The sequence below is a fragment of the Phaethon aethereus genome (genome assembly GCF_964289735.1).
Source record: "Phaethon aethereus genome assembly, chromosome: 7".
Taxonomy (NCBI): domain Eukaryota; kingdom Metazoa; phylum Chordata; class Aves; order Phaethontiformes; family Phaethontidae; genus Phaethon; species Phaethon aethereus.
Window position 1 is genome coordinate 26,308,726 of NC_138583.1, and position 275,281 is coordinate 26,584,006.

A 275,281-nucleotide genomic window follows, 5' to 3' on the forward strand; every position below is an offset into this window, starting at 1 on the left:
TTTTCAGCTCTTCCAGACTTAATGTGGTAGGTTTGTGCTGGCTTGTGCATGAAGAAACTCTAAGCAAAACACAAAGTGCTGCACAGAGAGGACACCAAGTTGGCGTTGACTTAACGCTGCAGCCGGATGGAAGAGGCTGTTGGGATATACAGCGATTTGGGGGTTTGTTTGGGCTATGGAAAAATGAACTTCCTGGTAGCCTGGGCCAGTAGTTAAAGCTCCAAAGTTCGCTTTTGCAAGGTTTGCGATCGTAAAGCTATAGTTGTACCCATATTGAGCTTAGCTAGTTAATCTTTACTAATTTGCTATTTTTAGCTGAAGCCACGTTGGGCATTTTCCTCCTGTGGCTGTATGAAACACGTGGTGTCTATCAGCTGCTTTAGCTCTTCCTATTGGTGACTGGATTTCAGCCTGAGCAGGAGAGGTGTTTCCCTCTTGGGAATGTGCTTAAATATCTGGGAAATAAACTTGCTTCTGCTGGCTGGGCAGGAAGGAGCTCCAAAATGTTGAAGCAGTCGAATACTTTCTATTGTAAGAACTCAACTTTAGTGGTTTCTAAGGTATTCAAGCAGGGTCTTCTTAAGTGGCTTTTTGGTGGTTTCTAACTTTGATTATTCTGACCTTGTGGGCTGCAATTTTTGTTTCCAGGTGCCTCCCTTGGGGCAAACATTTTTTGGAACGCAACAACAAAAAAAGAACTCCAAACCAAGACAGACAGTGAGCAAAATGAGCGAATCTTAAGTCATTGTGATTGTGTAACACCGTTCTAAGCAACTTGTCTCTTTTTTATTGGTATTCAGCAATTGCAGCTAAACTTCCCACCAGGCCTATGGAGCCACGAGGGATTGTCAAAGCCTTTCCCAAGAGGAAGAAGGTGAGGGATGACTCAGGGAAAAGCATCCCTCCAAAGATTTTAAAAGAGGAAGGAACAGAGATACCTGAGGGTAAGTCCTGCATGCCCATGATGTGGAATATAAAACTCCTACCTCAGCTTGTTAACTGGAGGTGCTGTTCCCCAAAAGGCTTTTTCTGGCCCCTGAATTGCTTTGATGTGTCCAGCTGGTGCCCCCCAAAGACTGCCTGCCACTGTTGGTGCCGTTAAGTCCTTTGTGAGATTACGTAGCCCAGTTGGTTTGGGACATTGTTTCTTTTGGCACTGAGCTCCTTCCTCTGTCTTTTCCTCAGCGGAATGGCTGAAACCAGTCACTGCCTACGTGTTGCAAGCTGGTATCGGCCAAGCCAGGACGGAGATCTTCCACAAAGAGATTGTCCAGAATGGGGGTGTTGTACACAACCAGCTCTCCTCAGAGGTGACGCACGTCATTGTGGCTGAAGACATGGACTGTGATCGGGCCTTTCGTCTCCTTAAATTAACCAAGCTGCCTTCAAGGTTGCAGGTAGTGAAGGCATCCTGGCTAAGTGCTTGCATTAGGGACCAGAAGCTGCTGAGCACCACTGGCTACGGTGTCTTTATCCCACACAGGTATGCAAATGCCATGCTGTCATCCCTTCCTACGGCGCTTCTATCCTAAACTAAAATTTGACCTCTGCTCAAAATCTTGGACTGCAACTCCTTGCAGCTCCTGTGGCCATGACTCAAAGTCACTCTTCCTCGTACAGAGTGTGAAGTTTAGTGGCTTTGTGACCAGTTGCCGTTCTGTGGGGTAGCAAAAGGTGGAATAGAGCCCAGAAGTGCTAAGAGGAGTCCTGTCACTTGCTACAGATGATATAGGCACCTATTCCTAATCCATCAGTGTTAACAAGGAGATTTCTTTTAAAAATGCTGAGGATTAAGTGCTTTTTCTTACTTATTACAGATGAAAAGTAGAGAGATAATTGACAACTAGGCACAAGGAGAAATAAGGAATGGAGCAGCAGGCAGCCACAGGTTAGGATCAAAATGTTTTGGCAAAGTTTTGGAGAAGGAGTCATAAGAATGACGTAGATAGGAGTGGAAGTTGCAGGTCAGCGAGTTGGATGGAAATTGGGCAATTGAGCCAAAACCAGAGTAATTAATCTGTGATCTGAGGGAGTACAATTCATATGGGTTGTTTGCTCCATCCCAAAACATGCAGAAGGATTTGTCAAACTTCTGGGGACTGAGAAGTCTTCCTTCTCCTGTGCTAAGGCTTCTGATCTATGGCAGGTACCTGGAGGAGGAACAACTGCAGAAAGAGCAGCAGCAGCAGGTTCTGGGCAGTGAAGAGATCCAGCTCCCAGCAGAGGAGGGAGTAGTGAAACGAAATACTGAAGCACAGGTGGAGGATTCCCCACAGCAAGGCCTGGGCACCCTTGGACAGCAGCAGCTGGCTGAGGTGAGGCTTCCCGCACAGGCCCTTCTCCCTGTGAACAGATCCTGCATGCTGCTTTTCCTGCCTAAGGGCATCCCTCCAGGGATACAATGCCAGATTTTCTCAGCAAAGGGAAGGTGTTTGGATGTTTCAGTGGGTTTGTGCTGGCAGACTCAGGCTGTGGACATGGTTACTGCTTCTCCCTTTTAGGTGTTAAAAGTAGAAACAACACCTCTTACATTCCTGTCTCCATCAGAACATTTCCAGCTGAAGCAGTCCTGGTGCTCTGATCAGCTTACTCTGGTGATCACGTTTCCCTTACGTCCTTTTGAGGAATATTCCCTGGCTGAGAATATCTCCCTTTCAGGAAGCTGTCTCTGATAATTCATCCCGTGTTTCTGCCTGAGCCGTACTGACCCATTCTCCCCTCCTTGGCAAGCACCCTGTTCAGACACATGTGCAGTGGATCAGGTTGCCACTTGAACGATTGTGGTGGTGTGCTTAAAATATCTGTGTTGGTTTATTAGTGGACTCTGCTGTGAGTCAGCTTCTCTGACCTGCTGTTAGTTTTCTTTCCTTGCTCTGTATTTTTGCTCACGCTTGCCGAGTTCTTTTTGGGCATTGGCATCATTCAAATCTATCTGTAGCAAAATTATCCCAGACCTCTTGGAGCAGCAGCTGCCTTGTAATGCTGGCATCTGTTTTCTAACACAGTCCCAAATTTTGTTTCACAAAACCCTGTAGTTACTCCCTAACTGGCAGCCAACTGAGGACTCCTTTGTTTTAGGCTTTCTCTTGAATATATGTAGGGGGGAATCTTTTCTCTCCAGATTTGCTATCCAGTGTGCTATAGACAGAGCTGGCTGCTTCTTGACTGCATCACCTCTGCAGTTACCCCATCTTTGCTGTTTCTTGTAACTCTAATTTAGTGGGAATCGTTATTAACAAATCTCACACTTAATGTGAAAAAGGATCTTTTGTACTGTTACGGATCCTGTGGTATGTGCCCTGCTTTCTGTTCACATTTGCTTTGCGTGGTCAAACAGCTGCTAGATTCTGAAGCCTTATTGCCTTTTTTTCTTTTAAATCCCCTCAAGCAATGATATTTCCTGTTAGTCTATGCACAAAAGCAATATTTCTAGACAATTCAGTAAAATCCCTTGTCCCAAGCTTAGGACTATGTGAGTTCAGGGAGGAGGAGAGAACCCACAGGATATGCTTTAAAGAGAGTACCAACCACTTTTAAGACCTAGCTAAATAGTAAAGCTGAAGCTGCAATCTCAGCTTAGAAGTAGCCTCCATTTAAGCACAGGGTCTTTTCTAGCTTGGGTCGATGTTTATTCTCCAGGAGATGACGAGCGTGCCAGTGTTTCATACTGAACAGGGGCTGCTCTGGGAGTTCTGCGTTTGGATGTAAACTCCTGTGAGGAAACACTGTTACCAGTCAGACTGTAGCAACCACTGTGTGACTGGCATCTGGATGCAGTAGTTTTCTGCAAGGCAGCCTTTGCAAGCAGTGCCAATTATTCACTAGCTGAACCCTGGGGCTGTTCCCCAAGGCTGCCTGCCTCCCTCTCAAGCGGCACATTGCCTCAGCTACTGGATTTCTGCTGCTATCCTGGCTCCTGTGCTGTGGTCCAGACAAACCATGCACATGCCAGTGTCACCCAGCTCTAGCAAGTCAGCTGTTGTAGGATCCTGGAGTATCTTAGACACTAATGGGACTAGTTGATTTTGCACTTATGGTTGTGAAGAGTCAATCAGCTTTGTTGGTGAAGCATAGAGAGTCAGGGGTTTATATGCTGTTTCACCTATGTTACGCTGCTGACGGGGAGGATGGGAATTGCATGCTCCAGCTGTTTGCATTGTGGTTGGGTAACATGCTCCTTAAATTCTTTTAAGGGGCTTACTAACAGATCTGAACACTCTGAGGCTTTGCTGCCCTTGGAGGGAACCGTGCTTTAAGGGAGTTGTGTTTCAAGGTTTCAAGGCAAATAAAACTGCTTCAGTCTATCAAATCCTCAGTCTGATACAGTTTTCAGTGTTATAAAACGAGATTACAAAAGGAAAACATCCTGCATCTCCTGCCTAAAGACTTCAGCTCTGTAACTTGCAGGAATTGTGTCTCCAGACCTCCTTAGCCAGCAGAACCAAAGACTGTAAGGATACATCTCTGACTTAGTGAGGCTGACACTCTGCAGAAAATCCTAACAGGATTTGTGTGCCCCATGTAATTGCTGGACTAATTGCAAACAGCCCTGTGCCATTCTGGGTTACTTCCACAGCACAGGAGCTCTTGGATCTTCGTGGACTCCTGTGTTTATACATCGGGAGAGAGGGGGACCCCAGTGAGCAAAGCAGTCCACAAAGCCTCTGTGAGACTTCCCACTTCTATCCCCTTTTGTTCGTTACCTGAAGCCAAGGCTCATTGTTTCTTAAGTCTACACAGAGGAATCCTAATGCTGAGGGTATCAGCAAATGTATACATTGCTTCTTTCTTCTGTCACTAAGGAATGTGGAGTCCTTTGTGTCATTCCTTCCTCCCCCTTTTCTCTTGCAGATTGCCATGGGGAAAATGGGGGGTTGTAATTTACTACCCTGTTAAGATTTTGTGTCTGTAACGTGAAAAGAGTTCAGTGCCTGTCTCCTGTCATCTGCATGACAGGGTAGAAGGTGCAGAGTCTGAATATGAGGGATGTGTCTATGCAGCCACCAGACCAGCAAGAGGTTTCCCAGTGGGAGTAGAGAGTCAGGATCTCCCCCAGCCAGGGATTTCAGCATTGTCGTACCATGCTGCTGGCAGCAGTTGCTCACTTAACTGGTGTCTTACCTCAGTTAGGTCTCCGGGGATTGGCTAGAGGAGGCGCATGTGTGCTTGGATCACAGGTGGACAGCAGTCTCTAGCCTCCTGTGCTTTGCGAGATGTGCACATAGCTTCAAGGGGTGCACGTGTAGCCTGAGGCTTGAAGAGCTATGGTGTGCATGTAACCAACCACTTGTAGAGATGGCAATTTGAGCACTGCATGCCCTGGAGGCTGGTTAGTGCTCTGGCTTCCTACTCTCAAGAGCAGCCTGTGCCAAGGGGACATATGTGAGGCATGCACTTATTCTCACATGGCTGCTTTTCTACCTCTCCCTAAAGAAAGACTCTGATGATGAAGACAGTGAAGGAGAAGATGCTAGTGTCACCCAGGGAGATCTGGAAGCATTGATTTCTGGCTGCTACCCTGTGAAATCATCAGAGACGACCAGTGAAAGCTCTTCCACAGTGGCCCAGCCAAACCCCAGCAAGTGGGTTTGTGCCCAGTCCTCCAAGAGCAAGAAGGAGAATCACAACCAGTGCATCACAGAGAAGCTGGAAGTGCTGGCAAAGGCCTACTCTGTCCAGGGGGACAAGTGGAGAGCTCTGAGCTACTCCAAAGCCATCAATGCACTCAAGAGCTACCATAAACCAGTCACCTCCTACCAGGTAAAACACTTTCCCAGGGTGGTGGAGCAGGGAGATAGACTCAGCATCCTAGTTCTGTTATGAGCCAGATCCCTTCCTCTTTCTGTACATGGAATAGCTTATTTTCAGGCCTTGGGAATTCCTTCCTGTGTGGCAACTTCGATGGAAATTGTATAGCAAGTGTGAGCTGCGATTCATTGACCAACTGCAGTGTTTTCAGAACAGCAGAGAAGTGGAGCCCAAGCCTTTTAGGGCCAGATCTGAGCACTCATGAGATAAATGCCTTCTCCAGGCACAATGCAGGGACGTTTTCACCTTCCTCTTAAGCATCAGCAACTGGCCACCATTTGAGATAGTATATAAAACTAACTGGATCTGAGCCTTACTGACTGTGACAGTCCATCCATTCAGTACATTAGTGTTTCAGTTTTGTTCTTTGTGCTTGTCCTTTTCTACTTGGCATTGAATCGATGTAGCCTATGTAAGCCTGGGCCGGAGAGGAGACCATCAGGCAGAGCTACTCCTGCCACTTACCAATCACTGATCAAATGGCTGACCAGGCTCTGAGTGGGTTGCAGCTCCCCAGCTTGTCTGTGATCTTCAGTTTACCAGTAGCGGCTCTGGTTTCTTGCTAGGAAGCCTGTAAAATCCCTGGGATTGGGAAGCGGATGGCAGAGAAGATCCTGGAGATCTTGGAGAGTGGGCACCTGCGCAAGCTGGATCACATCAGTGAGAGTGTGCCCGTGCTGGAGTTGTTTTCCAGCATCTGGGGAGCAGGGGTCAAGACAGCTCAGATGTGGTACCAGCAGGTAAGTTTAGTGCCTTACACAAGAGGTTCTCAATGGTTTGAAGACTGCTGCTGAGTGTAGGAGAATCACTTTCACAAGTAATTTCCAATTGCAAATATCCACAGATGGGATTTGAATCTGGTTTTCTGGGAGGAGCTATGAGATTGGGTCCCATTGTAGGTGTGTTTGGGGAGAACAGAGTGCACCCAGCTGAGACGAGTTTGGATGGGGGTAGAGGACAAAGATGTGTGATAGGAGGAGTGGGGGACACACTGCCTCTTCTGTTAACATCACTGATTGGAGGTCATCTCCCACTGCTCATGGCAGTGACATTGCTAAGAGCCAGGCTTGAACCAGGGCATCTTGGCCATGAAAGCTCCTCATCCAGTTGCTGGCCTGTTGGCCCGGCTGCCTCCTGTTGCTGTCAGCAGCCGTCCACCTTGCCTGGAAGTTATAAAACTGAGGTTGAATTAGTTGTACCAAAAGGGGCACCCCAGCCCACTGGGCAGGTTCCTTCTTGAACAACAGTTTATCTCCTGAGCACAGAGCTAATGAAGCCTTGTTTCCTTTAGTGTTTGGTTTGTGACTGGATCCTTTGCTGTCTTAAAAATATGGTTGTGTTCATGCTGTAGGCTTTCCCTCATTGCAATATTGTTCTTTTACCTGCACTTCACTTGTTTTCCTTCAAGCTGTGCCTTAAGAACAGTAGCCTTGTCAGGTTTAGTTAAGATCCAAAGTCATTGTGGGGTGGAGATTAGAGGTGTGTGTGGGTAGTGGGATTGCCTAAATCCCTTCTTTTAGGAACTGAGCTCCAAGTGATCTCTACATGTGATCTCAGAAGCTGTGACTGGCCTGGACTTGAGACAGGTTAAATACAATCTCCCCAAATCTTGCTTGAAAGTGCTTGAAAAGTAAAGTCTTGGTAGATGTTTGAATATCATCACGTGGTCTGCACTAGGGTTTCCGGACGCTGGATGATATCCACACCAAGGCGACTCTCACCAGCCAGCAAGCTGTGGGGCTGAAGCACTACGAGGATTTCCTGGAACGCATGCCTCGGGAGGAAGCCGCAGAAATAGAACAGACCGTGAGTAGCTCGTCCCCAGGTGCTCAGAGTGGAGTACCTGCTGGGACCTGATGGGAGGGTGCCTGCTGTTGAAATGCCCCTCGTTCTTATAGCTGAGCTCTTCAGCCTCTCCTCTGAGCAGGGTCAGGGCTTGGGGGACACCTTTTTGGGCATGGGCACACAAGCCACCTACTTTGCCCTGTAGGAAGGTTCAGTTTGAGTGCCTGGCAAGGAGGATGATACTTCACAGGTGTCAGTTCTACACACTGCTTTGAAAAAGGCTGCTTGTGGCATGGTGGGATGAGCAAGTTTCCAGCTCCTCTTTCCTGCCTCTCATCTTCTCTGAGATGTCTGCTTTCAGCTGAGGCTGCTGAGCTGTCTCCCTGGTGCTGCTTCTCAAAAGGAAGCTGTGAGAACCCTGTGAGCTGGTTGTCAGTGGGAGTACAGAGCTTGGATACCCTTGCTGGAAGCAAAGGGAATTCAGGTTGCAGATGGGTACTGCTTGCTCTAGTATGCCACGGCACTCCAGGATTATGGGGTGCTAAGCCAATGTACCCTAATTTGAGCAGAGAGCTTGTGGGGGGACACTGTCATTGCTACCCCTATGCTCTCTGATCACCATGGAAGCAGCAGCCAGCATGACCCTGTCACTCGGCCACAGGGCCTGGCCACGAAGAATACACTCCTGCCAGGCTCCTGCTGGGGTGTCAGTCTCGTGTGCTGGATTAGCCATTTCGGTGGTGAGCGGTCCCTTTCCCAGGCAGGCTGTGTCAAGGAGCTGGCTCTTGGGAGTGGGTCTATTGTTATCTTGATGGGATTACTGTGCTCCCCTCCATACACACGCACACACCTCTGATCCAGGCCAAGGAGAGAGAATGAGGGATTAGTCACTGTCTGTGCTGCCTGTCACAGTGAGATCTGAGGAGCTTTTAGGCTCTTGGGTGGGGCTGGGAGTTTTCTAGAAATCTTCATTTAAAGCCAGAAGGGGGGCAAGGACACCAGAGGAGGGCTTGCTCCGCATGAGAAAGGCTTGTGGCTTCTTGGAGCACCTCTGGGGCAAAGGTTAATGGGTTTATCTCTTGCTAATGAAGGATGATCCCCAAGAGTGACAAGGGGCTGTGGGCATGGACACTGCCTTCCTGAACCCCAGCCTCTGTGATGGTCTCATCACTGGGAAATGCTGAGCCCCTAATTATTTGCTGCCAGCAGGGTGATTGGCACAATCAGACCAAGAATACTTTACTCCTTGCTCAAGGACCTGGGATCCTTTCTTAGGCATTTAATGAATGAAGCCATCAGAATTACCACTGCACAAAACAGGAGCTGGGGTCCAGCCTGGAGGTGGCTGCACTAGAGGAAGTTCTGATTATATGTGTCTGATTGCTGGCAATGGCATGTTGGCATCCGTTCAGTCTAAAATGCTGTGACATTTATGGCTTTTCCAGGCCACGAAGCTCAGCTCTCCTGCAAAGGCAGAACTTCTCGCAGGAGTGGACTCCAAGGGACACTTGCAGATACTCTGCTGTCTTGGGTTCTGCTGGGGAGGCTCTCCATGAGCCTATCTCTGCTCCTGAAACAGGACCTGTGACCATCTTGTGTTGAACTGATTTTCTTTGTGGGCAGAACTGGTGAGCTTTGCCCTCCTGGCCCACGGGAGAGCTTAAAAACCTCTTCTCTCCTGCTGTGTCAGAAACAAGGCTTTGACAGGTTGTGCCACACTTTGCCTCCTCAGCATTGCTGCATCTTCCTGCTTGTCCCAACACAGCTCCAGCCCAGTATCCCAAGAGTTGATGACTGATGATGACTACCCCATGGTAGTTCATTGTATTGTGTGGCAGTGTGCTGGGCATTTGCAGGACTGGATGGTGGCCACCCTGGCTCATTGTGGCTCCTGACAGCAGGCCAGCCTCCTTGGTGGTACAGTTTGCCACACCCGCCAGTGTCTGCTCTGTGTGGAGACCCTGGAGATGCAGGGCAGATCCTTTGCTGTCTTCATGGAAAGGGCATGAAGGGACTGGTCTCTGACTCCTCATCCCTCTTTCTCTTCTTGGAGGTCAGACAAGCTGCCCTGGCCCTGAAGCCTGGGCTCGTGTGTGTGGCATGTGGCTCCTACCGTCGGGGAAAGCCCACCTGTGGAGATGTGGATGTGCTGGTCACTCACCCAGATGGGCAGTCTCACCGTGGGGTTTTCAGCAAGCTGCTTGACAGCCTCCACAGGAGCGGTAAGAGGGCTAGGGACTGGAACATGGTGCTCGAAGCTGTTCTTGGCATGGTGTCGTGGTTTAGCCCCAGCTGGCAGCTAAGCACCATGCAGCCGCTCACTCACTCCCCCTCCCACAGTGGGACGGGGGAGAGAATTAGGAAAAAAACCTTGTGGGTTGAGATAAACACAGTTTAATAGGACAGAAAGAAGGAAGGAAACAACAATGATAATACCAACAAAGGAACGTACAAGAACAAGTGATGCCCAATACAGCAATTGCTCACCACCCAGTGATCGACAGCCCGTCCCCGAGCAGCGATTTCCGCCCCCCGGCCAACTCCAGTTTATGTACTGGGCATGACGTCGGATGGTAGGGAATATCTCTTTGGCCAGTCTGGGTCAGCTGTCCCGGCTGTGTCCCCTCCCAGCTCCCCGTGCACCCCCAGCCTGCTCGCTGGCAGGCCAGCACAAGAAGCTGGACTGTCCTTGACTGCTCAGCAACAACCCAAAACATCAGCACATTATCAACAGTTTCTCATCCCAAATCCAAAACACAGTCTCACACTGGCTTCTGTGAAGAAAAACAGCTCTATCCTGGCTGAAACCAGGACACATGGCCAAACTGAGGCAATGAGGAGAATGGCATTCATTGAAGGGCAGGTGATCACTTTTCCCAAGTACTGCCCCTGGTCCTGGCCCTGCTCCAGTAGCAGCTCTGCAGCCAGTGTTAAGGAAGGAGTATTGCTGTAGCTCAGCATGACTTCTCCTGTCTGCATGAGGCTGTCAGGCTGAGGCTGAGTTGCCCTCGGGGTCCCACAGCACATTATGAGACACCTCAGCTGCTGTCTGGACAGTGGAGAGTTCGGGGTGGAGGTGTCACCATGTCTCAACCATTCAGCTTCTCTGTGCCTGTTCTCTCTCCCTAGGCTTCCTTACAGATGACCTGGTGACTCAGGAGGACAATGGTGATCAGAAGAAGTACCTGGGGGTGTGCCGCCTCCCTGGGCCGGCCCGGTGTCACCGCCGGCTTGACATCATTGTGGTGCCTTACAGTGAGTTTGCCTGCGCCCTGCTCTACTTCACTGGCTCAGCTCACTTCAACCGCTCCATGCGGGCCCTGGCCAAGACCAAGGGCATGAGCCTCTCGGAGCATGCCCTCAGCTCAGCTGTGGTGCGAGGCCCTGGAGGTGTCAAGGTGGCATCCGGCCATACACTGCCCACTCCCACTGAGAGAGATGTCTTCATTCAGCTGGGGCTGCCTTACCGGGAGCCCTCAGAACGGGACTGGTGAAAGCCTGCTGCCGTGCTGCTGCTTTGAAGGGTGCTGCTCTGAGGTGACTGCAGACTGAGGAACACATCCCAGCAAACTGGGGCTCCTCGCAAGCGCAGGTCTCTCTGCTGGCAGAGCTCTGTGGCTTCACCCAGCAAAGGCTGTGGGCTGGAACCACACTGGAAGTGCTGCCTGATGCCACATGCAGCCTCTTGTGTCCCAGCTGTCAGGCAGCCCTTGGCTGCCAAAGGGCCTTGCTGCCCATTGGCTGCCCTGGCCCTGCTCGTCCCAGGGGAGCTTCTCAAGGCTGGGCTGCCGAGCCTTGTGATCCAACCCCTCCCAGTGCTTGGCAATGGGGGAAGTGGGATGTGTCTCTTTCTGTGTCCGAGCAGACACCCCAACATCTCTGGCCTGATGTATGTATGAAGGCAGCCAGGGCCTGGCTTGGCCCTGGAACAGGCCTTCCCCCTTCTCACCACTGCTGGCATTTGCTGCTGCTGTGTCTTCCCTGTATCTGAACTGACTTGTGTCCTCTGGTGGGTCCCACTGCACGGGGCTGGGCTGGTGCCAGGTAAGCCTTGAGGGAGGCGCAGGGCCCCAGTGTGCTGTGCCTGCTTGCTCTCAGTCCGTCATGTGCTGAGGGTCCTCCAGTGCAGAGAGCTGTGATCCCCCTAGTCTGGCTCCAAGGGCTCCTTTCTTCTCAGTGCAGAAGAGGAGTGGACCTGGAAGTTCATGGAAGCTGTGCTTAGAAAGGATTTGAATGTAATGGTACTGAATGTAACCCAGCAGGGCTGTGTGTTTGGTACATAGGAGGCATGGAGGCAGAGAGAGAAATGAGATAATTTAGTTTTAATTTGGGTGAAGCAAAGCTTTCCCATTTTGTATGAGTGGAAGCTATGAAGTCATCTGTCTTTGATTGGAGAAAAGGAGTATGTGTTTGCGTATACATGTACATGTGGCTGGTCCTGTCAGTTCATGGGAGTGAATTTTATTTCTCAGGAAACCTCAATTGTTTTTACATTCTGGGGATGAATTTCCCAGACTTTCAGTGTTCTGTCTCAGTTACGGGTATTGCAGTGGTTCTTCCTGGCAGAGGTGCTGCTCTGCGGCATTGGCTGCCAGGAAGGTGTTTTGGTGCCAGGACTCTGGGGCTCCCTCTAGCTGGTCTCTGGGTCTGACCTGGCCTCCCGCTCCCTTGTCTTGTGGGGGACCCGGCCACCCACCCTGCACTCTGCCGTGTCTTTGTCACATGCGGTGACAAGCTGCGTGTTTGCTGCCAGGGCAGGCACAAGGGCATTAAATCTGGGGGGTTTGCACAGTTTGTTGCTTCAGCACCAGCCGTGGCTGCTGGGCACCAGCAGAGGGGCTGGGTTGTTTGCTGGGGTGGCCTTGACCCCAGCAGTGTCGTTTGTCAGCCCAGCCTTTCTACTGAACACCTGATAGAAATTAATGTCTTCTGGCATGTCTCAGTGCTTTGAAATTCAAAGTATAATAAAGTCCTTACATCTTTTTCCTTGACATCTCTGTCTTTTTGCCATCTGTCCTGCAGCTGTTGGGACTTTTCCCTCTGGCTGACCAGGAGTCCCTCCTGTGCTGGCCTGTCTCCCTGTTTTCAGTACAAGCAGGGAGAAGGCAGGAGAGACCTTCACAGTGTTGGATCACCACTTCTAGCTCAGGGAGGGGTGTTGCTGGCCACCATCCTCCCATGGCAGAGCAGGACCTGGCTCTGTCCTGGCATCCAGCTGGCCACGTGGCTGAGCTGGGGCCAGCTGTGCCCAGAGAAAGGAGAAATTCCCAAGCTCTGAGCCTTGGGCTGAGCTCTTACTTTAGGTGTAGAGTCAGGAAGGGGTTGTTGTCAGCTTTTCCATATTTCATCAAAGAGTAGGGTATATGGGAGGTGGCTGTGGCTCTGTCTCCTGTGCCTGGAACACAGCATGGAAATGCTTTGGTTGTCCAAGGGGAATCTGAACAGCCTGGAAGCCAAGGGAGCACGTGGAGATGAGCAGCAAGAAACATTGGCTCAAAAGGGAGACAGAAAAGCTGGAGAGGGACAGGGGCCACTGGTGTGGGCAGGCAGAGGCAGTGAGGGCTGGGCTGGGTTCTCTGGGAGCAAAGGGGGTTCAGCCTCCTGCCAAGGCCTTGGGAAGTCCAGGAGAAGCACGTTCTCCCCAGGAAGGTTGTGCACCGCAGGGACCAGCCCTGGAGAGAAGGGGGTCCCCATCCTTAGGGTCACCCAGGCTTGGTCGGGTAAGACCACAGCTGGCCTCATCCAGGGCTGGGGATCATCCTGCCCCAAAGGGAGGCTGGATGTGGTCTCCCTGTCCCTCCAGGGCTGCTGGAATGATCCTGGAGTATTTTTCCTAGAGCTTTATAGCTGGCAGCCCTGGGCACGGGCCTATTTCTGTCTGGGCTGGGGCAGGGAGCTGGATATGGGGCTGCTCACCTGGACCCCTTGACGAACACAGGTTGGCCTCCAGCTCTGGCTGTCAGGGCAAGCTGTTCTGCAGGGCTGGGGCTGCCCCTCTCACTGGAGCCATGTGCTGGGGACATTGCTGGAAGTGGGGGAGATGTGGCACTGCTGGGCCCCAGCTCCTTCCCCTTTGTCACTCCCCTCTCCAGGGACACAGTTCACACCCTGGTGCCAAACGGGTGCTGCAGCAGCGCATCAAAGCCCTGGCCATGCTTGTGCTGCTTTTGCCAGGGGGGAGGCCAGACACGGGGACATGTCGGGCCAGGGCCGCTCAGGAGCGTGACTGTTCGCTCAAGCCCTTGGGAAATGGCAGTGAGGGTGGCCCTAGTGCACACATGTCATGTCGAGGCCGCTGGGGCAGATATCCTGCCAGTCCCCTGCTCTGTGAGGGAAGGGGCCCGATATCTGTCTGTCCCCTCCCACCCCACAAATCCCTGTCCAGGAGCTTTGGAGGGGGCAGAGGGCCCTCCTGTGGCCAGCTGCAGCCAGGATGGATGGAGGCCTTCTCCTCTGGATGCAGATGCAAAGGTGGATGCAAAGGGACAAGAGGTGAAGGAACGTGACAAGGAGCTCGTCCAGAGCAGCTGGGGGGTGACGTTTCTTGATGCTGAAGGCTCCCGCTTCTCCCTCGTCCTGGTGCAAGGGGAGAAACACGAGGGGCTGGACCGTGCGTCCCACTGTGAGTCAGCCCTGGGCTGGGCAGTCCCTCCTGCCCTGGACGGAGGGGACAGAGCTGCCCCACACAGGCTCCTCTTTGTGCCCCTAACCCTGCCCTCCATCCTCCCAGGCGCTTGCAGACCCCGAGCCAGGGCCTCACTCCAGCCTGGCATCCCCTGAGGCCCCCTGCTCCTCTGAGACCCCTCTTTAGTCCTTGCAGCAGGGCAGGGCCTGGCCCCTTACCCCAGCACAGCTGCTGCCTCTTCTAAACCCCGGCTTGCCTTACACTATACCCCTATACACTTGCGAAGAAGGTATAAGGGATGGGGCTCCTGGGGTGCCCAGGAGGAGGTGGGTGCTGAGCCCCCAGGATGGGTGCAGGCAGGGTGAGCAAAGACAGTTTTTAAGCATCTCTAATGAGATGTCGCCTGGTTCCTGCTTCCCAGGAAGGGGCTTTGGCTATTCCCCCTCCCCAGCACACCCCCTCCCCACCCTCCCTGGCTGTGAGTCTGATCATCCTGAAAATTAAAAATAAACCCAAACGCAGCAGTGGTTAGAGACGGAGTGGAAAGTCGGGGAGCTGGGATGGGTGCTCAGCTCCTGCTGCAGAGCCCCTTGCTCCCACCCTGTCATCCCTGCACCCCCAAGTTGGGTCCAGACTGGAGGCTCAGGTGATTTCTGTCCCCCCTATATCAAGTGTCTCTCTGCCCTCCATGATAAAAGGAAGAAAAAGCCTGGGCCAAGTCGCTGCAGCTCTGAGTGTTTGTCAGCTCTTCCCACCCTGCTCCCTACCCTGCGGCGAGGACACCCATCCTCAGCCGTCATGCTTGTCTTCGTGCAGGGAGGGTGGGTGCCGGGGCTGCGGAAAAAGGGGTGCAGAGGGGGTGGTTCGGTTCCTAACGCTGGTGCTTCGTATTCATGAGTAAATATTTGCTAATGGCAGCACGGCCGGGTGAATGTAAGGGAGCTGCTCCCCCCGCCGGAGCAGGCAGGGAAATGAATATGAATTTATCATGATTAGGTGAACCCAGCAGGGAGAGCGGGAGAGAGAGGGCTAGGCAGGGAGGGGGCGGGCGAAGATGGATCTGTGCAATAAAATTAAATAAGGACACCAAATAGAGTCACTTCTCAGGCGCCCGCCTGCCCGCCCGCGTGCGGGGCCTCTCCCGCCTCCCGCGCTCCTCTAGCTTTGCTGATTTCTCTCTTTCCTCAAATTTATGAGGCCAATTATGAAGATGAGGTTGGAAGTTCTCAGAAGTTCACTAAATGCAAAATGTGGTCCCTGCTGTTCCCATCAAATTAATTAACCAAGCACTATTGATGGCCGGGCGATGTTGCCGAGGCACGGACCATGAGGGAAGGGCTGCTGGGGTGCAGCTGGGGGGGGCCCAGTGGGTGTCATAGCACCCTGTGGGGTGTCCTCAGGGCTGGGGGGTGCAGAGTGAGAGCCCTGCCTGGGCAGCCAGTGGCAGCGGGAGCGAGGGATGCAGCAGGGGATGCAGCAGGTCCTGGTGTCGATGCTCAGTATCAGTGTCTCTGTTTCCAGCACCAGTGATCTCCGGCTGAAGACCCACCTGGGTGATGGCAGGGCTGCCTGACAGGAGCATGGCATGGATACGTGGCAGGATGCCGTGCCATGTACTGTGGTGGAGGCTACGGCAGGGGCTGGTGGTCAGCATGAGGCTGTGCCTGGAGGAGCAAAGCCCGGAGCCGGTGCCTTTTGGGCACGCCAGGATCATCCTCCCAGCTGGGTGGGGGGTGCTCACCCCAATCCCATGGGGGTGGTCTGCACAGAGGCCTCACGCTTGGTTGACAAGTGACTTTCCCTACAGCTTAGCAGTGATGGTGCAGCCAGGAGAGACCCACCACCACCCTCGCCTGTTCCCCAAGTCCCAGCAGCCATCCCTGCCTCGATTTCCCTACCTGGGCTATGGGAAACAACCTGCCTCTGACTTGCAGGTAAGATCTCATGAGCTGAGTGCCCTGATCCAATGCAACCCCTTGGCCATCCCTAACCTTTGCGTGAGGCATCCCAACTCTGTGCAGGGCTCACAGTGGGGATGCCTCTGGGCAGCTTCACAGTGGGGGGGGGCAGCAACCATGTGCCTAAAGCACACTAGGTCTTATGGAGCAACTCCTGTGCCTGGAGCATCCGTGCCCCCGACCTGAGCCGTAGAGAATGGCTTTTGTGGTGCGGGTCCAACGTGACTCTGAGTCTGCTGAGTCCCACGGTGCTGGGATGCCACCTCCATGCTCAATGCATGTGCAAGCAGCCGGGATGCTGCTGAAGAGCTGCTGCGGTGTGGGATGTGAGTCCCCAGGCTGCTCAGGTTCAGTTCAGACACTGGGCAAACAGCCCTTCCTTTGCCTGTCTGTGAGGGGAAAATTCACTCAAAGCAGTTTATGTGTTGCCCAGGTAAGTCTCTCAACACTGGCTGTGCTACAGTGCAAAAGGGTCCAGTATTGAGGCCCTGGATCAAACCCAGGACATGTCCACTTGCTACACTGCCGCTCTGTGCCTCAGTTTTCCTCCTCCTTGCCTTTCCTGAGGCTGTTTGCTCTTTGGCCAAGGTCTGGTTTTTGCTGGGTGCAAATAGCATTGGTAGCATTTAGTGACTGTGAGATGTGGCCAAATAAAGGCTCAGTCCCCATCCCTAACCCAGCCTTGTTTCACACTGACTATATGTGCCATAAGGCTCCCTGCTTGCACCACCCTGGCACAGGGACCTGCACCCTGTAGTGCCATAGGGTTCTTGGCTTAAACCCTTTTGCAATGGCTGCCGGGTCCAAGCAAACCACCTTGATCAAGGGGTAAAAGAGGCAGTCTGTCCTCAGACTAGGGATTTCCCAGCGGGGAAAGGACACAGAAGTCCCAGGGAAGGCCAGATGTGAGCATCCCTGCATGCACCCAGCTCCTGGCACAGCATAGCTGTGCGTCCCACAAGGATGCACCAGCTCCGTGCACAGCTCCAGCTGCATGCCTCCGCCTTTCCAGCTCCTGCTTCACTTTGCTGGCTTTACTCCTGCTCTGGTGATCAATGGGCTCTGGTCGGGCTGGAAAACAGCACAGACAGAGGCATTTACAAACCCACTGTCTCTCCAACAGGGCTATAACTTAGGCTCCTTGTCACTGCGGGGAATGGGAGGCAGGCGCTCTGGTGGTGGCGGCAGCGCTGACGTTTCCCCTCTCGTGGTAAATGCATTACTTGGGGATAATTTACCTGCTTATGTCAAGTTTTAAAAAGAAATAGACTGGCTGCTCGGCAGCTCCTGACACTTACAGCATGTGTCTGTGTGGACGCATGTGTCTACCCAGAGAAAAAAAAAATCAGCTAAGCTGACAGGAGTGTTTTACAAACACCTGGATTTCAGAGCTGCAGTCCCTGCGTGGAGTCTCCAGTGTCTAATACTGAGGCTTGAGCTCTTGCCATGGTGTCCTGGTTTCAGCTGGGATAGGGTTAATTTTCTTCCTAGTAGCTGGTATAGTGCTGTGTTTTGGATTTAGGATGAGAATAATGTTGGTAATACACTGATGTTTTAGTTGTTGCTAAGCAGTGTTTACACTCAGTCAAGGACTTTTCAGCTCCTCATTCCTCATGCTGCCCTGCCAGTGAGCAGGCGAGGGGGTGCCCGGGAAGCTGGGAGGGGGCACAGCCAGGACAGCTGACCGCGGCTGTCCGGGGGGGATATTCCCTACCATATGGAATGGCTGGGGGCTGTGGCTCAGGAACTGGCAGGGCATCGGTCAGTGGGTGGTGAGCAGTTGCATTGTGCAACACTTATTTTGTATACCCTTTTATCATTATTCTTCTTTTCACCTTCCCTTTCTGTCCTATTAAACTGCCTTTATCTCAATCCTCAAATTTTACTTTTTTTCTCCCGATTCTCTCCCCTACCCCACTGCGAGGAGGGGAGTCAGCGAATGACCGTGTGGTGTTTAGCTGCCAGCCGGGTTAAACCACAACACACGGCCTGTCCCTCCTCGGGGTCTCCGGGGCCTGCAGCCACCCACCCATCCTTGCCGGGCTGCCCCGCTGCAGCGGGGGCTCCTCGGGGCTGGGTGTCCCATGGCCCCAGCAGCGTGCGGGAGCATCCCCTGCCCGCACCCCTTCTCCGAGGCAATGGACCGGGGTGCTGGGGAGGGATGCTGGTGCAAGTCGCCCCGTCGCCCGTGGGTGAGGACCTTGCGGGGGATCCTGGGCAGCTGAGAAGCTGCGCCCGGCCGCTCCAGCCCCGATGCGGTGAGCTCGGGCAGCCGCCATGCTCGCAGGCAGCAGAGGGAGCTGGAGGACTGGGTATCGGCAGCGATGGGCAGGCTGCAGGGAGCCCCGGCCGCTGCTGGGTCCCTCCGGGCTCGGCAGCTCAGCCAGCCCCATGGAGGCGCGGAGATCCCGCCGCCTCCACCCAGGCTCCCCCCAGAAGGGCAGCGGGAGGTCCCCCCAGCCCGCAGACCGTCCCCTCTGCCCCATGGTGACACCCCTCTGCCCCGGCGGGGGCCCAGCTCTGCTGCAGACATCTCCATAGCTGGTCCTCCATCTCCTGCTCCAGCCTTTCAGGGGCTCAGCCCCCCTGCTTCATTTGCGGGGGGCCATGCAACTCCTCTCTGCCTGGACCCTGCCGTGTCCCTGGTCTCCCCTGTAACCGGCCGGGGCGGGTGGCACAGTGCTTCCCACCACCCTGATGACCCTGGGGGGACAGCATGGATGTGAGGGGGGTGGGGCAAGGCCTCCACCCTTGGGCAGCACCCCGGGGCTGAGGGGGGTCCTGCAGCACGTGGCGGGTGCCTGTCACTGCCATCCCCCAGTCTCGTTGCCCATAGCGAGCTGATTTATGTACGGGCCAGCCTGCGCTGACCTCCTGCTTTGGCTCAGGCATTATAACTAATGGCAGGTCAGCAGAGCTGCAGTGAAAGTGAAGTGGCTGGCAGGGGGCTGGGGAGGGGGGACGCAGGGCGGTGGGAGCTGCCAAGGCTCCTGGTTGCAATGGCACAGCTACCCATAGCCCGGGGCAGCAGGGCTGGAGTAGATGTGTCCCCCCTCCACCCTGTCCCGTCTTCTGAGGGCTCTTCCTGACCATACTCTCCTTCTGTTTTATCCACAGGGGGTCCTGGGTCAGCAGCACCAAGCCTGGAGGTGTGTCTCCTTCTTGGGGGGAAACTGAGGCACCACACCACGGCTTCATGAACATTAACAACAGAGCCAAGGTGGGCACCAGGTATCTGAGCTCAGCCCCTGCCCAGGACTTGCTGGGATGAGGGATCGGGAGGACCTGGCACAGGTACAGCAGAATGCCATGCCACAGTTGGTGGCCTGAAGCATCCCCTTTGGCCTGTTGCCCCTACATCCATGATCCATGAGTTCTGGGGTACAGAAATCTCCCTTGGGGGTTACACTCCTTCTGCCCCCCTCCCTGGGACACATGTCCCTCCAGGTCCCAGACCCCCACCCCGGCGCACATGGCCCCTGTGTCACTCAGCCCCACCACGACATGCTCTCCGGGTGTTTTGGCAATAAGCCCTGTTTGCTTTCCTGGCTGGGCTGGATGACCAGCCCAGCAACACAGCCAGACTGTGGGAGCTGAGCTTTAGGGACACTGATTTCAGCTGCCACCCCAATCCCTGCCTGCAGCAACTGCTGAGGTGGGACATCAGCATGGCTGTAAACCTTGATATTCGTGTACCCCGGCTGCTTGCCGCCCTGGGATGATGCCAGCCTGACCTGCCAGTCTAGGTGGTCTGAGTGGGTTGGGGAAAGACCTTGTGGATGCTAAAAAAACACCTGCCCTGCCCCTGGCTGCACACCGAGACCTCCCCACTGTCAGGCAGTAAGGGAGAAAGTTTTAAAAAATTACAAAAGCATAAGAAGAACAAGTTTTCTGACTCCCAAAGCTCTGCGGGAGTGTTTGCACAGCACAGCGATTCCCTCCCTCTCCTGTTCTTGGGCAGGACTCGAGTGTCCCCCAGCGGTGGCCCTGCCGTGGCTAATGTTGTTGTGCCCCAGGCAGGGCTTTCCCTGCCCCGGCAGGAGCCCAGCTTGCCCAGGCAGTGGAGAGGAAACTGGGAACAAATCTGACCACGGTCCCATTGCTTGGAAGGCTCTCACCCCTCTGCTGCACTGCAGGAGCTCCCCGCTGGCCCAGTCTCCTGATTCTCCTGATTTGGCTCTGCCTTGCCGGCAGGAGCCCTCTCTAACTGTATTTCCCACGCAGCGTGTGCCGGTTTGGCTGAGGCCTCATCCACAGGGTGGCACATGTGATCCCAGGGGCAGCGCAGGATCCTGAGGCTGAGACAGTCCCTGGGGTGAAAACTGCATTCCCATGAGATACCTGCACAAACCTCTCCCCGAACATTGCCTCCCAGACAGGGCTGGGGCCAGGGTTTTTTTTGCAAATGTTTGTACTGCTGTTGTGCGGAGTTGAATGCCACTGGTCTCGCCCAAATTCCAGGTTGATGCTGCTTATGTGCTGACGCTCTGCCTTTGCTTTCTGCTGGGGCAGGATAAGGTGGCAAATCATACCTGTGTAAGCCATTAGGAGTTTCCCTCACAGAGCAATACCTGCCTGCCTGCGGTGGGAAGGGCTCATTTTTGGTGGGCTGTATTGCCGAGGGCTGGGCATGCTGGCTGCCGCGCCCTCGACCGGACACGCAGGGCTCTGCAAGCCTCTCCTGGCACTGCCCGGCCGTCCCACGGATGCCATGAGGCTGTTGCAGTCCTACCAGGCTTTCTGCTGCTGGTTGCAAGATGAGGAGTCCGCTGGTGTCCGGACTGACACTTGTTGTGCTTTCCGACCGATAACACACATTTCTGCTCCCTGTTTCTCATCCAAGGAGCATTAACTTTGCAAGGCCTCAGTGAAAGCACGCATCCTCGCCAGCAGCCCCTCCCCAAGATATTTATCACGTCCTTCACAAGACCCCATTGCAGGTCGCTTCGCAACATTGTGGGAGTGATTTTTTTAAATTTTTTTTTAGGGTCCTCCTTAGCGCTAAGCCGGACTCAGGCAACAGCAGCCTGTGGCTTGCACCACCCTCAAGTGCTAGGCACTGCCAGGTCTGGGTGCAGCATGCAAAGCTCAGCCCAGCTGGGGAAGCACGTCCCCCAGCTTGAACCTGCTGCAGAAGCAGGAGCTTGGTGCATTCCCAGCCAGCTCTCAGCAAAGGCGATTTGTTCGAAATAATTTCCACGGCCTCTGTGCTTCTTTTGGCCGCTGGCTTCAGGAGAGCAGGTTAAATCTGTGCTGTTAGACAGCACCAGAGGCTGAGCTTCATTCAGAAGAAGCTGTTGGAGGCCATTGCTCAGCTTTTACTCTGAACATCCCTAAAATTAGACCCGGGAAGTAAAAGTTGATGAGTACAGATAGGTGAGTCTGGCTCCAGGTTAGCAGCTTTTACTACAGAGCAGGGATGCTCCCACTGAAAATGGTTGCCATTTGGGATCAGTTTTGTTCCAGCAATATTTCAAGTTTGTCAAACCTCCTTTGAAGGCCTGCGCAGGTAGAAGGGGCATGGGGAGCTGTAAATAAGTGTGAGCTTTAAAAAACTCCCTGAAATAAATTCCCCAGGACATGACAGGGATCACTCATGGATCTCTCTGGGAGAAATCCAGCTCAGCACTGGAAAGAAAAAATACTTTCAAAAGCGTGGCCAGAGCAGCACAACGCGGCGCCCGGGCAGCGAGCAGCCTGCATCCGAGCTTCCTTCTCCATCGCACAAGGACAGTGATGTCCCCGTGCCACCCACTCTCCGTGCCTTGCTGTGTCCTGCCCGGAGTTGTGGGGGTGCACACAGCAAAGCAAAAGCAATGGAGAGTCTGCGCCTACAGCCTGCCTGGCACAAGGTAAATAACGCGCGCGGGATCCGGCCGTAACCCGCAGCAGGAGACGGCCGCTCCATGCCCTGCGGGGTGCGTGCGGGGGGCTGCATCCCTTTGCCTTCACCCATCTCAGGTCTGGCGAGGGTGGGGGGCTGCCCAGTCCCTCCCTGCACGCAGAGAAGATGGAAAGACCCCACCGGTGCAGCCCCTCGGCAGGTCTGGAAGGCGCCAGCAGGGCTGGATCCGGCCGCGCAGAGGGACCCCAATGGCAGTGCTCCTCTCTCGGGACCTGGGCTGAAGGCGCGCTGGGGGGGTATCCACAGCCCACCGAGACACCCCACAAGGCTGACCTCGTCTGTGGGTGCTCTTCAGGTCTCTGGGGAGAGGATGGGGAATGACTGGTTGCTTGCACCTGCACCCCAGCGCACCCCTGCTCCCCGCTGAAAGCACCCAAGGAGGCCAAGGATGTGGGGTGGGCAGAGGTGTGGGACAGACCAGACCTACCTCCTTGCTGGGGCGCTGGGAGGGGGCGAGGGGTGTGCAGGCAGCTGGGTGGGTGTGGGGACATGCGGGGGCAGCGGGTGGGTGGCAGCAGCAACGTGAGGGGTCCGTCGGGAGAAGAGCCTGGGTGCACAGCCCGGGCACCCCGTCCTGGGGCCCTGGGGTGCTCATCCTCTCTGTGTACCCCACACTGGGGGGCTCACAGCCCCTCTTCCCCAGTGGGTACTGCTCAGCCCCCCAAGGGCCACCCCCTCTGTGTCCCCACAGGAGCTGGTGGCCAGTGCTGCTGTCCCGGCTGAGACTCCTCCCGGGGTGACGCTGTCCCGGCCCCCCTCTGCCACGCAGCGCTCCCCGCCCCGCCTTGCAGGCTGCAGCAGATGGTGGAGGTGACATTTGTCTGCGAGGGACGCGCTTGATGGTGGCCGTGTCCCCCCCCTCCTCTCTTCGCCCTGGATGGAGGAGCCTTGAGCCCACCCGGCAGAGGCAGGAGTTCTGGGGATCCCCCTCAGCCCCCACTCTACCGCCAGCCCCCAAGACATCTGCTCCTCTCATCTCTCTGCATCCCCCCCAAAGCCCCTCTCCCAGGGGACTGGGGCATCGGGGCTGCCGGAGGGGCACCGTCCCCGCGGGCGAGCGCCCATCACCGCGGGGTGCTTGGGCGGGGCGGGGGGGGCCGGGCACCAGGGCCTCCCGTTCGTTCTCCGTTTTCTGCCTTAATTAGAACCCGGAGAGACCAGGCGAAATCGCATTAGCGCGGGGCCCCGGCGCGCTGAGCCATCCATCTTTTTTTATTACAGCGTAATGGGGCTGCTCGCGAGGCGCCGTGCGATTTGTCACAGGCCTCGTTCCCTGATAACGGGCATTTGTCATCACTTTCTTCCCGTGTTAATGTCATCATCGGCGAGCTGACAGGCAGACCCGTTGAGGGAGCACTGGCGACAGACCACATCCGTCAACCTAATATTTCCATGGCTGTGGGGATCAGCCGGGCTGCGAACACACATTAAAGTGCTTATGAGGGGGGAAAGAAAAAAAAAAAAGCCGTTGTCATTAATTAAAATGTTAGTGTGAGCGTGTGCGCGGGTGGCGCTGCGTGGGGACGGGGGGGCTGCGGCGCGGGGGGACGTGGGGCGGTGCGGGTGCGATGCGGTGGCCTTTTAACAGAGCGCGCATCAGCTCCTGAAACCCATTTAAAAGTATTTGGGACTGGGGAATCGGCGGCGAGCGCAGTGGAAAGGTCATTGTTAATAAGGGAGGGCGCGCGGGAGCGCGCGGGGAGGGCGCGGGCACAGCCGGCGGAGGATGACGGAGATGGTCACCCCTCTGCGGGTGGGATGGGGAGGGGGGGTTTGTCCCGCAGGGTGTACTTGAGCCACTCGTGTGATGAAGTGAGCGGCCTCAGCCCTACGTGACAGCAGCATGGGGTGGGGGGAAGGTGACCCTGCAGTGGGGTTGCTCCACAGCTGGACAAGGACAGGAGTGGGGCGTGGGGTGGGCTGGGGGCTGGAGTGAAGGCAGAGGGGGCTGAGCACCCCACAAGCAGGGCTTCGGGACAGGGTTCTACAGCTGCCAGCCAGGCACGTGGGCAGGAGGGCCAAACCTGTGACCTCCCCAGGGCCCCATAAGCAGCCAGCAAGGGGACATGCCCCAGGCCCTGAGGCTGGCTCAGCGGCAAGGGGGCTCAGCTCCTCACCCCATAATATTTGGCTGTTACCATGGAAACGGGTGGTGGTGATGGGGCCGAGTGTGGGCAGGGGAGGGTGCGTAACACCCTGGGTTTTTGTAGTGGGGAAGGCTGTTTTCTGGGGTTTTCTAGGGTCCCTGTGATCATACAGAACAGGAAGATTTGGGTGGCTTTTTTTTTTTTTTTTTTTTTTAATCGGCTTTTGGGGTGTTTGGGAGGGTTTTGGCATGGGTGTTTCAGCCAGCTCTACCCACTGCCCTCCCAGCTCCCATGCTGTCCTGGTACAACCCCGATTTGCACGGCTAAATGAGACTCCAGGAGCTCTGATGCAGCCCAGGGCTGTCCAGAAATGGGGACTAAAATGCTTCTTCCTCTGCCTAAATCCAAGCCAGCAGATCCTCTGGGAGAAATCCCTGGTGTTCCCGTCCTGTGGCTGGACATGGCTCCGGAGGATCGGCGCCGGCCGGGAGCCGTAATTTCTGTTTGTTAGTGCACCCAAAAGTTTGGCTCCCCAGCCAGCACCCGGGGCTGTCAGCCAGGCTGGGAGTCTCCAGCATGGGGAGAGCTGGGAGGGGGTAATTATCTCCAGGTGCTGATGGGGAAACTGAGGCACAGAGCAGGGACTTGTGGTCCTCAGCCACGCGGTGGTTACGGGGCATCCCATCACCACCAGCATCCGACAAGTCTGCAAATGTCAGGGAAAAGGTGTCCGGGAAGTTTTCTCAGGGCTGCCCAGCGGTGCCCGGCCTCCAGCCCCGTGACGCCCCCAGCCATGTCCCCAGCCCCCCTGGCCGCAAACTCTGCCACAAACCCTCCCTCTGCCCCAGCTCCCCACTGTAAATCACTGCCCTCCATTGGCCGAGGACCTTTTAAAAAGGATTTATTAGGGGGGATTTAAGCACAGGCAGCGATACGGTTTCATAAATCGAAAGGCAATAGCGCTCATCATTACCAGTTCGTTCAGGGGGTGGCACCCCCGCTCCCCCCGTTCCCGTGGCCGTGCTAACAGCCCCCTCCCCAGCACCGCTGCCTCCGCCGCTCCCCTTCGCCTCCCAGTCTGTGGAGACCACGAGCGTGGAAAATCCCCAGACAGGGAGTGTAAATGCTTGTTCTTTGTAAATGAAGAACATAATTAACATTAAATTAAGGTAATACAAATGAAGACAACACAGAGCCTGACAGGATGAGTGTTTGGGGAGGCAGTAGAGAGAAGTGATTCATATTTTTAATTTACTGTACAAATAGACTAGCAGGGCTGGGGGGAAAAGGGCCATCCAAGTGGAGTGGGGATTTTTTTTTTTTTCCCACTGTTGTTTTGCTGTGCTTTAAGCACACAATGACTATTAAAGTCAACTGCCCATATAATAGGACATCTCCTACATGACTGCTCTCCGAGAGGCAGCTTGCTGTAGCAATAAATTCTGGGAGTGCCATCTGCTGGTGCGCACCCTCCGCCGGGCACCCTGGCTTCGGCCACCCTGACGCCAGGCACCGGCACCCGGACCAGCCCCGGCACCCTGCACCTGCTGCAGAGACCTGCTCCTGTAGAGCACTGGCTGTGGACCTGCCGGCATTCATACAGAATTATTATTTTATCTACAGGGTAACTAACACTTTTTTTCCCCAAAAATATGCCCTTAAATTGTTCATCACCTTTTTTTTAAGAGGTTGGGGGTCTGGCTGATGCCCAGGAAATATTTTAGGCTTTTAAAAGAAACAAATCACTGTTCTCCACTCCTCCGAAGTGCTGGGTTTCCAGCTGAGTGCCTGTTACCCAGAACACATCAAAAGAGCACTCGTTTTAGGTTTTTCCCTGCAAAAACGCCCTTGACCAGAGTCTGTGCGAACCGCAGGCTCGGCTGGAGCTGGCTGTGCATGTCAGGGAGGTGAGAGCTGCAGCGGCTGCCCCGGGAAGGCCCCGCTGCAGGACGGCTGCCGGCCGGGAGCGAGCCAGGCTTACCCCGCGTGAGGGTGCGCGTGGGGCAGTGGCAGCTGGAAGGGGCACACCGGCACCCCCGCGTCCTCGTCCCCTTCCCTGGGGGACTCCGGCCACCGCTGTGCAAAGCAAAAACAAGAGAAGGCACCAAGAAGCCCCATTCCTGGCTGAAATAATTACCCTTCCCTGTGCGTCCAGGGCCTCTTTAACCCCTTCCCGGGGGCACTGGGGAAAGTGGAGACGCTGGTGCAGGACAAATCCTGTATCCAAAGGGAAGAGGTTCCCCCCACCTTTGCCCCCTCCGTGCTTTTACTGAAGGCGTGTTTGCACACAAGGCTGTGACTGGGGGGACGTGGAGTGCCCTGGTCTGGGCACTGGGAGATGGGGGGGTCCCATCCTCAGCCCCCCGCCCCGTGAGCACTGATGTCGAGCTTTGGTGGAGGCTCGGCTGCCCCTGAGCTGCTCCCCATGATGTGCCGTGCCAGATGCACCACGTCCTCACCGCCCTGCGGCCCCGCAGCCAGGTCCCCCCGCTCCCGAGGGGAAAGCGCAGGGGGCCGGCGACGGAGCCCCACGCCACGCTGACCCCTCTGCCGGCTTTGCCCTGCTTCGAACAGCCCCGAGCAGCTGCGGGAGGGTAAATCACCCCCCAAATGCCTCACACGCGTCCCGGGCCCAGGCTGCAGACACAGGGGCTGTTTGGGAGCCGCCCCCGCCCGGGGCTGCGCCCGCCACCTCCAGCACCGTCGCCCTGTGCCTGCCCTGAAGCGCAGCCGGGGAAACCGCGCGCGGACCTGCCCGGACCGGAGGGCACGGCGGAGCCAGCCCGGCCCAGGAGGGGCTGTGTCGGGGGCTCAGCCCTCCACCGCGGCACCGCGAGTTTCTTTGGGGTTCCCAGGGCCGCGGCACGAGGCCGCGGTGCAGCTGTGGGCACCATCAAGCAGCAGCTCCAGAGCCTCTCCTCTCTGGGTGCGACGGGAGGCAGGGACCGAGGCTGCACCCGCCTGTGGGGCAGAGGTGGGAGGAGGCAGGAGCAGGGTTTTCACCCTGCTCAGAGCATGCAGGAGCCGCACGCTGCTCAAAACTGGTCCCTGATGGAGCCTCTGCGGCCAGGCGAGATTTTGGGGGAGCGAAGGCACCCCTGTTGAAGTGATGGGGACAGTTCCCTGTTAGGGCCTCTGGTGAAACCGGTGCAGGAAGGTTTCAGCTCAGTTTCCAGCTCAGAGGCCCCCGTCCCTAATGGGTCCCCGTCATTAGCAGGATCCATCCCCCAGAAGCCCATCCCTTCTGGAGCCGTAGGGACCGTGCGCACTGGCAGGGCTTGAGTGCTCCTTGGCTTGTCTGGCCATGACCTGGGGATGCTTGCTGCCTCAACAGCCACCGATGCCAGCACCAGGACACCAGGATGTGTCCAGCAAGTGTTCATCAGCTTCCTGGTCAGGCTGTGACCATTTAGCCTCAGCCAGGCACCCTCCAGGAGAGCTTCCCTGCAGGATCTAGAGATACCCAGTGGTGGGCCATCACCATTTCCTTGAGGAACCCATTTCAAAGTATCTATCTGGTGAGTTCAAACTGGGGCCTCCTTTCCCACTCCAGTTTGGCTGCGGTGAGCTCCAGCCCTCCACGTGTACACCTCAGTGCTTAAACTCACCCACCCTTTAGCATTGGGTACATCACAAGAAGGCACTTACGCATTTGGAGAAAGTCACCTTCTTCATTTCTGCAAACCTTAAGAGGATCAGGAGCATTTCCAGGCATCAAAGTGATTTCTCAGACTCTTCTTTGCACCTTCTCCAATTTTTCAAGGACACTGATAGAGGATACAACCTTACGCTCAGCAAGCAGAACCAGTGCTTTTGGAGGCCTGAACTCAGAGAGCTGCTTCAGACATGGGGAAGCAGCTTGGAGCCCACCCAGCCATAACCTTCTCAAGAAGCCTGCAGTGGAGCGGCTGGGAATGCCTCCCTGGGCAGGGCTAACAGAGGGGAAGCCCAAATCCTGCTTTTGCAAGAGTATCATCAGACTCGTGGTGGTGGTGGTGGGGAGCTTGGACTGACAGCCCCGGAGATCCTGCCCCAATATCAAAAAGCTGATGAGAAGCTAGTGTCCCATGAGCATGGGGTTTTCTCACTCCTGTCCTTCCAGGTCCTGATGGAAGGAGGATGGACATGTCCCTTGGCATGGTACCCTCACAAGGGTCCCCAAGTACAAACGCACCCAAGAGGCACAATATGATTTTGCCAGTGACCTCCAGTCCTTGGAAAGAAGGGACTTCTGGCTGCGGTGCTGTCTGAAGCCCTGACAGAAATGGGTCCCAACCCCATGTTTCCCAGGTCTGCCCCACCTCACCAGCCAGCACAGCACAGGACTGTTCTGTTCATAAGGCAACACTCTGGCTCCTCAGCCATGCCAGGACCTTGGGATGGGGGGCTGGTCCCAGGGGGGCCATTACATCCCACATGGAGGGCAGGGGGCATCTTCCAAGCCGCCCCGCATGCTGGGTGGGAGAGATAAATAAATACTAGAATAAATAAATACAAGTGGCAAAGAGGCCTGAAATGATGCTGTCGTTTGCTGGGAATGAGAGACACAAGTGTAATTTAGGTTTTGATATTATGAAAGTCTCGCTGCTCTAAAACAGCAGGGCACTCAGTGCCTCATTAATAAAGGATAAACTTGGAGTCTATTTACAATGCACTTTTTGGGGTTATTTACACTCCATTATACATATGTAATGCTGCACATATTTACCGCTCTGTTCTGCTGCCGAGAGCAGCCGAGTCGGGAGGGAGATGGAGTGGGAAGCGGCTGATGCTGTGGAGCCATGACCCCTGCTTTGACTGATGTCCCTTAAACAGCTCCAGCGGCAGGAGAGCCCCAAGCTGGCTGCTGAGCAAGGAGGGGCTGGGACCGGGCACCGTGGGACCCAGTGTGGCCCAGTCCCTGTCCCCACGGGCCCGGGGTCCACCCACCACTGGAGGCACCCCGAGGCTTTGCCAAGTGATGCAGAAAGGGTGAGCTCCTTGCATGGGCTGGCACCCAGCGCACCAACAAGTGACCATGAGCACCACAGATGCAAGCCGTGGGCGCATCGCGGAGCGGGGAGCTGGGAAAAAGAGGGCTAAATTATCTGCAATAAAATAAATCATGTCTGTGTTGGCACTAGAGGATTTTGGCCATGCAGCCCTCCCCACCACCCAGCTTTTACCTCTTACCAGAGCAAAATATTATAGCTTCCCTGCAAACGGCAGCTCCCTGAGGGTCTTCTGGCCTGGGAGCCCCCAACCCCATGGTGTTTGTGGGAGCTGCTGTGGAAGGTCATGGCTGTGCGAGTGCCGTGCCCATGACAGTTCCAGGAAATACCCAGTTCCAGGGTAGCCCCCACCACAGCATTCAGGGCAGAGACGTGGGAGAGGTCACGCTTGGGGAGCATCCCTGGGTCACTGCAATTCATGGGGTGCAGCAAGGGGATGTGGGTGCACCCGGGACCCCCTGTCCCCAGCAGGGTTTGGGAGGGTGCAGGGGTCTCATGGGAGCACTCTCTGCGGGGCCAGCATGCAGGGCTGGGCAGCGAGGGGCTGCCAGCAGGCTGGGGGAGGCAGGGCATGGTGGCTGGATGGTCACCCCCAGCTCTGAGCTGCTCCATGTCCTTTCTGCAACCCGGCCTGTATTTAGACAAAGTGGAGTGAGGTGCAAGAGGCCGGAAGCCACCCTGAGCACCCATCCTAGGAAATGTGGGGAGATTCTGACCCTCCCAGCCAGGGACAGTGGGGAGGGGGACAAGACCCCCATCCCATCCTGCTGCTCCCCACTCTGCCCTGGCACTGGGGAAGCACCCAGCCATGCCAGCACACTCCAGCTCGCGGCTGTCCCATGTTGGACTTGCCAGACACCAGCTCTGGAGGCAACACTCTTTATTAAATACCTTGTGCAGGCAGCTCTTGGCAAGTCCATGCGCCTGGGAGAGATGTGAAGCCCGTGCCCCCAGGAGGTCGCCCTGCCTCTGGGAGGGCATCTCTTCCAGCATGGGGGCAATGGGCAGCAGTTGGTGCAGCTCTGGAACATCATCGGAGCTCATCCTGGTCACAGGCTGTGGTGTGGTGACATGTCCTGGAAGATGCAGAGCCGATCGAGTCCGCGCAAAGTGGCCGTCCCTTCCCAGCCCTGAGCCACCTCAGCCACCCCCGTCCCCCACAGCCCACCCGGGGCGGGGGTCCCACGGTGGGAGGTGGGGGTCAGGTCAGGGCAGGCTGGAGCCTGAGCCCTCCAGGGAGCTGCTTTCCAAGGCCCCATAGCCATCGACCTTCATCAGCCCGATGAGGTGGGCTGGGGCGGAAAGGAAGGCGCGGCGGGTGGCGAAGATGTGGCTGATCTCCATGAAGGTTCTGTTCTTGGTCTCGGGGATGACAAGGTAGACGTACAGGGCCACCAGCAGGCAGATGCCGCAGAAAACCAGGTAGCAAAAGGCACCGGCTGACATCTGGGGACAAAAAGAGAGCAGGGATGGGGCAGAGCACCAGGCACCACCAAGCTGGGCATGGCACAAGGTAGCGTCCCCTCCCGTCACCCCACCCCAGGCTGGCTCTGCCCAGCACTGAACTGAGCCAGGAGCATGGGCATCCTCTGCGTTAAGCCTGGCTTGGCACCCTGTGCTGGGGGAACAGCGCAGTCATGGGCATCCCCTCCTCCTCCTCCCATGGCCCCTCCGGACAGGTACCTGCAAGAAGGGGAAGATGAAGCCGACGGTGAAGTTGCAGAGCCAGTTAAGGGACCCCCCGATAATGTAGGCGGCCGGGCGGTGCGACTGCGTGAAGAGCTCGGCTGTCATCAGGAAGGGGACACCGGCTGCGGAGGGAGGGGACAAACCGAGGGTACGGGAAACAGGCTGCCTCAGGCACCCCGGGGGTGACAGGTCCTGCCCATCTCAGTCCTGTGACCAAAGGTCTGGAGCCCAGCAAGACCCATGCCTCAAAGTGGTGGTGCTGGGAGGGCTGGAGGAGACGGGGAGCGTGGGGACAGGTGGACCAGTGTCCTGCCCTTGTTCTCTCTTTGGGATCTATCTCAGTGGGTGGGTGATGTCCCCCCTGACATACCACAGTTGCACCTTGCTGGGTGCTGAGGCCAATTTCACAAGTTACTTGAAAGTTTCAGACTGAGTCAATATCAAGGTGGAACATTTCACCTGGATCCTCATATTGAATATATCAGCATTTAGGTAAATGACTGCAATCTCCTATAGACCACAGGCATAGAGAAACGTGTTCCTGGAGCCCTCCATAATGCTATTCCCAGCCTCCCTTGATCAAAATTGTTTAGAAAATTTCCTTCTATTGATTAGCTAAAGGCTTGGACGTTGTGGCTGATTTAGGCCAGAAAGAAGCAATCACATTTCTGAGCATCAGAACTTCCCACAGGACACAGACATGCCCTTTTCCAACTGGCTTTTCCCATATACAGTGAAAAAAACCCAGAATGACTGAAGATGATTGCCCAAGCCAACCTGGCTACTAAAAACTGGACATGGATTGTGGCTATTTCTCCTGGAAGGACTCAGCCCCTCCTGCCATGTGTCACTGAGCTGGCAGCCCTGGCTCCCAGGGCTGTCCCTTTGCTGGAGAGCAGGATCCGAGTCCAGCAGACATCCCAGGGCACACGGGGATCTGGCAAGGGACTCTATTTGACGTGGTGACATGCCCAGGGTCCCACTGCCTGGGACAGGACTGACTGGGACCTCTTTGTAAAGGGTGCTCCAAGGGAAAATATAAACCAACTAAGAAGTGAGGGAGGAGTGGAGCCCCTGATGGACTCTTACTCACTGCTTGCCCAGAATAGAGATATATATTTTTTTCTTTTTAAAACTCCTATTCATCATTGTTTGTGAACAATGAGCCATTAAAATCCTAATTAAAGATGTAATTACAGTGAATAAAGTCTGGGCTGAGGATGAATTATAGATCTGTTCACAGCTCTGCTAATACATCAACTGGGTAAACCAGTCCAGGTTTCCCTCCTCGTTGCTCGAGCTGCAGTCGTGCCCACGCTCGGTTAAGGGCAGCACGATGCTCGCCAGCCACTCTGCGATGGGAACGGGTGACACCTCCAGAGAGGTCTGGGGAAGGCTGCCAGGGCTTTCTCCCTGCTTGGCCTGGGAGCGGGGATGAGGAGGAGGAGGAGGTAGAGCGTGCCCCAGTGATGTATGGGGCTGGAGGGGCTTGTGGCGGGGTCTCACTTGTGGGGTCCAGCACGATAAACCAGGACCTGGCTGCGGGGAAGGGGCCAGAGCACCGGTCCTGCTGCCTGCCTGCAAACCCCACTGCTCCCCGCTCCCCTGGGGCCCACATTCCCACCCCAGCACCCCCAGTTCCTGCCAGCCCTAGACCCACCTGGTCCCATGCAGAAGCCAGCGATGATGCCAACCACGCAGGCAACGCTGATGTAGCGCATCCAGGGCAAGGTGGTCTGTGAGGGGACACAGGGCTGGGGGACACCGCCGGGGTGGTGGCCCCGAGCTTCATGTCCGGTGTCCCCGGGATGGGTCTTCATGCCTGCCCTTCAGCTTGGTGACAGTCCTCAGGGATGGTGGCCATGCAGGACATGTGGGGCAAAGCTGCTGAGGTTCGGCCTCAGCAAAGCTGGTGAGATCCAGCCTCGGCAAAGCTCAGCATCTCGTGATGCTGAGACGTCCCCAGAGCTGCGGGAGCATCCCCCGGGAGCAGGCAGCAGGGGAAGGACCTTGCAGACCTCTCTAGCTGCCCTGGAATTTCACAGCCACCTCCCTGGGGACAACTATTCCTGCAGAAAATCTACCAGAAGCAATAGGATTTTTCTCAGGTGAATTTGGGTTTCCTTTTTTGTTGTTCTTTGCTCTGAATTTTCCTTCCCTTTTAACTCTGAAGGGAAAACATTGTTTGGAAGAGCCAGCTCACCTCTCATTTCCATGCACGCTCCCTCCCGTGGGGCGATACCCATCCCTTCATTACCCAGCCCTCATTAATGCACCCAGGGCTCCAAGCCCGGCCGTGTCAGTGGCCCAGCGCAGTGGCAGTGGCCAGACCCTACCTGCAGCAGCAGAGAGACGGTGATGCCGGCCGAGCAGATGCCCATGGCACAGAAGCCGGTGATGATGAGGGGCCGCCGGCCCAGCTTCTCGATGGTGAAGCACTGCCGAGGGAGAGCAGAGACTGACAGGGTGGTGGGGATCTCCCCACCAGGATGGGGGCACCCCCTGAATCCCAGATCCAGCTGAGGGTGGGAGGATGCTCCCAGTGGCATCTGGGGGTTGGAGGCAACCCCACCTCAGAGCTCCAGGTTTGGGGCCGGGGCATGGGAAGAGCCAGGACTCCGGGGTCCCAGGGTAAGCACGCACTGGGCGGCAGCGGGGTCCTGCCGAGCCCCGTTAGGGTGCAGGGTCGGGGCTGGCTGGGGTGGCCCCACGGCCGCATTCGCGCCGGTGCCGAGCGGAGGTGCTGGACTGGGCACGGGGTGTTTGCAGGGCAGCGGGCAGAGGAGGCAGGGTGCGGGCAGGCGGCGCGGCAGCGGCTGGAGCAGGCAGGGTATTGACAGCAGAACAAATGCCTGTAATTTTATAACCAATCTCGGCACGTCCGTCGGGGGCCATTTGTGGGGCTGCTCCCGAGCAATCCGGCTGCACGCCGGGAGGCTGCCGGGGGGCTGGGGCAGCCCCACGGCCAGGGCAGGGGAGAAGGGGAGAAGGAGAAGGGGGACACCCTTCGGAGGGGCAGGGGTCTGACCGGGGGGCCCCACTCCAGTGTGGGTTGAGCTATGGGGAGAGGAGAGCAGCCCTCCACTCAGCCCCGGTTTTCTGGGAGCAGCCACCCCCCATCCATCTCTCTAATTGTCAGGGAGCAGATTTAGTGCCGGGTGGCTCAGGCTGGCCCCGGGTGACACACGCAGATGGGACGAGGGACATAAATCTGCCTGGCCCAGTGCTAACTCTCCAGCTAAATGAGGCCTGGCTGGGGGGGCCGGGGCTGCTAGCCTGGGGCCAGGACGGTACTTGGCTGGAGGGGCAGATGGGGACATGTGGCTCTGCTAACGGAGGGACAATCAAATCGGGAGCCAGAAGGAACCGCTTAACCCCCTCCATCACCTCCAACCTGCTCCTTGCCTGGTGTCTCCCCCCAAACCTCCCTGCTACTCACTTAGTCCAAAATTCTTCCACGCCTCTTAGATGCGACCCCACAATTTGAGCCCCTCTCGTCCCACCTCCCCACCCCATTCTCTTGTCAAACCCTCTGCCCTTCAGCAAAGGGGCTGTGCTGTGGCACAGGTGGCATTTGGCATCCACCCAGCCCACCCCATTTGATGGTGCTGGGAGCTGGCGACAAGGCTCTGGCTCTGAGGGTTTGCGTCCGTCTGTCCGTCTGTCACTCACCCCGATCAGCCCCGCGACAACTTCAATGGCGCCGGTGCCCACGGTGGTGTAGGGGATCTGGGATACAGGTATCCCGGCGTTCTCAAAGATGGTGTTTGTGTAAAACCAGATCTGCCAAGGAGGGGACTTAGCGTGAGCCGAGGGGGACGGAGCCATGGGGCACGATGAAATGAGTTGCCAGGTCTCAGCTCAGCCTCTGCAGAGCCAGGTCCCGGGGTGAGGACCTCGCAGGGCTTACGGCATCGATCCCTGAGAGCTGCATGCCAGCATTCACCACCACCACCGAGAGGGTTTGCCAGCGGACAGAGCGGTCCTGCAGCAGCTGCCAGACGGAGACCATCTCCATGGAGGAGAGTGACCGCTGCTCCTCCTTCATCTCCTCGATCACATCCTGCACATCAGGTGTCCCCAGGAACCGGCACAGAGCTGTGGGGAGAGCAGGGGTCATGGGCAGGCATCCCCATCACAGGGTGGATGCTCATAAGTATGGCACAGGGCAGAGGCTTGGCTCTGCCCGGGCTCAGCCTCCCCTGGGGACCTCCCCAACCCATGGGGCTGAGCATCCATAGGAACCAAGGAGATGCCTCGCACCATGGTGACAGGCACCATGGAAATGCTATGGCACAGCTGGGTGGGACAGACCATAAGGACTATGGTGGGCTGTCAGATCTGGGTGCGGAAGGATGCTATGAGGATGCACCTTGGTTTCATGAGACCTTGGACCAGCGCCCAGCACCCAGTGCCAGTGTCCCCCAGGACACTCCCTCACCCTTGGTGGCCCCACAGACATCGTTCCTTTCTATCAGCAGGTACCGTGGGCTCTCAGGGAAGCAGTGTAGCAGGAGGAGCTGGAGGGAGGCGGGAACGACCACCACTGACAGGAAAAGGGGCCAGAACCGGTCCTGAGAGGAGTTGAAGCAGGACATGTCATGGGAAGGGCAGAGCAGGGTCCAGCACATGTGGGCTGGGGTATCATGCTCACCTCACCCAGCAGCTCTGGAAGGCCCAGGACCTGCGCAAAGAAAACCCCCAGGCAGATGAAGATGCTGGGCATGAGGCCCAGGAAACCCCGCAGGTTCTTGGGGGCGATTTCTCCCAGGTAGAGGGGCACCACGCTGAGACAGATACCTGGGGGGGACAGGAGGGACCAGGATGGGAGAGGCAGTGGGGAGAAGGGTGCCCAGCCATACCCTCAGTGCATCTCCTCCCCATGCCCAGCACCATCCACAGGGAGGTGGCCCTGTCTACCCCATGGAGACCCCCACTGCAGAGTCTGTGGCCATGGGGAATATGAAGTCTTCTCCAGCCCCCTGCGAATGGGCTGCAAGGGACCAAATCGTGAGGAAGGGGCCATGTGCAGCCCCACAGGCTAGGCAATACCTACCTGAGTGGAGCCCTGTGATGGAGCGGCCGACGATCACCATCTCAGGGGACCCCAGCTCCCGGCTGAAACCCATGAAGCAACCGGCCAGGAGGACGAGGAGAGCGCTGCGGCTCAGCGCGCCATTCCTAGCAGGGCACAAGCAGCAGGGCAGCCCCTCCGGCCCCATCCCTCGAGCACCCTGTCCCATGCCACCTCCTTACCTGCCGTACCGCTCCACCAGCACCCCCACCAGCAAGGAGCCCACCAGTCCGCCCAGGGCGAAGATGGAGACAGTCAGGGAGTAGAGGAGGGTCAGGGGGCCGGGGGCCAGCTCATGCCCGTACCGCCGGGACCATGTGGCGTTGTAGAAAGCCTTTATGTGCTGCAGGGCAGAAAGACACACACAGGCACCAAATGTGTTGGGAGAAAAGGGAAGACAAAGGAATACAGGTCCCGTAGGGAAAATGCCATGGGTTTAACAGCACTGCAGGAGATGCAGGGCAGGACGTGACTGGGGATGACTGGGATGTGCTGGTCTGGTTGCTCAGCCAGTCTCAGCACCAGAGGGGTTTAAAGGCATTTCTAAGTTGTCACAAGGCAGAGCAGGAGCTGGAGCAAGGAGGTTGTGGGCAACATTCCCCAGCCTTTGCCTTCCAGGGGGGACCAGTTTGTGGGCAGTACATGAACACAGGCTCCCATGTCCCTCCCATGCCAGCCCTTTCCCCACACTGCTCTCCATGGGTGACTGCTCAAGGGAAATGCCAGCGTTTTGACGTGGGGCTGCTGGGTAGGGGTCCCTCCACCCACCCAGCGAGGGACACAGAGCCCTTCCCCTGCTCCCGGAGAGGCTGCCCATCCCTTACCACCGCTGGTGAGTTCACCACGGCCAGGTTGTAGCCATAGAGCATGGAGGAGCCAAAGGACACCAGGAGGGTGACTGACAGCAGGGGGAAGGTGAGGTGCTGGGAGAGAGGAGGAGGGATCAGCACAATCCTAGGGGCCAAGGTCACATGTGGCATGAGCAGCATTGGGTCACTGCTCCTTTTCTAGTAGGGATGTCCCTAGCCCAGAGCAAAGACCCCAATGCGACGGAGCCCCATGCTCAGCACTGCTTCATGCCACAGCCCAGGACCCGGCCCAGCCCATCCGGCTTCCCCGTGGCAGGTCTCGTGGCTGTGGCGTGAGGCTTTACCTTGGCGGTGGCCCAGCTCGGGCTGCTTGTCCCGGCTGCCCGTCCCAGGCACCCCTGCCCCAGGGCTGGGAGGGGGCAGCAGGCAGAAAGGGGCAGGTGGAGGAAAGAGAGACACCCATCCCCTCCCGCAGATGGGGGCACCCAAATGGCACTGCTGCAAGTGGCCCTGTGCATACCTCGCTGCCACTGAAAGGTGCAGTTCCCCACAGCAGGTCCCAGTCCTCCCAAAATGCCACGTGCACCCACCTCCTAAACCCCGGCCCCCACCAGCACCTCTGTCACCTGCTCTGGCTGCAGGGGGGACCTCACTGCGGGGAGCCGACGGCTGCAGAGGGACACCCTGCGGCCTCGACCCAGCCCGGGGGGCTTGAGACCAGCCCGCCCCAGGACCCAAGAGGCATTCAGGCCACCACCCAGCCACAGGGGCACCCCTGGGTGCTGCACCCGGCTGTCTCCCCATGAGCAATAAGCGTCCCTCGGCCCCACAGCGGCAGGGCTGTGGCGGGGTGCGGGGTGAGCCTGCCGCCCCCGGGAGCAGCCCCGCGTCCCAGCACCCCGAGCCCGGCCCTCCCCGCAGCCCCCCCCCCCCCCAGCACGGTAGCCGGATCCGTAGCACCCAGCAGCTCCCGGCTCACACATAGCAAATCCCTGCTAATCCCGTCAGGAATCCCGAGCCGGGACAGGAGGGAGGGGGGTGTCAGGCCAGGGGCTGGAGAGGGGGGACGGGACACCGTGGGGCAGATGGGCAGCGGGGATGGGGCAGCCCCCCCCAGCCCCCAGGGAGCTCACCCCAGTGATGTCCCCGCCGGGCTGTGGGGTCCCTTTCCCGACCGTCGGGGCGAGGCTGCATCCGGAGCGGGGAAAGGGAGGAGCGGGGGAGGAAGGCAGCCCCAGTCCGGCAGCCTGGCTCGTCTCTCCCATTTTTCGGTGGAAGAAGAAAGGGGAGAGGGAAGGAAAGGAAGGCAGGGGAAGGCAGGGCAGGGCAGGCAGCCTGGGTGCCCTCGGGGCTCATTGGAGGCGCCTGAGCGGCCGGAGGAGGAGTCCGGGGGCCTCCCCCTCGCCGGGGGCAGGGGCAGGCCGGCGCCTCCGGGCTGCCCACCCCGCTGAGGGGCCGTGGCCAGGCCTGGGGACAGCGGGACCACCGATGTGATGTTCTGCCACCGTTGAGAACCCCCGCACCTCCCCTCCAAACGGGGGTGGCCGCGGGGACCGTAAGCAGGGCAGCATCCCTGCATCACCCCGAGGCTGGGCGCGAAGGGGCAGCCCCACATCGCCCAGCAACGCCCGGCCCCTCTCCCACTCTGTCAGACGTGTGGAGCGGATGTGCCCCATCCTTTGCGACTCGGGCAGGAGGGCTGGTAACCCACATGGCCACGGCTCAGGCAACTGCCTTCCCCGGGCACGGAGGGGCACAGCCCCCAGCCCCAGAGAGGAGAGACTCTGCTCATGGCAGCTCAGAGGAATCCAATTTTGCTGCGGCCAGGAGCTGCCTCCCCTGCTGCTAATGAAGTGCCTTTAATTAGCAGCCTAATAGCAAGCTCTTAATTTGCCGAACAGCCAGCTGAAAGGACGGGACCCCACTAAGCCACGGCTGGCAACAGCTCCAAGGGCTTAAAAGGGACAGGCCCCGGCTGGCTGGCCCCACCTTGGGAGGGGTCCCGCAGGGAGCGGGGCAGAGGAGCAGGCCTGGGAGAGCCCGGCGGGCATGGGCATCTCTTGACCTGCCGTGCCCAACCCCAGCCCGGCTGTTTCGGGTGAGGGAGAGCCCAGGCACCTCATCCTCCCATGTGGGATCCTCCAGCTCCTTCCACCTGAGCCTCTGTCTCCCCTCTGAAAGCGCTGTGCCCTCTGCCCAGCTGCAAGTCCTTCCCAGTCTGCTGGCATTCAGCTTTCTGCAGGCAGGCACCTGCTCAAGAGCTCCTATGTCTTGCTCAGACTCAGTTTCTCCGTGTCTTGATTGGGGCACCACCTTTACCTTTGTGCAGGGTGGCTGCAGAGGCCTCGGTGACAGTGCCATGGTAGGGAGAGACCTGCAGGGAGTCACGGCCCTTTGGGGGATGGTCCTGTTTCGTTGCCAGAGCAGCAGGATGAAGATCCATTTATCAGACATGCCCACGGGTGAGATGACCCTGCAGGAGGAGGACATGCAGCACGCAGGTACCAACCATGCCAAAAGCACCTGCAGTGCTGTGGGGCGGCCCAAAACACCCTCAGGACTCACCCCAAGCCCTGTGCTAAGACAGGGGAAAGCAGCAAACCCTGGACAGGACAATAAGCCAGGCCATGCTGTGTCCCACAGCCGTGCTCCCACTCCGGCCATCCAGGTATATGGCTTGTCTCTGGGACCAGCACCTGGAGGGTTAAATGTGCCCAGTCCAGCAGTCTCTGCCACAGGGAGAGGAGGAAAGAGCAGCAGCCATCTCTCTGCCATCCTGAGCCATTCCAGCAAGTACCCCCCTAAAAGCCCTCCTGGAGCTTCCCAGCCCCTCTACACTGAAGCCCTTGCCCATCCCCAAGCCCAGTGCTCGGCCCCACAGCCACAGCCCTGCTGTGGCCACATGGCCTGATGCCGGGGACTGAGCAGGGACATCCTCAGGACGCTGCTCCAAGGCAGGGGGGTGGCTGCTGCCTTGATTTAGGGGGTAAATCTGGGTTACTGCCACTGGTTCCCAGCAGCGGCTGGGATGCCAGGAGCAGAGGTTTAGCAGCGGATGTACAGGTGAGAAACACATGCTGGGGGAAGAAAGGGGAGGAGAAGGAGGAGGAAAGCCTGGGGTATCAATTAAGGGCCACCAGGGAGCTGGGTTAATTGGAGATACTCCTGTGACCTGACCCGGTGACAGTGGCACATGGTAAGATGGAGACAAGTGCCGGAAAGAAACATCCACTGCTCTGTGCCGCAAGGGAGCTCGTCTCCACAATTTACCGGTGTCCCCGTTCCTCACCAGCCTCCATGCAAGGGCTTCCTGGCTAAAACACCCCCCATGGCTGGGAAGGCGGCTGTGAGCCCACAAACCACCCTCATCCCCTCTCACTGTCACTCCCGGGAGCTCCCGTCCCACTTTTGCCTCGCTGCTGTCCCGGTCCCCAGACGCAGCACCGGGGCTGTCCCCGTCTTGGTGCTCTACACCGTGGGATGTTCACACACCTCCTCTCCTCGAGGCCTTGCACACACAGTGCCTGGGGCATGCGAAGAAACCCAGGAGGACTGGGAGAGGCAGAGCAGCAAGAAAAGCCAGTCCCAGCACGCATCCTGCACAGAGCAATGGCATTTGCCAAGGCTAGGAGAACAGAGATGCTGTTGGGAGCCCTCAGCTCTCCTGAGGGCTTCCCCTGAGCAGACAACGTGGTGCTGTGCAGGGTCCCAGCAGAGCCCAGCTTCCCATAGTGTGGGCAGAGGCAGGATCCATCCTGCCCCAAGGGATTTGCGTGGACGGGAAGGACAGAGCCAGCCTCTCTGCAATGGCAGAACACCGGGTGCCTCCTGCCTCCCTGCCCAGCTCCCCGTGGCCAGGCACTGGCAGCTACAAGCCAGCCATGCAGGACCCCACACCAAAGACATTAAACACTCGCCAAAAAAAAATGGTATGAGGATTTCTGCAGGATTGGGGGATGCAGCAGCGGGGAAGATACACCGGGAGAGTCCATTCCCTTTTCCAAGATGAGCTGGAAATCCCTCGGAGAGGTCACGGTCTTCAGTGCTGCTTCTTGGTGTTCGCCCAGCACCACCTACTCCGAACTAGAACACAGTGCACGAGGAAGCACTAGGCGGCTCAAATAAGCGCAGGCAAAAAGATGCATTGCTTAGCAGCCACCGACCCCTTTCCCTGCGCTGGAGGAGTGGGAACTCGGCAGCACGGGCACAGCAGGCAGAGCCGCTCGCAGACGTCACCGCAGCTTGAAAGGTCAGAGCAGTTTGCCGGCGCTGCCCTTTCGGAGTTGACACAGCAGAAATGGAGACGGTCCGACAGCCTCCCTGTCTCGCTGCCCCCGCGGAGGAGAAGCCTTCATTGATCTGCCTTTGTAAATGCCAGCAGAGTGCTTTGGGTACAGGACGGGGAGTTTTGGACACATCAGCTGTGTGATGTTAACCAGGGGCTTGAGTCTTCTGCAAACTGCCGTGGCCTGCAGAAGAAACTCAGCGGTGTCCCTCGTGAAAGCACTGCTCAGGCTGCTGTCTCTGCCTTGCTGCACTGGAAAGCCCACCCAACTCCATTCTCCAGCTGCAGGGAGGCTATTTACCTGTACAGGTAAGGCCTTTTCAAGTCCAAGTTTTCCCGTTCATATTTCTTATCCAACTTCAGTGGGCCCCGGCAGATCAGCCCCACAGCTCAGCAACCTCTCAGCTGGTTTGGAGATTCGTAGCTGCTCCTACCAGCCAGGTGCAGGTCAGCAAAGCACTTAGGAGAAGCAGCTCAGGATGGGAAGATGACACTGGTGAGAAACAAAGAGTATCCCTTGGGTATATGATGAATGTCTGTTCAAGCTCTCTTAGGGCAAAGCAAAGTGGCTGGTACTCACACACGTGCACTGTTGGGAGCTTGCTAGAACATCACGTCCCGGTCCCTCAGATGTCTTCAGCTGTTCTCACCAAGGAAGGATCAGCCACCAAAGGGGACAGGCTGAGGCCACAGGTTTTTGCAGCCCATTAGTGGGTTACGTTAGATTTGCACAGAGTAGTTGGCAGAAGCAGGATCTTATTTTCCTCTGCTCATCTTCTCCTCCAGCAGCGCCGACGCTTTCCTCCTGGGACAGTGTCCTGGGCAGGGTGTGCGTTGGCTGTGAAGCGACTTGAGCACTTGGAAAAGAGAAATCTTCTGCAAGCACAGCTATACGGAGCACTGGGCTCCCGAGCCTGGGAGCGGCATCTTATTCCCACCGAACGCCGAATCGTTTCCACACCCTCCTGGGCGCCGGCAGGCCTGCCGCGGCACGGCGGGGAGCTCCGCTGCACGCGGCCTTTGAACCAGGCGCCCCGTTCCCCGGGGCTGCCTGGGCAGCGGGACGGCTCGCCCGCACAAATCAACGGCAGCGCTGGAGCACGTCCATCCGCTCGGGGCTTTTGCTTCCCCGGCCACACTGCCTCCTCTGCCGGGAGCTCCCCATCCTAATCCTCTTCAAACCCATGCCGCACCACCCGACCGCTGAATTCATCCCAAATATTTTTTTGTAACAATTGCGTTAATTCTAGCCTAGCAGGTCTAAACCGGCCATTTTCCTCTTTCCAAAACCTAGCTTACTATACTCTTAAAAGTATGTATAATAGTAATTAAAAAAAAACCCAACAGAAAATTTCATTTTAAAGCTGTAGGTTGATCAAATGCTGTTAATTTGAAGCTATGGTAAACATTACTTTCCTCCTTCATTTGAAGTGGAAATAAGGCACACATTTTTAAACAGAAAGGGTAATTAACCACTGAATCTATTTAAGATAAGCTGTCTGGTGTTCGTTCTTTTCCAGTGGAAATTTACACTTGAGATTGCTTTTCTTTCTCAAAGACTCTCTTTAGTACTTCAGTTTTTCAATGTGATGCCAGAATTCCTGGGAGAAGTTTTCCAGCCCATGCCCTGCAGCACACCACTGTTCCACTCCCAGAAATCTAGAATAAATACTCTGATCCTCACCTTTAAACATCAAGGAGACGGGGAAGGACTAGCTAAGGCTAGAAATAACCCATAAGGAGAACCCGTTTCACGTAGGACTGGGTTGTATGTGTGTTGTTCGGGTACAGACAGACACCCGGGACTGTGAGTACGAAGGTAAGGGGTCTCACGTGAGCGTGCTGGCAGTCACAGGTTGTTTAAGGCAAGCTGCGTCCTGCCTTACAGACCGATCCACAACGATGGATGAAGCCTGTCACTGCAACGCCTCTTCCAAATCTATTACCCGATGGCAGGAAAGAAGCAGGGAGGGAACAGAAAAGGTTAAAGCGGCGTAAATACATAAATACACACACACACAAAAACCCCAAACCCTTGCCAAACAAAGCACGCGGCTGCTGGGAACCCCGTCACAGGGAGAGATGGGGATTGGAAGTGACGGGAATCCTGCTCCCAGCGCTTCAGAAAAGCGGGAGCCTTTGCAATCTCCAGTCCCCCGCTGGCTCCCAAGAATGGAGCCAGCAGGGAGAGAGACGGCAGGAGCGCGAGGTTTGTTTGTTTTCTGGCCACCCCAGGAGTCAGGATCTTAAAACTGCGGTGGCCTTTGTTTTAAAAGAGGCGGTTAAGTAAAACGGAAAGATCCAAGCCTGCTATCTGAGGAGCGTTTTTAACAGAAAGGTATTCTGAGGGCAAGGGTGCTTGCGTTAAAATTTGGGCGAGCCGCAAGCACGACAGCATCCCCAGCCATGGAGCTGCGTGGCGGTGCTGCGATATGTCAATTACTCACTCATTATTGAACAGCAGGATTCTGATTAGCTTATAAAACAAATTTGTGCTTCTCCTACCAGGATCTTGCAACAGTACCCAGAAAAACACCAAGTCTTTATTGCTTTTCCCCCTCACTTTTTTAATGGGCAGGACGGCTCCCGCTCCTCTGTGTCAGTCACATCCATTCTCTGGCTTACGGGGCGGACTCATTTGCCCCAGCCAGAAGCCATCAGCTATGAAAGGAGAGTTTGTTAATTAAAAAGTATGCTGTGGTTTTAGGCATAAGTGTTTCTTCCGACTGCCAGAGCAGTTTTTTATGCTGCATTTGTCAATGAGCGGCAGCTCTGAGGTGGGACTGGCTACCGCAGACTCCGTGTGTCCTGTGAAGCTGCATCTACCCAGGCCTTGGGGCAAAGCTGTCCCCCTCACGGCCGCAGCACTTCCAGGTGTTCATGCTGCAAATGTCGTGTACAGTGCACGTGTAGCACAAGTGTGAGTCGCATACATGGGGCTCGAGGGAGATACAGGCTTGATTATTTTGACAGTGTCCTTCACCCCAAAAGGAAAACAGGAGAGATTCACAGATTAATCTTTGTATTTGTATTTAAGTTATTTTCTGAACAGTTAAAAAAAAAAACAAAAACAAACCACACTGTTACCATGATCCTAGCTCAAGTGAACATTAGTACATTAACTACACATCACCGTAACATAATCACAAAATTCAAAGCACTCATTACTTAAGAATCCAGATAACAAATATAGCAGAGTAACAAACAGAAAACTCTGGAGAAACCATGTTCTTTCTCACCTCTCCCACTTCCACACCCCCCTCAGCCTGAGCAGGCAGGAGTGATGCAGCATAGGCCGGCCTGGCAGCCGTGCAGCTCTCCTAAACACCGTGGTGTAAAATGACTGGGAAAAACAGGATCTGTTACGTTTTGCTGAGGTCCACATTATTTTTCTGCCATGCTAAAACTGTGGCTAGGCTGAGCCCTGCAATGCCTTGCATGATAAAGACAAAGTAGCTGAAAGCAAAGTTTTACACTCAAAAGCAGCCCCAGATTTTCACACCGAATTGCCCCCAAATCCTCACAGCTAGCTCCTTGTAAAAGCCACGGCAAATAGCCCGGGACAGGCTGGCCTGCCTTCCTCCCGCACATCGAGCTTTGCTCAGACATAAACCAGTGCCTGAGTGCCAGCAGATTAAAACACTTTGCCTGTAAAGGCAACAAATCATTACTCATCACACAAGTACCAGCAGAGCTGCTCTGTGATGAAGACTGGTATTTCATGCTGATTTTCTGGCCACAGCTGCACTCGGCTCCTGCTTGAGCAGAAATCAGGGTATCTTTTAGGGTGAGAGGCTGTTAAAAAAAGCGACCTGGAGTTGCTGCAATATCTAAAGGGCTTGTTGTACATCTATGTACATCAGTATCCCTCTGATTTTGGCAATATCAGCTTAACATCACTAAGGATTAACCAGGCTGCCAACTCCCATGGGATATCCACTGGACACGAAACGTGGAAGCCCAGCGGTCTTTGGGAACAAGCACAAAGTCACGGGAAGAGTTTTCTGACAAGACAAAGGATGATTTACTGTGGCAGCATGCCAAGGCTCACCCTGGGAGAGACGCTTTGGGAATTTGCCAGTAGTTTGGCTACACCTCATTTAAAAAAAAATTGGGTGAGGGGGAAAGGAGGGGAAGCCAAATGCTCAGCCTCAGCAGGCAGCCATTCCTCTCAACCCGCTACTGGGGTTGTGGAGAAAGAACGAATCCAACAGACCTGCTGCTTCTGTCAAGTCTCTGAATTAAAAGTGGGGACAGAAAGACTGTGGCTCCCTCATGCCAATCAATCCGGCAGGGATTTGTCAGGAGGAGGGAGGGATTTCATGTGGAGACCTCCTTTGGGGACAGCTGGGTCGCTTGCTGTTCTCCCCTCCTGGGAAGCTGCTGCTTGTTGCTTCAGGGGGAACAACAGTAGGGCAAGGCTCAGCATGTCAGATGCATCATGCATGCCGCTTAGAGACCCTGGCAAAGTTCATTCTTCTCTTGGGAAGTGTAGGTTACACCATCCCTTTCTCCTCGTGCCCCCAGCACAACCTAAAAGGGGTGTCAACTGACAAGTTCAACAGCTGAAGGCCTAGATTACCTCCTGATGACTTTTGATGTTCTCATAGAAAACCTCTATTCTTCTGACTCAACTACACAAGCTAAGAGATCTATTTTCAGCATTGTCCCCACTTCTCTAGAGACACATCTCTATCCCCGCATCCCCTCCTAGCTTTTGATCACTTGGGTTGTCTCCTCCTTTTCCTCTCACAATTAAGAGCAAGCCTGCAGTAGGAAGGCTGGCTGGCTCCTTCTCATCCGCTTCTCTAGCTAGGAAGAGCTGCTAGTATTTGTAATTTATCAAACACAAATATACCCCCCCCAAGTGAATTTAGGAATCATCAGCCACAAAAAACAGATCTAAAATGGTGTTAAAGGAAGCTAACGAAGTTAGGCAAAGAGCCCAACCTGGAGATGTGCTTCCCATTGGAGCTGGGATACCAAAAACCTCAGAACCAAGCCTGGAGCTCTGCTCAGACTGAGAAACGAACATGTGGCAGGGGCAGGAAACACATACCTGGGAGCAGAGAAATGTGCATGATACTCTCCAGCTTTTTCAGTATTCAAAAAAAATCAAGAAAAAGAAAAAAGGATCCTTTGGAGCAGGAGCAGGTGGCGGGTAGGTAGAGCATGGTGGTCCAAGTCAGCTTCCAGTTTAGAAACAAGTGTAAAGCATTTCAATGTTTCCGATGATCATAGACTTCTCAACTTGTCACCTGAATCCTTCCATTCCAACAGCGGATGTGCCTGTCCCTGAATGTTAACGGGGAGCAGAGGGAGCTGCTCCAGAGGAGACAGCCGCAGAAGTTTTCTCGCTGCAAATTCCTTCATGCCATTTTCTATTTGCATATTTTAAAGCAAGCTGTATTCCTCTGAGGATGAGAAATATCTGCAGCAAGACTGTGCCCTATTGCAAAGGAGTCACAAGTAGGAGACAGCATGGCCATAACAGATTGTCCTGCTCTGAATGTCCCACACCTCCAGTACTTTCCACCCCATAGTCCAAGGGGCAAGGCTAGTGTGAGCTTCCTACTTGCGGGAGAAGTGCCGATCTCTACGCAGCAGAGGTATTTCATTTCATTTCAAAGTGATGTGCAACACTTAAAGCCCACAGACACTTCCAGCCCTTTTTTATCTCCTTTCAGGAGGCACATTCTAGTTCTTTTCATTATAAACTCTGCAATTACTCCAACCTGGCTGAGGGATTACTCATCCAGTTCATGCTGAAATCTCTCTCACATGCATTCTTGCACACTCACACATGCACACATATCCTAAGGGGGGGGGGGGGAAGTTTGAAAAAGCCACTTTCTTCTGATGTTGGGAGATCTACTTACCAGATTGCTCCTCCCTGGGTGCACAATAAACACCACTAAATGTCAGGCTGTGGCAGTTTCAAGTTCAAGTTAGATCAGTTAACTTCAGTTTCCTTCTTAGCTATCAGAAAATTTGTACAACTCAGGGAGTGGGATAGGAATCCTCGCCCTTCTGCGGTTCTGTATGAAGTACCCAGACACAGTCTCTTCTTGCAGGTAAGACACCATTCTTACCATATGCCGAAAATGGATTTCAGCTGTTGCTCACTAACTGTACCTTAAACAGCTCTATACAGCAGAGTTCAAACTATGGTACCACTTGAAGACCCAACAGTGCTTAGAAGTCACGGATCAGCAGCATAGAACAGCAGGGCTATGACAACCAAGGACAATCTGCAATGCTGTTGTCTCTGTGTTTAGCCAGCCAGTCTTCTGGTTCTCCCAGATTCTCTCAACTAGCAAAATAAAATGTATCCTTGCAGGTGTTGGCCACAAAGATGCAATTAAAATATTAGGAAGTTCTGCAGCCTTCAGAGGCTGGAGTAACAGATCATTATTTTCTACAATAACCTAAATGTGAAAGACAGAAGATGACCAAACTGAGGAAAATAACTACTAAATCTGCAGCCAAGGACATATAAACCCCTGCTGATATGCAACCATGCTGCAGATCTTGTAATAACTGAACTTAGAGGAACAGTGTTCAAATAACATTAAGAATAAGACTCAGAACTTCAACTCAGCAAAGTTTGGGATGTAAACTCTGATTCTCTCTACTCCCTTGCCACTTTGGCTTTGGGACTGCAGTATGCCTGATATGTAGAGCTGCCTGAAATCCAAAACAGCTTTCCTAGCCTTAAAAGTAGTGCCAAAATTAGTTGTGGATGAGCTTATCATTTTGACTCAGAACTTTTATGACTCTGCAGAGGTAAGTCACCGTGTCAGTGTTAGCTGAACAGAGTTGAGTTGTTAACCTGTTTCACTCCTTTTCAGTAACAGTTCAAACAGAAAACAGGAGTGTCACTACATGCTCTGAGACACTCTTTAGAACTGATGTAGTCTCTATGCTCAAGGAAAATTCAGGGAGCTGAGTGCTCAACACTGCTGCCCATGTACTTCAGGAACTGCACTAGGTACTCCCCAAGCACCAGCTTTCCCTTCTTCCATAACTCCATTGCCTTCTTGTTTGTATTAGCTGTCACCAAAATGATTTAAGCCCTCTGGACTGCTCTTTGGGGACTCTTGGCCCAGCTCCTTGCAAAATTTAATTGGTGGAAAAAGCGCATCCCAAGCAATTAAAAACAAAGCAACTGCTTCCCGAGCAAAGTGAAGTTGATGAGAATAGCGTAAAAAAATTTCCCATCTGCCGAGTTCCAAGCTTAGAGGGTGTTAACAAAGCCTGTTTAAAACCCCTCCAGCCCAGAGATGAAGGGCCCCAATTTCCTACTGTGGGACTGGAGCAACTCCCCACTAAGGCAGAGGGAGTTATTCGAGACCTACAGGGAAGATCTGGGCCCAAGCCCAGAATGGCCAGGGACTGATTTACACAGTCTTTCCTGATCTAAATGCAGGCCTGCTGCAATTCCTTCCAGCTCTGTAAAAAGAGCTGTTTTCCCACAGACCTCTCTGTCTACTTCAGAGACATGCAGAATTGCTTCTCATGTCCCTCCTCTTCAGGGCTATTTTTATCTTCTAAACAATGGCAATTTGCAAAAGCCTCAGCTAGAAAGCAAAGATCCAGCTCAGCTATCAGCAAAGAGACTAATCAGATGGTGTCCCTAAACTGCAATGCAGCACGCACGTACGCTAGAGAAGCACACCAAAGGCTCGCCCTCCAAAGGCTTTCTAGCAAGGCCAGCCCCAGAAATACTGCAGAACTGGCCTGGAGCCGCTGATAACTCCACTGCCTGTACTCATGGCCATACTCATTTTACCCATCTGCCATCACCAGGGGACTGTGCATTTGCTCATTCATGTGAGCAAAGTCTTACTGTCATGGCCAGAGTGTTTGTGTAGTGTCTCCACCCTAGGGTGGCTCGACCTTGAGAGTTCCACAAGGTTTTTATCAGCTCCCTCTTCCAGCACCCAGCTACAGCCTCTCTGAGGGGAGAGGGAATGGAAAGAAAGGAGCGATGTCCAGCTTTCCTCCTCACCTCAGCCTCAAACTTCCTCCAATTTACAGAATGATTCATAAGCCATCAGTGACACACCGTCTTCAGGGAGAACAGCAGAAGGAAGATGGTATAGACAATCCCTTTGCTAGTGAAATACTGCCCTGGGCCAATGTTTCATGCGGGCCGGGGGTGGACGGGATCTCAGCCCCAGTCCATCGTGCTTGGGACTTTGGCAGAAGAGAGTTTAACTTTTCATTGACTAGCATTCCCCAGCCAAGCAGATGTTAAGGGAGATTACAATACACATCCAGCTTCCAAAGGGTTAGCATAGCAGCCAGGAGAGGAAAGAGATGGATTTGGCTCATAATAGTCAAATTTCAAGGGTCCTCTCTCCACAAAAAATAGGTCTGCAGTCAGAACAGCCAAAAGCCACAGGGAGGTTGGGGAAGCAGGCTGGTCTGGCTGTTTTAAGAGTTTCTGTTGCTCTTCAGAGCTGAATGCTTTTTCAAAGGCTTAGCAATGGATATTGATTTCAGTCTGAGAGTAGCAGCCTCCTCCCCACCCACCCTCCGACCCACCCTGAAGTGACTCTCTCAGCAGGATGCACTGTGGCTGTAAGTCTTCTGCTCAACAGCAAAGCAACACATTCTGGCAACATCTTAAATATATTCATAGGACACCTGTGACTGGGTTTGGAGGGGAACCAAACAGGGTAAAGGGAAGAGGAGTGAACAGGAAGAGGGGGACGAGGGAGGAAAGGGATGGGAAGGTTTAAAAATGTTAACTGTTCATGAAAGATAAAAGTCATCTTCTGATATAGCAGCACTTTAGCAGTCAGCCGCGCTGAGTAGACCCTGTCTGAGTTCAACCGCATGCCAACTTTGTTCCAGAAACAAGTCTGAGAGCTTCTCTCTTCAGCAAGTATTGGTTATGTGGATAGTTCTTTTGTCCTGGCATTGGCAGATAATTTAAATACTGCAGCTTAAATGAGTCCTGGGAACAAAAAACAGAACAAACCGAACAAATCCCATTTGTACCAAACATTTTAATGATTTAAAAGAACATCTGATTGACCAGAGTGTTTGAGAAAATCAAGATGGCTGATCTGACAGCTCCAGAGCATCACTGTATATTTACCAATCAAACAGAATACAGGATGTGCCCCATGACAGAGCATTTTCATGGGAAAATGTCACTGTCGACAACCCCCTGCAGAAGCCTGTCAGCTCTTCTGCCATTTTTCTCAAGCTACTGACAGCAACAGTGCATGTACCCACCAAAGTGGGCAATCATGCTATCCCACTCCACTCACATCCACTCTACAACTGACCCAAATATATGAAACATTTTGTCTTTCCCACACTGTGCTGGCCAAGACAAAAGGGTAAGGTAATGAACAAACCAGCCAGGCTCTGACATGAACAATTTAACACCCATGCTGTGCTAGAAAGAATGAAGGCTAAGCCCTATCAGTAAATGATTTTGCACCTTGATGCATCTCGATTTAATTTGCCTGGGCTTGTGCCTCAGTATCTCCTCCGCTAGCCAAACTGTTCTCTTGAATCAGTTTGCTGCAGAGTGAGAAGAAGAGTCACCACTTCAGACGGAGGGAATAAAGCTGACGCTTCTTGGCAAAACCCTCTTGCCTGGTGACAACTGCCCAGGGTCAGGCCATCTGCAATCCCTTGTTAGGCAGTAGCTGCACTACTTGCTCTGCAGAAACCCTCTTCCTTCTGGACAGCAGTGATAGTTGATTTAATTATTGATGATGATGGACAAAGGAGGAGGAGTTCTTCAGGGCAACTCACAGGCCCCACAAGCCACAAATCCTAACATCAAGTCCCTATTCTATGGCATCAAATCCACTCCTGTCCTTTTACAGGACACTAATTACTGCCCAACCAAGATGAGAAATATTGATAGACGCTGCTAGTTATTCAAGCAGCATGCTTGCACTACATCCAGTATCACCTTTGGGTCTCGTTTTTTTTTTTTTTTTTTTACCTGTGCGAGTGTGAGGTACAGTGTAGTGTTATTTATCTTGAGATGTAGGTGTATGTTCTGGACGGGGAACGAGTGGATTCTGCCTGGGCAGTTGGGTCATTCAGAAAATCCCAGATGAGGATGGTGTCATCATGTGAGCTGCTGACAATCTGGAACTCGTCAAACTGGAGTCGAAAGACTCTTCCAGAATGCTCCTAAATGCAAGTGGGAGACAAGCATGTTATGTCACAAACTTGCTGGCACCTGGGATGGAGCAGGGAAGATGAACTTGGGCTTGGATTCTAGTGTTACATTCATTCCTCAGTAAAACCCACACGACGCACTGTGCATCACCATCCCATAGTGTAAATTAAGCCCTCTTTCAGTGAAAAGGGTTTGCCATATCTGAGTACCTGGCTCGCAGGAAGTTTACATTACAGTTATCCCATTACTCCTTATATCCCAATAGTGGACACGCACTGTGCAGAACAAACCAAGCTCGCTCCACCACACAATTCAGTCTGGTGAGGCTGATAGGAGCACTGTCTTCCTTGTTCCACGGTGAAACTCTTTCCTGAAATCACAGCATTCCCAGATGCAGTATGTTACAGGGGGAGAGATGAGAACTTTGCATTCAAGACTTGGCACCATTGCCACTGCTGAAGAGGAAAGAGCTTAATACTGGAGGACACTAAGGAGCCTGTTGTAAAGTCCAGTGACACAGTAATAATTCCTCTTAAGCAGTTCTAAAAATATGAACTAGAAAGGGCATTCTTTACAGGCAGTTTGCATTCTGCTCTGAGGCTGAGTGGAATGGCATGATGATTTGGCAAGAGTTCAGACTAATTAACAGGAGGTAATGGCAAGATTCCTGGGTATCACGAAGCAAATCTACTATGCTTTCCCTTTTGTGTTGCCTATTTTTTCCTGGTGCTTATATTGCCGCAAGAGTGAGCAGTGGCCTCCTTGGTCAGAAGGGAACAGAAGCCATGCAAGTAGAGTGAGCCCTATTCTCTTTAGTGCTCACATGTTGTAAGCGGCCAAGGGTCAGGAAAAAAACATGCTTTACAATATTTTGGTACTGACAATACAGGTTTCTCAAATATTTAGACAAAAGAGAATTGTCAGCTAGTAAATGGGAAGCCTCTGTCTTATGGCACAGGGCTACAAAAATACAGCTCGGTTTGCAAAGCACAACACCTGTTTTAAAGTGAAACTGCATTTTAAAATTAAAATTAACTGAAAATAAACACACACACAGAAGTCAGATTCTGTATTTAAGATAAATTTTAAAAAAGGTCCAGTCATTGGAACCTTTCTGATCTCCTAACCATAACTCAAATTTGTTTTAAAAACATCTTATGGGTTTACATCTTCCACCTATTCCAAAGAGAAATGTTTTTCCAGAGTCTGTGTTGTAGCAGTGAAGTAAGTGAAGTTCTTGCTAGAAAATAGCACTACGACAGTCAGATTCACTGAAGGACTGCTCACAGAGACACCGAGAGAGTTACTTCTAAAGCCTTCCAAAACTCCCCTTTTTCTCCCAGTCACTGTAGGTTAAGTAAGGTTGCCCTAGAAGTTCCACACAGCACCTGCCCTTTGCTGTTGCAGTGGCAATAAGCAGACTGCAACACCCTAAGTTGGGGCCACAAGGACCTGAACCTCATAAGGAAAGCTGAACTGCGTGCTTATTCTGTGCCTGGAAAGCTTCTGTCAAATGCATGTGGTCGCTGTTCCAGCTAATGGAAGAGAAAACTGGAAGAGACCTGGCATGCAGTGAGCATTTGTTATCTGTGCACTTTCCTCCTACTGTTTGAAAATTGAACACGAGCAGCAGGAGACTCACGATGTTCATTGTGCAGCCAGGTTTAATTTTGGAGGCCGAGGGAAGAGAAAAAAAACCCTAAACCATGGGTAAGCGGGTATAAGGACGCCCTGTTGTCATAAACATGAAAAGTCCTAAAAGCACCACAACAGCCACTTCTGCCCCCCTCTTCTGGCCCCCTCCATCGCTATCAAACAGGGATTTATGAGTATCCATGTGTTGAGATTCCTATAGCGTTTCCATCCCACCGCTTCTGATTTATAATATAATTAGCTGGGGCACTTTGGCTGTCCACTGCTGGAAAATGCAGAGGAAATCACACCAGTTAAATTAAGTCTACAGGTTACTAGGCACACATTTGTCTCAGGCTGGAGCAGGAACACTGCTAATACCAAGCTGAAGTCTTAGACTCTCAGGATATGTGCTCATGAGCACAGAGTTGTTCTATAGTTTGCAACTGAGTGGCTGATGACAACGGGTTTTTCTGGATTTCAGCCATGAAACTATTTGCAGTTCTATTTGGCTAACAAGAAGGTTTTTCAACATAGTACCTGCAGGCATCCAAGGCTCTCACAGACTCTTACTCTGCAGCTTACGGTCCAAATACATGACTGGAAAAGAGTTAGCATGGCTTAATGATCTGCTGCCTGTCAGCTGAGTCACACTACCCCTCACAGCCTGCACCAAATGTGAAGTAAAATACTTTAGTGAGATCTACAGCAACAGTAGCAATTCAGGTCGTCAATGAGTGTGCAGAAGGTCAGCTAGCACAGCTCAACTGGTGAGAGGTAACGAGTTGTACAGGATCAGCCAGCCTTGCTATGATCTTGGTTTAGAGCACAGACTACAGCCACATGCCACAGCAGGAAAAGGTCTAACATATACCAACTCCAATACTGCCCAAACTTTTCTTATCTAAAAACCGAATAAATTTAGTACTTCTTTTTCAATGAGAGTTTGGTACTAGATTGAAAACTTCCTTTATCCCCAGGGCAAGTGCTGTTAGAGCAGCAACAGTGCAAGTTTTTTGGAGTGAATGTGATGGAGGAATGCTTCTAGGCACCATCCCATGGCCTTGGCTGTACCGGCATTCTTCTCACAACTTTCCCATATTATTCTAAGACCAGTGCAGAGCCACTGTTAAGCATGACTGTGAATGTTGTTAGTGCTCACACAATGACATTTTAAACACACCATCATCAGCACTAAGCATCAACGGACAGCATGAAAGCAGTAGTTCCTGTTTAAGGATTATGCAATTTCACTGTCTGTTCCAGCCCTTACCTTTTCTTTCCTTAAACATTCAAAAGCCAGTTAAAAGCAATCCAAGGGTGTTTTTGTTCCTCAAATTCGGAATGTACTACTTTAAGAAATCTCATGTCAGCAATTCAGAAAACATACTACTACATCATTAACACAGGTTAAAATAAACCCACTGGCACATGGATTCCAAGAAGGACAAGTCTCAAAAATGGATTTAGTTATTAACTTCAAATCACAGAACAAAACTGTTAAAAAGTGAAAGAAACCTCCACAGGTTCTAATTTTTAACGCTTTCTAGCTTGCAATATTAAAAAAAAAGTTGGACACCCAAACAAGCCAGACCCCTAGAAATTATTTATAGATCCTGCAGACTGAGGCTAAACTCACTTGAGTTTCATGGCTCAAGGCAGCTCTGATCAAGCACACTTTTCTGCCCCCGCCACCACCCCTACCAAAAGCTCTTACCACAAGGGTTCGTAAGCAGAGGGTGCCTGCTGGAGCACGGGGATCCAAAGCAGCCACAAGATCCCATACTTTAATTTTCCTAGTAACGAAAAAACAGACAAACACCAGGGCTCTATTAGAAAGAAAAGAGCAAGTGCTCACAGAAGAAAATTAACTGTTAGTACAGCTTAGCTAATACACCAGTTCATGGAAAATTACAGCAATCCTTCTGCTCCTGAGACCTCGTTCTCGCATTTCCCCTTTGTAAAGTTCATAGAGCTTAGCAGGAGAAGAAAATACGCTGTCAAAGTAAACCACCTAAAACGCAGGTCGTTTACAGAAACCAGCAGCAGGTTAACAGAAACACGTGGGAGTGCAGACACCTAGTCTGTAATGGCAAATGGTCCAGAAGGCACAACCACAGATGGGAAAGATTGCTCTTACCAGTGGTTCAGCTAGAAGACGTTTCAGGTTGAGTCAGTCAGATATTCTTCCAAGCTAAAGAACTGTACCACACACATCAGATCACACTGACTTATTTCAAAAGATGAAAAAAAAGGTATACTTTGTAGCATAGTCCTGATTTACTGGCCATGAAAAGGTCCTCTTGGTATGACAAACATGGAGTCTCATATTTTATAAGGAAGATAAGGAAGTAGAATGTGAGACACCGAGACAGACAGAAAGATACAAGGCATTGACCGCACTGACAGCCTCACCCATCATATGCCCCGCTGACTATCCTCTTGTTATCAAAGCGTATGCATCTCACCAACTCTTCATGTCCTTCCAGTACTCGCAAACATGCCCCACACTCGATGTCCCACAGCCTGGAAGAGAGTAGAAAGAAGCACTAAGAATTTCTGAATATCTGATCATTGCAACGAAACATTTGGTCTTTGCTTGTAGTTAATGGGAACTTGGAAATAAAGATCATGATGAAACAACAAAGAAGAAACAAACTACATTCATCACTCCTTTTCCTGCTCATAAGCGGATGCAGGCTTTTCAACATGACCCTGTTACGTTACAGTAACACAGGGGAAATGAGTCAGAGATCCAAAAATTTTAAGACCAGTTGTGTCTAGCATCTACTGCTCTAGTAACACAGGGTATCTCCCAGTTATCTTCACAGTGAGCCTCTTAACTTTATTTTACTGAAGTCTGAAGTTGATTTTTAATAAAAAGTATTTTGCCTTGATTTTAAGATGTTAAGAGAGGAGACTTACCAATCCCCTTGGCAGCTTGTTCCAACTGGTAAGATCATCTTCACAGGGCACGCGCCCCTTTCTGTACCCCTACATGCCTATTTCTGATTTGGAGACTACCATCAGACAAATCAAGACATCAATACAGTGGTGAAAGGTACAAGAATTAACAAGCCCTTTTTATTTGTCATTTGTCCCACTGAAGGTTTGTTTACTCTGTAACCTAAGCACCTTATGCATAAGCTAAAATGGACACTCTAGGTTTATTATTTTGTAATACATTTTCTTCTTGCTCTCAAATAACTGCTGTGGCTTTCTGCTATCTGTTTCTAATAATCCAATATTTTTAAAAAAGTTTTGGCACCAATACCAGTACACAGTATCCCATTAAGAGACACAGCAATGTGTTACTTTCTCAACTGTAAATATACCAGAGTTTAGGGCTTTGTGAAGGATTTTTAGCATGAAGAATAAATCAAAATACATTATTTTTTACACTTACACACTACCTTGAAAAATAGTTGAGAAACACTTGAAACAGTTATGAAGTAAGTCTATTTGCTTTCCATACTTTTGTCAGCTCTTTGACATGATTCCCAATTACCATGAATAAACAAAGATTATCTGCCTACAAGAACTGAAATTCTTTGACATGTGTTGTCTCAAGGTGTTCCACCTCTGGCTGAGACATGCTCTGCTGATATAGGAATCTTTTAATAGCAGTATCTGCTGCAGCTCCCTGACACACAGCTGAAAGAAAGCAGTCACAAATGTTAACTGCTCATTCAATTAGCATTCAGGCTGACATGAACTTCACAGTAGTGAGAAGAAATATGAGTTGTTCGTGGGATTTCTCTGGGTGACACATCTTGAAGCAGCACAGCTGCTGAGGGGTCAGGTCACTTTTTCTTGAGAGACAGACAAAGAAACAGATAAACTGTCCCCACATACTTATCCCTGAGGTCCCCCAGGGAATAATCCAGATCCAGTGGATGTGTGCCCAAGGTTGGAGGATAGTCATTGCAGTTGTCCTGCCACAACAAGCTGCTCTCACTTTGGACAACAGAGAAATGAACAGAACTCTCTTGTCACTGTAGAACTGGGACAGGATTTGTCTATGCCCACACTTGAGGCCAACGAGGAGCATGAGGTGATTCTTAGATCCATGAAGTTGCTATTTCAGGAATATGTGAAGATCCCAATAGTTTTCATATGAGTACCAGCACACCAGTCAAGGTCAGAGCAAGCAACTCCATGGCAAAGGTCAGCCAAAGGCACTCTGTCTGGTCAGAGAGCATTAAGTCTCTCAAGGCCTGTAAACAGGATGGACAATGCCAGAAATGAACTGGTGCAGAAAGGTTTCAAGAGCAATCTTGTGCCAGGAACTTTTGTGCCATGTGTTTCTATTCCTTGCTTGCCAGCAGCTCTGGGAGGCTGCATTGCACTAATTCAGGCCTGTATTTTCAGGTCCCAGTTTGAGGTTTTACCTGAATCTGAATGGGATTAGAAGAGATGATCATGTCCCTAGCCATATGGGGAACGGGCCTTCGTGTACAAAAGGGGTAATTGCTATGTAAGAGCAGAATCTCCTAGCAGAATCGGTGCCAAGGATATCTGCCAGATTTGATAACCTTCTCAAATTTCTACTTCTTTAAATAGTCAAAGGACCAAATAGTAAGAAAACTACTCTTAAGTCTTGAGAATTAACTAAAAAAAAAATCACTACAAAGTGTATGCAGTCAAAAACACTACCACTCTTTCTTCCTACAGCTTTGGGAGAACTTCTGGAAGTACAGGGGGGTCTGCAATTATCTCAGTGCTTAACTCACTTGAAGCCCTGGCAGAGCTGGAAGATGTACAGAAGGCAGGTGAGGCTGAATCCCCATCTCCTGGAGACAACACTGTTGTCTAAACCGTCCAGTATCAGATCCCCATGTGTGCACACACTCGAGGCTGAATACACACATGCAAATCAGCCACTCATTTAAAAATTAACCCAAGACAATGTAGTCTATTTTCTTGCTCTAAATTATCCTTTCTTTTTTTCTATACCATGCTTGTGTGTAGCAATTAAGAACTTCGACCCTAGAAGCTAAGATACTGAAGTGATTGGATTAAACTTGATGGACCAGTTTCTACCAGATGGAAATAAGCACAATGACAGCGATGCCTATGTAGCTGTGTCCCCTTACACTGGTGAAACTTCTGGCTTAACCCAAAGCCTCAATAATTTTTATACATGGGATCTCCATACAGAAGAAAGATATTGATTTCTCAGCTACTTGACATGTCCTCACATTTGCAGTTGCAAAACTAGAAATCAGAGAGTCATATTTTGGAAAAAAGTTTCCCTGCGATCTGTATCAGGAGGCAGCCTCTACTAAAGGCCAACACACAACATCTGGCATTTTACAGTGTATTAAAATCAAACATACAAAGCACCAAGCCACCGACAAAGATGACTTGGTAACCTGTCCTTTCTTAATCACCCTTCCACTGACTTGTGCCCTCTTCTAATGGCTGGGAAAAATTGATGTGACCAGGTAAGTCTTGTGCCTTGCCCATACAGCTGCCAAACTTGACTTCCATTACTTTCATTCACTGACAACATTCCTGAATTATCTGTCAACTAGGGATTTTGTCCAATTGTCCTGGTTTCAGCCAGGATAGAGCTGGTTTTCTTCACAGAAGCCAGTGTGAGACTGTTTTGGATTTGGGATGAGAAACTGTTGATAATGTGCTGATGTTTTGGGTTGCTGCTGAGCAGTCAAGGACAGTCCAGCTTCCTGTGCTGGCCTGCCAGCGAGCAGGCTGGGGGTGCACGGGGAGCTGGGAGGGGACACAGCCGGGACAGCTGACCCAGACTGGCCAAAGAGATATTCCCTACCATACGACGTCATGCCCAGTACATAAACTGGAGTTGGCCGGAGGGCGGAAATCGCTGCTCGGGGACAGGCTGTCGATCGCCGGGTGGTGAGCAATTGCTGTACTGGGCATCACTTGTTCTTGTACATTCCTTTGTCGGTATTATCATTGTTGTTTCCTTCTTTCTTTCTGTCCTATTAAACTGTGTTTATCTCAACCCACAAGGTTTTTTTTTTTCCTAATTCTCTCCCCCACCCTACTGTGGGAGGGGGAGTGAGCGAGCGGCTGCGTGGTGCTTAGTTGCCGGCTGGGGCTAAACCACGACACCAATGTAAGCATAAAAGTAACTGTATTCTTCTCTAGCGCTATCACTATCTTGACATTTATTTTTATTAGTATTGCAAGTCATATTTTGGATCCTTCCCTAACTGTTTCAATATTTAACTATTTCTTACTCTAATTCTGAAACCAAGTTTCACAGTAGAATTGCAGAAGGTTATTTTTCCTATTTGAAGTACAGGAGTTCTCACCATGTGTAAGTGGTACTACTCTTTCACAATGCCTGTAATACTTTTTCCCCTGATTAACAGACAGAAGTTCCAGCTCTCTTGGTTATGCTCTCAGACAGCCCTATACTAAAATCTGGTGATGTCAACCAAAGGATCACAATTTTCCTATAGAATGCAAAGCAGGGAGAGGCCGCACGTTGCAAGCAAAGTCCACAAGCAAATAGTAGCATGAATCATTCTCACTGAGGAGAAACTATTACTGATATGCAAAGTGAAGGGTTTCTGCCTACACTGTCCAGTTTTCAAGTTTTATCAGAAGGCAGACAATTATTTAAAGCAATGACAAATACAAAAGGGAGGCTGCTCTTACTCCTGTTTGCATGACAGAGCCATTTCCCTACATCACGTACACTGCTATTCAAGCTTGCTCTGTACGCCCCAAGATTAGTGGGACATCCCTCTGCCATCAGCTGCAGGATCTAGGGAGAAATCCTGGCTCATGATCCCAGAAGGAGTTAATTCTCAGATTGCAACCAGGGCAGCTGGAGAAGCGCAAAAGGCAGCAAACTGAACTTCATGCTCTAAACCAGCTGTTCCAAACTTAACCAGGTGCCAAGTACCACAAGAAGAGTTTGGCGAGAGCCCAGGAGGATTTCTGCAGAGGATTAAATGCCTCTTACTCAAATGTGACCCCCTTTAACTAGACACATAGCCTAATTAAAATATCACAAGAGTACATCACAGAAAGTGGTACTTGCCAGCTCTTTCATACACCAGAATTGTCACAGCAATGCAACTTGTTGATTAGTATGGGACTCTTGAGATACAGAGGATAAAAGACAACACAGTAAAACACGCTTCTAATATCTCTTTCCAGTAGTTCCCAATGTTCTATACCAAAGAAAGCATATTTCAAAGACGACAAGGGTACAGAACACTTCAGTTGCCTAACCTCTGCACATCCCAGGGAATCAGAGACAATATGCTTGCACAGAACTCAGCAATGGGGAGTGTGTCTCTCACCTGATAGTATTATCTGAAGAGCCGCTCACTACTAGCCTGTCTCTGTACTGCAGACATGCAATGCCTCGTTTGTGGCCATTTAAGGTGCGCACAAATTCGCAGGTACTAGTGTTCCATACCTGTGACAGGAATGGGGGAGGGAACCACACAGAGAGAAAATTATTACGAGGATACTAACAAAAGCTGGTATCTGTATGATACATAGGTGCATCCAGAATGCTCTTAATTGAAGATGCTATTATTAAGACTGGGAAAACTACTGCCCTGATGACTTGTGACTATAGTCTGCAACTGTTAGCAGCTTGGGTCACTGTGTATACAGAAGATTTTTGCCACATTGTATGAGAATTAACTTCCAAAATCAGACTTTAGCACTCTTGGGCTATGATTTAGTCTACACAGGATCTTGATTTTCCTCAGTTTTAATGCTGCAGATTGGGATCATAGCAGTAACACTTAAGTGACTCCTACCCACTCACCTTCACTTTTTCCCCCATGCTGCCCTCTGACAACTGTTCGAATGATTGATGCTGAAACAGATTATGGAAGTGGTCAAGTCGAAAAAGAACACAGAAAAAAAGTCCTTTTTCAACTGCAGCTGTACCTGGATCTGATTTGCCATACAGCTCTGTAAACAAGTTGTGCAAGCTCAACAGGGGAGGGACGAGTGGAAATGAAGAGCAGGAAGAACACTGCTTCTGAAGGAAGGTCTGTGTAATAATTGCCAAGGACCATCTTCCCTGTCTGGTCACTGTTCTTGGTTATTGAATACCCCAGTGCTCAATAAAAAGCCTTTGAAACTCCTCACCTTTATAGTTCTGTCACCTGATGCTGACACAATGTACTTGTCATCAAAGTCCACTACGTTGACAGCAGCTCGGTGCCCTACTAGCACCCTCCTCAGGGTGATGTCCGTTGGTGAAGCCATGTCCCACACAGCAATGGAACGGTCTTTGGAACACGTCACCATCATGCCGTTATTGAAGCGGAGGTGCAGTACTGCTTCGCAGTGGTGGATCAGTGTATTCAGCATCTCGCCTGCATTCACGTCCCACACCCTGCAGTTTCAAATTTCAAATCAGAGAGACTTAAAAAACTGCACAGCGGATCTTCTGAAGAGCGAGAGAGGGACGGGGAAAGGTAATTGAGTCTCTAGCAATATTAGAGAAGCAAACACCACAAGTTACATCTACATCTATTAAATAGTTCATTAAAAGATGTATTATATAAACCTGTTGATTATGCATATGTTGAGACAGTCCAGCAGCCAAAAACTCTGCAATGCAGTTAACATCATAAAAATAACCTAGACAGGAAAAAAGCGTTCCTTAATTAAGGGAATTTAGTGATGACGAAAGGTATGAGATTGATGGCCTTAAAGACTGGTGTTTATTGGTTGTGTCAGCCTACCACACACTCCATTTCCAGTCAATGAGTACTTATCATGACCTGTGGAGAAGCAAGTTCAGTGACAGGTTTAATTTTTGACCTCTCCCACAGGACTATCAACTCAAAGGGTAATTTATACAGAAGCAGAAGACAAGATAATGCTTTTCAAACACATATAAGTAATTGCCACAAGTTGCACCATGAACTGCACTTATCCTGCAGTGCATCTGGTACACAGCTACATTCCAGGAATGTGCTGAATATCCACATTAAGACAGAGCATTTATGTCAATTTAATGGTATTGGAAACCAACTGTTTCAGCTGAAAGATAATTTAAGATGAAAGTTGGACAAAAGTTTCATACAGAACTTCTAGGACTTGAAATGAAGATTTTAAGCCTTAAAAATCTTTCTTTTGGGCTATTCTGTTGGCAAACTTCTTTTACTATCTTTTACTATCTTTTACCATAAAGAAACTTCTTTTGGCACTATCACACCTGTATCCCAGGTACATTACGTGAGAGCAGAAAATGTCTGTATCATCAGACATCGCAGGAGTTAAAACTTTCCCCTGCTAATAAGGTGAGCAGTAAGAAAAGGCAAGATGTGAGAAAGACCTCTAATGTCTTATTTTCTAACTTATAGAGGCTGAAGTGCATCAACTTATGGACTATAAATGAGTAAGAAAACCACATTCCAATTACAAAATGCAAAGGAGAAAAACCCACAGACTAGAGACTTGAGCCATTAACATATAAACAGTTTGCAGACAGGGTTGCCAAACTGAACAGGAGCTGGAGACCTACTGACTTCTTTGGACAAGTGCATCCCTGAGACCTCAGAAACATTAAGAGCCCATCTGTACTGTCTATTGGATGAAGTCCCTTTTCCTGAGGAGACCCAAGGATAAAAGTGATGCATCCTACGTGCCTCTGGGGTCTGCACAAACATTTACAGATACAGTGGGAAACAAAGTATTTCTGGGCAAGTAGCCAGTCTGCAATTTGGCCTGCCTGGCCTGATATGGAAGATGATAGTACTTGTTACAGAAATCAGCCTCTCCTTTGGCGATCTGTTTAGCACAGTGCAGCTCCCATACTGTCTCCAGGCAGGCAGTGTTGCCGAAATTCTGGATTCCTGCTAATGATAGGACCCCCAAAACTAGCAGCACCACCAGACTGCATGCATCACATGTCAGGAACTAAATTTAATGGTTATTAGCTTAACAACGGTAGTTCACACGCAAGCATGGTGATAACCATGAGGAGCTTGCAGCCATAGGAACACATGCTAATAGCTTCAGAAAAGGCCACTGACACAGCTTTTTGTTGTCTGTAACTTCACTGCATGGGCATTGTTTGTACCCTGACAAGAAGAGAATATATAACAACATGGAGAAGACAGACTTGCTCCTTCACATCCAAGTTCATATTGCAATTCACTAACTCATATGTGCCTGTATTTACACTGCAGGTCTTAGATTCTCTGGGATCCTGTAATATGTCTAGTGGGCTTCACATCTGCACAACATGCACCACAAGTACAGACTTGAGGTGTCCAGTCTTTTGCTGGAGACTGGAAGGAAAGCAAGGTTAGAAAGATTGAATGAAAAGAAACATCATGCTGAAATTTAATTAAAAGTCACAGGAAATCTAGTCATACATCTTTTGTTTAAATTAGGTGTCAATGGATGACTAAACTTTCAAACTTGCTTTGAAAACTTCAATCAACTTTTAAAAAGTTATTCTCAGGGACTGCAAAAACATGCAAAACCTTGGCGAAATGCTAGATGGCCTTCCTAAACCATCTTGATCTTCATCTTGATCTTGACTGGCCTGTGCTTAGGTTCTCATTTCTCCTTGACAGGCATTTGCATGGACATCTGATACACAAGGATAGTACACTCCTGAATGAATATGCTTCATGGAATACTTCATGGAATACTACTTCAATACTACTTCATGGAACCGACTGAACAGCACATGTGTAAGAAAACATCATTTCCGCAGCTTGCAAGGCTAAAATCTTAGAGGCAAACAGAAAGCTCCAAACCACGAGCACACACACCTGACTGTTGAGTCTGAAGATCCAGTAATGATCACCCGTTCATCGTACTGGAGGCACAGGACAGAACCTGTGTGTCCGGTGAGAATTCGCTTGCATTCCAATGTATTCTTATCCCAGATCTAAGATAGCAAACATTCAAAACCAGACAGCTCAGTAAAGTTTTCATCTTTCAGCACTTACTGGTTTGACTGGTCTGTTTTTCACTACAACGCATCATCCATACTGCAGTTAGAACATTATTAGTGGCATCTGTAGAGTCTTCTACAAGGCTCTTTGGTGCAATACATTAACATCTTTGATATTACTGGCTTTACTATGAACATTGGTTTTAACCCTTCTCATCAGGGTACAGGGCACAGTAATTTCATAGCCTATAATTACTGTTGTACAAAAACTCTGCTAGTGAAGTCTGTTTGTAAGGAAACAGGGTCTCTCTTGCCAGGTAAGAGAGGCATACGTGCTTTGTACGTGTGAGATAAGGAAGGAGAAGGCTAGATTACTAACAAGAGATTGAGTAGCTATCACTGAAAGTAGGACACTATTATTTATGGCATAGACACTGTATGCTATTAGTATGCCATTTTGGAGCATTCTCACCTTAATAGTATTGTCTCGTAGGCCACTTACTATCTTCTGATCATCATACTGTAAACAATAAACCCCTTTGCTTGTCTCGCTTCGGCAGTGGATCCTCTGTAAACTGTGCCTTCCACACCGCCAGTTTGACTCTATTGTCTTGAGGAGAGACAGGAGACAAAAGAGAAGTAAAAATAAAGCATGGAACTATCTTTCCTTTTTTTGTTTGTTTGAAAAGACAGCAAATACTTTTATTCACACTTTTTCCAGCAATCTGGCCTATACAATGACATAACTGGTTTCTAGAATAAGTAATACACATAACAAAACCAACTACATGGACAAAAGCCTGGAAAACATATCGTGGCTCAACTCGTCTGTGTTATCTGGAACGGTGAGGGAGAAGTGACCTAAAAGATTTTTTTCTATCTCCAACCTTTAACCCCCTGTGACTCAATGACTAAACAACTGCAGAGAAAGTCTCAGTTGAGCTCTAGCTAAGTGCATGTACAAACTTGTCACAACAGTGCCCGAGCACCACTTTTGCCATTTAGGAAACTACCAGAACATGGCATTTTGCTCACACTAGATACAAGGCAACCATGCTCCTGTTTCCATGGGTCTTAGGATTGCAGTCTTTAGCAATGCACTTTCTCCCTGGCTCAGTTCCTCATACTTCCCTGTAACATCTTATTAGGTCTCATGTGCACTGGGTAGAGCAAAGTACCATGGAACAGAGAAAATTAAGATGGTATGGTGCTGCTGTGAAATCTGACGTGCAAGGTGTAGAGACTCCATTTGCAAACTGCTCATTGAACAATCTAACTCATTCTCTGTCTAAAGGAGCAGCAGAGCCTGGGACCTTATATATTTATCCCAGATTTACAAACTCCAAACACAAACACATCAGATTTAATGAAATATTTCATTAGAACAAAATATTGTCAGAATTTCAGCATCAGGAATAAATGAGGGTGATTAAAACAAAAAAAACCACCACCAAACTAATGAAATATTTCATTAGAATGAAATATTCTCAGAATTTCAGCATCACGAATAAATGAGGGAGATTTAAAAAAAAACAACAACCAAACATCACCACATCTGGAAGCTGTTTCTTACCTCTATGTCCTGTATAATTTTGGGGTAAAGCGCTCTGTAGAACGAGTTGGGTGGTGCAGTCCCATCAGGAGGTTTATTTTTAAATAGATATTGTCCCCTGGAAGACAAAGAACACTCCCATTGAACACAAATCATGTTTCAGCATTTTGAAGAAAGGTCCCCCCGGCATTTTACAAGTGGGTAACAGACAGGTTCATATTCAAACTTAATTTACTCAGTAAGATGGGGTGGTTCCTTGTTTGTTTGCCCTGCAATATGTCAGTGTTGCATTCTGACACTGAAATACTCAGGAAAAATCTGTGCCTAGTCACTCAGGGAAGGGAAATATATTATCTGTTATGGACATGAGCCCATTCAACTCAATAGGAGGTGAGAATGGCTCATGCCTGCAATGCACATACCCATATCAGAGGTCACCTTTAAAATAAAGTGTACAAAGAAAATGAGAGAAGCCAAGGAACCCTCAAGCTCACTATGCTTTCAAGGCTAACTTTTATCTGCATTAGCAGGAACAGTATCAGTTTTGGTACATCGACATTTTACTGCTACTAATATATTTTGGTAAGCAACACTTCATCTGTGGTGCCTCCCTCATTTCAACACTGATTTGGAATACTCATATCCCAAGCTAGATTTTTGCTACAAAAAAAATCCATAAACGGTAATCACTACCCGCTGTGTAAAAAACTTTAATTCCTCATCCTGAAGTTAAGAAGCCACCAAACACGGTGTGGAAGCTAGTAAACCCCACCATGGGCGTACTAACTGCTGTTCTGCCTGGCAACATGCCTCAGAAAATGGAGAGAGGCACAAATGCCTCCGAGTGTAATCCTGGCATCAGAGGCACAGAGTTTACACTGGGCCAGCCCTCCATTTCTCCCTCCCTTGCTGCATTATGGCATAATTAATTGTCCAATACTTCCCCGCACATTTCTTTCTTGTCCTTTCCGTGCAGTATACCTTGAAACTCATTTGAGAGACTGTACATTGGCTGCCCTGAAGTACTTGAACAAGGGAAATCACAACAACAAACCAAAATTTTTAGATTATAAGGCAGTGGCAAACTATAGGACTGAAAACACAAAATAACAAATGCTCAAGAAAAGAACTTTTGATAATTCTTCATATAAAGTACTTTAAGTACAACTTGAAAGGTGCTTTCCACTTTGGACAGAGCAATCATCTGAGTCTTCAAATACAGGGACCAGAAGCCACTTATATGGGGACAAACACATGTGAAGAAGGGACACATGGATGCAGGCAAACCACTACCCAGATGGTTGCCTATTTATTGTGATCCAGTCTGGAAGTGCATACACGAAAATTAAAATTAGGGAGAAAAAAATGCTTTGAAAATACACAGAATACCTAGGACACATCCTGGAAGATTTGGGGTATGTCTACGACAATCTGTATACAAGCCTATGTGCCTGAAAACCTGTCTATTGTTTCCAACATTACTAGTTGATCAAATACAAGGTCTTGTTGCTACCTACAAGCCCTGCCTTGCTGCATGTAGAGTCAGTTGTTTACAGTTCAGCTAAAGGATTGCTTGGAATTTCCATGGCATCCCAGTGGCCGTTGTGCTGTGGCTCTGGGATAAAAGGAACTATTGTTTGCAGGTTTTGATGACTGGCCAATTCAATCAAGTATTCAGATGGACACAATTGTGCACAGATTTTGGGCTTCTGTTTTATACTTCTCTAAATCCATGTAACCCTTACTGCTCCCTGACAAGCTGTCAGTGAAGGCTACTATGCTACGGAACTGGGTGTTTCTGTTGTTAACCATGAGCTGCAAATGCTGAAATCGGGCAGCCCATGTGCAAAGTGAGGAGCTGTAAGCAAGAAACACCAGTCATCCATCTTCTGAACTGTCCAGTTAGTCACCTCCTTGTGCCATGCGCAGTCTTAGCATTGATTACGAGCTATAAAGCTCTATATGAGAGAGATGCAATTACACTGGATATTTCTTGTCTGCCTCTCTTAACCACCCCACCATGCCTGCAGTTGTATCTTCTAGAGCTAATCAGAGGGCAATCTGAAAGACAGCGCCCAGTAGCGTCCAGGACACAGTGTAAACCTGAAGAAGAGGTGCAGTAACAGGGTGTGACTGTCCTTTGAGATGAGAAGCAGGATTATGCGATTGTTTTTTAGAAATGTCAAGTGTCTGTACGACTAATAATTGGTGGTAATGTTATTTCTAAAATCTGGAGGGAGCAACTTGAGAACTATCAGCTATGATCTCTGATAAGATGTAGAGAATAGGTAAAGTTCCACAGATCAGAAAAAAGACAAATGTAGTTCTTGCATTTAAAAAAAGGGAAGAAGGTCCACCAAAGAAATGGTGGACCGTCAAACTCAACTTTGACAGCTTAGCGGTTCTAGACTACACAGTTAATCAGATGAGCACCTAGGAGACGACAAGGTGACCAACAACAGGCAACACTGATCAACCCAGAATACACTGTGTCAAACTGACCTAATTTCTTCACAGGGGCTATTCTCATTACTTAGCAAGAGAAGTATGACTTTGGAAGAGCTCAAGAGTGGACATACAAATGGTTGGAAAGCACAGTTTACCGATGGTGCACTGTCAAACAGGATGGCAACTGGAATCTTGCATGGAGTCTGTCCTAGATGGGTCATTATTGAGCATTTTCATTAATGACAAAGAATGGAACAGGGAGTGCATTTATTACCTAACCAATGATACCACAGCTGGGAGAAGCTACAAGCACTTTGGAGGACAAGTTTAAATTCATAATGCTCCTGACAAAATGGAGAAACTCCAAACAATAAATAGAATCTAATTCAGTAAGGACAAGTTTCAAGTTCACCACTGAGTAATAATGTAAGCATGCAAGATGAGGAATAATGGCTAAGTAGCACTTCCACAGAAAGGGTAATTAATTTTATAACAGTATTATACCATCGTTAAAAAAAAAAAAAACAACACACATATTCTACTGGAAAGCATAAAATGGAGTGTCCTCTGTAAGGCATGCAAAGCAATGCTTCCCACACCACCAAACTCTGGTGATGCCTTGGCAGAAGTAAGACACCCAGCTGATTACACCACCCTCCAGGAATCGAGTAGAGCAATCGGGGAGGGTCTAAACAGAGAAAAGCAAGAATGACATGAGGACAAGACAACACAGGATTATGGTTGGTTAGTGCATCCAAAAATGTAGGAAACATGATCATCTTCTGACACAGAAAAGATTACTGCAGAAAGGAGAATGAGAAACTGTCCTGTGTGTCTGTGTAGGCTAAATATAACATGCTGAACTGTAGCTAGGAAGACAGCCTAGATTTTAGGAAAATCTTTCTAACACTGAAGTTAATGAAACGGTGGAATTTCTTGCCTAGGCAGGTCACTCCATCAGTGAAGGTTTTTAAGAACAAGTTAGACAAACATCTGGGATGACTTAAAAGAAACCTGGCTCTGCCTTTGGGAAACAGCAGGGACTAAATAACCTCTCAAGGTCCTCTTCAGACTTACTGCGACCTCAACAATACAGAGCAAAAACAGAAGTCCTGGAGAGAACAAGGCACTAAAAGGAACGCAAAAGTTACCACTGCCATGCTTGTGTTTATTTTACACTCTTTATAAACATTACACTATTGGAAGCAGATCAAAATAGTATTTTTAAAGGATGCTTCATAATCCTGATTTACTCGCCTTTACTTCCTGAGACAAACAAGAACAAAATTATCCATAAAACAGGAGTCTTTGTTTGCAACTCTGTATCTTTTTCTTTTTAATAGCAACCAAAATGCCTGAGCTGTCACTTTTATCTTGTTTATGAAATATTCATACCCAGCTTCCTTTCTGCCAACATCCTAGGGACACCCTTGGAAAAGAAAATTATGTATTAAAGGACGTACCCCTGAGAGGGAAAGTTCTAATGAAATGTTAACAGAGCAGCTTCAAACTTGAGTGAGACCCACATTGTAGTAAGGCTATTCCAGATGATTATTAACTAATCTATCTGCATTTCTAAAGTCCCCTATTCTCCGTGGTACCTACCCTCAGCTTCCAGTTTGAAAATTAAACAGATATCTAATAGTGAAAATCTGCTGAGGAAAACAAACAGACCTATCAGGAAAAAACTAATTCACAGCACATGCTGCCCCACTGCCACCCCTAAAAAAGCTCTTCTGCTCTGAACTGCTGACTAGTTTAGTGTTCCCCTGGGGTGCACACAGCTTCTTAATTTGAACCGAATGACAGCTGGGCGTAAAAATCTCAGCCTGTATATCTCACTTGTCACAGTGGGATAAGAGCACGATCAGATGAGGAAGGTGAGGAAAAAGCCCCCACATGGCCTGCATAGCCAAATGATGCCCTAATTCCCCAACCCCCAAATTTTGATTTAAGAAACTGGCCGGTTTGGAACCAACAGGATGTTTCAGGGTGCTAAATAACCCTCTTTAAACGTGGTTTGAAACACACAGCACCTACTGTCCTGAATGGGGCAAAAGAGGTGAAGATGCAGTTTCCTCACCATCCTCTCCTCTCTGACAACCCCCTCCACAGGGAGTCTGTCCTGACCATTCTCTCGATGAGCTTCTTCCACAGCATGCCGTCCGACGTCACCCGGTACCACTCCTTGCACACCAGCTCAGCAGCACACAACGATTTGGCATCCAGGTATGACAGAATGTTCTCAGCAATGTGATCCAGTCCCCGAGCTGGGGGAAGAGAAGGAAAAAAAAAAGATTATTTGCTGGGGAGACACAGAGTTTAAAACAACTCCCCTTGCTAGTGCAGAGATACCCTCTCTTTCCATCTCCTCTTCTGCATGCAGAGCTGGACCAAAAATGCACAGAGAGCATTTGCGGCTAAGTTCAGGAGTGAACAGCATTCTCCAACTTCCTTTGGATATAACACAACAAGTCATTAAAAATAATAAAGAATCCAAGAAGTCATTCCAATCTATTTCGATGGGTTTTAGCACTAGGGGGATATTCTATGGATGGCATTTCCAACTCAGCGACGCAGCCCCCAAAATCTCTCTATATTAGGACCATTTCTCATCTCACTGCTACAGCTGTTCTCATGTTCCAACGGCTCAAAAGCTGTTTTTGCTAAAGCAGTAGCTTTTAAACGTAATGAAGAAAAAAATATATATTCCCAATGTGTGCCCTGAAGGGTAGTGGTACCTTTAGACATGGGGGAAGGAAAGATATGCAGATGCACAGGGAAGTCGAGAAGGAAGGAGAGGCTGTGTAAGGAGAAAGTGAAGCAGGTTTGCTAGTTTTGTTTATTTTAGTGGTGGAGAAAAAATATGCACCAAAATGGTATAATCTGCAAATATTTTCCAGTGTGAATACCAGGACTGGCTTTGTTACAACATGGCTGGAGTGAGATGCAAAGCAATTGCCTGGTTAGCACCAAGCAGTCCGATGTAATGTCTGCATAGCTGGGGGCCAGGGAGGGTTATGCTATGTTTCTTAACTAGATGGATTCAGTAAAAATGTGCCCTTACCCACCTAAATTTAATCACCAGCAAGACTTCAGAAAAATAGGATGCCTTTTAAATGAGCTGTAGCACAAACACAGCTTCTCTTGGAAGCTGTTTAATTCACAAGTGAGACACACCATCAAGAGATTATCTCACTTCGCAGGTCAAATTTCAGAGGCTTTGTGAAAGTTGTAGTTTAGACCCCATCATCCCTCAGGCATGACGTTCAGACCTACCAAAAAGGAAGCATGGCAGATTGGTATTACACGCATCTTCCCTCTGGTTCACATTTGGGACAGAGTTAAATACATCTTTTCTTGCTTTTAAAACAACAGCCCCAAAGACCAGGCCCTGCTTGTGACAGGGAAAGAAAAAGCAGCAAGTGCATTTTTCCAGTCACATGTCTGTACATCTGCAAACTCAAACTGGGTATAATCAGCTGATTCTGATTAGAGTTCATGAGATACAAAAGGCCTAACCTTTTTTTCGTTAACTGAAAGATCTCAAAATTATCTTCCAATGCATGAAAACAAGAAAATGCAGCATGCCCCCTCTTGCTCTTTTTAAACATCCTAAATTTATAATAGACTTTGGGTGAGACACTCTGCCCAGTGTTTTATGCTTCCATTCATACATAGAAAAAGCACTTGAATGATACCATGCACAGCCAGAGAGTGCAGAAAGAGGTCTGACATTTCTTATCTTTATAGATGCAAAATTAGATGCCAACCTGCAAAATAAAAGCATCAGCAGCCTTTATGACGTATTTAATCTGAAAAGATATATACAGTCACTATATAAAATTCTTTAAAAAAAAGAAAAAAAAAGTGTGTTTGTCAATTTAGATTGACTCTACAGCAATTCGTGGAAAGACAGATACAATGTTTTAGTGAAAGTGAACTGGAATTTGCAGGAATTCCACAGTTTGGTAGGACAGACATGGACATTGTGTCCCCTTGTTTCCCCACCCTGACACCTGCAGCCCTGAGCTCTATCCACTGGGTGGAAATGATATATTTGCTTTCCCAGTCCGTGTTGCTTCCAGTGGGCCCACAGACATTTACAGACCCACAAATGCCTGCCTGTGTAGGAGCCATAGCGGTGGCTTTATGTCAGCGGCGTCACAGCAAGAAATTATTTTATATGGGGCACAATCAGTGTCTTTAGGAAGCAGGGCTAGACTGCATAAACTGGGCACAATAATCTTCACCCACAAGTCTGCCTCTGACCCACCTGCCCTTTCTGGATCATCAGTAGTTGCACTTTGGATCTTGCTGCAGTGAGGTGTCATAACGACTTCCAGGACCATAAGTCATCCTTTGCAGATCTTAGATCCTTCACAGAGAAGGAATACTAATGTTTTGGCCCCTCCTCCTCACATTTATAAGTGGATGGGCAGAGCTGTGTTTCCTGGGAACAGCACAACTCACTGAGACATATATCTAACAAAGCATCGCTTCCTTAAAAAAGAGAAATCTCTGCTCACAAAAGTTTTGCTAAATCAATGTGAAACACAATTAGCCCTTCAGCCTTCCATACCAACAGGAATGTTTCAGTTATTTCACGCATGAAACCTTTATAAAAATGATTTTCCTCATAAAAAATGTTAAACAGCTTGGAAATGCTAAGCAGAGACCTTATTTTTCAGAAACAGAACAAGGTTTGTTAAGTACACAGTTAAGCTGTATTTTTCAAACAACCTTAATTCTGTTCAAAGTACTGGGAAAATAACCTGAGCCAATTTTACCCTATATTAGTAGAACGTGCTCATGATCTAAACCTACCTTTCATTCTGGCCATTCTTTGGGACAGTGCTAGGAGGACAGAGATAAGATGCCTCATGATTTTGAAGTAGTTTTATTGTTTTATTTACTCGAGGGGGAGAGCAGGAGAGAGAATGACGGAGTAAAAATAAAACGAGAAAAACTGAACACTTGAGAATTTCAGAAAGCTAAAAAATACTTAAAGAGTTTAGGGTTTTTTTTATTATGTGACTTAATTTAAAAGTTTAGGTTCATCGCTCTTCCCTTCCCCTTTCACAGAATCACACACAGAATCACAGAATCACTAGGTTGGAAAGGACCTTCAAGATCATCAAGTCCAACCATTAATCCAGAACCACCATGTTCCCTAAACCATGTCCTGAAGTGCCACATCCACACGTTTTTTGAACACTTCCAGAGATGGCGACTCCACCACCTCCCTGGGCAGCCTGTTCCAATGCCTGACCACCCTCTCGATGAAGAAATTTTTCCTAATATCCAATCTAAACCTCCCCTGGCGCAACTTGAGGCCATTTCCTCTTGTCCTATCGCTAGTTACTTGGGAGAAGAGGCCAACACCCTCGTCGCCACAACCCCCTTTCAGGTAGTTGTAGAGAGCGACAAGGTCTCCCCTCAGCCTTCTCTTCTCCAGACTAAACAACCCCAGTTCCCTCAGCCGCTCCTCATAAGACTTGTGCTCCAGACCCCTCACCAGCTTCGTTGCCTTTCTCTGGACACGCTCCAGCACCTCAGCATCCTTCTTGTAGTGAAGGGCCCAAAACTGAACACAGTATTCGAGGTGCAGCCTCACCAGTGCCGAGTACAGGGGCACGATCACTTCCCTACTCCCACTGGCCACACTATTGCTGATACAGGCCAGGACACTGTTGGCCTTCTTGGCCACCTGGGCACACTGCCGGCTCATATTCAGCTGGCTGTCAACCAGCACCCGCAGGTCTCTTTCCGCCGCGCAGCTCTCCATCCACTCCTCCCCAAGCCTGTAGCGTTGCACGGGGTTGTTGTGGCCAAAGTGCAGGACCCGGCACTTGGCCTTATTAAACCTCATAGAGTTGATCTCCGCCCATCGATCCAGCCTGTCCAGATCTCTGCAGAGCCCTCCTACCCTCCAGCAGATCAACACTCCCACCCAACTTGGTGTCATCTGCAAACTTACTGAGGGAGCACTCGATCCCCTCATCCAGATCATCTATAAAGATATTGAACAAGAGCGGCCTCAGAACTGAGCCCTGGGGAACACCGCTTGTGACCGGCTGCCAGCCGGATTTAACGCCATTCACCACAACTCTCTGGACTTGGCCATCCAGCCAGTTCCTCATCCAGCAAAGAGTAAACCTGTCTAAGCCACAAGCTGCCAGTTTCTCCAGGAGAATGCTATGGGAGACGCTGTCAAAGGCTTTACTAAAGTCCAGGTAGACAACGTCCACAGCCTTTCCCTCATCCACTAGGCGGGTCACCTGGTCATAGAAGGAGATCAGGTTGGTCAAGCAGGACCTGCCTTTCATGAACCCATGCTGGCTGGGCCTGATCCCTTGGTTGTCCTGCACATGCCCTGTGAGCACTCTCAAGACCAACCGCTCCATAATCTTCCCCGGTACAGAGGTCAGGCTGACAGGCCTGTAGTTCCCAGGATCCTCCTTCCAGCCTTTCCCACTACCCTCATTAGAAACCTGCTTATACTCAGGACATCCTGCACAGATTGTAGAGTCTGCGCCAGTATAATTTCTTGCCATTAATTTTCTCCCTTAGAGCTATATTCACTAGGACATTAGCACTTTGCAAATATGCAAATTGATGCACATATATTATTTAAGCATACAGTTCCCACAACTGTTCAAATACTCACATATTAGCTGCCTGATTCCTATCTGTTCTATATTCTGAGATAGTAAAGTCATCTGCTTCCTGGGTAACTGTGAAAAGACCACTAACAAACATGGTATGGCGAGGAAATTTTGAATGCCTCTGAAAATATTTATAACATTTGTCCAAAATTTTCAGAAAAAGGCCTGTAGGATGAAATTAAGCAAGTGCAAATGAGACATGTTGGCTTGCTTTGATGGAGTTTTGTGGAGAAAGACCTGGAAAAATTGTGTATGTAACTACATGCATACTTCCACTTTAGAAGTGGGGAAACCAATGCACTTTCAAAACAGTCTCTATTTTTCTGAAAGAAAACAGCTCCACAAGTTATAATGCTGCTCTAAGTACACAAGATTATTGCCATTGGACTACTAAAAACTAACATAAAGCAGGTACTTAGCATAACTAAGATTTTTTTTTAATGCTACAACAGCCATTTGATTACTGGGCACAATGAGCTTAAAAATCCAGTGAGTCTACATATTTAACTTCATAGCAAAACTCCTGCAGTGCCTTTATGCTTTGTACAATTCACAGTTAAACATGCTTTTTTCTGTCTTTTAACATTAGAACTTAAATTTCATGTTGAGAAATCCCTTCTGAAGAATGATCAAATGACTGGATGGAACAAATTATGGGAATTCAGCAGTTCTCCAAAGTATTCACAGAACAAGCTTTTGGGAAGAAACTGCTCTCTTCAACTAGCTATTTACAGACAACACCTGTAAGACTTCTTGCTCAGGTCCATCTCAAACTAAGGACCTATGCCATGGGAATGCTAATCTATTAACTAACTATCTATCTACAGAGATACAGTCTAATGGTCTGAAAAAAAGACCAAAGAGCCAGAAATTTCTGTCTGGTTCTGAAATTCTATTGCTGTATATGTTTTATCTCCCAGTGCCTCAGTTTTCCCATCTATAAGACAGGGCCAATACAAAACTGCACGTACGCTACTTTATGTGTTCCTTCTGTGAGATAGACCCTATGCCACATCTGAGAACAGCTGGGATAATATTCTGAATGGAAAGCTCTACAGAGGTGCAAAAAATAGAACATTTCCGTCCTTTGATCTTATGTCCTCCATTCTGTATTAGCAATAGACAATAATCAAAGCGATGGCTTCGGGATGGTATTTTACTAGGAAAGAGAGACAAAAAAATCTAAGTAAGAAAAGAGAAAACCTCAGCTAAGCAACTAAAAAGAGTAGTAGTTTTAATTTTAAAAATTTTTGTTATTTATGCATCATTTTGGGCACTATGAGTACAACTACCTGCCCTGTGGCTTGCGATGACTATCCTTACAATACATATATGAGCTATCACTTACTCCTAGCTAAACCATGGTGGTATTAAATCATGCCTTGACAGATGGTAGGAATGCAAAATAAAATATTACTACGTTCATACCGGTATAGAGCTTTTCATTCAAAAGCTATCATCTGTTTTGCAAATTGACCCTAGAAGAGACCTCTCCAGCAGGGTAGGCCAGTGTGGAATAGTTTTCTGAAAGACAAGATGGAGGAGCAAGCTCCCTCTGCCTGCAGAAATACCTGGCAGTGCAGTGATGAAGTCCCGCTGTAACATGGGTTTGAGGTATGAGTTTATATGTCCATGCTGGTAGTGACACATCTGGGAGATGAGGTGCTCCACAAACTCCACCTGGTCAGACTCGGACCACTGTTCAAAATACTTGACGCAGAGCTCCTTCTCCTTCTCATAGCTTGCAGACAGTTTTCTTTGCTTGGGCACAATCATACTGGAAGTGCCATTGGCAAGTTTTGTCTGTAAAGAGGAAGGAAAGAAACAACCCAAATCACATGTATGAAAAGAAGCTTAAATGGTTTTATAATTTTTTGGAGGGGAAGAAAATAGAAGGAAAAAAGCACTCCGATACATAAAGTTGGCTGAGCCCATGCATCCCATTTGGTGCTGTCAGCCGGCGTGCAGCCACCGCAAGCTGCAACCCCTGCAGGACAATGTGCTGGCTCATGCCAGAGCTGCACACAAAGGACTCTGGTTAGACAGGAAACCTTGAGTGGCAATTATATTATTTACATCGTGCAGACAGTAAAATGCATTTGGATTCCTAATCTCCAGTTACTGGTTACTTCAATGCAGACAACAGAAAACTGCATTTTTATTCTGCTTTTTTCCTAAAGAACGGACTGCTGCTAAAATTCATAGGGAATGCATGAAATGGATGAGATAAAAACTTGATAGTACTTCTTTTGAGTATAAAAGTATACCTTGAGAGCAAAGCCAGCTAAAATACACCCTGATATTTGGTACATTCTTCTTTCACAAAATAAAAGATTTTCAACTTTCTAAGCACTGTTTATGTCTTGTCAGAAGGACTCAGCTCAAAGAAAAGTTTCAAGGACAAAACAAAACACTGACATTTCAATTTACTACTTGATAGCAAGATATAATTTCTGCTTTCTAAACGATTGAACTGGAAGAAGAGTGCACATTTTGCATTACAAGGATATCCTTTGTCCAAGTAAGATTAACTGTTTGCTGGGAAATAATTTTTTCCCATACTGGTCAAACAGTTTGTATTAAATGCTGAGAACATGTGATTTTCTCTCTTTCATTGCAATTGTTTAACACCAGACAGCATTATAATAACAGCAGATATCATTTTTATTTACAAAATACATTTAGAGGTTCTCTATTAATTATCAAACCATTAAAAACAAATTACAGATATCAGAATATATAAAACATTGATGTAGGGATGCCATATTTCTGTTCTATCACGATAATTCCAGGCATCAAGCTCACCAGGAGACTTTATTAACTTTAAGTGAAAAAACAAGTACCTAAATCTCTCTTCAAAGATATCAAATGATCTAAAAGAAACACATGGATTAACTGATTTTACAGGAAAAGGAAAAACAACAAAAAAGCCTTTTTGCAACAAGTGCCAAAACAGTGGGTTATTTAGCAACCATAAAATCTAGTTACCAAAACTGGGCTTGGAATGCAGGAATTTCTCAGGAGTAAATAATTCCTGTACTTCAATACCCCCACCAACCCTGACAGCAATCTTGACTTTGGAACACCAAAAAGCTCATAATTTGAAAATCTACCCAACTAATCACCATGTAAGCTTCATTTTCTAGAGCAAATCCACCTAAATACTCTTTTCAGCATTTCCAGCAGAGCTGGACAGACTTTCCTCTGGTAGAAAAAGACAGGAATTAGCTGCCATTTTTAACAAGCAGTGTCTTCTATCTCTGAATTATGGTTTGACTTCAGTTTTTTTGAGAACACAGACCATGGAGATCACACCATCAGTGCCCAATTCTGCAGCTCAATGTTTTCAGCTTTAGTTTTATCCCCACTCCTCCCTGCCAATTTCTGTGTGTGTTCAGTAAGAACATGAAAGACAAGGGCTGTGACTGAGCTATACTTTCGTTTAGTCATCACACGGACAGCACGGACTGCAAGCGACTCATAGAGACAGTACTGGGCAGCAGGAATGAAATACTCTCTCTTGGGCCAACCTAGAGAAATCTCTAAAGGGCCCATGGGCATGAAGTCCTAAGTGTGAAAGGCTGGACTTTTCCTAGCAAAGTCCACAGTAGGCAACAGCCTGGCAAAAAATTACTACCAATGGACTGCACTGAATATCGGTCTTACGGGATTCTGGTCATTTTTGCTGCAGTTAAGCTGCCTGCAAAACAGACACTCCTCTAAAAATGCTGGATTAAAACAGTGGAGAGATGTTGTACTCTACAAGCTTGATATAATTTTGTTGCTGTGCATCTCACAACAGGATGCCTCTACAAGGCATTTTTTAAAAACCTATCCCTCTGCCTTTTAATTTGAGAGACTGTGAAGTCTGACTAATATGCTGAGCTGGAGCAGAGTAGACAGCTGATGTGCAAAGACCTCAAATGGGGCAACTCCTTTCATGGTGTGGCACGATGTTCTGGCCTTTCCTTGCCTCCTGAGCACCCTTCTCCCAGCAGCCTTCAGCTCCCCAATTACCTCTAAAACATCAGTTTGGGGTATCAAACAGAAGTTGCTGTATCTGCAAAAACAAGTAACGGCTTATGTGTGTTCAAACAGATGGCTTAGATGGGACAAAACAAGCCATTCTGCCTGGATCCCAAGTGAATACAGGCCTCTTGGGTGAGAATAATGAGTAAATTAAAGAGTCCATTGGCCAACACTTGTAACAGCTCTGGAAGTCAAACTCCAGGTTTATACAGTGGTTCTGCTAGGAAAAGCACTATACATGTTACAGCGTTTAAGTCCAAATTAGTGGACAGGGAACACTATACTTCTTAGGTTCAGGCACGTACTTTATCCACATTCTCACAATGTTAACTTGAGACCTGGTTTGTACCCTTGCCTGCTCTGGTTTCCCATCAAAAGGACTGAGGACAAGCCCAGAGGTAGCCATGGTGTGCCCAGCAGGTCCTGTGGTCTATGCAAGCAGGGGACCAGGAGGACAGGGCAAGCCACAAACACACCAAGTTCTACACAGTAGAGACAGACAAACTCACAGGGCTCCCAAATCACTCAGTTGCAATACATGCCCACGTGCCTCCCCCAGACCATCTGTAGCTACAGTTTAGAACAAAATTCTAGAATTTCAATTTGAAGATTCCTAAAAATCCACTGGGGGTTCAGTGAAAAGGGCCTGTTATTAAAAAAAGCCAACAACAAACCAACAACATCAAGCATCTGTATTATTAAAGTGTTGGAGAGGGAGGGCAGTTGCTATCAGTAGGAGAATCAATTTGGCTTCATGAGAAACCCTGATGACTCAGCCATTCTGACCAACTGCCTCAAGTTCACGACAAACCATCTCAGAACAGTATCAGCAACTATTTCCTGGGGCACAATTGTCTACAACCTCTTCCCTCTCCTGGTACAATAACCAGACCTCACCTGAAAAAGAAAGAACTGTCCAACGTGTCATTCACACTGCCAGGGTAAGTATCCATCCAAATGCACTGTATACAGTCATGCTTTCTATCAGCTTCAGTTCCAAAAGTGGCAAAGAAGAAAAAGCACTGGTAGTCTATCACCTGGGAGGAAGTTCGAGTATAACAAAGCAAACTACTAACTCAGAACAGCTAAAGCTTTTCTGACTCCTTTTTCACAACCCCCTGTAGGTGAGGGCTGAGAGGTCCCAGCTGGCTATAGACACAACAACTCATCTGCAGGAACAGTAGAGGTGTCCTCCTGCATCGGTGTGCCTGAGTGAGTAAGCTGTGCCACGAAACCCAGGGGATTGAGTGCCTCAGGTTGGTACTAGCTCAGGGATCTACGTACTATGCTCCATTGCAGCCCATAATTACAAGACCATTTCTCCAAATGGCTACATTTAACACAAAGCACATTTGTATGCCCAGTGAAGTAGAAGAGGACTAATATATGAAGGGACTTTAATCTAAATAATGGCTTGCAACTGTAGGAAGTTGCCATATTTCAACGGAGATAAATAAAGCCTGGATAAAACTACTGCTCTGCATATAAAACAAAACAGCCATGGTATATCACAGCTGTAACCCATATAAGACAACCAAGGTTAGTTTTTGTTTTGTTCGGTACAGGGAACCAAGGAGCCTCCTAAAGCACAGAAAACACCACCACAAGCACAGTTCTCTGATTCTACGTAGTGTTTCCCCACCCGTATGAGTGGTCACAACTTCTATGTATTTTTTATTAAAAAAACATGTCTCCAATCATTGCAGAGGACTTTGTTAAGGCACTTTCCAGAGAGTGGATGAATTCAGATTATGTGTTTCTTCAGGTAAGAAGACATTTCTTGAAGCCAAAGAAAAAAAGAAGCTGTCTCCTAGAATATCGAGAATGTCTTAAATGATCCCAGCAAGGTTTTGGGCCTTCTGAACCTTCCAGACATCTTCATGCTGAAGCTCTGAAATGACTGAGAGCTTTTACCACCACTGCAAATTTCTCAGAGTTTCAATCTAGACAAAAGAAAGGGACTTCCCTTCGATGTTCCAGTACCAACAGGTCATACTGGCCTTCTCCCCTCCTTCCCGGACCCCCAGGGCCTACAGGCTCTGATACAGAGAGATGTCTTCTACTGCTTATCTGCAACCGCAGTGTTTCACCTCCCGCTGCCTGCGCCACCAGTCATGGCTAAGTCACTGATCTAGACAGAGCCACCTTAACAGGAATTTTGGATAGGTCTTAGTGAAGGGGAGGAAAAAAGAGGACATAATGTTTAATTATAAGAAATGATTGAAATAGGCACAGACATACCCCGGGTGCCTCCGCACTGCAGCAAGCTCTAAACTTGTTATCGTTAATGGTTTAAATTTCACTGTGCTAATCATTTCAGGACACAAGCCTTTCTTGATAATCTAATGAATTATTCCAACATCCTTCAGCAAAAAAAATCCTCCATGACAGCACTAATTACAAGACGTTTTCCCAGTGCTTATGTAAAATATGACAGAGCAGCAGCTTAGGGAATTGCAGAAAACTGCTTCTAATTTCCACTGAGAAACTGACAAACACCTCTCTTTCATCTCTCCCAGCTCTCAAGTAAGATTTAACTTTCTCATTTAGTTAATTACCGAGTGAGGATCATCATTTTCCCGGATCGGAGCGGCACAGAGCCTTTATCGTGTTAACTTGTGAACTTGATCGATGGCTGCTGCTAAAACTTAATAACTTCACCCCCTGGCAAATTGTAAGATAAATATAATAGGAGAAACTCTGACAGTAAAAACCTGCCAGAAATGAGCGCTGTGTTTATGTTTCTTTGCAGGCAGCAAAAAACAACCGACAGCTTATTACTGGGTGCGTGTTACTTATATTTAAAAGACTCCAGGCAGTTAACTTTCTGCGTACTGTTCAAACTTTACTCACAAGATAAAAGACACTGGGGAAAAGAAACAAGCAATAGGATGACAAAGAAAAGAACCATGGAGGTGTATGTCCAGAGTGTGTGTCTGTGTGGGGAAGACGGGAACTTCATAATGAAAGCAATGCCACACTTGTCTCTATAACCTGAATATTCTTCAAGATTAACCACATTAAAAATACCTGCAACAGTGAATCCAGACATGAAACTAGTTTCAGCAGTGGCACAAAGCTCAGGAATTTTGGAGCACATTAGAAGCTGTGTGGGAAAAGCACAGGGATTAAAAAGTACCAGTGTGGCAGCAAGATGATTTGGTTTGATGCCTGTAAAGCTGCTCTTACCGAACGAACCTCAGCACGGTTGGCTTTTCCAAAGCTCCTTGTGCAGCCATGAAACTCCTTGCTACTGCCCATGAGGAAGTACCACTCAATACCACTCCAATGCAGCAATGTAACAAAAATGGTGAAACGGAGCTGAGAACGTATGCCAGGCCTCCATGTTAAAGGGCAGAGCTAGTTATTTGCGAATCCTGTTGAAAGGGTGTTGTTTGCATGGCCTAAAGGCAGTAACAGCATAATTAAGAGGATACAAGTTCAATTTCTATGGCTGGCTTCTTCTTTTTTTAGGCTTGTAATTACCAAATGCTGCAGAACTGACTCCCAGACTGCCAAGGCTAAGCAAAGAGGGAAGAAGTCCTTTGCAGCTCCTTAATGGCAGCTTCCTATTAAAGAGCTCCTTTGCTTTGAGAACTGGGGGGTAGTGAGGGGGTGTCTCACCATAAAAAGCAGGATCTCGTGAGCCATAGCACCTGAAAGATGTGAGTAGGGTAGCCAGCTCCTTATTTTTCTCCTTTGCAGGATGAACCTGCTTTTCCAGCGTTTGACTTGACAGCAAGGCTACAATGCTAGGTCATTAAACAACTCACTCCATTTACTTTTATTTTAAAAGCTCAGTTTAGAATCTACCCATTTCTGTCCGCCTCCATCTCACATAACAGTCTCTGTGAGGTTAACCATGGGTTTAGCACATATATGGACTTACTCGCTCAGTACTGAATTAGTTTCCACGCTGCAAAGCTCACTGAAACGTTCTGAAAAACGAACATAACCCAGAAGTAGATGATCATCAATCACATCTGAGAGTCAAAAAGAAAGCACCATGAAAGAAACCACAGCATCTTTACTATTTATTTTCAAGAGAAAATTCAAAATACACGCTCACACTGAAAATAACGGTCCCCTGGATACCCAAGGAACTAGCAATTTTGCCTGTCTGGGGCTTTTAGCTGCTTGTCCACATCTGGTTTCTAATCACACTGCAGAAAAACTTTGATAAGAAAGGATACATCTAGATGAAAGATCACTGGAATTATGCTGGACACAGCAGCCCAACCTGCTGCACTTTCTGAAATCCTGGGGGGCCAATAGTTTTCAGAGGTACTATCTAAGTACCTATGATATGATGTCAGCCTGGAGGGCACTTGGCTAAGGATATTACCTCAGACACAAAAACAGAGCAGGCTCTTTAGGTTTAGGGACAAGAGAAAGCTGCAGACACCAGCGAAGTAACATGCTGAGTCTCCAGGGACTGGGGAGGCAGGACTGAGCCATGGGCCCCTGCACACCGGCTATACAAAGAGCAGCAATAATACCTTGCTGGAGAAGCTGCTTCCCTCCCACACTGCTACACAGCAAACAGCAACAGGGAGAGGAGATTAAAAAACTTTCTTTTAAGCTAATACTTAATGTTTCAGACAGACTAATAAAGTTTAATTGTCTGGAATCTTGTAGCTCTTACTGTAAACTTTCCTTTGATATAGGTCTCCCATCTAGATTTTAAGTGTTGGCAAAAACCTCCAAAATGAAATTTCTCTGATGCCAGCAATGGATGTCAGTTGGGAGCCCCTCTCCTCCTCCCTTACCTCCAAGTTGTCTTTGCAAATAACAAGCACTGATGGGAAATCTGCTTGCATCAGCACAACACTGGCATATGTTACTTTCCCAGACTACGATCCCTGACCAAATGCATATCTAGACATATGGGGGGGGAGGGCAGACACCATCACTCTTAAAGAGCTAGATTTCAGAGCATACCTTTTATTAGTTGTAAAGTGATGATGCACACATTTCAAAGCAGATTCTCCAGTAACAACAAATCACTTCCAGTGGAAGACACCAAACGAAATGCTTTCTTCCTCAGTGTGGCTAACAGAACCAGAGTTGAACTGCTGGGACCATTACATGTTATTACTGTTAATGGAGGGAAGGAATATGCACATTATCGCTTGGAGGACCAGTCTACTAAAGTCACTGGATAATGGCCAGTGGCAGCAAAGGGCTCATTTATGGCAGGGAATGGCATAAGCTATGCTCTAAGCAGCAGTTTCATAGTTTTCTGGAACAGTTGCTTCTGTTTTCAGAACACCCAAGCATGATCTACTGCCTGAGTAAAGTTACTCTTTACGGGTGTTATTGTTTATTTTCTTTTTGCTCAAAGTACTCCCTTAACTCAGAAGGAAAAGCAGCCAGAAACAGGTAGGTGGACTCGAGTGATTCAAAACATGGCTGAACAGTGAAAACTGTACCACAGGGAACAACACACAAGTAGGGGGGAGAATGACCCAAAAGAACCATTATCTGCTCTCAGCAACACTGTTGAGATTTACAACACACTGTGGTTCTGTCTATGTAAAGCTTTTATCATCAAGATACACAAGCCCTCCAAGATAGTTTACCCAGTATTATTTTCCATGAGTTTCCTCCTTGAAGATGCATTTTTGCTACCAACAGCAAAGAGGGCACAAGTGCACCAAGCCACCTGGCCAAGGCAGAGTGAGTGATTCAGAACTGGAAGTCATGAATATACATATACCATTTCCCAGCTACAGGAATACTGCATGTTTCCAGGAGTACTGGAGAGATGCAACAAACAAAAATGCAGGAACCACAAGATTCACTTGTGCTTTGCTCCCACTGCAAACACACTCTTTAGGTATGCTGGCAGAATTGGCTACATGTGCAGTCCCTAACCTATTTCATTCAAAATAAGCTTGTTAGCAAAAACCTGCTATTTAAACTGTCTAACCTAAAACACCTTGTCTTAACTGAAAGCATGTGTGCAGTTTTGCTGACAGATCCTGGAGGGCAGCAACCTGCAGCAGCCACACAAAAGCTGAGTGGTATTCCTTACCACCAGTACAGCTAGATCTAGGAGAGGACATCTCATCAGCTCACACTGGCTGATACCAATACTACTGCTGTTAGTGGCCACCACAGAGGCAGCTAGCTCTAAGAGGAAAAGTCCACAAAATACTCTTGCACAGTGTCAGGTCAAAGCTGGTCAGTGGGCTGCAGGCAGAATCTTGACAGATCTTACCTTGAGCCTCCTATAACCCCTACAAGATCATCCCATAACTCTCACTCACTAATGAGCGCTGTCTTCTCAAGATGAGCTGTTCTGCTAACCTTGCAGTCAAACGTTACCTTGCTGGCAAGCTGGGGTGATTCCCATGGAGGACCACTAAGATTGCTAAGGGAGTTGGATGTTTTTGGCCTGGAGAAGACTGGGGGCTATCTACTAGCCTTCCAGTACCTAAAGGGAAGTTACAGAGGAAAGTAAGACAGAATCTTTTTGGAAGTGCATAAAGACGGGAAAAGGGGCAACAGGAACAAGCTGTAGCAAGCAAAACTCTGGATATTAAGAGGAAGATTTTCAAAATACGAGTGGACAAGGTCCCAAGCAAAATGAGCTGGTTGTGACAGTAATCCTCCTCTGAATAGGCAGTTGGACTGAAGACTTAAAAACTTAAAGTTTTCTATGATGTTTTATCTTAAGATTGTGTTGGTCCATTCTTTCCTTGGTACCTGCCAAGAGATTCATGACCTGAGGAACAGACTCCAAAACTACAAGCTAAGGACATTCTCTAATGAATTCTGTACCTTCAGAAATTGCATTAGGTTGGGCTAGCCCAAATGCTGCTGATACATGAAAGTAGATGACAGAAGAAAGGCAAGAAATAGTAACCTCTGCAACAAGAAGTGACCAGCTCCGACCATAATAGCGCTTCAGGAAGGTACATTCAGTTCCACAGCTGAGCAGACTTTGTCCCTGTCAGCTGATACTCAAGTTGCACAACTCAGAAACCCAAGTCACAATCGCACTAGGGATTCCTCCTTGGCTCAGTGCTTAGCTGCCAATAATCTTTCAGAAAAACCCTTCAAACTAAAGGAGGAAGGGAGCCTTCCACTCCTTACAGCAGACTCAGTCAAAGTGGAATTGTTTGAATATAACATATAGGCAATATAAAAACCCCAGTAATTTGTGGCAGAACAGGATTGCTAGCCTCCCTTGGTCCTTCAACGTACTATATTTTCCACATCAAGTTCTTTCACTCCAAGGCATGATTCTACTATTTCTTATAATGAGATTAATAAACAGTGAAAATAATATCAATCTACCTGCATTTCCTATTCTACAAATACAGGCTAAGTTTTCTTCTTTTCATCCCAGTTCTGAGAGCTGCTTTCATATAATATCAAGAATGTAATCAGTGTGGAGCATATCATGTGAGAAACTTCTTCCATCCTCATGCACTGATGCATCTCATTGTAAATTTATCTAACAATCACCAACCCTTTCTTTTACTTCTACTACAATAATTTGCTAAACATCTAAGAACCAATTACATGCTGAGTAAAGTAGCTTTTCCTTCCAACAGTTTTAAATATATTCCTTTTTAAATATCATTATGTCTTCTATTGTGAGAATCGTCTTCCTTTGTGAAAGGAAGGGAATATTAGACTTTACCATTGCATGCAATTTGTTAAAAACCTCTGTGGTACCTCTCACTTGTTTCCTGTATTTTTCAGTCAGCTCACAATAGCCTATATTGTTTAGTATTAGCACACTCAAAACCACACTATTTACATCTTCTCATCTAGGAAGAGCAATTTGGGATCATGCCTGGAAAAAATATATGCAACCTTGTGATACAAAATAAAATTAAACATCAAGAGAATTCAACATTTCCTACCACGGACCAAACTATCAGATGCACCATTCACAGCCTGTTCCTTTGATCGAGGGGTTAGAGCTCCCTCTAGCACTCTCGAAACAGAACCACCACAGATGCTAAACTGTCTTATCTGGTCTCATCCGAAGCAGTCTTGGGTAGGGTTGTCCGTAATTTTTATTTGATTTACTTTTTGCTGTCACATCAATAATTAAGAACACATCCACTAGTTTATCCAAAATTCAGGAGAAATTCCCTCCATAAGCTATTAAAAATACTCAGATTGCTATAATTAACTGATCTCTTATTTTAAAATGTAATTTAGGACCAGCTGAAGGATTATCACATCAGCTGTGTGTACAACGTGAAATGTAGCAAGAAATTAAATGAAAAAGTTGCTGAGAATTTTCAGTTTCCACGGCATAAAAAAAGTCTTGCTACCTCACCCTCCCTTGCTGCTGACAAACATCCCAATGCAGCTGACAGGTCGCCTGCAGTTGTGAATTACATGTTTCTATTTCAGCATTAAATATTGAGTAATGCTGCTTAAGTAAAACTCAAAAGGTGTAACTCTGCTGAGTTCTGCACAACGCTGAAGATAGAGAAACATCTCATGACAGAATGTCAGCCCTTTTTAATCATAGGTTATTACTTATTAATTCTTGATAAACTGAAAGCTGGCTGTACAATGTAAAAATGAGAAAGGAAAATGGAAGCCGGGTCTTTTGAGTTTTACTTCTAACTCTCCCACTGCCTTCTTGTGCTGCCATAGGAAAGTCACTCCATTTCATGAGTTTATTGGTTAAACAGATGTATCCTAACACACTTCACACGGAGACAAAGCATAGCTTAATGCTGGGAACATCTCTGGAGGCCTCTGCATGAAAGGTGCTCGGTGAGGACAATGTCACCAGCTGACACCACACCACACTCTACACAAGTGCAAACTTCCCCTCCAGTGCCAGCAAACAAATTTGTCACTTAAAATCTAAGCAAAACAGACTCATTAGAAAAGGCATGGTCTTGATTTCACCAGTTTGAAAAAATGCAACTGTACTAATTGTTTCAGCAGCCTTCCAAAGCAAAATCAGAAGTCAAGTGCGTTAAGAAAAAAATTTCACCTCGAGTACTCTCAAACTGAGACACCACATCCAGATACTACTCCTAAAATCAATACAAATGTGGAAACAACTCGCACACCGCTGAAGGTACGCGCCCTAGGGAGGGTGCGCGTTAGTTAAGTTCCTTTACTCATCGCAGCAATTTCGCTGTGTAACCACCGGGGGACTTCTGAACATTGCCTGGGTTGAGAAGTTTGCGATTTTAATATTAGTATGTGACAGAGATGAGGAAATACAATAGGATGTGTTAGGCTACCCACAGCTATGTTTTACGTCTCTGACAAGACCGGTAAGAAAGACTAGAAGTAACTAGACCCGGGTAGATGACAGAAGCACCTGACAAAAACTTCCCGTCATCGCCCGCTGGTGTCCCTCACTCCCGGCCAACAGCTGTCCTTGCCATTCTGGGCCCGAACTCTGCACATAGTCCTGCTGCTGCACCCAAATCCTGACACACAGACCTTCCCTCCTGCAGTACAGATGGCATCCAAGGCTGCTCCTTTTATCCCCTTAAGAGGGCTCGGAGAAAAGCGCTGGCAATGACCACACTCTCCCCACACCTCTCGCGTGTGGCGGGAGAGGATTACAATCTGATATCTGACCTGTCTAGTGGGAGTGAAAGGACATCTGAAGTGACAGCAAGACCTCTGCAGTTGCAGCTCTGTTAGTGATGCTGGCAACACTGAGCTGCGTGCCCCTTTGGGCTGACGCTGCAGTCCACCTGTTCTCCCCTGGATCTCCAAATAGTCATGGCTCGGATCCAAACCAGAGACAGGTAAGAGAGAGGCGGTGCTGACCGAACTGCAGTAAGACATGGACTCAGCAGCACTTCCCCACATACGCATGCCCAAGCGCTAAAACTTTTCAGAGCTCTGATCACTTCTGTAAATTAGAAGCAATACATCTCCCATCTTCATTTAGGAAGCAGCTTGCAGCCGTTGTTTTTGTGCCTTTGTTACTTCCAGACTGCATAACTTAATGAGGTCCTCGGTGCTATCTTTGGAGATAAAGGCAGACAGCATTTCTGTGTATGTAAAACTTGGGAAAAGCAGGTACCTAGCAGTGGAGGTTAACTGGGATGTGATTAATTCAATATCAGAAGGTTGGACTTTCAATACCATCCCTCCAGCTATTTAAAATTTTTCAAAAACTGTTGCTTTTGTCATAATGCATGTATTCTCTAAGAGCTGCAACTGATTCTCTCCACATATTATTACATTCCAAACTTATCTTCACTTATGACCTGAAACAATTTCAAAACTCAGGTCTCAAATAATGAATTAATTGACTGTGATGCCTAATCATCTGCAGTCTTCTAAATCAAACCTCAAAATACTCCCATTACAACCCACCTCAGAACTGTCCAGGACTACAAATTATGATCCAGAACAGGGCTGACAGATCTAAATTAACATGGCAGGAGAACAACCTGATTCAACTTTGTAGTTCACAATCTTGCAAAATCCAGTGACTTGAAAGAAAACAACATATGCACATAACTGCCATTAATTAAGCAACATTTTTATTACCTACAATCAAGTCTTAAGGCAGGTTTGCTTGTCCAAAAGAGGGCCTTCTTTGCTGAGAAATTACAAGTCCTACTCACTTAACAATCTAAATTTTTTTGTAGCATAGTTAAGTATTTTTCACGTTTATTTTCATAGAATCATAGAATCTAGAATAGTTTGGGTTGGAAGGGACCTTTAAAGGTCATCTAGTCCAACCCCCCTGCAATGAGCAGGGACATTTCTTGTTCATTTCTTTCAAATGAACATTAGTCTACGCACAAAAGCTATTGTTTAAATTGACAGAAGTGGGGTCAGAAAAAACAACGCTGAAATATTTTAATCATCACGTCTTAACTAAATTCTCAGTTTGTGGTCACAAGGGTTTCATTTTGTGTTGAAAAGCAACAGGAGGATCTCAGACTTTATGAATATGAGAAGACAGTCAAATCTGAACCTGTGCACACAATTAGGACAGACCTATATTATTTCACAAATTCATGAAGGCAGGTTTGCCTCTTGGACACAGGACCCAAACAGCCTGGCTACATACAGCACCCTTTTCGTTCCCTAATTTCAAACTACCCTGAGTTGAGCAGGTAAGGACTACTTGCCTGTCAAGATTCACTACTACAGTAAAATAAGTAATTGCGGCTACTTTGAATACTATTTTCAGGTCTGCAAGAGCAACTACTTCGTTGCTCATTTTTAATTTTCCTCAACAATAAGGTTCAGCAATGTATACAGTGAGTACTGCCGTCTGTCTCCAAGCTGCAGCCTCAACTAAGCCACCAGTCACAAGCAACGAGGGACTGCCTGCCTTGTTGAAGTTAACTTGGATATGAGCTTCCAAAGGCAAACTAATTCAATTCTATTTTTGTAAAATACAAATTGTGTTAAATATACATTAAGGAAAATATGGAACAGTTTCTTTTACTGTATAACGTGAGGTACTTTGCATTCCAGGTTACCTCCAAGAAAACTCTGAATTTTAAAATCTGGCAATTGGCAGCAGCGACTACTGGTGAGACCTAATCCAGTCAAGCAGTAGTATTCGCTGAGTACTGCAAAGGGCAGAACAACGTTCCAGGAGAACGAAGGGACCAGGATACCTGACCATAACAAGAAGGAGCATGCAATCATTTGCCCAAGCTTCCTTTTCCTTTCAGATGAAATGCAGGTTATGTCACTGCCTTAATATGACAGTTAAACCATAAGCTTCGCATCAGCCAGAATTAAACCTTTGCATGTATATAAGACTGAGTGTTAACAGCTGCAGTGCAGTTTAGGGCAATAATTTGACAATTTCTGTGTAAGAAAGAGAAATCAGAAAAGTAATCATAAACAAATTCCTTCTAGAAAACAAACTCCTCAACCATGAATGCTCAAACATCTTCACCATTTCTTTTATTAAGCCACTTACCAAGGACCATTCAATTTATCCTAATAAAACAAGGAGGATATGACTGCTCTCTGAAAATATAGAGGGATAAACACCAAAAAGGAAAAAGGAACTATTAAAACAAAAGGAAGAAACAAGCCAAAGAACCAGTGGTAAATCTCCCCATGAATAAGCTAGCTTGGAAACTCAGAGAGGATTTCCAGCCACTGGAACAATCGAGTTCTGGACTCATCTGATAGAAACAGAATGGAAAAAAGACCTCAGACAAACCTTTAACTGGTTTTAAGATGAAACTCAGTAAGTTCACTAAAAGGACAAAGTAGTATCTGCAAGAGCAAGAGGCTGGAACCAGTGATCTGTGAGGTCCCAGAACGTAGAATAATACAAACCAGGCACTGTCCTGTTCTGCAAGAGGACATCCACCACCTTACAGCTCAGAGTATACCTGAGAGGGCACAAGATGCAAACTTGTTGACTGGTAACTGAGCAAACTGACTTTCAATGAGTAGAGAGCAGTGATGGGACTGTGGGCTCCACTCTGTTAAATATACAAAGGAAGGGCTTCATTCCTCTAAGCACGGATGATGAGTGACTGCTTCACCCAGAAAAAGAGCTGTCAATTTTCACTCTCGCATATGCCCAAGTGAGCTTGAGCATATCTGTGATTTATGAAATGTACAACCTACACCTTTCCACTAGGTGCTGAACTGCTGAGTTGCATGTGACACAGAGGAACACTATTTATTCTGGTATGGTTTTATCCATCTGTCTCAGGTCCAGGAGACTCACAGGTAACTTCAGACTGCCCTGAGGCTACATTCACTGCATCTGTAGTTGGTTCAACAGGATACCCCTCATGGTCTCTGATGCATTTATAACAAATACATTACATGAGAACAGAGAATATTTCTTTTCATACCTTCACTGCCTCCAGGTAAACTCTCACAGGATCCGGGGCCAACCTTTAAGCTGTTCATTCATGTGATGTTTGGATGTCAGATGAAGATAAGATCCGGATGTCAGTAATGCAAGTGACCTCAGTGTCCCTGATACAGAGGCACTTTTGCTGGAGGAGTTACCTTCAAGTCACTTACTGTGAAGATTACACTGTGGCCTGCTGGGCGGTCAGCTGTTGTGACTATGAACTCGATTGTCTCCAGGGACACTTGTCTATTGTCTCCATAATTAGAAGTAAAGATATATGGCTGATTTCAACATTGTTGCTGTCTTCTGCTAGCTTCTACCTTTACCCAATCAGTTATCTGTGCACAGGTTGCAATAGGTATCTGCCAGTCTTGGGACCACGAAGGGCAAAAACTCAAGACAGGTACCATCTGGAACCCAGTATGACTAACCAGTATGACTCCAAATCAGTTCTTAGGACTGGCAGGATCAAAACTTGTCCTGCCAGTCGATGGTGATCTACATTGAGAGCAGAATGATGGCGGCAAGTGTCTGACCTCCAAACAGACTGTTTATGTTGAGCTACTTGAGGCCCCATGTAAGACGAAGAGTTCTTTAGTTCAGTATCAGGAAACCCTGAAGGTAAGTATGTCTCCACCCGAGGACCGGATTTGAAGCCTGTTGATCTGGTCTTTCGTATTAGAAGGGATTCTAAGTGTCAGCACTTGATCCAAAGAAGTTACTATGGCGACAAATGGTCAGGAATGAAAGTAAAGACAATTACATATTTGGAAGTAAACCAAGGGTAAGACATCAAGTTCTCCAATGAGAACTGTTTTATTCTATTAAACACTATTGTAGGAGATGAGACTGCAGACTCAACAGCGCTGCTCCCATTTCCCAACTGATAACTTATCTATGCAACCTATAAATTCACATTTCTCAGACCCCACTTTCACGGGAACTACAGGATATATTTTAGTGACTAGTACTTTAATATATGTATTGATTTCCTTAGTACAGCTAAGGTTTTATAATCCCTCTAAAGACAAATTACATTCTGTAATAGTTTATAAGTAACTGTTCAGCTAGTAAAACCTTAATAGGTAAATTTACAAAATTATTTGTCTTTAAATAAATGCTCTCCTTGTGTTTTTATATTATTCACAATAAGTTTAATGTACTTACATTTTATAGATCAGATACCACGTTGTATTACTTGAGAAACAAAGTTATCATATATCACATGTTGACTAATACTGTGTATATGAAAAGGGGACAGTAAAACCAAGTAAAAACTTTGAATCTTCCAAACTTTAAAGTGTTTTGCCTATAAAAACATACTACTGTAATTTTTAAGCGAGAAAGGATTTCTGAGGAATAGTAATATTGATTATATAGCTGGAAAAAACATATAAAACCTTTAGGTATATGAGACTTGCTATTACTTTTTCAAAGAAACAAACAATCTTCTAAGTTAAACTGGGTCTGAAAATTGTGACCCAGTTTAACCTGGTTTTGGTTTTGGGTTGTTTTTTTTTTTTAAAAAAAGAGAGAGAAATTTTAAAGAAAATCTTGCTCGTGTTCTGCCAACAGGTAGCAGACAGTTTGCTAGCCCTCATAGAGCAAAGAAAGAAATGGGTAATTGGAATAAGTAAAATATAGAGAGTTTACCTAGAGGTAGGAAAATTCTAATACATCATACAAACAGGCTTGGTTTTGGCTTCACCAACAGTATTCAGGAAGGCTTATTGGTGTGCTGGACAAAGCATATATATTTTAGAAAGTGCACAGGTCTAGGATCCATGGAGTCTAGCATTCTGCTTGGGGCCATTACGGGGAAACATTTCAAGAACTTTTGTTACTTAAACATGGTGTGTGCTTGGTTGCCTGAGCATTTGTTTCTAGCAGTGTGTTTACTTGAGGTTGTGGGAGCTCTTTGAAAGCTACAGGGCAGGGTGAGAGAGAGGGAAGGGTTCTGGGAAAATGTCTTCCTGTACAGGCTCTAGTTACTTAATGATTCTCTTTATTAGATCCAAACTAGGCTACCTTGTCCATATGACTTGCCCTGCAGCAGTTTGTGCAGGGATTCTGGGTAGTTTACCCAAAGATGAAAGCCTTCTCTCCACAGAGGAGTCCCGGCTGGGTGAGGATCTCTTTAGATCGCAGAAGTCGATACGGCTGTATCCTCCTCAGAGCACATACAACATTGTCTTAAGAACCTGGCTGTACATCAAAGCCTTTGTGGTGGTCTCAGGTCATCACTTGCTTTACAGAAGTAGGTATATTGCTCTATGGGGTTCCCTTTTATCTCAGGCCTGATGTTCAGAAAGTTACATTCATACGAGGAGTATTTTAGAGAGAGTTTGATGAAGAAGTGATGGTTATTGAACTTGTGGTGAAAATCAGTGGGAATCCAGAAAGGGAGCACATACCTCTGTGAAAGGAAAGATGAACTTGCAGTTAAAGCAGAAGACTAGACTGTCAGCAGAGCTAGTGGACAACTTTTACTCTAGAAGGGGCCAGAACAGGGAGAACCACATGTCAGGGTGGGAAGAGAGAGGCAAGAAAACTGCACTGAGAAAATGTAAAATATAGAAAATGGAATGTGAAAAATATGTGAAACATTTTAAATTATTTTAACAGAAAATAGGATCCAGAAAACAACAAAGAACATCTAACACTGACAAAATCAACCAGTTGCAAAACATAACCAGGAGCTAAAACAAAATTATTTTATCAGATTAACAAAAATTAAGGTGAGCTGTATGTTCATTTTAACATGTATGTAGACATTAACAATTTGTAGGCTGCCTGTTAATTCACATGTGGCATATTTACAGTATTTATGATACTACGCCTCATGCTGGGACATCCCATTACAGAGTCACAGTAGTGGCTCCATACTTAAGGTGAATTCCACAACACATTGCCTCTTTCCCATTATTCTCTTGCAGTAAGATTATTTTTGGGCAAGAATTTACCCATTTGGTTTCAGTCCACAAGGGAATCTCTTTGGGAATCGACAAACTGATTTAAGGAGCTATGGAACAATTTATTGGGTTTTGTGTTTTATTAAAGGAGAGCAAAAGGCTTTGAGAGCTTTTGCTATTTTATGCAACAAGAAGAAGAATGTTTGGTTTAGAAAGTGTCCACTTTTTCTTAGACTTTCCCCTTGCCTCCCATAAGGATCATATCTGACTGCGGATTTGACTGCAACCATTGGTCAGTGCATCCTTCCCAAGATGCATGTCTAACACAGCCTTTTAAAAATGCAGATGGACCTGGGGAAAGAGAACGTGTCAGAGGAACGGAGCCCAGATCAATGTTAGGTATATATAAACAAAAATAATGCTTAAGTACAAAACATGTTTCAACTGATACCATGTTTCCAGATCCCCAAATGTCTAACAAGGAAATGTTAAGCAGCATTATCCCCTTTTACAGATGGAAGAACCGAGATGGAAAAGCAGAATATGACAAAGACAAAAGATGTCACAAAATCTGTAGCCATAATTCCTAATCTAATATTCCTCCTGTTAGGCCTCATTGCTTACTATAAATAAACCTATTTCCTCCCTAGATTTCAGTTGTAAAAGTAACTTTTGAACTTCTCCGCACAAAAGGGATGCTGTGAGTCCAGCCCTCGCCCCAAGAAACACTGGAAGGATTAATTAAGGTTTGTGAAACACACAAACTGCAGGGGAAACCCCCAGGAGGAAGTCTATATTTCCATATTCTGACCAGGGCTTGAAAGGCACGCAATAAATACAGCCCAGGGCACAGAGCAAACAACACAAATAAAATAAAATATTGAACAGCTGTTTGTTAAGTGAATACTGTTCATCCCACACCAAACTTCATTTCTGCCCCAGGCTGCAGGGAGTGGGGGGGAAATCAGACTAAGGCTGAAATAAAATTTTACTTCAAAGAGTTAAATAGTAGCAAAGTTATAAAAGTTGAAACTGTTTCTTAGAAAGGAACATATCAGACAACCTTAACAGGCAGAACTGCAAGCCCCACTAATGACTGTATGAGACATACAACTAGTTTAGATAGTACAAAAGGTCTGTGACTTATCAGGTTAACTTTTTTTGCAGAGATGTAATGTCTTTCAAGCTATAAAAACTATGTGGATATCAACAAACTTACAAAACCCCTTCATTTTTAAAGGAGGTGGAGGGAAGAGGTTACATGACCATTACAAACTGAGAAAGTTCAAAACACCGTCGCAAGCAAAAATGGGAGATCTGCCTAGAACTAAAACCCAAGGAAAGCAACCTTGCCCACACAAGCCTTGCTCTCTAGCACGTCTGTTTACTGCTACCTACCTAAAAGCAAGAAATGCAAAGCTGATGGGTGGGTGCGAGTTACAGCAGAGCCACACGAACTACAGTTCGCTGGGTGCAGCATACTGATTTTTGGCTTCCCTTTGCAAACTGCTAAGATTTTACTTTCTTTTCAGTATCGGAAAGTGGGATACCTAGACATGAAGAGAGCTTGTATCCTGATTAGAAAAATGAAAGAAAAGCAGCACGGACACCGTGCGCAGAATGACGGAGCCTCGCCCTTCAACCGTTACAACTTCTTTGGGAATTACAGGGAAGGAGGAAAGTAATGCCTGAAAAACACAACACAGAGAGCAAAGAAAGAACCACACGAACCGTGTTAATCAGAAGTAGCTGGATTCCCCTGCACTGCAAACATTAATACTATTTCATAATATTTCTTTTCTTCCCAGAAATCTCCCCTTAATATGACTCTTTTTCCCACATTATTTTTTTTCCTTTATAAAAATACAATTTTCCTAAGACTGCTATTCAGACCTAGTAGTCATTAATTTCAATGCTTATTTTTAGAATGTACTTGAGAAAATCATGATTTTATCAAACCTCTAGAAAAAGAAAAAATACCAAGTCAATCTTCTTCACAATTACAGCAGCCGCATCTTTCAAATTATAATTTCTTGTTAAGTGAATAAACTGAAAAATATTGGTGCAAAAAACCCATTGACAAAAAATACAACAAAAAGGAGCGTTAGGACATCAATGCAGTATTTGATCTCTCCTCTTTTTCTGCTGCTGAAAGCCACATGGCATGCATAGTATTTTTAACTGAGGAGTCTCATTTCAAATATATGCCGAGGAATCTTATTTCAAACATATACTAAATAAGGAGGGGAGTAATAAAACAGGCAGTCCCTTACTCTAATTTTATCCATCTCCCTCCTCTTCTTTCCTTGATGCAGTGAAACTTTAAATCCACCACCAAAACCTGTGTCTCTTTTTTTTTTTTTTTTTTGTAAACAGTGATCAACATTTTCCTAAATGACCCCCGAAAGGACCTACTTCGAAACTACTCATCAGTAACAGCCACGTTTGCAATATTAACCTGGATGCGGCTGTTTATTAAGATCTTTTAAGGGGTTTAGAATGAAGACACACTGCCGGTGTACAGGGAGCACAGAAGGGGTAATTTAAAACCCATGTTTTTCCTCCCCCTCACCGAAAACATGCCCAGCATTGTGCAGCTGTGCTGCCAGCTTCATCACTCCCTCCATCTCCACTCTTGCTAATTAAAAGGTTGATCACAGAACAATGCTCTTCTCATTAATTTCAGCTTTCTGATTGGGCAGGATTCCTGCTCGCTCCGCCTGATCTTTTCCACACTGCTGAAGTTAATGTGACAGGAGCCCGAAGATGGATTACCCGCTGCCATATTGCCCATCACCTCCAATCAGCAGCTATCTGGGTAAACTGATTGTTCTAATTTGCTCTCATTATTTTTACAATATCAGGAGAAAATAACGCACACAGCTCACTGTCAAAGCCGTGAAAATCAGCCATTAGTTAAACCCAGACACTGAGTGGCTTTATTAGAAGTGCTGCAGTTTATTGATGCATCTTCGGTAAACTAAGATAATACCTGCCCTCTTTTAAACACACTTTTTTAGGCGTATTTATGTTGAAAGAAAATATTTATTAGGAAACTTTCGGAAACGCTTGCCGTCTCAGCCTGTTATCTTGATACGCTGGCAGACAACGAAGATTAAGAACAATGGAGGCTTGACTTCCACATAAAGAAGGGCAAAATATGCAGCATTAGCCGCACGGCAGCCTGCCTGCACACCTCAGCTACTATTTCACAGTTTAAATAAAAATCATGTCAGTACGAGTATGACAGGTTAATGTGTAAATACACCCCAAAAATCACACAAAATATGGTACACTACCATAAAGGCAAACACAGAACAGGCATAATTGTGTGAGCTGTATATGCAAGGTCAACAATTTACTTTGGGGTTTAGTGGGGTTTTTTTTGCTAAGCAAAGGAGCCTGCTTAGCCCAGCATCAAAACACAGCAACTGAGAGCAGGAGCTCCAAATTATAAGGAAAACTGTTTTGTACAGCTGGGAACTATTTTTTCCCTCTACGAAAAGGCATTGTGCTGCCACAACTTGGGAAAGAGTCAGAGCAGAAATGTCACTCCACACCAAAGCCTTGCAGAATCCCATAGCTAAGAAATGAATAAAGTAGTGTTGGTGGTATGAAGTCAGGCAATTTTACACCGCAGCAGTGGTAAGAACTACATTGAAAATCCTGGACCTTTGACAGTCTCTATGCTGTATATAAAGGGACCTACATTATTTTGCCTGCTGCCTATCTGCATCTTAGTAAAGAGATATGCTAAATAGAGGGATTAACAGAAATATGATATCTTAAATCTTGCTAAACATAAACCTTAAACTGGTGTCTACGATGCTGTAATTCGCAATGTGCTCTACGAGTGACAGGCAGAGCGCAGCAGACTGATTTTACTTTTAAATAATATCTAAATTAGATTAGTTCTTTGTGTAGATCTGCATGAACCAGAGGGGACATTCATCATTGTGCCAAAAAAGTTAAATTCACTGGGGTACGCTCAAAGTGAATGGTTCTAGACCTACGTTTTATCTCTCAGACACATCATCAAGATGCTGTGCCAATATGCATGAAGCCAGCTAGGAGCTGCAAGAAAGACAACGGGAGAGTAACTGGATACCAGAAAAGGTTTAATTTTTTCCTTTGTAGATTATGAATTGCTTGGGACAGGATCCGTGGCTTCTCTGTCTTGTAAGCACAGAGCGTCCCTTTCGATACTTGAGCTTCTTTTTTAATATTTAAACAGCTTAAATATAAGGAAGGGTACTCTCCTCCCTCCCCCTCCAAAACAGATGTAATTCTAGTTCCCCCTCCTCTCCTTGCTGTAATTTAAAACGCCACAATTTTCATTACTGCTTTTTAATATTTTTAAATCCTCGTCAGCTGAAGCCTTGCATTTGGGGGTTGATTTTTCCTCCCTCCTAGAAGGGCCACCTCCCAGCTTTGTTTGGTATCTCTTTTGACCCTTGCTAATGGTTTTCTCTTGGAGGGGCGTGCCATGCTTTTCTCCTTAAAATTCCTGCACTGAAAGACTGCACCGCACCACACTCCACAAAACGTGCTGATGGCACAAATTACAAGCCCCCAGCCGAACGCTCCAGCCCCCACCATTCGGGCAGATTTATGTGGGCTCTTGCCGACGTTATTACAAGTCAGAGTTTATTGGGAAATTGTTACATTATGCGGAGTGTCTAACAAATTGCTTATGCTGCTATAATTGGATTACAACAGCCGCTTGCTCCCACCGGTAAGATTAGGCAAGTAGGACTCCTGCCGATCTCTGAGCGTTAGCAGTAATTTTATTTGCCTTGCCTCTCTCTTTCCTAACAACATGCCTCTTTCCCTGCCAGCTGTCTGCTGAAAAGGCACAGGCTTGTTCCTTGGCCCTAACAATGCAATTACAGCCCTGCAGATCGCACTGTTTGTGCATTAAGTACAGAGCCAAAACGAGGCGAATTGATCGTTTGACTTTTGGAGGAGCCATGTGATCTCGGCGTGCGGGTGATCCGGCATGCATCGGTGGGCAATGCTGCAGTACGCGCCTGGCGATGAACTCACTCCACGCTATTTCCCCTCCCTGCCCGCTCCTAACAGTGAGGACGTTGGAGCCTACCCCATGCTAACCCCCGTTGGTCTACTAAAACGGGCTCATTTTTAGCAGCATTTTTAGTGAGGCTAAAGCCAGGACTCGCTCTGCCTTCTGAAAGGCGACACTTGGCCACACCAATGGCTTCCCTGCAGCGGGCTGCACTATGAAATGATCATTCCAGCATTTTACACCACAAGCTTTAGCGCAAGAATCGGACGTATTTTTCAAACAACTTTTTCGATTCTTGCCTTTGAAAAATACTGAAAACATACCTAGTTAATGTCATGTTGATGGCATTTGTATTCTCTAGCATCTAAGGGTGCTGCCACTGTGGGTGACTAAGCAGCGATGCTTCTCTTCATGTTTGCCACCATTTACCACTAAAGCCACCAGTGATTTGTATCCCAAACTGTTTCACATTTCCAGCACAAAGGATCCCAAAGTACTCCATACGTGCAAGTCCAGTTTGTTTCATAACTCTTATCCTGGTGAACACTCCTTTCAAGCTTACCTGACAGGACTTGAGTAAAGACCTCAAGGCCGTAATTCTTTATGCAGAGTATCACTCACCAAACCTGCAAACACTTGGGGTGGTACTACAGCAGCCGACACTACACACAATACAGGTGCTGGGGAATTTTGATAAGGATGCCAGGTCAAGTTCTAAATTTTAAAAGATTTCTGTTACATCTTCAATGCCTGTACACTGAAAGCATCCCAGGATGATTCAGTTTCGAAGGGACCTCAGGAGTCCTCCAGCCCAACCTCCTGCTCAAAGCAGGATACGTTACGAGGTCAAACCAGTAGCTCAGGGCTTCATCTAGCCTGGTCTTGAAAACCTCCAAGGACTGAGGCTGCAGAGCCTCCACAAGCAACCTGTTCCAGTTGACTGTCATGACCACAAAGAAGTTTTTCCTTATAACCAGGCAAACCTGAGAAGATCTGTGTGGGAGCCCTTCCAAGTATTCACTGAACTCAACTTCACAGGTAACACAATTTGCTTTTTTGAGATTTCAAACCCAGGGCTCCAAAAAGTATTAGAAACAACTCCATCGAGCTGACTGAACTTTCAAAATTATTCTACATATTAAGATTTTGCATATCACCTGACTGACCATCCTTACTGCAGAGCTTTGAGAACTGATCTCCAGAATACACTTAGAGACCCTCAGCTATAAAGCACTATTATATCACTATTTCTTCAAAGTCTCTTTTCCATTTAAAAAAAACCAAGTGTAATCCTTTTTTAATTTGTGGATTCATTGACATGCAAAGTCATTTTGGGTGGTAAGAGAAGCAGAAATTACAACCACTCCACAGTGTTTGCGTAACTGAAGACTAAAGAAGCCTGTTTACATGTAGTTTAACACTCAAAAGAAACTCTGAACAGCTGAAATGCCTTATAAATAGCTCAGACCCAGAGGAAGTGCAAACGTCTGCATTGTGAATTGTAGATCTTAATTACAGACAATGGCTGGTACAGCAAGTAGCACGGAAAAAAAAAGTGAAACAGTTGCACTGTTCATGGTTGGCAATAATTCTTCAGGAAAATATTTACTATCAATCAGTTATGAGAAAAGGGACTCTGCGCTCATAAAACAGCACGTTGCTTCTCATACCAGGACCATTTTGCTTCAGCATAATCTGAATTTAAACAGCTTGTTTCCTGCGGATATAATTTTGGAAATAAATAAAACAAGTCTATCAAAATCTGGAGAATGTGTATGGTGGGGTGGGGTGGGGGGAGCAGGAATATCACATTTCTTTTTCAGTCATTTGCAAAGAGGTTATTAGACCAAGGGGAAGCTAAGCATAAAGATCATCCTGACCTGAAAAAATGTATCAAAAATTAGAAACTCACAATTAAGATAAAAGTAGACATATTAGTAAGAAAGGAAGATCATCATTAGGTCAAAGCTTTTAGATAAACCTCCGATGCTGTTTTCTGCTGGTGCTGTCTAAATACTGAGAAGTCACAGCTTCAAAGCGCCTTTTGAACATTAAGTAATCCAGCCATGTCTCTGCAATACCCACCATTCACAAAACCCTCTTTTTACAGCAGGAATACCTACAACAGAAGGGTAAAATGACATTTTTAAATCTCTATTAGCCAGTGGCTGAGGCACTGTTCATGCAGTTTGCAACAGCCTCAAAAGCTGTCATCCCAGAGAAAGATATATCCAAGCCACAAGAGGGGACATTGCTACCATGGGGTTTGGAGCTGGAAGCATGTCCACTGACAGCCCTTCTGCATCATTACACAGAAGCTTAGTACTAAAAATTGAGGTATGGAGGAACATGCTTTCTCATTGAAACAGTGGAAGGAGTATGAGGAAACTGAATGTAACTAGTCAAATAATATTTGTTCATGATTAAATTGCTCTAATTTCAATCTCAAGGACTGGAAAGGCTTCAAAAGCACTGGAAAACCATGCATTACCTGAAGATTACCGACTCGGTACATCACAGCAGAACTCTGAGTTGGTTGCGTTGTTCAGGCAAAGCAAATGCAGGGACACTCTCAGGAAAGAGAAGCCATCAATCTGTGACATAAAGGGACTTGAGAGTACAAGAGGGACACTCTTCAGATCAATTTGTCCTACTGCCAACTGGAACATCCAGCCTGGAACCCTAAATGTTTGTTTATTAAAGAGTACTCATGGTTTCTCCTTTGAATTCATATAAAAATTCTGAGCTCAATGTTATTATTGTGCAGACTTTTTATTCTAAAAATTCAGAAGTAGCGATGCAGAAAGAACTGACAAAGGAAGGTAGAATTCAGTTACATCCACCACTCCTAGTTCAGAACTAAGTAGAAACCTGGGGATGCTGTATGCCATTTAGAAGGTGTCTTTGTGCTGTCTCTGGCAGGTATGCCACAGGGTACCGATCTCTGGCACATGTAGGAAAGAATTCAGTGTGCAAAATGAAACTGAGAACACTTCTTTATATATCAGATACAGACAAAATGGAACTGACTGCAGGAGTTCATGAACAGTAAAGACCTATCTAATGAGTACAAGAAATGGGCACTGACTGTAGAACTCTGTAAGGTCAGCTGTATGCTAGTCTCTTGCTGGAAAAGAAAAGGGCACTTTGAATGAGAAGAATATTTCCATGATCCAGGGAAGTGCAAAATTTAATGGACTCCAAGTGAACAGCAAAACTCAAGCCTAATACAGCCCACATTACGTAAGGTAAGACCTCTGTTTGAAAACAGGAACATACCAAGCAAAGACTCAGCCAAGGAGACTAGAGACACATTAGAGCATCCCCCACTGCACAGCAAATAGAAAGTGTGAAGGTCACCACAGAAGGTAAGTGGTCCCGGATGCCGAACTGAAGAGAAACTTGTTTGCACACCCAAGAGCGTCACAAGAATCCTAGTGACATACCAGATGCCAAGGGATTTTTAACTGTGCCCCTCTCTAATTGAGGATTAAGCACACACCAACACCATTATCTGGCCTAAAGATACTGGCTTACAAAATATGGAACAAACAATAGGAACAGATGCTCATTTGGCCAGATTTCAATAAGCCTCATTAAAACCAAACACCCTGTCCTTGGAGCTCAGGTTCATGCTACATTTCTACCTTATTTAAGCACCTAGCACGAATTCCTGACAAAGCTGTCCACTTGTGGTTGCACACCAGTAGTATAATGAAAAAAATCTTCTCTCAGACATTTTTTTGTTTCTACAGAGACAAACAGGAGGATTTTTTTTCATATATGTGTGTGTGTACATACATACATAAAAACAAAATTAGAGACTGCATTTCCTTTTTAAAGACATTAGGTTAAATACACATCATACCTGTTGAACACTCAAACACAATGGGCAACAAGATGCCAAAAGATTAATGGAAAAACTCCTGAGAATGGAAGATCACTGATATTACAGATCACACAGGTGACATCTGTGCATTGTAATATATAATTTTTAATTCAATATCCCACCTTTTTAGTCAAAACATGACCACACTTGAAACAATTTCTACTGCTCCTTATTTGCTTCTACCCAAACATGCCCAAGGCCCATCAATAGAGTTTCAGAGGACAAATACCAGAAAAGCACAGCTAAGAACAAAATACAAAGATTCATAGGAACGTGATATTCTAGTTTTATTTTTAAGTGCCTGAATAAAACTAGGTAATTCATAGGTTTGCAAAAGCCACTGAGCACTTGGCTGCAGAGTCTGCATAACACTGTATAGAAGATCGGGCAGACAAGGTTTCCTAACAAACACAGACTTCCTTGAGTGGTCCAAAAGACAGTAGCCCTACACTCTCTTCATACTTGAAAATGCATATATGTTTATAATAAACTTTTTTTCCCTCCATTTTAGAAAGAATGCCAGTTGTTAGATTGGCAAGTTACACCTGACTGTCCTGTTTCAGAAGCACCCCATCACAAGAGAGCTTGATGGATGAACAGTGCTTCAGTCTGAAAAAAGACATCTCAATATTGATGTGTGTGGCCTCAAGGGAAACTGCATGTCATTCTTTGAACAAACTTTAGAAACATCCAGCACACAAGCAGCAAATGGCATTAATACAACCTTAAGAGAACACAATTTTCTTTTTTGCAAGTAGGTACAGAATCAGAAATTCTGGTTTTGGAAAAAACATTGTTTTAGACTGACTGATGCTTCTGACAAGCATGTGATAATGCTGACTGTGGCTCCCAGTCAGGGCTGATACTGCCCTGCAGAATCAGAAAAGGTAAATCATGATTTGCAAAGTAATCTTTTCCTGTCTTTCAATGCCAATTTAAAAAAAAAAAGTTTAACCCCTTTTCCAAAAGTGCTGCAGATAAAGAAACCCACAGTTACGCCTTCCAGTATCCACCTTCTTGACAAAACATTTTAAAGTCCAAGGCTATAAGACACATCAATCATGGAGGATAAAACTCGCCATGTGCATAAGGCTAGGAGAAGGCCTCTGAACTCCTTAAATCCCATTTAAGCCCTTCACCTAGGGAACATTTAACACTTGTGCCATTTGCCTATGCCATCACTGAGCCATCTGCATTTAGCTAGCTGAATTTACAAATGCTTCAGCACTTCTGGAATTTGAAAGACAAGCTTTCTTAGAAACTATTTCATCTTGGTTTGTAGCTGGGAAGGCAAAGGAAAGCAGTACAATAGCTAGGCAAGCTTATACTAGGAGAAATATATCCCTAGAAAAGTCCTCACGTTTTTTTCATGTGAGTATATATATATATATATAAAAAATAGGTATGTGTGTGTGTATATATATGCACATATACATGTACATACATGTTTTTGCATATATATGTGATAGCATATTGTCCTACAGCATATAGAGACACAATACTTCAAAACACATGCTTTTTCATCTCCAGGGTGATGGTTCAAATTCATCCTCAATAACATGAAACAAGTCTTGCTGCTCCTGCCTTGAGCCCTAACCACACCTCTTACCATGATCCCACTGAAACACAGTTTTAGAAGAGTTTATTATTTAAGGCATTAGGATGCTAAAGGTAGATAATTTCAGTTAAGAGAGGCATCATGTAAATTAGCTGTAGGTCTTGCACATCTTTGCTCCTTAGAAGATGATCAGGTAAAACAAGATGCTATAAAGCAGAAGGGGTTGAATGGGTTTACTCTACCCAGCTTGCTGTGAGCTGCTTCATGGTATCAGAATAATGCTGTACGTCAATATAATTCAGTCAGAGCTGCTCTGGTGCTTTGCTCAAAGAGTTTCATCTACTTTGTATCATAAAACACCTTAGGAAGCAGTGTGCAGTACTAGTCGTCTTAAGCTAAGAATGGAGGTGTCGGTATTAAATGTTAGCCCTTTGTACCAAGATTGGTAGCTTCTCTCAGAAGTGCTCCTCCACTGGAAGGTAACCCAGCACGTCAAGCGCAGTTTGCGAGCGCTAAAGCCACCTGTAAGCATCATGACAAACTTTTATGATGGCCAATTCCCTGACAGGAAACAAAAGTAATGGGACATCCAAATTGCACCAGCAAAATCCCAGCAAAGATTTAGCTGGGAAAGTATCTTAAAGGTCAATACAAAAGTGAGCCCCAAAGGGACAAGGCACCTTTAACAACCATCCAACGTATGAAAAAAAAAGACTTCAAGAAGATCAAGGAATAAATAACTGAAAGAGAAAACAGGCTATTGAGTGGTCAGGTTTGTGGTGACAGAGGAGCAACAAAATGCCAGCTGGTTTTGGTAACAGATGGCTGCGTGCACTGATCTGTCCTGCATGCCCATTCTAAACTTCCTTTCAGTGGAAATATGAAGCTTACACAAGGCTAAACGCATCCTTTGCACTGCCCTTTTATACATATTGCATCACGGTTCAGATGTTTTCCACTCATAAACAGCCCTATGTGTATATTAGTTTACTCCAGTTACGTTGAATTTTAAGAAAAGCGGGTGCCTAATGGCACCTAATCTTTTCCAATCACATCTACTACAATTCTCAAGGAATGATTTTTCTCTGACGGGCTAATATATCCATTTTCTTACCGTTCTGACTGCCGTATCTCCCTCCTCCCTTTCCCTTAAACACAGCTTTCACTGTACTTTAATTGAAAGGTCTTTCTTTTTGCACCTCCCCTCTCGTAGCTAAGAAAGGGAACCATGATACAAAGAGCTCACATGCAGTATTTTTAGCATGTATCTGAACATTTATCATTTGAAGTTGCCACAGCTAATTACATGCCAGGCATAGGTCATCCCACTGGAAAAGCCCATTACTTGTACAGCAGAATGAACCCTTCAATCCTAGATAGCTCAGGACTCAAGTAATCATTTCCAACTGAGAAAAACAGCAGGTCTGAAAACCCTACACCGAAGGACAGAAAAGCCTACCCAAAATACTTGCTTTCTGTTTAAATATTTTTTTCTAACTGTAATTTTTAACAAGAATTTTTCTTTGATTAACAGTGAACAATCTGCTAGAAAATAAACTCAAAACCAAAGCCGTTCTCTTACTTACTTTGGCCACACAATTTTCAGTCTTCATAGCAGTGCTTCCTAGACATACTGTTTCTTGGTTTAAGCAGAGTCTGGCACAGCTGTTGTAGGTCTGCAGAAAGATTAAAATGCTTATGAATAGAAGAACACGATTTTCTTTCAGGCACCACATTTTTGGCACAGGAATCCACAACTCTACTACATTTCCTTTTTCCTAAGGTGTAAACGTTTCAAACCAAAATAGCTTACAGCACAAGCCTATGCTGAGGGCATGCATGTCGTCTGAGAAGCTATGTACAACTTTATAGTTCTGAGATACAAAGAAAAAAAGATTTTTCTCCTCTTTTCCTTTGAAAAAGGAAAACATCTGATCTCAGTTGTTCAGTCTTTCACAAAATGCTGCATAACTGAACAACAAGGTGATTTCTACATGCTTGTTATCACAGTGTATGTCAGATATTAATAAACATCCCCGGTCTTTATCAGGTAAAAATATATGGGGACAGTACAAAGGTTATAATCAGAAGGGAGCAAATGCAGACCACATCTCACTTGTTTTATTTAGTCTTCCCAATTTTGGAAAGCTTTTTCTTTTAAAGTGGAATGTCTTTTTTTCTTTAACTCATACACTGGTCTGCCCAGGGGACCCTCAGCTGGGGCTGCAGACTCTGGAGTTTTTGCAGAACACATCTACTCATAGCCTCTCCCTTTTTTAAGGGCAGCATACAAACAGTACTTATGAAGTGTGCTTAAAATTATACTTTGGTTGATTTAGCTATTTAAACTAAGATGCTTGAAGAACTTAGGAGTTTCTAATGGAGGCTTCCGCCCGCAACTTTCAACACCTTTTTAATTACTACTTGATTAAGCTCAAGTAGTAGGAGGATAGTAGCACCTAAGAGCTCCAGTATTGGATTAAAACCCCAGCCCTGTTGCCATTTACAGAAAACTGCTCCCAAGCAAAAGTGACAGCCCAAAAGCAAGCACAAACTTGCTTTCTTGCAAGAGTAGTAAGTGGACCACAGAGAAGATGTTGCTACCTCAAATAGTTACATGGGGAAAACCCAAGAAGCATGTTGAAAGAGAATGAAATTAAACTTGCTACAAAGACACTTCCAAGAGCGCTAAGTAAAACATACTAACATTCATGATATTTTTAAGATTGCCTTAAGGGGAGGACGTGCAAAGATTTGTAGTGAACTGCCTGTCAGTTCTCTCCCTGTAATATTTGTTGGCAATCTCTGAAGATCCTTCTTTCAGGGCTTGCTATGGGTTTCTATTTGTTTGATTTGAAACTAATTCAACCCCAAACCTGAAATAGGTTACAAAATCTGTGGACAATGCTGGCATTCTAAGGGCTCCTAAACCTCTCCCTCTGTTCCAAAGCCGCATCATCAGAGCCAGATTCCCTCAGCACCAAGCACCAACAAATGATCTCCCCTTTCTGCTCCTTTGCCCCAGGCCTGGCTCTGCGCAAGATGAAGGCAGCAGCAACACACAAACCTGCAGAGGAACACATCGAAAAGGACGCCAGAGGCAAGACTGCAGCGATTAAAAGGGGGGTTATGCTGAGCAATAGGAGACACATCCACAATCCCAGCGTTCCCAACAGTTTCCAGCTCAAGAGGACTGTTAAGCACCAACTGGTGGGAACTGAGTGTTCACAATCAGTTTATAACATTATTCACCTAAGTTCTTACAATCCTCGTTAAACACTCCCTACTGCCCACCATGGAAAATCAGTATACTGGCTCAGGAGGATCTGTACTGGTCTGGCACAGCACAGACACTTGTAGAAATTCAGGAAATCACAGTCCTTTCCACCTTACTTCTTTACAGACCCCCTTTAAACTGCATGATGAAACAGAAACAAAGAGGAGCACAGAAGCCCTATCTTCTCCATCGCTTTAGCAGTTCATGTTTTATTTCTCAGTGAGCTCTCCAATCAGAAAAGAACCAGTGACAGACAGGAATGCAGAATATCCTGGCTCCAGCAGATCTCCTTACAAGTTATAACATCGATATCTGCTGTGACTAGCAGCCAGCTAGTAATTTCTGACTCTGGATCCAGAAGGAGAAACTGAAAAACTGAAACACACAAATCCTTTCAAAGTGCCGTGCAGATGAACAGAGTGCATCTTTCAGCAGGGGAGGTTCAGATTCAAACTGGGATTAGGCCACAAGCAAACAGAAGTCTGATGGACCCAGCTTAGCCTTTTCCAAATATTTGCCAACATCATAAAACCATCACTCTGGTATGCACAGCACTTTCTCCTCAGAAAAAAGATCAGAATAGCATAAACGTTTATAAATCCTGGCTTAGATGCAGTGGCCGAAGTGGTGGACAGAAAGTTGACACCATCTGCTTTGCACTGACGTTCAGACAATGCCATAAAAACCTCATTTTATAAGCATCACATTAGTTAAATTCAACCAGATTCTGAAGGTGAAAAACCACAAAGAGTTGATAAGATTCTTCGTTCATTGTTTACACTTATGTAATTTAACCCATTAATCATAAATCTATGATTCCTTTCATTTGCAATTTAATTCCTAAAATTACAGTAGCAGTGTTTCTGCACAACTTATCTGCTACATACTGTAAATTTTATGAGGAGTCCTGCCTCCTGACTCAAAGATAGCTACTAACTCCACTTTGCAGATGAAAAGCTCAGCCACAAAAACATTTACTGAAAGCAACAGGGAAGCCTGTGAGCCGAACTCAGATCTTGTCAGTCTTTTTCCTCCCAAAACAGGTACGCACAAACCTTGGTAGCAAGCCAGCTTTTTAAAAGCTGGGCTTACAACAGGCTTTCTCTCACATTTACAAATGGGAAAGAGTAGACAATCCAAATACACAATGTGAAATACTAAATGCCAAATCTGAAAATCCTAGAACTTTCTGAGAAGGAAGGAAGCTTGCTATGTCACTATTCAGAAGTGGTGTGTATGTCAGAATGTAGATATAAATAATTATTCCAATGTATTGCTTAATTTTTGTTATTTTCATTCACACAGTACATCTTACTGTGAACAGCACCAACTGATTTTCCAGCATAACTTGTTCATCAAATCCCACAATACCAGGACTAGTGACACTTGATGGAACTAGTACAGTATAAGCAGACAAAATTAAACACTTCATACAGCAGGCAGTGAACTTCTGGAGCTTGCTGCCCCAGGACCCTGAAGGGAAACAACATTAGCAAGTGGAAAAAGGGATTAAATAAACTCATGGCCAGCAGGTCCATAGAGTACTCGGCAGAGGTATCCCCCAGACATCCCTAGCGCAACAGCGGTAGATGCTGCAGGAGCAGGAGGGGAACGGAGCACAGAGAGCAACCAGACCCGTTTGCTCTTATTCAACAGCATCTTCCACTGACAGTGCTGGAGTCGGCACTGGATGAGCAGATGCCGAGTCTGACTGACCTGGGCATTCCCATGCTCTCAATACCCCTCTGCCCTTTCACAACATGCCAACGATACTTAAATCCCTCCTTCGCAACCTTTTCAGCCACAGAAAGGAGACAAGAACATGCTTTTACTGTGAGAATCAACTTTTACACAGGAATTTTACTACATAAAGATCTATGTAAGTGACAAATTACCTGACAACCATTTAGTCCTTCAGCAGCACTTAGTTTCTCAATAGAAGTAGTGGGGAAAAAAAAGAAACTTAAAAGGAGTATGTATAATGGATTCAACCCATCAGGATGCAGATTCAATAATAAAACATACAGTGATCTTCAGTTCAATGTCCATTACTATGTTTGCAAAGTTACAAAGTTCTCCTGTTCTTATTTTCACATTCTCACAGAAAAATGCATGATTAGCCTTGTGGGATGAACAAAAAGGATGAAGAAGATTCATGTATGTGTTCTACAATATGTTTAAAAAGGTTTCAAGCAAAAATGGAGACAAAAGCCTAGTTCTCCCTTAAAGTCCAGGGTAAAAAGGAGGTAATGTCACTCAACTTAATAGGTCTCAATAGAAACTTCCTGACAATGTTGCAAGAAGCTGCATCTGGCTCATGAAGTCAAGTCATAAGAAGCTGGGAGAATATATTGCGAAGGTAGTACTATATGGCTGCCCTCTGTAGGCAGCAGTTACTGGCTATTGTGAGACACAAGATTACTGCTGGACATAGAGATTTGATTTAATCTGGTATTGTTACATTTGTGTTCGTTTGCTAAGAGTTACTAGTGAATAGACCTAACTGAAAGTAGAATGAATGTCGTATCATCAAGTAATAACACTGCAACATCCAAGCACCTCTTTTCCTACATTCTGATGCCTATGGGAACATTGACTAACCGGGAAGAAAACCAAGAAAATCAAAACCAGACCCAAGCCTCAGAAAAGCAGATTTCTCAAGCTCACCTTTAAAGCTTGACCCTTTTATGAATCTTACCTAATTTACACCAAAACTGTTCAAGTTTCTCCTCACCTTTCATCAAGATAAAGAGGTTTCTTTGCGAAGGAAAACCAGTCTGAAATGGTAGCCTGGTTCAATGCCACAGGCAGATAGCTTTGCGTTGGAGTGCTTTAATATGTTTTTATATTGCATATAAAGCATGCAAACATAAACCAGTTTGTTGAAAACTACCCTTTTTGTGGAAGCTGGCTGTAATTCTGAACAAGTTTTCAATTTTCGCACTGCTGCTAGGGTAAAACATTTTAAAGAGTTTAATTTTTACCGTGGCTTCAATGACACGAGATTATCTAACAAAGTAATGGTTAATCAATAGAGGGTTTAGTTGTCAGGTGAAACATATAACACACTAAAAGGGATTGATTGCAAGGCTCCTCCTTATTTACTGTGAGGTATATATTTAAAATGACACAAACTTGTTACCAAGCTGCATTCCTTTAACCTTGCAAAAGCCATTTGAGAACAGTGTTAAGCAGCCCTATAGCAAAACAAGCTCTAATGAAAAAAAACCCCAACCCTACAAGTATATGGCAGCACCAAATCATGTCAGAAGCAGGGGAACCACAAAGCAGTATTCACTCTCAGCCAAAGGCTTAAAATGCCACTGCGACGCTAGACTATGGTTCACTAAAGATAGAGCTGTATCTGATCTCATTCCGTAAGTGTGTTTGGTTACATTTTTCTTTTTAAAGAAAGTATGATCCTGCTCTTTGACACAAACACATAAACATTTCTACTCGTATCCATGTAGCTCTGGATGAACACTGAATGCCAACCCAAAGTCTCGAACCCCAGGCAGAACTCTGTGTGTGTATGTATGCACACTTCTCTGCCAACTGAAATCCATTTCTTTGGCCATTTATTCCAAGAATCCCCAGTCCCTGAACAAAACTCCACTTTTTAATAGAAGCTGCAACCCAGGAGTTCAATAAGATTTCCCCCCCCAACAGTTAATAATTACATGATTTATCAGAGAAAGATAACACTAATAAAAACACAGCAAAAAGACAAAACCCATACCCTCCCTTCAAGTCATTTTCAGGGAAAAGATTATTAAACTGTTCTTTTTGAACAAGGGCTTTCGTAGCTAAGCACAAATTGCCAAACGGTTAGAAAAAAAGTTATTAGACTCAGAAGAATTCAGCAGAAGTAGGAAGTTATATAAACAAATCACTCCAGCAGATTTGGAAAGATAACTTTCATCTTACTTAGAGTCTTAGGAGACCTGCATTAATTAGCCTTTAAAGGTCTTTCACATGGACTATTTAAAATAAATGCAATTTATTTATTTATTTCAAATGAGGTGCTTCTTGTGAAAGAATTAAGTAATCTCTACAAATTTAAAAACGTTTTTATAAACAGGTAATTAAAAAGAAGACTAGAATTAAGTCAAGCTGTAAGACATTACCCAGGATTCGTCACGCTTTTTTTCTTAAGGCGAAATTTTTGTTATCCCTAGCCCAGCCTTGGGAAGGGTAGTCCCCACGGAAAGTCGTAAGACAAAATAAAGACTAGCCAAACAAAAAACTAGATCATTTACAGAATTTTCCCTAAAGCACAGTTTGTCATATTGCAATTACACCTTGCCGACTGTGAAAGCCAGAGTCCTTAATATTGCCACTAGAGGGAAGACGTGTCTCAACACATGGCAATGGTAGTTGGGGAGTGGGTTTTCTTGAGCAATTACCATAACAAAGCTCCCTTGGCTGTGTGTACCTTCTAATTACTCAGTACAATTAAAATGACTTACCTAAAACAAACAGGAAAAAAAAAAGGCCCCTAAACCAAAAAAACTCAAGACAATACAAACAAAAGGCCTTACTCCAATCTGCCTGTTATCTGAAATTACATTAAAGCTGACGATTTTTTTTCCTCGTCCATCAGTGCACAAGGGGGGAAACAAAAAAGGAATATGCCACAATGCCCAAACACCACGGGGTTGTTCAGCGAGGTAAAAGCATTAAAACAAACAAAAACAAAGAGCAAGGAGAACTAGATCTCTTGTTAAAGAAAAGAAGAAAAAAAAAAAGAAAAAGGAAATGTCGTGGTATTTAGCCATCTGGTAGCTGCTTGAAAACAAATTGTCCTCAAAAGAGCAGAAATACAGTATGTCTTCTCTCAGTTCACTGGCTTATGAATCAGACTTCTTCCCCCCGCTCCTTTTTTTTTTTTAAAAATACAGGCATGGTAATGTTAGGCTTCTGTGCTGCCACTTTCACTTCCCCCCTGTCCCACTGTGCAAAGATAACTATGGTCATCCCAGTCAGATCCAGTTATTCCAACTTGGATGTGTTATTTGCAGTCTTTTGGGATACATCTTATTGGGCCCATTGTTCAAAATCCCTCAGGATTTTTTGTTCCCTGACAGCTACTTGCTGATTTTTAAACCCTTAAATCTTTCATTTTATAAGGCGCGTCATTAAGGGAAGATGGCAGCCAAGTGATTTTTCTTTCCATTGACGATTTGTGACATTTTTCCAGCAGCATGCAAGGTGTTGAAAACCTGGCAGCTGTTACCTCCCGGGATGAAGCTCCTTTTTTATCCTCCCTTGACAGTTTAACTCAATGGGTCAGCACCTTTAAAGACTGCAAAGTACCACTGAAGTGGATGGAGGCTTGAATTACTGCTCCCTCCCTAATCAATGTAAACCCTCACTGCAGGTGAAACTCTTCATCTATAGAGGTGCATGGGGGAGGAAAATGTAATGCCCTGAGCCAGATGGTTTTCATCTTGTTTTTTAAAGAAGAAAGGAACAAGCTAACAAGGGGACAGCTACTTTGTTAGCTTCTTGGCCTCTCTCATGGCTTTGGATCCCCAGGGTTCCAGCCACACAAGGGAAAGAATACAGAAAAACATAAACACTTAAAGAAATATAACTAGGGGGCTGGCAACACGCTGCTTTCAAAGAGTTGAGAGCCCTGTTCAGCGCTTTATTTATCACTGCCCACGTTCTTCGGATGGTAAGTGGACATGGACACAAAGGGCAGTGGGGAGCAGACAACACTTGCAATTTACTCAATTACAGAGGAATGCAGAAATGCGGTGGGGTGACAGATTCCTATTAGCACTAATGCTGAAAGAGCCCAGTGGCCTTTCTGCCACAAGGCAGCATTCCCATTGTAACTTAGACTCCGGCACAACCCGCCTTGGCTAGTTTTTTAACATGCATTAAGTGTCACAGAGGAATGGAAATGATTTTTTGTTGTTGTTGTCGGACAATAAAAAAAAAATTAAACAGAAAGAACAATCTTAAAAGTAAGACTAAGGATTAATAACATAAAAGAGGAGGCAACCAGGATGATTTTATAGACCAGGTACGTCCTGCCTTGGCCAGCTCTCCAACAGAAGCCAAATTTCAACTGCAACGTCCTCCCCGGAGGGAGGGAGGAAAGGAAGGAGGGAGCTGAAGGACCCTCACTCCCTCCTCACTGTGTAACCTTCCCCACCAGTCGAAAAAAGGGCTTCAACTTTGCACGGCAGAAATACTTTGGAGGAGGAGAAATACGCCTGGAGAGCAGCCCTAAGCAGCGGGATGAGGCTACCAGCTGCAAGTAAACGGTTGGCAGTTGCTGCTTTTTGTCTTTCCTTTGCTCTACCTTCTTTAACTGCTTTCTGCTTCTTACAGTTTACTTGTGTATTGTCTTTAAGCTCCTAAGATCAGACTGTGCCTATTTTAACTTTGAAATAGCGCCTAGAGCATGTTTTAGGTGCTACATGTAATTTACAAAATGATCTCAAATCCATAAGAGTGAATTGAGGTAATATGCTGTGCCAAAATGGTAAGAGGGAAAATACTTGAAAATGCTAAGCAGCCTGTTTGAACGGGGTAACAGACAGGGATTTTTTTTCCCCCCTTCCATCTGGAAGCTTACAGAAAGCCAGCAGAGTCCAACATGAGGTTTGCAGTAGGTATGGTGCGGCAGCCTTGCTGCTGCCAGCATTTCCCCACAAGGCACCTTCGCCCACAGACAAACCACAGCAGCAAAAGGCACTTCATTATTGCTCCACCAAAGAGAAGGAAGGGAGGATTTTAAACAACCTGCATTGTGCCTGTCATCTTTAAAAACCAGCGGGGTAATCAAGTTCAGGGCAGCCCCGGACAGCTGCCCTGTGACCTATTCATGCTGACCCCCACTATTCATCACTTTCCTTAGGACTATGAGGGCAAGCTCCTGGGGAGTGACCACCACAATAGACAGATACGAGCCAACAATAATACAGTTCCTGCAAAAAAACCAGATGGCACAGCAATAAATTTACAAATCTGCATTCATGGCTCTGTTAAAAACACCCAGAAGCTAAAAGGCTGGAGGGGCCCCCAGAGAGCTTCCCCTTCCCAGTTTCTAAAGGCCAGCTCTCTCCCCAAGACTATTGAGCTCATGTTCTTCATAAATGAAGAATGGAGACGTAGCCCTTAAAATAACAAATGTCTGACCTAATCAATCTAGTGTTTGGGTCTAACACTAAATGATAGGCACTGAAAACTAATTATGTTTTTTGGCAAGGAAGTTGAATTAAAATGGAAACACACAGGTTAAAAAGGCACTGAAGCATTTGCGAGTCCCTTTGAAAGGGCAGCACACACACACACACGCTCACACGCAGGGCTTGAAACAGGAACCTGATTCAATAACTCATGCATTTATTTTTAAAATGAATCAGATTAGTCCCATGTGTGACCTGCCGGTCCATCTGTATGAGCTGGACTTAATGGGCACTCTTCTCACGCTTACTTCAGTTTGAAGTATGAGAGAGATAAATTTAGTTTAATTTTCAACAGATCAAGCTATCCATTTTCCAAATGGACCATCTGGATCAGCCTATTAAAATTAATTTATAACTTTGCAGTGTGAAAATTCGTTTGTTAGCTTAAATAAAGTTGCCAAAAACTTTTGCCACTTGTCATTGTTTTTTCCGAAGTCTGTTTTCATACTATGATTTTCAGTTTACCCCTTCAAAATTTAATTTCGTCAGATCAAGCACTCAACAACTGAACGTTTGCATCCTTGCTTCCAAGTCTGTCATAGCTTAGATCTTTTCACTGTTCCAGCTAACAGTGTCAAGTTCATTGCCTTTTTCCGTTTCCTTTCCCAGTCCTAATCTCCATGACTTCTGCCTTGCTGCCCCTCATGCACCTAAGAGTGGCTATGCCTTCCACTTCCAGCACGCTAAGGACACAGCTTCACTTGTTGAGACTTCTGAAGACACCCTTCTCCAAAAACCATTTTAATCAACAGAAGAATGATATTTCTCCTAGTAAGAGGTCCATAGCACTGAGCAATGGGTGTCTTCAGTCCCTGCTTACAACTTCAGATGCCTAAGTAACCATTACACCTCCTTATTACCTCCACCTTTGGTATGCCTCTTCCACAAACTCACCCGAGAAAACATTTATGGCTAAGGCTGCACAGCACCGCAAACAGGGCAAGAAAAGGTAATGCACCTTTACTTAAACTTGTCAGCAGCTGAACATGTCAAGACATCATACTTCCCCTGAAGTGATCTGATACATCTCATTAATTTTCTAAAACTAATCAAAAAGTACTAAATATGTGGACATTTTCACTGGAAAGACCATTTAAGGAAACAGACTTCTCCTCTACCCACATACACACATTCAATTTCTCTGTGCATGTAGGTCCATGTTCCTCAATAATGAAATTTTAACAGTGGTGTCTTAAGGGAGGGACAGAAAACACGAAACTATACATTCAGTATTTACCAAGTTAGCATTTTTCTGCTAAGGTGGAAAGCACTTTTTGTGTATTACTGCTTTGACAACATTTGCAGGTCAGATCTTTTTTGTTTTACAAAATATTGATAGATGTAACACAGGGTAGCCACTCCGCATTGCTTCCTGTAGGAGGTGCAGATCTTTCCAATAAATATCACGCTAGTCATTGATTATGAGTATATGGGCACATGGCCGCATATGCATCTGATTTCTGCAACTAGAGTTGGAAATTCCCCACTGCTTCTTGCCCATCACTAATAGAGAAGAGGAGTCATGTGAGCTTCCAAAATGCTCAGCTTTATTTATGCCTACAGGAAGAACCAAAATTCCTTCTACAATAGGCACAAAATCGTGGTCAATCACCTCCTGTGATCTGGACAAGAGGGCATTCGCTTTAAGACTATGACTACATCTTGAACTTCTCGACAAACACTGTTCTCAACACAAAAGGCCTCAGATAGCAATCACAAGACCCAAGGATTTTGTCCTGCATCTGTAAAGGTGGGACACAAAGATGGAGACTGATACAACACCTCAACAATATCCTGAAACACAGCTAACCATCTTTGATGTAAGCAATGTCCATGTGAATTATTTCCAATATGAAATATCTGGACAGTACAAGTGGTTTTTATTCTTGATATCTAGTCACCTTGCTTATGATGAATTGTCGGCCTGTGGGAAAGACAGCTCTCTCTGGACACTAAGAATACTTCTGCAGACTGAAATATAACGCAAGGGAAACCCAACTCAAGTAATCGTACTTTCTTGATCTGTGTAATATTGCTCATGAATATTTGTGTCCTCCTTAACCAATAATCAGGAAGAAGGACTCAGTGTGATGAGAAGGCACACAAAACAATTAACTCATGTTCCTTTTGACTTAACATCTCTTATTATGAACCTTATCTTGGAGAAGAGACATACATCTTTTCCTGTTGAACGTTAAGTCTTGCCATCAATAAGGTAAGTCTCAGATGGAAAAAAAACCCCTCAGTTTTCTGGTGTGCTGGGGACCTTGTTTGCTATTCTGGAGATACACAGTAGGGACCTAGCAGCATTGCTCTCTTCCTCTAGCTTTCATTGTTTGCTTCTGAATGCCAGAAACATTTTAAGTTTGGTATAACATATTTAATCCATTCTACAAGGTAATCTTTCTCAGCAATATCTGGGACCTCACTCATTATCCTAGCGTATTGCCTCTTTACTAAAGGACTTATGTGGACTACGTCTGTTAGATAGACCTGTCTTATCCACATGTAGTCCTTCACATGACACCTACTCCCACAAAATCAAACACTCCTAACACAATACATTATTAAAAAAAAGAAAAAACCTCAACAAAAAACCACCACCAACAAAAACAGAAACCCAAACCAACCATCCCCCCAAAAACAACAACTCTGACCACAAGCACATTGTATCAAAAAGATATTTCTTCCTTTACTATGGTTCTGACCCACAATTTCTCTTGGAAATAGCAGCAGTGGGGCAGTGTGTTACCATCCTATTCCTCTGCCCGAGACTACTGCTCCTGTGGCTGAGACGAGAAGGAAATGTGCCAATTCCTCAGCTGTGGCAATGTGTGGCCTGGGGTATTCACTTAAGTCACGTTCATCAATGATTTTACTCTGATGCACCAGGCAGCAGCCTTGGGCAGCTGAGGCATGGACGTATTTTTCTTCTGCTGCCTGAAGGTTGCAGCAGGGAGAAAGAGCAAGGTGAAAAAGGATCTGAAATCACTAAATCCAACCCAAATCCCCCCAAAATCACAAGTCAGACTCCCTTTGTTGGGATTAAAAAAAGTGATTCTTTTGAATTGGTAAGAAATTTGCTTTACTATATATAAAAGGCAAAGAGATTATGTTTTTATCAGATCACTCTGTCTGCTTTCTACCTGTTAGTAATTTGTACAAGTGTAAAAGAAACAAGAACAGGTCATTTTTCAGGTAATTAACCTGGACATCAAGAAAATTTACCTTCAAGGGCAATGAAAAGCTTGATTGTTGTAGAACACTTGGAGACTCTTGATCTGAAGCAAGGTAAAATATACTACAAAACAAGACAGGAACAACTGCAGAAGAAAAGGCTGAAGAGTTCTTGACGAACACCAAATGGAGAAAGGTAAAACTAGAGAGTCACAGCTGACTGCCCTATACAGAAGTCCAGATTTCTTTAGAGTGAGTCATCAAACTCTCCTGAAAGCTAAATTTCTGTGTCTGATTTTCCTGGGTACAATGTGACTTGTTCAGACTTCAAAAGAGAAAAGAAAGGATTTCCATGAGCACAAGTCAGACTTCAGTTTCCAGAAGCATTTAAGGATTCAAATAGCTAGAAAGTTTTATTGCATTTTTAAAGAGACTGATCACATACCTGTCTAAGTGAATTCTTCTCAGGAATGATCTTCCTAGGGGGCTCATCATTATTACAGTCTTCTCTCTCAGAGGAATTCTGTGAAAGAAAGTAAGCTTTAATTCAGTTCTTATCCCTAATATTACTCTACAAGGAGAAAAGAAACAGCATATTTGTACTACACAGGCTGTAGTATTTTACGCATACATATACCGGAGGCTAACTTGTACTTTTAAGCCAAACAGCTTGTTACGGCAGAGAAAGAATTTCTCCTCCTCAACACAACAATGCACCACTGTGCAGGTATCTATGAAGCAGCCTGTGCTTTGGGGATTTATTCTGAAACTACCAATAACGGACACTTTGAAAAGCTGAAATGGTGGTTGGATCAGCATGGTGACACCAGTGCTTCTAACACCCCAGAATAACTATTTAAAATAGTGGAAACTTCTTGTAAATGAAAGGTTGCTAATGGGTGCAACTCTTGTTCTCTGTGCCCCTATGCTTTTAATCTGACTAACAATTATTAATTGCACTGAGTCTGCTTGGCTGCCAAGAGTCATACAGAAATGATGATCGAGCTAAATTCTGGTGAAAGATGTTGTCAAGAGATCCTTAAAGAAAAAATTGTGTAGGTAGCATATGATACTATGGTTATATTTTTCACTCCTACCCCCTGACTCTACATAGATGTACAATTTCCAGAAAGACTGATGCTCTAAAACTTAAGCTACCACCTTCTAAAAAAGAGCATCAGTAACACAAGAGAAGGTAGGCAAGCAGAAATAAGACGGCTTTTCCAGTATGAGTAAGAAAGACCACCAGGAGACTTGTGTCTTGCTAACCTCATGATTAAAAGCAATTATTACTTGCTTTAGAGTAAAGACAGGCTACAGTTATCTCAGAACATGCACGGTCTGTAGCAAACATTTGGTTAAAAACTGCTGGGTATGTGGGGAGAATCCTGTCCTCGCTGCCAAAGTCAGCTCCTCTGGAAGACAGCATTCCTTTGCACGGGTTCAGCCACAGCATTGACAGAGCAATGACAGCCAGCTTAGGGGGAATCCCACACGCACATCTAAAATCCGTTTGATCACCGCAGTATTCATAGCCTCAGGCCACATTCCCATGCATTCAGTAGTAAGCAACTAAACAGGTTTTAAAGAGATACAGAAAACTGCTTAGGGAGAGCTCTGCCAGGATAAGGGTGGTTTTCCAGTTACTTGCAGACAAGCTCAGGAGCGCATACACTAAGGCAGAAGTTTGCATTCTGTACCTCTCCCCCCTCATCCCCCAAAATAACCTGTCCTTCGCTGAGCACGGCTCTGCCCAGCTTCTCGCAGAGCCAGCTTCCAGCCCAACACCTCGGGAGACAGAAGTGGCATCTGTTGGCAAAGGAGGAGCTGGGCCCTGTGAAGAGCCAGCGCGGCAGAGCAGGCCCAGCAGAAAGCATGCGGGCTGCGGGAAGCCATCAGAAGAGCAGCGCGCCTGTGCCCACCGCAGCGCTGCGTGATCAGGCACCGTCCAGGCAGCTCAGGTGCGCCGGGCTGGCGAAGGGGAAGAAAAGGTCCAGCCGGGAGGCAGGGCAAGGGTAGAAGCTGTTTGCTGAGAAACGGCAGATGGGGAGGGAAGGGAGAACGCAACAAAAAACCCCCAAACATTTGGGATGTCATAAATGGGTCGGGAGGATTCTGTGCAAAGCAAGGCTTTGCAGACCAACTAGTGATTTTGGATATTTTTTTTTAAACAAGATACAGAACTCGCAAGGCACCACAACATCCTGGATGCTGTAACCAGGCTTTTATAATGGAAATCAATCCTAAACAGGCCTAACAAATTGCTGCAAGAGGGCAGCTTTTAAAAGTTTTCATGTGAGGTCTCAGCCAGGACCAAGTTATTACATTAAATCCAGCTTAGAAAGGACTGCAGTCATAAAAACATACAAGTTAGAATCACATATCTCCAAAAAGGAAGGTCAGACATTAAAGTCGCTCTTTTCTGCTCATGAAATACAGTTTAGTAAGTGCTTAATTCAACTAAGGATTTTAATTTTTGCACTTTGGAGAAAAAGACCAATTCCAAGAAACGTAAGAATCTGAGGTGAGTTACAATATGTTTCCAGCAAATGCATTTTGCTTGGAGGGTTGAGGAGGTTGTTTGCTATTTCTGGATGCTTTTTCAACAGCCACCTCCTCTCCTACAATAAGTGCCAAAACGATTTCCTCTTCCAAATAACCCTTCTACTACAGTGAAATCTTGCATTCTGCTCACCTTTCAAAGCCATTAAGGATCCTCCTTCAAAAAACATCAAAAAGCAAGAAAATCAGTGCTGCTGGTGAACTGTCAGCCCTTATTTTGAAATTTCTAGTTACTGCAAAGCACCAAGTTATCTACTTTTTGTTTAAGCTGAGCATCTAATTTTAAAAGCAAGCAGAGGGCCATTTTGCATTCATTATCTTTATAGGTGGCAAGGCTAAGAGGTTGGCTGAACAAAGACCAGACAAAGACCAGACAAAGACTGCCAAGTGCATATGGTGGTTCACAGCTTGGCGTCTCACCATTCTACAGCACCAACACAGCAGCTCCGATAGCAGACTATTAAAGAGGAGCGCTGCTCATGCACTTTTGTCGGCAAGTAAGTTACGCTTGGTGAAGACAGAATGACTGGAAAGCATTACACTTAAGAAAAAGCACAGATGTTTATAAATCCCGCTCATTTCTCAGGAATAGGAAACCCATCAATCCAGGTGCAGGTATGACACTGCGTATTTCAGGACTAACTGTAGCTGTGCAGAAAGGAATTTCACTTGATAGGGCAACACTTAGCCACGACCATGGGAAGAGCATAACATAGTCAACTGAAATGGTACACCTATATATTTATCCTTCCTGAACAAGGTGGGAGGAGGGATAAGAATGTGCGAGGTCAGAATAAGGTTTTCTTCAGCAGGACTTCAGTGATGCTCTCGGCTGCAGGAGAGGCAGACAAAGGGAGGAACCGCTCTGAGCACCCTCTCGTGGTTACTGAAATGCTCGTCTCGGGCACAGACCTGGAAAGAAGCATTTGGTATCCAGACGGTAAGTTGGGTGTACTCACTGGGAATATTAAAGATCCGCAGCGAATATACTTGATATGTAGTAGAACGATAGAATTCGTTAGGGTGAAAGAAATGCAGAAAATTGGTGCATAACAGAAAGCTGAAAAGCCATACAAAGTCCCTTCTATCAAGGAAAATTTTTAAATCCCACAGGCAAGCCTTCCTTCACAGAATACAGCCAGACTGGCCAAAAGTGTTTGCGCTCGTGTGCAGCAGTCTCTCTTTTTGGACAAGTACAAGCAAGATAAGATGAGAAGTGCTGAAGTCTCCAAAACACAAATCGATCAATCTTAGTGAGATAAATACTGTCCCCCTCCCCTTTCCACAGACAGGTAAAATATTTTTTTTATTTGCCCAAGGTCACACAATGACAGTGGAACCCTTGGCAAGAGAAGCCAGGAAACCCAAGCTCATAGTTCCTGTAACCTTCAAGATTTGTCTCTAGCAGGAGGTTCCTGTAAAGGATCTCTGCCCTCCATAGCTCATTTTTCCTAAAATGGCTACTGTCTGTAATGAGATGCTTTTAAACCTGATTTGCATTTAAAACTTCAGCCTGTAATTAACAGAATATAACTCCATGGCAGGTTGTCTTAAAGACCACTACGAAATTATTACTATTTAACTCTCCCCATGAAGCCTCCTCCACCACTAAACACAACATGCTACAATGCATACGAAATCCCTAGACTGAAGCGTTTGACGGGAGATGACATGCAGTATTTTGTGTACACAGCCCAGGAAAACACTGCTGGGAACAAGATATAATAGACGGAGAAATGCACTCCCAGGGACTACCAATTGGGCAGAGCTACCTTTAGTACCGCCTCGCTCGTCGTGGTGGAAATCAAACCTCTGCCAACTGGGGGAGGCTTTCTTTGGTGCTGTTCTGCCCTGCACTAATGATAAAAGTACAGACACGGCCTTTTTCCAAGTGTGGGGAGGTGGGGGTGGGGGAGAAGCGTGTGTCTATGCGAAGAGCACAACTATTTTTTATGCTTTCAAATTCTTAATCCTGTTTGGAGCTGTCAGTGGGGGTTAATGGAAGCCTTGGATAGGAGAATTCCAATCTGGTTGGCAGATGGATAGGTTGGTTATAGCTGCATAACTATGTCTTGCCTGCAGGCACAATTCAGAACACTGTTAAAGCAATATAAAGTCTCTGTCAAGCTGAACCATTTGGATCAGTAGCAAGGAGAAATAATAATAAAAAAAGGAGTTCATTTCTGGGCCTTGCGCATTTATGCTAGTATGCAGAAACTGATTAATTGTCATCGTGTGCTGGTCTGCTATACCTCGGATTTCTACTTCTGGAGTAGATTTTGCATGCTAATATAATCATTCTCCCTCTTGAGACATTAGCAAATAATCAAATGAAAAACAGGATCATAATTTACTGAGATTCGGGCAATTCTCTATGCAAATTTGACTTGTTATTGCTGCTGCCTCGTTAATCTGAATGCCTTTGACAAACTCCTTTGATTTATGAACTCATGACAACTCCAATGTGTATATATTTTGCTAGATTGACATTATCATTAAGAGTGGGTGGACTGAGCTCACATGAATGGCTGATTTTATTCGCTGGTGTCTGCTGCTCAACAGCTGAGCATCTCCTTCTCACAAAGCCCCTGAGCGCCAGGCTCTTCCCATCTACCCATCCATTCATCATCTCGATGTTAATTGGCCCAGGCTTTAAGCAAATTTTCAACACGATTTAAAGGCACGATGACACTGATTACTGACCCTCTGCCATACGGTGCCTATTGATTAACCTGACAGAGATGATGAGTTTGAGGGAAACTAGGTGTGTGCGGACCTCAGGGGGAAAAAAAAAAATAATATATTGTTTATGCAGGCAAAACACTTGTCATTATCCCAAAGGCCAGAATTTGTGCTGCACTGGCCCTTAAAACACACTATTGCTTTAAACACCTGCATCCAATACAGAAAATGCTTGCTTGCTGTAGAAAAATGATTACAAATTTGATGTCATGTGCAGTCTGTATTTTAATCGAGTTCCCTGATAAATAGATCCCCTCAAGCCAATCAAGTCTCGCTCTAGCCATTGCGTGCGTATACATCAGTTCGAACAGAAGCTGGGGCAGGGTGTGTTTTTAGTGGTATCAGCAGATCCAACCGCATGTAGGAAATCTACTTGGGTATTTCAGGTCTCTAAGCAAATAATACAGTGGGAACACAGTGTCCAAACAGTTACAGTAGAGTAAATGTTTCAAGGGCAAACTGGATGCCAGACCTAGTTGTCTGGGTATTTCTGTTGCCACGTTAAAATAGATACTTTAGCACACACCAGTGAAATAGTGCATTCCCCCTTTTCCAGCGCAAACTGTTGCTACGACCTGACCCTCAAGCTCCTAGGTCCATTGAGTGAACACCGCATTTTATCAGAGCTTGAAAGTAACTGACAACTTCTTTCATGTTTCTTGAAGTGTCCCCGTGCTGCACTTGGTCCTCCTCACCAAGGACAGAGGGGTACTGTCTCAGCCAAGAGGGAGCCACTGAATAAAGTAGGCACATCAGCATTCTGCCTGCAGACTGGTGCTATATGAAAGGAAAAGGAAGCAGAAGGGCTGTCTAACCCCCACCCAGCCCCAGGTTAAGTCTGTCAGTCAATGCACACTGTTCTTCTTTCCCAGTTCAAGCCAGCAGCCTGCCAGCAATCAGGATGTTTCTCTTGTTGGGGTGGGGGGTGTTGCCCCAAGATGCTACGAAGTCACTTGTCTAGTTTGCATCAATTTCTTGCAGAAAACAGGACAAGGAATCATTGGGTAAATGTATGGAGAAATTAGCTGCAATTGCCTGATGCTCATGTCAGCCAGAGCGGACTGAAAAGGGGAGGGGAATGGAGGAGGAAAGAGAAAGAGAAAGAGAGATATGTGGAAATAAGTGCCAGTCTAAGACTAGAGGCACATATAAGCCTTACGTTCCCTTTCCAATAACCTTTGTAAGTGATAGATGAGTCCAAGCCCATTGTTATCGTTAAGGGACCGTCAGCATCCTGATTTTATAAATGCTGTCTGTCAGTTTATAAATATCTCAGCCATTTCAAACAGTGCTAGGATGAATCCTGGCATAGCCAATGTCAGCCTGAAAGCAGTATTACTGGGGTTTTTTTTTTAAAAAAAAGGGTCTAACATCCACAAAAAAACATTTAAGGATAGCTGCTCCTTTTTCTCCTATCATGAGGCCCAAAACATGCAAATTCACGCTTATTTGGCTAGTCACTACAATATATAAGAGCGGTCCTTAACATTGGTAACGTTCTTTGAGAAAAACAAGTATGAAAAGCTGCAAGTCTGAAGGCAATTCTCTGCCTGTTCAGTAGATAAAACAAAAATGACAGCTGTAACACACAGGGAGATCCACAGCAATGAAAATGCAGAGATAAGTATCAGACCCTGTTCCTCCTTGGCATTTGCAGCTCTGAACATTCACCGAGATTAGATCCTTTTAGAGAACACCATAAATTGCAATGTGTAGGCACAAGGGGGTGACTTCAGCCCAGAATGAACGCACAGACAAGCTTCCCAGCTCTTACAAGTTTAAAGTTAAATGGTACTTTTGTAAGGGGTTTATGGCTAAGCATTAGAATGACAGGAGGAGAGGGCAGAGAAAATGCAGCCTGCCTTGCAGTGACCAATATGGGAAAAGGAAAGGGAATAAGCTAAACTGGCCTTCCAGTTCAGTGCCTGCTTTGCAGACTGGTATGCACATGCGTATGGTGATTATGTATCTATTATCCTGTTAGCTGCACAGAATCCTGCCTTTTTTTCCTCCAGTACACTTATAAACTCCCCATGACAGGGACTTCCCCATCCCCACCCTGAATGTTTGTGTGGTGCCTAAAGAAATGAAGTTCAAATTCATGCCCGAGCAGCTCAGGTACCTTCTGTAAGCTAAATTCTTAAAATTGAAGCTCTGACAGCAGTGAAAATGGAAAAGTACAACACTGTCCTTCCAACCAGACACAAACACACATGTTCACACAAGTCAGTTTGGTCTGAATCTATGTTAGTGCTGCCGGCAATAAAAGTTTCAACAACCTTTTTTGCAGTTCAAAAACCAGGACAAGATTCTGGTTTTCACACCTGTAGAATGGATCCTTTTTTTTTTTTTGTTTTTTTTTTTAATTTACCTTATTTTTCATTCAAATCAATAATTAGAAAAATATATATTTTCAAAGCAGTGAGACTTGACAATGGAACTTCATGACATCAAGAAGAGTTTCTTATCAAGTTATTTAACTTATTATTTATTGATTGGTTATAAAAGGTATGTTATGGGTGTGGGGAGTCTTAGCATTAGGAGAACAACAGTAAATTCAGTTTAATGTTAAAATACCAAAAGCCAGCACAAATATCAAAGATCTGATGAACACACATATTTTGAAGAGCACAAATCTAGTTGTAGTTAAAAAATAAACTGAAATCCAGGTGCTGGGAACAAGCCATTTAGGGAAATTTTAAAAAGCTAGCTCCACTTCATACACATTTCTCAAATGAGAGTGAGTGAGAGGGAGAGAGGGGGAGACAGAGGGAGAGAGGGAGGAAGGGAGAAAATATGGCTAATGAGAACAGCCCTTCCCTGGGAAGCAGCCCTGCTTAACATTTCTGTTCTGTGAATTTAAGAGAGTCAGCAGTGGTAAATTTGTTTTTAATATTCAAGCTTTCAAGCCTTGCAAGCTAGTTGGCCAATGGCCCTTTCTATTCCAATGTTTGTTGGTGCCTTATTTACACAAGCATTACATCCAGAGAGCCTTTGAATATAATTTCACGTGGATTAAGGGAAGAACATTTGCTTCTGCTAATCAGGACATCTGGTTATTTTTGTAACTCACAGACATCTGCATTAGGCAGTTCGACTTCCCCATTCTTCACAACAAGGTTAGAGCTTAAGAAGCCTCAAGGACCTCTAGTTGAATTTTATTATTTGAATTTTTTCACAGCCAGGTCTGTTTCAGACTTTCTTTTCCTAAATAGCACAAATTAATCAGCACCTTCACAGGTATACATATGCTTCTATAGCTTGCATTTCTGTGCATTATTTTATAGCATACATCTTGTACTCCCAAGATTTTATAGTAGTTCAAAGCTATCTACATCTTTTTAAGGAACAGAAAGAACATGTTCCCAAGACGCATGGATGAAAACATCCAATTAACCTTATGATACACGTAATATGGGTATACTTCCAAATATCCAACCAGGCCACTTATGTAAGACTGGTGTCAGGACTTGTTCTGAATCTTGTTATCACTGTGCTTTGGTTTGTTTCTTATAAACAGCTTATCCTGCTTATCTGCTCCCCACACTGAACAAAACAGTATTAGTTCCTTTCTATTCTTTAGAACAACTATACAGATTTCTCCAATCTTTTAAATTCTTGCTCAAATTCTTCTTTAAACATTTTCAGCTGAGGTTAATTTCTCCAGCAGGCTGCAGAATTGTGCCACACATACTTCAGGAAGAGGGATTTCGCATGCAACAAACATTTTAAGGAACAGAATCGATCGGGGCTTGGCTCTCGCTTCTTTGTTGCTTTCATTTTGCTATATTCCTTTCACAAAAATTCATTTTCAACACTCATTCCAGAGTGTTAAAGTACTAAAGTTTGAAATTATATACTGTCATTCTCAGCTCACAGAATTCTTCCCTCCCACAATTCATAGCTTTTATCAGTGCTTTTGTATGCTGGAATAAGATGGGGTTTTTATTTTTTCCCCGGGGGGTAGGGGGTCTGGAAGCACAAAGTTACCTTTTACAGACTCTGAACATAAGCGAACATCAAAAAAAGATGTCAAAAACATATTTTTAGCACTAACAAGAGTTAGCAAGAGCCAACGGATCCAGGGAGAGGTTTTAAAAACTTTTTATTTATTAAAATTCTCTAGATACAGATTAACTTTCTTTGTACAATATTACAGCTTCATCTACATAGGAGCTGCAAGTGCTCTGAGAAATGGGTTGCTGTAAAATCGTCGAGTTTTGCTGTAGATTTCATGTCCTTCTTGAAGCATTATTTTCTAACTTTTTATAACTACTTCCCTCAAAGGACCAATGCTGTCTCACTGGTCTCACTATAAAACTCCTTCCCTTCCCATCTTTGGCCATCGCCTACACTTCTTGTTTTGATTTTTTTTCCCCAAAACATCTTATTCTGAGCTGTCCTGTCAAGTAGACAAAAAGACCTCCACTTCTCATCACACCCTTTCCCTAGAGCCTATGGCTTTCTCAAACATCTAATTCAAGCACACTGTCCTCATCTCATTGTACTGTTTTATGCTTTTCTTGTTGTTTTTTCCTTCCTATTTTTCATTGCAGGAGAGGGGAAAAGGAGATACAAAACACAGGTATGAAGCAGAAGTTAAGCTGTCTGCCCAAAGTCAAAATGACAGCATGGGGGGAACAAATCCCACATTCTGTCTCTCACACTGTGTTAACCTTTTAGGCCCAGTTCCTCCCAAAAATACTGAATTGAAGCACTGCACTTGTTTAAATAAATGGCTACTCAGTGATCTCACTGCAGTGTTACATTGATGTGAATTCACAGCATATTGTCTACACCACAGCATGTAGAGGCACCCGTATCTTTGTCTCAGACAATGTGAGCCAGGTGACCCTGCAGTCAAAGCAACTCGGCTTTCAGTCTAGAAGGGGTTCAAAGTACCTACAAAGTCAACATGGAGCAGTGCAAGTGACACAGCTCCACCTCCCCGACGTGCCTCACAGTAGTAATTTGTCCATACAGGCAGGCCTCGGTGCTTTTTCCAACTTCCAGAGCTACATTCATTACAGAAAGCATCATCTACCACTGGACTATGGGACAAATTTAGTTAATTTCCAATACACGGTGTGTTTACTTCCATACCCTGCTGCTGAAAAACTTCTCTGCTGATATAAAAAAAGTGCAAGTATAAACATGTCCCAACCTTCCATCACAGCAAGCAAAAAAGCTTTATAATCTTCTAATAAAAGAATAGGAAAATTACAGATTAGGCACTGCACATTGTAACATTTGGCTAGCAAGCATTGAGGCCTTTTAACAGCTGCTGCCCAAGACGCAAACCCCTTGGTCCTCCTGATTTGGCTAGACCAAATTTGAACACGGTAACACAGCAGTCCCTCTTGTAACACTTTAATTTAAAAGCTTACTATTACTACAATTACAAAATAATCCCAACTCCAAAACGCCACTTTCTTAAACCAGAGAGACAAGTTACAAAATGTTACTGCAAATCTCACTCTGCTGGGTAAGGAAGAAGAGTTGGACCTGCTATGGAGACCATCAAATGGGGTGGATAGTCAAGCAATCAGAGAAGGAAAGATAAAGGCGTATATTGTATCTCGCCTTCAGATACCTTGGGGCTAGCAAACATTTTGTTCCTACAGGAAATTATACAGCTCTAGATCACTGCCTATAGAGATCCACTATACGCAGCTTTTTGCTGCAACATGAATGGCTTATTAAACCTACAACATATCTGTTTTAGTTAACTTCTTGGTGGAGAGGGGCCAGGAAAACAAAATGTACTTAAATGCTGAATTTTTTTTTCCAGGCTGAATGCCTTTCATCCAATAAGACATTCAAAGCAGTGACCCAGCAAATGGATTGAAAAAGCAATCTTCCGTCTCAGTGCCACATTATCATTCCTATTCAGTATTCTCGGTGAGATATCTCAATCAGCTGGATGTGTGTGTAAGTGACAGCGCAGCCCATTGCTGGGTTAATTAAACATTTGACTTTAACACCCTCCCCGTCATTAAGCAAATAAAAACAGATAATTCAAACTGCACTTCATCCACGGGGTACACAACATACATGTCAAAATTAAGAGAGTCCAAGGCCCTCAGGGAGTTCTACTCGGGGAGGTAATCAGTTTAAATCTTATCTGGTTTATCAATTATTCTATTGATTAAAGCAGGGTGATTATACAAAACTCCCTCTTGCCACATGGGATACATGTCAGCAGAGCAGGACAACACAGGGAGGCTGAACAACGATTTAAAGAAAATACAGACAGATGAATAACAGTCTATTAGTACATGCCAGCAATCCATAGATGGAAAGCCTGATTCTTCTTTTTAAGTGAGTGAATTAAAGTCCTTCCAAATTAGAGTGCCAATGTTGTTATGTCATCTGCTTTAAAATCAGATCTGTATGTTGAAAGGGCAACATTTCTTCATTTTAAACACATGATTTCTTGCCCAGTATCTGAAATGTTTTATTGATACTGGTCTTGGAACATAACAAAGACACAAACACAAGAAATCCCAGACTTTTAAAAGGTATTATACTTATCTATCAATGACTCTCAAAAAGTGGATAGAAAAGACACTCTCAGTACTTGAACTCTCCCACACACATACATAACATAGCTGTAAGTGAAATGTTGTATTTTAATGATTAACGTGTGACAGCTCATCTCAAACATAAAAAGATTGTGCTTTGGAGTTTTGGAGATTTTTTGGGGTTTTTTGCAGCCCTTCAAAGCGAGCCATTAGCAGCTCTGGGAGCTGCCACTGCCACATTCTTCTGATTTTGACAGGCCCTCGCACAAAATCTCACCACAGCAGCCCTTACTGCAACTTCTCTCTTGCATACAGCCACAGTACACAAAGCAATTCCAGTTACTTATTTTTTGTTTCCAGGTGAAGAAAGGTTCAAAGGACCTCTGTCTCTTCCAAGGTCTGTTCATGTCCTGAGTCTGTGAGCACAGTCCCAGCTCCACTATCTTCCCAGTAACATTTTGTTTAAATTTTTATTGTCATACCCTAAACTGGATCCTAAACTGGCCTGTACACATACAAGCCAGGGACTTTTTAAAAATGAAACACTGCAGCCTAGGAAAAAACAACTAAAATTTATTTCTAAAAGTTCCCTTAAAGCAAATAATTAGCAGCCAAAGAAAGATCAGCTTTAAATCATGGACTTCCCCCACCCCCCATAACATCTCCTACAATCTGGTTGATAATGGTCAGACTGGTAGCACAAACTACTTTAGTCATCTCCTCACATCTCAATCTTGTAGGGTATGAACCACAGTGGTCAAAACTCCAAAAAGCCAGAGAGCCCCAATGCCCCACTGGCCAGTGCTGTTGGGAGTTGCAGTCAGAGAAATTTTAAGAAACAAGGACAGCTAAAAAGCAGGCCTGAGGTATGTTCTTGCCCTTCACCTTCAGAAAGGGACTATATGCCACTCCATATTGGCACTGTGTGTGCATCCAACCATACTTCACCCTCTTCTTTGTACATCTCTTTTTCTTCTTCGGAAGCAAACTAGAAGCCTGCATTAGCATGCTGTATTTTACTCTCACCACTAGAAATACTGAGGGTGCTATTTGTAATTGTATTCTTTTAAGAGGTTTGTTCTCTGCAGCTGTTTTCTGCTTGCAGTGTATTTTGTGTAATCAGCACATCATCATAAATACATTGGCTGTTCCCCCGAGGGAAGCTGTCACTGTTTAATTTACAGAACAACCTGGCCAATGTGAATTCTAACACTACAGCACTATGGCAAGAAGTTACCACACTCGGAAAAACAGGTTTCTATGAATTTTTATACCAAGAGCTGGTCCCAGGACAATTTAGGTTCTAGAAATAGATTGTTTTTAAAAGCACTTTATACATTGGATGGAATAGATTCCTTCCCACTTACAGCTTCTTAAGGCAGCACCAAACTCACTCCCACATTATTTTAAAGGTGACAGCCCCAATCCCCCCAACACGACCACCTTCACTTCTGACTTCTACCAAAAGAAGGCACCGTATGCAAGTGTCTTATGCTACACACCAATTTTTTTTATTTTTATATGAAGAACAACCCAAAACATCAACATGGTAGTTGTCTTCATTTCAACAAGGGAACATAGTCTCTTGCAAGGTCAAATGTTATTACCTACATCAAAGGGTTGCTGCACAGTTTATTACTCTGAAGGTGCGATAGAAGAGGAAGGCATATTCCTGAAAGAGTAAAAACATATGCAGCTTTATTGGCTGAATGAAGAGTTGCTTCCTTTGTTTGCTACATACATGGTTGTATTTTGAGAGAACAAATCACAAGGCTTTTTGTAGAAGGTAGGCACAAGGTGGATGGTTGATCTTACTACATACAGACACAGTTTAGAAAATTCCATAATGGTACCAAATCATATTGGCAATCATTTAAGAACTAAACATGAACCACAAATAAACATTTGGGCATGACCAATGAGTTACTTGGATATTTCATTAGCACTGGCTACTAGAAGCAGTCTACCTGACTACTTGAAAAGTGAGCCAAGAAGGCTGACAACCTGATTTTATTTATTTTTTACACTTATATATGTATATATACCTATTAAAAATAAAAATGCTAAACAGAAACAACTACAAATGCAAATAAAATCAAAAGCAATTTAATGGATAAATTTGGGAATTCCCTTCTAGAAGCAATACAAAACTGTTTCATACATTTAAAAAAAAAAAATCTGCTTTCCATTTTGGGGAGCAGCAGGTTGTTAAACAAATTTCAATGAAACTGAAAATTCCCAAGTTCTGTGTATAGCAGCATTTTGCTAATTCTCGGTGGTAATTAGAAGCCCTGTTTAACATCACCAGACACAGGGCAAGTACACAAACATAATAAAAAAAAAGAATCATGCACATCACAGAGTACTGTTTATATATTTTGACAAGCATAGTTTAATTTTACTTAGTTTGCAGAGCACTCTAGTAAATTATTTTCATCTATCTAAAAAGTAACAAAATCTAAGGAACAACCATTGAAGCAAAATAAATACCATCTTATCTCCGATATGGTTCATAGGAATGATCTACCAAACACACAGAAAGCTCAGCAGAAATGGCTGAAATTTTATGGAAAATTGAGTCAGAATACAGGGAAGAGAATATCTGATTATTTTTATGCACCATGTCAGTAGTGGCCAACAGGAAGCAGAAGAAATAAAAAGAAACCCACTTGCCACAGTGTAGCAAAGTAAGTATCTCTTCAAGCTATAAATTTTAAGATTAGGAAGTGCGTTTCTGCTCTGACTGTTTGGGTTTGTCCCCCTGAAATTTGTATGTGGTCACAGAAATACCTGATTTCAAAGAAGAAATATTTCATTTTTTTTCTCCCTATACATGCGTGCCTTTAAAGTTGTTGAGAAGTACCTCCGCATGTTCTATTTCCCAAGAGTCACTGAATTCTGACTAATACTGGCTTAAATGCTGGATGATAAAGTACTTCATGGCTTCTCCCAGATTTGGGGTAAAATTCCATATTTTAATTTTTAAGTTAAAATTGTGACTTAATGGGGTATTAGCTCTTTGCCAGTTCTGCAGAAACGGGTAAACCTGATCTTGTGCAACTGGCTCCTTCTGAAGCATTGCCCATGGAGCCATCAAATTCAAAATGACAACCGAGCCAAGTGATTTACGGCGGGCTACGCTGGTGCTAAGCCCACAGAAACGTTTATAATTGCTGGGAGGGACTGCAGCGGGCTACACCTAACGCCACCTTTCTTCACATAAAGCAAGAAAGACTGAGGTCAGACATTGGAAGAGCATGGGAAAAGTCACTAAAATGTTATTTAAAAGTAATTATTTTAAAGTGTTATTTAAAAAATAATAAAAATACACACACACACACCCCCCATGTTATTTAAAAATAAACACCCCACGGCGTTAAACAGCAGTTGCGCCCGAGGCCCCGGGCGCGCCCCCGCCCGTGCAGTACCCGCCGGGGCCGCCAGAGGGCAGCACAGTACGTGGGATGCCCGCGCCGCGCGCCGCTCCCGGACACGTGCGCGGTGGCGCGCGCGCGCGCGCACTGCCTGATTCTAATTCAATTAGCGCAGTCTGCAACTCCAGAAAAAGAGTAATTCAATTAGTGCATTGTGCAGCTCTACAATACCTCCAAGCAGATGTTCACAATCCTGAGGAACTGGAGCTAGCTTTAAAAATACCTGTACGCCTTCAGTGTGGCGCCGCATATGCCGTTTGTCACCACGGTTTTATACACCCTTCTGACTTCTAACAAGGGAGGAGAGAAAACTCGGGTGCGTTCTGTTTCTTCTTCTTCTTCTCTATCTCTCTCTCTTTTTTTTTTTTTTTTTTAAACTGAGACAAACTAAACGCCGGTGTGCTAAAGACCTTGCCCTCTCGGTACCAGGAAGAGCACGTTACATAGTAACGAGGTCATTAATGCAGAGGGCTGAAGGAGGGGAGGCTTTTTAGCTACAATGCAGTCTAAAAGCTGGGCATACTGGGGTGGTCTTTCTCCATGACAGATCCCATCACACTTCTTCATACACAGATTGAAGAATTAATAAAAGCATATGCAACTTTTGACAATTGATACACGTGGAGAATAAACGCCAATTTCTAATTACTAAATTGAAATGTACTACCAAAAAAACCCCAAAACCATCTCCACCAAGCCACAGAGAGGGATTTCCTTACCACCTGAAAGGAGGGAAGTCTCTTGTCGTGGCTACTACCCAAGAGCTGAGATCTTGCAGCACGACCCAGGGTCTGTCAGAGTTTGGTGGGCTTCTCAGCATCACCGCCTAACAGCGGAGGTTATGCCACCAGCCAGACAATGCCATTAGATTTTAAGGGGCATAAACCCTAAATCTGTTTGTTTACCAAAGCTGTTCTCTAGCCACTGGGTGTTTACTTCACTAAAAAAAAAATCCTGAGCTAGGATAATCCTCTTGGTCCTCCTATAGTGAAGCTCCCAAAAGCGTCAACCACAGATGGGGGCTGGAGTCAAGTGCAAAAAATACTCAATTAATTTGGCTTCATTTCTGCTCCTTCTCTTATCCCCTCTCATGCCTTTATAATTGCTCCTGCCAGGTGGTAAGATGAGGAAGACCAGGAGAAACTGCTGCTGAACACCTCCAACAAGAAACTTTGCTTAAAAAACCAGGTGTCACATTGTGGCAGTTCAATATTTCATAGCCAATACAAGGAACGTGCAACAACACTGCAACTTTAAATCTTTGCCTCCTGTGTCAGTCTCTCTCCTCTCATTGTAATGCCAAAGGGAACAGCAATCAGAGTGGAGATGTTCAACGTGATAGAGGTCAGGACACCAGTGGATCAACGTACCAGAAACACGACCTTGTTTATTTTTTTCCCCAGTATTATTGTTTACAGGGTGCTTTGCTCATGTACCTTGTGGTTCTTAGCTAAAAGATGAAATTACAGCCCAGGATGAAGCGCTCAGGCACACATCCAATTTGTGTTTCCATCTCAGAAAACAAAAAGCTTCTGAGGCCCTCGGGCTGCCATTCAAACTTGGAGAGGCTGACATTTTTAACAGCATGAACCAGAGACTGGCAGAGGGAATGATCTAATGCATTTCTGACTTGTCAATCAAAGATCTCACCTCTGCTGTCTTGTAAACAGTTGGGGGCCACCTAACTACATTCATAACCAGGGGAGCGCCTGCCGCCAGCCGGGGGGTGCTGGAGCCACACGCTCTGGCTATTAGTCACCAAAATTATGATTGCATTTTAGAGGCGCAACATAAACAAGCCCACAGGCAGATTTCACACGGCCGCCGGGAGAGCGCGAGGCGGGAATACAACGCAGGCTTGGTCGAGGGCGGCCACGTCTCCACACGGATGGAGTCTATCGACTGGACACCCCATCCCTCTCCCAATTAGAGACAGAACTACACACACCAGCAAACGTTGGCTCCAAAGGCAATTAATTTCCTCCAAATGCGTTTCTCTCAAATGCATTTCTGAGCATGCACAGCTTGCCCATGCCAAGACTTCAGCTTTAGCCTCCTGTAAGACCATAAATAATGTACTAGTACTACTCACATTGACATTTTAATGCCGAGAAATACAGTGTAAACTTTTAAAGCAAAAACACATGAACAGGCTGAAGGAAATTCACAAAGATGAGTGTTTGTAACAATTAACTGACAATGCTTCTTTAAAAAATATCCCACTTCCTAACACAAAAATATAAACATTAGAAAAAAATAGATGTAAAAATCATTTGAGAAATGAGTTCGTCTCTTCCTCATGGGTACAACAGGCTTCTGTTACTACACACCATTTACATCTGTCATACTCTCACCTTTCTCCAAAAGTGATCTCAGTCCAAAGAAAGCGATGGACATCATGTCCACGCTGCACGACCTCAAGTGTACTCCTGTTTACTTCAATTTGCCTAGCACAGCACACACATGCTTTCCTCAGCCAGGACAGAGCTTTCTGCCAAGACCAAGGAAAACACACCTTGCTTCTGCAAAACCAAGCAGAAGTTGTCCCCTTCATCTGACAAACCCTGATGTGCAGTTCTTTATGATCAAGACCTTCACTTCAGGTGAAGCAAAATGTGAATTTCTGACATTCCGGGGAGATCCTTCTGTATTCAACAAGATGCTGCTACCTCTGCCACAAAAGTTAATCCTCCTCTTTGACTACTAGAGCCTGTTAAAGAAATAGCATTTCAGATCTGGCAAAATAAAGCTGACAAGACAACTCAGCTTTTTCACTGGTGCCTAGGCTCCAGACAAAGAAGTAAAAGCATGACTCTTGTCCCAAATAGGTTACAATCTAAACTGGAGCTGATATGTGTGATGGGTGTCAATTAGGGAAAAAGGAAGAGCTGGACTGTTCTCTGTGATTATCCTGATACATAATAATTGGCAAGACTTTTAAATTGCTCCTGAAGTCTCCTCATTGATACAATAGCTTACAGAAATAAATTCAAGGAAATACTATGGTCTTCTGCAAACCTAGAAGGATTAATACAATCATTTCCTTGGCATACTTGATGGGTGTAATTGTAAATTAGAATTTTCAAAGAACTGCAGCTATTAAAAGCAACATAAACTGAGCCTTGTGAGCATGCATAGAAAATATTTTAAAAGGGAAAGTAATTATCTTCAAATGAAAAATGTCATGAGAACAGGCACCTGTTGGCACATCTGGAAACTTCCAAAGCATGGATTTCTAGGGAAAAGAATATACTCTGCATACATTTTTTTTATTATTAAGAGAATCTACATGCAACCTAGTTTTTAGTTGCTTTGCAGAATAACAGTACAGTAAAATTTGGCATCCGAGACACTGAAAATGGACTGGCTGGCCTTTTTCTCTTGTTAAAATATCCTCTTTGACCCCTTCCCACAGTGCCTTATAGGAGTTCATGTTCCAATTCACTGCCATCTTCCACCATGATCTCAATGAAATTCAGTTACACAACAGACTATCGGTTGCAGAGCCCTTTGAGATAAAGGATGCTAAAAACTGTTTCTAGCTCCTTATTCCCCCATTCATGGGTTTAGCCTTAAAACATTTCCCACTGTAGGAGGATTGCCAAACAGAGCTGAGGAACCAGAAGATCCTGTTTTCACACAAGTGTCTCCAATAATAAAAACACACAAAGAAGAAAAATGAAGTTACCTGACATATTAACAGAATCATCTCTAAATCGACTATTTGCCAATGTTTCCCATGAGGAGTCAGCAAGGCTTTAACTGAGCTGTTCAAAAAGAGTCTCCTTTCCACATTTCTGTCTGAGCATCTGAAGATAAGCATGTAAATAACTAGACAAATTCAGCAGTGACTAAGTAGCCTTCCAGATGGCATCTTCTCTTTTGCCACAAGCAAAGAACATTGATATGCTTCTCCAGTTACTTCAAGCTTGCTACAGAAAAATAAAATAACTTAATATAAGAAAATTTGCTGGGCTACAAGAAAGCCTTTAATGCTTTCCTGAAGATTCGATACCAAATAAAGCATTAAATAACAATGAAATATTGCAATGTCACAGCTTCAAGCAGGCTCCAAACCACTCCCACGTAGACTTCTGCACTGGAAAATGCAGAAGCCATGCCTCACAGAGGAGGCTTTTCTTCAACCATGCAAGTAAATGGGGAATCAAAGCCCATCGAAAAAAAAAATGGACTGAAATATGGATGACTCATTGCTGCAGAAGCTGTTGCTGGCAATTTAGTTTCTCTCTCAATTGGCACTAAATGTGTTCCTCAACATAGCAGTTCGAGTGCTGTGAAGAGTACCAATATACCATTTTAGATGGCAAGTGGGGCAGACTTCCCCAATTCCCGCAGTCACTAAATACACATGGAAATATCTCTCAAAATCTGCAGGAATGCAAATATTGAAGTCCTACTACTCTCCCAAGAAGGCAACACACAGTGAATGTTTGTGCAGCTGAGTCATTTGACCCCAAATATGAATGTGCTGCGTTAGCAGAAAAATTATTGTTCATATCTATCATTAGCAAGAACATCTTGAGCTAAAAGAGGCTAATTTCCCTTCCCCTTTGTAATATATGCTTATTCTGAGTAATCAAAAATAATTCAAGTAGAAAGGAAGGAGTCCCAATTTGAGTTTATAAATTGCTTTCCATATACTGCTGTGGTTCTCTAAAACCTGAGCTTAAAGAGATCTTAGATTTATTCAACAGCAGAACACCTAAAAATGAGGCCCATCCGATTTAGTCAAATTATGCAAATCAGGATTAGAAGTAGGAGTCTAAACTCTGCCTGTTGTCTCCAGAGTCCTCTTAGAATAATAAAAAGTCATCTTCCCCCTCCCCTACGGAAAGCTACGCTAAAAGCTTGCTTCAGCAAAGGAGGCCTGGCAGGACACCTTCCAGAGTCCATCAGTGCTACTGCTGCGTCAGCAAAAAGAGTTGCAGCAAAATTATGCAAAACACTTAAGCCTCCCTTGAGACCGAAGGGATTATTTCCCCAGTACTCTCCTAGCCCTGGGAGCAAGAAATCAAATTCAAAATAATCTTTGCATGCTGTCCTTTAGATGCAGATAATGAACTTTCACCAAAATGACTGAAAATTTCATAAAGATTCTAGCTTACTCATTATGTCTGGTTTTGCAAGATGCTGGTGAGTAAAACTCTCTGCCACAGGTTAGGTCAGCAGCAGCATAAACCTTGAAGTAAATGTTCATGATACCATGAGCTCCAGTAAACATCCTCTCTACAGAGATACTCCTAAGGTCCCTCAGTCACTGCAGTTCACACAACATTCAGAGAAAGTATCCAACATGAGCATAGTATGTCTGCTGTCCAGTCTCTGCTGTTTATATCCACACGTCATCATAAAATGCTTGCAATGATCTTAGGAGCCTTGTCTAGGTTTCTAGATGCTCAGACAATAGCTGCCTCGCTCCCTACCCACAGGAGAGTGGTGTAAGTTTCACCAGTCACCCAAAGCATCTGAACAAGCCTGTTCGGCAGAAAGCTGTCTCATGACAGAGAAAAGCTTGAATCTAACAAATTCAGAGACCAAAGAAAAAACAAGTTTCCTTTATTTGCCTTTTGACTGACAGCTTACTTGTACAATAATTTTCTGTAGTCAAAATGTCCAGACTTCCACTAACAATCCTGAAGTAAACAAATGCTGGCATCAATTATCACTATGGTAATGAACCCACCCCCTCAGTCCTTTAAGTGGCATACAGAAAATTTAGATAGGAGGCAAATTACTGCATGAATAGCCAGATTGGAGACTGTGTGATGGGTATTGTTTGCCAAATATAATTAAGTGGTATATTTTAACACAATTGAAAGCCAACAGAAAAGATAATGGTACCAAGCTATTTTAGACAAAATAATTATATTACATCCAGGTAATGGAAATGCCCCAGTACTGAGCTACTCTGAATCTACACACGACGGGTTTAAATAGCAGAGATCTGAATGACATAGGAGAGGCATACAGTATGAAGCAGAAATAAACGGAGGTAAAGCAAGCAAGTAAAGGAGATGCACACATACACAGATGGAGAGAAAAGGAGTGGAGAGAGACAGAAAGTACCTGGAAAGCTGGGAGTGCGCCAGTCCCTGGGTTATACAGGCATCGCAGCGAGGGCATGCTGTCCGCCAGGCTGGAGCAGCCCAGCCACAGAGATCTGGGCATAGAGCACTGCAGAGAAAGGACAACTATGAGATGGGACTGTATGAGACAGGATGGCACAGATTACAGGAACTTTCAAGGCTTTGCCAAATGGCATCAACACAACTGTACCTGGCCTCAAAGACTGAGACATCTTTAAGAAAACACAAACTGCTGACAAGTCTTTTCCTTGGGAGAAGCTTTACAGATGTCACAGTAGCAAGAAAAAGGCACTACAGATTAAGAAAGTAAAATTTTGATCAATTTTCTACACCAATGTGTGTGTTTCTCCAGTAACAAAAAGTTTCTTTCCAATTAATCAGACCTCTTCTCCATGCACAGCCACGCTCCAGGCACAACACAAAGCAAGCAATTTTGCAAGGGAAGCAGAAAAGGAAATGAGAACCTTGAGTGTAATATTGTCAGGGAAAGAAAAGGTTTTTTTATGTTTGTTTTTTCGTCTGTAAAGGTGATAAAAGGAAAAAAACTGCAATCCAATGTGAATAGGAACTTGGTGACACTTTATAAGAGTTTCACGTTTCTGCTTGCCTTGTTATTCATTAAATAAAATACAATTATTATAATAAATTGATTCTGTTCCTCCAAACACAAATAGAAAAAAAAGAGACAAAGCAGCCAATCAAGGAAAATACTAGCCATTTTGATAGTTAAAGCCATTACCCCCTGAAATAGAGAGTTGCTTGTTCATTTTACACCACTACTATTAAATTTAGAGATGCATTATGATAGCAATTGCTTTTACCAGCCACGGAGTTTTTGATGCCATAAACACTGCTGCATTTGTCTAATTACTGGCAAGGCAGGAAAAAATAAGGATATTTTAAATTGGTAGATAGCTATGAAAACAGTAGGATGTGATAGATTAGATGCTAGAGATTTCAAGCCCTCATACTCTTCTTTTTTGCACACACACCCCCTTTTTTTTTAAAGGGGGGGTGGGAGGAAATCTGAGTGGAAAGGGCAGCTGGAATGGGTATGAAATGACAGCTGCCTTTTGAGCCACCATTTCTTACAGCTCTTAAGAGGGCTAGAAAACCTTGCACAATCTTGCACTAAATTAGTATGTAAGAGCAACATAACCCATCCTTGAATGAGCAGAAAGGTGACCACCAACATCCATAATCTTGTACTGCGCAGACAGCCACAGAGAGATTAACCCTGTCTATCACCATGTTCTTTGCTGTACTTTGTTGCTATTTACACTGCTGTTCCAGAAATAGTATTAAAAGACTGCTGGGGAACATAACCTATACAAATGTGCTTATTAGAACTTTATGATACCTTAAAATAAATTCCTCACCTAATTTTTGTTTTTAAAAAAACCCTCTTCACTTTACAAAGATATTGAAACTCGAGAACTTGAGTACTTTATAGTATTACACATCACATGAGTTTGTCAATAATGACCCTCCTGAAGACAAAAAAATTGCAGCCACAGTATTATAACTAGCAACAAAAATCTGAGCCATACTTCCTTGCCTGCCATCCCAACCTCCCAGGAAACAAACATTCCCACATACAAAAACCTTCCAAATGCCAGTAATCTTTTCTTTGTAATGTAATATGTATCACTGCAGCTATTAAAAGCTGTTGTGACAATCAGCCTTAAATATATATATATATATATATATGAAGTGGACATCTATGGTTAAGCATTACATTTACTTAAATCAAAGTGGTTTATCACCCTGCAAGAACATCAGAGTAACAAGGGAAATTAACTACAACATGGTACCTCTGATGATGCAGAGCAAATTCACTAGGTAAGCATCAGCTGCTTACCATCACCTATCCTAGGATTTAAAACATAACACAAAAATAACTATGGGGTGATTTTTTTTTTTTTATACAGACTTATCAAAGTCTTGCCCCAACCATGTAATCCCTCTTCTCAAGCTTTCCCATCCCTTGTGCCAGCTCATGTTTTCGTGCTGTGATAATGAACTCAAAGAGCTGATTGCCATTAAAATTGACTGACAAGATAAAAAAGGTTACTTTAAATATTTGTACTGACCGCAGCATGGAAAGACAGAGAGGCAGGAAAAATGAGGGCCACTCTGTCAGTGGAAAGGTAATCCTATGTTGCCTCAAAGTTTACGTGAGATTATGGCTCAAGTCAGAGTCACTACAAGCTGCAGGTAGGGCACTCCATTGTGCCAGGACACTTGCAAGGTAATGAAATGTCTTCCTCTAAATTGCCACAATAACAAAGGAAAACATTGGAGATCTATTCTGCAGAACTCTCTGTACCTACAGTGGATATCATTACTCACCCATGCACTCCCGCTGCTTAGTATTATTCCAAAATTAGAAAGTATGCAGTAAAAAATTACCAATGCCTTAGATGACTTCTGAATCTGCTCCAGTATGTAACAAAATTTACATTACTGATAAAGTTCTGTTACCTATCTTTAAAAATGAGCATGAAGTTGCACACAGTGTGGGAGAAAATGTCATTCCTGTACTTGCCTTTTACCTACTGAAGGAAGCAGAAACACTAAATTACTGTTGGTGACTGAAAGAGGTTTATTCACAAGCATGAACAAAAGGCCCCAGGTGCTTCAATAGAAACAGCTTGTGTGTAAATCAGATGAGTGACCCAACAGAACAACTTCATTTACAGCCTGATCTCTGAAAAATCTCAACAGCCTCTATCCCCATCCACTGAGCAAGCCACGCGTCAAACACTCACTTTTGTACTGTCAGCTCCACAAACAAGGGACTGGCCTCAACATTCACTACTTGAAAGCTGACTGACAAAATCCTCTCCTGAACTCAAGTCAATCTACATTGATTCTTCAAAACAAAGATACAGAGGCACAGCGTTTGGACTACAGCCAAATGGGAATGCTGATATTGCTTGCTAAGTACTGGGCCAGGATGCAGCAGTCTCTCCACCTTCCTGACTCCTGATAGCATTAATACTTCAGATGTCTGCACAACTTTTGGACCCAGAGACGCAAAGCTTTTAATTTATAAAAGCTAAGCATCTTTAATACACAGAGTGGCATAACACAGGGAATTATTTGACAAAAAAACCCCCACAATTTCTTTTTACAACTGATTTTTAAGTCCCACTCCCTCAACTCTGAAATAAATTTTCCCACTGATGAAATACAGGGAATACAGTTTCAAACAAGACCAGCATCCTCCTCCTGACAGAAGCTGGTACCAGCTGCTCCACTGGTGATTAAAATGGGCTTGTCTTATTTTGAATTAAAATAGGCTAAAAGTATTCACAGTCACTGGCTGAGCTGAGTGGGCAGTAACCATGAGCTGAAGGGAAGCCGTATTTTAACCTATTCAATTATTCTTGTAACTATATTGCAAGAACATTTTTGACTACATCAGATGTTCTGCCTCTAATAGCCTACCCTCTCTTCCAATTTTTTGATGTCCTAAAGACAAATCTCAAAACACACTCCATGGCTAAATTTTTGCCAATGCTAAAAATTGGTTATTTACTTTATTTGCTGTTGCATTACAAGATTATACATTACAATTTCAGACTGGGGTTTTTTTTTAATCAAATTTGTTCTCTTCTAGGCCTTCAGCAAATACAATATACTAGGGGTAACTAACACAGTTTTAGCAAATTGTGTTACAGGTCAGAAATATATCACCTTGTCCTGTAAAACTAAGTGGCTCTACATGGGGAAAAAAACAGAAGTTATTGGACTACTACAATTTACAACTATAGTGCACAGGCGTGAAAATACAAACTCATTGTACTGAACTCGCTGTAAAACAAGAACAACAAAAAAACCAATAGTCTAAGGATATTTTCTTTATTAACACTTTGGAGAAATTAATTAGACAGTAGTACAGAATTACTGTCTTTAATTGCGGTGCATTTTAACATATTAAAGTGTAATAACGTATTATCTCTGCCTGAACCCTGCACTCAACCTTATTATAACCTGCGTGCCTAAAACACCTTTGATTTACAGGCAACATTATTTTTGCATATCTTCATAAGTTAGTGGCAAAGCCAAAAAGGAAACAGATTTTTTTTTTCCAAGGGCTGGTTTTTCGTCAACTGTACATAATACTAAGTACGTCTGCTACTCACATCTATTTCAATCCTTCCCTAGTTCAGAACTACTTCCCTTCTAGTACAGCATCCAGTGCTTAATGAAGATGAACTCTAAAGATAAACCAATAACAATTTCTGCTTCTCTTGGGAGATGGGAATTAAGATCCTGTTCACCCAATATTTTCATTAAGGAGCATAAATAGAATATGACACATGTTGACAAGAGCTGAAGAGTTTAAAGACTGAGAGAAATGGGGCTTTTTCTGGTTGGTCCAGCTGATCATAAGCCAGGGAACTGGGTAAAATTGTACAAAGGAAAACAGAAACACAATCTGTAACTATTACAAAAACCAGGACAAGAGGGGAAAAGAAGTGCTAGAAATTCTACCATCCAAACTGGAGCAGATGAAACATAAGGGATGCTCTGAAGAGTATTAAAACTACGTACACCAGACCTGAGCTTGATATGAGGAAACAGATCTTTACCTACCTCTTTTTTTCATCACTTTAGAAGGAGAATATAGGATACTTGGCAAGTACAATTCTCCCTGAAAGTCTCTTTCATAGTACTGTTCCCTGCATGCTCTCCAAAATCTAATTCTGAGGAATTTTGATCCTTTACAATGCTTTACCAAATGCAGGCTCAGATGTTACTAGGATTCCTAATATTCACAATTATTTTTACAATATAACAACAAATGGGAGAACAAACCCCAATACTTCTCAGTCCAATTCAGTTCCTCTTATACTTTTTGTGGCCACATATTTAACTAAGCCAATGACAAAAATGTAACACACATCACTTTCACATTGTGTCCAATGTGCACTATTCCCGTCATCACAGAATGCAATACATTGTATGAAACATATCAGATAAGGCAGCTGCTATTTACGTTACAAATGATGATCTCATGAAACTTCATAACAATTCCAGAAATTTACTTCTGGCTAAAAAGTTATTTTGGTTCCTTTCTTTGATCCACTTTTCATCCTTTCAACCTCTCACATATACATAAAAATGAAAAGGTATCTCTTATTTTTCCCTCTACTGTTCAGAGAGGTGTTCTCTTTGATTAAATATATATGATAAAGATATAAAAAAGAAAATAAATTCCCAGTGCATCTTGTGTACTTTCACAATTAAAAAAACTGCCATACATATTTCATTTATTAGCTTGGGTAGCACTTGATCACGTAGGCTTCCTAGCTGAGAAAAAGGTATATGATACAACTTCCAAAAAACTGCAAAAACGTAATGAGAAGTTTTTTTTTATTATTTTATTTTAGTAGTTTGTGGGGCTTTGTTTTTTTTCTTTCCCCCTCCTATCCCAACAGTGGATACAAGGCATACGAAATACATAATTACATGAGAGAGCCACCCAGCTTTCAAAGGAGCCATTCCAGTGAATTGTGTAAATAATATGCCTTTAAAAACCCTAAGATATGAATACAGATTTACCAGTTATGGAGCAGTTATATACCTGAGAGACAAGAATACCCATTTAAAAAAAAAAAAAAATCCTGCCTAATTATGAACTTACCAAAGAGACTAGCGTGGCTCAGAGCAAATTAATACTTTTATAACTTTCTCCAAAGTTTTTTGTCTGTTTTCATTTGAAAATAAGAAAAATGTTAAAAGCTCTAAGTCTTAATTAAGCCAGAAACAATGGCCAAAACCCACAGGGTTAGAATTTACACTTCCTTACACCCCAGACAACTCTTCCCTGCACTTAAAACAAGGTAATTCTGACTTTGTCACTGGCAGTTTTTCTTGAACGTCTTTCCATGGTAAGAAGATGAATTTATAAAATAAAGAGGCAACTACAGTACTCCTCAGAGTATGCATGAGAAGGAACTCCCAGGGTTCAACTGGCCCACAAACTGTCAGCTCTTCTAGCTGGAACACATTGCACCAGAATCATGAAGGGCAACATGCAGCTGCTGTCATAACCACTGCTCTTCACAATTTCTCAGCTTCTATTATGTTCAGACATTTTGGTCACATATCCACAAGCATGTATGGGGACGATGAAAGTGGTTTGTGCTCCTGTTTTGCTATAATAAAAGTAACTGAGCTATTTTATTAAAGACCCTTAAAGCATTTCCATGAACTGCAAATCAAGCAACTCAATACCTCACTTAAGGAAAGCTGAGAATATGTTCCTGGGACAACTGTAGGATCTGTCTTCAAAACAATTAGATCTCACAAATAGAGGCTGAAACATGCTACCACGGCTCAATTATAACACTCTTCCTAAATTCCAAACACTGCAAATACTGGACTTCTTACCCTGGTACAGATCACTGACTTCAGTGCAGCAGTTTTCCCCTTCACCCTATGGCTCAGGGGGTTACTACATTGTGCAAGTTTTGCTGTGCACATACAGTTCAAACTACTGTACATGATTCCTTTTCCTTAAGCCTCCCACTTTTCATGTAAAGTAATTTTTCCTCAACATATGTATTATGCAAACTCTTCTCTAATCTTCTGGTAAATCCACAGCTTACAATAACTTTTTACAAGAGATTCCAGTTCACTAACTACTCTTAAATATCAAAGATAAGGGACATAGAAAAAGCTTTACATATTCAGATTATCCAAATAATTTCTTACCTGAATGAGATCCGGGAGGATCAAATCACAGCTTTTAGGTAAATGTTTGTGAAGAAATGTTTTCCCCAAAGTGTAGTTACTGGCATTCAACCTCTGGGACTCCAGATCAACAGAAGTTACACACCCCAGAAAGGGGCCAACTTCCCATCTATAAAGTGTACAAGATTGTCAATTGCCAAGTGCTTGAGGGAACTTGTGTAGATCATATCTGAACTAGACAATACTAATGTTTTCATAATTATAGCTCTTTAATCCATGAAGCTGATAAATCTAAGCCAGTGCACCTGCAGAGCTTTAAAATTCAGATGCCATATCCTTCTTTAAGGAGTATAGCATGCAGAGACTTGTGTGTGCTTCTTAGAGCAACACCAAAGATGGCAGTGTTAAAAGCAAGCCCTACCCAAACTACCCAAAAGTGATCTCAAAGTCTAAAGCATGAAACTATGTGAATGCTTAAAACGGAGATCTTACAGGACCAAGAGCATTAGGCTCTTTTCTAAGCAAGAAAACATAGTTGCTATTAAGCTCCATCAGGTCCAAAATGTGATTTTGCAGCAATTCCAAACAATTTAAAATCTTATTATGCTGTAAGAGATAAGTCTAATTCTTTGACATAGGCACCCTGCATGAGTTTGGGCAGAGGAACACGGCATCTCAGTTCCACACCTGCACAGCAAGGGGAACAGAACTGCCCTGCCTGAGGGAGGGGTCAGAGACTAAGCATGTCCTTAATGATGAAGCTCTGACATATAAACACCAAAAACTGAAATAGGGAGCCGAGAACAGCAAATTACCACCTTTATTATAGAAGGCAGAAAGAGCAATATACCAACTACCTAACCATCAGTTAACCTGAGCAACTATGAGACTTTAAAAAAATATCCAACCCTACTCCAAGAAATGGGTTGAAACCTTTTCCAGCTTGGGACACTTCTACAACTTCAGTCTAGATTTCCGTCACACAAACTGCAGAGAACAAACCTACACTGGTGGAGAGATGAAATGGAGGTTTCATTAGATTTTCCCTCATCTCTAGTTTTATTTAATTCCATGAAAATCTCTCAGGATTTCTGTTATGTTATGCACCTACCACACAAAAGCATTTCAAGGATAACTGATATGTCTGCATAGCACTTTACATTCTCAAAGTACTATATGAGTGCCAAGTATTAATAATGAACTGCAGAAAAAGCTTATTTCTGCTTTCCACCCAAGGAATTACTACCTGAATTTTAAAAAGCATATGGATCCACTGAAAATAGAATATATGTTTTAGAAGTTAAGGAGGCAATATTAAGTGACAAAATTACAAAACCAAAATATTTCCAGAATCATTGCATTTTTCTCCTAGGAAAGTGCAATTCTAGCTGAAGAATGCTGTCTTCACCACAGTCTTGGTTTTTACACTCTCTTTTCCAGCTGACTTGACTGAAGTGCAGACCATTAATATCTGAAGTGCCTTATTTTGATTATACTGGCCTTTGCTGGTACCAATCTAGTTAAGGCAGCACCAAGAAGTTCCAGCATAAAACACATTTACAGGTTTATAATTTCACTCTAAAAATTCTACTCCAAAAGACAGTGGGAGGCAGAAAGGCTCAGCTGAGTGCATTCTATTACATATCCTATGTGATGCATACTTACTCACAATGGTATGCAAAAGGGAGGGATTAGCTTTAGCTCTGAATTACCACGTTTCACAAGCCACCTAAAATGATACTTTTAACGTCCCTGTTTATGTAATCAAAATAATGTTTTCTAAGTGTTTCAGCTAATCAAGAGCTTAATTTCCCCAATTTCACAGCTTGGCTTAAATCATATAAGGTGTCAATATAATACAGGAATTGGAATGTCATGTCTATCGATCATATTTATTCACAAACATTCCCCCTCTTCCACCCCTCAGAAGTCAATTGCAGCTTGTCTTCAAAGGGTCAACATCTAGGTGATGGGATGTTACACACTGCCAGCAGCACAACGCTGCCATTCAAAGAAAGGCTTAAATTAAGATCAAGGCTGAATAAATTAACCATAGGTGTTCACCTTTTTGTAAAATATAAACACTGGAAACAGCTAGAGTAAAGAGAGCTTTGCAGGTTACTTAAAATGCTAGTCTTAAAGCAACATGTATTTCTGGCCATTGGTATTGTATTTCCTCTAGCCCACACAGGAACACAATACAGCTCTCCGCTGCACCACAGCAACATAAAATATAAAAACCTGCCATTCAGGGCAGAGGGTAATGGCATCAGTGTGGGCGACCCATGCTCAGGTACTGTTCAACTATTAGCTCCAGTTTAAGTAGGCTGAAAGTATGCAAATCCAGCCAGCACTGTTTTTAGATAAAATTGTCAGTTTTATGGATATTTATAATATGTGTCCAGTCTTGCAGAACTCCATCTTCCTCCACCTCATCTGTAATATCACCTGCTTTTAGTCCACATTAATACGATGTGTTACTGGGATACTTCTCACATTCTGTATAAGACAGGCAGATCAATACTGAGCTATGCCAAGGAAAAAAAAAAATCATTACGTTAGGATCCTGTTAAAAACACAAACACCAGGAGGATAAATCTGATGCACAGACACTGTTTGATCTGGATGCATATGTAGAGTACTGTTTTTAAATACATCAAAAGGGGCTTTCTTTCCAATATATGGTTCTAAAGTATCCTACAGGTAGGACCTTCTGTGTATATCCTACACCAAGTCAGTGCACCTCAAAAAAATTTAGCCTCTCTGCTTCTCATAAGAGCTCTTTCTTTTGATCCAAAGTTTCCACCCTTTGTATCAACTCCCTTAATCATATACTTCCTGTGGTGAAATCACAGCACTGAAACTGGAATAGCAAAGCTATTTCCATGACAGCATCTGCTGATGACACAAGCTCAGGTTTATAACTTTTCCTTGGATCAAGGAGGAGTAAGAAGATTTAAGATAAGGACTTCATAACCAGCAACAGTAAACTAAAAATCACAGAATCACAGAATCACTAGGTTGGAAAGGACCTTTAAGATCATCAAGTCCAACCATTAATCCAGAACCACCATGTCCCCTAAACCATGTCCTGAAGCGCCACATCCACACGTTTTTTGAACACTTCCAGGGATGGCGACTCCACCACCTCCCTGGGCAGCCTGTTCCAATGCCTGACCACCCTCTCAGTGAAGAAATTTTTCCTAATATCCAATCTAAACCTCCCCTGGCGCAACTTGAGGCCATTTCCTCTTGTCCTATCACTAGTTACTTGGGAGAAGAGACCAACACCCTCATCGCCACAACCCCCTTTCAGGTAGTTGTAGAGAGCGATAAGGTCTCCCCTCAGCCTCCTCTTCTCCAGACTAAACAACCCCAGTTCCCTCAGCCGCTCCTCATAAGACATGTGCTCCAGACCCCTCACCAGCTTCGTTGCCCTTCTCTGGACACACTCCAGCACCTCAACATCCTTCTTGTAGTGAGGGGCCCAAAACTGAACACAGTATTCAAGGTGCGGCCTCACCAGTGCCGAGTACAGGGGCACAATCACTTCCCTGCTCCTGCTGGCCACACTATTCCTGATACAGGCCAGGACGCTGTTGGCCTTCTTGGCCACCTGGGCACACTGCTGGCTCATATTCAGCCGGCTGTCAACCAGCACCCCCAGGTCCCTTTCCGCCGGGCTGCTCTCCAGCCACTCCTCCCCAAGCCTGTAGCATTGCATGGGGTTGTTGTGGCCAAAGTGCAGGACCCTGCACTTGGCCTTATTAAACCTCATACAGTTGGCCTCTGCCCATCGATCCAGCCTGTCCAGATCCCTCTGCAGAGCCCTCCTACCCTCCAGCAGATCAACACTCCCACTCAGCTTGGTGTCATCTGCAAACTTACTGAGGGAGCACTCGATTCCCTCATCCAGATCATCTATAAAGATATTGAACAAGACTGGTCCCAGAACCGAGCCCTGGGGAACACCACTCGTGACCGGCCGCCAGCCGGATTTAACGCCATTCACCACAACTCTCTGGGCTCGGCCATCCAGCCAGTTCCTCACCCAGCAAAGAGTAAACCCGTCTAAGCCTCGAGCCGCCAGTTTCTCCAGGAGAATGCTGTGGGAGACGCTGTCAAAGGCTTTACTAAAGTCCAGGTAGACAACGTCCACAGCCTTTCCCTCATCCACTAGGCGGGTCACCTGGTCATAGAAGGAGATCAGGTTGGTCAAGCAGGACCTGCCTTTCATGAACCCATGTTGGCTGGGCCTGATCCTTTGGCTGTTCTGCAGATGCCCTGTGAGCACTCTCAAAACCAACCGCTCCATAATCTTCCCTGGAACAGAGGTCAGGCTGACAGGCCTGTAGTTCCCAGGATCCTCCTTCCGGCCTTTCTTGTAGACGGGTGTCACATTGGCAAGCCTATCAAACGGAAAATCAAACGGAAAGCAGCCACACAGAAAAATATTTTTTTAAAAGTTTAAGTTCTTCTATTATTTGAGGTTGCCTAATGTGAAAGCGTCCATGGAAAATTCACTGAGCATTCTGGGTTTTTTCCCATCGCCCTCAGTATTTTTCAGAGTCAAAAAAGCATATATGCCACCTGCATCAGAGCACTGGTAATGTAACACAGCAAGAACAGGTGCAGGTCTGTTTGCCTCAGAAGTAAAAGAAAAACAGAACAGCCACACAACCCTCTTCCTATGTGGTAGGTTGAGAAAACAATAAGAAATAGAAACTGATGCCATGCCCTATAGGTCAACAAACTTGAGCTCTGCAAGACGATAATTGCAGAGTTGAGATTCCTCTGAGACACCTTGCCTCCAGCTCAGCAAAGTTTAAATCACGAAAAACATCAGCTTCAGTGTCCCAGCTGACCTTCACCAGTGTGGACTTGGAAAAAGAGAGAGAGAGAGAGAAATGGGTCTCTCGGAGAGAAGCTCCAAAGCACACTTCACCTCTGCAACACATCACTCATCCAAAGAAATGGTTTGAAAATGTAATACAGGACTCAATGCCCATCTTCTTATAGGTGTTCAAGCTCTTCTCAGTTTCACAGAAGTCAATGTAAGTTAACAGCAGTAAGGAACTTGCACAACCAAGTTACTGTTTACTACTTATAAGATACTGCGAGAACACTGGAGAGAATCAAAGCCATCCTGTTAGCACCTGCAGTGAAAATCTGGTGTTTTAAAGGGGTTTTGCTGCTGTAGTTTTTAATTCTTTCCCACTCCACTCAAGTGACTTGGCTCTTTGTTTCTGTCAGGCTCACAGTACCATAGATCCCTTCACCACCATGTTTCATCATTTCACCACTCCAGTTGCCACGACAACAGGATGCAGCTTATCTGTGCTGTTTTCATATTTCCAGTTTTAGTTGCCATAACAACACAATCATTCTGGCTTTCTACAAAAACAGCAACTTTAAGCCACATATTCTCAAGGACACGGGATTCATCATACATGTATCTTCATGAGACAAGGTATTTGTACAGGCTATTTGTAAATTAAGCTATTTTTTCTGAAGGGGGATTTTTCACTCACAAAAGTGAAAAGCTGACAGCAATTGCTAGAGGCAGACTGCTGAGACATCTAAAGCCTGGCCTTTAATAATAGCCAGAGTAATATAGCACTAGGCCACTTCCGAGTGGGGACTCCCCACAGTGTCAGATTGTGTCAAACTACACAATTGTTATGTGATGTGAGTAAGTGTCCATACTTGTTTCACCCAGGCAGATCTGAATTAGACGCTAGATGCAATTCTCTTGAGTTTTAACCCACTGGCCTCCCCATTATTACCAGCACCACCACCATGCAGCTTTGTGTTTGAAGGCCCATTTTAATTCTGTAATTCGAGCTGTTGTTGCAGATTTCTTTTCAGACTCTGACCTTTTTTGCTTTCAGGTGACTGCATTTTGAACTTTTATTTACAGGAAGTGCACATTCGTAAGACTGGTGAGAAAATGTCATACAAACACAGCATGCATAAACACAAAACAGTGATGGCTATGAGGGGTATCAGCTAACATGGCACCATAACTTCATTACACTCTCATTTATGTACTTCACTAATGAGACAAGCACAGGTGTCCAACACAGTCCCTCACATGAGATGAATAACAATAATACAGTCCAACCTGCTTTAGCCATGCTTGGTATCCAGAAGATATAAGTTGGAATCCATCTTTTGGCATGTGTATTCGGGGCTAGGAGAGAATAGACATAAAGAGAGACCTCCTTTTACACTGGGACCTAGCTAACCTAAGTCTAAATTCTGGAGCATTTTAAACAATGCAGATTTTTTAAAGCCACATATGAAGGTTTAGTCCCCAGCTTAGTTCTTGTTTACTCCTCCAGTATCAGCTGCTTTAAGAATACTTTTCTAATAAAGCCACCACCATTTTTATGATTTCCACCATTTCACATTTTAACTCAGTATATATAGGTACTTCTTTAAAATTTCCATACAAATGCACTTAGATAAGCACAGACTCTGTGGTGGGTACAGTAGCAGAGACTAGTGGTCATTAATGCTTTTACCACTACATAAAGCTAAATGGTGTCAAAACAGCAGCAGTTAAGCTATGAGAGTGTTTTTACAGTCACCATTCTCAACATGGTCAGACCAGACATTGGACAACACGAAAAGATTAAGGAAAATCCCTGAAGAGGTGCAGCCTTAATACCAGGGTAACAGGAAACTATACTCACACAGAGCCATAAATTATGCCTCAAACTGATAGCCAAATATAATCTCCTCCCCATTTATTGTTTTCATGCTTTATCACATTGAGGAAAAGACAAGACATCCAATTGCTCTGGAAGCACAAAACGTATATAGCGTAATTTACAGCTAGAAAAAAGTATGCGACAAAAAAATGAAACACTGCCTGTCATGACATTCATTTGCATTTCGAAGATATTCTCACAATCAAGTGGATTCATCTGTTCCCTCTCGCCCCCTAAAAAGGAAATGCTTAGAAATTAAAATCTCATCTAAGCAACCAGTACATCCACAGACACGAAGTCCAGAGATCTCTCTTACTGCTGGAAAATACTTCACAATCCCTTTCTCAATACACTGTACTTCCCCTCCAAACCAGTGGATGTGTGCCCCTACCACTCCTTCTGGAAGGCTCTTTCTCGTTTTCGGAATGGCTCTGTTCAAGGTGAGTTTATCCTCATTTGTTCTTGTGTCAGCACAATGTTTTGTTTGTATAAGCTGTGTCCACCTTGGTACTTCTAACATTAAAAAATACAATTGGTTGTAGAGGAAAAATGTGTCACCATTGAATGACGAACCTTCACAGCTACAGTGGGGAGGTAGTCCAGCCCTGGAATTCGAAGTTAAAACAAGAAGAGGAACAGACTAAAATCTTGCCTCTAAAGAGAAGTACACATACAGAATTTTACAATATACTTTGAACACTAGTTATTTTTGCTTCTCTCCAGTTTGAATTGAAATCCTCCTCAATCTTTCAAAGCAGTAGTAAGATTACGCCCTGGTGTTCTAGCCAGTAATCTCAGTTAAACATGAATTTTAATAACACCATTGTGCTGATAAATTAAAGACAAGTATATCTGGTTACTGCATTCACCTGCTGAGTTTGGACTTGCAATGCTTAACGCATTAACAAACTGTGTTTTAGGGGACGTCACACAGCTAGAAGCATCATGCTCCAAGACCTAATCCTTACTTCAGCACTAACTTCATGGGTGGTTAGTCTATCTACTACTGTAAAATGAGGACAACACTCATTTAACCCACCTCACAGGTTTGCTGGGAGGAACTGATGACATTTCTATGTGCTATGGAAATGGAAGAAACTATATGAAGTGCTATGTATCTAGCAAAAACACTACAGAAACCCACATTTTACTTCTGGCTCAAGTGTTTCAGTTGCTTTTTCAAAGTAGCACAGCTCAGTATACCTACCAAGGAAAAAAAAAATCCTTCATAAACAAGCAGAAATAATGTCCTTTGGAAATCAGTGAATATCAGTCTTGGATCTGCCCAGGTTCACACAACAAATCTGTGAAAAATTACTACATTTCTTTCTGTTTCTGTCACCTAACCTACAAATTAAAGGGTAACAGTGAAGCTTTCTCTTAGGACCGGCAGGCTGCTTAACATTTGTAAAGCCCACCAGTCCAGAATAGTTTGAGTAATTTAAACCATTTAATTTGAAGACCCTGGTCCTGCATATATGTAAGTGCATTAATAGATCTATTGCCATCAAGAGGACTACTCTCATGCAGAAGTGTCTCCAATATCAAAGATAACACTGTATTTCTATTTAGTCAACTCTTACCAACACAAGTTCTTTGTGACTTCAAAATAAAGTTCCTTGAGTATTAGCAATAAAAGTAATCAGGACTTTCAGCAGATTAGCAGCTAACTGTAAACTTGACTTATTTTTCAATGCTGACAAGTTACATATACAAATAGGAGAAACTAAGACCCACTATCCATCCCTCAGCACCATACTTGCAAAAATCCCTCTGAAGTATGTCTCCTCTACGTTTGATAAGCCCACCCTCATCTAAGAAAATAAGCTAGCATAGAATCTTTGGGTTAGAAGGGACCTTTAAAGGTCATCTAGTCTAAACTCCCCTCCTGCAATGAGTGGGGACATCATCAACTAGATCAGGTTTCTCAGAGCCCCATCCAACCTGACCTTGAATGTTTCCAGGGATGGGGCATCTACCACCTCTCTGGGCAACCTGGGCCAGTGTTTCACCACCCTCATGGTGAAAAATTTCTTCCTTAGATCTAGTTGAAATCTACCCTCTTTTAGTTTAAACCATTACCCCTCGTCCTATTACGACAGGCCCTGCTAAAAAGTCTGTCCTCATCTTTCTTATAAGCCCCCTTTAAGTACTGGAAGGCTGCAGTAACGTCTCCCCACAACCTCTCCTTCTCCAGGCTGAACAAGGCCAACTCTCTCAGCCTGTCCTCGTAGGAGAGGTGTTCCATCCCTCTGATCATTTTTGTGGCCCTCCTCTGGACCCTCTCCAACAGGTCCATGTCTTTCTTGTGCGGAGGGCTCCAGAGCTGGATGCAGTACTCCAGGTGAGGTCTCACCAGAGTAAAGTAGAGGGGCAGAATCACCTCCCTCGACCTGCTGGCCACACTTCTGATGCAGCCTAGGGTATGGTTGGCCGCCTGGGCTGCAAGTGCACACTGCTGGCTCATGTCCAGCTTTTCATCCACCCATACCCCCAGGTCCTTCCTCGGCAGGGCTGCTCTTAATCCCTTCAGCCCCCAGCCTGTGCTGGTACCAGGGGTTGCCCTGATCCAGGTGCAGGACCCTGCCCTTGGTCTTGCTGAACCTCATGAAGAGAAGCAAATTTTACCAGTATAAGGTATGTCACTACACATTAAAGCAGCATATTTGTACAAGTGAGCCCCCACTCATATCAAATGCAAAGGCTGATAGAAAAGCATAATTAAAATCTCTGGAGCTCTCACAAGCATTTAATACACACAGACTCACCACTGGCTAAACTTTTACAGCCAACCTCCTAAATGTTAAATTTCTGTGGTTCTCCTAGGTACATTGTGAATTACACCCAGGAATGTCTCCTTCAGCAAAAACAAGCAATTAAATAAGTACATCTGTTTAAAATTTTCCAAATTTCAGTGTCCAAATGACAGCAGACATGCAACTACAAAACTACAGAAGAAGAACTCATACATGCTTGGTAACTTAAAAAAATAAAATAAAATTGCCCCTCTTCCCCAAGCCTTTAAAAGGTCTGGGACACAGACAACTGCCTTGTTTGAAAGTTGTGCTATTTTATCAATCATCGCTAAAATCTTGCATGATTATGATCCATTCAAGGCAATTCTATCAGCAATACAATTAATTGCAAGATATACTCATTTTTGTATTTTCATGAGCACACCCATTTATCCTCATGGTTTAATACTATTCATAAGCATAGTATTTTCTCTTAGCATCTGCTACAGCATTTTCCATGACTAGAAGTTAGACTGCTAGGGTAATTTTCCTCCCTCCTTCAATATACATCTCAAAAAGTAAATCTGAAAAAAAGCACTCTAACCGCTAACTTCTATCATGTTATTTTGTGAATATTTCACATTTTTATCTAGGTGACTGATTTGTAATACAATCCTGACAACTTCCTTTTCCAAGACATTCATGCTTATTATTGAGGACTTGCTTTAAAAATGAGCCTTCCATCACTACAGATGGCTTATTCCGTAACTATCAGCGACTAATTCACAGCTCTGAAATGCAATTATACCCTGTATGAAATGTCTGCTTTCTCTTTAGTCTTTTTGGTGGCCACAGAACTTATCATCTATATATTACCTATACTTTAAATTATGTTATTATATATATTGCAATTGTCTATAAACCCATGAGCCAGAATAGCTTACTTCGCTCACCTTTTTTCCTACAAGCCCTGACTTTTTTTCCTTTAGCAATCTACTCTTCCATTTTTAATCCATTTGATTTCTGCAGTCCCCAGAAAGGCCCAGAACAGAATGATTTCTGAGAACAAGTCAGTAATTTAAAATTCAGTGGTACCCTCTTCCCTTCCCTACAAAGGCTGATTTTTAGAGGACATTTAATTACAGGCCTGAGTTCCTATTTTCTAAGCCTAAACACAACCCCTGAAGGCTTACAATATTTGAGTCACAGCTGGAGCTGTGGTTACTATACAGTTTAAATATCAGCCTCTTTACTGTGCAATTTGTTTTGAAAATCAAATCAGATGCCGTGTCATAAACAAGTGCTAATTAAGTACTGAGCGGAAATTGGGCTTTTTTGTGCAAGAAGGGTTCTTAAATATCTGCATCTTCACTTCCATAAGAAAGGATAAATATGTGAAGAGTGATAATTATAAAAGGAAACCTACTATGGTACTTGCAAGGCAGTACTGCTGCTTCTCCATTTCACCTGCTTCCATATAAGAAGGAAGGGGGGGGAGGAAGTTGAGACCTGTATGAAATATATATGTACTAAGGATCTTATGAATCTGATCATATAACCCATAATGCTTCCTTTTCCCTCAGAGGGCATTCACTCTAGGTTTCCATCACATACGATTTAAACAGGCAAGCTAAACCCATCTCTCTCTGTCACTGCAAAGCAACAGTGAAGCTACTTAGATTTTCATTCTTTTTAAGTTATGATCTACACACAGTATTTGTTTGACGATAACATTGCATCCATTAGATGTAACACCTTGTTTGATAAATATCAAGTGAAGAACAGGAATAATGCGTTTTAATACTCTGAAGGTTGCCTCTCAGTAACAATATTCATGACTCCATTAACTAACAGGCTCTCGGCTACAAAGGCAGAACTAGATCTGTCAGTCACTGACATGGGAGGGCATGGCCAGTTGCACTGAAGATTGTCCTGTTGAGAGGACTTCCACAGCAAAGGAAAATATCCCCTGTGGCCTAGAACCTGTTAATGAGTTTGTATGCGTTACAGCAATAAATTGAATTCCTACTACAGAACAACTTCATGGCCCAAACAGATACCTTACTCCACTGCCCAAAGCAGTACTCAACATTATGCACAGTTAGACCTGTGGACTCTAATTCAACGAAACCAAAGACAGGATTTCAAAATTAGGAGGGAAAACCATGAGCTCTCAGATTCTAAAACTATAATCTGACAATATTTAAGCGTGGTCTTGGTGAGATTTTGTAGAAGGAATGAACGAACACCGAGTTGTTCGTTGTCAGTTCTCAACAGTTTGATACAAACTCTTTCAGAAGGCCACGTCACTCTCAAACAGTAGGCTCTGACTCTGCCTGCAAACTTAATGAATTAACCACACATGATGAACATGGCTACTCCAGTTCTTTAGTGAATTTGTTTGGAGTATGTTGACCAGGATATGCTCCAAAACAGTTCCCATTGGAGAATGTCTATTTATATTCCTTGACAGATAAAAAGGCACGAGTTTTTATATCCTGTAAGAGCAGCAGCTACAAGGAAAACTACTTTTGTAACATGAAACACCTGGATACCTTCTTAAGGGATCACAAGAATACTAAGCTACAGTATTCCAAACCAAATGGAGATCTGTGACAGCACTCCATTAATCTTTGGACAAAGTAACAACAAGCTCTGTGAACATGCTAACTGTAGCAGTGTAAAGAGATCCTCTTTGTGCCCATAAGTAAAAACATGCTCAATTTCACAACCACTTGACATTTTAAGACTGAAATTCAAGTCTTATATTCAGCCTCCTTCAAGACTGCAAGATCTGTGGTGAAGAGAGAAGAAGCTACATTTCTCATGCTACTGCCTGAACTTGTGCCAGGTAAGTATCCAACAAGAACAGTGGCATCCACAATGAAAGCGTTATGTATAAAACAGAAGCGGGAAGCTTGTCTAGAGATCAATAAAACTAACCTGATGTCTTTTAAGTATCTTGTCTCTTTTTCAAAAGTCCATAGAAAAGCCAGAAAGCTCACCTGGATTCTAATTTTTACCTGAGACTCAGAGGATCAGGAATAGAAAATTCTGTACTGGAAGGAAAAAATAGAGCCGAGGTGAACAAAATTAAGGAAACTTAATGGAAAACTACCATTTCCATAACCAGCAAAAGAATGTACAGTGCTAACTTTCACCTTCCTGATCCCCTGCTAAATTTTAGGTAGCGGACAAAAAAGCATGCAGAAGAGATGGGCTAGAGGTCTGTACCAACTATCCTGGAAGGAAATCTGCAGTTCACACATTAAGTAGACAAATTTGTAAGAGGAATACAATTTTTTTCCTACAGAAATGGAAATGCTTTCAAGAGCAGACTCCAGGACTCAACCAAAATGTTTTCTGTTTAGCTAGCAAGCTCTCATCTTCTGAGCAGACTCCAGCACTCCAGCCAAACATTTTCCTGTTCAAGAAAGTAACCAAAAAAACTCCTTTCTGCAGACTGGCCATTTTATCCCAATTCATTTCCCCCACAAAGCACTGCAATTATAATGTGGAACTTACCCATCGTAAGTAACTTGGAATCCATAACTAATTGCCTTGAGTACTTACCAAGGCAGATTAAGTTTCCTTTCCTGATCTAAACGCCCTGTCCTGAGTTAGCACTATGTCAGTTCTCAACTCCTTGAGACTGGCACAAGATGTAAATGCTCCTTTGCTTGGCTTAATTAGAAGAAACTCCTCCTCAAAACAAGAAGTACCAAAGAAGCCTGCTGTCTTGGAGGACTATGATGCAAGAATGAAGCGGGGCAAGAGAAGCAGCTGAAGATACCTAACAGGCAGCCTCTGGCAGCTTCCCCATGCAGAACAAGTATCCATAAGACGACTAAGCAGAATGGGTCTAAAATGTTGCAGAGTTGGCTGGTCAAACTTTAACAATCAAAAAAAAACCCAAAACACAAACAAACAGCATGCCCTGTCTCCCAAGAAAGGAAACAGACTGAGTACTGATAACTATTGCCAAAATGAAGCAGCCGCCATGTGAGGCCTAAGTAAATCTACTCCCAATTTAGAACAAATTAGAATTAGTGCTAGACTAACTCAATCTTCTTCTTTAAGAAGATCATTGAAGTCCAGACAAATTAGAAGTAGTTAAGCATTTGATAGATGACATGTAGGAAGTTACTAGTTAAAATGCAGAGGATTAGGATTAATACCAGAGTTGTAAGGAGGATAAGAAACTAAAAAGGGTAGAGGATCACAGGTTATTTTGAAAAGGGAACCATCAAGCTGTTCAATCGATCCTGGTTGAAATCCATTATTTATCTTGAAATAAATGTTAAAATATTCACAGTAACAGCTAAAAAAACCCTAAGAATTACCAATGTGCTAATGAAATTGGCTGAAGACAAAGTTAAGAGACATAAATACATAGGACACAGCATCTCTGAAGACCTCGGTAACAGAACCAACACAAGATGTACATAAATTTAAAAGTAACATTATTTCCATTACAAACCAAGGACTTGGTAACGGAGAAGAAAGGAAAAGGCCCTGGGATATGTTACTCATTAGATAATGATGGTTCACCAATAAGATGCAGCCATGAAGATGGCAAATACTGCTATAGGATATTGTATAAAGTGAAAAAATTCCCAGAAGAGAGAAATTAGGATTACTGCTTTTGTACAAGGGACAAATAAAACTTTTCCTGGAATACTTTGTATAGCTCTGGTCACTCATGTTCCAGGTAGATTAATCAAAGCAGACCTTTTTAAAGCAGAGTAAGATGATCAAGAGTTATAGGAAATGTCTTCTGATAGAAAGGGAAAAAAAAGCTTGTTTAGCCTGACCAGATCCAGCTCAGAGGAGAGTATGATTGCTCTCAACAAATATATGCAGATGAACACAGGGGAGCAAGAAGAGCTGTTTAAGCTCAAGGACAACACTGGCACAAGATCAAGTAAGAATGAATTAGCCATGAATGAAGTTAAACGGGAAAATAAGAATAAGGATTCTAGCTTTCAAAGTAGTCAAATTTGGAATAGCTCTAAAACGGCATACCAAAGAAAATTCTACTCACATAAGAACTGCTTTGAGTAGCTTGCAAAAGGGACTAGACAGTACACTGTCTGCCAATATTGGACTTGAACCCATGCTCCACAAGACCTGTCCCAATCCCATGTGGAGATGTCTCCTCTCACTGATGGCCTCTGACTGTTTTGCCTCTGCATAAAGTCTTATTTTAAGATCAGTGATATACAGATATATAGGAATATCTTCTTGTCAATAAAAACCTTTCAGGACATTTACGCTTGTTTACAAACAACAGCTGTGACCAAGTACAAGAGCAACACACTTTACTGGAGTAATTCCAGTCAAAAGGAGGAAAAAAAAAGGAAAAAAGTTACAAAAAGAAAATGAACAGGGAATGTACATTTTTGTTCTTTTGAACCTATTTGCAAAAGAAAACACCTTCTGTCATATTTGAAGTGGGTGTTAACATTGTCTAGATTTCTTCAGAAAACTGTTGAGGTGCTTCCAAGACCGATCTTCTAAATCAAGACTGATCCATCATTTCTTGAGACTACACCCACTTACTGTTCTAATTTGCAGGAGATGAATGATAGCTGGCTGCACTTCTCAATCCCATTGAGAGTTTTGGCATGTAAGAAGGAAGGGCATTGAGCAGACCCAATGAGCAACCCCCCTGGAGAATTGCCGGCACCTTCCTAACAGACAGAATTCAAGGCCAACTATCCATAAACTAAAAGCAACTCCCACCTAAACACTGCTCCATTCTGCATCACTCTCACAATAAATTACAAATGATGTGAGTAGAGAGGGAGAGTGATCATATTGTATGACAGACTTTCATGCTAGACCATTTTTTCTCAGAAACAACTAGAGATTGTTTTCGTTGTTATATAAGCAAACCTGGAAAGGTTAAGATTTTCTCTTCTAGTCAGAATACAGTCTAACCCTGCTTTGTATCTGGGCAAAGTCAGCCATCACGTTTCTCCTGACTATTTAATCCAACCTTCTATATTTGGGGAGGGTGGGGGGGAAGCACCTCACCATCTGTAAGAATAAATATGTCCTTAGCTAGAAGCATCAAGAGAGAGGACTCCTACAAATGGAGAGAATCCACATGCAGGCACAAAGCCAGCTGATGGGAAAAACACACCAGAGTTCTGTACTGGCTGGTATCTCCCAAACTCCCTTTCTACAATCTTCAGATCTGTTTTGCTCCAGGCGCTTCTGAAGAAGATGGGCCATCTAGACTACAGTTAGAAGTACACTTATTACTGTTCTGCTAACATACAACTGCACTTAAGAACAACTTCTTCATTCCTTCATAGCATGTCCCTGCAACTTTTCCCTTACCATGGGATGAAGGAAATTAAAGCAGCACTGAGGCTCTTTCCTTCTGCCAGTCCAGACTGGTTACTCCAGTGGATTCTGCCAAGAGGTTGCATGGCTCCTGCTTACAGACTGTAAACGCTTCTGTCCTTCCCCCAAGAAGACTGGAAAGACCCCTTGCCAAGCTTTCCCATTCTTCCTCGTTCTCTCCTTCCTGCTGCTCTCAAGATGAATGCACAGACCCTGTTTCAGCAGTGGGGGGAGGGAAAATTAAATTGGATGTTTCTCAAATCTTAGTACAGAGGAAGACTAGAAGCAGCTAGTGAGTGCAAAATTATGATCAATCATTTGTTTCCAAGCAAAATCACTGTGGAAAAGTGGAATCATTTAAAACTGAAAATCTTCATTGTTGCTTCTAAAACCTTCTGCCACCACTGCTAACAAATTTGGCTGTGCCCACACAGCTGCAAGCAGGTTGAGCACTCATTGGTTAATGGAACCATGGAACTTGCCGATGAAAGAGAAAAAATGAATTTTAATGCAGTTTTTAGAAATACTTGTCATTGTTTCAGCATTGCCATTTAGTGAATGGGACCGATTTCTCTCTCAGTAGGGGATGATATTTTAATGATGTAACAATGTACTTCCCAGAAGAAAGACAAGCCTCATGAGGCAGATTAAAACTAAGAATATTCAGATCCCATTAAAATCAGACAGTTTCAAGCCATTTTTAAAATTAATTTTGTTTAATGATAAAATGTATTATCTTCACAGGTGGCTAGCCAGTTGCAAAATTAACCAAAACATGGCTAGCTGTTAGAAGAACTGGTTTCTTTTCATTGTCTTCTACTATCAGTGTACCATATGAACCTACATAAATTCCTCCAGTTCACGACCGCCAGCAAATTTCTGAGCTTCAGCTTTCTCTTTCTGCAAAGAAAGGGTAGTATTTGTCCAACACCAGAGTTCCTCAAGACCTAAGACAAAGACACATTAGAAAGTACTGTTGTTTAATAAGCATATTTAATGCAACTCCCAGGATGTTTATTTTCAACAGCTTCTGTGGGATCAAGAAGTTTTTCTCAGCACTAATCAGCGTCTGATCAGTAAAACAGCTTCATGTTTGATGGCTTATTAATTGTATTTGGAGCACTAACTCTTTAGCTACAATCACTGGACTCTTGCTATGCTACAACCCACTTTCAGTTTCCACAGCTAAACACACAACTGTATTCAGCCCTTCTGTGTGAAATCACTTAGAATATATAAATAATATGCCTTGCTGAGCACCTCCCGAATTGTAGGAAGGAGGAAATGAGGAAGACAGAAGAAAATACTGAGCGTTAGAAACACTAGTTAAGTTTGCCACTGAGAATGGTTAAATACTACACGTCTCACCAGCACACATGGAGGTTAGAGATGACACAATGTAAGCAGACAAGGAAGTAAGAAAACAGTTTACTCCACCTGCATTGTTGAATTTAGCATGAAGATTTTAATACAAAAAAATCAAGCTGCCCGGCTTGCTGGTTTTGCTGGTCTTACAAGTGATCTGATCATTTATACCCTAAATACTGTTGCGGTGATCACTGAGAAAATAAGTATGACAAAAAATGTATCTATACAGACAAAATAAAAAGTCAGTGGAACCCTTCACTCAATTCTTAGTGAAATTTCAAAATTTCCAGATATTAATTACTTCCCTTGTAATAGAAAATAAGTAGTTTTCATTAACAAGTTTTATGATACAAAGGAACTACCAGCACAGTAAAATCCAAAGAAAACAAAACAGTGGATGAACACATCCACTTGACAAGCGTATCCAGTCAATATTCATACATCAGGAAATACTTTCTGATCCCCACTTTAAATGTTTTTAGAGCGTGAAGTGAATTTTAAATAAGACCAGACCATGAAGTTTACTCTGCCATTTAACTTCTTGTCTCAAGCCATTCTTTCCCCTACCTCAGTAGCTGCAAACCCTGAAAATAAACAAGAAAACAATGTAACTTTATACTTTCATCTCATTTATGTCCCAGAGCTCAGAGCTTGGTTGGCCACTGGAAATGCTCCAAAGATCACCACTTCGGTTTTTCTTCGTTAGGCACCTCTTAAAGAGGCAATCTCCAAACACTGTACGTTGCTACCTTACCTCTAGAGATAATACAGAGCTACAAAATAATTTTATTTTCTTCCTCTGAAATCTTCATTATCTCCTTCTATGTCACGAACCACTACAGAATATTGAGAATGTTGAGAGCGCTGTGCTTGCCTTGTGTCTTCTAAGGATTATTTAGGAAACCCTTTGCCTAACCAAACTTTGTGGTAAGAACAGTCTGCTTTATCTTACTAATGAGAATGATAATTTAGTACCAAATACTCTTGAGGAATTATAGCTCTGCTGACTGGCAAATAATTTGCCAAGGCAGATTAGTTTAGCCGCATAAAATAAATATCCACCTGCACATACTAGCACTAATCAGGGCGTGAAATTAAACTTTTTATTCAGTGGGAAATAACTGCTGCAAGGCGGCGATTTAGTCTGGGAAGCAAATATTAAGGTCAGCCTATTCTCTCTGATGTTTATAGTATGTATTACAGTGTTGAGAGCATGGTGCAACAAATTCTGCTTTTTAAGTCTATGAAACTAAATACTTCAGTGATGCAATAGCAAATTTGCCATTTGTTTTTCTAATTGTGTACATTTAATGGAGCAAAGTGGCTGAAGTGAAACATTACCAGAGAAACAAGGGTTAAGTTACTGAAGTACCAAAGGGCTGCACCAAGTGCAGAAAAATCTACGGCACAAAGAATTTGGTGTAGAAGAAAATAAATCAACATTTTCTTTACAATACACTAGTCCCAATAAATTCTTAAACTAAGAGGATGTTATTTCAGTTCTGTTGGAAAAAATTACTAAGTACACATTTAATATTCAAGTAGAATTTGCAATCTCACATTCAGGAGGCAACTCTCTGCTATCCCAGCTGTTTTACAAAATTATTTTCATTGCTTTCATGTCACCCCTGCTTTGGATACCCAGAGTTCTCTGCCAGAATGACCACAACACAAATATGTTATTAGGAAGACAGTAAGGTTTGCAAAGCAGAGTTTTATAACAATAGCTAGCAAGTCCTAGGTCTTAAAAACCCCAGTCTTACTGACACTATAAATCATACATGTTTAGTGCAAACGTAATATTTTTTAAAGTACAAGCTTTTGTCCATCTGTTCCATATATATATACACACACATACAAACAGAGAGGAAAAAAATAGTTTCCAAGTCTATTACACTTCAGCCGCCAATTACACTGACTATTCCTTACTATATTACCTGACAGTTATGTGGAAGCTCCTACAAACATGAGAATATAAAACTTAAGGAACATCAAGGTTTCTTAAAAAAAACCCCACCACACCAAAACACAGATGCATCTTAAAAAGACAACCAAAAGGTTTTGGGTCTCCTGTGAAACTGGAAGGCCATCAGGACCTCTTAGAATCACATCACCCAGAAAGAGAAGAAAAATGCTAGTTTGGGGGTGAGATCAAAAAAAGACCCTCATGAAGAATGCTAGTATCAACACCTTCCTATTTGCAAGCCAGGAAATTAAATGAATTACTGCAAAATTATTAATTCAGAAAAACCGAGAAAGTACAATTTCATTAAATATCAAGCCATTGCCTCCCAGACAATCTTAGATAGGATCCCAAACTGGTCAGGTACAGCTCCAAGCGCTGCTAATTAAACAGAACTGAAGTTGTCACTAGTCCATTCAAGAAAACAGATGTTGCTTCATAGAGCTTTGATATTTTTCTTAAATACCTTTCAAAATGAGGAACAAAAAATATGAACTCTTATAAAAAGGGCTTTATTGTATTTTTATAGCATATTACATACCTTGTAACAATCATTCTGTTAAGTGTGAATGTCAGTTTTATTTTCTGTCCCTTTTTTCCTGGCTATTTACAAGCTTTGTAAGAATCATTCCTTAATTAAGTCTAAACATAGTTTTATATAAATGGATTCCTGGAATTAAAAACATTCAGACTTAAGAAATGATTGTTACAGAGACTGTAACAGGCTGTAAAAAAGAATGCCACTTTAAACAAAGATTTCTCATTTTAATTAAAAAGATAATCATCAGAACATTCGTACACTTAACAGAACCATTTGAAGCTACTTTGAAAAAATATCTACTATTCTATGCAGGCATATGTAGTTTACTTTATACGACATTTAATCAAAGTCTCAGTTGAGTCTATTGCACTCATGCTTTAAATACTGTATCTACAGTTTTAAACACTTTATTCAAATATAAAAGTTACTTATTGAGCACCTCACTCCTAGTACTTTTGTAAATGGTTATGACAGCAGAAATCCCATATTCTTGAAGGCATAATAACAGAGCTCTGTAAGGCAAGGGTTTTGGGGAGCAGGTTTTGTGTGGGGTTTTTTTAACCTAATGGGCATGTTCACCTCTCCTTTTAGCTTATGCATCAATCACACACTGTACTTTACAAAGAGTGTAGTTTTATCTGTAGCATTGTAGAAACATGAAAAGGGGCTGAGGTGAACTATGACAGGTTTCAATCTGGTAAAATCCTTGGTGTAGCTGCAGAATAATGGACTACATAATTTACAAGATCATATTTTAAATCTATGAACTGGCTTTCAAAAAAAAACCCACAACTTTGGAAGATGACGTGGAATACATGATAGAAAACACTCGTTCACCAGTAAAAAGTCTTTCTGGTGAGCAGTTGCTTACTATTGCATAATGCTAATACACAGCAATTTAATATCAGAAATAAATTAGGCTTTCTTAAAATGTAGAACTAAACTGAGTAGGCAAATGAAGTTAAATAAATAATGTAAACCTTAAAGTATTAGATTATATGTATTGTAGCTGACCACAGATAACTAGGAAACTGGTAGCAGTTATTAGCTAAATGTAATATTGTTTCATTAGCAAGTAATCAAGCCAATACCAGCCAGCAGGAAGGTGGCCGCCTTTTATTCCCATCAAAAAGTTAGACAGACATGAGCACATGGGGAAAAAAACCCCACAGTCCAGTTTGTCTTTCAAAGTATCAAATATAGATACTTCAAGGCAACGTAATTTAATTCATAATATTAGCGTTGGATGAAGTCTCCACATGACACTTTTCTATTAAGATTTAGACATTAAAAATAAAAACCAAATTGCCAGGTCTGTCTTGCCTGATACCTTGTGACTCAAGAGAGGTGCTCAAAGTCAATGCCAAAAATTAGGTACAAATTTTTAAGAAGAAAAAGTATTCTTTTCTAGAGAAGCACAAAAGTACTATCACCTACAGGGCTGCTTTTCAACATGAAATGAAACCTACCATAAATCCATAACAAAACCCATACTACCAAAAGCTGGAGAGATAATAGGTCACATGCCTCCAAAAGATATTTGGGTATATACCTATGATGGCACTTGGGAAACTCTCAGAGAAAAATCAATAATTCATAGCAAAGCCCACCTCCACACAAACTGCATGCCACCTAATAAGATGTACATAAAGCGTATCACATGCTCGGGTGAACAAGATAACACACTGTGAATGATTCAGCATTAGTTGAGAGGATGCACAAGCTGATCTACTACCTCTATGTAGATAATTGTACCAATGCCATTACTGCAGTTCCTAAGCACTTTCCGAGTGCTAAAAGACAGAAACAACAAGACGCTTCCTAGCAGGGCCAAACTGATACTTGCAACTGATACCTCATGTATCAGAACAACCTACCTGTGCCACACCTCCACAAACACCAAAAGACTCTACCAAGCCCAACAAAAAATTCTACTTAATCTGCATAATTAAAGAGTCATGTTCTAGACAGAAGTGCGCTAAAGCAAAAGTCTGAGATGTGTTAAACAAAAGCTTTTCTCACTCTTAACCTGTAAGCAAAAATACCCTAAAAAGTTCAGAGGGGACAGTAAGAAGCCACATCTTTCACTGCACTTTTTACAAGCATTTTGAATACAAGAGGCATTTTAATAAAACATTGAGGAACTTGGTTTAGCTTTTAGTTCTCAGCATGTCCTGATCTTGAGAATTCCTCCCTTTATCTAGTGCTCTTAACAGATGCATCTCCTGTAAAAGCAGTGCTCTCCCACGCTCAGGTCTCTCCCTGGTGTTTATTGTTCGAGTGGAACAGAGCCAGCTGCAAGATGGACAGGGATTCCCTCAGGTCCCAGGCCCAATCTTATGGGAGATCTCAAATGCCTGGACTAAGCCCTTGGATTGGAATCTTCACACAAGGAGTGAAAAAAGCAGCACAGGAGAAGTCAGAGTAGCACGTTCACAACGTTGTTTGGCAGAAGACAAAAATGTTTCAGCAGAAACTTTTCAGGATATGAAACTCACTATCTAGAAGCAGGCTGTAATTACCAAGCTCGGCCAAACAGAAGTGCAACAGGATCTGGGACACTCCTTTGGCCAATCACACACCAAAGAGGTTAGTTTATTATTACTAATTGCTACCTTGCCTATTTAGGTATCCATAGCATTTTCCCACTTCACTGAGCTGAGACTCTATAAATCTGACAAACCTGGAGACTGCTAGCAAAAGGGTCAAAAAGTCTCAAGAGAAACAAGCTCTACAAGATTAAAAAACAGAAGCCAAACAAGTGTTTTGAAGCTCAATTAAAAGTTGAAATTTGCAACTAGCATTTCCTCAATTTCATTTTAGGCATATGTTCTGAAGGTATAATAGAATTGCTTCTCCTTGGTGAGTTTAGATTTAATTCTGTACCACTGGAAGCACTAATCCAAAACAAACTTTTAGCAAGTGTTGCCAGTCATCTAAATTATACCCCTAGGGAAAAAAAAAACAGTTTTGGGCACCCGAAATTTACATTCAATTCAGCTGGCACCAGTTTGTTTTCACTTCTAAATATTATGTTTCTGGACAAAACACATAGAAATATCAACAAAAAAAGAAAGAGAGAATGAAACTACAGTTTAAGGGCATCATGCCTCAAATCTAAGTAAAGTAGCCACATTTGAAGAGCATCTTGGATGCAAGGCTGTTTTCCATGCCAAAGGCCAACTCGCAAACCAAAACAACATAAGTAGCTCTTCATGTTACTATCAGTGATATGCTGCTGCAGCAGCAGGTGAAATATTTAAGTGTCAGTATTTACAGCTCTCACGGCAGAATGAAAGGAAAAACAAAATAAAATTGCAGAGAGGTGGTGTGCAGTGAAGACGGATAGTCTAAGGTGTATAAATAAAAAGAAAACCCCAATAAATAGAGGCAACCCTCCCCCCCCCCGTGCCTCTGGGACCCTGTGCCAGCTCCTGCCTCTCTCGAGTTTAACTTCTCCCGCTCCCAGATGGCACCTGCAGCCCCCTACCCCCCTCCAACACAATGATACTTTTCTACGGATTTGGCCCCCCCCGGCACGCAGCCCCCTCCCCGTACCCCACGGCACCTCTGGGGCCCCGCTCACCGCCCTCCCCCGCCCGTAGGACGAGCCGCCCCCGCCGCAGCCCGGCGCCCCCCGGCCCCACACACCCCAGATGCCCGGCCTCGCCCAGGGTCCCCTCTCCATCGCCCCCAGCCCCATTCCCCCCTCCGCCCCTCCCCCACGGCCCCTCCTCATCCCTCGCCCCTCCCCCCGGGCTGCCCCTCCACACACACACCCACACATACACACAGGTGCCCACCCCCACCAACAACCGCCGCGGCCCCTCACCATGAACTTGAGGGCCTTCTCCTGCAGCACGGCCTCGGCCGGGTCCATAGTCCTGTCCTGTCCTGTCCTGTCCTGTCCTGCCCCGCCGCCGCCGGGGCCGGGACCGCCCCTCCTCTCAGTACCAGGCCGCAGCCAGCGCAGACAGGAACCTGCGCTGCCCCGCGTCCCCCCCTCCACCTCGCACAGCTGCCCGCATAGCGCATGCGCCGCCCGCAGGCCCACGGGAAATTGAGTCCCCGGTCGCGGTACTGGCAAGGGCCTAAGCCGGCAGCCCGAACTACAAAGCCCAAAAGGTCTTGGGGCCGGGGGCACGCCGGGAGCCGGCTGCCGCATGCGTTGTCCGCGGGAGAGGGGGCTGACGGGAGTTGTAGTAGTGTGGGACTGTGACGGTGTAACTCGCGGGCAGGGGCTGAGGGGGTGTCCCTGCTCGGGGCGGGGGAGGGAGGGAAGCCCCTCTCCGCAGTGGCCATGTGGGCCGTTTCCAGCCCCAGACCTTCCCTGGTGAGGTGCATGGCTGGCTCGCAAGTCACAGCCCTGCACTCTCTTCCATTACCATCTCGCATGTGGCTAATGGCGGGGTGCCGGGGTGGCTGGCAGCAGGTTCCCCTCGCAGGACACCTCTCCCACTGCGCCTGCAAGAGCGCGGCTGTTCCCTTGTTTTGCTCCGGATGCAATCCGTGCTTGTGCACCGTCGATGTTCAAGTCAATTTTCGCTGGTTTTAATGCAGCCCTGAACACCTCTAAACTAATCCCATGCACTGGCGTACCCGTGTGTGCGCAGAACAAGTACCAAAAATAGCCGGTGACTTTTGTATGGAGGGAAAGCTGGTCCGAAGGGGCCATTGCTGCTCCTTGGCAGGGGATATGAAATGGGGAAACTTGCATCACAGGAATGGGTCAAGTAGACGGACATCATTCTTGAGGGATGTTTGTTTATATCCATGCTGTAAGGACAACTCCTCACATAAACAGCCTCCCATGGTGCTTCGGTGCCCTTACACTTAGCTTTTTTACTAATAATGTTTCTAAATCAATTTTCCCTGAAAATTTGGCCAAGTTCTCCTTGCTGTACCAAGCAGCAAAAAAAAGAGTTGATCAGCATTCCTTTAATAGCAGCTGCACATAGACTGGAGGGTATTTATCATATCCCCCACCCCTCTTTAATCTTCTCTGTTGCACACCAAACAAGACCAGATCACTTGTTGGCAGCCATCTCTTCTAATCCTCTCGGGTTTGTTAAATTTGTCTAATCTCTTTCCAGTTTTCCTACATTTTTCGCAGTATGCCCAAAAGCTGAAGCCACCTCACATGGAGCAGCAGAGAGGAATTACCTCCTATATCTTTAGTACTAATTATAAGAGCCCGATAAGTTTTTCTTTTATAGCAAACACAATACCGATTCCTATGCAGTTTGTCATCCAGTAAAACATTCAGATTCTTTTCCTTGCTGCATTTGTATATTTGACTCTGCATCTTAAACAGGTTACCCCAAATTTCTTCCTATTTGGATGCAAAGAAGCCAGCCACAAACATCAGCACTCGCTTGCTGCCATGTGGCTTAAACCCATTCTTTTTGTTCCCATGTTTGACCTATAAAGTGAAGCTTCGAGTCACAGTAATGAACCAGCATCTCCTGTGCACCAGCCTCTTCCCACATCTTCTCTAAACACCCCATCTCCTCCAAATTTTTAAACAAGATAATCAGAGAGAAAATGATGCAGAGAATGTGCCCATTACTGCATTCCTTGCAGGGACATATGACCTGGATGGCGCCTCATGACCCAGTGCCAGGAGTGTGTCCTCCAGCCAATGACCCAGCAGAGGTGACGGGGAACGTCAGCCCATGCGGGGCGTGATGCTGGGTTGAGCTACACTCCCAGAGCAGTGGCTTGAGAGAACAAGACAGAGATAACCTTATGTCCTCTCTCTACGATCCCAAGGCACAGAAATCTTCCAAAGAAAGCTTTCGGGTCACCAGGACATAGGCTGCTCTTCTTGGAGTGGCCCAGCCATGCTCTTGGTCATCATACTTTCAAGCCCAGACTCCTAGCAGTGAAACGCCTGAAATGCTTGGCTGTAAAAGGGCTGGGCATTTCCCAGTCTGCTGACAGCACTGAAAACGCTTACCACAATTATATAAATAACAGTAATTATAATGAGGGAGTCCTCTAATTACAAAGGGATGGCTCCTGTAACAGTACTGCAGGCAACCGGGGGCCGCCGGCGCTTGGGGCATGGCTCTCTTGCGTCTCCTCCCTCCGGGCATCCTGCAGTTGGCTGGGATGTAAATGGATCCTCTTTGTAGCAGCGTGACGGGCTCAAGGCTTTGATTGCACAGTTTATTTGTCAATAATACCTGATGCTGGCCTAATTGTAGGAAAATTGGAAAGTGTAATGCTTCAGCACTAGGCACTACTGTCCCAAAGCCCTCTAGGCTGATTGATCTGTCTGGACTGTAACTTACAGGGGATTAATGTCTCTGGTTCATAAAAAGCATGACCGAAGTGGAGCCAAAACTAATGAGTGTCGAGGTGCTGGACTTAACCATGGTGGAAGAAGAGTGGCTCAATTATTCTGCTGTACTGTCATCGGGACCCCACGAGGCAGGACGACGGCAGAGGGACAGGGCAAGAGTCTCCACCACAGCACAGAGAGATTGAGAAAGCACTTGGAGAGGCAGCACAGCCCAGCAGCACTGAGCATGGAGGTAACGACTCGCCGTGTGAACCTTGCCTGGATTCCTGCGTCTGCAGCCCAGCCTTGTGGCCTCTTCCCACCACGGGATGCTTGCTGCAGCTGGACGGACAGCTCTGCGCCCACCAGCTTGCTGTGTCTGCTGCAGCCCGGAGCAGAAGCATGGCAGGCACACTGAGCTGTGACACCCACCAGATCCCTGCTACAGCCCTGTGCCATCGGTGTGTCACATCACACAGCAGAAGGAAAGGCATTGGAGAGGTCTGTGTGTGTAAGGCAGAGGGAAGGCACACTTTGAGTTCAGCAGGTTTACAACCAATTAAATAATGATTTGTTTGGATTGCAGGAGCCAGGAGCCAGACATGGGTGGTCAGTGCTGTCTCTGTCACAGTAGAACTGCCCTGACCAGCTCCTCTTTGCTTTCCCCTTGAAAGAGCAATCGCGTACCCTGCTTCCTGCCCTCCGCACCCCCACGGCAGAGCATGCTGCATGAAGTGAGCCATATAGCACACAGGGAGCTCACCATCCTGCCGGATGAAGGATGCTACCTAATGGTAAAGATATTACTGTGATTATTTTTGCAATAGCATATTGCTCTGTGCATTCTGGACTCTGCGGACCACATCCACGCCTGGTGTAACGCCATGTTAATTTGCTGTGGCAATCATTAATTGGGTAAGGAACAGCTGGTGCTTTGCTTTAAGTGAAGCTGATTGGGTCAGTAAGTAACTGTTTGGTTAAGTGATCTACAGCAGGTACAGCCTTACCTCTCTCTGCGCTCCAGACGGGTTTCACTTCTTGTCCTAGTGACCCTTGGAGGAAGCAGCAAGATTTGGCCATGAAACATTAGGGAGCTTTAATCAGTGCAGTTCCTTTGGGCATTATTGCCTGAATTTTAATATTTTGAATAATAAAGGATGATTTTAAATTAAATTTGTGGGCTCACCATCTGTGTGTGCTTGGCCTTGTTTTCCTCTGCTTTGGCAGTCCCTTGACTTCATTCTTTCCAAGTTGCAGCAAAAAGGAAGGGAAGAGAAAAGAGAGAGGAGCACCGGTGGGGGAACCTTTTGTTATTCCCTTTGTCCTGCAAGATCTTTGCAGCAGCAGCCGCCTTTATTGCAGGTGTTGCACAGTGCTGAGCACACAGACAAGGCTCGATAGCATAAGAGCTCGTGAGAGGGAGACGGGGACTCCTGCGGCCAGAAATATCCCAGTGGTTCAGCTCAGCCGCTCCATCCCAGCTTGTCTGTGACAGTGGTGTGCTTTGCACAGGGGCTGCCATCTCCGCTGAAGGGGCTTGGTGTGCAGTGGCCTGGGGAAATCTGAGGACAGGATGACTCCCTGCAGCCTACGGGCAAAGGAGCTTTTTTAGGAGAAATGGACATTGCCACTCAGTCATGCAAGTGCAAAAGAAGAGAGTCCGAGACACCCCACGTATGGCTGGAGTGGGGCAGTGCCCGTTAAGGAGATGTGCAAGGCTGCCTATGGGGGGGGGGATAGGCTAGATGTCCAAGCACTGAGTGTGGTTACTCTGCACTGGCCAGAGAGGCTTGTCCACAGAGGAACCAGAGCAGTCAGGCTAGGGATTGACATTACATGCTGAGCTGAATTTATAACTCATGCTGCTGAAAAGGCGGGCTACATCCGCTCTCCCTTCTCTGCCAGCCACACTCTTCCACCTCCCACCTGTGCCAGCTCTGATTTGCTTGTTTGCTAGCACAGTGAACTGTTTTAATTAACTATAGTGGCAGAAAAATGATAATCAGGAAATACAAACGAAGCACTTCTTTGTTGTTGAGTCAAACTGGCTTTTCTAGTGATCAGATAAATGGCAGAGCTACTTCGAGGGTGGGTGGAATTGCGCTCCAGGGCATGGGAGGGTCGGATGAGACTGGTCCCTCTCAGCGATGGGGAGGAGATACCGGGTGACAGTCTTCACACTGTCAGGGGCTCTTGCAGCATCAAGATGCTCACACAGCATCATCGCTGCTACCGGAGGCTCTGGATGGCCAAGGCAGAGGGTGGGGGGATGTCACGGGACAGCCGATCACAGAGATCCCAAAGTTTGGGATCCTTGCAGGGATCCTGAGCAGTGAATCCTGAGCTCATTTCCCAATTTCCCATCTTACTACTGGGCATGCATGGTGCTCGTCCCCCCCCAGATTTGCTTGGCCACCAGGAAGCAGGACATGCTGAAGCCCTGGTCCCAATCCTCTCCATAAACCTTGCAGGTACTTTGTTTGAAATATGGATTAAAAGAAATCGGGGTGACAGCGATGTTCTTGAATAGGGGCCATAGCCCTTGTCAGCAGCCTTCCCAGTTTCCCCTACAACCTTGCTGGAGGCCCCAGCGTCGAGCACCGGGCTGCCTGCGGGGCTGTGCACGTACAGAAACACGCATCCCAGCAGCCAGCCGGCTCCCCCCAGCACGGGTCAGGCAGTGCTGCTTTACCCCCAAAAGCAGCTCCTTTGCTCGCTGAGGCCTGGCCACCTCCTCACATCCCCCACGCTTCTGGGATGCGTCCTCTGGTGTTTGCAGCACCTTCCGTCAGGCCGTCCTTGAGACGGCAGCGATGACAAATTCATCGGTCCTTCGACAAACGCGAGAGCCCCGGAGGAGCATCGCTGGGGGCTCAGCGTCGCTGCCTGCAGAAAAGCAAAGGGGGAAGAAAGATTTCTTCTTACGAGGGTGAAAAACAAACCCAAACCACCAAACCTGACCTGACAGAACAAAAACAACCCCAACAAGTACCTCGTAGTCAGAAAAGCCTTTTAAAGCCTCATGAATATTTAGCTTGTCCTCATGTAAAATATATGACTTTGTGTAAGGATCAGGCAAAGGAGGTGCATGATTTTTTTCTGATTTATGGGCCCGGCAACGGATTATTCATAGCAGAGCAGCTGTGTGGAAAGATTCATCCACTGCAAAATGTGATTGTACATCAGGCAGTGTGAGGGAACAGAGCTATGACTAATGGCTACTTTACATATAAATGAGAAGGTTTGCGCTAGGAACTGTAAAAAAAAATACAATCGTTCAGCCGACGGGCCCGGCCTCTTTATCGCAAGCACTGCACAGGGGCTGGGGAAAGACAGGAACAAGCCTGCCTGAAGGCGCTGCCTTCCTTCACATCCTCCAACATGCAATAAATAAGGCAACAGCAGTCAAGGCTTCCAAGGGCCAAATTTGTCGCTGGTATCAACCTGCAGGCTGCTATGGGGGAAAGCAGATGTGGCTCCTCCTGACTCGGATGCTCCTGGGAGTCCCTCCCGGCCAGACCCGGCTTTGAGCATCGTGCTGGAAGGGCAGAGGGGCAGCATGAGCCAAGGGTGCCCGGCGCAGCCCGGCGTGAGCCCTTTGCTTCCCCTGCCCGCTGCGGTCGCAGCCTCCCCCACGCTCACTCTCCTAGCCGAGACTGGTTGTCTAGACGTTGCAGATGTGGACAGATGTTGGGGCTGTAATTTATAACAATGGCCTCCAGAAGGCAATTCCAATTTGTTTCGCTAAAGCTTTCAGTTACAGGCAGCAAGATCTCCTGTAAATACTCTTGACTTACATAGTAAGTACATAAGAGAGTTTGCCTGGCAAAAGCCCGCTTGCTGCAGCGATTATAGCTTTCCCCATGCCTCGGAGGGAAATTACGATTCACAGGTCCAAAAGCAATTGCCCTCTGCCATGCACCCAACGAGTCCAAGAGTGACCCGAGTTCCAGGTGCTGACACACATGCAGTTCAGAGGTTGCTTCTCCAGCATCATTCACTTGCTAAAGGGAGGAGGCTGGGATCCTGCCTGCGGAGCTAACCCCCATACCCTGTGCGCCATCTTCCTCATGGGGCATGTCCCTGCCATTCAGTGTCTGAAGGACAGCTCTGAAAAGGGAATTTCCCCAGCCCGTTAAGAGGTTCCCTAGAGGGAAACCTCTCCTGAAAGCAAAGAGACCTTCACAGGAGAGGTTTTCCTCTAGGGAACCTTTTAAACCCAAAGTGAAATGGAGCACACAGCCTTGCCTCTGCCCAGGCTCCTACCAGCCCAGTTCAGAGCAGCCTGGCATAGGCACCATAAGGCCTTCTCCCTCCTTCAGACACCACCTAATATCCCAAGCATACTCATCTTGCTGCTTTAAACCTCCTGTGAAAGATAACGATGGTCCCCGCTTTGCAAACCTGGGGCAGCTACCATCACAAGTGAAGGACATACAGCAGTGAGCCTGCAACCACAGGAGAAGAGGGCACCAAGGAAGGGTGCAGTCATGAGCAACTGGTTTGTGCACTTCTGCCATTCAAAGCCTGAGAGCCAGTGGGGCTTTGGACAAGGGACAGAGTATTTCTCCAGCACCATTTCATAGGACCTACAGTTCTTCTGCTTGTCCCCAACCTAGAGCTTGGGTTTTCTTGCAGAGCCTGAGGAGAAAGAATAGGAGCCCTTAGCAATTATTTGCTCCTGCGATTGTCTCTCTGCAGATTGTGCCTAAATTGAGCAGCACAGACTTTTTCACGGCTTCTGAAAGACGCAGGGCACTAAGGTGCTCCGCAGTGACTATCTTGGTGCATAGGTGCGTGTGTACCTAGGGAGGCATGTGCTGAACGGGAAGCTGCTCCAGCAATCCCTGATAAATTGCAAAAGCTGGTACTAACATGCAGCAGCCAGACAGGCCTCAGAGATCCCACTCGGCAGCAGGTTGAATCATGCTAGGTGCAATCCAAACAAAGCAGATCACTGCCCAGAGAACTAGCAAACTCATTTCAGTCTACACAGATATTTCCACCTGTGCAAGACTGTCCCTCCCATTCACCTCTGACTTGGCCACTGTACTACTGAGAACCTGTACCAAAAGCTCCACATGGATAAAATGACAAGAAAACAGAGACATGAGGTTACATCTCATGTTCATCAGAGGTGAAGGTCACATCTGCAGACTGGGGTATAGTGTATGGCTGAAATCCCACCTTCAAGAGTTCCAGCACAGGGCATCAACCAAGAGGAAGTTAGGATAGACAGATAAACTGAAGAGCGTACAGTGTGTCATACACAAAGCAGGACAAGTTTGGGAAGAGTTGTGCCTTGGAAACTCCCCATTTTCATCTCAGGGATGAAGGCTGGAGCACAGCCAGCTTCTGTGGCAATTTCACCCACAAAGTGAGGTTGTGGAGAAACAAGACTTTGCAAAGCCTAAGAGCTGCAAAGCGCTCCAGTTAAAGCACGTTCCTGGGGGCTTTGGTGGGGATTAGAGACATGCTCCCTTTGGATGTGCAGCTGCAAGTCTGCAGCCATGTGCCTCCATGGGAGAATCTGAAAGAGAAACCCACTGGTCTCCCAGAGGGGTGGGAGCAGAGACCAAACCAGCACAATGGCACTTTGTAAAATTTCTGTCACTTTTCCCCCCCCAGAGTTTGCAATTAAAGCAATGGGAAAAGGCAGTTTTCAGGTTTTCAGCCAAATTAAAAAGTCTTCCTTTCTCCAGCCCCCAAAAGTTTAATCTCAGATTTAATGAAACATTTAATTTGCAGCAATATATCTTAATTTGGGGGGAAGCAATTTTTTTAATTAAAGTAAATAAAGTAATAAATTATTTATTGTTCTTTAATTTGGACTTTTTCAGCAGAGCAATCAGCTGAATTCAAGGTGAAATAAGTGTCTGAGCCCCCGTTTACCTTCATCAGCAAAGAGAGTATTTGATACCCCTTTCAACTCAGCGTGGGACAGGAGAAGGTCTTGCAGGAGAGTCTTTTCTAAGAGGGATCAGGCGTTTGGCACTCAGCTCTTTTTGCAGCCAAAGGCCCACTTCCATATTGCTTTGCACAGCTGCGGTTACCAATGTTGTGGAGGCACAAAGGTGCTGCCGCTCATCCTGCTGGCAGTGTCCAGCCCAGCCCGCGGCCGGGGAACGGTCGCACCCGTGGGAACCTGACTTGGAGACCTTTCTGTGCCCTGAAGGACGGCGTGGGGATTGGGATCCAAAAGCGGATTCAATCCCCGTTTGCTTTAAAATAGGAAAGCAGAGCAGGCCTCTCAAGGTTAGGTTACTCTCCCAAAACATATCCCAGTTGCAAATTACATGCCCGGTACCTGTGCCCCATCCAGCCGCTCTCGAGCCCCAGCCTGGAGCTGTGCTGTCCCTGCCCAGGGAGAAAACCGAGCAGATTTTCATGGGAGGGGACCGGGTTAGCACAGGACGGACCCGAGCCGTGTCTCACTTGCACACACAGAGCTTTGTGCCTTGAACCAGCTTCCACAGTAAAATGCTGACCCAGATACTGCCTTTTCCCAGCTGCTTCAGAGCTGCATCCCTCCTGACCCAGCATTCCCAGAGCCCACATGGGATTCTACCTACTGATGGAGGAGGAAGCCAAGGCTGGGGTGCACGGGTGACCCTGAGGAAGCAAGCCAGCCAGAGCCTGCAGCTTCTCCAAAAGACAAGGGGATGGGGTGGCCTTGGGACCAGCCAGCCCCACAGGCATGGAGCCTGGGGACAGCGCTGCTGCTTCCAGGGGGCTGGACTGGGCTGCTCCCTCCCCTGCTTGCTCAAGCACTGCCAATTAAACCCGGTGGAATTCAATCTCCTACTCTTAATAAACTTCCCTGTTTCCTTGCCAACTCCCCTCCGGACACCAAGACGCTATTACTCCAAACACAACAGGAAAGGGCTATTTTTTTCTGCAAACTTTCTGACTGAAGAGGCAAACACGGTCCCCCCTAGCAGGATCTGAGCCATTAGGATCCATGAAAATTAACTGCAAATAAACATTTGGGGAGGGGAGGGGTGGAACGGGGCTGCCAAGCCACAGCAGAAGAGGTGTGCACACATGCACAGGTTTCCTACAACCGGCAAACACCCACAGTTGCTGACCGGTATGTGTCTGCACATGGGACCAACATGGAAATTGGGAACTTGTGTCCCTCTGTGAGCACATGGATCTCCAGGGATGCTGCCCCTTATCTCTGCACCCCTTACAGATCCCTTCTCACGTATCTCAGGCATGTAGTTCTGGGGGCGGGGAAGCGCTAACAGCCCCTTCCCTGTCACTGGCACCATTCAGTATAGTGTGCACACATCAGGGAGCTATACAGCCCCCCTCTTCCAGCCTGGCTGCCTCCATCCTGGAGTCCTCATCCCCACGTGCCGCATCTCCATTGCATAGACCCAGAAGATTAATGCAGCCATCTCCCCTTTCCCAAAGCTCTGGTCGCAGCTTTGCAAGGCAGGAGCCTCCTTCTCCACTCTCCTCTCGCTGACAGATGCCTCAGAGCCCGGGGCCGCAGTTAAGGTGACAAGATTCAGCAATTCTTTATGAACATTTCATTCCCGCTCGCTACACGACGTAAATTAGATGGTGTGTTACATTCGGGCAAGAAGCACGATATGTCACTGTGGTGCCGGCCCATTGGATGGAGAGGCTAATCCTGCCGTGAATTTCATTACTGCTTTTATGCCGTCGGAATTAGCTCGGTGACAGCGAGTCTGATTGTCTTTCACTAGGGGTTTGCTGGGGCGCGGGAAGGCTTCCTCCCTGATGGGAGCATTACGGAGTGACCCCGCTCTGCGGCCGCGCATCACGCCTTTGCCAAGGCAGGGAGGGAGCAGTGTCCAGCTTGTGGGGAGCTCCCATAGTCCTCCTCCCCAGGGCTGGGATAAATAAGATTGAAGGAGCCGCTTGCATGGGTGGGTGGCCAGGATGCCCATAACGAGAGGGTGCTGTGTGTCCCCTCTCGCCTTTACCTGCACATAGGCAGTTATGCTGGGGATGCTGCTCTTGCCACAGTGGATTCCTCCTTTCCCCCAGCACACATCACACCAGGCAGCAGCACTCAAAAACCTGGAGCCTGAGAGCTAGGGATGCAGGCTGCGATCCATGCTGCAGCTGGGCCAAATTCAGTCCTCATATCAGTCTCTGCACTTAGGGGTTTCATGCCCTTGGCCAGCATAAGAGGAGATGAAGGAGATGCACAGAGCTGTGTTTCCATCACTGCCCACAGGCTCCTTATGCACTGATGCTCAGGCTCAGTTTGGCTGAACTGCCCCCTTGAAGCATCCTCATGGAGAATACCAGGAGTTCAGGTGACTCACAGCAGATGTTGACTTTAGTGAGTGAAGCTGGATGAGTTGAACCCATCCTGTATCTATCCCTACATCTCTCCTGTTTTAGAGCTACTGCTCATCAGGGAGCAAAGCCATGAACACACAAAAAACTTCCCAAACAGCCAGCACTTACCTAAGGTGAGACTGCTGAGAGGTCAGACACCAAAAGGGTGACTCTAAGCAAGAGGTGACAGAGAGAAATCTGGGAACACCTGGAGAGCCCAAGTGAAACACAAATGTGAGGCTGGCTGCATGCACATGCTGTATCCACTTATCAAGCTGCTCTGTCCCTGGTAAAACAAGGAGTGTCAGAAACATGACAAAAGCTGTCCTCTGATGCCACCTCCAGACTCAGCCATCAGGATTCCCCTGAACCTGGCCACCACACGTCATAGACCCGATGATTTCATGTCTCCAAACCTAGCTTCTGGAAAGCTTTTCTCCCTCAGACTGTGTGCCATGGCCATGAGAGCTCCAGTCCCCTCCCCTCCATTTCTATTTCCTCTCCCACCCCCTTTGCTACCTCTCTCCCAAGCCCAGGTGTCCCCATCCACTTAACCAGCAAACACACACGTGCAAGCCCGTGCCTGCCCACGTCTTACTGAAGCACTTGACTTCTCTCCTGGTGCCTCCCAGCACTGCTGCCATTTACAGGGTTTAAAATGTCAGACTCCAGGGGTCCAGAGGATTGAGCTGCAAAGCACTTGAAGGTTGCAGATGACGTTGGTGATGGCTGCCAGGCTGGGCCAATCAGTTCTGTATCCCAGCACAGGTTTGAAGCAAAATTGCAGGAGCAGGGATGGAGAGACAAACTGATCATCGCTGCCTGTCATCCCAGCGTGTCCCCAAAGCTCAGGCTGTGTGGTTCTGCACGGCTCCAGCCTCCAACCCTCCAGTGCTGGATGCAGCCCCTGGAAAATGCACAGAAGGCTGTAAAAGCAAAGCACCAGCAGGGAAAAACCTCTCTGACATTCCTGGGAGGAAGGTCTAGGTATACCATGGCTCCTGAAGTGCCCTGTACCACCAGGCAGACCCCTCTGCTCTCCTTCTGGCTGCCCCAATATCTTGCCCCAGGGCAGCTTTGGGTGATCCAATGCTCAAAGCACCAGTGCAGGCCACTTTCCCCACTTCAGAACATCTTCCAGGGGACTAAAGGAGCCCTCCTGCACTAGGTGCTGTACAAACACAACACGGGGGGAAAAAGCCTTCACTCCCCACAAGCGGGAAAGCTCCTATCCATAGCTGGCAAAGGACCGTGTTGCACCAGGGGTGTTACCAAAGGGCAAGCTCAATTTGAAACCCATCCCTAAGGGTGCGTCTGAGAGCAGTAATGGTCCAGCTATACAGCACAGTCTGGAAATGTGGAGAGAGCCAGTGATACCAGTATCTGGAGCTCTGCTCTGGGCTCTTGGCCCTCTCCTCCCACTCTCAGGACCATGAGGATGCACAGGCTTAATGCACATCTATTAGTCAAAGTGCTCTCCCCTTAAGTAAGCACTTTGGGAAGCTTGCCTCATCCCTTGCAGTAATACTCCATTAGTCCTTCACTCTAAATCCAATTAGGGGGAGGAGGAGGACGACGACTGGGAGGGGATGGGGAAGAGGGGGAGGAAGTTAACAAACTGATTTGGGATGATGAACTACACATAGGTTTGTCAAAGACAGGAGAAAGAATAAAAGCAGTCAAATCTCAAATCTGCTTGCAGGACAAACGCCCAAAATGTAGGTAGGAACAAAGTGTAGGAGAAGTGGGCTCCTGAGCTCCCTCCAAAGGAGGAGGCAAGATACAGCCTTTCCGTGGTCTTTGGGTGGGGAGGCAGGCGGCACTCAGGGCTTGGATGGTGATGGCAACCCATTGCCAGCAGTTCTGGGGGTCTGCTTTGTTGGTTTCAACTGTGATGAAAATAAAATAAATTAAAGTGAGGATGGAAATTGATATTGTATCCATAGCCTTCTTGCCAGAGGTTTCCTCTCCTCCACCACTGAGTCAGATACAGACATGCCCACAAAGAGCAAGGCCTGGGTAGGGGGGCTTGGTGCCCAGAGGAAACCAAAATGTTTGTGGCATGTCATGAGAGGTGACACTTGAGCCCAGGGCAGAGGACACCCTTTTTCTGGGGTTACTGGGGGAGGCAGTGAATCACTGGGGTCCAGGCATCACTCTCAGAGTGATGTCAGTCACTGCTTTTCCCAGCTGGGGAGTCCACCCCAAACCTGAAGGTTCCCAAACCTGGAAGGGACTCACCTGTGATAGGGGCAGGCTCCAGACAGGTCCAGAAGGAATAAGTCATTGGAGAAAGCAACTGTTTGGGCACCCACAGCACATGACCCTCACCCAGCGCAGCTCTGTCACCCCCTCCCACAGTGCCCCAGCAACACCAGCAAGGGCAGAAGAGCTGGGTCACACCCAGCGCCCAGCCCAAGACCTGGGCCAGCCCCCACCACCACTTCCCTCCCCTCCAAACCTCTCCTCTTCCACTGTGTGGTCCCCCAGTCCCTCCCTTCAGCAGGGCCCGTTTTGCAGAGGCAGGGCTCCCAGCAGCAGAGAGCAGTCTCAGCTGGATTTGCCCCCAAGACGTGAGGAAGCCTTGGAGAGATCATCCATCGTTCAGTCCAAGGCAGCTGAGACAAGGCCATGAGCTGTGCAGAGCAAAAATAAAAAAGTCACCAGGACTCCCCATATCATATATATATCAGCCAGCAACGGCTCCATCGGGAACAAAGGTATTCAAGCATTGGAAAGAGAGTGCTTAGCAGTAAAATAGGTCCTGGAAGCCCTCGGGCACTATTTACTGGGGAATGAATCTACCTTGGTGACTGATTGCAGCCTTTTAACCTGGATAAATCAGATGACAGATAAGAGCGTCTCCCAGGTAGCCCTGCCAGCAGGTACCTCCATTACAGCCAGCTCTGTCACCCACCAGGGAACATGTCCCCTGGTGTGTGGGGTGAGCCCCATGAGGGTATCAGAGGGCAGAGGTGCCTGCTACTTTTTGGAGCACCTCTGCTCTTCTCTTCATGGCAGGGAAAGCGAGGGAGCCATTTCCAGCTGGAGAAGAAGCCAAAGCAGCTGCCACCATGAGGACTGAGCCCTGCCTGGCTCTGAAACCCCAAACCATCCCACATCCCAGACCAGAGCACTGCTGAGGTGTGGGGAAAGGACAAGAGGTGGCCCCCAGCACAGGTTCCTGAAGCACACCAGCCCAGCACACTTTCCTCATCTGCGGAGAGCATTTTCGAGGCTGCTTGCAGCAGGGCCCATTGCAGTCGCTGGATCAGCCCATCTCACACCTGAGAGACAGCAGAGATAGACCACCCCCAAAGCCACCCAGGCTGCAGGGACAGCCACCAGCTGGGGAAGAAGCTTGGTTGATATAAGGACACTTACAAGCCATGAGTGCTCACAGGCTGGAGTGAGCAGGCAGCCTGTCCCAGTCTCATTTTGAGCAATGAAATGGTTGGTCTGCCAACCAACCTGCCTGGTTAGGTACATCCTAACCAGGAAGGTTCAGCTTTAGCTTTTGCAGCAAGTGTCTTTTTCATATGCAGCTTCACTGCTCATCCCATCCAGGAAAAGGGCTGTGGGGACAGAGTCTCCTGTCTCCTTGTGTGGCTTTCCAGCAAAGCCATCAGGAGCAGTGGCAATGCTGCACAGCAGCTCCGTGAACACAGCAGCCCTTGGCCGTACGCTTTCAGGCTGAGGGTGCTCAGGGCTGGCTTTGCGTGCACCCATCCTGCCAGGTCAGCCATGGCCTGGCACACAGCAGCAAAACACTGGCACAAGTTAACAGCAGCAGAGCCTGCCCTGTGCAGTCTGTGTCACCCCTCATGCACAGCAAGAGGCCCGTAGCACAAAATTAGGGTGCCGCCACTCCTTTCTGTTTTCCTGACTATTTCTCCACTTTGAGAGCTCAAAACTCAAGACGACTCCCTTGATTTCCACAATTTCAGCCACAACATCCAAACCCACTCTCTGCAAAGTCTAGGCAACATCCTGCCCCATTTCTGGTCCTTGTTCCTTTCATTGCTGCTTCAGACACCCTTTGGAGGGCCCCCATAACTCAATACTCACCCACAGCTCTCCTGACACAGCAAGGAGCACTGGTGGGGAACACGGGCATTTCAACGGCCACTTGAGCAGTTAGTGCTTGATGCATCCCTTCACCTTGCAACAAGGAGAGCCAGCTCCTTCCACGCTGCAGCTTGCCCATGAGCACCTTCTGGAGCAGAGCAGGTAGGGACTCTGCCTCCTTCCCTCTCCCACTTTATAGATTTTTAGGGAGAAAACAAGAGACACAAGCAGGTGTTCTTGCATTTTATAACCCAGTCCTGTGCCCTGCCGCTCTGGCCAGCGCAGCTCCCACCCAGGCCCAGCTGCTGATGTTCAAGAGAATTAATTGCCCACCCCGAGATAATAAGCCTAACCAAAGCACTGGGTGGAGAGGAGTTAAAGGAACAGTGCTTGGCTCTGGTATGGAGCCTGAGGTTGGAGAATCTCACAATGCTCCAAGCCACCACTGTCCCCAAACAAGAGACTTGTGAAAACTTGGGTGGCAGAGAACAAATCAGGGGAGGGTGTGAGTGAATTGAGCTTTGGCTTTGCACGTTGTATCATCGTGGCCTGGAAAGGGCAAAACTGGTTTTCTATTCCCTGGTGTGGCTGTTTCTGGAGGCAGAATGGGAAACAAAATCGAACCGACACATCTCATTTGAGTTCCTGCGTATGGGAGTGCTCCCCTCCATGCCATCCCCACGCCAGCTGGGTGCTGGCTCCGGCCAGAGGCGCGCGGAGTGGGCACAGGACGTTTACTGGGGCTGGATGCAGAGCAGGGCGTGTAGAACTGGGCACAGCGGTGCCCCAGTTACACCAGAACATGCACAGTGATGCTCAGTCTGCTGAAAATCACCAAAATCAGTCAGTAGCCCTTTCTGGCTGGTTTAAGCTCATCAGGCTTCAGCTCTGGAGCTGCTGAAATGAGCAGGAGGCCCTGGTCAGGGTTATTCCTTGAAAAGGCTGCAAAAGGGGTTTCTCCCCTGCAGTAGCCCTTAATGACATTGGCAGTGATGGGACACAGAAGAGGATGGGTCTGATCCAGCAAGTTGCTTTTCAGAGGGAAAATCCAGGCAATTCCCTGGGACAGCCCTGCTCTGTGTAGTGGGTTGGATCAGGGACCAGATCCCCCTGGGAATTACTCTTTTTTTTTTTGTGATAGGGTTGTTTTCAGCCGGATTGCTTCCCTGATCTGGCCTCCATGTGTCCTCGGGGACAGCAGACCTGAACAGGGTTAGACAAACAGCTTGGCCGAGCAGCAGGGGTGAGCTGCCGAGCGTGCCCGGGGGCAGGATTAATCCCAGCTTGACACATTTCCCACACACCAGAGCCTCTGAGCAGAGATGGGGATGCTCCAGAGAGCTGAGCAGGGTCTGGGGGGCTTCGGGCACCAAGACCCCCCTTCAGCCAGCCGCATGAGCTGCAGCGTGTCCTTGCCCCACTCCAGGTGCATGAATGCAGATGGGGCAAGAAGCCGGGAAGTGGCTGGCTGTCCAGCCAGGTCTGTCTGTCCAGTCGGGTTCCAGACTGGGTTTTCAGGAGGGTAAAAGAGGGATGAAGACGTGCGTGTGAGGACTGGAGAGAAACAGGCATCCACCCAGAGCCTGACCTCCCCCCTCCATCAGAGATCGTGCTCTGGAAGCCATATTCAGCCATCATTAGTATGCAAAGACTGTGATCCGAGAGGGGGAGAGAGAAGGAGAGAGGGAGGGAGGGGGGAGAGAGGGAAGGGAGAGAGAAAGAGAGAAAAAGCCAGTTGTTTTATTCATGGCTGGTGATATTATAGACTGAGTGAAAATCACATTATCGTAATGGGAAAGTTAGAGTTGCCGTGATGATGCCCTGAAGCTTGTGTGCTGATTGGGGTGTGATTGCTATCTGTATTTATATGTAGAAAGCAAAGTTCACTGCCAGTTCAAGATGGTGGAGCCTGCTTCTTCATGCTACATAATTCTTCAGTAGGGAGAAACTAAGAGCATCCGGGGCGGCTGAGCAGGCGTGGGGGGCTCCTGGGGCGTGGGGCCACGGGCAGAGATGGTGCGTGCTGCCCGCCGGGCTCCCGGCGCAGCCTATGAGCAGGGTGGGGGGCAACCCCGGTGCGTTTGCGTGCGAGTCGGTCTCACAGCCCTGGTTGTTGCTGATGTCAGAGGAAACTGAGCCGTGGTTCCAGTTTTGGGGACACAGTGCGATGGCAGGTGCGGAGCAGCGAGAGGAGGGGAGCAACACGAATGTCGCGGTGCTGTTTGCAGGCTGTGCTGAAGCCGCACAGGGCTTTGGGGATGTGAGTTAATGATGCCTGCTGGTATTCTCCGTCAGATGGAGAGTCAGTGTGACAACCTGCAGACCCTGCGTGTCCCGTCCGTCATCCAACTTTCCCCCTGGGCCCCCAAAAACTTCAGGGGATGAAGAGCAGCCTTGGACCTTCCTGCTCCAAACTCCAGCCTTTGCTGCTGCACCGGGGATGGTGCTGGGGTTCTGCACAGCGGCAGGCAGCAGGGACGCAGCTAAATCCTTATGGCATAAATCCACCCACAGAAAAGGATGATGCTCAAGGAGCTCTTAAACCTCCAAGCACACTCTTCTGCCAGCCCTGGTCTGGCTGCTGCAGGCCCTGTCCCCCATCCTGCCCCAGGCAGCCTGGAGAGCCTGCAAGCCCAAGAGCACACTCCAGTCCAGGCGCTGCTATCCCTCACACAGCAGGACTTGGGAACATCCTCCTGCAGGACGAGGACACGCCGCGGCTCCCCCAGGCACTCACGCAGAGGAGATCCAGGGGTGGAAAGTCACGGCTCTGCTTGGCACTCAAGCAAGTGCGTGCCCTGATGCTGCAGCACAAGGGGACTTCCGTTCACCAGTTTGGGCTTTTAGATCCCAAAGTGACACACATTAAAAAGACAGACCATTAACTGTGCATCTGTCAGCAGTAACGCTGAGGTTATACTGGCATCCAGGCGTCCCTGCTGCTGCCTCCCAAGGACGCACCTTCCAGCAGGCTCCTGCATCTACAGGGATGTGTTGGTGTCCAAGAGGTGCATTTACCTTCTGGTTCTGGGGTCTGTTTGAGAGAATAGCAAAAATACAAGTTTGAGGGAAACAAAGGGCTAGTTATTAAACATGGAAGAGGGAAATAAAAATAGCCAGTGTTGCAGAGGGAAAGTGAGGCAGATATTGGAGAAGTGGGAAGAACACAGGAATAGGCTAAATCTTCTTTGATGAGTTTCAATAGGGTTTATATTAAGCCACTGAATGTGCTTCACTCCCACTGGAGAGACTTCTCCTTTAGTCAGCTCAGCCACGTGCCTCCCACCTGGCTGTTGCATTTACCTTTCAACCCGCCATGAGGCCCTGCAGCACTGCGGTGGGAATTTCTTGTGCATCTCCAGACTCCTCACCCTTCAGTGTGATGTACAGCCATTTGCAAACACACCTCGGGTGAACGACATGCTCTTCTGAGGTGATGCTGTCACACCCACATTTTGCACTGATACAAGTAATGGCACAAGGTACGGGGCCCAGAGCAGCATCCCCCAGATCTACTCTCACAGCAAGGGACAAGACACAGCCTGGGAAGAGACAGGCAGAGGCCAAATGATGCCCAGCCTGAGAGCTGCCGCAGAGCAGAGGGACTGAGGGATGCAGTGTGCTCCACAGGGACTGCTCAGCGCCAAGGTCAGAGGGAAGGACAAGTTTCCCTTTCCAGGCAGAGCTCAGCCCTGGCCCTTCCAAGGACACGTGGTGGCAGAGCCAGCTCCTGGGTGCCAAACCCCCTGTGCCCTCAGCGCACCAGATGGATGCTCATGTTCCCGAAAGAGCAGCCGTTACCTCGCCCGCCTCCCTCCCGCTGAGGGAGTCAAATGTGGCTCCGAACCGTGCCATGCCGCAGAGCAGAGAGTGCCTCCGACCCCACCTGTCCCCTCCACCAGCCGGCACAGCGCGGCTGCCAGCCAGGACGCCCTGTGTCTCAGACACGGGGTAGGCTGGGACCGAAGGACAACGAGCTGGTATGGGCAGGAGGCAGCAAGGGGCTGCCTGGATACACTCAGAAATGGGAGAGCGTGAAGGCTGCCGGCTGGGCTTGGAGGCAGGAGAAGAGGTGGCAGCAGGGCACCATGGAGCTGGGGACGGGGACAGCAGAAGCAGAGTGGAGGTCAGGCCATGGGCACAGGCGGCTGGGGAGCATCCTTGAGGGAAAATGCAGCCTGGGGGACCTTGTGACTGCCCGTGCTGACAGCTAGTGGGAACTACCTGAATAGTTGCTCATGAGCTGCATCATCAGGCCCCCATCACCCGGCTCCCCACCCCTGACCGTGGCAGCCCTGCTGGCCCTGAGAGCCGGCCGTGCCTGGGGCTGGCTCCGGGCTGACTCCTCTCCCCCTGCCCAGACACAGGGGAGGCTGTGCCAGGGGCACAAGGGGAGAGGGGCTGCTCTGAGCTGCCTTTGTGCCATGCAGGCTCTGCCATGGCCAGCAGCCGCAGACCACAGCCCACCTGCCTACTTCCTCAGGAGCCTGCGTGCAGGCACTTGGCTGAGTGCGTGTATGGGGGACACACACGCGCTCCCTGCACACATGCACCTGCCAGCGGGGTGAACAGGCACGCACACGTGCATGCAAGAGGAATGAGCCCAAGCTCCAAAAACCTCATTTCCCAGCCCTGACTTGCCCCCGTGCTGAAGACGCGGCATCCCTGCTCATCTCTGTTGCTGGTGCATGCAAACACATAAAGAAAACATCACCTCGCAGACACAGACCTCAGCAAACGCCTACATGAAACTCAAGGTTTCCTCCTGCCAAGCAGCCGCACAGGGCTCTGACACACACAGGAACACACTGTCGTCCCAACACACCCACTCGGCATCGTTGCAGCCTGCACCGACGGCTACGGAAACATCCCAGCCCAAACCTACGCGGGGTTTGCTCTGTGTGTGGAGGCGTCACCCACAGGCCCAGGCGATGCCGACCCGTGTGTGAACCGGGTGGTGGGAGCATGGCAGGCCCAGGCTGCACACCCTCCAGTGATCAAAGAGGTCTGGATATTCCCATATGCACGTGGGTCTATGCACACACGCGCGCAGACGTTTTGTTGCCACAGATGCCTGGGCCAGGATGCCTGTGGCTCCCCTCTTCCCATGACACTGCCTCTTTCCTCTCCCTAACTTATCCTTTTTTCACAGTTTAACCAGAATCAGCAACTTCTGTCACCTGCTGCTACCTGGCGTGTCCCTTCCCGGGCTGGCTAAATCTGTCTGAACCCACAGATGTGTGATTAAACACGGCGAGCGTCAGCGGCGAAGCACCGCTGCGCGCTCCCCGTATGGCTGATGAGCGTGCAGCTGGAGCAGAGCTCCCTGGGGTACCCTGCTGCTCGCTCAACACGCGCCAGGTCGGGGGGAGGAAGGTGTCGACATGGCGGGGAGGGTATTTAAGCATTAAGCCATTTCTTTTCCCTACAAGGATCCTGAAACTGCAGCTTTTCCTTTCTGGATGTGTCTGGCTGAGCCTCTGACAGGGAGACTGGAAAAACTTGCCTTTGTAGGAGAGCAGGAGAGGACAGGGAAGGGGCAAATGTGAAAGGAGAGGAGAAAACGGTACAAAATAGCAGAGGGAGCTGCCATGTCTCCTCCCAGCCTTGCAACACAAAATTCAAGGGGCTGCCAGTGGAACGGAACAGCAGAGCTCACAGGGGTGACACAAGGAGCTTGACTCTCTATCTCGCTGCCACGTGATGATGCCGATACCAGACAAGCCTACATACCAGCCTATACATTTCCAAAGGGGATGAAAACCTCGCAGGCTCCAGCATGTAGACCACCCTCTAGCTCCTCTCAGCATGTGTTCCCTGGATCCCGGCGGGGTTTGGGATCCAGAGGACTCCCCTGGCTTATGTAGCCTGTTGCCCAGGAGCAGGCAGGCTGGCTCCAATGTGATCTCTGCCGCAGGGGAAAGAGAGAGGTGAAAGGAAAGGTGCCTTGGTCCGAAGCGCTAGAAAAAGTTAGTGTCTTGCCCAAACAGAACAAATCATGAGCTCAGAGCAGGGCACCTGGGTCCCCATTCCAAGCTCATCAGTGTGAAGTGTTTTGGGTCAGGTCTAAGAGGCACCAAGAGGCATCTGAGGCTAGATCTCAGCAAAGGGACAGAGATGTTTCATGTTTGCCTCAAATAAATAACTCTCAGGTTTCTTGCAAGGTGGGTCTGAGGTGCAGACACACAGAGACATCCTTGGGTGATGCAATAAAACCCGTCTCTTGCAGCACAGGACAGATCTGCTCTCTCCTCACCGGCCCCTGCCATGGTCCCTGCCATCAGACCCTACCCAGCTTCTCCACCGCCCTCCCAAACTGGACATGGCATCGGGGCAGCCTCCCAGTGCTGCAGAGATAGAGATAGCTGGGCCAGGACGCTGCCTGCCTCATTCCCGATGGGAGTGACACATGGCTCACCTTCAGCATACCAGCCACTGTCGCCCGCAGCAGCCTCGGGGGTGCGACGGGGAATTGCTGTGGACACACCGCTTTGGAGTGTGCTTTCCTGCCGTTTTCCTGCTGAAACCCCAGGATTTGCCCTGGAGAGGGGAAGCAGCTGGAAAAACTCTGACAGGGCTGAGGAGCGGTGTGAGACAGAGCAGCCCGCCACGCTGGGCAGCCAGCAGTGCTGCTCACCTCCAGGGGACACAGAGGCTGGGTCTTGCTGCCTCTCCTATCACCTCTCCCAGCTCCTTCTTTCCCTGGGGAACCCCTTCAAGACACCCGTGCACAGCATGAGCCCATCTGCTCCCAGCACTGCAGCTGCTGACTCTGTTTCTCTCCCTCTTGCCCATGTTCCTGCAAACCACCCTTATTTCTCCTGTCTTCACCGCTCCCGACGAGGTATCTCCTGTCAGCAACCCCTGCCTTCTTTCTTCCCTCTCTGCTCTGTTTGCTCCAAGTCTTGCTGGCCTCACCACCAGCCTCCTTACTTCCCCGTGTCCTGATTTAATGGGGAGCAGATTGGGTGTGATGCTCCTCTCTGAGCAGGCCTCACACCATGGAAATGCCGCACTGGTGGCTGTTCTGCTACGTGCAAACGGTTAATGCATAAAGGGCAACTAGAAAGCCTGTAAGACCATGAAGCATCATTCCTGGGGAATTAGTACCGGTACAAATCGACATTGCGCTCTGCAGCTGGTTTCCTCTGTGCAATGCCTTGTGCCAACAGGCAGGAAGAGGAAGATAAACGGATGAAAGGGTGGTTCACGGAAGATCCATGGGTGGAGGGATGGATGAAGGGCAGCCCAGATGCATGGTGGGTCCAGTCAAGGTTCCAGTGTAAATTCCCAAATTCTTCATATTAATTTACTTTCCCATCTGCTGTAGTGAAACCAAACACTTCAAACTTTTCCTTATTCCACAGTTTTCCCACTTTCTGACAATTTGATGCCATTTTGTCGGTGCCTTTCTTGCCGATGCCTTTCTGCATGGCATGAAGAGCTCTAGCGAAGCAGGCAGCTTTAACACCCTTCCCACAAGCACACTGGTCCTCTCAGGGCCAGATACAGGATACTCCTGAGTCTGCATTTCCCCCGTCCCATCTGTGACACTGTGTAGTCTGATCAGCCACCGAGACCCTTGCAATGATCTCCTGCACCCTGAAACAGGCATGAGTGTGTAAGGACTCGGGGAAACAGAGAAGGTTCCTAGTCGCTGTCTCCCCCAAACACTGTGTGATTTGCACACCATCAAAAAAGCCTGAAGATCCCTGGGGTGTGAGGCTAATTTTCCTTTGCTTGTCTGCAGCGTGGCTGGAGTTACCCAGGGACACAGGTCATGGGCACAAGGCAGCAGCAATCCCCCACTTTACTAGATTTCAACCCCTTTGCTCTCCACACCTCGAATCTGCTGCCCACTGCGGGAGCCAAGCTGGCCAGAGGGCACGCAGAGATGCTGGAAGGGTGGTGCGTCGCGTGCCACTAGTGGTTTTGGGGCAAGCAACAAGGTGTTATTTGGACGGAGTCGGTGGAGTCACAGCCTTATTTTCCTCATGAGAGACAACAGAACTGGTGACGCCGATGACTTAGCAGGGCAGGGCAAAGGATGACCCTGCTCATGAACTCTGCACATCTGCAGCAAATGCTGATGGTGCTGGGCAATGTTTTGGACAAAACATTTCTTCAAACAAACCAAGCCCCTTGCAGAAACTTTTCACTTCAGTAGGAACCCCCTCGTTATTTATGTATAATTCTGCAAAGCCCTCGTGTCCAAGTTGGGTCTCAGCAACGCAAAATAAACAAAAAATGACAACCAGGGGTTTGTTCTGATTTTTGTAAAGTCCAGCACATTTAATAAAATCTGTCTTTGAAAGCTGACTTCGGGATAGAGGGAAGATGGGTTCCTTCTGGGAGGACGGGTTGCTCCCAGCCACTCATCTGTAGGGAAAAAAAGGAGGAGAAAAAATGAAGCCATTGGCAGTTGCACACAAACTTAGAGAGGCAGCAGGAAAATGTCAATGCCATGTCACAGCTCTAGCTGGTATAAGACAGCTCTTAGACAGAGATGTGAAAGGGCTGTTTGGGATCATGTACCCTGTGTTCCATAAATTACGGGTGAGTTGAGGGGGGTAGAGCAAAGCTGGGCTGGTCAGCAGTTTTGGGAGGAGGTCCCAGCCAGTTCCTATTTCATCCAAAGTGGGTCACCTGTCCCGGCTCCTGTTCCCTCTCGCTTTCAACCTTGGCTTCCTCTAGTGAAAGTCTTTGGGCGGTGGTGGGCGCCGTGCCACGGCGCTTTGGTTCTGCTCAGACACAATTTTGACCTCACCCCCTTGCCTTTCTGAGCCCTTCCTTCCCAGGAGCCATTCGCTGGGTGGGTAGAGCTGGGGGGATGGAGTCAGCCGCCCCCCTTGCCCCACACCACACGGGGTCCCACAGTGTTGAGGCCTCGCGAGCCAAACAAGCGCTGGCACGGTGCAGCCGGGCTGGCCGTCCTGCAGGCTGTAAATCATGCCTGCACATTCCGCCGGTGGCAACTCGCTCAGGACACGTTCCCCCCAAAAAAAGTACAGCAACCCTGCACCCCCCCACTGCCTCCCTACTCCCGCCCAGCCAAGCGCCAGCAGCCCTCACCCTAGGGACCGACACTCAGCCCCTTCTTGTAATATTTGAGCACGAAGAAGCATTAAATTGTAATCCACCTCCTTGGCACTCTTTCTCGTCCCTTCTTCTTCTCCTCCATCCCCAGTCTCCTCATCCTTCTGGGCCCATAAATCTTAATTGTGTCTGTGACTTGGGTTTTCCTTTCCTCTCTCTCTTGCTCTCTTTCTGTCTTGCTCTTTCTTTTTTTTTACAATGTTAATTAATCATGCTTAGGCCTGGTCCCAGCTGTTACCACAAGGAGAGTCCCTCGCCAGCCCCGTCTCCCCACCCCCAGCCCAGATGCACATCACTTTTGGATAAATCCAACCAGTTGCAGGAATTCTGTGGCTGACCAGCAGCGGAGAGACCGGGCAATTCACGCTCCCCCTGACACCTCTGCAACAAGCCGCTTGCAGCTCTGTTCCCCTGTGCCATGCCCACCCCGTCCCCACCTCCGAGGGGTTGGCACCCCGGGGGGGCTGGAAGGGTCTCTCTGTTTGGAGAGGTGCTGAGGAGCCTTTTGCACAAAGGACCTGCCAGCCCAGCTGTACGTGGATGGGAGCAAGATGTCATTGAAGGGCTCCTGCCTCCAGGGCCTCATCCCTGCCTGGGAGGGAGGCAGAGGGGAGAGCTGACCTCCCTCCTTGGGAAACCACATGGTGGGCAACCTTGGCAGAGCTTCTGGGAGGTCCAAATGTAAGGTCAGGCCCTGCAGTCAGCCTTCCCCTGTTCTCCCATCCCCTCCCTTCTCTGCGCCTGGCGCGGCTCCCTGGGAGCAGGAGCGGTGTTTGCATCAGCTGAGGGGGCTGGCACGGCTCTGTGCCACGTGGCACCCCATCTCCAGAGGTGACCTTGTATCTGGCACTGCTAGGATGCACGGGGACATGCAGGGAGGTGGCCAGAGGGTGCTCGCTCTCCCCGGAGCCTGCTGCCAGTGGGTATTCAGTATCACAAAAAATGGAAAGATCCCTGTGTGTGCTACTTGGGATGGTTCAGAATCCTTGTCTTGGAAAGACAGAGGGCTGGAATAGCAGAGGTGGGAAAGGTCAGGCCTGCCATGGTGTGGAGGATGTGCAGGGCATTCCTAGCAGGGGCTGGGAGGAAAGGTGGGGTGCAGGGAGAGCCCAGGGGTATGGTGAGAGCAAAGGGTGCCTGAGCCTGGTGCCTGAGCCTGAGCAGCGATGGCAGAGCTGGCACTGGGGACGTCTGGAAGAGGTGCAGAAGACATGGAGGGCACTGGCAAAGGGGCAAAGGCCTGGACTGTGCCCCTCAACTGACATGCGAGTGTGGCTAAGGCACGGATTTATCTGGCTTCTAGCCATGCCCAGCTGGCACAGGCCCCCAGCACTTCCACAGATGCTTGCCTCTTGTGCCCAGTGTTTTATTGCTCCCCAGCAGTGTGCCAGCCCATCACACCAGGGATCACATGGACCAGCCATGTGAAAAGCCCGTGAGCTCGCCCCACTCGTGCCCCTCACTCCAGGTGTGCTCCTCAGCATGCATCCCAGCTCCTTGTTCAGGCTGGGTCCTGCCCTGCATCCCGCCATTGCCTGGATGAGCACAGCCCATTTCCTAATGCTTCGGGTTCTCTGGCAGCTTTCTTGAAGTTCCTTCTCTATTTTGTCTCCCTTCCCTGTCGCCTGTCCTTCTAAATTATACCCTTCCATCCCCCGAGGACTGGCTCCTAGTGCTAATACCCCTCAGATATTTGCAAGCTATCATCGTGTCCTCAGTGAGTCATCATTAGGCTAAGCTCTTGCAGTTAGCTCCTTTAATCTTTCCTTGTAAATCTTTCCCTTTGCACCTCTGCTTGTTTTCATAGCTTTTCCTGAACGTCTTCCAATCATGCCAGTGGCTTTCAGGTCACAGGCCTGGAAATGACCCTTGTAACTCTACTTGGACCATAGGCAGAGCTGCTCAGGCTGTTCCCAGGCTGATCCTTCCCTCTGCACGTCTGTGTTCAGTCCCAAATCATATCGGCATCTTTCCCATGGCAATCTCCTCTCTACTTGCTACTCATGGCTGTGCCCAAGTATGATGTTCCCCCATTCCAACACCAGCTGAACCACCATGGACTGAAAAAAACAGGATAAAATTTAATTTTGTTTATTCTCTTTGGAAAAAGCCAGCCTGTTTTCCTTTCAGCTCACAAGGGAAGAGGTGGTGAATCACATGAAAAGTGAAGCAGGTGAAAATGGATCAGGATTCTTTCCCTCCATGACAAGCCAAGCTGCCGCTGGGTATTTTGAGTTGGGAGCTGGAATGAAGCTGATGGGGCCCATCTGTTACTTTCCCCTTTGCAGATCAGCTGTGTTTTCCCAAGCTGACCTTCATCTGCTATTTCAAACCCCAGGTCAGTGTTCCCAGGGGCTCTGTCCAGCTCCCACTGGGAACAAAACCAGGTGCTAAATATTTTGGTGTCATTTCACTATCTGTTTCTGCCTTTACTACCACCTACAGGCTTCAGGAATGAAGCAGCCTCTTCCCAGATCATTAACAGGGAGCTTAATTAAAAGCTGTCATAACACCAGGCACCATTGCTGGAAAATGGTAGTCCACGTTGCAGCTGGCTGACAGGGTCACGCTGTTCTCATTTCCCTGTTGAGAACACGGTTTCTTTATCGCTGACTCCAGGACTCATGGTGGCTCCAACTCTTTTTTTAACAACTTGCCCCTCCTGCAACCTTTTCTGCCCTTCTTAAAATTCTGGCCAATTTTTAAAATGGAAAATGCCCCTTTGAAATGAAGAATGCAGGACTGGCAAAACAAATAGTTTGAGGTTGTTTCTGTCCCATCCTTATCTCCTCTGGAGAATTTACCACAATGAGATATTTTGGGGTTTTAAAGCAATATTCCCATTAGAGGGTTTGGGGAAAGCATGAATTGGTTTCCCAATAACCACAAAAAAACTTCCTTAGAATTAGATGGCAGGCAACCAGCAATGCCAGGCACAGCCAGACCAGAAAGCTCCATATGTTTTGTAAAAAAATGGCTCAAAGCATGCTTTGTTCTTTCATCCTGGGCTATCTGTGTACCAAAAGCCCCATTTCACACCAAACCTACATCCAGAAAACCCCCCACTCAGAAGGGAGATGAGAATAATGGTTTTGCTTCATTTTCCCTCATTAGGAACACAAGTTGTTGACGGGGCCCTGTGCAAGTTACCTCGGGTTTTACCTGTGTGCTGTACCTTCCCTGCACTGCGCTAGTCCTCCTTCTGCGGGTTCTCACACCCCATTCCTCTGCGATTTTGCTGTCTGTGAGCGCAGCCACGACCCTGCCCCACACCGGCACAAAGAGATGAGCCTCTGTCCGAGTTGTACCGTAACCCTACCGAACTCTCTGCGCCCTGTAAGTGGGTAAAAGTCTTCATGGAGATCAATTTCTGCCCTGCCCCTCGCTGTTTGCAAAGCTAAGCCCCATCGGGACCCCAACTCATGCAAATATTGAAGCACACACTCCAACCATGAGCGCACGAGCTCTGCCACTGCTCCCAGAGGACTTCAAAGGGTCAGGCCCACGTGCTTAAAACTGCGCAGGTGTTAAATACGCTGCCGCATCAGGGCATCAGTCATCCGCAAGGCGGGGGGCACCGGGTATATCTTGCGGTAATAGACCACTTTGCTACATTTGCACAGGCCTTTGCAACAGCCAATAAATCAGGCAAAACAGCTGCTGCTAAACTATGCAGAGACTTCGCCCTTCGACACAAATTTTCTGAAAAGATCAGCTGCGATCTGGGCCGGGGGAATCTGAAGCTGGGCTCCTGCACACCCTGATGCCAGACGAGGGATGGTCAGGGCAGCCCGCCCTGCAGTGCGGGGGCACAGACTAAAGAGCAGCTGGAGAACAGGACCTGTGGACCTCTGCACCCAGCCAGCTGGACTGAGCACCACGCCACTGGCGGCGTGGGGAGCCCGGTCCAGCCATTGCTCTAAGAGCACCAAGCCATCCAACAGCTAAAGCACGTGCATAGCTGGGGCGGTTATACCCCCAGCTCTGCTATCGGGGCTCCTCTGATCTGCCTGGCTCTGTTAAACCAGGCAGCATCATCAAACTTTGCTCTAAAGCTTTTTGGGATCTGCTGAGCAAGGGGAGACAGCAGGAACTTGGGGCATGGGTCCTCAGTCTGACTTCATCGGCTGCTCCTTGACATCGCTGTGATTTGAGCCACTCAATTCCCTGTGTTGTTAAATGATCCTCTCCAATTCAACCAGCAATTTACTGGGCGCAGTTCCCCACGGTATGTTCTCTTTGGGCTGTAACGCCTGCTGTTATGAAGCAAAAGAGGAAGAAACCCCCAGCAGCCAGTGAGCCCCCAGGGACGTGCTGTTGGAGAGACAGCAAGAAACGGCTGCTGGAGCAGGTAGCAACAGATGAAGAAGGAAGAGTGAGGAAAGCCTGAGTACAGCCTGAACACAAAGAGGAAAAGAGGAGAAAGACCCCATTTGAGAGGAAGCCCCAAATGAGGCAAGCCTGCAAGCTCCTCAGAGCCCACCATGGGCAGAAGGGCTAATGTTGCTGCTCTCTGTCAGCATTTTGCTCCTGATCCCGAGACCCATTTCTCCTAATGGAGAGCGGTTCACATTGGCCAGGATCCCCAAGGTGACGCCAGCTCCCATCTTGCTTCTACACGCACCAGACACTGCAAGCCATTGCAGGCCTGGAATCCATACGTTGAGGCTCAGCTGTCACCAAGGCGCTGGGGGGACTGACAGAGCACAGCTGCTGGACCAAGAACATCCCATGGTGGTTGGTGCTAGCACGCTATGTTTCACAGAAAATCTCTGCTAGGTTTTTCAGAGCTGGCTACCACTTCAGAGCTGCCAAAATACTTGCTTGCAACAGGAGCGGGGAAAGGGAGTTTCTCTGCAGGACAGGAAGCATCAGTTCCCTGCGTAGCTCCTCAGGGGGACTCGACCCAGGACCCTCGGATTTGAAGGACAATCTGTACTCTGTAGAAGACCCAGCAGCCGCTGTGTGAGAGAAAGCCACCAGCAGTGAGAGAACGCTGCATTATATCAACCTGTCAGATAACAAGTTTATGCTGTACTGGACCCACCGCTTTCAACCTGGACAAATACATCCAAGCAGGAGAGGGCAGCTGTGAGAAGCTCATTTGTGCCTCTTGCGATCTCAAGCCAGGGGTGCAAAATGACTTCTGGAAAGCTCCTTCTGACCTTTGTCTTCTTCCCTGCTGCTTTTCTCCCTCCATCCTCCCCCCAAGAAAGAAAAAACCACAACAATCTTCGAATCACTCCTGCTCCGCCAGCAGCTGCAAGACAAGTACAGGCAGGGGGATTTTGCTCCACTGCTCACCCATTTTTTCACAACCATGGGTTAGTGCAAGGTTTTGCTCATGGAGGTGGAAGCCTTGGTGCTATGTTAGGGTCTGGTTGGGAATAGAGTGCTGCAGGTTTGGTGCTGTTTGTTAAAGAGCATAGCTGGGCAAGCTACAAACTGTTACCATCTCACTGTGCATGACTCTACAGGACGCGGACACGCATTGGGGCTTGTTGATAATCCAGGCAAAGTGGCAGGAGCACGACTATACCTGAGGCCAGTGTTTTCCATTTGTCTGCACTGAGCCTAAGGTTTATGCAGATCAAAGCCAAACCTGGAGATGCAACTGGGCCAAGGAGACCAGGTGATGGGCTGCCAAGAGGAAGGAAGATGTCTGACTGGCCACACTGTGTATTAAAGGGCTTGTTTGTCTAACATTTACAGCTGATCACATCCAAAATATTCATTTCAGTGTGAGATCCTAGAAAACTGTTCAGGAACTCAGCATCTACCAGTACTTTGGGTAGAGACTGACCCTTATTTTTCCATGTCTTGGGTAGCTTGTCACAGCTGTCCTCCATTTTTAGATGTGTTCCTGCCAAAACCCCTAGTCCCATTTCTCTCTCTTTCCAGTCATCCACCCATGAGCAGCCAAGTGTCACCCCTTTACCTGTCTGTCCCCACACAGTATCTCCCTCTCCAAAGTCATGGGTCCATCCTTATCTACCTGTCTGTCTGTACGCCAAAGGAACAAAACACAGTATGTTTTGTTAGGATTGCATCAGGTGACAAAACCCTATGGCAGCCCGTCCAGCTGCCCGTCCTTACAGAAGGAAAAGCAGTGATGACATAGGATTAGCAGGAGGCAGAAAGCCCCATGAGACAGTTTGGAATGAAAATCAAGCAGGACCAAAATTTGGGGAAGATAAAAGGTGATAAATGTCCATCTCTTCACCAAACTTTTCCTCTTAGCCTCTTCCTGAACCCAATTACCCTAACTAAAATGAATGTGCTGTTATATCACAGACTTTTCTCTTTGATTAAGGACTTCCAGGCCTGTTGCAGGTGATGCACTCTATAACTCATTGTAAAGATGGCTGCATTTTATAACCAATGAGTTGTGTGGAGTTTAGGGCTTTTTTTCCCCTTTCTCCCCCCTCTTCCCTGTTTCCTTGCTCTCCAGTTCAGACCGAACTGGGTTTAACTAGGCCTGAATAATTTAATAGAGTCATTATGCTCCTGTGTTTTTCCCTTACTGTCAACTGTAAAATCCATACAGTAGCTTCGGGAAATGGGGCTAATTTGAATTGATAATAGGAGACTCTGGAAAAAGTCATCTATTGCTGTGCAATGGTGGAGCAGATGCATGCTAAATCTTGTATAATGAAAGAATATGCTGGTGTCAATTATGTAAGAAAATGACTTTACAGTGGTTTGAGGCAATGGGTTAGCATTCTGCTTGATATTATCACATAAAGAAACACCCATCAAAACTTCTCATAAATATGGAACGGCAAGTAAGATTACATTATAAATTTGAATGTTATGAATGTGTATGAGAGAGACAGATCGAAGCAGGATACCCACCTCTCATAACTGGAAGTAAAAAAGAGCCATATTTCAACATATGCACAACACTGTCATAGGGAGAGCAGACCAGGAGAGGGGCCAGGGCTGTGTCCCTCCTCTGCCTGCCCCAGAGCTGCTGTCACAGTGTTTGCTGGGGAAAGCACCACGGCCAGACACCCCTCTCTTAGTCATGAGCCTGTGTGAAACAGCAATTTGTCATCGGGCAAGGTGGCCGGGAAGGTGATGACACTGCTGCAGGTATAGGGATGGCTTTCCCTTCAAGGGATGTTTGCATAAGGATCTAAACTTCATGGCAGGCATTGAGCTCAGGGGAAGCGCCGCTCTCAGCTTTCAGGGTTTGCTACCACCTGGGAACTTGTTTGGAGAGGAGTGTTACGGTTGGCAATTAGGGTTCCAGTTGCCATCAGCCAAAACCAGTACCAGAGGCCGGTTAGGAGAGGACAGCACATTGCTGAGTGTGTGTTTGACTGCAGAAGGCTGCAGCAGCTCCTGTTAAGCAGGTCGCTAGGGAAGAGTCTATTCCCCTGAGGGGAGAACGGTATCGGCTCAGGGCACGGTGGGGTGGAGTGAGACAGAAAGGATTAGCAGATATCAGAGGGGATTTGCTTCAGAGCAGATTCCCAGCACGTGCTGAAGGGAGGAGGCGCTTGGGGCGAGGGAATTCCAGGGCACAGAGTCAATGAACCACATAACTAAATTCAATTCCTCATAAAACACAAGCTGCACCGGGCATAGAGGAGAAAAGGGACGTCTCGCCCAAGCTGATAGTGGGAACCAGGGGAGCTACTACGTGGCCGGTCACGCAGTTCACATCTAGCCTGGGGCAAAGCAGGTCACCCAGCACAAACTTGCTGAGCTTGCATTGCCCACTCCAAATCCCCATGAGATCCAAACACTGCCCCAGCCGCTCACATCGCAGGGCCTCCAGCCGAGCTGACGGTTAGCCCAGCTCCAGGACTGGACAGAAACTGGACCAGATCCAGGCTCCGTGTGCCCAGCTGATGGCTGAGACCTGTCAGTTTGCTCTCCCCGGGCTCCAGCTGGCTCTGTCAGCATGGTGCACTCGAGCTCCCGACACAAATGGGAGGCATGTGTGATACATCAATTCGCAGCCATTCCCTCATGCTCTCCCAGATGTTGCTGCCCTCCGCAGCCGGGACAGCTGAACACATCACGCGTCCAGCCCGGAGCCACCCTGATCCGCCACAAGCTTTTAGCCACCACTGCATCAGCACAGAGGGAAACCAGCAGCCAGTGTTGATGCTGGGTCTTAAGCTGTGGCACTTCAGGAGCAAATATACAGCCATCCAACTGCTGCGGTGCAAAGAGCCTGCTTTTGGGGCTGGGGCCAGTCAGACAGGGGTACAGCACGTCTGCCACCTGACCTTGGCCTGCAGCATTTGGGTTGTCCCTTGCTGGCTACCCTGCCCTTCTGCTGGACGTTGCTACTCTTGGAGCAAAAAGGGCAGAAGAGAACGTGGCCTCCACTGCTGCCAGCCCAATCATCAGCCTGCAAATTCACCTTCAGCAGTGGGTTATGCTGTTAGTGCCTTCTGCTGACTGTTCCAGGGCTGGTCCCTCCAGGAGAGGCAGGGTGGGTAGCAGGGATAACGTTGCTGCGGCTTGATTCACCCAAGCTTAAGCATACCAAATGTACTCGGCATGCTCCTGCTAGCACAGAGAATGGGCACAGCTTAAGTCATGTCTTGGATGGGTTGGACCTGGTATGGAAAGCTGAACATCCAGCTGCCCTTTGGGGCCTGGGAGCTGGAGCACATCCCAGCAGAGAAGCTGGTCCACCTGGTTGAGAAAGGGGCCCTCCCAGTGCCAGCACCTCCACTGAGAGAGAACACAAGCCAAGGAAAGGTGCCTCTCACCAGCAACGCCTGACTTGCGCAGAAAACATTACTGGGGCTGGGGACTATTGCTTTGAACATGTCCAGCACAGCAGCCCGTTTATGTACTGAGCAGGCTCTGTCTTACACAAGCATTGACTTTGGCCCACTCTGGCCCTGTGGGATGCCTATTGCAGTCTCTCTTTGCTCTGATGGTTACAAATCTGCTGCTGATTTCCAGCCTACATTTCTTTCCTTCTGCTTTAGCCCTGTTTGCTCCAGTGCCAGTGTCCTCTTTTAGCTTCAGCGGCTCTTCCCTGCTGTTAGCCCTGTTGACGTATTTATGGACAGCAATCAGATCCCCTCTCAGCGGGTGTCGTGCTGGGCTAAACAAGCCGAGCTCGTTCCACTTCCTCTCTCCAGAAGTGATAAGGACATCCCGCACTGAGGCAAGTGCAGCTGCTTTGGTTCTGCAGCCAGGTGGGAGCACATCTGGGCCGGATTCATACCACCCTGGCCCCCGTGCCTCACTTGCTGCTAGGAGTGAGGGTAAGATGCTGTGCCTCATCTGTCCCTTCCAGGATGGAGATGTATGTTCAGGAGTCACCCTAAGGGCACTTCCAGGGTCTTCTCTAGGGACAGCCTAAAGCCTTGCTTGCTCCTGGAGAAGCTTAGTAAGGAAACAGGGAGTCTCCAGACAAGCCAGTGTCTGTCCACCTGACCGGTGTGAGGAGGGTCCCTTCTCTAGTGTTGTGGAAGGGCTTCTTGTGGTGCTTCCGTTTCACACCTTGCCTGCTCCTCACCTTGGAGTTTCAAAGAGACCCAGGCAACATCCTGATCTAGAAGGGCAGAGCAGTGGGGCTTCCATCTCCCTGACAGCAGCAGGCAAGGAAAGCACCATCTGAAGATGAGGCTGGAGGAGGATGTATTCCCAAACCCATCTGCAGGAAGGCTGGAGCAGCTGGTCCATGCCACCTGATGGAGTGCAACAATGTCAGCAGGTGAGGAAGAACATCACCTCTCCGGTTGCTTCACCCCGTTGTTCCACTCTGATCTAACAAAGACATTGGCTTTTAAATGTAGCTAACTTAAGAGAATGACAGCTTATCTGTCAAGTTAACATAGAGCCCTCTGTGCTGGCTCTTGCCAGTGGCACAATACCAGATAATTTAATATTCTAATAGGATTCAAGCGGCCCTTTAAACTAACAGGGTAACAACTCTATTAACTGGTACATAGGAAGGGAAAATGAGGTCCTGGAAAAACAGAGGATGCATCAAACTTAGACTTTGATGGAGGGGTTCACACCACCTCGACATTCTCTTTGTCCCCCAGCGCCTGCAATTTATTGCCTAGAGAGAGAAAGTATGTTTGTAGAATTAGCCACAGGCTGCGTGTGAAGGCACCGGTGAGGAAGGTGGTACAGCAACCCAACCACCAAGGTCTACTCTCTAGTATGGATCAATCCTTTGTGGTCTGCAAAGATGCCCCAACGCTGGCTAGTTGGATCCACAGCTAGTGTAACCTCCCCAAAAGCCTGCTGGCTGCACCACTGACCTGACCTGTCGTCTTCAGGGGAGTAACCTTGAGTTTAGCTGCAGATCCCAACGAACTGAAGTCAAGCTTGGTAAGGATAATAAAGACACTGTGAATGGAAGTTAGGTCCAACTCTGTAAAGGCAACTGGTAAATCAAATCTGGATCCCAAAACAGCTGCTTAATCTGGCTCCAAAGAAATCCACTGGCTGATGGTGAGTCTCCTTCTCTAGCACTCATCTTTTGTATTCGTAAGTCTGCACCCATGATATACAAGGACCTCAGCCCCTGACAGTCCTCTTGCGACACTCTACAGACCCTCAGTCACAACACTATTCCCTGTGGGTGCTCTTGGGCCTGGGTGTTGGCTCTCTTGGGCAGAGAAGTTGGGCTGGTCAAAGTCCTCTCTCCTGTTCATTTATATCCATTTCTGGACTCCCATCTTCAGACAGTGATAGTCTGTCAGTTTTAGAAGTCATGCAGCCTGTTCTACTATCATCCCACATGGACATTCATCACCTTTTCTTTTTCATGTGGACACTTCCATATGGACACATACCCTGACCAATATTGCTTTTCTCTTACTGGCGCTTGTGCAGTGTTTCCATCTCATTTCCCATTTGGATTTCTGATTTCCTCTCACCCCTGCCCATCTCCTCTTTTTCTACCCAGTAGAGAGCACAGTGTTTATTACCTATTTTGAACCCTATCAAAAACATTTCTGCTCTGCCCTACCTGCAGGACCTCATTTTCACCCATATGCACCTGGCTTGTGGTGCCCAAGGCCTCTGGGAGCAATCCAGCTTCTCTGAACTTCAGTGGCAATGCAACAATTTGATGCTTTTGCTTATAAGAGGTCAGTGTGCCAGCGGTCTCCGATGGGATCTGTTCATATGAAATGTACCATCCGCTTCCATCTTCCCCTGTGACATAGCTCAGAAAGGCCCAAAAAATCAGCCCTAGAGCAAGATGGCTAAAAATATTTCTGCTGGACAACATTCGGTCAGAATGGACCAATGTTGAAAAGACTTGCCTCATTTTACCAGGATTTCAGTTTGGAAGAAAATCCAGAGGAAAAGTTTGGTCTGTGTTTATTGACTTTACTTCTGTGGTTTTGAAAATTACTATGCTTTGTGTTTAGACATGACTTTTTTTGTTTTAACATTTAAGAAGTATGATGCTTTTAAACCTTGACATTAAAATGAAATTAATTAATCTGATCTGAAATGAGTGTTCCTTGAGGACTTTCCTTTGCAGATAGTTTTGAAATCAGTGAAAGGAGAGAGGGAACAAGATGGACATTTCTAATTAAGTGCTGCACATCTGGAACTCTCAGCCTTCCTTCTCCCCTCTGGATTTTGCAAACTTCTGCACTTTGCAGAGCTCTGGCTGGCTCTTTATTGTGCTTGGTGCTACATAAGCATTTAAAAATGGTAGTCCCAATGCCAGTCCAAATCCCAGAGCTTCGGTTCTTGTGTAGCCAAATATTTTTCATTTATAAGCATGGATTTTCTCCTAGAAAGCTGTTTCTTGCTATATCTTTGTGCAGCATCCATTGCACTTTAGCTTGCCACCCCCTAGTTTCCTCTAAACACCCCCTTGCTCTGCCACAGACCTCTTGCATAACCCACTAATTCCTTGACTGTAAAATAGAGACACATCACCTAAGCAGAATAGTGTTTTGTTAATTTTATCTCTTGATTTGCTGAAGTTAAACTATTCAGTGGTCTGGTTTAGACATATTTCCTATTTTATTAAAAAGTATAAACATGTTGAAACAATGTACATGCTCTACAATGAAAAAGGAGTTGCTTTCTCCTTAAAATGAGTTTTTTTCTTTCGAATTGTAAAATGGTTTGATGAAAGGTTGAAAACTGAAACCCAGCAGTTCAAAGTGGCACATACGAAAATATTCATCCAGGTTTCTGACCCCACAGTTCTGGGGATGGAGAGGGGACTGCTGTGACTTCTGGTGTCTTTTAGCCTGTCTTGGGATGGGACAATTATACCATTCTCAAAAAAAAAAGCAAGACTTTCTAAGCTTAATTCCAACCACATTTCAAGGCCTCAGACTGTAAAACTCATTAAGATAGGGAGCTTTATCCCAACTTTGTTCCTGCCCCAGCTGGATAGGCCAAACCTAAAACCCTGGAGTGAGAATGCCTGGCCAGCTGGTTTCCTTGCAGTCTTTTGCCGCTTTCGCCTTGGCTTTTAAGCTAAGCACGGGGAAGCCACCTCGCCAGCCGGCTGGAAAGCTCTCCCAGCGGTTTGACGGCAGGGCCCGGTGTGCGTGCAGGACGGACCCCGTGCTGCCTGCAGTCAGTCCCTGGGAGCCTTGCCCACATGCTGTTCTCATGTAGCGGGGGTTATTTATAGCCACCGATGCCAGGAATTCGGCAGGGATGCTGCCGGGGAGGATAACAAGTTTCTCTTTAGGAGGAATGTTCCACCCCGACCGGAGGAACGAAGAACAATAAAAGATGATTGATTCCCTCGCAGCCGCCCCGGAGCACGGCGCTGTACCCCCGCCAAGCGTCCCGGTGCGCAGGGCTCCCTTCCCCTGCCTGACGTGTGCCGTCTCCAGCCGCAGGATAATACCAGCGGGCAGTCGGGGGCTGCAGCCTGGTATCCACGTTCGCTCCCCAGGCCGGGCATCCCGCATCTCTTTCGCCTGAGATGAGTGACAGCAGGAGGAAGGGGAGGGAGGGCCTATAAGACTGTCTCTCCGGGCCTTCAGGCACTTTCTATTTACATTCCTTGGAGTAAATTACTGAGCCTTAGAAATTTATAGGGAAATCGCTTTGATTCTTAAACTATATGAATGAAGCTGCAGATGGAGAGAGTAATGGCTTAAATTTATTAGTGTGCATAAAATTGTTGAGCTAATTTTCAGCTGTACACTAAGCAGTCGATGGGATTAAACTGGATCCCTTATTTAAACAAACTCACAAAGTGTAATTTACATCTAGTTATTGTTTCCGACTCTGCCTAGACCCCTTCCCAAAGCTCCCTCTAATGTTGCCAGGTCTGTACTGCACCCGCTCCCTCCTGCTCCTCCATCACCTCTGGCAGGACAGCGATGCGACCGCTGTGGGACCTTCATAGAGAGAGAGATATATATTTAGACAGAGCAGCACTCTCTCAGCTTTCTTCTCTAGACGAACTGGCCTGGATTTTTTCCACTAGAGATGCTAGGTTTTCCACTAGAGGTGCTACTTTAAGATGCTTTTTTTCCACTACCGATGCCAGTCATGAGTCTTTTCAACCACTTTTGGTTTAAGCCTTCACCAGTGGGCTCTCACAATGAAGGGAAACCTCCGTTACAGGGCAGCACCAAGCTGTCAAGCCTCAAGGATTAAGTATACAGCCTTGTCTCTGGCCCGGCAGCCAGTCTGGGTATCACTTGTTCATAGCACCAACCATCTCTCCTGCTTCTTGACCCCTACTACTGATGCAGCCATGCCTGGTGCACAGCATCCTGGATGGGGTGGGAGACTGGGGGGGATATAGCAGCACAGAGAGCTCATGGGGACCATGGGAGATGGTGTCCATGCCAGCAGCAGCCTCATGCCTTGCTCCTTGCTCCACCATCTAACCTGACATCACCTGCATCTTGATATGTGCTGTCTTCTGCCCTGGGAAGGGGACAGCTCAGCAGCTGCCCCTGAGCCAGCAGAGAAGACTGGACAATCAAAAGTGTTCCTTCTGCCTGTAAAATTCTGCAGGTCTAGTGATGATTCAGTCATTAGATGCAGAGTGCCTGACCTCCGTGTGGTCCACAGGTGCTGCAGGGATGTGAACTAATTAGATGGAAAGAATCTGTCCAGAGTCAGCCCTGACTGGTCACATGAACTAATCTCATAAATTTATTCCCTGCCCTCTGGTGCCTCCCTGTGAGAGGAATCTGTGTTACGGAAAGTCTGGGTGTCGCTGGAGGGTGGGAAGGCTGCAGAGGAATAACAGGGCTAGCGGAGCATGTGAAAATACAGGGATACCACAGGAACTGCTAATCCTGCTCCCTATGGCTGTTACGGCCCTGCCAGCAAGACCCAAGTGCTGCCATCCTATGTCTGCCAGCAGCAGTGGGGGGTACAAGCGTTGGTCTTGTGCAGAGCACAGGAGTCATCCAGCAATGCCTGCTGAGGGGTCTGGCTGGGAGCAGGAAGAAGGATAGGGCAGTGCTGCCGGAGCAGGGATTGCAGGGAGGTACTGGAGCCACTTGTGCTTGCAGAAAAAGCTCTCCATGTGGCATGGCTCTTTCATTCATGTCCCCAGATGGTGGCAGGGTCCCAACATGTTTCTGTGTGCCATGTTGGGGAAAAATGGCCATGGTAGAACTGACCCAAGGTAAGGAAGAGGTGATCAAAGTCAGTGATGCTCACACCTTCGGCATAGGGCTGCATTCAGAGATTTCCCTCCCTAATGGCCAGGCAGGGGCTACCCTCAAGCCCCTGGGAAGTTCTGTTCCCTGTGCTGGAGTGTACGATGGTTAATCTGCTTGTGTGAGCCGAGTTGGTTGGCGTAAGTCTGGATCCTGTGTCCTAGCAGTGGGGCAGACACAGAGGGATGAAAGCAGGACAAGTTTTGTGCTGCAGATCATTCCTCTTCTTCTGAGCAATGCTGAAGCCTTGCCATACAGCTGCAAGGACAGGAAGGAGACAGGGATGTGCAGAGGGACTTCAGTCCTCTCCCATCAAATGGACACATCTGTGCTTGAACCGTATCTACTTGCCCCCATACATCCTCTGCACCTCCAGCTCCTGGAGGCACCCCACTGGGAGCATCACTGCTTGGGACACAGAGAAGAGATTGGAGGGACAAATCCTGCCCTCCTTGAGGGAAAAGGATGTAGAGGTAAAGGCCTGAAAGGAGAGTGGCAGGTATAGGAGCTGCTGTTCCTCCAGCTCCAGTGAGGACAGGCTTCTGGGCTTGGATACTGGCTGGACAGGAGGCCAAGGACAGGAGGCCAAAGGCAGAGATGGAAAGCCACTTCAGCATCTCCCCTCCCACCACGCCACTGAGAGCTGATCAACCCCGTGTCACCTTACAAGCCACTTAATCCCTTCCGTCATGCTTCTCAAGGAAGGGGGTGTGCAGGCCAAGGTTTAGCTGCCACCAGCTGCCCCAAAGTCATATGCTGAGCGTCTGCAGGAGCATGTGCAGGAGGACATGACTGACACCTCACCCGTCCCCCGCACCTGGGAATCACCCAGCCCTGCAACCCCAGACCCAGCTGGCCCTTTGATCTCTGCAGGGGCTGAAGCTGGTTCCCCTCCGCTCCAGCTTTGGAGAGGATCATTCTGATTTTGTCTGGACATCTCACATCCTGGCAGGTGTCAGTCTTGGCTTCCAAGACACCTCAGAGGGGGAGGTGGGAAAAGGGAGTATTGTAAAAATAAATAAAGTGTTGGAAATCCACGTCTGTGCCCACCCTTCCTCTCAGTCCATGTGCTGGGGCCTTGTTCAGTCTAAGGAATGGCCCTCTCTACCAATGACACCAGCATCTGTAAGAGCAGCTACACACTTTCTCCTGCAGGAAACGTCACCCTCAATGTTTTTGAGCACCCTGGAAGTGGAGATGTGGGTAGTTGGATGACCTGGAGACAGCCTGTGTCCTTGCTTAGCACTGGACAAAGTCATCCATGATCTCTACTGAGGAAGGAACCAGAGAGACCACCAGGCACACACGGGGCTGGAGGGCAGAGCAAATAACTCATGTTCTTCTCAGCTGCCCTGCTCTGGGTCCCACTAGCTGCTGCTCACACCAGCTGAGGTGTGTGATGAGTCAGTCTGCACTGTTCCCTGGAAGGAGCTGCTGTAGAAGTAAACTGTTTACAAACCAGAGCCCTCTCAAGCCTTGAGTGTCCTCCACCTGCAGCAGGCATCTTCTAATCCATGCCAGGACCCTCCCCAAGAGGGGTCTCTTGCTCTAGAGTACTCAAGCCCCAGACTTGGTAGCAGTGAGAAAGGATGAGAGCTGCCTCGCAAAGTTAGGCTCTTTCTGTCTGTTCAGGCTTAAATCACAGACACAAAAGCCATGGTGGCCAACAGTTTCAGCCTGATTCAGATGGGCCAAGACACTGCTTTGCTTTGGACCTCACCCTTCCAGGATGCTTGACCTTTGCTCCAGACAGTAAGTGGATCTCACACCTGGCTGAGATGGGATGTGTGAAATCTTACTGTAAATTGCCTTAAGTCCAGGGGCAGAGACATAAACAAAGCTGTGGCCACACAAGGCTGCAAGGCAGGTCACCTTCCCCCCACCCCACTGTCCCATATGAGTCCAGCATTACCTTTCAGCTGAGCAATGTTTTTAAGATCACAGTTTATCATGCTAGAGAAGAAACCCCTAGATGGGACCAAGTTTGGTCTGTCCTCATGTGAGTTTCTACAAGAAGCACTGATGCCTTCTTTCTCTCTCTTTCTTCATGTTTCTCAGGCCTTCTCTCTTTAGCTATTGAGAGAGCCTAGATGACCGAGTCAGACTAAGTACCTTTCTGACAGCTAATGCCAAATGCATTTCTTAGCAGACCTGTTCTTCACTAAAGCAAACAGCATTCTGGGATGCTCGACAGAGGCCCAGTGTGAGCTAGAACAGGAGAAGGCCCAGTCGGGTCAGATCTAAGGTCCATGCAGCCCTGCACCATGTCTGAGAGGATGCCTAAAGTGTAAGCAGAGGGTCGATGTGCTATGATGTTTCTCCAGAATAGTTTCCCAGTCTTCAGCAATCTTTGATGGGGGACTTCCTCAACAAAACATTGCAGCTTTGTATTTAACAGCAGCTCTTGTGGATTTTTTCCCAGCATTTTTTTGAGTACCTTTTTGAAGCCGTTTAAGCAGCTAGCATCCACATATTCCAAGGCAAGGAGTCTCTCAGGTTAGCTGTACACAGCACAAAGAATTTATCTTTCCATTAGTTCTCCTGCTACTTTCACTTGGCAGCCCTGGTTCTTGTATTGAAAGAAACAGTGAACAGTCATTCCTCATTTACCTGTTCAATAGCATTCACCTCCATCACCTAGCCTGCCTCCAGTCTTTCACCAGCTGAAGGGTCTCAGCTCATGCTTGATAGTGTCAATCCTCTGACCATCCTTGTAGCCCTTCTCTGTTTCTCATGAAGTCCTGCTAGATGCCCTTTGAGGGGGGAGACCAGGAGCGCACTCCGGAGCTGACTATTGCTCTTTGCTCACAGCAGGTGGGACATCTAGAGGGCTGCGCTCCATTCTTGGCATCACACTGTAACAAAGATAAACACTTTGGAAAATCTGACCTTGGAAGGAAAATTGAAGGAACGGGATCTATTTTGTCCAAAAAAGAAAGGACCAGAAGGCAGCAAGTAGAAAATACTTCCATATCTAAGGTTTTTATATGAGGACGAGGATGGATTGCTCTCCATATTCAGCATGGGGACAAGACAAGGAGAGCAAGGCTTTATTTGCAGCAGAGATGATTTAGGTCAGATGTTAGGAAACTCCTTCAACTCTGAGCACACACAAACCCTGGAACAAGCTGCCAGGAAGGGATGGAGCCTCTTTCACTGGCAATATTTACAAGCAGGTTGGACACCCATCTGTTGGGAAGGTTTGGGGAGAGCTGTCTTGCAAGACTATCTATCAGGGTCCCTCCAGCCTCACATTTCTCCCTTCATGTTCCCTCTGTCAAACCATTCAGCTAGGACAGACCTTGCCATCCGGAGGCTGGAGACACTCTGCCAAAGGCCCTGAGGGGCTGAGCAGCACTAAGAAGAAATCTGTGCAAATCTATTATCTGTACTCTCTGCCGAAGGCAGGGAGGGTCTCAGTATCAGGCACATCCCCGGTGGGAACTGCCTTCTCACCTCCCTCTGCTCCCCCAAAATGTCACTGCTCTAATTACAGAGGAAATCGCAAAGGAAAACTTACTGGAGACAATGTAGATTTTGGTCATTTGTAGCCCTAATGGCTTTTCTTTCTCACTTTTCAGGGATGTTTTGGGAACCCACAGACAACAGACTGAAAGCCATTGGTGACAATTACATGTCATGGGCTCATGTCCCTTCCAGGGTCACAGAGTGTGGGGCCAAGCTGAGAGACCTCATCCTTCTCAGCTGCATCAAGGCAGAGGTACCTGCTCCCAGCTCTGCACCAGGACATGTGAAGATGCCTCCAGCTTTGCTGCTTCCCAGAGCAATGCTGCTGTTAAGGCACCCGTTCCTCAGCTGCCTGGGGAAGATGGGTTGTACAAGCAATGAACCTCCAGCTGTCCAATGGATCTCACTTGAGGAGATTGTTTGAAATCTGAGGCATGTATTTTTAAAGGAGGCTGCTGATGTTTGTTTCTTTCTTTGTGAAAGCAGGGTGAGTTCCCTGCCCATGTGTGCTGTGGTGCAGGGGTGGTGAAGAGGTAGGTTAGCTAGGCCAGATGTGCACAGGCCACCCAACAGTGTGGTGTTCCAGGCGGTCACTTCCACTCTCCGTCCCTGAGGACAGATATTCTGGCTGAAAACACTGCTGAACGGCTCTGTCAACACTGCATTCATCATGGGAACCTTCATAAGTGACTGGGTTAAATTAATGTGTCCTCCATGGGCTGTCGGGGCATGTGTTAACTGTAGAGGATCATTCAGGTTGCAGTACTGATCCAGAGTGCTCAGCTCCACCAGCATCTGCTGATGCTCAACTCCCTCTCCAGACTTGTCTGCGTGTCCAATGCTGCACAGTCGCTGTTGTGTGCTCTCCCTTCCTTCTCTCCTAGCTCATGCAAGGCATGGCCACAAAGCAACCCATCTTTTTGCACTTGTAAACGCATTTTACAGAGTTGTAAATGCTCTTATTGATTCCTCAGCCTTATTATCCTCGCTGCTCAGCCAAGAATTAACTTCCATTTGAGGATAAATTATTAATCAGCCTTCTCCAGGTCTATTTCATAATCATTTCCACCATCCTGGCTGTCACATAAGAAGGATTTGCATATTTATTCTGCCACTTTTCCCCAGAACAGTACGTGGGAGCCCATGTTTACCTGCAGTCTCTTAAATCACTTTCCCTACTTTATAAAAGCGTTGCTTTTAGACAGAGACGGCCCTGCACAGCGCGGTCCACGTCCTTCTGACTCATTTACTTTGTGGCATATTTTTGCAGGCAAATACTTTTGCTTTTCACTTCTCTGCTTTTTCATTGCTTATTTATGATACCCTGTAGGGTAAAACTGTGTGGTTTGTTCAACAACCCATAACAAAAATACACAAGCTTCCAGCCTGGTACCGACTGTCTTTGGTCCCCAGCCCAGCTTGCACAGGAGAGCGTGTTGAGCTGGTATTTTGGCTTTCGGCACTGTTGTTTTCCCCCAGACGACCAGAGACAAGCTGCCCGCACAGCCCATGCAAGGCATGGCTGTGTTTCTGTGGTAGGGAAACGCTGCTTAGTGGGAAGTGTTTTGGGAACGGTGGGGAGGAGCAGGGATAAGAGCATGGTGAAGCTAATGGCACCTCTCTAGGAAGGGACAATGTTTCCAGTCGCAGTAAGTCAAGTGGAGGGGACTGAGCAACACCCAGGGCTGATGTTTTAAGTATCGACAGGGAAACTGAGGCACAGATGAAATCAATACCTTATCCAAGACCGTGCAGGAGAGCGATGTTGGAGCCAAGGAATCACAGCCTTTAGACGACATACAGGAGGCCACATGCTAGTAGAGAAACCTGGGCGTCCTGGTCCCCCTGAGCACAGGGTGGGAAGGCAGCGAGTGGGCAGGTTCGTCTCAGCGCTGCCGTCGTCCTTGTGCCATCCCCATTATGGGTCCCAACAGGGTTTCCACATGGCAGGTGAGCGTGTAGGCTGATTCTTTCCAGCAGATGGTAGCAGGAGTATAAGAGGGGATGTGCGTCCTCACCAGGACCCCCAGCCGGACACCTCGGTGTTGCACCGCTGTCTCACAGCAAGGCCGTTGTCCAGGGAGAATGGCTGCTGACTAAGCAGCACTCAGAGCCAAGGCACCCTGGGGTGCTACAGCCTTTCCCTGGCACCCAGGACATGGGCAGCATGAGTTTAATGAAGGACTCGCTGCTCCCACAGTGAATTCAGATACAAAATGGCAGGGGGTTGTGCTCCTAGACTCAGCAGCCGGCTGGCGTGAGCCAGTCAAGATGGCTGCAATGGCACAAGCCAAGATGGCGGCCATGGCACAGGCCAAGACAGCTGCCACAGCACTAGGCAAGAACTGATTTACAGGTCCCATTGTCTCCAGGTTGCATTTGGTGTGTGGTTCTTCTACCTCAGACCTGTTCACTCAGGAGGTGACATAACAGGCCTCGTCCCTCCCTGCAGCTCCTCAGAGTTACTCTGCTTCCTCTCCCCCTTTCACTCCTTCATTCTTCCTCCTCCTTTGTGTACATCCCCAGTTCTCCTGATTTATCGCCAGCCATGATGACTTTCTGCACGTCTTCAAGTCCTGAATTCTTAGCACCAGGACACTGCAGAGGAATTTCCATGTCGGGGGTTTTTTTGGCATATAAAGCTTGAAAATGTGATGTGAGTGCAACGGGAAGACTGGAGACCAATCAACAGAAATCAAAAGGAGCCATTAAACAAGTGGCTGAACAGAAGAACCCAGATGGTTGAGGTGTGCGTCGTATGTGGATCGGCTTCTTAAGTGGGGACAAAAAAGATCCTTCAAGCAACCTGAGATGAGAGCAAAGTGGGGAGATGCACCAGGAGTGTGGACAGGAGGACAGGCAAGGAGCTACCAGTGCTAAAGGACACGGTTGGCGTCTGAGCAGACTGAAGACCAGCAATGTCCATGTGGGTGTGTTAATAAGCGGGGCTGGATTTGGGTGTTATTGCCCAGCAAACCTCTTAGCACCGGGGTTAGCATGCCGTGGCATCCACAATCCCACCACATCATGGTAAAACAAGCAGGACTGAGGTGCAGAAAGGAGAGTAGATCAACAGCAAGAGCATCAATTGCATCTGCTTTTCTAAGGGAATCTTTTATTTTATTTTTCTGCATGGTAAGAGGCCTACATTACCATTTTGTCAAGCACATGAAGAGCGCTCCTTTAAGAAGCCTTGCTGGAATAGCCACCTATATAGTCTTACACATACAGTATAGAGATGTGTAGCCATTTGCCAGAGGGTTTGGCAGCAAATCTGTCCCACTGGCTAGCAATACATCTCATTCCTCCAAGCTTTTTTCCCCAGCCCTGATGTCTGTGGCTTACAGTTGCTGCCCGAAGGGCTGCAGTTTTGAGGTTTAGCTTGGGGTTTCCCATGGAAGCAAGATTTAGGCCCACTGTTTGCATCTATGCCTGCCTGTCTCCTCCTCAATGACTGTCGAAACTGTTGGACAGTTTCAAGTAATTTTGACAGAAGGGAGGAGACCTCAAAGATGTGAAGTTATGGCAGGCTTCAGGAAGGTAAGCGCTTGGGAAGAGGAAAGACCCAAATTAACAGCTTCACTGAGAGAAAGAGCTCAAGCTGTGAAAGATGACCATTATCCCTTGCTGCCTTTTCTTTCCACACTGCACTGCTCCGTGTAGCTAGCCATCCCTGGGGCAGACGGTTTGGCTGCTCCACTGCAAAGTTAAGCCCTGGTTTATCTGGGGTAGGATGCGGTGCAATGAAGACATGGAAGTAGCACATCTAGCAGTGAAGCCAAGAGATGTTTTCTCCAACAGCCAGTGTGCCCATGCTCCTGGAGAGCTTGTGTGCTGGTTTGCAAAGCCATGTTGCTGCATCCTGGTTGCAGCAGCTTCCCACCTCCAGGAGGTTCAGCTCCCATTACTCTGCCTGCTTTCCCAAGACCCCAGCGTGGGACTGCATGATGGGGGTGCTCCTCTCATGAAGGTGTGGGGTTCACATGTGTCAGGTGCTGGAGGGTGAGGAGGTCGGGGCACAGTGCTGGGAAGGGGAGAGCCTGGTCCTGCCGTGGAGGGAGCCATGGGGTGAGTGTTGCTGTGGGTGACATTTGACAGGTCTGCAACATATGCTGCGTCTCACTGCAGGCCGGGGCTCCCCTCCGAATCAGCTTCCAGTCTGTCTCGACGTGAAGTTAAATCCTCGCCCAGGAGCAGGAAAGCAGAGAAGCAGCAGATGGAACCAATCAATTTGCCGTCCGCAAACCGATCAATTTGTGGGGACCCCTCCCCACCCGAAGCCAGGGTGGGAACAGGGTCCGGCCACTGCATGCATGCAGGAAAGATCAGTGGGAAGCCCATAATAAACCCTAAATGTATTTCCAGCCATAAAATGCTTGACATGCCTTCAGAGACGCTATTGAAATCACTGATTTGCAGCTGGCACTCATTTTCCATCTCAGGTAGTAAAAAGACTCAGCCAGAGTGCTCAGATATTTCATTGTCAGGGTCCCCCAGCCCCACGGCCAGATCGCCAGGACTCACACATCTCCTTCTCTTCCTTCTTAGGGCTCTTCTTTCCCTTCAAACAGGAGTGGGACCATGCAGGTGATGGGAGGGCGAGATAACAAGCAGGAGTGGTGATTTCAGGAAGTGGTTGGGACGTGTAAATCCTCGCAGGGGCTTCCTCTGTCAGAGGAGCCATCCGGGGAGCGGGGCATGTGCGGGCTGAAGTCATGCCTGTTAGGGAGGTATTTGTTCTTCTGGCCCCCACGGCCCAGGCGGTTTGTCGTAACATCCCTCGAGCCGGGATCTGGTTGCAGCAATAAAGTTGGGCGGGTTGGGTTCCTGGCTGGGCGGGAAGGAGTTATTGATCAATGCCACGAATCCTTCCCACCTTCCTCCCGCCCCCAGGGCGGATGTAAGGCATACCGAGAGAGGTGGGAAGGAAAGCAAAGCTCAAAAGTTGCTCTGGTCCAGAGCAGAGGGTGGCACGGCCAGGGCAAGGACATGGTAAGAGGTTAAACACGAACTGAGCAAAGCGCAGGACCTTTTAAAGGTCTCCAAATCACAGCTGCAGGTGGATGTGGTTCATTCTGCGTTTGAGCAAACGTTTCTCAAAATACAGCAGGGAGCAGGGGGGTTAGTGTTTCTCCATCCATTTGCTCAGAGGATATGCCAAGGCCCTGATCTCTCCCTCACGACCCCCTGGGTGCCCAGCCTGCAGCAGCTCCATGCCTCGTACGAGCCCCAGTGATCAGTGCTGGGGACGGTTGCTGATGGGAGCGCTCAGCCGTTCCCTGTCTGCTGAACATGTGCACCCAAGCTCGCCAGCACTGTGTCCGTAAGCACGTTTAGCTGGGAGCAATTTGGAGGCAGTTCTTTATGCTCTGGGGCTGGAGAGACAGGGGAGACCCTGATCCATGGTGAAGGACTCACCACAGTAGGGTAATACCAGCGAAAACTAACTCTAAAGGAACAACATACTTGTGTTGTACAGCCATTGTACAGGATCTCCGGGGCTTATTTCCTCTCCTACAGTGGGGCTGGGATCGTTGGTGGACTATCGCTACGTGCCCACCGGGGAAACCTTTGGCATGCGGTCTGAGCAGCATTACGGCCAGTTAGTCAAGCTTCATCATTTTTGATCCTGACCAGATATTACAACTATAATAAGATTGATATTAGTAATACCACTAACAATTGTGGTAATGCTAATAAAATAATATTGTACTCCTCCATCCAAGGAGCTCGAAGCTTTTAAAGGAGATTAAGTCTCATGGCATCCATCCCACTTCAGGAAAGCTTATTTAGACAGCAGCAAAGCCTCCTCGCCACCTTTGTGGAGTCCATTCTCCTCCAAGGTGGAACACAGCAGCTATTTATGAGTATGTAATAACAGTCCACAGCACTCTAGGCCAAGCAATGAAAGCAAATACCATATTCAGGGCAATTACAGGGGTTATAGAGAAGACAATGTACCAGGACACTCCGCTCAATCGCTAGGCTTTTAGATGTATTAAGGGACTTTTTTGTGGTGTTCAGAGCCTACTGTGGTCCATCACAAAGACCTTCAGCTGAGGCAGCAGTGTGGTCTCTCACCACACCCTGGGCACCCATCCACTCCTGAGTTGGAAAGCAGGGAACGCAGGAGCCTTGCTGTTTCCTCTGTGTTACTCAGCACACCCCAACTCCCACCCTGGCACTCTTCATGTGTTAGCTTGGGGTTGTCCACGGAGACCAGCAGCTCGGAGGTGGAAAGCTCACTGGCTTTTGAAAACCACGTTCCCCTTCCAGAGCTGTGTTGGTACAAGCCTGTCAGGAGCAAGCAATCCCCAGGAGTAAATTGCATCCATAAGAGCAGGTTCTTGATGACTATGAAGCCTCTTCAAGCCACCACCTTTTCTTCTGTGGCCTCAAAGTCACAGGCACCACTAGCCCAGCCTGAACATCTCCAGTGGAAGCTGCTTGTGGGACTTAGACCTCACCGGAGGAGAAAAAGCCAAAGCATTTCTGCTCATCAGTACACAGTGCGCTGCCCTCCGCTCCTGTAGGCTTTGATGAACGCAGAACTAGTTAGCAACACTGGTGTGAGTGGGTCTGAGAGGTCATGCTGAAAAATGGCACTTTGTCAAAAATGTCATTTCAGCAGTGTTTCATTGCCTTTTTCTTTAAATGAAAAATTTCAGAAGGAAATGAAGCCAATGTGTTATTTCACTGTGATTTGAAATTTTTTGCTGCTGTTTTTTTAAAACAGTTCTTCCTCATGCCTGGACTCCTTACCCTCTCTCAGTCTATCATCTGCAGCTCAAAAAGCGGATTTTTTGTCATTCTGCAGAGAATGCAGTTTTTGGTCCATCATAGAAACTCAGTATTTCCATTACTTGAAAAAGATGTGCAAAAGCAAGATGAAAATTTTAACTCCACAGACTTGATCCTGTGCATGCTTTTTTCTTTCTTTTTTTTAATTGAGCCATTTTCAGAGAGCTTGGCCACCTCTTTCTACTGAACCTGGATGACTGTGCTTTGGGATCCCAATGCAGGAGGCCAGGCCTTTTCTTGTGGCCACCAGTGGAAGCCCAGGGCTGATGCAGAAGGAGGGCAAGCACAAAGCCTTACTTTGTCCTGGCCCCCCTCACCCCCTCCCAGCCTGCCAGCCTAGTACTGGGAGATTTCAGCTAAAGCTCAGCCCCATCACCTGTATTCAGCTTCCAAGAAAACATCCCTCCCAGATTCAGGGATCTCCAGGAACATAACAGCCACCTCTGCCTTAGGTTTGAGCTCCAGCAGCTCACCTCCTCTTTCATTTGAAAACATGGGCTTTGTTGCTCATTCGAAGCCATCTGGCTTCATCTCCAGTCCTGCCTTCACTGCCAGAATAGGCAATAGCCGGGGGGGGGGCCTCTGGCTTTCAGTGTCATGGGGAGAAGAGGTGTGAGAGGTGGGGGAGCCTGTCCTAGCCCTCCCCAATGCCCCCCCCCATCTTTGCCTTCTCACCACCTCTTCTCTCAGGGAAGAGAGAGCAGGACCTCACCTGGGACCCTGGAGACAGACTTTCAGCAAGGAAGAGGCTGCTGCTGTGCACGTCAGGAATGATTTGATCAGCAAGAGAGATGAGCACCTCTAGCACTGACATCAGGGGACAGGCAGAGGAGAGTGCGAAAAAGCTAGTGATGGGCAGCAGGACTGCAGCACATGGCAGGGTGCAGAGACCCAGGGCCAGGGAGGAGCACCCATGGACTGGGCACAGGTCTCTGCTGGGGACAGCAGAGGGGCTGATGAGACTGTCTGATGCTGTGCTGAATTTCTTCTGCAAAGCCAGCCCCACTGCTTCCATCTAGGATAACCGTTTAAGAGCTGTTAGCACAAAGCTGTATCCCTATGCATCCTGCACTGGCTGGGACTAAAACCAATGGGATGCTGCAAGGGTGCTTTCTTACTACCTACGTGCACGATTATTTACCCACATGTGCAAACACCCCACACGTTATATATTACCTGTGAAAAGATGGGTGAATCCCCCAAGTGGGGAATCAGCTTTGCCCAAACTCTTCCTGGCAGACTCTACTTCAGCCTGCCTTTCTCAGGAAAGTGATCCACGATTAGACACATCTGCTGAGCCTTTCTGTGGGTCACCTCACAGCCTTCCTCTGTGCTCACAGAGCAGCAGTAGGAATGGGCTGCACGACCCAGACTCCTCCAGAAAAAACTGACTCAGCCACCAGGCTTGCCAAGGCACTGAAAGAAACCCCTTCCAATTTTTTCTCTTTAAACTTCCATTTTAAAATGAATTCAGTGCCTATGAAAGGTGCTGTGCCAACAGCCCTGGACAACAACGTATCTTATTTATTCGTGAAACAGAGTTTTAAGAGTCCTACAGCAGTGACAATAATGTCCTGTTGTTTGCAAGACCAGATTTCCAGCAAGAGAATTCCCATGAAGGTTTCCAAGCAGAGGCCATGTGCAATGCACACCACATGTACGTGCATCTACACGTGTGCTCAAAACCGCATGATGCTCTGTCTCCTCCTGCCACACCAAACTGTCAAGGCCACCAAGACCCTCAAGGTCCTTCTCTGGCCTTCGTGGCTCAGCAGTTTCTGAGGGCGAGGATACCAGCTGCAAATTGCTTTCAAGGGCTGGATTCCCACCAAGCACAGCCCAAAGCCTGGCATTACAGCATGTCCTAAAGGACCGTGGGTATATTTTTGCCTCTTGTATAGCCAGGCCATTCAAGGCCTAACCATCTTCAAGGATGCTCAAGGGGAATAGGCCTTTGGGTAATATCCCCTCCCCAGGAGCAATTCCCCTACTTTAAGAGCCAGACAGTTTCCAGAGTTCTTTTAATACATATTGCTCTCCTCTGCCCTCTCATCTTCAGAGCATTTTGCCATCTGTTTGCCTTTATTTCCTTTGGGAACAACTCCCTTTTATTTTTAGATTCCAGGGGCAAAATGTAGCCAGGTGGCTGTGGGTGGGGGTAGCCTCTTTTAGCCTCCACCTTAAAAAAAAAAAAAAGAAAAAAAGAAAAAAAACCAACATAAACCTCAAAACAAGCAAATTGAGATCAGAAACTCTGCAGAGGGCCATGTCATGGTATTACCACCACGTCTAGAGCCAAGCCCCCCTGTCAAAACCCCACTCTACCCTCTGCATGTGATTCTCAGCCATACAGTCTGCTGGTGTCTCCTTGCCTCTATTTATACTAAAGCCCTTGCAGAATAAAACATCCATGTAAAATCCAATTTCCTCTGAATCTCTCTCGGAGACGAGGCCTCGAGATTGAGTAGATAACCTCTGCAGTAATTGCCTGAACCACTCCTGTTTGCTGGAAAGGTGAGATCCATTTTTCAATTATCTATCTGCAGTGACAGCAGCGAGCAACGGAGCTAAGAGGAAGGAGAGAGAGAGAGAGGGAGAGAGAGAGGAAATCCAGCCAACAAGAGCCGTCTGTGTCAATCCTGGCAAACGGGAGGTACGATAGATGTGGTCACAGTTCCTGCCATCAATATCCTCTAATATAAATGTCAGCGATGCCATTTTACCCACAGTCATTTCCCACAATGCTGATTACATTATCGTATAATAGAGGGGCGCCAGCCGCACCGCTTTCTCTCCTAACCCTCCTTGCGGTAATGTGTCAATAGCCTGCCTCCATGAAACAAGTCAATTTTCTGCAGGCTTGGCAGCGGAATAAATCTGCCGACTATCTAGAGAGCTGGAGATATTTATACACACCGCGTCCTCTCTCTCTCTCGCTCTCTCTCTTTCTTTCGCCCTCCCCCCCCGCCCTCCCTCCCTGTGTGTGCAAGCATAGATGTGTGTCCTCAGCAGAATTGAGTGATTTTCAGCCCAGACTCAATAAGAAGAGAATTTAGGGCAGTCCTACAGCTTGGCTTCCAGTAACAGCCCTACACGTTTATTTTCTTTAGCTTAACAGGAAAGAGAGAATTATGTTTAGATTTATATGACAAGGGCAGTTCTACCAAAACGCTTGCGATAAGCACTGTGGAAGGGGGAGGAAGGTGTGTGCATGTGTGGCAAAAAAACAGGCAGGCCGGTGGCAGAGAGGGATTGCAACACCTTGCAGGTCACATCAGGGGGGTCCTCTGGGAGCTGGAAAAGCAGCTCTTATTTTAACCGATAGCTCCTTTTTTAGCGTATGCCTGAATCGAATGCCAGTGGAAGGAGGAGGAGGGAGGCCATGGGCTCCTCCATTCCCGCTGACGGATGAGGGTGGAGGTATTTGGCTCCACTGTTTTGACTCTCACAGGCAGAGAGCTTGCCGAGGATGAGATGCTCTGGCCACCTGAGGGATGCTTGTTCTCCCAGGAGTGTCCCCATGACAGCCCGTGGTCCACCACTCCGCACACCCCTGCCGTGATTTCTGCCTTCCCCCAGCTCAGAGGGGGCTCAGCCTCTCTGAAAGCCCCAGTTCCTTCCTCTGCCAGCCAGCATGGGCTGCTCAGGCCACACTGAGCTCCCAGAGCGCAGGCTAAAATGGCAGATGCTGCTCACGCTCACAAAGGCAAAGCTTTGCCATCTTACTGAGACACAGCAGCAACTCAGAGTGCTCTGGAGGGGCTCTGCTCCCTCTGAGTGCTGGCCAGGGAGAGACGGACTCTCAGCAAGTGATCTCCAACCCCTCTTGGCCTGAGTCAAAGGAATAGGAAGGGTTTCTCCTTCCTCTCAGTTCTGCTCAGCGCAGAAGACTTTATATTTAACCCTCAGTGGGGGAATACTTTGGTGATGGAAAATGTCGTCAACTATTTTTTGCCAAGAGGGATAAAAAAGCCTGAAAAGACTAATAGCAAATACAAAATTGCCTTCAAATTTCTGGGCTTTGTTTTTTAATAAAAACCTGCAAATGTTCCATCTGTTTTCATATTTTCATCAAAATTTTGTGCAAGAGGCAAATGATGTTTGGATCATTGCTTTTGGCTTGATTGCTCCATCCTCCTGCTCGAGAACATAGCAGTTTCTGGGCAGGGAGCTGGTGTGTTCTCCATCAGCCCTGGGAGGAATGAGTCCACCGACTTCCACAGTGATGTGGAATGCTACACCCTACGAGACACCTAAGCAGCGTAGTTTGCAGTAAAAGACTGTCCTGCCGGCTCCATAAAATCACTCCTGGCAGCTTTCAGAAAGAAGATCTGGGAAAGGACGGTGACCTGCTACCATGCTAAGAGGGGTCCAGAGACCTCATTCAATCCCTGGCCCTGAGCAGAGCTCTGCCCACGTACCCCTGGCCTTGGTGAACATCATGCACTTCCTCACCCAGCTCCACTGTGACTTTGCAAAAGGTGGATTGTGACCCACACCAACGCTGCAAAGTTCATGTCAAACACAAATTCCCTCTGGGCAAGAGCAGGCCCAGCGGATGCAGAGCATCCTCAGCACAGTGGGGTGACTTGGCACAGAGGGAAAGCCAGGCAGCGGGTTCCTCGCGGTGTTAGCCTAGGCTTGGGCTCTGCTTCCTCTCTGCAGAGAGAAGACATCCAACTCCCCACCCACTGCTCTGCTTCTGTACACGCCTTCGCAATGATGCTGGCAGCTTTTTTGTGCCCTGGCAGCTGTGTCAGAGATTGACAAGAGCTTTACAAAATTGGGAGGGAAGTGAGGCTCTGTGTCTTGATGAAAGCTTTATTTAGAAATCAATGAAACCCACAGCTCCATCACATAAACTCCAACCCTCCTACCCTTTTCAGCCCTGTCTGGCTGGGCTGCAAGTCATCAGCACCTGTCAGAAAGAGAGGCCCACGCCAGAGGTACCTAAGAAAAAACAAGCACCATGTGGTCTCGCACCCAGAGGAACCTTAAATTCCTTCCATGCTATCTAGGAAAGACACTTTGTCTGGGAGAAGGTTTGTATTGGGTCTTTGCTGGGAAAGGCTCTCCTCACATCTGGGAGGGACAAATCTGACCACAATGGAAAAAAACTGAAGTCAGAGATTGTTGGGGTTGCCTGGTCCAAGAGCCGTCAGAGCCAACGGGAACCTTCCTGTTGACACCACCAGCCTTCAGATGAGTGCAAAATTTGGAGATGTGCCCTGGATCACAGCCTTCGGGGGTACTGGGGCTGTTTCACTGCCAAGCCCCAAGACAAACTGCAAAGGAAGGATACTGCGTTAAGATACATTTCTCCAGAGTGAGGAAGTGGGGACTGACTCTAGAGCTCTGATTCAGATCCTTGTCTGCATATGTGGTATGTCATTAAGTGAGAAAAGCTGGCAGCGAGCTTCAGTCACTTACTACTGCACTGGCAGGAAAGACAAATGCAGAGCATAAGATAAATGAGGCACTTCCAAGTGCGAGAAAGTCAATACTATAGAGACCTTCAGATTGGAGTCTGGGGAGCAGCTTACAATCCAGCTCACTGGTACAGGTGGGAAGACATCTCTGCGTGCTGAGAGTTTATCAGCGCTTCGGACTGGTACATCCCAGTGGCGTGACAAGACAGGCAGCCACATGGGACTGGACTTGGACACAAGTCCTTGCAGAGGCCCACCGGGAGGGATTGCTCATGCACCATCTGTGTCATGGGACCTCTTGAAAGAAATCAGAACCTTGCTGTGCGTTGTAATGTTCCAGTAAAGAAAGACTGAGTCCTGGTGCAAGATAGTCTCCAGTGTGACCAGGCAAAGAGCAAGAGGGAACAGAAAAGACACCTGCCCAAAATCTCATTAAAAAAACAGGCTGATCCCCCTGAGGCTGCTCTTCAAGATGCCTGGAGTCACCCAGAAACACTGGGCACCCAAAACGCTCTGCCATATCTCAGGCCCCATCCTGTATCGTTCCCCCTTCCCTGCTGTGATGCACGGAGGGGGACATACCTTCTTCATGGCCCTGCAAGAGCCACCAGCCATGCTGGGTGCCAGCTTGCTCTGCTGTGCAGCATCGCAGCATGGCTGTGTGCAAGACTGGATTAAATATGGCTTTGAGTGCATGCGCACGTGCTCAGTCCAACAGCTGAAGGAAATGCAAACTGATCCACCCGAGGAAAGAAAGGAGACGCTGCCCTCCTTTTTTCAATTATATCCAGGTCCAAGGTCAGTGACCTCTTCCCTCCTGCACTGCAGTATCTTGTCACGCAAAACCCAGAGAGAAAGGGAATGTGATAAAGATGAAAGTGATGTGGCAGGCTTGTATGTGAAAACAATCACCCTTCAATTAAGTGTGATTGATTTCCCAAATCAGAGATGCATTCAGCTTCCAACAGATAGATATGAGTGAAGGCCAGATGCTGGGGAATTCGGCACACGTGCTTGGGCTAGGACATTGCAAGGAAACAAAATGGAGATGCTATAAAGTACCAGGTACTCTGAGATGAGTCTGAGATGGGCATAAAGCCCAGCCAGGAAAATTTTCCCCCTTAAAGCAAAGCTCAGGGCTGAGAAACAAGATGTAGAGAAAAGAAGGCGTTTTTCCATGCAGTGAAACTATGGCTTTGTAGATTCTTTGTATGAGAGCAGCAGCCAGGACAGCCCAAAAGAGAGTGGGGATTTGGCGGATGTATGGAAAAGAATTGCTGGCATAAAGCTGTTTCTGCACAGGACAGACAAGGGACACAGCCCAATCTCACGGGGGAGCTGGAGGCAGAGTGGGGCAAGGCACTTTAGTGACATCTCATGGCGTTGCTCTGAAGCCTTTGACAAAGGACTGCGACGTCCAGAAACCCCATTTGGTTCTTCTAATGTCAGCTGTGTCCCCTTTCACATTCAGATGCACGTGGGGCCCTTCCAGCTGTTTTACAGATCCCTGATGCTTTGTGAACCAAACCTGCCCACCCACCACATCCACACTGCTGCTGCTGGGATGAAGCACCTCAGGGTGTTTCACAGCAGGTGGCCAGTGGAATAGAGGAGGACATCAGAGAAGCCACTTTGCCCAAAGAGGAGGCAACTCCACTGGTCTGCGGCCAGCCCTGCTCTCACTGAAGTGCTGCAGCGTGGCAGAGGAGCAGCATCCAGATAACCAGCCTCCATTGACTTCAAGTGACTTGAGCCCTGTGCAGCTCAGTGCACAGAGCCCACGCACATCAGGGCTGGCCAAAATATGTGCTGTGCTTTTGGGGAAGATTGGGTACTCTCATGCTGGTCACAAAAACTGCTCTAGCTAGTACCCTTCATCAGCACTGTTTAAGCATGAAAGGGGAGCCTGCCACCCTCTCAGAAATTTGCCCCCTTAGCTCTTTTATGAGCACCCACCGTGGTGGCATCCGATCACACCATTCTTCTGAGTCCCACATGCTCCTCCTGCATTTATCGGCAATAGGCAAGGGCAAAACTGACAGCACCAGGGAGGTGTTTGTACAGGGAGAAGGGAAGGCAGCACTGCAGATTTAGCACAGCCCGTGGCGGGAGAGCAGCTCCCGCAGGTTAGTCTGGGCTGTTGTCCCGTTTTCCCTGTCACGATCAGCCTCATCCATCTCCCCCTCTCTCCCCCTTGTCCCTTTCAGGGATTTCAAATAAAAGGTCTGCACTTGACCCCCCTCCTCCCTGCAGGGAGAGGGGAAGACCGTGAATAGAGAGACCCTCATGTTTGCAGAAGTGATTTTCACATTAATGGCAGCATATGTTTGCATTGATTCCAACCTGCGGGGCTGCGCGCGAGCGCGTGTGTGTGCCTGCGCGCACGCTGCGGGCGGGGGGCGGCCGGCGGCTCCGTGTGTGGGGGCACCAGGTGCTGCTGTCAGGCTGAACAAAAAGAAGTGTCAGCACTCTGCACCGGGAGGCAGCGCTGGCAGCTCCCCCCTGCCTTCAGCCCTGCGCTCAGAGCATCCCGCCTCTGACTCACAGCAGCATCCTCTTGCGTCAGCTCCTGAGCTCTCCTCCCCTTCTCCTCTCCCCAAATTGTGCGGCACAGCACACCCTGACCCCGGGCTCTCTGCTGTCACCCATCCTTGCTCCCCAAAGGCTCGGATGGTGACTTTGGACGGGCAGTGGTTGTACAACCTCCTTCTGCTGGAGCATCCTCTGGAAACTGCTCTGACCTCCGGCCAGACTGGTGCATCTCACAGCCCATGTAAAGTCCTGCCGTACCCAAAAACAGATCAGCAAGGTCACTTGCTGAATTCACATCTCCAGCTCATGGCTGGCTGCAGCCTACTGCCTCCTTTCATGCCTTCTCCCAGTGCTGAGACACCACAGGGCTGGCACCCCAACAAGCACTCCAGGTTGCCCTGGCTGGCATCCCCATGCTCCCTGGAGGAGGAGAGCTGCCCTGTCCCCAGCACCCCATCCTCAGTGTGAGTAGCACCCACACTGCCTGCACGGGGCTGGACACCCTCCACCCAGCACCAGCAAACCCCCAGCTCTGCACTCCCCAGGGCAGCAGGGAAGCCAGAGTTGCAGATTAAGAGCAGCAGGGACCAAAAGCAGTTTGCACACCTCAGTGGCCTCCCAGGTTGTACTGAGCCCAGATATTCCCCCATGATGATGAAGCCAGGCATTGCAAAGGGGGAGGCCTGACCCTGCTGCCTGGTTCACTCACACCCAGGGAATTTACCAGTTCATGGATATGCTCAAACTTTCATCAGCAAAACTTTCTGGAGGAGACTAGGCCTTAATCTTTTTTTCTGCTCCATTTCTCCTGCCTCTGAAATGGGAGGCACTGTGTTTCTTTTTGCTGCACTGTGCATCCATCTTGTCTGGTTAGATCCTGACCTGTCTGGTGCCCTGGAGATAAGCAACGGCTCCAGCAGTAGGACCAGCATCTCCCTGGGGGTCTCCAGGCACTGCTGCAATCACAGTAAACCCATGAAGAATAAGAATTAGGCGTGATCCTATGTTGACTACGAGGACCCTCAGAGGCACGGCTGGAGTGAATGGAAAAAGCAAGTGTGTAGGCAGTGCTGCTGCTCAGGGCATGGTGATAAGAAGTCTTTTTTTCTTCCCAGGTGAGCTCAGGCCTATGCCCTGAGGGAGAGCTGCCTCATGGCCCCAGGTGAGCTCAGTTGCTCAAGGATCCCATCCTAAGAGCAGCAGAAATGACTCATCTTCCTGGGTAAGCCCTGAACTCAATTGTGGATGGTGCAGAATTTATGACCTGAGCCACCTATTTTATCCCTTGATGAACATTTCTTCCACCACTGGTTTCATCTCATCACCATTGCAGGTGAGGGTTGGTATGAACAGTGATGCTTGTGGGGTTTGTAATCTGGAAATTGTTTTATCTTCTACAGGACAGCATTGCACCATCACAACGAGCCGTTCTGCAGGCAGAGCTCCCAGGGAGAGCAGTCGTGGTACCTCCACGCACTTGCAGAGCTCACTCGGGACAGACTCAGGGCCCTCCAGGCAGCCAGCAGCAAGAATTCAACATTCATATGCAATCCCCAAACCAGGACATTTGTCCTGTAGCTTGGAGCTCCCCCTCTTTACCCTCTGGCTCTTCAGCCTGGCTGGGCAGGAAAAGGAAATTTCACTTGCCAGAAATTTTGGTGTTTCCAAATCAGTCTCTGTGGGGAATCAGAAGGGAAAGTTGAAACATCTGAAAGCAAAAGAAAACAGTCTCCAAACTGTAGATTGCAGCTAAACAGCAAATATGGAACGTGAAAACAGCAGCAAGAAAAATCTCTACTTTGCCAGTGGAAGTGTAACCTGGGAAGAGGAGTGTTCTTGCCACATTTTAAAATGGAGGCTGCTGCTCAGCCTGGGAATTTGAAGGTGGAATGATTTGTATTGTTGCTTTGATTCTCCTGAGCAGAAAATAAAAAACTTGTACCAAAGTATTTTCTTTAGAAGAATCTTGATGTTGGAATAACCACCTTTTTCTCTGTAAGAAATTCATAAGCGAAATAGATCAACTCCTTCTATTTAGATACACTCAGACTCTAATCTTAAATTTTTCTTTCTGCCATTTGAACTATTAACAGGTTTGTTTTTCTCAGAAGAAATCAGATGTGCCCATGTAATCACTGAATCCAGGAGTAAGGGCTTTAATGAAAACACCAGACACTGCAAAGGGGCCGACGCTATACATAGCCCCGACACTGCACTGCTATAGACCAGAAGGCAGGGAAGAATTTGGTGGGTGCAATAGCTCAATGCCTTATTTATAGCATGAAGCCGTGGAGCAGTAGTGGGCTGAGCTCCGGTTGCCATTTCCCTTGCTCTGCCTACACCCAGCAAAATAAAAACATGTGAGACAGGCTAAGCCGGTGCCATCCACTCTCAGAAGGACACCTCCAAGGCAGGCTATTTTAATCTGCCTGGACACACTCTATCCACTGCTGTAACCACCCTCCTTTTTTGCTTGTGCTTTACGTACAGATACCCAGTGCAAATTCATGGTCTCAAGCACCTAATGACCTGCTGTATGTCCAGGTCCATACGAGTTTTTTCTTTATGTTCTCTCTTATTCTGATGGAAAGGGTTGCAACGCTGCTCTTGATGTACAAGAGATCTGCCCAGGAGAGCTTTGTAGAACTGCACTGGAAGTGCCCAGGCCAGGTCTTGTTAATGAATGAAGGTTGTTTGCACTGTTGCGGACACTGGATCCGTTGCTTGTGAGAGGACCATCAGATGCAGACACCTTAAGCGTTAGGAGCACTGAGTACAGCAGTGTTTCAAGTCTTGAAGACTTTATTAGTACCCGGCAAGCAGATGATCCACCAGATCCACCAGTGGTACATTTGGTGGATAGACTTTAGAGGGACAGACTTTAGGGGACATGGTGGTGCTGGATTAATGGTTGGACTTGATGATCTTGAAGGTCCTTTCCAACCTAGTGATTCTGTGATTCTGTGACTTCTACCAAGCCAGGACGCGGGAGTCAGGCAGGTGGCCTCATGGCATGGAGAGTTTCCTTTGGTGGTTTTGTGTGTCAGGAATGATGGGAGAAGAAGCTAAAAGCATCATGTTGGGCTTTTTTCCCGTGCAGCAGGATCAGCCATTCATGAAAATGAGGGGTCCCACCCAATTTCAAACATTAGAAACTCAGATGGGTCTAGAGGCCTGTGCAAAATGCCTCCACAGCTACCGTCCCCTGAGACCACACTGCGACACCCACCGCTCCCTTCCTCCGGGATCAGCAGGCGGTGGGAGCGCAGCTGCTGTCACCTTCACAGCAGGGCAGAGCAAAGGGAAGCCGCACGCCCACGGGGGATAGAAATCCCTTTGGCTTTTGAAAACTACGTTTTTCTTTTAAGACTTCAAAGCAGCCAGCAGCCCTGATGCACAGCCACTCCGATCAGAGCAGAGGTGCGAGGGTGTCTCACACAAGGTCTGCAGGGCACAGCCGCCTTTAACCCCACAGTCCCAAATGTGTATGTGAAATTCCCTTGCCAAGCACCTTCCCCCCAGCATTCCCGTGTCATGCTGACAGGATCACACACTCCCAGTACATCCCGCCTGCAATAGCAGGGCTGCGGGGATGGAGGCTGATGTGAGGGCTTAATTAATCAGTTAATTAATCCCAAACATTTTAACCCTCCAAATTCCTGCTGCGCTCTAACTTGGCAATTTGTTCATTATCCAAAGTTTTTTGTTTGTGTTTGAATTTGGATAATTTGATTTTTTCCCCCAAGACAGAAGCGAAATACAATCATGGCATCAGGAGAGTGAGTGTGTCTCTGTGTCTTTGTGTGTACTGCTGTGTTAGGAGCAAGCTCTGCTCAGGATTTTTCTGTGCTATCTCTAGCCTTTCCTTGGATCCTCCTTTGCACTGGACATTGCAAGGCTGAGGTCGAGCTGTGCAGGGCACATGGCAAAGCTCCCTTGCCTCTCTGCACTGGTCAAGCCACCTCAAATGCTCAGGCTGTGCTGTTGCAGGCACCTTTGGGTCTTTCTTGGTGGGGCTCATGCCCACACTCAGCAGGAGCAGAGCACTGACTTTCCTCCCCGGCAGCATCAGGGCCGCCCCGCACAGCAGAGGTGTGAAACACAACCCTCAGCTTGCTGGAGGAGCAGCAGTTAAATGCACGGTCTCTGGCTATCACATGAACCGCAAACCTGCCCTGCTGGGATCCTGCACTGCTTGTTTTGGAGTAGTCTTATGTCTAAAGTGCCAAGATACCCTGTCCTGTCCCCTGGCAGGGGGGACACCTGGATGTATTTTACAGAGCTCCAAACTCTTCCTGCCTTTGTCCTGCCTCCATCCCTGACCCTGGCTGAGCTGAAGACCTGCCCACCTTGCCGAGGCTGCTACCCACACCTCATCAGAGCGACTGTTTGCAGACCTTCATTTCACTCCCAGGCTCTGCTCCCCTGAGTACACATGCTCACCACACCTTGCTGAACCTGCAGCCTCCCACCTTGAGATGAGCCCAGCAGCTGGGCTCAGGTGCCCGAGCTCCAGCCGGCACCACCCAGGAGAAGGACCTCTGGGCAAGCAAGAGGATTTACTGCTCTAGATCCTAAACACCACATCAGTGCCATTACTCTGCTGGTGCACACCCCTGTTCTCTGGGTTTTCACAGCACATCTTTGTGTCACTTGACTACAGTAATGAGGCCCCACCTAATTGCTGTTCCATAAACTCCAGTTAAATTAACAGCTCTATCCAATGATCACCAACATCTGCTGCTCATCAGGCAGCCTTCTCTCCCCTTCTGCTCCCTGAGTCTCCTTAAATCCCAATACCCCAAAATTCAGCCTGTCAGGTCCCCACAGAAGGGGTTGTGAAAGCTGGTCTGAAAGCCTTGCCATGGGCAGGGGGGTTTTATGGAGTCTATAGAGGGGCTTATGTGAGTAAGAATGGGGGGAAGGTTGTGGGTGTGCAAGCAGAGAGAGGATCTGAGAAAGAAAGAGTGTGTTCAAGAAGGGAAAGACCAAGGGACTTCGCAGTGCCCTGGGGCCTGGAGGTGTCAATATGTGCGTGTGTGTGAGACGGGCAGCAGGCGAATGCGGGCAGCATGGTGAAGAGCAGTGGGAGACCCCGAGTGCCTGGTTAAGCCCCAGGAAAGCGGGTATGGCAGGCAGGGCAGGTGGAGGGGACGGGTGGATGCACACACGTGTTTGTGGCAAGCAGGGGGAAGGCATTCCTTTGTGTCCATGGAGTGTGCTCAGATGAGTGTGGCTCTGTTTGTGGATGTCTGTCTGATTGTGGCGAGGCCATCTTATCTCTGTGTTCACACACAGTATGTTTGTGATGGGTGTGAGCTAGGTGTAACTCAAACGTGCTGTCTCTGCTGTCAGCTGTGTTTGGCCACTGTATGAACCTGCTCACGTGTGTGGGAGCACATGCTTAGCTGCAATGATGGGACTAGGTGAGCCGATCCAAGATATAATCACGAGAGCGTATGAGCATCCCTGTGCCTTTGTCTCACAAACACCCACTACCTTAATCTCTGTCCCCTCTGTCACACTGGCGATTTATTTTCCCCACGTTGCATGCGGAGGAACTGGTGGAGAGGGGATGTGACTCGCGCAGCTGACGCCAGCAGGGACGCTGACTTCGCAAGAGCTTCACACTCCTTTGACTCACCGTTTCTGTGTGAGGATTTAGTTCCTGCATCAGCATCATCTAACCGAACATCAGATCCTGAACCTGACTTCTGTAGGGAGGTTCAGTCTGTTTGCACACAGATGTGTGCACACATGTATGAAAGCCTGTGTGTGCACCACCATCTCCAGCAGCTCCACAGTGGCTGGGGAGGGGGGAAGGTCACCTCTCTGATTCAGAGGTTAACAGGGTCATGCTTCACTTGTGGAAAAAACTCTTGCCTAAAATTAAGCCTCAGCTTTGCAGAAAGGCAGGCCAGACAAGCCATTAAAAAAGGTCAAAGATATTATCAGCTCCTAATCCAATTAGATGCTGATTATCTGTGAATTCAGCACAGCCTCACTGTTAGAGCTATGCTTAGGAAAATGAGCATCTCAAAAAACCAGCTGGAGATGGAGGGGGCTCTGAGAGCCGAGGCAGCCTTGGGAGAGCTTATGCCACTGCCTGGGGAGTGCTGGCTGTAGCAAGAGCCGTGTCAGGTTTTCACAGCTATCTTTCTTCATACGTGTCATCCGGTGGGTGACATTACATTGCTAGTAAGGAGGCAGGCGGATCCGTAACCATCCCTTCTCCTGAATACAAGTTTAAGAACAAAAGGAAAGGAGAATTTCTGTATTCGATTAAAATCAGTGATGCAGCAGCCTGACTTGTTGGGAATTCTCCAGCAAAACATTTTTAATAGAAAATATCATTCTGGCAAAACCAACAGTTTCCATGGGGAAATAACAGTTTTACCGTTTACTTGTTGTGGGGTTTTTTATTTTTGGTCAGTCCAGCAAAAAGCAACACATTTTAAGGAGGTTTTCTAGTAGCGATGTTCTGGAAAAAACCTTTCAGAGGTGTGGAAATCTAACTGGTTTTAATCTGGAACTTGATTGCTTTAAAGGGATTATGTGATACAGTCCTGAGATACCAGGGGAACGGATTTGCTCCCCTGGCAGGTGGTCTGACTTTGAGAAAACAGAGTTTGTATGTGGAGTGCTGGCTGAAAGAGTTATGGAAATTACCCCCTGTGGTTCCATCCCCCTTGTCTCTGGACAAGAAGGGCTTTGATTTTTTTCTTTTCTTGCTGATAATAGGACTGAACCATGGCGGGTTTCTCTCCCTAAATGGAGCACCTTGCACATCTTGCTGTGGCAAACTTCCACGTAGGTGTGAATACGTTTGGGTGGTTTCTTCTGTGGAAACAGGGAGTGGTGCTCTGGCCAGGGCAAATCCTGTTGCTCCAAAGGCCTGGATTTCTCTCTAAGTGCTGGCTGATGCAAAGGAAGGGCTTGGGGAATGCCTGCCTCTGCCTTTTGCAGCTCTCCCTTCCTGAAGGCAACATCACTTTGGTTTCTTATTTATAAAAGGCAACTGATGTAAATCTCTTTCCCGCTGTTTTACAGGCTCCCATGCCTGGCTGGGCAGAGCTGGACAGCTTTGCAATAACTAGCTGAGCAGCTCTATGGATTTCCAGTGTTGCTGTTTGGCTGCAATGACACTTCGGTTGTAGCTTCTGCCTTAGGAAAGGGATACTCTTTTAAAATCAAATCTGCCCATCAGCAGAGCTAACCCTGAGCAGGGGCTTGCAGATGTTGCTGGGCGGACACCAGACCAGAGGGCAGCACTCTTGATGGAGCCGGGACTTGGGTACCACTTCTGAACTCTCAGGAAAAAAAACTTTCTGATCACAAGCTGGGGGAGGATGTTCAACGCTGTGGGAGTTGAGCCGATGTGGAGCTGAGTGCCAACAGTGGTTCTTGCTTCTGACGCAGATTTGCTGCTCAGCCTTGGGAAGATGGAGTTTCCCCTCCATATTTTAGCTGTGAGAGCGGCTCTTTGGCCAGGCAGTAGCGCTCAGAGTATGTGCTTTGGGTTTACATCTGCTGAACATCTGGGCTTGAGAGTTTATCCACGCAGGAATGGTCACCAGCGTGCACTTGTAAAGGGCATCTATTACGCTGCATTAACCCCACGTGGACACGTGCGGGCAGGATTAAGAGGCCGTAATCACATTCAGCTTGGTGGGCTTTTGAAAGAGAAATCAAATGAAGGCTGTGAACAAGGACGTCCCTGCGGGGGCTTAATGCAATTTGGCTAATCCACTTGGCGTGTAAATGGTTTGTTCAACTTCATCTTTCCTGCCAGCGTGTATAGACAAGGTGGGAGTGAGTGCCCATGGGCTTGAGACCCTCAGGTAAGCTGAGCCAGGTCTGCTGCGGGGGTCTGGCTCTGGGGCTCCCCTTAGAGCAGAGTCCTTCCTTGGGAGTCTGAAACAAATTGGGGGGAAAGCACAATGGGCACAGCTGAGGGTAGGAAGCAGTTTTCCTGGCTAAGTGAAAGACAGAGGAGGAGATGTTGGTAAATAGGCTATTAACACCCAGTGTCACTCCATTAATTTCATGGAATAAATCTGTCCTCTTTTCTTCCTCCTCTCTCCCATGGCCTGAGCTAGAGGCGGTTTGCTGGGCTGGAAGGGAGGACCCAATGCAAAACCAGGCTTGTTCTTGGCTCAGTCCCCCTCCTGGAAGCTCAGATGGCTCCGGCACCAGCACTGTCTCTTTGATTTGACAAAGGTGACCAGCAATGGCAAATGTTCCTTCCATGCCAGGAAAGCAGGAATTTGCTGGTATTTCTATCCTCTTCCCTTCCCTAGAAAGGCAAGCAGATGCCTTTCAGCCAGCACCTGTACAGCTGTGCCTGCCCTGCCCATCTGCATCTCCTCAGCAAAGCTCACAGAGGGTGGGAAGAGCTGCAGGCCCTGTTTCCGGGCTACAGACTTTCATAGAATCATAGAATAGTTTGGGTTGGAAGGGACATTTAAAGGTCATGTAGTCCACCCCTCCTGCAGTGAGCAGGGACATTTGCAATTAGATAGGTTGCTCAGAGCCCCGTCCAACCTGACCTTGAACGTTTCCAGGGATGGGGCATCTACCACCTCTCTGGGCAACCTGGGCCAGTATTTCACCACCCTCATTGTGAAAAATTTCTTCCTTCTATGTAGTTGAAATCTACCCTCTTTTAGTTTAAAACTGTCGCAACAGGCCCTGCTAAAAAGGCTGTCTCCATCTTTCTTATAAGCCCCCTTTAAGTACTAGAAGGCTGCAATAACATCTCCCCACAACCTCCTCTTCTCCAGGCTGAACAAGCCCAACTCTCTCAGCCTGTCCCCACAGGAGAGGTGTTCCATCCCTCTGATCATTTTTGTGGCCTCCTCTGGACCTGTTCCAACAGGTCCATGTCTCTCCTGTGCTCAGTGCTCCAGACCTGGACGCAGTACTCCAGGTGGGGTCTCACCGGAGCGGAGTAGAGAGGCAGAATCACCTTCCTTGACCTGCTGGCCACACTGCTCTGGATGCAGCCCAGGATATGGTTGGCCTTCTGGGCTACGAGCACACATTGCTGGCTCACGTCCAGCTTTTCATCCACCCATACCCCCAAGTCCTTCTCGGCAGGGCTGCTCTTAATCCCTTCAGCCCCCAGCCTGTACTGGGGGATACTGGGGATTGCGCTGACCCAGGTGCAGGACCCTGCACTTGGCCTTGTTGAACCCCATGGGGTTCATATGGACCCATTCCTTGAGCTTGTCCAGGTCTCTCTGGATGGCATCCCATCCCTCAGTCGTGTCAACTGCACCACTCAGCTTGGTGTCATCTGCAAATTTGCTGAGGGTGCCCTCGATCCCACTGTCTGTGTCTTTGCTGATAGAGAGCCAAGACTGAAGGCAGAAAGGTGCGAAGCCTCCCTGGGCTGAGCTGCAAGGTCACGACCAGAGGAAGAGCTGCAGCCAGTCCCCAGCTCTGGGGAACAGCTTGCCTTGGACCCAGTGCACGCAACATTGAAGCCCAAGGTGCTGCCACCAGGTTGAAGGAGCAGCTCTATTAGGGCACCAAATAAATTGGGGGGATTTTGTTCTCTCTGTGGTGCTCTCTGGACCCTGGTGTAAGCTATGCTGCAATTCAGAGTTATCCATGCAGGAGACACCGGTGAGGTACCCACAGCCCGTGGCTGTTTGCATCTCAGGCATTCCTCCGGCACTCAGCACAATGAAAGCAAAGGGAGTGAGCACAAGGTGCAGGAGAGAGGAGGGGCAAGAGGGGAAGCTGGTGCTGGGACCACAGCTGCCCTGCAGGAATGGCCAGGCTTGGGGACATTGAGCATCTCCCCTCTGCAAAAGTGGCAATGGATGTGTCCCTTTTTCTAGCTCATTGACCTGCCTGCGTAGCGGCCGTAATTAATTAATACCTGTAAAGCACCGATTAAAAATCCTCACAAGCTGGCATCGCAAACATGGAATGGAGTGTCACTGACCTATGTGCCTTCACAGCAATCCCAGACCCTGTCTCAGGCCTTCCCAGACCATGTGCAATTGCATCCAGCCCTTACCGCCATGGATCCATGGAGATTTTGGTTGCCAGGTAGACATCTCATTGACTTTTTTTTATTTTTTATTTTTTAAATTGATGTTGCTATGTTTGCCCTATTGGAGACCACATGGCTGCAGGTAAGGACTGCTACAGTTTGTGGGAGGCTTAATTAGAGAAGGTGATTTGAGTGATGTGCCTTGGCACTAAAAAAGCCCTATCAGGACCAGCCTTGCCTCGGGAAGATGGGGCAGTTTGGCAAGCACTGTCGGGAGGGAGCTCCCCGTCTCTAACCAGCCTTGCTAACCAAAACCCATAGCAACTACCCTTGTGGTGTAAGAAGGCTCATGACTCGGTTTTCAAAAGCCAGTTGTGATAAATAGTTTCTCCCCATCCCTTTGCCAGTGCAACCAGCACAGTCCCGCATGCCTGGTGGCACTGCTGCCTTTGCATGCCAAGGGTCCTGCTGAGGGGCAAACGGGGTGGGTGGGGATGACTGAGATGGAGGGGAGAGGCAACAGGAGGTGCTTTGGTTTCAGTTGTGCCTGGTCCCGTGGGAAGCCAAGGAGAAGGTGAGAAAAGACCCCGCTCTGGCATGCATCCCTCGCATCCCCCTTCCCACCGACTCTTGGGCAGCTGCAAAATTCACCACTTTCCCAGCACTCACCCAGGAGGGAATAACGATAATAAAAACAAAATTAGAATGACTCCCTTCCCCAGACTGGGGGGCTGGGAAGGGAACGAGCTCTTGGGAACGGCTTGGATTTCACAGCCTCTCCTGGCAAACGTGACTTTTCAGAGAGAAAGTCGCCGCCACCGGCTTGTCCTTTGTGTCTGCAGAAATGGGGTCCTCTCTCAGCCTTTCCCTTGTCATTGGATCTGGTTGGAGGGGCTGCGGTCCTGCCACTTCCCCCATGCAAAAGCAGCAGATTTGTCATCCCTGCTGCAGGCTCTGCGTTCCCAGCATCTCTTGCCTCATTTAAAGAAAAACCCCCAATCCCCCAACAATGTAGAGCTTGAAATCTTTTCTTCCTACTTGATACTTCATTATTGTGATTGCTTTTTATTGATTGACAGAGCTGCCTTTGCAAACACCCAGGACCCTCGGAGAATTGCAAGCGGCCGATACAGTCCCGCACACGTGCACATACCATCTCCCACCGAGCACAGTGGAGCCACATCTTCCCCTGCTTCTGAAACACAGCTTCCTTGGAGGGATGGTGGGAAGACTGGGAGCTGGTTTTTCTGCCAGATGCGGTAACACAGAGCTGGTCCATCAGGGAGGCACAGCCAGGCACAAGGCTGCCATCAAGAGCTTTATTAATAATGACCAAAATCGTCTTTCTCTGTGCACTAAGGGCAGGCTGTGGCTCTTGGGGAATCGCTGCACAGAAACACATCACTACGTTAGTGACACACAGGTCCAGGCAGGATCTTTGGTTTCCTTCTCATCTTGAAAATCTCCCTGCTTCCTCCAAACACATGCCACAGCTCCCCACCGGCCTCGTGTGAAGGGTGACTGGTTTTCCAGCCATGTTCACAGGGATGTCACCCAGTCACCTCAGCCACAAGAGACCAACCTCTTGTCCCAGCCTTCAAACCTACCTGTGCCCTGCAAAGAGGTACAGGGCAGCCAGTGCCCACTGAGCCAGTCTCACTGGCAATACCCAGCCGTGAATACCTGTGAGCAGACTTCAGCTCCTGCCTCTTCTGGGACCTAAAGGGTGGGTGGATGGAGGAGCAAGCCTAGCTGCAGGGAAGATCCTGCCCTTGTTTCTGCCCCGGGCACAGGTGTATTTTCAGGGTCTAGACTGAGAGAGGGGACGTAGATTCTGGCTGCAAAATGAGCGAGGTCCTAGCCTGTCCGTGGGGCTCAGAGAACTTGCCTTCATATGTGAGGCAGACCCAGCTTACTGAGGCACCCCGTGGTGGGACAGGCATCTCCCCTCCACTCGTGCTTTGGGGATTTAAACCCCAGGGATATTGTCAGGGGGTCAGAGCAGCCTGCTGGGGACTTCCCAACAGCAAACCCTTTTTCCCACTCTGAACTTCTTGCTAAACATGCAAACCCAATTAGGCACACTGCAGTGGTCAGGGCTTGTTAATATTAGGGCTTGGCTGGTTTCACTCCTAGCTGCCAGCAGGCAGGAACCAGGGTGGAGGATCAGTCGAGGCAGCAAAACCACACAGCATAGCAAAGTTCTGGCAGCCTTCCTGCTCTCTCTTGATAGGATTTAGGAGGACAACAACTCCCAGCAGCTGAATCTCCCGAGGTGGTCTGGAGGATGCGTCTGCCTGCCCTGGGTCTTCAATCAAACCCGAGGATACTTTCGTCTCCTGACTTTCTGAGGGCACGTTGCTTGGAAAGTATGAGACAAAATACAACTGTCAGAATACAGATTTTGGTCATGATGTATAGGGCAGCGGGATGGGCTGCTGCTTGTTATCCCCTGCCCTACCATGGCGACAGACAAGGGGACGACACAGAGAGTCGCTGCCAGCCGGCAGGCAGATCGCAGGGAGCCCAGCCATAACGAAAAAAATGGCCTGAAAGGTTCACTTGTAAAGGTGAGGAGAGCACTAGCTATTAACTTGCTGCAGACACTGATTAAAGAGACGCTATCCTATAGATTACATTCAAGGTTTTCTAGCCACACTAGGAATAGCAATAATTCCTAACCTGGGGGCTTCCAGTGCTGTTTCCAAGTGTTTTAAATTTTAAAGCAGACCTTTTCTCTCCTTCCCGCAGGAGGAAAGCTGTCGGGCTGCCCCAGCAGTGCTAACCCAGCCCTCACGTCCATCAGACCAGAGCTTCGGCACCGCTTGCTGGGATGACTTAGCACAAGTGCAGGCTGGGGTTGCCTTGCCCTGCCCGAGCAAAGCACTTAACCAAACCAGCGGCATAAAAGCCAGGGACGCCAGCTGAGCTGGCTCGCAAGGCAGCCTGCCCTCACCTGCCCCGACGTGTTGGGGGTGCTTTTTCTTCCTGCCAGCTCCATGGCACAGAACAGCGGGTGGGATCCTTTCCCGATGGCAGACACCAGCAGCAGGGGAGATCCCTACATGGGGAGCAGCATTTTCCAGTGCTCTCACCACCACTGCTCCGGCCACCGCTGCCTTCCTTCCCACCCCATCCTCCCTGCAGTGCGTTTCCAAGCCAGGGCCATAGAGCCACCTCAGATGTCCTTGAGAAGGACTTTAAAGCAACTGCCAGGTGACTTTCCTGGGGCTGTGCGTCACAGCTGGGCATTTGGAGGGATCAGTAACAGGAAAATGTGATGCTCTGTAGAGATGTGGAAGGCGGAGACCTGGGACTTGTCTGCTTCCTAAATGGTGGCACTTCAGGATCGTGGCAGCTCTCACACCTCCCTGGAGCCCAGGAGGAGGCAAGATCAGGAGCAGAGGTGTGACAGCACCACAGGCCACTTTACACCCTCCCCAAGATGCCTTTGCTTGCCTGAATGCTGGGTGGCAGCACCACTAGGTCCATCTTTCCCAATGTCCTTGGCAGGGACCTGGTGACAACCCAGACAGGAAGGTCTCCAGCTCTCTCCTCGCAGGCCAGGGGTCTGTGCCGGCAGGGAAGGACCAGGGCAGCTCTGCGAGGCAGCGCTACTTACCCCTGTCTCCTCCAGCCCCTTGCCCAGATCACCAGTTTAGACCTTCCCAGACAACTAATCTGGGGTATTTGCCTCCGAGAACAGATTATCCTGAGAGCTGAGCTCCTTGGGGTCCCTCCTTCCATGGGATCATGGTGCCTCCGATGGTCAGGCCTGAGCCCAGCAGCCCTGGGGAAGTAAGGGAGCAAACACAGCCCATCCCCTTTAAGACCACAGTTTCACAACTGCTCTGAGTCCACAAAGATGTCAAGAAAGGCAGGCTGGATGGCGCGGCCACACTCCTACCCTTTGTGGTGTTTCTGCAGCAGGTTATCTTTTTGCTGGGATCATTTTTGGACATAACCAGCAAATCTTTCCAAGGGGAAAACAGCTCCAGTGTGGCTGTTTGGTGCCAGCATACCACCCTCCATCCCCAAATCTGCTTTGCCATGGGACCCCGTCTGAGCCTCCCTGGTATCTCCCAGCAGAGGGAAGCACCGGCACAAGGACATGACCAGGTTACAACAGTACTTTGTGTGACGGTAGGGATGGACATTAGTACCTTGCTCCCCCCCCGGGACCCAGGGCACCCCTCGGCCCCATCTGGGTGCACAGGGCAGCCCCAGGCACAGAGCGCCCGTGCAAGGGGATGGAGCGGCTGCCAGGCCTTCGTGTCTGGGGTGCCCGGTGGCTTTGCGTCCGGGAAGCTCTTCCCTGCAGTGAGGGCAGCTTTCAGCAGTGCCCCGAAGCCCTGGCTTCTTGGAAGGGTTATTCCCTTTGTCTCATTTTCCTTTTTTCCAGTTCAGACTTAAAAAGGAGATCAGGATGACTCTCAGCAAGCAAAGATCCCATGACTGTTTCCCCAAGAGCCAGGATATTAGTCCTTGTATCCTGGCCATATTCCAGCTCGGGAAATTACCTTCTGCCTCCCCAAATCCCCCCTGTGGTTTCAATTGGTTACAGGCTTCTTCGCTCTCTTGCTGAAACTGCTGCGCGGGGCTGCTGCGCGCGGTTAAGCAGCTGCTGTGGGAGGTGGGTGACAGGATTGAGCTCCGGGGTGCTGGGGTGGGAGCCGAGCAGGGCAGGGAGTGCCGCCTGCCGAAACGCCGGCTCAGCGGCCTCTCCCGGGGTCGCGCTCAGCCCGAAAGGGGCTCCTCTCCCAGAGCTGTCCCTGCGGGCTCTTTTCCCAAGCTTAGCCCCTTCTTTTAGCCCCTTTGCATTGCAGAACCCCAACTAGCACGCACCGAGATGGATTTTGCTTCGTTTTCCGGCGCGTCAGCTGCCTGGCTGGACACCAGCTGCCAAGAGCATCGATTTGCTTATGCACCTGGAGAGCACGTGTTCTTCTCACAGGCACGTTTAGGCACGGGATCACCCTCCCCTGGGCTAGCCCTTATGTCTTTGCGGAATAATTAAGGACTTTCAGCCATTCCAGGACTTGTCCCTCTGGGAGCAGCCGTGAGGGCCCCATGTGGGACGCTGCGCCCGCAGTGTGGGGTCCTGAGCAGAAAGGGGCCATGGCGCAGCGTGGCCTGGCGGAAAGGCCCTGCTCTGCCCTAACCCTGGGGCACAGCCCGCAGTAAAGCCCCTTTCGCAAGCCCTTGTGCTGGGGAAGGTGCCAGCACGGTCCCAGCTACAGAGTCACCCAATGCTGGAGCAAATCCCAGCAGCGAACAACCCTGGAACAGGAATCCCGGAGGTCTCCAGGCTGAAGTTGTTCAACCTCAAGTTAAAAACGCAACACTGTCGAGCAGCCAGATTTTCCATTGCTCTTGTTGCCAGAATCTGTGCAAGCAAATTACTTTGCTGTCAGGAATACAACAGGAGACAGAGAGAGAGAAATCCCCTGCCCGGGCACTCTGGAGACATACCCGCAATATTCTGAGTAACGCAGCCATCTCACTGACATCCCCTGACATCTGGGGAATACAAAAAAAACCAACAGAAAACCTTTAAAGTCATTTAGTAGATGTGATTTGTGGGTGAAATATAATACACAGTGAAAGGTGGGAACAACAACGGCTTTTAATGAACTGTCTTGGAGGAAATCTCGTATGTTTGTGCGTGTGCATCAAGGCGAGGTGTTTATACATATACACACATTTACACACACATCTGTTAAACATTCTGCCTATGTGTTATATGTGTGCATATATAAATATATGTGTGTGTGCATGTGCCTGTGCTGTGGGCAAGAGAGCTGCCAAAAGCAGTGAAATTTCGATCCAGCACGCAGAAAGCAGCGGGGCCGGCGGACAGGAGCTCAGCCCCCTCTTCTCCCCATGAATCACAGCCCACGGACGAGGATCAGTGCGGACGTCAGCTCTGGTGCCAGCTCTTCTTCCCTGGCTCCTCTGGGCCGGATTCCCTCCCCTCCCCAGCCCTTCGTCCCCCCCTCTTCCCTACCCGCCCCCCTTTGCTTCCCAGCAGGATGACATTCATCCATCATCAGCATTTTAAGTGCTGGCATGTCATTGAGGCTGTCAGCCGCCCTCTTTGCTCAGCGCAAGGCGCTCCGCTTGGCGGCTTGGTGCGACCGTTTCCATTTGGAGCCCATAATCCTCCTATTCGGGTTAGTTCCACTCGGTTTCACGGAGCGCAGAGTGAGGGGAACCCGATGGGACAGCAGTAAATTATATCAAATAATAAAGAGAGGGCTTGCTCTAATAACTCCGACCACGGGATACTCAAGCACAGACGCACTGCCAAGGGTCGAGCGCTGCAACCTGACAGGGTAAATCCCTTATAGCCTGCCTTTACACCCTTCTCCCCCAAAGCCAGAGGCTCCAGGTCCCACCTCAGTGCCACCGGGGGTAAATCTGGAATTAACTCCCTCGACTTCAGTGGAACTATTCCAGATTTACGGCTGGGAAACTGAGCATGGGATCTGGCCCCAGCTCAAATCCAACGGGTGTAAACTGAGCTCCAGCAACCTGGCCTCACGGCTGAAAAATGGTTTGACATAAGGGGAAGGGGGCTGGAGACAGGGTTACTTAGGAAAGTCTGCGCAAGGTGCCAGGGAAAAGTCACTTCGCTATCCCTTGCCCAGAGGGCTGGCATTCCTCGGAGGTCTGCCTGTTTTTCATCTCGTCCTGATGTCAAACGTGCTCTTCAGACAAGACGGGCTGTCCGGCAGCAGGTACCACCGGGGGGGACGCCCACTCCCACGCCCCACCACCCCGCTCCTCTCCCAGCAGAGTCCTGGTCCCCTTCGAAGCCCAGGCAGCCCTAACCCACGTGCGCCCTTGCCCCAGCCGCTCCAGGTGCCGTTGCAGCGGAAGGCGGCCGGAGAGATGGCACAGCTGCTGTCCCAAGCCCGCTATGTCATGCACGGCTACTCAGGTTTAAACCGCGAGTTAGAGGAGACGCTTATTTTAGAAGCAAGTTGTTTTTGCAGCATGCTTAGTCAAAGCAGAGGTGGGAGAGGAGGCAGGGGGATTATTTAAAGGGAAACTCCCTGAGCATGGACCCAAGCGCTGGGCTAATTTTAAAAGCCAAAATACTCTGGAGTCATGACAAGAGACTCAACGGGACTTTAAGAAGTGGGCAGCGCACCAGGAGAAAGCAGGGTCCAGGGCTGCCCGTGTATGGACTGGAGCTGAGAGCCTGGGTGGATGCACTGAATCAGCTGCTTTGGCTGCAGCAGGCAGCTTATTACTCTGTGCCTCAGTTTCCCCATCCCGATGTGGGGATACTGCTTTCATGTGAGGTCTCTAAAAGAGTCACACCCCAGGGTCTGCAGATGGCAACTAGAAAAGAGCCATTTGTTTCAATCTCTGAGAAAAGGTAAAAGGGAATCTGTGAGGACTGGCTTGTCTTTGGGGATTTTTTCACACAGTTTTTGGCAAAGATGTTGGAATAAAGGCTTGCGACACCTCCCTGTCAGAGGTGTGAGCATTCACAGGAAGGATGCAAGCGGCGGGGCCAGGGCTATATGGAGCCAGCCAACAGGTTTGCATTCCACATCTGCAGGCTCAAGGTCGGGGTATGGCATTACCTCTGCTATTCCTTACCCTGCTGCTCCAGGCGCTGCAAAAAACAGGAGTAAGCATTTGCCCGCGCACGGAGCCTGCGCATGGCAGCACTTTGCAGGGCAGCAGTTCTGGGTACGCGGAGCCCCGGCTCACCCTCCTCTTATTGCTGGGCATCAGCAGAGCGGCGTGCCGGGGGATGTGCGTGCGTGCATGTCTGCCTGCGCTCCTTCCCTGCAACCTGCCAGCCTGCTGATCTATAAGCTAATCCTACCCCAAGCTGATCTATAACTAATTCACTTACAACACAATTGCAATATCGATTCCCAAACTGCTTTGCAGACAGTGCTAAAATGTGTGCGTGTATACAGCAGGGACAGGGGAGCCAGCTGACAAAAAGCCACGGCGCGGGGAGGGCACGGGTCAGCGCCCACTCTTCGTGGGGGAGATGGGAGCGTGCTGCAGAGGCAGCTTCGTGCGCACCCTTCGAAGAAGGGAGCGAGCGAGTCCTTCCCTTTGTCTCCGCTGCAGCTGAGGGCTGTGGCTGGCTGCAGAGAGATCTGAACGCACCTTTCTGCCTGGGCATCCTATAGATCCTACGCATCCATCATCCTTGCATCTGCCAAGAGAGGCCTGTGTGTCACCGTGGGAAGGATGGGATGCTTTTCATCCGTCCCCACCATCTCAGGAGAGCAAGCCGAGTCCCATGCTCTCCTGTCTTTATGGGAGTCATAGCTGCACGGGCAGACGTGGGTGCTGGACATCGATGTCTGGAGGAGAAGCACATGAGCAAAGAACAACTTCTCTGGAATCACACCTAATGGGGGAGGTGAGAAACGGGACATGTTTTCAAACAACTCTCTGGGGTGGGCTGGAGCAAGAATTGTGCTTTCTGGGGAGATAACCACCTCCACAGCTCCTGGTCCATCTCCAGAGGACAAGGTAACTGATCTCAGCAGAGCAATTGCCCTCTCCAGGCCACGCTAGGAGCCCCTGCCCCATATGGACTGATAGCGCTTTGGGGGCTGGCCTGAGCCCCATGCATTTGCACCTGACCTTGCTCACACCAAGCTGGTTTGGGATCAGCCTGAGGCTACAAAATCCAAGGCAGCCCAGGACCAGTGACTTTGGTGACTTCCCAACCCCTGGGGCAAGCACAAGCTATTCCAGCATGTTACCTCCTCCCTCGAGTAGTGCGGCAGAGCCCGCAGGGGCAGCACAAAGGTTGAACATCTCCCAACACCTGTGAGAGGCACATAATTCCTGCGCTTCTTCCCAAAGTTTACACCATGTATGCCAGCAGAGCGTGAGAACATTGAAGCCGCCAAAAAAAGCCCCCATTTTGGTCAGTGGTCTCCAAGAGCGACTCTTCACTCCAGGAGCCACATTTGAAAGGTTGATTTATGCAGCACAAAGTAAAGAAGACATATTTAATGATGAATGGAAATGTCATATTGATCCTATGGACAGGCTGTGAAATACTATCGTACACGGGCTGTTGCTGAATCCACCGAGCGGGTGGAGATGTTCGACAGCGGGGCAGTCGATATGGGGAGCGCGCTGCCCCCCACACGTCTGCCTGCCCGACGAGCATCGCCAAACCAGGCTGGAAATCAGGAGAGGACTCCTAAGCTGCAAAGGAGAGAGGTTGTTGAAGGACTTTCCCATCCATCCAACGGTACCGTTAGTATTTCAAGGGCGTTTTCAGGCACGCACGTGCAGGGCAGCAGGGCTGCTATTGCATCGCACGCAGCACAGCAGGGCGCTGACTGAGGCCATGGCAGTTCCAGCATTAAATAATATTGAGAAGAGGCAGGACTGTGCATGGTGGAAGGACAAGGGCATGGGATCCTCACCAAACACAGCTCGATGATGGGCCTCCCACGCAGTCTCTAGCAGGAGCAGCGCTACCCATGTGCATCCTACACCTGTGATTCTCTCCCCATGGGAAAGGCGATGCACCCAGGGCTGCCAGCGCTCAGGCAAAATGTCTCAGGTTGGAAAAAGAAGGGGCAACGCTGCTGTTGAGTCTAAGGAGTCTGTGCTATCTTTGGAAAAGGGGCCCCACACAACCGCACAGCCATGTGGGGTGACCCCAAAGGGACTTTGGAGGTGACCTTCAGATCCCCGCCCTGCTCAGGCTACAGCCATCGGGATCTGTTGCGTTGTTGTAGCAAAGACTCAACTCAGCTGGAGGAAAGTTCCACTTGGACAGTGCACAGCAGAGGGGAAAAGTGATCTTAAACTGGCAAAAATAGAGCATCAGGCTCATATAATTTCTCTGAAAACAAGATTTATTGAAGTTCTGTCTGTGGAAATCACTGTAGTGTGGAACACTCAACATATAGATTCGATCACTGACTCGTACCCTACTACATTTTTCATTAGGAAAAATATTGGCTGGGAAAGTTTGACCTCATAATCTCTGCATTTTAAACAATAACCAAGGAAAACAAAAGTGACGGGCTAAGGAAATCTCTTGCACTGCAGCACTCCCCTAGGCAGGAGCCAGGAGCTGAAATTCGCTGCTCTGGACCAGAGCTACCTGATATGACCCCTTTTGTCCAGACCCCTCCACACCTGATAGTCTTTGGCCACATCTACCCAAGGGGTATCCAGAGTGGGCACAATGCACACCAGTACTTGCTGGAGAACTAAGCCATGCCAGCTGTGTGCTTGGAGCAAGGAGAATTTGCAGAAAGGATGGCAACATTTCAGAAAACTGGACTCTCTTCTTAATTTAGGGTCATGATGTGCCCAAGTAGGGACAGTCTCCACTGCGGGGCAAATCAAAGATAACCGTCATCTGAGACTCAACTTCTCACCTTTCTGTAGTAAGATGTCCCCAGCCTGCAGTCAGCACAGGGCTGGGAGAGGGGACAGGCAGACAGAGAGAGTCCCAGTCGGTAGAGCTCTGGTCTCCACCTTCAGTTTGGCCAACACATCCCTCTTGCTGCATCAGCACCACGCAAGGGATGATTGGAGTCTCAGCTGCTGCTCTACCACAGCCCCTTTCAAATTAATTCCTGGTTTACAGTCTAAATAAATTAACCTCCATCGATTAGAGGTTGCCGGTGCTTTTAATGTCAGTGTCATAATCAGATACCAGAATGGATTTGCCTTTCTAAATCATAGCTTCAAAAGGCTTTCACTCTGAAGCTCTATTTTATGTGTGACCCAATTAGAGACCGCAAGGCTTTGGGCTCCAGTCGCTCACCTATAGCTTGCTTTACACACGCTGCTTGTTGGTGGCCTTCATGACTGAAAGGAGACCTTACCCTGGTCCCCATCCCTCCATGCTTCCCATCCCCTGCACTCCTCAGTTCTCACTTTCTGACAGCCAGAGACACTCCACCCTGCAGCAAAAGCCAAACTCAAGAAAGCCAGAGGCAGACAGTGTTGCTCTGTCTTTGATTCATGCACCAGATCTACATGGGAAGAAGCCTCTGAGCCATTTATGAAGATGAACTCATCTAGGGAGGCAGCACCAGAGCTCCATCAAAACCTTCCCGTTCTTGCTGGGAATCTCTCTGACAACCCAAAGCCAAAACTCAAAGTATCCGACTATCTGTGGGTATCAGTCTCTTCTCCCAAGTAGCAAGCGACAGGACAAGAGAAAATATCCTCAAGTTGCACCAGGGGAGGTTTAGACTGGATATTAGGAAAAATCTCTTCATTGAAAAGGTTATGAAGCATTGGAACAGGCTCCCAGGGAAGTGGTGGAGTCGTCATCTCTGGACATATTTAAAAGACATGTAGATGTGATGTTTAGAGACATGGTTTAGTAGTGGACTTGGCAGTGTTAGATTTATGGTTGGACGCGATGACCTTAAGGGTCTTTTCCGATCTAGATGATTCTATGACTCTATGAGCTTAAGCAATGTGTCGGGCAAAGAGCTGAAGTGGAGATTTTGGAGGACTTTAGTCCCAAGCGTGACTGAGCAAAACCTTTTGCCCGTGAGGAGAGAAAGGGGAACATCACAGGCAGCCTAATCGGTTTGGATCGGCAAGAATAGCCACCAGCTTTCTAGGGAGGTTTTCTGTCTTTCCCTTTATCGGCTGCAGATCTTGGGTCCCTTTCTGAGCATCCATCTGATACCAGGGAGGGAATTCCTCTCCACCCCCTCTCCCATGCTCAGCACCTCCTTTGCAACTTCTTCCAAGACCCCTCAGTTTGATTTCCAAGTTCTGACACAGCCATTAATTACAAAGAGCGATTAGTTTGGTTGTTGTCGTTAAGTCATTTTTTAAATGGCTCCAGGCGGCATCAGAGAACAAAGAAACAAAATATCCGTGAAAAGAGTTAATCACAAATTACTAATTATTTCCCCCCCTCCCTTTGCACTCTTTCCTCCCCAAATCATGAAATATTATCCCCATGAAGAAAGGAAAAGGTCTGTCCGTTCGTGAGCCCTTCACGGATTTTATACACCTAATTCATCAAACGAGAAACACTTCCTGATCGTCCGGGATTATTTTGAGAGGTGAGCTCATGACCCCCCGACCCCGCTGCCGAGAGCCACGGCGAAGGGCGAAGGCTCTGATTTACGTGTCCCAAGATGCAGCCCTGAGCTACGAGGTGGGGAACGGTGGAGCCTTGCCAGCTCAAGGAACAAGCCCTGATACCCCAGTGAGGGGCAGCCGCTGAGCCGGGTCCTTCATGTGGAGAGATCCCGTAACTCAAAATGTTTCTGAACCTATTTGGATTTTATGGGGCGGCTGATTTCAAACAGGCCGAGCGCTTTGAACAAGGCGCTGTGCATGCCATTTGGGGTTTTGTATTTATTTACGGCGAGGTCTTTTATTCCTCTTTCCAGCCAGAACGTACGTGCCACAAGACAGGTCTTTAGCTCAAAAGAGCACAACCAGAGGGACAATCTGGAAGGCATGGGAGTCTGGTCTTCCACAAATTTTACTCGAAAGGAAAATTTGGGGCTGGTGAGAGCTGAGCAGTTCAAACCACAGAGATACCAGTTGCTCCCAGGTCTAGATCCACTGGGACCTGCTTGTTAAACGTCCCCAGTTCACTCAGAGTAGAGGTTGCCAGTCTGGGGAAGGTACTATTGAAAATAAGGACGCTTGCAGATGCCCAGTTCCCTGCCTGCCCCAATCTCCCTGCCCCATAGGACTGAGCATCTGCAGTTCCATCAGAGACTGGTCTTTGGCTGTGCCAGAGCAGAAACTACTGGTGAAGAATCTGGATGCATAAAGGCTCCATTTCAGATGCCTATGCCCCTCTGTCACCCTTCCTCTTTGGTCATCAGCAAAACAAAAGTGTTCATATGCTCAAACCCAAACCAGAGCATGTCTCTGGGCCTTGGAGATGCTCAGTGTTCAGCTGGAGATCCATCTAAATACCAAAGATGTCTTTATAAATGGGCAAAAGTAAAATCTCCAAGAAATTTGACCTCCAAACCTGTACCAGCAGCCAACACAAAGCAGAAGGCAGCAGTAGCGCTGGGACCCCTCTGTGGTGGAAGGCTTGAATATACCTGCTGGCTGGCAGACACGTAAATCTCCACCTCCCAGTATTTTTGCAGCCTTTTAGGGATGGCTTCAATCGCAGAGACACTCTGAACTGCACCAACATCACTTCAACAGGCTCAGATTTTGCCCTTTGCATGGTTAAAACCCTTTGACCTTTTCTGTATGTGTTCAGAAGCACATCCTATTTTGCGTGAAAATGAAGCTATTCGTCTAACTAAGATAAATAAATAAACCTCAGTCTCCTAGATCTGGGAGGGGAGTTTGGGAGAAGCATGCTCCTGGGCTAACCGCTGTTTTTCTCAGGACAGAAAGAGCCCTTCCTGTTTGCCTAAAAGCTGAAAGTGATGCAAAGGGGGACCATAAGGGAGTATGAAAATGCATTTGAATCAATAGGATAAAGTTAACAGGATCAGGAATAAATAGAATGAATGAAATAGGATAAAAATGCCAGAGGAGATGCTAGACTCCACATCGCCTCAGGGATCACTGCTGAAGGAGCAGCAGGGCCAAGTTCATTCTGGGTATAATTCCCTTGGCTGTTTCCTCCTGGCATTTTAAAGCTTGCTGGATTTAGGAGCTTTGGGTGGGATTTTTTTTCTCCCTGTCAATGATGTCTCAATTCAAATAATGTGTGAGATTCTTGGGTTTGCTCCATGCCTGCCTGGCACGGCTTAGGATCTGGCTTCTATAAATGGCAGCTTCCCATGACCCAGCAGTGCTGCTCTGGCTACTGGAATATCCAGAAAGGTGCCTACATGTGAATTTGGGTGATGAATTTAAAGCAGCCATGTTTGCAAACCAGTTTTGATGTTTATGTAACAGACTCCATCCTGATTCAACAAGCATGCTGACAGCCAGGCTTCACTCCAAGCATGTGTTTAAATCTCTTTGGCTTTCAAGGAGTTTATGCTTATGCTTTAAGTAAAGCAGGTGCTTTGTGGGTTGAGTCCTGCATCCCTTTAACAGATGCACCATCTTCCCGGGGTCCCTCCAAAACAATAGCGAGATATTTTAGAAGAGATACTCGGGTATTTGCTGGTTGTTTTTCCCAACAGCTCCCTGCTGTGTAGCACAGCAGGGCACTCCAGCAGCTTCCGATGCGCCTGGCTCCCACACAGCCCATGCTACACCACAAAAAATACAAAAAGAGAGAAAATTAAAACATGTTGGAAAGCATCCTTTCTCTGTACTGGTTTAAAAGGCACCTCGTGAGCAGGTGCGAGTTCTATGTCTCAGTAAAACCACGGACCTGATTAATTTTCTGTTTTTTCGAAGGGAAAAGGGCACCCTTCAGAAACCAGCAGTCCCATGTAAGTCCCGTTCATCGGTAGACAAGGGGAGGGTCCCTGAGCACCCTGGCTCCTGGAGCATCCCCCCGGATGCCTGCTGCAATCCCTACACTGGGACACGACACTGCGGCTCATGTTCCCATCCTCGCAAAAACAGCCAGAGAAGTCTCCAGCAGCAAAGCTGCATCAGACTCCTTGTTTGAAAGGTGACCCCCCTGGAGGGGGCAGTGCCCGATAGCCCCACATCTACGCACGCTGCTAATTCATGGTGCTGCTCAGGGACCAGCCCTTCATCCCACTGCCTTGGCTTTCCCACCCAACTCCCGATCCAAGGCCGAATTTTGCTTAGCTTAGGAGATTTGAAGAGTGCACTGCCCCAGGCGAGATGGCTGCAGGCCATCAGCTAAAATAGCTGCTTGTCATCATCTCCTTTGTCCAGGCTGTGGGCTGGCATGACCTGTTGCCTCTGCTCTTTCTGAGATCCTTTTACACCCTGTTTTTGAAGGGCTGACTGTCAGCAGGACCTTGATCTTCCCTTTCGTCCTCTTCCCTCTGCTTCTCTTCCTTTCCTTTGCCACCTCCTCTGGTTATTTCCCCCCTGTGCCTTTTGCGGGTCTTTTTCTCTTTTCCTTACCATCCCCTTTTCCCTCCATGGATGATCTCCCTATCATCCTGGGTGGTCAGCAGACTCCCAAAATAGCCCTGCTGTGAGTTAGGGTGCTCATCTGAACGACCACCACGCTCCCCTGAGGAGAAGCAGGCTCTAGTGTGGCGTGGAGTGCTGGTGAGTGTGGATCTCAGCACACGGGACCCAGCTGGGACCGTGCTGTGCTTGTGGACCAGTGGAATCTGGTCCAGCATCCTCTCCAAGAAGTGCCCATCTCCTCGTGCCTTGGGGCAAGAGGATCTATGGACCTCACAAGTATCGTGTGGGCCTCATGGGTATCGTGTGGCTTCACTGGAGAGGGGTGTCCAAGGAGCCCCTCCAGCCTGGCACCGGGCTGTGTCGTGGGTTGCCTCGGCAGCAGGTTGTCCCTGTGGTCAGGTGGCCAGTGCAGCCTGGAGCACTCTGCCAACACAAGCAATTCCTCCCAGGTCAAGGACCTGGCTTGGTGGAAGGTGTCACTTACAGCCAGACATGGACAGCACAAGCTCAGGGGGTTTAGCTCATCTCAGCGGGCTGGACCCCTTCCCGAGGAGCACAGTGCTCCTGAGCTCAGCCGGCTGCTGGGAGCAGGGCAGGGGGAACACAGCAAGGCGACGGCTGGCCCCAGGGCTGGCTGTGCCCTGATGCCCTGGGCAGTGGCACAGGCAGAGCCAGGGTGCCAAGGCTGTCCTCCACCACAGCCCGTGGGGGATCATCCTCCTCCCAGGGAGGTGTAAGCTTGCAGGAGTGAGACAGTTACCTTGATGCTGCCTGCATCTGTGAAATGAAGTCTCATCCCTCCAGGGGTGCCTGCTGGATTTGAATCAAGAGCTTTCAGCATGCAAGGGCGGCTCATACCAGAGCATCATGCACAGTAGTGGCCTTCTGCAGATGGGTGACCGGTGCCTCACAACCAGGACGGCACCCAAACCTTGCCTTGTTCCCTGCAAGCAGGCCTGAGGCACACCCTGCCGCCTCGACAGACTGCAGGGGGAGTTGCTTTTCCAAAAGAAGCAGAGCCTTGGTGTGCACGACCCTACACGTGAGAGAGCCAGGGCTGGAGTCCAGGCTGAGATCCAGCCCCCACCACAGCAGGGTTCTGCCTCAGCTCTCGCCAGCCAGGCTGGCTCTGACCCTTCCTGGGCTCTGACCCCAGATACAGGGCCTAAGCCCGTCCGACGGGGATGGTTTGAAAGAGGGAGATGCCGCTTCCTAGGGCTCTCGAAGGGGGTGGACGCCAAAAACATGGCCACCCATCTGCACCATGCTGCTGACTGCTCAAAGCTCAGCGTGGCCGAGCACCTCCTGGGCAGGTCTGGCTGTGCCAGGTCCGGCGCACCGGAGGGTCTGGAAGGGAATCCAGGCACGGTGATCTGTGGTTACATGTCAAGGACAAACAAAGCTCTAGGCTTGAGCTGTTGTCTTCTCCCACAGCGGGGAGATGGACGTCAGCAGGCCCTATCAGTGTCAGCAGGTCGCTCTCTTTCCAGTTAGAAATTAGTTGTTACACTGAAAATAATTGACCCTTAATGCCAGCTGCAGGGACCAGAGCATGCATTGCCACGAGGTTACGCTCCTTCCAATCCATCTGCTGTCCCTGTGTCGAGCTCAGATGTCTCTCCTTCTCCCCCAGCCCCCAGCTCTCCTCTCAGCTTTCAGAGCCACCCTGGCTCCCGGGATGTGCATTTAGCCTTTCTTTTCTCCCACCACCTCCACTGCTCCACAAAGATGAGCGAGGTCAGGGACGGGTGATACGTCACCACCAGTCCCTCTGTAATCCAGAAGGGACCTGGGGGAAGGCTTAGCTGCCCCATATCCATCAGCTAGTGGGGACATCAGTCATGTTAACGTTGCAAAGGTGATGTTCTTCTCGCTTCATCTGAGCTACGGCTCTGGTGAAAGCACCAAGAGACCAGCATTTCCAGGGAGAGTTACTGACAGGAATGGGGGGATGCTGCTGCATTTCGAGGGTCCATGGCACATGCTGCCCCCCACTTGTGATCCTTGGCAGGCTGGGAAATTTGGGTTCTCTCTGTCCTAAGTCTCTCCAAAAGGAGCTACCCCATTCAAACAATTCATCCTTGTGGTTTGGTGAAGGTAAACAGCCAAACAAATGGCACATTTATACAGTGGTATAAATGGCCTGGAGGAAAGTAATTCCTTTCCTTACCTCTGATCTGCTCACTGGCCTTGGCAGGGTCACTCCCCACCCCACACCTCTATTTCTCCTCTGCCTCTCCTCCTTGTGCACGCAGTCTGTAGCCTCCTTGGAGAGAAGCAAGAATAACAGGGGCTGATTTGGGCTGGGATATCTGTTGCCTCAGGAAGAGCAATAACCATGGCTGTTGCTGCACACTCGGGCTTTCCCCCAGCCTGCAGGCTCTCCCTGCCCACCCATGACCATCCATCGTAGGCTGGATGCTGTGCCCATTCAGGGCCTCAGCAGGAGGCTGCTAGACACTTCTGTGGATCTCTGAGTGCGGACTTGGTGGTGGACATGGAAAACCACAGCAGGGAGGTGGGGGCAGGACGGGCAGATGAAAAGCAGCTGGTGCTGGGGTGCGGCGTGGCAAACAGCCGTCTGCCCAGCAGGGTCTGCCTGAAGCTTTCAGCAAAGGGAAGTCACGAAGCTCGGGAAGGGGGGAACTGGAAGCAATACTGGAGAGGCTAGAATACAGATTGCCCGTGGAAACCTCCTCATAGCCATGGCAGGGTCTTGTTGTGCTCAAGCCTTTTAGGGAGAGGGTGACGGCTCTGCCACGTTCCCGCCCCACTCCCCTGCCTTTCCCTTTTGGAACTGCTGCGCGGGGACGTCCAGGCAGGGAACGGGCAGCGCGAGGCCGGGCTGGCAGCACGGGGCGGGCGTGCGGTCCGGGCCTTTGCACGTGCAGGGCTACGCGGCCGATGCATCTGCCACGCTCGCCTCCACGCTCCCACCTTCCAGGCTATGCTGGTCCTGCCTTCCCATGTCTCTGCTGCCTTTTTATCCTCAGTGCCTTCGCTCGATGGGAACATCCGACCGAGACATAGCGACGTGCTGCCATTTCCACCGGCATCAGCGGCACAGCAGGCATGAGGCAGCCCGGCCGCCGGCACGGGGAGGGCTTCAGCCCGGTGGGGAGAGGGTAGCAGGACCAACCCCAGCCAGGGGTAAGCCTGGGGCACGGCACACTGCAAAATGGACGGCGACCGGCTGCAGTGAAAGAAAGAAAAGCTGATTTATGCCCCCTCCGTCTCCGCGCTGCTTGGTTCCAGCAGAGCTAAAGTGTCAGTTTTCCCTGTACTGCGCCCATCGCGGTGCGAGATCCTGCCAAAGTGTGAGAGGGATGTGCGGTGGAAAGCGTATCAGGGGTGGTATTGTCTACACGCAAATGCTCAACTTTATGTACTTTTAACTAGAGGTGTAACAGATGGTTGCATTTCAGTCCAAGCAGTGGAGAGCCATGCCCGTTCCGGCTGGAGCCAATCAATCCCGCCACTCTGGGGAAAACGGCAAGCTGGGTTTGGAAGCGCGGCTGCCAGCAATCCAGAGGAAGGCTTCGCACAGGCGAACGTGGGCCGCTGCCATGCGAAACCAGGGAAACGGGATTAAAAAGACATCGAGGCAGACAGCAGAGCACGGCGCCGCGGGCCTTCCCCAGAGCAAATGGCGGGAGAGATGGCGAGCAGCCGGGGCTCCGTCTCCCACCAACCAGCTACTCCTGCGCTCTGGCACAGGGAGGGGAAGGGAAAGGGGTTCGCTGGGGAGGGGAGAGAAGTTTTGTGGGCATGGGGAGAAAGCTGTTCGCAGGCAGTGGTGCTGGGGGAAGGGGCTGCCTGCAATGCGCTGCCTGCTCACGATGCTCGGCCCCATCCCCTCACCTGTCTCCGCACCCCACGGTGCTGTTTCCGTGTGGGGTGGGGACCCTCCCCCGCTATCACGGCTCCTGCTCTTCACAGCCCCACGGCCAGGGCAACCTGCCCCCTCTGAGCTCAGGTACCTGCAGGGATTGGGCACGTGGGTCTGCAAACCCCAGCCGGCTCTGCTCCATGGGAGGGCCCCGGGCACCACGGCTGGGGGTCTGGGGAAAGGAGGAGCCCTGCGGTGGGGAGATGGCCTCCTCCAGCACAGCCCACACTGGGGGACCAGTATAGACAGGGATGAGCCCCCCACACCAGGGCCCACAAGGGAGATTTGCCGTTGGTTTCTGGTGGAACTTTTGGGCTGACGGAAGGGAATAAGGAAGTGTAGAGGTGTCCAGCTTGGGCTAATTCAGGGCTGCAGTCTAAGGTCTGGGGTATAAGGAGGTGGGTGATGGAGAAAGATCATCCAGTGGTGGTTATGGGAAAATGAGCTGGGAGATTACAGCCAGAAGGAGCTTTTAACATAACAGCTTTCAAGATAAAGAAGAGCAGAGGGAAACAAGCATCATCACCTCTCTGTTTCTCAGGATTCTCACCACCTACAGCAATGGCAGATCGTTGCTCACTTGCTGGGTAGGGTGCTGTATTTCCCACAAAACCCAAGAGAACCAATTTATCCATATGGTGTGAAGGGCTGGATAAGCACACAGGTTCTGCTAGCCCTTCCAGGCCCACATTGTGATGCAGCCTCAGAGGTTGTGTGAGCACAGGTTGTAGTGCTCTGCACTACAGCAGTGCAGAGCATCAGCTCAGGAACTGCAATGGGAGGACGCAGGGAAGAAAGAGATGTTGTTTAATGGCTTCTGGAGACTGAGGGATTTTGGAAAATCACTAGAATTGTGGATTCTGGCAGGAAACCCACGCTCCGTTTCAGTGCTGTCAACACCAAGCGTCAAAAAAAACCTGGGAAGCAGGTTCAAAATCATGAGAGAATGCTTAAACCAATGAAAGAAAGTGTGGCTTATCCTTGTCCCTTGCCCTGGCTGGTTTGTGCATAACATCTGCTCATCTTCAAGGGTACCTCTGTCACCACAAAACTCAGGTGAGAAACCCACACATGCAAGCTGAACTATCCCCAAGATTTTGAGTGAAATATTAAAAACTTGCAAAAATCCAGTGAAGCAATGAGACTGGGTGACCCAACGAATCTGCCCAGCAGGGCAACAGGCAACCCTAGGGCTTAAGTCCTAGAGGACTGTTTAGCGGGAGACATCTGTATCAAGGATATTTTGGTCCCTGCCCATCTCTGGCACCATTCACCAGTCCAAAAGTTGCATGTATATGACAGAGAGAAACGCATCCCAGCGAGCCAGCAGGGAGACGGCAGGCAGCCTTCTGCAATTAAAATGAAGTATTTCAAGCAAATCTGGCTCTTTCTTCAATCCTATCACATAGCAAAAGCCTCAGGAAGTCTCCCCAGAGGCTTCCTCCCCAGCCTGGAAGGGTTGGTGCCCCCCACAGTGGCACCGAGCCTTTCGCATCACCCCCACAGTACTGGGGTGTTTAACCTGTTTCAAAGATCCGTTCTCCCTCCCCGCTGCACCTCCTCATTCTCCCTCATAGTCACGTTCCCAGGTACCTCTCAGCAGATGTTTATGATGCTTTTGTATAACATTTCCACTTTCTGGAGCTTACTCCGTCTCGCAGGTGCTTTTGTCTGGGGAATGCAATGTCATGAAATGACTGCTATGATAGCAAACATCTCCTCCCCCAGCTCCTCTCCTTGTCCCACAGACAGGGTGCCACATCCACAGAGACCAAGAAAAACCTGGAGGAGGCTGAGGACACTTGCCCTTATGCTTCTGCTATAACCATTATCGTTCCCAAGGCACGATAATTTCATAGCAGGGCCCAAAAGTCCCTCGGATGTTTCGCCTGCATCCAAATACCTTGTATGTTTCATTTTACATCTGCAAAGCCCTCCTGTCCCTGGGAATGTGAGGTGCACAAAGGCACTAAAACCTGTGTGGGAAAAGGAACAAACCCAGAGCGCTGCAGCACATGATGGGGCCAGGCTGAGGGCAGTCTCTCATCCCAGCAGCGCTGCCTTGGGTGCTGCCAGTGGTTGCTCTCTACCTTTGTTTAATGCACTGATGCCCAGCTTAGGTCTATCCCAAGAGAGTAAGTGTGAGCCTCAAGCTCCTAGTCTGCTTTGCCCTTTCTCCTCAGAAAGCTCTGAAGATTTTGGCCGACTGGGATGAGTCTTCCTGCCCCACTGTTTCTGTTTCACCGCTGCAGCCCCAGGAGCCAACCCTTCAGACTCACAGCCACCTTCCCTCATGCATCAGCCAACCCCATGCATCAGCCAGGCACCTTCCTCCAATTCATCCTGGCAGCCCAACATCTTCCTCAGGTGTTTGCCCAACCAGGGACACCACAGACCACTCCCCACTGCCCACCACACCATGAATGTCATTCTCTTTATGAAGTGCCTCTTGGTTTTCCTTGGTCTTCTCCATTGGCTGCTCAGTCCTGAACAATTCACCTCTCCCACAGTCAGCTCCATGTTTCCAGGCTTGCTAGCCTTTACCAAGGACTGTGGACGTCTGCGCTGTCAGACAGGCTGAGGAGTGGGTGAGCCAGGATTAACTGTGCGTCATCTCTTCCTGAACAAGTGCGAGCAGACGTGGAGTTATCAGGTGGCAGATTCATAACAAATGAAAAGAAGATCTTATCTGCATAGCTTGTAGATCAGCCATGAAACTCATTGCCCCGGGATATCGTGGATGCCAAAAGATTATATGGGTTGAACAAGTGGTTAGACACGTTCATGGAAGAACAATCTATCTGGGGCTATAAAACACAAAGGTGTCACTTCTGGCTCAGGACTCTCTGAACCACAAACTGCTAGGGGCTGGGAAAGTATCACGGGGAAGCATGCCATATACTTGTTAATGTTTGTATTATAATCATATAAAGTAATATTATAGTGATAATAATATACTATATAATTGGTTCTTTTGCTCTCAGTACACCCATCACCAGACAGCAGTGGAGCCAGGATACAGGGCTAAGCAAACCTTCATTAGATGCTATACGGCCTTCCTCAGCCTCATGTATATGGTGACAGTATAGATCAGTGCCGGACTGACTGCCATTAGCACTCCTGCAAACACATAGCACTCACGTCACTGAACTGCCTCGTTGCTCTCCCAAGGAGACAGGCAGGGATAAAGCCTCTGATTCTGAGAGCGCTCATGAACTTAGATCTGCGTGTCAAACCCCTGCCTGTGCCAGGGAGAAGCCTGGTGTTGTTAGGCTGTGTGTTTGACTGAGCTCTGGGCCTGAAACCAAAGGTGTCCATCTCCGAGTCAGTGTTGTCTTGGGTGTGGATGTCTGTGTCTTCCCTGGAAAGTTATCGATTAGGGAAAGACCTTCACCTGAAAACAGGTTTTTGTTTCTCAGGGATAGACTCTTCTCCATCGCTCACCCCCTCTCACCTGATGCAATAACACAGACTTTGCACCGCTGTTTTGCGTGATCCCTCCTGCACCCCCAGAAGCAGCACCACCTCCTGCGCTCCGGGTCCATGGAGAACTACTCCCATTCCCGGCACAGCCAGGTGCTGCCACATGCAGGTCTCAGACGCTGCCCTGCTCCATCTCCACGAGCAATTATAGTAGCTCTGCCCCCCTCCACCGGCTTGTGAAGCAGAATGAGCCCAGCTTACCTCATGCAGGCATTTTTGGGACAGAACAAGTAGCTTTGGGGCAGGAGAGCATCATGGGCTTGACACAATCTGGTCCTTGTTCAGACAGCAACCATGACTGCGTTCCTGTCGGTGTCCTGCCCCAATCGCCTTCCCACCTACCTCTGCCGAAACTCCCGCCTGGGAAAGAGACCTGGGGGTGGGGGGCAGATTTGACCCCTCCAACACCAGGGGAAAATTTTTGGGGAAAAAGCAAAACTTCTTTTCCATTCAAATATAACTAATAATAAAACCAGGGGAGAACAATGCTGGAAATATGCTAAGTAAGCAGAAATCTGGCTAAACAGAAGTTTTCCACAAGGCATCAGGAAATCTCTAAATTGCCATGAGTGCCTTATTTAGTGGTGTGTGTGCTTTTTGTCCACACAAGTTCCAGTCACTGCAGCCATCAAACATTTTTTAATAGGAGCATTAACTTAAGAATAGCTAACAGTAATATTCCTAGCTGTGTGGAAACAGCATTTTATTAAATGCTTCACACAGATTTTGTATAATAAAGATGAATATATTATATCCTCTGCCTCCCCCAGAGTGAAACAATAATAGGAAAATAAAAAAAAAAAGCCAATAAAGTGAAACATAAATAGAACATAATGGGACTAGTAGCGAACTGAACTGACTATATAACATCTGCTATTGTTTGCCTGGCAAACGCAAACAAGGGGAGAAACCAAGAAAGATTCAAACGGCCTTAACCTCTTTCCCCTCTGCTGCAAGAATGCAGCACTGATATCCCGAGCAGATCTGTCTCAGAGCTGATGGAACGGTACAAGGCACAACTTGCAAATTTGTCCTTAAACAAATGTGTCAAATTCCCTTGGCTTCTCTGCACGGAGCAATTTTCACAAGTCTTGATGCCAGCCAGTTTATGCGTGAAAATATTCCTGGATCTAGAGAGTTCTCAATGCAAACATTCATTCATTTAAAATGTCAAATTTTGCTGCATGTGTGTGCCCCTCACTATTCTCTGGTTTCCAAAGTCCAGTCACCCCGTCAGCTGAGCCAAAACAAAGCCGGGGGACCCGGGCAACAAGTCCTGCCTGTTGAAGAGGTACAGAAAGAGCCGGCACCTACGGGCGAGGCCTCAGCTGGCTCCTGTATGTCATAACCCGGGAGTGCTTGCCTGCATCCAGGAGCTTTGGAGAAACTGGGACAGCTGAGGGATCCCACCGTCAGCAGAGAGGAGAAAGGAGGAGGCATTTTTGCCAGGCAGGTCCTTTACTGGTAGCGACCTGGCCAGCTCACAGGTGCTGTCAACCCAGGGCCCCACATCTGCAAAATGCGGTCTGGGTTTGTGATCAAACTTAATCATAGCCGTCCTGATACCAAACTGATAACAGAACTGGCTGGAAGCTGGGGGAAAGAAAGAAGAGCTAAATGCCTATAAAAGTCATTTTCTCTTTTATTTGTTGTCTTGCTTGTAATGATCACACCATGTTTCCTATCTATTTTTACAGTAAGTTGTACGCTGGTCTCTAGAGGCCCCTGGATGACTTATTATTAACGATGTCTTCTTATTATGGATGGTGATTTATTATCAGAATGATTCTATTTGTACTGGGTATGTTGTTCTGCTGCCAGCACAAAGCTCTTACCATCTTCAGAGCAAAAGGTCGTGTTCTCGCAGCACTACATGCCCAGCTCTGCAACGCTGAGCCGGCGGGTCTGTGCGTTACATGCACGCACGGGGCAAAAGGGCAACAACTAAGGAGAAGAGGGGCCCCAGTGCACCCACAGCATTGCAACTGCTCCACAGCCGTGGGGTGCACGGGCACTGCTTCTCTCCTGGCTGGACTTCACTCCTCCTTACCCTCTGCTTACATCTCCTGTACGTAATGAGGTCACCATTAAGGATCTGTATACATATCCAAAAAAATCATAGCTCCTATAATTTTTACCTGCATAACCAGTCAACAAGTGTTTAACCTTGGGAAATTGAAATCACCTTTCTACCCTGTCCTGGAGTCCACATACTCCAAGGCTCACAGCTATAATAAGGGACGGTCTGGAGCTTGGCAACAGGTTTGCCAGGCACAGGAGACTTTTTAACACTGCTTTCTTTGCTGAGACTGAAAGAGCCAGCAGCAGGTACACAGCTTGACAAGCAGAAAAGCACAGCATTTAAAGTGCAGAAGAGGGGCTGCTCCTGGAAAGTTATCCTGTGGTTTGGGATAGACTGAACTAGCCCCTCCACAGTTGCTCACCCGTGAGCCCCAGGGTGGCCCCCGCTCCCCACCTTCAGTGTCTGCACCTCCGCTCCCCCCAGCGAGGGACCTCTCAGGTCCTCCACACCAAGGCTTATTTTTCCATACCTGGCCTTGCGAGACTTAAATCCACTTTCACCACCAGCCTTATCGAACCAGCTGCAGCCTTTCCTGAGGGTGAGGGGTGCCCAGGCCACCCAGTCCCTTTGCACACCCCTCACTGCATTATTTCTGCTGTTTGTGGTTTTAATACCTCCCATCCTTGGTCTTGCCCACCCCCCTTAGCTCTTACTGAGGGACACTGGCAGATCCTCGTTAAGTTGTAACACTAACGATGGCAGATGCCGGGAACCTGACTGGTTTTGCCATATGCAAGCAGAATCCAGACCCACGTGTTGCTGCGTATTTGGCATTGGCGAAGACCTGCTTTCCACACCTGTAAAAAGCAGCAGAACTAAATAGACCCGGAGGAGATTTCAAGCAGAAAAATGGGAGAAATCTTGAGGCTGTTCACTACATATGCTTTACTCGGTGCTTAGAAATAAAGCCCAGGCAGTGAAGTTCCACTGTCGCAAGCGATCACACATCAGCTGGCAAAGCGCCCTGCGTGTCAGTGGGGAGGACGTGGGCATTCAGTGCCACAAGATGTCACAAACAGAACAAAACAGAGAAGGGAGATGGACTGGACCCCAGGACGCTCAGAAGTGGAATGAGGCATATTTGTATCAATGTTAAACCTCAGAGTTCAGAGTTTGAATCATTTCCCAAAGAATGGGAATTAGGGAAATGCCCAAGATGAGAGATTTTTTTTTTAACCCCAGTCTCCTACAGGAAGCTCTTCTCTCTCTCTCCATCGTACTGGCATGCAGCACTGGAGACAGAGAGACAGCCTGATCTGACAGCAATCGGTACAGAAATGCAGTAATCTGACAGCAGCTATTACACAGGATGGGAGATGCCAGCCACCATTACAGGATGCTAAAAGTACCCACAGAAAGAGCCATGCCTGATTCTGAGCCCATCTGAGGAATGTGTCTAAGGTTCCTGTGGCAGAAAGCAGAATAAAAGAAACAGAAGTGTAAAGCGTCCCACCAGAGGTGTCTGCTGGCCATGGCCAAGGTGTTGGGGAAAGGCCACTTTTCGAGGCAGGTCTGAGACGTGCTCCGAGAAGGATGCAGGGAGCAGCTTGGCACAGGAGGGAGGCGCAGCGAAGCCGTGTGTCCAGCAGCAATGGCTGGGAGAGGCTCGAGAACAGGGTTGTGAACCCCAACCATGGCTGGAGGCCACAAGAGTACAAGACTATAGCCCTGCCTTTGGTGAGAGAAGCAGGGAAATAGGGAAGAAGAAAGCTGGAATAGCCTGGCTAGGTCTGGGGCGGTGGGTGTTTGCTGCTAAATGGTGCTGCAGCTTGGAAAGAAAAGAACAAAGGTCATCTGAGGCCTTGAAAACTCACCTCACCTCTTTGAGTTCAAAGACAAGTAAACTGCTGTTTGACCCTGCCTCTAGCGGCTACCCCGTCATAACAGGACCTGAGAGGGACAAGGGGAGCACACACAGCAAGCCTAACAAGAAGGGATGGATTTTAGGGACACGTTTCTTTCCAGCAGCACTTGTCTGAGCTTGGAAAGGTCCCACGAGGTGAGACGGAGTAGGATGCAAAAATGAAGGAATAGAGAAAAAGGAGCACTGAAAGAAAGAAGTGAGAGGTAGGGAGGGACAGCCTCACAGCACACAAAGTTGGAAGAGATCACAGCCCAACTCTGGCTTCGCATCTTGGTGCTGTTTTTGCAAGGGGTGGAAATACTAGGTTTTAATTAATTTTCTTACTGCAGTTGTTGGAAGAGGAGGAGGGAGGGGGATCACCTTCAAAAAAGAAATACAAATAACTGCTTTAACAGGAAACTTTTGCTACTGTAATTTATTGGAAGGCGAAATGAGCTCCGATTACATTATCCACCCGCACTGTGCCGGCAACGCATACTTCGGATATTGCGCTATAATCCAATGACTGCTCCTGAATTATTAACACCAAGTTGTTATTAGAAGAAGTTGCCTGGCTTATTTCCGCCATTCTCCCCCCCACTCCTTTTATTAAGTTTCAATTGATTCCCCACACCTCCTCCTGCCCCCCAAAAATGAGCCCTCGCCTCCCCGGCTCCTTCATAGCTGCCACAAACGTTACTTGCATTTGGCAGCCTGGTGAATTATTCACGCGTGCCGAGAGCGGCGGAGATATTACGGGTCCCGGAGGAGCTAGCGCGCCGCGGCTGTCACAACCCTGCGTGGCTGTGTCGTCGCCCCCCCACACCCGCCCTGTCCAACAAAGTTTTGTCGAGCCCCGAGCGAAGCCGCGGGGCCGGGGGGCATCCTGCGGGCAGCCCCTCTGCCGCTCCCCACCCGGGTGAAGCGAGGGAGCCCCCGGGCCGAGGTGGGCATCACCCCGTGGTTCGACACACCCCAGCCCCTCTGGGGCCCAGAGGTGACAGCGAAACCCACTGCTGCGCGCTATTTCTAGCCGCAGCCGCCGCCTCCGGGCGCAGCTGCCTGCTCCGGCCTCCCCTGTGCCCATCCCCGCGGTCTCAGGGCGAGCTCCGAGGCGGCGGAGCCCCCGTTCTCCCCCCACCTCCAGGGTCTTCTCTGGAGCCCATGAGGGCTGCAGAGAAGGGTGAGGCTGCGCTCCGTCCCAAGACGAGAGTGACCCAAGGGACAGACAGGATCTGCGCAGAGGGTCGGGGCTGCACTGATCCTCTCCTGCAGGTCCTTCCCCGCTCACCCCACGGCCCGGCCTTGCCTCTCCCGGCGCTGGGACGGGACGGGGGGGGGCCGAGCGCTGCTAAATCTCTGCCGCCCACAGAGCCTGGCACGGCCGGGAGGCCTGAAATGCCCCCGGCCGGCTCCCTCCCACCTTCCTGCCCTCCAGAGGGGTCCTGCAGATTGCATTTATCGGAGGTTTGGTTGATTGTTTTTTTAAATAAAATAATAAAAAATCAACTTCTCGTTTTGCCTGAAGCTGGGACGGGCACGTCCCGGCTGTTCTTCCCGGGGAGCCCGCGTCCAACTGGGTTTCTTGGACTAGAAGTTAAAATACTGGAGTTTAAAAGAATAAAAACACGTTCCGATGCTCGCCTTCGCCTTTCCCTCCCTGCAGCGGCTGCAGGAGGACCCAGTCCCCGGGGTGAGACCGGGGAGTCCCGGAGCCCCGGCTGGGAGCGGCGGGGGACACAAGGATGAGAGCCCCGGGTCCCGCAATACCGCAGACCCGCTCTTCAGCCCCCCCAAACTCCTGGGGAACCCCGAAAACCCTCCGGGAGTCGTAGCTCGGGATGGTCCCCGGCGGTGCTAAGAGAAGAGTGGACGTGCTGTCCCCCGACATTTGGGATGGGGATATCCCCGCGACTCTCCCCCGCCGTGGGAAACTCTCCCCACGCCCCATGCAAAGCGACGAGGCGGTCGGAGGAGTCGATCCGCCTCGGGAGTTACTTTTAATTTGTGCTTTACAACGGCTTGCGGGGTGGTCAGGCTCCACTATTTTCCTTGCATCCCTCGCGGGAGCATCCCCCCTTACGCCAGCTCACCCCCGTCTCCTGGCCCTGAGGCAGGGCGGCGCGAGGCGGTCGGGGTGGGGGAGTCTTTTTTGGGGAAAACAAATCGGCCCCGGGTGTGGGCAGGGGGTGCCCGGACCCTGTAGCTCCGCTAGCCCCGGCGCCGCTGGGTCGCCCCCGGAGTTCGTTTGCAAACGAAAAGTCTGCGGGGAAAGGCGGAGAGCTGGTCTCTGCGCCGCCGGCCCGCCCGGGGGGCTGCTCCCGCTCCTCCCGTGTCTGCATAGGTTTTGGGGCGGCGGATTTCGTCCCTGCTCGGCCCCGCTCAAGTCCCGGCCCCGCTGCCGCAGCCCCCCGAGAGAATGGCGGCTCCTCCGCCGGGGAAGGGCCAGGGCTTGACGGGGAGGGTGGCTCCAGCCCGGCCCCGGCTGCCCGGCCGGGTGCAGATTTATTTTTGGTGCAGCGAAGTTTGGTGTGGTTTGGATTTTTTTCCCCCCTCCGAGACCTGGTTGCGAAGGGAAGGAAGGAGCTGACGATAACTCTGAAACGACCTCCAGAGATGTGCCTAGCCCGGGAATTTCTGCCCAGCCCCGCAGTGTCCCCCGGCCCCCCGACGCCCCCTCCCCAGCAGACCGGGAGCCGGCGGGTGCCCAGCTCGGAGCGGTTGTTTTCCAAGGGGAGCAATGACGGGGACAGGGGACACCTGCGGGTACATTTTACCAGCGGTTTTGCAAGAGAGGACTGGGACAGGGACCTCGGGCCCCGCCGCGGCAATCCCTCCTCCGGGCTCCACGGCGGGTCCCACCGGGGTCTCTCCGCCCCTCGGCACTCGGAGCCCCAAATTTGGGGAGTGCTTAAAGACAAAAATAACAGTTATTTTCTAGGTTCCCGGCTCGCCATCCCGGCCTCGTTGCGGGATGCTGCGCCGGGACTTTGCTCCTCTCCGCGCTGCTAACGGGGAGCCGGCGACGTGTTTAGGCCAGTTAAACTCGGCAGACACAACCGGGAGCCATGCACGGCTCAGCTATGCCGGGAAAGGAGGTGTCATTTGTACGCAGTTACTTTGGTGATCAACACTTGAATGATTTATGCCGCCTGCTTTAATTATATTCCCGTGACACTTTCCTGGACACAAGTGGGCCGCGCACAGCCAAAGCCCCGGCAGCGCCGTGCCGCTGCCCGTCGGCACCGGGAGGGCTCCCGGGGGAGGGCGGCCATGCCGGCACCCCGAAATACGGCTCAGGGGGCGGCGGGGGGAGACACCTCCAAAGATGTTACTTGTAGCCAGAGGGATTTTTGCTACCTCCCCCCCGCCGCGAGTAGTTTCCGATCCAGCGGTAGTTTTCGGCTCCGTGGAGGAGGAAAGTCCGCCGCTTTATTCGCTTTTCTTCCACGGTGGAAGGCAGAGACACGGAGCTACACTTCCCCGACGGCTCGGGGGACCTCCTCATCCATCCTCGGGTACAGCGAGGGGCCGCTGTTCCCGCCTGCCCCGCTCCTCTCCCTGCCTCTCGGCCGGGAACCCGACCCAAACTTTTCCTGCCTGCACCATGAGGGGCTCAGTGCCGGCCCCCCTGCCCCCCCCGAGGGGCTGGAGCTGGCAGAAGACGGGGGGACGAGACGTTGAAGCGCTTCGGATGAAAGTGTTTTTCTCCAAACGACCCCAAAGCTGGGAGACACAACCCGCAGCTGCCTCCCCGGCAGGACGGGCAGGAGAAGAGCCCGGCGGGTGCGAAGTTCCGTGGCAGGGGCCGGAGCCGGCCCCCGGCTGCCCCCCGTGCCCTTTTGCTCCCCAGGGCCCTCTGAGGATGGAGATGTGCGATGGGCCCTGCCGCGGGGCACCGAGGGTCCCTAATTCGGGGCTGGGTGCCAAAAGGGCTGCCAAAAAAAGAAAAAAAATTAAAATAATTCAACTTCGAAGGGTGCGGAGGGGGAATGCTGAATTCTTCCCCTAAGCTGGGGCAGGGGCAACCCAGCCTGCCTCTCCTCTGATTTTTGGCCATCCCCGGAGGGCAGAGAGGGAGTCGTTTGCGGGGAGCGAGTTAGAGCGGTCGCAAAGGCGAAGGGAGCTCCGGCGGAGCAAACCCGAGTCCGCCAAAGGCGCCACCGAGCAGCCGGGGGCGCGGCGGAGCGGGGCCGATGGGACCCCGCCGGGACAGCCACAGGGCGCCGGGGGGGTCGGGGCCTGCCCCCTTCCCCCCCTTTTCTGTTTGGGGGGGACGCTGGGCACAAGGGCAGGCGGCGGGCCTGCAGCCACCGGGCTGAGCTGCTCCCGCAAAGCAGGAGCCCGGCTATCCCCGGCCAGGCAGCGGCCGAGGCAAACGAACAAGGGTCACCCTGTGACGAGGAGCCTCCACTGAGGCTCTGCCCGCCGCCCCCGCGCTCTGCCCCTACTGGGGAGCCAAAAAAAAAAAAAAAAAAAAAATGCAGCGGGGCGCATTTAAAGCCCTGTCGCCCCGCGTAGGTAGGGAAGGGGAGATGCGGGCTGGGGGGTGGGGGGGGACGACACAACAGGGGCTCCGGAACAGTTTGCGGGGCTTGCCTGTGTATGGCTCAGTTTTGCCCCTGCCCGGAGTGGAGCGGGATGCGCTCGGAGTGCGGGCGCAAGTTGCGCCCCGGGTCCCTGCTCCGCTCCGCGGGGAAGGCGGGCCGGGCTGCAGCCTGGAGCCGGCGGCACCTCGGCGCATCCCAAAGGCCCGAACTCTCACCCAGGAACGAGACTATTTTTCTTTCCTTCTCCTCCCTTTTTTTTTCTTTTTTTTTTCTTTTTAAAATCTTATTTCTTTAATTATAACACCAGCATCCCCGACTGAGTTCTCAATAAAACCCGGATCCTGACATAAAACGCCACGCTGGAAAATAATGCGAGGGGACACAAGGGAGAGGAGGAAAGTCTCTAATTGGTTAAAATATGTTTAAATCACTTCATAAAACCCAAGCAAAGCGAAGCAAATAATCCACCTAGCAAAGCAAAGAAGCCGGGCGATTTAGAATCGGTGTAACTCGCTCCCCCCCGACCGGCTACCCCCCAGCTCCTCGCAGTATTTGATATGATGAATAACCCAATATAGGCCTTTAAAAATAGGTCACCGCATAAAGAGACTCCCAGAGAGCTATAAAAAATGGGAAGAGGGCGCTTTAAGGAGAGGAGCCATTTGCTTCTTTTGTGCTCGTTTGGTACCCAGCGGCCTGGGAGCTGCCAGCCGCCCTCCTCCTGCCCCTCAAGGTGAGGAGGGAAAGTTGGGGCCGGGGCCGGCCCGGCCGCCCCTCCTGCCCGCCGCCCCGCCGTGCGCCCGGCAGCCGCCGCCCGCCCCGTCCAGCCCCGGCCCGGCCGCGCGGGCAGCGTGAGGGGTACCCCCACGCGGGGTGGGGGACAGGCGCTTCACCCTCCGGCTCCGGGCTTTGTCTCCGGCCCTGCGGAGTGGTAAAGAAAATAGGGAGCTGTTCTGTCACCCCACGGATGGCCGCGCCGGGCCGGGCTGGGGTTCGCCCGCGGGTGGGGTTCCCCCTCCACCGCTGCACCCCTCTGGAGCCGCCCGCAGCGAAAGGCCTGGGGCTGGCAACCGGTCCCCTCCGGCACCGGCCCGGCGCTCCGCCGCTGCCCCCGGCCGGGGTCACCCGCCGCTGCCCGGCAGTCATCCCGGCCCGCGTCCCGCCGCGGGCACCCCCAACACCGGCACCCTCCTGGGGGTGCCTGCCCGGCCGCCAGGCTGTCCCCGCCCCGGTCCCGCAGCCCGCTCCGGCACAGGGAGCTGGGAAAGAGGAGCACGACAAATTCGGCGGAAACCTTCGGATTTTATTGGAAAGAAAAGGTCTGCCTTACCTGGAACCAGGCTCTCCCCTTCTTCCCCTCATTAAAAAAAAAAAATCAAAGGGCTCCGGGTAGAGCCAGAGCGAGATATTTTAAATAAACTAGTAGCCGAAATTAAGAGAAGGGAGAAATAGAAGAAGAAAAAAAAATCTCGGGGGAGGAAAAAAATAAAGGATATTTTTCGTTTTGTGTTGTTTTCGCTTATTATTATTTTTTCACTATACTGTATTATCCTGATGCAATAAAGGCTGGTTTGTAATGTAATTTAAAAATATATATGTCCAAACAAATAGCAGGGCCAGAATATGACAAGTGCATTCAGCATTATAATTCAAGTGGGCTCCACCTCCATACCGCCTCCTAATTAATGGGTCTCCGAACTTGCAAAAGCCTGCATTGGACAGAGAGAGAGAGAGCGAGAGCGAGAGAGAGAGAGAGAGGGCGAAAAGTGTCATTGAAGATAATTGATTACCTCCCAATCAACAATAACTTGTTAGCAATAGTCAATTACCCCGTCTCTCCTCGCCTCTTTCCCCCTGGTCCGAGGTCTCGGTGCGAGGGCTGCTCTCCCCCTCTCCGAAGTCGTCTTTTTATTTTTAATTATTTTTCCTTTTTTTTTTTTAATTTGGGGGGGGTATTCGCTTTGGGGGGGGGGGAGGGCAGGGAAAGTGCTGCGATTTGGGGTTGTTTCTTAAAATAGCAGCCGGGAAGAGAAAGAGAGAGGAGCGAGCGAGCGAGCGAGCGGAGAGTGGGGGAAGAGAGAGAGGGGGGGAAAAAAAATCCCCGACCCAAAACCCTGGGACAGGAGGTGCGGCAGGACCACCTCTCGGCGAGGGACCGACGGCAGCTCCGTTCCCGGCCGCCGCCCGCCGCCCTGCCCGCCGCCCGACGTGGCTCTCCCCGGGAGGACCCGGGGCTCCTCCGCCGGAGTTGGAGGTGGGCTTCAACTTTTGCTCGCTGTCTCCGCCGCCGTCACCCCGCGGTCCCGCCGGGGGCTTCTCCCCGCGGCAGCGCATCCCCGTCGCGGGTGGGGAAGGCAGCCCCGCGCGGCCCGGCCCCACCATGACTTCCAAAGAAGAAGCCAAGCCCTCCTCGGGGGAAGAGCGGCGGCGGAGCCCCTTGGATCACCTCCCACCGCCGGCCAACTCCAACAAGCCCCTCACTCCCTTCAGCATCGAGGACATCCTCAACAAGCCCTCGGTGCGGAGGAGTTACACCCTTTGCGGAACGGCCCACCTCCTCTCCGCCGCCGAGAAGCACCCCCCGGCCGGGCTCCCCCTCTCCGGCCGGGCGCTGCTCTCCCAAACCTCGCCCCTCTGCGCGCTGGAAGAGCTGGCCAGCAAGACCTTCAAGGGGCTGGAAGTCAGCGTGCTGCAGGCGGCCGAAGGTAAGCTCCCCGCGGAGCGGGGCAGGGGTCCTCCCGCGGGTGGGTGCCCCGCTCCTCCCCACGGCCCGTTTTTCTTTCCTTCACCCACCCCGACCCCACCAAATCTCCCGGGGTGTCGCACACGGGGCGGGATGGGGGGGTCCCCGGGCGGCCGGTAACCGGAGGCACCCCCCTGCCGCGGCGGCTCTGCCCCGCTCCCCTCCCCGGTACCGAGGGGGCAAGGGGCGTGGGGCCTGGGGGCTCGGGTGGGATGGGGGGACACGGGGAGAGCGGCGACAGTCTGGCGACTCGTCGGCAGGCCGGGACGGGATGACCATCTTCGGGCAGCGGCAAACGCCGAAGAAGCGCCGAAAGTCGCGGACGGCCTTCACCAACCACCAGATCTACGAGCTGGAGAAGCGGTTCCTCTACCAAAAATACCTGTCGCCGGCGGACCGGGACCAGATCGCCCAGCAGCTGGGGCTCACCAACGCCCAGGTCATCACCTGGTTCCAGAACCGCCGCGCCAAGCTCAAGCGAGACCTGGAGGAGATGAAGGCCGACGTGGAGTCGGCCAAAAAGCTGGGCCCCAACCCCGCCGTGGACATCGTGGCCTTGGCCGAGCTGGAGCCCAGCGCCGAGGGAAGGGGCAAGGCCCGCTCCGGTTCCCCGCCGCCCCCGCCCGCCGCCGCCCGGGAGCCCGGCGCCCCGCCGCCGCCCCGCCCCGCCTCGCCCCCCGCGGAGCGGCCCCGCAGCCGCCGGGACAGCGAGGAGGAGGAGGAGGAGGAGGAGGAGGAGGACGTGGAGATCGACGTGGATGACTGAGGGGCGGCCGGCGGGCCTCCCACCACCGCCACCGCCATTGCCATCCCCCCCCCCGCCCCGTCCCGCTCCCCCCACCCCACCCCGGCAGCTCCAAACCGGCACCCCCGGCCCCCGGCCCGGCCCCGGCAGCGCGGCGGGGCGGCTGCTCCCCCCGGCCGGAGCAATAAGCAATAGAAACCCACCGCACACACACTCACACTCTCACGCACTCACACTCTCACGCACTCACAGTCTCACACTCTCACACACACTCACACACAAATTAATTTAGGGTAGAGTCGATACCCCTCCGCCTGTCACATCTTCGGAATGGTGCAATTACGGACGGCTTCTGTATATTAATATTTAAACGTATATATTGGAATTTTTTTCCTTCCCCTTCTTTTTGAGGTTTTGATTTTTTTTAATAGCTATCAATGACGATTATTTTGTCTATAAGGGAGACGCGTAACCTTGGAATAAACTCGGCTTCCGACAGATGTTTGGGGAGGCAGTTGTTTTCAAAGACTTCCGAAACGAACCGCTTTAGAGAAGATTTAAGTTAGACTTAAAACGGCAACAGCAAAAATTACCCACTTTCCTTTCCTTGCATGTTTCAGATGTGCACGAAGTAAATTTCTTTTTTTTTCCTTTTAAAAATATTTTTTTCTTTCGCAGTCTTGGGAACTTGGGGATGGGTTATAATGCAAGTTGAAAAATATATACTTTCTTTTTTTCCTAGAGCATAGAGATTTGTCTCCGATGCAATTTCTGCCTCATTTTACCAATTAAAAGCTATTTTTACCATTTTCTGCTATTGTTGTGCTTTTATTAAAAAGCTGCCTTTCGTATTTTTGATATGAAGGTGGTAACAAAAAAACGAAAATGAAAAAAAAAATCCTAGAATTATTTTTTACTCTTTTTAGAATTTTTGCATGCTACGGAAATAAAAAAGGACAAATCCCAAGATCAATACATTTAAATATTACACTATAAATTTAAAAAAATGTACAGATTTAAGACATGTTTTTGTTCGAATTGTACAAATTTTAAAAGGCCTGCTATTTAAGTTCCGATAGGGACAATGTCGCTTTATTTACTGTCTCTTAGAATTGTACAGATAGCTCTTTTTTTCCGATACAATAAAATATTTACCATTTTAATAGACTTTTAACGTCCTCCTTTGTGAACGAAAAACCGCTCCGTCGGTCCGAGATTAAGACAGACTTTTTCCCCACAGGAATCCCCCATCCCGTTTGCATTTAAAAGTTACTCTAACCGCAGTACCTGTGAGAAATGACGGGCACGGAGCGCACGAGCGAGAACTTTATTACTTTATTTTGTTTATTTATTTATTTTTTAAGGTCAATGCCAGGTAGAGGTTTAGCAGAGGGAGAACCCGGCGGGTAAATGAGGCAGGAGGTGCGGGGGATGCGGAGGATGCGGGGCAACCACCCCTGCCCCCCGCCCCACATCTCCCGCCTCCCGCCGGGCATTTCCAGCCCGAAATTAGAGAGGAAAGGCTGCGAGGAGGGGGAATTAAATACAAGAAAAGAGAGAAAAAAAGACAAATGCGAGCGGAGGGGAAGGGGTTGTCACCGGTTTGGACAAAAGGAACGGGGAGTGCCAGCGGGGGGAGCTGCCCGCAGACCGCCCGCTTCTGGGCAGCAGCGCGGCCTCGCTGGCACCTACGGGGACACGAATTGGGAAGAGGTTTCATTTCCCCCTTTCTCTTTCTTTTTTCTCCCCCCCGCCTTTCTTTTCTTTTTTTTTTTTTTTTTCCTCCCCCGAAATCAAGGCTTTGGTGAATGTGTTTACTCCTGGCAGCGTGACCTGCCTTTGGAGTCGAGCAACGCGTGTTTCTCTCTATTCTTTGCAAAATTTATGTGAGAAAGACAAATCTGGTGTACAGTGGCAGAGCTCGGCGGAGAAGTGTCCAGATAAGACAGGGTTGGTTTGTGGGTTGGATTTTCTTTTTTTTTTTTTTTGGTCCAGTTTCTCCGAGGCTAAATAAATCTTTCTCCTCTTTGAGAATGGATGGGGTTGTAATTTTTAGCGTAAAGCATGAAAACTGGGGACAAATGAGCCCTCTTCTCTGAAGTGACAAGCGACAATGGAGCATATACAGCCTCCTGCGGTTCGCCATGCTGAAACAAGCGTGCCCCTCCGCAGCAGAGAGAAGGCGAGCGCTTGGAGACCATATGGTTTTTGAATTTTCTTCACAATTTCCAGACAATTTGATGGATTAGGTTAACCCTCCCTTCCACTGTTTAACTCCACAACAATGGGAGCAGAGCTGTTCTCCCTTCGTCGGGGCATCTGTGCGCTTCTATTCTTCTCTCTTTCTCTCTTGGTATTTGGAACAAGCCTATGAATTACAATGAAATCCACTTTTCTTTAGTATTATTTGGTAGAGCACTTGTTTTCCGCCACCTCCCGCCCCCACACCGCCATCCCCTCTTTTTTTGTTGTTGTTTGTTTTTTGGTGTGGTATGTTTTTTTGGTTTTTTTTTTTTACCTCCGAGTGATAGCTTTGACTTCTGTCCAGATCTCTCGGAAAGCCTTCAATCTTGTCCTTAAGTGTTTTTATGCTAAACAGGCAAATCGTAAATGCTGCGAAACTGTGACATTTATGTGAAGATCTAGTTAAAGGGCTTTATTTGTTTTCTTTATCTGTTCTCCCCCCCCCCCCTTCCCTCTCCTCTTCCCCCCTCCCCTCCTACCCCCTCCCTCCCCCCATTCTTTTATTCTTTTGTCTTGGAATGGATTTAATGAGGCTGCAAACACTACAATTCAATATAACCAAGAAATTGAAAAAAAAAAAAGGGGGGGGTAAACTGGATGTATGGAAAATAGACTGGGAGTTAATTTGGGTTTCTGATCTATTGGCTTCTGAGTGCACACAGAAGAGATTCCGGGCAGCCTTGCACCCGCAGAAGTTTACCACACGTGGCTGGGGCGGGTTGGTAAATAAAGCCTCCTCTCGAAGATTTGCAGCGTGTTTATTTGGCTCGCCCCCCATTTCCAAATAGCTGGCGATTTGGTAATTTAATTTGCATATTGAAAAACAAAAGCTTGGGTTTGTTGGGTTTTGGTTTGTTGTTTGGTTTTTTTTTTTTTTAGCTTAAAAATGAAGCGCCGGCTTGTGCACCTAATTTGTCATGCGTCTTGAAACGCGCCGTTTCCTGGGATTACCTAGCTGGGTAGATTTATTGCTCGGGGTTTGCTCTCTCTCCGATTTTAGATACAATCCAGAATTGGCGCTTTTTTCCCCTTGATTTTGTTTTTTTTTCCTCTCTCTCTCTATTTTGTTTTGTTGTTCCTCCCACCCTCCGCAGCAGAAGCCGGGACGCGGAGACAGCGCTGAATCCTGCCCTTTGGGGCCACCTCAGCCGGCTCGCAGCGCTGCTGCGGGGACGAGCTCCGGGCAGCGACCCCTCCTGCCCACCCCAGGCCCCAAATTTCCCTGTCCGCCTAAACCAGCCGTCCCCCGGGGGACCCGCCCCGCCGCCGGACGCTCCGCTCCGGGGGGCAGCGCTGTCCCGGAGAAGAGGGGAGCTGGGCCGAGACGCCCGGGACTTTGCTGGCCGTTTGCACCCGGGGCAGCGGCCCCCTTGCCTGGCCTTCTCCCTGCGTGGGTTCACGTACTGTGTAGGGGCAGAGCCGGTCCCGTTTTCCCGCTCCCGGGCAAACCCGGAGCATTTCGAAGCTCCTCACCCCCGGCCCGGAGCTCCACGCCCCGGGGACAGGCTCCCCGCGATTCTCCCCGTGGGAGGTGGGCACGGGGGCAAGGGGAGATACCGGCCTTTGCCAAACGGAGCAGGTGGAAAAGGGTCCGGATTCGAGAGGAGAAGGCGGAATTTCCGACGGGAAAAATAAAGGCGTAAAGGAGGGCTGTGACCCCCCCACCAAGCTCCTGGCCCGGGGAGGTGAAAACCCACAGTTTGCCAAAAGGGCATGCGGGACCGTGGGGGGGCCTTCGCGGGATCGGGCAGCAGGCCCAGCGGCCCCCCCGCCGCCCGCCCCGTCGGGAGCTGCCGTGCCCCTAGTCCCCCCCACCGGGGCAGGCGTGGGCACCGGGCGCGGGCGGTGGCTGCGCTTCTGCCGCGAGCACGGCGACCCCCGGGGGGTCTCGGCCCAGCCCGCACCCCGGCTCTCGCCCGGCAGAAATCCTGTTTCTCAAGCGCAGGAGCCGGCGCCTGCCGCCCCCCCATCCTCATCCTTCATCCCCAAATCTGACACTGCCCTGGATTTCTTGTGGAAGTGGGAGGGAAGCAGGAGGGGAGGGGGCGCTGGGGGGATGTTGTCTGCTTGGAAATGTTACCCTTTGGATTTGGGT

At 48.0% G+C, this 275,281-nt stretch overlaps 4 protein-coding genes across 8 annotated transcripts in view; 2 read left to right on the top strand and 2 right to left on the bottom strand.

Annotated features, from left to right (window-relative positions):
* Positions 1-829: 829 nt before the first annotated feature.
* POLL (DNA polymerase lambda) lies at positions 830-11,087 on the top strand (the record flags this gene model as incomplete). The annotated part of the gene is made up of 8 exons (XM_082002366.1): positions 830-944; positions 1,186-1,483; positions 2,147-2,315; positions 5,434-5,760; positions 6,375-6,548; positions 7,486-7,614; positions 9,647-9,815; positions 10,723-11,087. The coding sequence occupies 8 exons, from the start codon at positions 830-832 to the stop codon at positions 11,085-11,087; spliced, it is 1,746 nt and encodes a 581-aa protein (XP_081858492.1).
* Positions 11,088-30,365: 19,278 nt separating this feature from the next.
* Positions 30,366-38,407, bottom strand: LOC309406924 (solute carrier family 2, facilitated glucose transporter member 9-like; the record flags this gene model as incomplete). The annotated part of the gene is made up of 12 exons (XM_082002303.1): positions 30,366-30,605; positions 30,843-30,970; positions 32,509-32,584; positions 33,185-33,286; positions 34,521-34,631; positions 34,759-34,946; positions 35,290-35,422; positions 35,503-35,648; positions 35,905-36,029; positions 36,105-36,265; positions 36,747-36,845; positions 38,345-38,407. 12 exons carry the CDS (start codon positions 38,405-38,407, stop codon positions 30,366-30,368), a joined length of 1,572 nt encoding a protein of 523 aa, XP_081858429.1.
* Positions 38,408-50,441: 12,034 nt separating this feature from the next.
* BTRC (beta-transducin repeat containing E3 ubiquitin protein ligase) lies at positions 50,442-169,875 on the bottom strand (the record flags this gene model as incomplete). Of its 5 annotated transcripts, none has more annotated exons than XM_082002097.1 (15): positions 50,442-51,186; positions 54,525-54,603; positions 55,223-55,333; positions 60,109-60,227; positions 60,917-61,166; positions 63,565-63,683; positions 64,162-64,299; positions 65,263-65,359; positions 69,773-69,959; positions 75,929-76,160; positions 106,169-106,258; positions 118,687-118,764; positions 139,591-139,698; positions 152,443-152,511; positions 169,828-169,875. In XM_082002097.1, 15 exons carry the CDS (start codon positions 169,873-169,875, stop codon positions 51,025-51,027), a joined length of 1,887 nt encoding a protein of 628 aa, XP_081858223.1. In that variant the 3' UTR covers positions 50,442-51,024. The 5 variants fall into 5 exon arrangements, with proteins under 5 accessions (XP_081858223.1, XP_081858222.1, XP_081858224.1 ...); XM_082002096.1 differs by lacking the exon at positions 169,828-169,875 and adding an exon at positions 153,017-153,070; XM_082002098.1 differs by lacking the exon at positions 152,443-152,511.
* Positions 169,876-268,136: 98,261 nt separating this feature from the next.
* The window catches only part of LBX1 (ladybird homeobox 1), a 7,533-nt gene continuing 388 nt past the window's right edge, over positions 268,137-275,281 (top strand). The window contains exons 1-2 of the mRNA XM_082002399.1: positions 268,137-270,159; positions 270,458-275,281. The exon at positions 270,458-275,281 is cut by the window's right edge and continues 388 nt beyond it. Coding sequence (XP_081858525.1) covers positions 269,835-270,159; positions 270,458-270,963 — 831 coding nt within the window. The 5' untranslated portion in view covers positions 268,137-269,834 and the 3' untranslated portion in view covers positions 270,964-275,281. The remainder of the gene's footprint in view (positions 270,160-270,457) is intronic.